We start from the raw sequence: 257148 nt of genomic DNA on the forward strand, positions 1-257148 counted from the left end.
AAGTAAGTTTTGTGGCTTCTCATTAGTTGACTAAGGTGTGATCTTTTTAACTTAATCTTTTCTATTCAAATTTTTAATCCATACAGGTTATTTATTTAAATGTTGAGAAGTCCTTTGGAAATTACTATGCCATGTGGAACCATGGAAATCATAAAAATGCAGTACTTTCCTTGCAGTTAAGTATGATCAGGAGGGTTGCTTTTTTACCTGAGGATGTTGTGTTGTTTGTCATCACTTCTCTGCACTGTTTTTGTTTTTTGTTTTTTTGGTTTTTTTTTCAGTTTAACAATTACTAGTTCTGAGTTTTCTGAAAACTGCTTCAGCAAAAGGTGACTGAGAGGTCAGTAGCCTCCCGTCATCCTTCTTCCCTTTCCTCCTCCAGCACACAGAAGGATCTCATTACAGAGCTATTGACCAATGAATGAAAAAATATTCACAGCAGCACTGTCACATCGAAAATTGGAAATAACACAACCAGCAACAGAGAGAAGTAAAATAAATTATGGTCTACCTACAAAATAGATTATAATATACAACCATTTTTTCAAATGTTTTCCTTTCCAACATCATTAAAAGAGATATATAGCAAGTGAAGAAGAGATGTATATATAGTATGGTTGCAATTTTATAAAATAATTTCAAATAAAGAGATCAAAATTAATAGTTACATTTCGGTGATAGTGTTAGGAGTGGTTTTATTTTTTACTTTATGTTCTTCCGTAGCTTATAAACAAATAGTATATATGGATTTAAAGACCACTCAGGTGACACCTGGGTGGCTCAGCGGTTGAGCATCTGCCTTCCACCCCGGGATTGAGTCCCACATCGGGCTCCCTGCATGGAGCCTGCTTCTCCCTCTGACTATGTCTCTGCCTCTCTCTGTGTGTGCCTCTCATGAATAAATAAATAAAATCTTAAAAAAAAAACAACACTCAGCTCAAGCATCAGATCCTTGGGTGTTGTCTCTGATTCTCTTCCAGAACAGTTAAACACCAGCACTTGTGACACACCTTATTTCATAAACCTTTTTTTTTTTTTTTTTTTTTTTGGTAACAGCTTTACTGCAGTGGAATTCACATACCATACAATTCACCCACTAAAGTGTACAATTCAACAATTTTCAGAATATTCATGAATTTGTGCAACCAGTACCATTATTAATTTTAGAATATTTTCATCAACTGTACCCCTTATTTATCATTTCCCCATTCCCCCTATTCTGAGCTGTAAGCAACCACTAATGTATTTTCTGTGTCTACAGATTTGCTTATTCTGGACATTTCCTATAATTAGGATCATACAATTTGTGGTCTCCACTGTGATTTTAAATGTCACTATTGTCAGCAATCATCAGGTGGAGTAGCGAATTGTCACTACTGGGGCAGAGTTACTGTTGAAACTTCTTGAGGGCAGAGACTGGCTTTTTTTTTTTTTTTAAGAATTTATTTTTTAGAACAGTTTTAGATTCACAGCAAAATTAGGAGGAAGATGCAGAGATTTCCTATATCCTCCCTATGGACTGGGTGATTTTCATCTTGGTTACCAGTGGTCAGTGTTCACTACTGTCCAACAAATGTCTGGTAAGTGAATGGTCATGAATTTATAATTGGAGGCAAGCCTCCAAGGGGTTTTATGACTTGCCTAAGATCATCTCTGGCAGCAGGTGAATGACCACTCAAGTCTCCTTTCCAACATTTATATGCTTGTGCAAGGTATAACTTCTGTGATTTTGTTTCCTCTTATGTAAAATGGTAGTAATACCTACCTCACAGGGATGTAGAATGTTAGCTATCTCTCTATCCTACAAAGTCAAAATGTGTCACATGAAGCAATCATCCTTGAATGAAAAATGCAGATAACAGTATAAGACTAAGAACATGATTATTGGACTCTAGCTCTGTCAATGAAACAAGTGACCTCTCTGGACTTATTACCCCCAGGTTGAAAGGACGACACTCAACACATTACACAGTCTCTGGCTTACGACTGTTCAACTTAAAATTTTTCTACTTTACAATGTTGTGAAAGCAATAAGGATGCAGCAGAAACCGGACTTCAACAGGATTTTGCTCTTTTACTGTGGTGTCAATATATAGCAGTATACTCTCCTGATTCTGGAGCAGTGGTAGCCAGAGGAGTCTCCCAGTTAGCCGTGTGGTCACAAGGGTAAACAACCTACATACTGACAACCAATCAGTACCCATATAACCATTCTTTTTTCCACTTCCACTACAGCATTCAATAAATTACATGAGCTATTCAACACTTTATTGTAAAATGGGCCTTGTGGGAGATGATTTAGCCCAACTATAGGCTACAGTAAGTGTTTAAGGTAGTCTAGGCTAATCTATGATGCTAGGGTTAGGTGTATTCAATGCATTTTCAATTTACCTAGTTTCGATTGAAGATCAGTTTATCAGGTCACCCCATCATGACTCCAGAAAGATCTGTACATTTGTCAGGATTAAATGAGATGTCACCCCAGCACCTTGTACAGGGCTTAGCAACTGCAAAAACAGTGTTTGTAGTTTGCACTAGTTTTATTCCCACTCTACTTGGGAATTATAGTCCTGAGAAGATTACAAAGTATCGATATCTCGTTTTAACTGTGAAGGCAGTTGAGGTTCACAGAGATTAATTTGCCCAAGGCTACAAATGGGCCTGCGAACTCCAAGACCCACACATTCTTCACTATTGGTTTTTTTTTTTTTTTTTTTGTGGTATATATTTTATTGGAGTTCAATTTGCCAACATATAGCATAACACCCACTGCTCATCCCGTCCAGTGCCCCCTCAGTGCCCGTCACCCAGTGACCCCCACCCCCGGCCCACCTCCCCTTGTTCCTTTCCCAGAGTTAGGAGCCTGTCATGTGCTGTCCCCCTCTCTGATATTCCCCACTCATTTCCTCTCCTTTCCCCTTTATTCCCTTTCACTATTTTTTATATTCCCCAAATGAATGAGACCATATAACGTTTGTCCTTCTCCGATGGACTTCTTCACTGCTAGAGCACCCCCAGCCTAGTAAATCCAAGCCCGGGTTCTCCGAGGCCGAGCCCGAGGCCGAGCCCGGCGGCCTCCAGGGCGGGGGCCCACCTGGGGCAGGGCTGAGGAGCATCCCGCGCCGAGGGAGGACGTCCTAGCCCAGGGCGGGGCCGGCCCCCCCGCCTGCCCCCTCCATCCGCCCCCGATCTTTCTCTCCAGTCCAATTTCCAGGAGCGCCCAGGCCAGCGCGCGCCAGGCCGCCTCGGGTGACTGGGCCCCCAGGACCAGCCCCGCGTCCGCAGGCCCCCGCCCTCTCACGTCACGGCCTCCAGGTGCAGTGCCCCCTAGGGGCTCCTGCCGCGCCGGAGGACGAGCCCGGTCCTTTCTGCCGCCCGCCGCCGCCGCCGCCGCCGCATCCCCGGCCGCGGAGGGGAACCTGCCGCGCTCGCCCTCGCCGCCGCGCTCGCCCTCGCCCTCGCCCTCGCCCTCGCCGCCGCCGGGCCCTCCCGCGCCCCGCCATGAGCGCGCGCCTGCCGCTCCTGCTGCGCGGGCTCCGCCGTCCCGGGCGGCCCCCGGGCCCGCCGCTCCGCCCCCCGGCCCCGGCTCGCGCCAGCGGCGGCGGCGGCGGCGGCTGCGGCGGCGGGGAAGGCCTGCTCGGGCAGCGGCGGCTGCGGGACGCCCAGGTCGGGAGCAGCCGCGGCCAGGGCAGCCGGGCGCCTCCGGTGCGGGGCTCGATCGTCAGGTGAGCGGGTGGCGGCGGCCGGGGCGACGGGGCTCGGCGGGGCGCTCGGGCCCCCGCGGGGGGTTCGCCGGGCGCGGGCTCGCGAGTGCTTGGTGCCAACTTGCCAGGGGCGCGGGCGGCCGGGAGGGCGGGGGCCGGGGCCGGGGCCGGGGCCGGGGCCGGGGCCGCGCGGGCATCCCCCCCCGCCGCGCCCCAGCCCGCGGGCCCCGCTCCACGTGCGCCGCCGCCGCCGGCTCTGATGCAACGGCGCCGGGCTGCGCGGCGGAAAGGGGGCGGGAGGCGGGAGGGAGGCGGAGGGAGGCGGAGGGAGGCGGAGGGAGGCGGAGGGCGCGCGGGGCGGGGCCGAGGGGCGGCCGGGGGCCCGGAGCGCTGGCCTCCTCGGGGGCGAAGCTCGGCCCCGCCCGCCCCTCCCGCCCGCCGCAGCCTCCTGCGGGCCGGAAGGCGCGCTTTCTCGAGTTACATAATCGTTTTCTGGGCGTGTTAACGCGGAACCCCACGGCGCCCAGGGAGCCCCCAGCGCAGCTCCGTCCTCCCCCACCCAGAGGTGCGCCGTGGGAGCCCCGGGCCGGGCCTTGCCCCGCTCCCCGCTGCGTCCCCGCTGCGTCCCCGCGGGCGCTCCGCCCCGCCCCCTCCCCTCCCCCCGCCCTGCCCCCTCCCCCTCCCTCTCCATCCTCCTCCTCCCCGTCCCGCTTCCCCTTCCCCCCCGCCCTCCCCCTCCCGTCTGGAGCCCTCCCTGCCCGGCAGCGGGAGGGAGGGGAGAAAGAGCCTTGAGTGACCCTTCCTGGAGAAGTGGCTTCACTGGGGGCCTAGACCTGTACGTGGAGCGCTCAGGACCAACCTGCAGGCGGCGGCAAAGCCCTTGCCTGCCTCCCCACCCGCAACGAGCATCCCCGGTTCCAGGTGGCCCTGTCACTGACTACCCTGTCCTCCATCCGTTCACATCCCCTTCCTTTTTCCTTCTATCCATCCTTGGTTTTTGTTTTGTTTGTTTTAAAGATTTTATTTGGGGATCCCTGGGTGGCTCAGCGGTTTAGCACCTGCCTTTGGCCCAGGGCGCGATCCTGGGGTCCCGGGATGGAGTCCCACGTCCGGCTCCCTGCATGGAGCCTGCTTCTCCCTCTGCCTATGTCTCTGCCTCTCTCTCTGTGTCATAAATCAATCAATCAATCAATCTTTAAAAAAAAAAAAGATTTTATTTATTCACGAGAGACACAGAGAGGCAGAGACATAGGCAAAGGGAGAAGCAGGCTCCCTGTGGGAACCTGATGTGGGACTTGATCCCAGGACCCAGGGATCACGACCTGAGCTGAAGGCAGATACTTAACCACCGAGCCACCCAGATGCCCCCCTTCTATTCCTCCTTGTAAAGGTAATTGCCCTTACCTCCTTTGATTCCAAAGCCCTTTAGGATGTGGCCGATGACTCTTAGGAGCCTTTTGCTTAGTTTATCTTGTCTGTCTGAATGTAGGAGTCATTAGAATTTCACCAGTGTACAGCTGAGCTCACCTTAGATTAGGGTTTGAAGACAGTATGGGCGTCAGAAACCTCACCTCATCACCCTTTTATTTTCTGGGTAGCTCTTTCTTGTTTATTTATTGTCTGTCTTCCCCACCTGGAATGAAAGCTCTTTTGGGTCACAGGCTTTGTGTCTTGTTCACTGCTAGATCCTTCCTAATGGGAAGAGTGCCATGTGTAGGGTGAATGCCTGTGACATGATGGGTGAATGCTTCACTCAAGATTTGGGTTCATTACCAACAACAATAAAAAATATGGATTCATTTGTGGATTCTATTTGTAATCATTCTTTTCACTGCCTGACTTAGAGATAAGCAGAATGGTCATGATCCTACTGGTACTGGACGCTAGTCTCAATTCCTGCACCACAGTAGGGGAATGGTAGTGTTCCTTAGAGGGTTATAGAAAGGAAGTCAAGAGAGAACACCTATAAGATGCATAATCCAGGAACTGTCATATCAATACCTCCACAAATAATGGCTATTGTTTTTTTATTTTTAGAGCATTTTAAGCCAGGGGTTGGCAATTCTGTCAAGGACTAGATGGTAAATAGCTCAGGTTTTGCAGGCCAAAAGGCAAAGTAGAAGCTATTAGGTAGGTACTTTTATGTGAGAAAAAACAGATTTTCATAAATTTTTTTAATTAATGAAAGTCCATTGTATTTATGGATACTGACATTTGAATTTCATATGATATTCACATGCTACAAAATAATATATTATTTTGATTTTTCTAACTATTTGAAAATTCAAAAGCTGTTCGTAACCTGATGTGCCATAGTTTGCTGGCGCTCCTGTTCTAACTAAAAGAAAGTGTTGTACAATGAATTACTGTTTCATAGGATTATGGTTCAGGGATAGGTACTTTGCTTTGCTGTATGACTCCAGTACTTATTAGATGTGAGAATTGGGGCAAGCTGTTTGTTTGGTCTGTGTTCATATACAAAATGGGAACCATCATCACCTACTTCAAAAGTTGTTATGGACATCAATATACTCTGCTGATCCTAAGAGGTGTATTCTTAATATCTCCAAAACTGGTCTTTCAATCAATTGTGTCTGATAATCGCTGTTGGCCACATAACAGTCATTGCTTATTTGTCATTATGGGCCGTGCCTATTGCTGTAGCTTAATTGACCTATGTGCATCATCTAACAGAACTTTCTTCCAGGAGATTCTCTAAGGGCTTGGAGGAAAGAGGAGAAGGTGGGCCTAACTAAAGTCACATAGGGGGCAGCCCGGATGGCCCAGCGGTTTGGTGCCGTCTTCAGCCCAGAGTATGATCTTGGAGACCTGGGATCGAGTCCCACGTTGGGCTCCCTGCATGGAGCCTGCTTCTCCCTCTGCCTGTGTCTCTGCCTCTCTCTCTGTCTCTCTGTGTCTGTCATGAATAATAAATAAAATCTTTTAAAAAATTAATAAAGTCACATAGAAATAGAGATCCAGGAATCTATGTAAGGTTTAAAATGTATTTCATAGACATATGCCAGAAAAGTTATCGAATAAGCTCCCTGAAAAGCACAGTGACCACTCATTTCCCCAGGAACCCCCAGTATTTCCATGAACAAATTATGGAAGGGCTGTTTTAGGAAATAAGATGATTTCTGGTTGTCTGACAACTGTCCATTGATAACTGGTAGAATCAAGAAAGCCCTAGCATTAAAACTTGCAGAATGGGTGTCAGGAATTTAATGAGAACCCCAGGGGAAAAAAGTGATAAGGTTTTTCAAAAAATACAGTATCAGGAACACCCTTGATGGCACAGGGGGTAGTCTTGTGTGGGAGAACAAAAAAGAAAGTGCTGCCAAGGACTCAAATCAAAAAAGCACTTAGGGGGTGGCTGGCTGGCTCAGTCCAAGAAGCCTGTGACTCTTGATCTTGGGGTCATGAGTTTGAGGCCCCATGTTGGATGTAGAGATTACTTAAATGCTGGGGGGGGGGGGGAATCTCAGAAGAGTCATATTCTGAATGTGAACAAGTTTTAAGAATATTGCAGTTTTACTTTTTATGCCCCTATGAGTGGTTTTATGGCAAACAAAAAAAAAATCTATGTCTAAGTCTTAAAAGTTGTTTTATTTTTTATTTTATTTATTTATTTTTTAAGATTTTATCTATTTATTCATGACAGACACAGACAGAGAGGCAGAGACACAGGCAGAGGGAGAAGCAAGTTCCACACAGGGAGCCTGATGTGGACTTGATCCAGGGTCTCCAGGATCACACCCTGGGCCCAAGGCGGCGCTAAACCGCTGGGCCACTAGGGCTGCCCAAAAGTTCTTTTAATACTTACAAAATACTATGTTAAGAAAAGGTCATACCGTAGTTTAACTGACAGCTTGGTTTTCTTTCTTAGTGGTTTGTGAAACAATAGTATGTCTTTGATTGGATGTCACACAGCAAATAAGGTTAGAGCTCCCAGATCCGGCTCTGCATAAGCTGGAAACAGGCTAGTCTGCTTTAATAAAGATACCCCCAAGTGATATGGACCATCCTGGCCAGAGGAAGGTAGACAGGGAAGGTAGGATGATGACTCTGATATTTGCTCACTGGTCCAGATCTGGATAAAAGGCAGCTGCTCCTGTCTCCCAGCCAGCAAGATGGAAAGGGAACCGGGGTGCTGGTGTATCTTTCCCTTTGCCGCACATTCCTTGCTTTCTTCTGGCCAGTGCTCCCAACCTTGTTGACCACCAGTTAGTGACATGACCCCATCAAGCTACAGGTGAAATGGGGAAATGTGCTTTCTAGCCAGGTGGCCATGTGTTGCTCACACTCCAAATTCTGTGAAAGAGGAAAATGCTAGAAGTATTCATAGGAAGTACCCAATAATACAAGCCATCATCAGTTTTATTAGTACTATTGTTACTATTATATTGAATGTATCCAGTAAATTACCGGTGCTGTGGGTTTATTAAACTGCTCTGTGGTGCTTTCAGCCCGGGCTATTTCTCAGAATACTGATGGCAGTCTTTGGAAGACACCATTTTGGCAATTTTAACTTTACATGTGCACTGCTACCTCTTTTGCCTTTGAAATTAATAAAGTGGCTCTTCACTCAGGGGTTTACTTAAATTAGTAGTTTTAAATAGTTACCAGCTGCTGACTCTGACTCTGGCATCTGGCCATAGCTAGCTGTAAAGGAGGCTGAGAAATTAGGTCATTATTCCAGCAGCCATATGCCCAGTGAACACATTATTTCACAGCCAAAGGGAGACCAGCATGCCAGTGGAATCGCTGGTAGTGTAACCAGGGCGCCAGGGTTGCAAGAGCGTCGGGCTCTGGGGATCCCAAGCAACAGGTTCAACCACTTACCAGTGACCCAATCCAAAGGCAAAGAGACAAGTGGTGAAACGAGAAAGAAATTTATTTCAGTGAGGCCAACACCAGGAAGATGGTGGACTAACATCTCAAAAACTGTCTCTAATGTACTGAAAATACTTCTCTGTTTATATAGGATATATGGGTGACTAAGGTCAGTGGGTGCAGGTGGTGGCCAGTAAAGGTCAGGTCATTATCTTGAGGTCAGTCATGGATGGGGGTGTCTTGCTGGCTTGGGGCAGTCCTTATGGCTTGAAGGGGTAGTTTGCATTCCCCTCTACTAGGGATGCTTTGCCTTCCAGTTCTGCCTGAGTTAAGAAATAAGCTGGAAGGAAGAATTTAATCAATTAGAAAGTTAAAGGTCTAAATGGAGGTAATTGAAGTCCTTCCAGTAGTAGATCCTTTAATCCACTAGTTATATTGTTACAAATTATTACAATCTTCTTCAGTATAATAAAGTTCTGAGTTTTAACTGCACATGGGCAGCCTGGCTGGAGGGTCCCGCCTGCCTTCTAGCTGGAAGTTGACACAGCAGCTTTTCCACCAGGAGTAAGAAAATCTCTGATTGGAAACATTATGCTACTTTTTAGAATTATTGAGCCTTAGTGACTGCTTTCCTGCTTAACTTTCTTTATCACTGTAGGAATAAGGAGTAACCCCAAAGAATGAAACATTACACCTACAACAAGTGAATTAGCCAGCTTTATTAGCGTTATTAGTGACAGGTTTGGGCTTTTATGGAAGTGTGTGGGCCTTTCACTTTATCGAGGGGTAGTCAAAGCTATGAATGTTTTGGGGTTAACTGTTGCCATCAAATGAGTATTTTTTAGTGTTCCAGGGTAGCTTTGAGTTGTAGAAAAAGACTACAACTGTGAGAACAAAGGTATCCACCATTGGACACCCATTTCACAGATGAGGCTAGTGGAGTTGGTTAGAGACTCCGTGAACTGATCGTGTTGGTCCGTGTGAGGCCTGCATCCCAGAGGTGCATGGCTCTTTCCCCTCTACTGGTGCCTCAGAGCCACCTAGGTCCCTTATTGAAAATGCATGTTCCTGGGCCTCACCCAGCCCTGTTGAATCTGGCTTTCTGAGGTGAGGCACAGAATCCTTGCTTCTTACCAAGCTCCCCAGACGATCCACCCGCAGGCTGCCAAGAACCACTTGGAACCTCCGCTCCAGTGCCTTTTCCAGGGCCAGGGAGAAATAAGAAGTCAGCCCAAATTAGCAGTCAGGAAAGGCAGGGAAACGGCGTAGCGTGTGGCCCTCAGCCACGCATGATGTGAGAGGAGATTAAATTTAGTGCCCATTTGTAAGGCAGTTTGTGAACTTCCACGTAGTTGCGTTTATTCAACACAATAATACAGTTATTTCTGGGAGGATTAAGTTGTTTCGGCCAAGTGTTTGGAAACAAAACAGACGAAAATCTTCACAGGTTGTGTGCAGTTGCATGCCTTACCCATTCTGTCCCCGGTAGGAAGTCCCCAGTGTCAGGTAGGAAGGCTCACCCTGGTGGAGTTTTGAAACCTTAAAATGTCTGCTGAGCACCCCTCTCTTTTCATCTACCTCCTCAAGAGCAGTTCCCTCCAGTACGTTCATCTGCTTCTTTGAAAGCTGGGAGAAGCTGACCAGTGCCTCTGTGCCCTCAGCCGTTTACTGCTGCTGCTATCTGCCTGCAACTTCAACTTGTAGCTTTTGGAAGATTGTTAAGACCCTATCGGAGGCAGAAAGCAACATTTAACGATGGTCTTAACATGGGGTTTGGGTGCTGCCTTGATTGAGCCTTTTGTCTATTATCGTGAGAGAGCAAAAGCCGACTTCATATGCAGGACCACTTCACAGCGATGGTGGTGAAGGGGTCTGAAATTGCTCATCCCCCAAAGACTGCAGAAGGAGCATATGACTTGTACCACATTATCTAGGTCTGCGTTGCCTGGGCTCACACCCCTTTCCTTCCTCCCAGTGGTGCTAAGATGGAGGTGGCACCTGCTGGGACTTTTAGAAATCCAGATGCAGACTTGGGTGGTGGGGAGCCCAGAGGACTGACAGGCTGTCTCCCTAAGAGGCCTTGGGAGCGTATAATTCCGAATTCCGATGCATCATCCGGAGTATTTCTGTTCCCACCCCCCACCCCCTCACTTTCCCTCTGCTTTCTTCCCCACCCAATCCCTTCACATTCTTTTAAATTCTGGGCCCTGGCATTTATCCCCACAGTGAGCCTCCTCCCTAGTCTCTGCTACCCTCCCTCAGTGTTTGCAGTCCCCAGGGGGTCCCATGGGTGTGGGGGGAGGAAAGGGATTACTTAAAAAGAAATGGAAGAGATGCCTGGGTGGCTCAGCTGTTGAGCTGCTGCCTTCAGCTTAAGGCATGATCCTGGGATTTGGGATCGAGTCCCACGTCATGCTCCCTGCATGGAGCCTGCTTCTCCCTCTGCTATGTCTCTGCCTCTCTCTCTGTCTCTCATGAATAAAAAAATAAAATCTTTAAAAAAAACATTTTTTATTAAAGTAAACTTGGAAAATGCAAGAGAACTAATTGAAAATTAATTGTTGACATTTAGTTTGCACACCTCTGCCTATTTTTAGGGTTCGACGGTTATAGCATACCCTGTGTTGCACTTAAATATCAGGATTGTGCCCTCTCCTCACCACACTTCCCACCTTGCAACGCATCCTGTACCATCTAATTTCAGTTACGAAACATCTAAGTTCAGTAACGAACTTTCTAGGAAAATGTGTTGTATCCGTCCTTTCTGGTCGTTAACAAAGACATGAATGACTGTGTGTTGTCTTTTTGTCTCATTGTAGAGAAGTCATTCAGAATTCAAAAGAGGTTCTGAGTTTATTGCAAGAAAAAAACCCGACCTTTAAGCCGGTGCTTGCTATTATTCAGGTAAGCTATGACCATGGTTCAGTGCTGCTCTTTTAGGATGCCTTTCAATGTAGAAGATAATTGTATACAGAAAGACCAGGGGCATTTGTTGTCACAGAAGTGGTCTTAACAGGGAAGAGAGGCCACAGATGAAAATACTGTCATCACCCTCTTCTTCCTTTGGTCATTTTGCTTTTTACTAGATCACTGGTTAGTGACCACCCTGCTTGAGTGGGTCTTTTGTGAGCCCTTCTCCTTTTGACATGAGTAGCTTTGAGAGGTTAGGAGGTAGGTACCCCCAGAAGTTGTGTTACATAGGATGAACTGTGTCTGTACATGCTCATAGATGCTTATCAGATGCGATTTGAACACGTTGTGAGGAAAGGTTCCCCCTTTGTTTCTGTGGAAGGCAGGTGCTTGGAGAGGCACAGTATTTAGTAATCTTACTACTAAATCGGGTAAAGCCTGCTGTAACTTTGGCTCTTCAAACGTCAGTACATGTCAGAAGGTCCTTGCATTTCATGTACATCTTTTGGCTGCAGCCCCTTCATTTGCAACTGTAGTTGGCACTGTTTCCCATCCTTCTTGGCATCCCCATTGGGTGACAGGTGCAGGGAAATAATGAGGTGAGCCAAGCCTGTAAGCTAACACAGCACAGCAGTTGGGCTGCCACTGTTGTTTTTGGCATGCACTTAATGTGTCAGAATAGCAGCCTGTAGTTCCATCGGCGCCGTGATTTTCAGGATTGGAGCTATGCTCAAGTCAGTCGCATTCTTGGGGTCTGTGTCCACATCCCTTTATAAAGATAGGCGAGCAAGAAGGGTAGAAAAAAAAATGATCGGAGCCTAGACCTGCTAGGATTCTGCTTGTTGGAAGCTTTCCAGCTATGGGCACATGATCTAAATCGTGTCTTCGGTGTCCTCACTGAGAAAGGGGTCCTGGCTGGGCAGCTACATGTGCCTTAGGAGGGTTGTTACTTTTTAAAAGTAATATAATTTGAAAGCTGAGAGACTGATAGGTGAATAAATACCAGCTATTAGTCTCCTTCTGTGAGCAATAAGATTGTGTATATCCTTCTCTTTCTAATTAATTAGATAATTCATAATCACAAAATTAGTCTCTGTATCACTTTTTGTGCTTTTTTTAGATATTTTTGTTGTACTTACGTTCTCCCTCTTACTCCCAATCTCCTAAGGCAGGTGATGATAACTTGATGCAGGAAATAAACCAGAATTTGGCGGAGGAGGTGAGGACCGTTGAATTCTACATATTTGTTATAATTTTTTGATGATACGTTCTCTTACAGTGATGGAATAACCTTGTGTCCCCTTTGCAGGCTGGTCTGAACATCACTCACATTTGTCTCCCTCCGGATAGCAGTGAAGACGAGGTAACTACCATGGGGACTTGAACACTCAGGGTGCTTTCCTCTTTAGATACAGTATACCTGTTGGTGTCTCTTAGTTGTCATTGGAACAGATCAGTCTTTGCTTGTGGCTGAACTCAGAGGGAAGAGTTTACTATTCCCTCTAGTGTGAATGCTCCTTGACGTATTTGGTATGTTTCTGTTGAGGACTTGAGCTATGACTTGGCGACTTGGGTTATGTTTCTTTGGCTGCAGCAGCAGAGTCTAGTGGAAATCGTCTGGCAATCGGGGTCTGGAGGACTAGTTCTGGTTTCATTCTGTCCCGACGTGTTGTTTGCCCTTGGCCGTTCCCTTGGCTTGTCTGGATCGTAGTTGCCTTTATCAATAAAATAAAGGCATAGGATGAGATAATCTTCAGCGTCCTTTCCAGGCAAAACTTCTGGGAGTAATAGCTTTTGCAAGTGTCATCTGAAGTCTGGGAGAAGCAGCCAGTAGTGGTGAGGAAACTGGACCACCAGGCATGCTAGCATTTGGTCCTTCTGTGGCTAGCTTTTCCTCATAAGGGCTGCGGCAGTGAAGATTTGGTTTGACTGCCAGTGATGGAAAACTTCAAATAACAGAATATGAAATAACACAGACATTTATTTTTCTCATACATAGGTCAAGTTTAGAAGCAGGCTGGTATGGTGGCATCACAAGGCCACCAGAAACTTAGGCTCCTTTGATCTTGCTACCCTATTCCCTGTTGTGCTACATCATATCCCAGATGGCAGATTCAACTCTGCATATCACATCCACATTCTAGCTAGTGTCAAATCCAGACTTAGGAGAGAAATAATTCAAAAGGATTATTGCAATAGGGAGTACACTCTGACCATAAGATCTACAATCCTCTGAGTTAGGCAAAGGGGTTTTTCTTTTACAGGGAGGGGAATAGAAGGCTAGAAAAAAACGGGTGTGAGAAAGTGGGAGGAGAGGGTCCCTTGATGGGATAGTAGGTCACAGAATGTTTTATCCTGTGGCCAGACTTTTCTCTGAAGGGAGTATATGCTAATCAAGTGAAGGATCGGTCAAAGTTTAGCAACCTGGGGGAAGGAAGGAAACTTATATGTTATCTCCGGACATTAAATAGATAAACAGACAAGATAGAGCTTTTCTTCTTGAAAGACACACCTAGCCATTCATTAGCTTTTACATGACCTTCCCAGACTGTACTTTGGTCTTTTTCAGGAAGTTATTTTTGTGTTTCCCATAAAAAGGAGATATCTGTGTGTAGCATTTATCAGCCATAAGCCTTTGGAAATGCTTTCTGTATCCATTCAGGGCTAGGGAACACAAGGACCTGAGTGATGGCTTCTTGGGTGTGACAGTTGGGAAGCGTTTGTTGAACACATTGTATTTGAAATACGGGCTTGTCTGGGCTGGGTTGGAATGCTTGAGATTCATGCCTTCTGGTCTCCCTAAAAACTGGCAGTGTGTTTCGCTTGAGTATAATTGTGGACAGGAAATCGTCTTTTGCCTATCTCAACGTTTGGTTTTGTTTTGTTCTGTTGTGGCAGGGAGTAGCACAATAAGAAAGACTGCACTAGAATTCAGCCATACTTCTTTTGAGCTTTTATCAACATCGTGAAAAGAGAAAATAGACTTTCTTCATTATGCTTTATAGCAAGTCTTCAACAAGGAGTGAAAAAGAAACAATAACATGCATTTTTATGAATCTGTTTTTCCTATAAAGCTTTTTTGGTTGGGTCTTAGTTTTATAAAACTGATTTTAGGGTGTTGTTTTTTCTCTATAGATTATAGATGAAATCCTGAAGATTAATGAAGACACCAGAGTACATGGCCTTGCCCTTCAGATCTCAGAGAGCTCATTTAGCAACAAAGTCCTCAATGCCTTGAAGCCAGAAAAAGATGTGGATGGGTGAGACAATATAAAAGAAAACAATCAGCCCTATGGCTAAATGGGTGTTTCTCCTGTGACCTTTTTTTCTTTTAGTTCTACTGTCACATTTATGTCAGTAATTAAGAGTTGAAGAAATATTTTAACTATTTCAGGAATGTGAGGGCTTCTTAAATTCCAAATAAGATGGGGTAGTCCGGGTGGCTCAGGGTTTAGCGCCGCCCTCAGCCCAGGGCATGATCCTGGAGACCCGGGATCAAGTCCGGCTCCCTGCAGGGAGTCTGCTTCTCTCTCTGCCTGTGTCTCTGCCTCTCTCTCTCTCTGTGTGTCTCATGAGTAAATAAATAAAATCTTTAAAAAAAAAATTCCATATAAGAAAGTTACCTATTTTGGAAAATGCACTTGCCCTTTTGTAGTGCTTGGGTGCCATTTTGGAAATAGTGTGCTTCACAGCAGCATATTCATTTCACAACCTCCTGCCTGACTTCACGGAGCCTTTGGCCAGCCTTCATCTTCTAATAAGCTTTTCCTTGATAACTCTGCCAGACCAAAGAAACAGCCCAGAGTCCTGAGTCACCAGCAGTACCATATTCTCCCTTAGTCATAGGCCAGTTGAGAAAAGCAAAACAAGCACTTCTATTCATAACACAAGGTTTTATTTGAAATTAGAGGGGGAAGCTACAAATATGTGGTGTGCTAATATTTGTATGTGACTCATGTCCTGGCGTGACATTAGCTTCATGAGACAAGGAGTCCTGCCCATTCATGTGGGCGATCAGGACTCCCCACTTTGGGGAGTTATAAACCTCACTTTCCTACATGGAAATAGGAAGTGTTTTGTACTGTGACCAAAAAGAACATAATATATTTAGCATTATAAGGTTGTAAGCAAATTTAAAAATTAGACTCCCAATCCAGTATATCTCATGGGAGCTGTATTGAAAGGCTGCCTCCTCTTGGGCACACCCAGTCTCCTTCCCTTAACTCTAGCCTCTGCAGGCATTCAGACCATGGAAATACCCAAACACAGCTTGAAAAGTCATGAAAATCTCTGATCCTATACTAAGCTAACTAGAAGGGAGAAGAAGCCTTAATCAATTAGAAAACATCCAGAATCTGAAGTTATCAAAGTGTAATTTCAAATCTTTCATAAAAAGAGAGAACTGTGAAAACTTTTCTGTGTGTCCCATTTTGTTACTACTTTGTATTGAGACCATTGGTTTCCACTAAATACGTATGGGCTATTTGCTTCTGGATTTGAATGAGGAAGAGCATAGAAGCCATTGAAAGGACATGGTCACTCAGGTTTTATTTCTTGATTTCCCAAGAAGATAAGGACTGACATTAGATGGGAATCAGACTTATGAATCCCAAGCCTTGCTAGGTCACTACCACAGATTTGTAGGATTGGTCCTGGATTTTGATACTGATGGAGTTATAAATTCCCTTAAGGAAAAAGTGGGCTTAACTGCATGACAATAGTATTGCACATGTTAGTGGCACCATTCCATGTAGTGCATTGAACAGAGCTCCCTGCACTTGTGCACAGAGAGGCCCAGCATGGCCTTATGCTGTGGTCTTTCTATCCAGGCAGAACCAGAATTCCCATGGTTTTCCCAACCCACAGAGACTGCTTCAGAGTTTCTTGAGGGACTACTCTAAGCTAAGAAGCAAGAGGCCTTTATTCCTGCTCACTCTTTAATTTATATTTAATGACTTAATATACTCTATTTATACTCTATTTATCCAGTGTTGTTTGGGATTCATACTTGTGTTACAGATGAGTACATTGTGACCAAGTTTTGACTTACAACTTTCCTTATTTTCAAATTCAGAGTAACAGACATAAACCTGGGGAGGCTGGTCCGTGGGGATGCCCATGAATGTTACGTCTCACCTGTGGCCAGAGCTGTAATTGAACTTCTTGAAAAGTCAGGTAGGATGGCTCCTTCAGAAATAAGGATTTCTTTTTGGAAGATTCTAATTGAAACATGGAGGTGATATTCAATGTCGGCTCTTTTTCTTATCTTTTGGGAGATATAAATGACTGACAAATTTTTCTAACAGGATTAACTGTATTACAGTTTTATAAAGAAACTAGTAAAGATGAGTGACCTATTGTAAACAAATGCTCAGCTTCTCTCATGAACACTCAGAATAACCACAATGAAAAATGTCCCAACCTTCAACTTCTTAGTCTGTCAATATGTAAAGTTAAATAAAACTTATGTTTAAGATTTAAATGAGGAAGCTTTCAGATATAGTTCAGAGTATGGAAACTTTGGGATTTATCAGGGAGCATCTCTTTCAATAATCAGTATTTAATTTCCTCTATTCTCCCCTTGACCTTGCTCTTTTATGTCAGTGATAGAGAAATGAATAATTTCTTTCTTAGTTATCAGATTTAATTAGTAAATTATTATTGTCTGTTTCATATATTTTAAGGTCTTTCTAGCTGAATATATAAAAATTTAACTAAATTTTTCTCTATTCCAGCTTGAGTAAAAAAGCAGCAAATGTCCCTCTTTTACACCCAAACTTACAACAATCAAACAAAAATTCCAAAATATTTAATATCCCAAACATAAAGAACTTACACAACTCATTATCCAATAATAATATAATTGAAATAATTAGAAATGTCTGAATAGACATTTTTTCAAAGAAGACATACAGATGGCCTACATTCACATGAAGAAATTACTCAATATCACTAATTATCAGGGAAATGCAAATAAAAACCACAATAAGATGTCACCTCACACCAATCAAATGACTAGAATCAAAAACGAAATAAAAGTGTTGGTGAGGATGTGGAGAAAAAGGAACCCTCGTGCACTGTTGGTGGGAATGCAAACTGGTGTAGCTTCTGTGGAGGATAGTATGGAGATTCTTTCAAAAAATTAAAAATAGAAATATCGTATGATCCAGTAATTCTACTCCCTGGGTATTCACCCAAAGAAAATGAAAATACTAATTCCAAAAGATATCTGCACCACTATGTTTATTGCAGCACTATTTACAATAGACAAGATATGGGAGCAATCTAAGTATCTACTGATTGATGAATGGGTAGAGAGGTTGTAGTATACATATACAATGGAATATTACTCAGCCATAAAAAAGAGTGAGGCTTTGCCATTTGTGACAACATGGGTGGATCCAGAGGGTATTATTCTAAGTGAAATGAGTCAGAGAAAGACCAATATCATATGATTTCACTTACATGTGGTATCTAAAAAACAAAGCAGAAACAGGCCCATAAACATAGAGAATACACTGGTGGTTGTGATGGGAGAGGGGAGTGGGCAAAATGGGTGAAGGGGAATGGAATGTACAGGCTTCTGGTTATGGAATGAATATGTCATGGGAATGAAAGATACAGCATAGGGAATATTGTCAATGGCATTAAAATACCATTGTATGGTGACAGGTGGCAGTCACACTTATGGTGGGCATAGCGTGACATATAGCCTTATTGAATCACTATGTTGTATACCTGAAACTAATGTAACATTGTGTGTCAGTTATACTTCAGTAACTTCAGTAAAAAATCTCCAAAATATATACCAAGCTTCCATTAGAAGGTTAACTTTTAATATATACCTTTAAGACATTAGCCATTAAGCTGAAATAACCCATGTAGACCCTATTTTTCCATCATATGAATTATCAGCATGATGATTCTCAGTCACTCTACCATAATATTCACAAAGAGTAAATTAATGGCTGATAGTCATCGTAGGCTATAACATGGCTCAGAGGACCAAATTTTAAGGGGTTATTTTTCCTTATACTAAAACTGCATGGGAGGAAGGCTCTCACGTTTTGATTATAATACTGAATTCCCATTTGGTGGGTAGGTGTCAACCTAGATGGAAAGAAGATCTTGATAATAGGAGCCCATGGGTCTTTGGAAGCTGCTCTGCAATGCCTGTTCCAGAGAAGAGGATCCATGACAATGACCTCTCAATGGAAGACACCTCATCTTCAAAGCAAGGTAAGCATCTTTTATATGGAAAACATAATTTTAAGTGCTTATATTAGAAAAGGGAAAAGACTAGAAATGTATAGACTAAGCACTGAACGTAAGAAGTAAGAGAAAGAAGAGCAGAAAAATCTCAAAGGATGAAAACAATAAAGAGCAGAGATTAATGAAATAGAAAGCAAAATGTGAGAGATTATGAACTAAGCCAAAAGTTGGTTCTTGGAAGAGTCTAGTAAGATGGAAATACCGCTAGCCAAAATAATCAAGACAAAAGGAGAACACCAGCAATGTTAGGAATGAACAAAGAGGCATAACCACAGAACAAAACTCATTTTCTAAAAAGGAGGCGATGAACAATGTTAGACATAAATTTGAAAATTTATATGAAATGAAAACTTCTAAAACATGTAACTTACAAAATGGATTTAAGTAAAATTGATTAGACTTTTACACAGTAAAGACATTGGATCAGTCTGCCCACTAACCACACAAACAAATTCTGCCACCATCAAAGAACAGATCATAATTTTTTCTCCAAAGAATAGAAAGAGAACACTTTCTAGCCTATTTTATGAGTGTCCAAACCAGAGGACAAGATGCTAAAGGGCAATTATAGACCCATTCATCTGTGAACCTAGATAAAATAATCATTATCAAAATGTTAGCAAACCAAATCCAGCAGCAGGTTGGGGTTAGCATAGGATTGCAGGGGTGGTTTAATATCAGAAAAATCCATTAAAATCTGTTAACATTCAGCACGTTATCAGATTAAAAACCATGCTGTCACCTAGTAAATACAGAAAAGTCATTTGATAAAATCCCTTATGATTTTGTTTCCTAAAAAAACTCTTGGTCTAGGAAATTAAAGGAATTCCTTAACCCAATAAAATATCTATAAAAAGTTAGAGCAAGTATCTCATTTAATAATGAAATATTAGAAACATTTCTTTTAAAATTTGGAAAGATAGAAGGGTGCCTGTTATCAGTACTTCTAATCAGCACTCTATGGGAATTACTAGACAGAGGCATAATGTGAAAAAAGGATTTATAATGATTGGAAAGGAAGACACTACCCTGTCATTAATCTTAGATGATAATATTACCTACATAAAAAGCCCAAAAGAATCTATGAAAAAGAGGAGAGTAAGATTCACTTGGGTTCTTGGATATAAGATCAAGATGCAAAAACCAATTGCATTTCTAAACACTGCACTCACAGTTCAAAAATTCTTTTTAAAGATTTATTCATTTGAGAGAGACAAAGGGAGAGAGCTCATGCATGTGAGCAGTAGAACGAGAGGGAAAGCCCTAAGTGGACTCTCTGCTAAGTACAGAGCCTGATGCAGGGCTTGATCTCATGACCCGGAGATCTCAACCAGAGCTGAAACCAAGAGTCAGATGTTCAACCAGCTATGCCACCCCAGGTGCCCCATAATTTCTTATTAATTTTTTAAAAATTAATTTTTAAATTATAGTTTATAATAGCAATGGGAATACAAGGTACTTAGGAATATATTTAACAGAAGTTATTTCTGATCTTTTGAAAGAAATTATGTAATTTTGATGAAGGTGATTGAAGAATCAAAAACAGATACCATGTTCATGGATAAGAGGACTCAATATCTTAAAGATACTGATTCTGCCCAAATTAATCTATAAATTTGAGTTAAAGTCTTGACTTATTATTATTATTATTTTTTTTTGACTTATTATTATTTTGGATTGTTTGACAAGATGATTCTAAAATTTACCTGGAGGCAGAAGGGCAAAAACAAGACAATTTTGAAGAGAACTTGAGCTATAAATATCAATGTGAAAGAATTTTTCAATATAGTGCTTTCTAGAAAAAAGCATTTGCACAAGGGATATTGCATGTGACACCATTTATTTGAGGTCTAAAAGCAATACCATATATATCTATGTTTTAGGGCTTCATATATTAAGTAAAAGAATAAAGAAATCTATGGACCTTGAACTAAATCAGGAAACTATAGGGACAAAGAGGTGGGTGTAGGTGGAAAGAAAACTCACTTAAATTGATCATGCCTTTTTTCTGGGCAATGGGCTGGGTGTCCAAGTGCATTATGTCATTTTTTTACAATTTCATGGCTGGAACACTTAATAAAAGTTTTTAATTTCAAAAATTTCAAGCAAATTTGTGAAGTTAAATTAAAAGGGTTAAGTACAATAGAGTAACTGCAGAACAACATCGAAAAATACACGTTCCTCATGTGCCCCATGAGAACAGAGATGAGCAGTTGTAGTCCTGTCCAGGGAAGGCAGGTGTTTTGACTGAGAATTGTAATATTTGAGTGGCAGATGGATCTAATAAACAAAGTTCTTTCTCCCATTAAGACAGCTAAGAAATGTGGTCTCACATTTAAGCTCAAACCTATGTGCCTTTTTAGTGGTCACCACATGGTGGCAGCCTATTCAAGAAAATTCAAGGACTAGGTTTTGAAATTCAGAGTCGGGGATTTTTGATTTGGAAGCTTAGTGGAAGAGGAAAACAGACCTTACTCTGAACTGAACAGCTGTGGCAAAAAAGAGAAAAATACCTTCATTGGCAACTGAATGTTTTCACAGCTGTCACAGATACTTTGCTAGTTGTATCTGTATTTTTGTAAAACAAAGACATCTTTCAAAGTACTTTTTTATTATGGAAATAAATCACCTTGACTCTTCTTTGGGATAAATCTCATCCTAACTTTGAGAACAATCAAGTGGCTTTACTCTCTAGAGAATCCAGAAATGGGGTAGATATCCAAGAAAGTTCTCTGGAATAGTTTGTGTTGCACACACATTCTATTTCTTGATTCCTGGGCACTTATAATGGCATCACTGTAAATCTTAGAGACTGTGGACTTTCTCCTTATTGCTTCATCTTTGTAGCTGGAAATTTGGAAAGGAAGGTTCAGGGCTCCTCATACTCATCTTTGAAATTTTTTTGGCCTCTAGAATTCAGCCCCCTTCTACCTGGCCTACTTACTACTTGTCCCACCACGAGGCAAAGCCTTTATCTTTCTATTTTCATGCCAGCGTCTAGAACTTCACTAGCCATGTACCTCCCCACATATGCCTCCTGACATTTGACTTTTCACTCTTCTGTATTGTATTTCTAAAACATAGGCCGTGGCTAGGCCTTGTTTCAAAGGGTCAGCAGACCTCTGCAGACTACAGTGGTAGCACCTCAACGTGGGTTGCATCCTGGGGTCCTGCCCAGGACAGGGTATGTCCACCCTTGCCACACCCTTAGGAAACTTTCCTTCACTGTGAAAAACAGTGAACATGTAAATGTAACCACAGTTTGGGATTTTTGTTTTCTAATTATATCAACAAGGAATAAAGAGCACAATGTAAGATGATAGTACATTTAGGCTCTCCTTATCAGCAATGATAAGTGTTGGGGAAAGAAGAGGGGAAATAGAAGATTATGGCTATTAGGTCAAAGGAACTCATATTTGTAAAGCATTTCTTAATAGGCTTATTTGTACTTGACATGGAACAAGAGCCCCTGTTGGCCATCTGGTTGGGGATTTCCTTCCTGAGAGGTTGGGGATCAGAGGTGACCATGTAACATTAGAGTCCTGTGTACCACCTCCTCCACTACACATAACCTCTCAAGTTTGGTATGACGTACAAGCAATTACAGCCTATTGCTACCGGTAGGAACTGCCTTGGAGGGTGTGGAGTCAGACATGGTATTTGTGTTCTTGGTAAGGATTAGGACATAGGCTTTGGTGACAAACAGCTCTGGATTCAAGCCTTTTCTGAACCTTGTCTCTTGTCTCTTTATGTGTAGAATGGGGATCGTTATACCCCCTACCTCATAGGGCTGCTGGGGGCATTCCGTGATATAAGTTTGCTTACCACAGAACTTAGCACCTACAGACATCCACATTAATTGCTTGGCTGCTGTTAATGGTGAGTCAGGAAAGGCACTGGCAAGCTTCACAATGTGGAAAAGTCAGTGGGTTGATTAAATCATAAGGAGGTAAGCTAAAAAATAGTGGGACCTAGGTCCCTCATTGGAAGCCCGGTAGATATGCTTCTTTCTAATGTATGGCTGGCAGAAGGAGAGACGCCTATGTGAGGCTTCCCAACAACATGTGGAGGTGGAGGGAATGAGACCAAAGCAAAAAAGAGAGACTGTCTTGGAAAGAGTGGATGCCCAGCTTTGGCCTGTCCAGGGTCATCCCCCACTCTCTACCAGGTGTATCCCCAACCTTAAGTAATTTAACAGAGATCCTTTGCTCCTGGCTGTGGGGGACCTCTCTTCGTTCTGTTACTCAGAAGCCCCTGTACTTCAAGTTGTGTCTGGTGGGTGTTCCTTGTTTATTAATTACTTCTTATGGGAATGTTATTCCTCCCTACAATATAGAGGAATGGTTACATAGAGTTAGTTAAATAGAAATGGATGCTGATTATGCATAAAATCTCCATGGGGCCTGAACATGAAGGATTGAGATGTACCTTTTTAGAGTTTTGTGCAAAATAGAGTAGACTTTTGTAATTTGCAGCTTTACCATTCTATGCCCATCTGAGTGTGTCACTGAAAATTAAGAATAACTTTCCTGCTTTGTTTGAGCATCACTTCTGGGCTTTGCTATATGTTATGCATTTATGCGTGGGGGAGGGGAAGAATGTCTGGGCATTTGTCCAAATTAGCTGCATGCTGTGGAGGAGCATCAGATGTCAGTAAGCCAAAGCACTGGATCTGATTGTTTTTGGGTAGGGCTAAGGAATCACCACCCTTCCTCCACCCACACAGAGGCCCCACACTCAGCTTCCCAGACCCCTGGTGTGGAATGTCTCCCCAATGTGGGGACTGGACAGAGCTGCTGCCCAGTGAGAACTGGCTTATCTCTTCCTCACCCTGATGAGTTCACTCTGATGCCAAAAGCAATTTGAGGTGAGGGAATGTTCTGCATTTGGTATTTATGAGTTGGAGTGGTACCCCTCTCCAGGGAAGAGAGGTTGACAGGTTCCTTGGGGCCCCATGTGCACACCCCCTTACTCGGTACTGCTAGCAGGAGAGCCTCTTCTGAATTTGTGGTTAGACACAGCTGGAGGACCGGGTGAAATGGCCTCCAGCTGTGACAGATCGGGTCAATCCCAGCTGTGTGTATAAGAAATAACCCAGAAATAAGAGAACCGTTTTATTTTGTTTTTCTCAAAGGATCTCATTTCTCCTCCTTCTAACCAAAGAGACCCTCGAAACTAGTACTAACACAAGAACAGAAAAAATCCAAGTCTTTCCCATTTAAAGGATCAAAGTATGTTGGGTTTTTTTGAGCAAAGCTAAATGATCACAGTCATTTCCAGTTTAAATTCACTGCACAGCATGGCTTATAAAAGTGATTTGGAAAATTCTAAATATGTTTGTATTGTACATATGAAATCCTGAAAAAAGAATAATCCTTTTTTCGAAAGATTCGGAGGGAAAAAATCCCTAGCTTTTAAACGGGATGAGATTAGGGGCACCTAGGTGGCTCAGTCAGTTAAGCCCCTGCCTTCGGCTCAGGTCGAGCCCCTCATTGGGCTCTCTGCTCAGCCAGGAGCCTACTTCTCCCTCTCCCTGCAGCTCCCCCTGCTTGTGCTCTCCTTCTCTCTCTCTCTCTCTCTCTGTCAAATAAATAAAATCTTTTAAAAATATTAACTAGATGAGATTAGTGAGTTACACGATTGGGGTTTTTAAAAAAATATTTTTAAATTTATAATGTATTTGCCTTTTAAATGCTGTGGAAAGAAAACATACTTACAAACCAAAATTACAATAATACTGGTTTTTCTGGAGATCTTTATTTCATCATAAGGCTTGGAGTTAATGTCAAGTGTCCTGTCATTTCTACCCTGAGGACTCCTTTTTGCATTTCTTGTAGGGCAGGTCTAGTGATAATATACTCCCTTCGTTTTGTTAATATGTGAATATACTAATTTCTCCCTTGTTTTTGAAATACCTTTTTTGCTGGATGGAGAATTCTCATTGACAGATTTTTTTTTTTTTCTTCAGCACTTTATGTTACCCTACTATCTTCTGGCCTTCAAGGTTTCTGGTGAGCATAATAACTCTTTCACAGTAGAGGCCACACTTAAACTAATGACCTATTGTAACGACAGTAATGACCGCTCACATTAGTTGAGTTCGCACCATGAATCAGGCTCAGTGCTTTGCTCACATTGTCTCATTGATTCTGCACAGATTTCCTGTTCAGAAAATTCTCATTCTCCCCATATCACAGATAAGGAAACTGAGACTCTAAGAAGTAGAGACTTTCCAAATCTCTAAAGTCATAAAATGATAGAGGTGGTACAGCCTGCATTTTTAGCCACTGTCCTGAGTCAGCTCTTATTCTAGATCATCACAAAACCCAGTCTCTTAAAAGTACCTTTAAAGTCTAGCCTTTTTGGGATGCCTGAGTGGCTCAGTCGTTGAGCCTGCTTTTCCCTCTGTCTGTGTCTCTGCCTTTATTTATTCATTTATTCATGAGAATAATAGCTTAGCACATTCTTATGAATAAATAAATAAAATCTTCTTTTAAAAAAAGAGTCCTATTCACCCCCCTCTCTGGAGTTAGTAAGTGATGCAATGATTGGGGAGTGGCAGGAGTGAGAATAATGGGAAGTGACATCCAGAGGCATTTTCAGCCCATGAACATGGAAAAATCCATTGAAGATTGCTCTGTGCCCTCCATGACTCAGGTCACTTAGTCACACATTACTGAACAACCTTGGTATTTGCTTGGCACAAAATCTGTGGTGCCCTGGGATCTGGGACAGTCTCCTCCACCACCTGCACCTGTAACTGGTGTGGTGAAAGAAGAGGGACTACTATCAATGTGACTGGGACCCCCCACCTGCCCTCTCAAGGAGGTTGACACCCTCCCTGGCAGGCTGGTGACAAGCCCAAGGCCTCAGGGAGGGAATGGTATTGAGTCTACTTCTGCTACTCCTCTATCTGGGATGACAAACTGTTGGGAAAAAACAAGAGTGAACTCAATGCAAGTCTAATGTCTTGGGACTGATCTCTGATGTTCCTCATCTGAGCTGTCAGGTACTGGTGGGTACAAAAGGTAAGACATCATTATTTTATTTATTTATTTATTTATTTATTTATTTATTTATTTATTTATTGTTTTTTAAAAAAAATATTCATGAGAGACACAGAGAGAGGCAGAGACACAGGCAGAGGGAGAAGCAGGGTCCCCATGGGGAGCCCAATTCAGGACTCAATCCCAGGACCCTGGGATTACACCCTTAGCCGAAGGCAGACACTGAATCACTGTGCCACCCAGGTGCACTGGAATAGGACTTTTTTTTTTTTTAAGTCTCCAAATCAAGCCAATTATATCTAGCATTGGTGAGAAAAGGATTTGTGAGAGAATCTGTTGGAACCAATGGGCATGCACTCCAGGGGTCCATATATGGTTACATGCCTGTTAGTTATACAGAGTTTGAGGTGCATAAGCACAAAAGAAGGGCTCCCAGCGCATCCTGTAGCAAACAGGCCAGAGGTATCCCCTCCAGTCCACCTAGTATCGTCCCTGTTGGGCTCTTTGCACGTTGGCAGAGCCCAGCTCCACCTTTCACCCCTTCTTCCCCAGTGTAAATGATGTTCCCAAATTAAAATAGGATTTAAAGAATTAGAATACTTGAATTGGTAGGTATTAAACATAATCCACAACAATAAAGCACCTTACATTTGAGTAAAGATATGGTCCTCAAACTTTTTTCCTCTAGCATCTCATTAACGTTACACATGCAGATGAATGGTGGTGAGCCTGGTCACCCATGAGAAGCAGCAGAGCCTGCACTTGAGCCGAGGTCTTGTAACTCCAGTGAGCACGCTCCCGACCGCACCTCAGGCCCCCCTCTGTCCAGGGCAACTTCTTTGCTTTCCAGAGGAGGTGACCCGAAGCCTGAGAGTGACTCAGAGGAAACAATGCAAAAAAAATGTGCAGATGTGTAATCCAAAGTTCAGAATTGGAAAATGGCAAACGGGTCAGGAAATACAAAGTTAAATTTTCCACAGCTGCATCACTTGCAGTAACTCCAGCAGGCTGTAGCTATTTAGGTACCGGGTTAACAAGAAGGTAGATCGTCAGGGCTGTCCTGCCTCTCTCTGTGAGGCCTGGCTGGCTTAGTGCTGCTCTGGGAACTATGACTTAGGTATTTCCTCCTTTTTGTGCCACGTGGCTCTGGGTCTTTGTCATATTAGATTCTCCTTAACACACACACAGACTCTCTCCTCTCTTAGCCATCCTTTTTAATTTGATTTTCTCCCTAGAGTGTGAGGAAGGGAATTATTTTTTATGAATCCTTCAAAATACTCCCATTACCAGATGTGAGGTTGTACTTTCCTTCTCTTATGTGTTATACCTCATGTCAGCATCAGCTACACCTGAAGGGAAAGTGTCTTGTCTATGATTCTGGACCCACCTGAATCTCGTTGGTACTCTTCTCATTACATGGAGTGGTAAGTGTGTTGAATGGCTTTGTAAGAGGTAGACTTAGAACATGTAGGAAAAGCAAGGTCATTTCTTATCCTTCGGAGGAAAAAGTTGATAGATGAGTGCTGTTAATCATAATCCTTAACTGTCCGTTTGGCTTGTAGTCATTCTGATTTACAAAAGAAGCACAAGATAGGTCTTAGTTTTAAAAGCCAGTGATCTGATCACAGAGGAGTGGAAAAAAGATAGATGCCCAGTTTCTGAAAGGAAAAGAACTTTGCCAAGATGAGATCACTTGGTGTGCAAGGAAGGGGATGGGGGGAATGCCTTTTGCCGAAATTGTCATTCTCTTATCTTGCCAAAGTTTTACAAGATCTGAATGAAAATGATTTGACGTTCTTCTTTTAGGTTACTTTCTCTTTTTAAAAAAATATTTATTTAGTCAAGAGAGACACAGAGAGGGAGAGAGGCAGAGACACAGGCAGAGGGAGAAGCAGGCTCCATGCAGGGAGCCCTATGCGGAAACTGGATTCCGGATCCCAGGATCATGCCCTGAACTGAAGGCAGATGTTCAACACTAAGCCACCCAGGCATCCCCTTTTAGATTACTTTCTATTTGATAATCTGCTTAATATTTCAGTAAAATGTGGATATCAATCCTTAGGTACAAAGCCTTAAATGCTATCTATGGTAGATGTTCAGTTAATTCAACTAGAAAGTTAGACATCCCAAGTTAAATTAATGGATGAATAAACAGAGTCTCTGCTCATGAAACACTCAGCCTGGATGAAGCCTCCATCTGCAGGGAACACACTTGACTCAAACGGCAGGAATTTGCCAGGCAGAGTTGCTAATGCCCATTTCTATAGGAAAGTCACTGATGAATTCCTAATTGCCCAAAATGGATTTTTTTGCTTTTTGTTTGTTTGGCCATTGGGTGTCATTCATACCTGTTGACTATGCCCTCTCCCCTTTGCCTGTGTGACTACTCTACTCTTCCTACCTCCTGGGCCACTCCAGAGTCACCATTTGCTTCTCTTCTCTTACCATGAAGATAAGAATACTCCCAGGGATGTACTTAAGGCCCCTTTCCTGCCCATTCTACCTGTTTCTCTGAGATCACCAAGTTTCTGAGTTTAACTACATCTGTATGCTGACAGATCCCAGCCAACGTCCTCTCCTCCCTGACCATCCTGAGTTCGAATCTAACTTCCTACCAAATGTCTCCTCCCCATGCATGTTTCCCTCCCACTCTCTCAAACCCATTCTCAGTCCAGCTTCCGGAGTAACCTTCCTAAAACCTGTCTGGTGGTGTGAGGGCAACCAAACAAAGTAACTCTATCAAAGAGCTACTTGTCGGTTAGTGAGAAAAGGTCAGCAAATTTGGAAATTTGGTGTTTGTAGAAAGAAAAGTGACATTTCATTAGGAAGAAAAAAAAAAAAAAAAAAGAACCACCTAACTTTTTAGGACTTTGCCATGCAATACTCAAGGAGCCCCTGTGCCACGTAAGATTTCACAGACACACCTTACATTGCAAAGCAATCTAAAGAATCTGCTGTAGAACATATGAGCCACTTAACCAGGCTCACACGACCAACGATGTGTCCCAGTTTATCAAAAGTGGGAGAACACGGGGTGCCTGGGTGGTTAAGCATGGGACTTTGGGTTTCAACCCTGGTCATGATCTCCTGGATTGTAGGATCAAGTCCCATGTTGGGCTCCATGCTCAGTGCAGAATCTGCTTGAGATTCTCTCCTCTGCCCCTCTTCCCCTCAAATTAAAAAAAAAGGAGAACAAGTTCAAGCTGCCCTTGCCTCAAGACCACTCCCTGTGTGTGTGATGCCTGCCCAACTCATGTGCAGGGACTGATCAAGAACACCAATGTCTGTGTTGGCAAAATAAGTAGAAATTGGATGTTTAACCATTTCTTTTCCTATCCCATAGTGGTTTGTCCTATGCACCACTAGAAGATAGATCTTCTATCTAGAAGATCCTAGTTCTAAGTTCTTGTAGGCAGGGATTTTTTTTTATTTTCAGATCCTCAGCAACCTCAGCGTCTGTCCCAAGTTGCACCTGGGATTTGGCTGCTGAGTATACTCACTAAGAATTCTGGACCTTCTTTATTCTCTTTAAGTTACTGTAATTTTAGAAGCAAATCTTTGCTGGATAAAGGACCACAATTGTGATATTACCTGAGACCTATAAAACCTGTTTCTATATTGTTCATTACTAACACAGTTCAGAAAACAAGTTTTCACAATTCATCAAGACTTATTTTTCAACTTTTTTTTTTCCTAACTCATCCCAGCTTTCAGATAATATACATATCTCATACCTAAGATTTCCATATGTGCCCTTTCAAAACACATTGATAGCGGAAGATAAATTCTGGCTTGGGGGGGGCGTTGTACTTTCTGTAATTTGAATTTTAAAATGCCTTTTTTTTGTTGTTGTTGGTTTTGTTTTGTTTTTGCTAAATACAAAATCATGGTGTTCCTTAGGACCTTGCAAATCACATCTTCCCTGCATCTCCCTCTGTCCATTTTCTGATGCTTGCCCCCCCACCCCTTAAAAATCAATGACGTAGTGAAAAATAGTTTTCATGAGCTCTAAACTATGTTACTCCCACATGCTCCACGTTAAGGTCAGCATATCTGTGTCTTACCATTGTTTTAACATTTGGTCTTCCGCCTGGGGAGTGGGCGGTGCTCTGTAAGCTGCTTCTACTCAAGCCTCAGCAGAGAAAGCAGTATTTTGTTACGAGGTAGAGTTTCAAGGCTGGCTTTGGCCAGGGTCTTTCCCATTTGGGAGGAGGAAAGTAGAAACAGCCAGCGAGACGATAATTCTCCTTGAATTCTAGCTCATTAAAATCTTCCTTACTCCTCAGTGAGTTATTTATTGATTTAAGCAGCTAGCAGTTTTCCTTCCAGAAAGAATTAGCATCTCCAATGTGATCATTCCTAATGGTGGAGATTTTTGTCGTTTCTCTGTGGGATCAACTGTCCTCCAGTTGCTTATTAGCACAGCCCACTTGAGGGTTGTGTTTAAATATGGAGTTGAGGAGTCAGAATGAGATCCCCGAGTTTTATAGGTAATGAAAAGAACAGGTTGTATCAAAAGCACCATGTGTAGGAAACTAAGTGTTCTTGGGGGACTTACATGAACCTGTGATCCTTGGCTTTTTCCAAAATGAATGTTTCGGGCTTGTACTTATTAACTTCCTTTTTTTTTTTTCTTAACTATTTAAAACTTTTAATATGTTTTAACATATTCTGTTTTTGCTGCTCTTGTGCATGAAAATGTAGCAAAAATGGCATTTCTTATCTGCTGATTATTTCCAACGAGAGTTAAACATTTGAGTTTTCTCTCGAGGCTTGCTATGTTTGAATATCTCCAGTAGTATCAATAGATGAAGAAGTACATTTTTTAAATTCAGATGTTTAAAATCCTCTTTCCTTAACACTTTTTTGTCCCTAAATGTAACATCACTCAAAAATTTAGCGGCTCTTAGGATCTGCCTTTGGAGAACATGTGGCACTAAACGCACTAGATTACTGGGGATGTTAGCAGTAAACTTTTGAATTCCGTTTCACAGTGTTGTGGTCCCACAGCATTTAAAAAAAAAAAAAAAAGGATGACGGGCAGCCCGGGTGGCTCAGCGGTTTAGCGCTGCCTTCAGCCTAGGGCGTGATCCTGGAGCCCCAGGATCAAGTCCCACATTGGGCTCCCTGCATGAAACCTGCTTGTCCTCTGCCTGTGTCTCTACATCTCTCTCTCTCTCTCATAAATAAATAAAATCTTAAAAAAAAAAAAAGACTTATTTCCCTGTCCTCTTGGGCCTTCTCAAAGCCCACAGAGCCGTCCTTTAGGAGAGACAGGGCTTGGGATCGAGTCCCACGTCAGGCTCCCTGCATGGAGCCTGCTTCTCCCTCTGCCTGTGTCTCTGCCCGCCCCCCCCCGTGTTTGTCTCTCATGAATAAATAAATAAAATCTTTAAAAAAAAAAGGATGACAGTTTTAGTAGGGGCTTCTTCTCTTTTTAATGTGAGTCACACAATTGATTTACTGTGACACCATTTCAGCATACTCTTCCTGTGTCTTAATGTGTGGTAGTGGAAAGCAGCAAGCACTGTTTGGGTCCAGTGAATGTGTTAATTCCCTTTTCCCTGTTGACGTGACCAAATTGATCAAATAGATCAGGTGTTCCTGGGATGCTAACTTTAAAGGTTGCCTTCACCTGCTCTTTGAAAAGACATGCCTTTTAAATTGTTACCGTGTTCCTCCTCTGTCAGAGGAATTTGGATCTGTTCTAGATCCTGGCCTTTTACTTTCATAAACCAGCTAGGCCTGTCATGGATCTGCTTCCCTGCACTGCCATCTCTTGTCCTGAGATTTTTAAGAGACGTTAGTGGATGCAGCCTCTTGCCCAAAGTGTGTTACAGAAGACTTAGGCTGAATTGCTGACCCGGTGCTTCCCGCAGCAATCAGCCTGTCCAAGCAGAGAATGGATGAGGGCGCATGAGCACCTTTAGTTATGGGGAACTTGGGTGGTGGTAGCAGCAATGGGTATGTCTATGTTTTGTCTTCCTCTCCTCTATCTGTCTGATTCTAAAGAGTCTGCGGTTGGTTGCAGGGCATGGAAGTCTGCGGGCAAAGCAATGTGGGGAGGAAAGCAGTGTGGGGGAGTGGAGGATGGGCAGTTGTCTCTTTCTCCCTCATTGAGTGTTCTAAGACTGGCTCCTCTAGGGGAAACAGAACTTATGAGAGAGATGCTTACGTTTTCTGAGCCTCAGTTTCCTTGTCTATTAAGTGGGTTGGTAGTAATGCCAACCCACATAGCTGACACATGCGATCAGAGCTGTTTTCCCTCATAGGTCCTTCAGATTCCTCCTCCACCTCTCACCTCTGCACATGGATCCAGATTGTGATCATCTATTGCTTAGTTGGGATAGTACTGGGACAGATGGTCATTATTTGGTTGAGATCAGAGTCAATCTCTTCTAAATGTCCCCTTCCTACCAGACATGTTTCTCCAACACTGTTATCAAAATTGGACAAGACAGTTGTGATGAATGTGTTTTGTGTCAATAGTTGCATTCTTTCCTTTTTCTTAAACAAAAAACAAAAAAACAAAAAAAAACCAAGCCGTTTTACAGGAGACTAAGCAGAGCCTCCCAGAAAATGAGATTCTTTCTTGAGCTTTTGAAATTCCTCCCATAGATCCAGTAAAAGTTCCATATGGGCCTAATTTTGACTGTGTAGTTGTACAGGCCTGCAGGCCCCCCAAACTGGCCAGATCTTCAAGTGGCTACCCTGCAACCACCCCCGCCCTCCTCCTGAGCCACTGCATGAATCCGGACACCGCCCATCCTGTACCCCTTTCAGTCTCCTGCCTCCATCCGTGTAGTTTCCATGGCCCCATCCTTTCTCTGGAGACTGTAGTTAGTGGTGAAAACGTGTAGATGGTGATACTGCACCCAGTGGACACGCTGAACTGGCTACCTTGAAGAAATTGTGCCCCTTTTTCTTTCTAGGATACGATAATCATGCCTTGTCCTGACATGTGCTGCATTAAGAAATTAGTGAAGTGATTCTGTCCATGTTCTTAGGGTGGCACCAAACTGGATGGCTGTTATATATTGCACGGAAGTTAGTTGACACAGATCGCTAGTCATGTGTCTCTGCCACAGATTAAAACACATGTGATGTTTTTCTTTTTCTTTCTAGCTTCTTGAGTCTGATATTGTGGTGTTAGGCTCTCCTAAGCCAGAAGAGATTCCCCTTTCTTGGATACAGCCAGGAACTACGGTTCTCAACTGTTCCCATGACTTCCTATCAGGTGGGCAAATGTCTTAAAATTGGTGTTGGGCTGCTAATGAAAGCAGGTAAGATTGTTATGAGAAATGTTAACCTTATTCAGAAGAGAGGATGTCCCTGAAAGGTTGGTCATCATCAGCATCTGTATAGAGAATAGGAAACTCAGAATGTTGACGGCCTACTCATTGAGTTACCTGATACTGAAACTACATCGTCAGGTGAAGAGAAGCCAAGATGCCAGCTACGGTAGCCGCCTTCCACTCCCACATGCAGACATGCCCCTCCTGGCCCCTAGCATGGAGTAGTCAGGTCGGTTGTGATCTGAAGTAGATTATCCGTCCATGTGTGAGATACACTAGAAATAGTGGTTTCCAGTCTTGTACAACAGAGCAGAATCCATTCTCCCAAAGAAATCTTTAGATGAACCTCAACATGTCAAAGCAAATGAAAACAGTTGCTGGGAGGGATGGGAATGGAGACCAGCCCTTGTGCCTGATTTCCCCTTGTAGTGACCCCTCAGGCACTTCCTTGGAGCCTCAGAGGCACCTCAGAGCAGTGTGAAAGTCGCCATCAGAAACAGGTGGTCTTAGGATGGTGTTTCACCAAGGGATCCAGGAATGTCTGGGACCATACCAGACCTCCCTGCCCCCACCACCCTTCAGAGGAGCTGGGGCTGTGCCCACATCAGCATATCCAGGCGAGGGACCAGTAGAACAGGCCCAGAGGGATGCTTTTTTCTCATTCACTGAAAGACTCTCTGAGACTAAGAAAGCTTTGCACTGTACCTAGCCCACCTTTTCAATCCTTGGGTAACGTGTGTATAAGAGATCCTACTTCCCTGTTACCTGCAGCCTTCAGGTTTCAGTGTTGGAGAGGACCATGCTGAGCTGGCCTGTTGGGCAGCATTTTTCCCCAGGGTGGTCAGAGGTTGAGCCAAAGTGGGTCTCTGTCCTCTTTCACTTTTGCTAGATCTGGAAACCTAGACTGCTCCACAGAAGAGTGAAATAGAGAATAGTATCAAATTGTGTGTGTGTGTGTAAAACTTTGATCCAGTCACCTTAAGATAACCATTTTATATTCTTCCACAAAAAATGCACTGAACTTAATTGGATTGGAATGTAATAGGAGGAAAAAAAAACAATGTATTACTGAAACTCATATAACTATTATTAATATATAACCATTACTTCAAAAAGAAAAATAATAGACCCACCCCTCTAGGAAATTTTCCTCCTCCCGGGGGATCCCTGGGTGGCTCAGTGGTCTAGCGCCTGCCTTTGGCCCAGGGCGCGATCCTGGAGTCCCGGGATCGAGTCCCGCATCAGGCTCCAGGCATGGAGCCTGCTTCTCCCTCCTCCTGTGTCTCTGCCTCTCTCTCTCTCTATGTCTATCATAAATAATAAATAAATAAATATTTTTTTTAAAAAAAGGAAATTTTCCTCCTCCCAAAATTAACCAATCATATTAAAAGCCCTCTGGGGCTGGAGGGGGTGGGGTGGATTGGAGTATGCAGGGATGATGCCCAGGAATTTCCCAGAATGCTCAGGTACTTGGCTCTGCATGAATATCATACAGATGAATAAAGCAATTAGAGGTATAATATAATGTGAATATAGGATTAATTTCTCCTTTTAGCAAATAAAAGGCACTAAATAATTTATTTGAATTATATGTAGTTTTGGGATATAACTTTATTTCCCCACCTGAAAAAAGCAAGGCCCAAGCCATAAATGATGGCCATCACAGATTTGTTCCTCTGCTTAAAATTTGGATGAGGAAAGTCAATTATGACTTTATATTCTTTTCTTTTTAAGATTTATTTATGTAGGCAGCCTCAGTGGCTTAGCGGTTTAGTGCCGCCTTCAGCCCAGGGCATGATCCTGGAGACTCGGGATCGAGTCCTGCATTGGGCTCCCTGCATGGAGCCTATTTCTCCCTCTGCATGTGTCTCTCTTCTCTCTTTCTCTTCCTCCTCCCCCCTCCATCCCGTCTCTAATAAATAAAAAAAATAAAAAAATAAAAGATTTATTTATGTATTCATGAGAGGCACAGAGAGAGAGAGGCAGAGACATAAGCAGAGGGAGAAGCAGGCTCCCTGAGGGGAGCTTGATTCAGGACTTGATCCCAGGACCCCAGGATCATGCCCTGAGCCAAAGGTAGATGCTCAACTGCTGAGCCACCCAGGCATCCCCTTTATGTTCTTTTAAATGAATGCTGCTTTGCTGTTATATTTACTTGCAGTATTTTCTTTTAATTAAAGTTTATATATTTAGGGACAACTTTGGCATAATCCTGGCTGGAGAGAGACACTACTTCAGTGTTCTTTTGGAATTCCTTTGAGCTCTATGATTAAATAAATGAAACTGTATCTTTTTTTTTTTTTTTAAGATTTTATTTATTCATTCATGAGCTACACAGAGAGAGGGAGAGAGAGGCAGAGACACAGGCAGAAGGAGAAGCAGGCTCCATGCAGGGAGCCAGACGAGGGACTCGATCCCAGGACTCTAGGATCACGCCCCGGGCCGAAGGCAGGCGCCAACCACTGAGCAACCCAGGGATCCCCTGTGTCTTATTTTTAATAGGTTTCTTTTGAGGACCTTTACTTTTTTAAAGGCATTCATAAAAACATTAGATTTCAATGTAGTGATCCTTCTGGGGGGAACAAAAAGGATCAAGGCATTATATTTTGACAGAACAATTCTGTATGTAGACTGATTACAGTTAGTTTATTTTAAATGTGTCTGGTCCAGTACTAGCAGTTTTCATCTTGATTTTTGAATGCCTACTGCCCAGAATTAGTACATGACACGTAATACATGCTCAATAAATACTGAGTGTTGAATGAGTGAATCAACTTGGACTCAGAATTGTACTCTGGTTGATTGCAGTTTGAAGTTTGTAGATACATAGATATCTCCTTGAACTTGTCTCTCATGCAAACACAGGGCTGAGAGGGCAAAGACAAGATGAAAAATGCTCTAGTGATTAAGTAGAATGTTCGCACCATTCATATGAGCATGATTTTTCCTGATAGTGAGTTTTCACTTTTATTTATTCAATTTTAATTTTTTGAGAGAGAGCCTTTTAAAAGATTTTATTTTTGAGTGATCTCTCTATGCAACATGGGACTAGAACTTACCACCCTGAGATCAAGAGTTCCACACTGTACTGACAGAGCCAGCCAGGAACCCCAGGCAATTTTAATTTTAGCAACTTTGATTAGTATGAAAATTTAATCTCTGAATAGATTGATGAAAGGCTTTTCTCCCTTTTTTGCATTACCTCACCACCTTAAACAAAGACTTCTTAAAGCATTATTTAAAGGAAAGATGCTTTTATTCACACTTAAGAATGAAAGGTTCCTAAATAACTGATGATTGGGTGAATGCAGGGTTTATAATGAAATTTTCATACTCCTCTTAAAGGTACAGGCCTCCCTTTCCCCCCCTCCATAAAGATAGATGGGATATGGTGATTTATAATGAGGTAATTCTATAGAGGCATTTTATTGAATACTTAATCCCAGGAGAGATTTTTCAGATGGCTGATATCCCAGAGGCAGTGCTCAGAAAACAACTACACCTAACTTGTTGGATCTGTTCACTCTTCTGTGGCATGAGTCTAATGTTTTGATTTAAAAGAGGAACATGTATCTTCCTTGAGTAGTACCAAATTATACTATGGTTCTTTACTCTGGCATATAAAAATCTATGACATGCCAAAGGGAAAATCTGATCTATTGGAAGTGAGTTGAGAAAGCGAATGACTTAATGATTGGATAATAAATCCTTACCAAGTAAAAATAACTAACTAAATAAACAAATAAAAGAAGGACATGTTAATGTTCAGTTTTCTAGCTATAACAATAATATTTTATTATTAAGTTTCAAATCACAGAAGCTGTGATTTTATAATGCTCTGCTTGCTAAAGAACAGAATTCATCCTAAGCAAGACCATTTTGTACTCTAATATTAAGACTTATTTCCTGATGGGACAAAGGAGAAGCTGGTCTGATGTTGGGCCCAGAGAAGAATATCAAAACAGCAATTTTATGGGTCAGAGTACTTGACAGCATCATTTTAAGTGAGTGTAAGTATATTTAGTGTGGAGTGATAGGAGAACCCCAGGTGCATCTCAGGGTTCATGCTAACGACCTGGGGAATCCTGGGAGACCTGAAACTTTCTCTCTCATGAGCCCAAAAGGAGACAGTATAATTAATACAGTGTTTGGAAAAGCATGGAATTTGGGTCATATTGATTTTACTCAAAGAGAAGAGAGGTTGTTTTGGTTTTGGTTTTCTCTTAATTGCATTGTATTTACAAGCTGTGTGACTTTGAGCAAATAACTTAAGTTCTGTGATCTTCAGTTTCCTTGTGGGTACGATGGAAACAAGGCTCTTGAGAGGAATAAATGAGCTCTTGCCTCATAGCACCTCTTTCATAGGAGCTGCCACTAAGTGGTCCACCACCTCCTCCCTCCACTTGATTGTCTTCACACCCCTAGCACACAAAATAGCTTTCAGATTTCATATTAGCAAAATGTAAGTCTGTGTTTGAAAATCCAGGCCAGGGAAGGTCTCTTCCCAATGAGTTTCTTAGAATGTAAGAAGGTAGCTTTAAAGAAATTAGACACACTTGTAATACAATCTTTATCTTAGTGCACTTTGAATAAAATAAGGACATTTGCTTATGAATTTTGAACTATAATTATTCCAAAATCCATTATATCTATTACCTGTTTCCCTTACTTCTTTTTTTCTCCCAGGAAATTCTAAAACATTGGACTCAAATGTTATTGTCAGGTTTCATTTCAATTTTTAACTAGTTCTCAGTGTAATACATTTAGTGTTCTCACTTTTTAAAAAGTCTCAAGATGTTTAGAATATACAACTTATTATATACAGACTCTGTTAATTTCTTCCTACTTTGGTTTCAGTGATTTCAAAAGAGCTATTTATTTAAGTTGATACTAATTTAATTCCTCTTTTTTTGAAAATTCTTACATTATATTCTGTTAAAAAAATAAGACATTGTTATTTGATGGTGGAATTCAAATGTTTTAAGCTATGAGTTCAACCCTTGTGAGCATTGTTACAAAAATTATATAAAGATTTCATTTATTGCATTTTTTGTTATCCTATAAGATGAATATATTTAACTTAAAACTAATCGCCAGTGATTTCGAAAATGTTATCTATACTAATATCTATACTAATTTATAGTTTTTTTTTAGCTTTTCCTGTTTTCAAAACTTCACATAAAGTTTTTCTAAGTTACTCATTTCTCCCAGAGGATGAGAGCATATTTGAGGGTTCATACAATGCTTTTGTGATAAGAAGGGTGCCCTGGGCCAGACAGCAGAAAAGCTGAAATGTGTCCATATAGCAGAGATGGCAGGAAGACCAAAGAAGAATTTGCGTTGGTCCCTCCCAGTTCATTTATTCTGGCAAAATTCCCAGGGTGGTCTCAAAACAGCTCCTGTCAGGGAAAGTACCATTCTGATTTCCAGGGAAAGCATTATGACACATTAGCCTTACATTTTCTTGTTGTAGAAAGTTTGGTTAGGAAGAAAAATTATAAATGAAAGGCCATCTTTTAAAGTGATTCATTGACCTGTCCTTGGAAGAACCACGAGTAAATGGGGAGTGTTTAGTGGGAAGTGAAAAGACCCATTTGGTTTGGGACGGGACCCCTGGGACCCCTGCCGGACTCGTGGGCTGAGTGCAGACAGCCTTGGCAGGCAGAGTGTAGACAGCCTCCGGGTGGAGCCCTGCCTCTACACAGGCAGAGGGGTGAGGTCATGATTTCCTTTCTTGATTCTCTTTAGCCATGAAATTTGTTAAGAATGTTATTCCCAATTCACTGAGTTACCATCTTCATTGCTTCAAATTCTCTGGATTCAGAACTTTTTACCTAGGTTATCCTTAACATTAATATCCTACAATACAATTTCTCAGTTTCTATGGAAAAATGGTCTTATCACTTTTATGATAGGGGTTTTTTAAGTTACCAAATTTAAAAGTTCTCAGTTTTAAGATGACATCTATTCATACTACAAAAACAATACAGTGTTCATGACAGTTTGTGAAACAGAGAAAAGTAGACAGAAAAAAGTAACAACATCTGATCCAGTCACCTTGAGATCACCATTTTACATTTTCCCAAAAAGAAAACATTAATCATAATTGTCTGGGATGGAATGTAGTAGAAGGAAAAGAAAACACTATGATACCAAAAGCATTATTGAAATTCAAGTAACTTTCTTCAGAAAGCGAAATGTTGGTTCCTGCAAGATGCTTCTTCTTTTCTTTTCCTTTTTTTTTTTTTTTAAGATCCCAGGACCCCCAGGGTCATGACCCAGCCCAAGGCAGATGCTTAATCACTGAGCCACCTAGGCATCCCCTTGCAAGATTCTTCTAACATTTAAAATATATGTGTAGGCACATTTTGTATTGTGTTTTAAAATCTTTGTTGATTTTAATCACCTTCTATCTTATGCAAGGCAGTGGCTGAGATTATGGGAGGAATTGCTTACTGTGTAACTCTGTAGGTGAAATATTCTTCCCTTGCATGGGTACTTGTGATTCTGTTCTGGGACTATGCATTAATAAATTGCATTATTAATAAATTAATAATACCGGCTCCTGGCATGTAGCTTTTTCTTATTTCTTCATCATTTAAAGATAGAGATTAAAAGGAAAGAAGTATATTTCTTTTCCATAATGTTTGGACAAGACCTTTAGATCAGATCTCTAGTGGTTCAGGCAAAACAAAACAGTCTCATTCTCTATGACTCTTGGCTTTTGCCTAAATATGATTTATAAAACTGTGAAGTGTTGCTAATCTTTAAACAATACCAGAGGGATATAATTTTCCAACACCCTTAATACGTTTGAATGTAGAGCATCACAGAACACTTAAGGGTAAGTGTTTTGTGCTCTTTCTTGCAAAAGACTGTCAGCACAATGGATAATATAAAAGTCAAGTGGTCCAAAATAGAGGAAAATAGTTTCTTAATTCAAAAAAGTTGCTATGAGAAATGTTTCTTTTTCTCTAAGGGAGAATATAGGCTAAAGCATTTTACATGTGTGCTCGCTTTTCATAACCTTTGTAAGTGCCCACTGAAGAAGGGAGAAGTAGAATTCTTACAGTTGCCTCTGTATTTTGAAAACCAGATCATCCTGAAAATGAATATCCTAAAAGACAATTTCTCATTTTTTTATGGAAACTTGGTCATATTACTTTTATGGCAGGGATTTTTAAGGTTATCAAAGAAAGCCTGATCTTCTACACAGCACTTTGGCTGTGATTATGCTGTGTTTCAGTCCTCATTCTTATGCTTTGTATACATGAGTGAAATTGCTTTTATTTCATATGTACTGTTTAAATAAATACATCAGATGCCAAGCCCTTTTCGTACCACATCACATTTCATTCTCACAGACCTCAGTGGGGTTGTAAATACCCACAGTAATTAACAGACCCAAAGTCACAGTTCCTGGTTAGAGGTGAAAGCAAGATTTTCACTCAGTGTGACTCTAAAATCTGTGATGCAGTCAAGAGTCCCAAGGCTGTGCCAGGGACAGGTGACCCCCTGGGAGCTGTGCCATGACAGCCTAAGTTCCTTGGTTGAAAATGAGATTACTCAGCACACTGGCTTTTTACTAGGAGCAGTTGGTTGTAAATGAGAGTATCCTAAAATCTTCTTTTTTTTTCCTCCTCAAATCTTTTTCTAGGGAAGCTTGGATGTGGTTCTCTTGGGGTACATTTTAATGGTCTCATTGCAGAGGATGATGTGAGTCTCCTTGCTGCTGCTCTGCGGATTCAGGTTTGTTTGCCACAGCTCTTTGAGAGTTTTTGAGTTGGGAGCTATAATTATAATAGTTGCTAACATTTGACAAGTATTTTCTGTTGAGCCGACACAGTGTTAAACACCTAACACACAGAATGTCATTTAATTCTCACAATAGCCCTACAAGATAATGTTGTTCCCATTTGGTAGATAAGGAAATGGAAGCTTAGAAAAACTTGCCTTTCATTAAATGACGAGGGTGGGATGGGGACCCAAATCAGGGTCTGTTGTTAGTTATCTATTGCTGTAGAATAAATTATCCAGAATTTTGCAATTTAGAACAATAAACATTTATTATCTCACAGTATTTGTGGGTTAGAGATTTGGGAGCAGCTCAGCTGTATGGTTTTGACTCAGGATCTCTCATGCAGTTGAAATCAGGAGGTCAGCAAAAAGGCTTGAGTGGGGCCAGAGCCTCCACTTCCAATATGGCTCAGTCATGTGGTTGTTGACAAGATGCCCTAAACTCTCACCATACAGACTTCTTAGTAGAACTCTCATGATGGGGCAGCTAACTTCCCCTAGATTGAGTGATCCAAAGAAGGAGGCAGGGAGGAAGCTGCAGTAGGTTTTATGGCCTACCTATCCAAGTTACCCATCATCGCTCCCCTTTTTCCTCCTTGCTAGAAATAAATCAGCAGTCTAGTTCACATTCAGGGAACGAGAATTTGACCCACCTTTTGAAGACAGGAATATTCAAGGTTTTGTGGACTGCTTTTCAAAGCACCACCATCTGTATGACCCAAAGCCCAAGATCTCCAGCTTGCTACCACGCCGGCTGTGCATTCTGCTAGTGCTGGAAGGTGGTGAGGACTGCTGGCAGTGATGTTGAATATCAGGAGAGAAACCTGAGCCTGTAATTTCTGCTGTAGTAGAATTAAACAGAAGCAACTTTTAGTTTCTTTCCTACATACGTGGTGTATACAATTAAAACTTTTTACTTCCACGGGTGCCTGGCTGGCTCATTCAGTAGAGGAGGGTCATGAATTCAAGACCCACAATGGGTGTAGAGCTCACTAATAATAAATAAATAAACTGACCCCGCTTTTAAAAAATAAAAAAATAAAAAAAAATAAAACTTGTACTTCCAAATGGAATATAATACCTTTCTATAAGGATTGGGTGTCGCATTTTAACCTAAGCCAAATTTCTCTGTCTCTCTTTGTGTATCATCATTTCACAATTCAATGTTCTTGTTTTATTATACCAACTGTAAAAGGATTATACTCAAAACAGTGTTGCAGATTTTGAAAGCTGGGCGTCCAAGCTGATCATTCATGCATTCTCCTATTTCTCTCATTGTTCTCTTCTGAGATGAAGAACACACTATAATTTTATTCTATCTTGATGTCTTTAGTGAACACTTAACCTATTTTAAAAATACCTATGTCTCACATTTTCCTTTTTAAGAAAAACGTACTATGCTAATTGCATGTGAATAAAATTGTTCCTGGTATTCACTTGGATTATTGTGCAACTTTTCATGACATAACATCCCAAACAGTATTTTCATAGTTGTAGATACCTACCCTGTCAGCCTTTACTGGTATAACATGCTTTCCTTTCTGTCCCTTGAAGAACATGGTCAGTAGTGGAAGGAGATGGCTACGTGAACAGCAGCACGCAAGGTGGAGACTTCACTGCTTGAAACTCCAGCCTCTCTCCCCCGTACCAAGGTATTCACGGGATTTGTTTATAGTGATATCAGGTCACCAAAGTGCCTCAGATGTCCAGAGTTACCCTTTGGGTGGGGGCATAGCTCGTGGTATTATGGCTTTGGTGGTGGACAATTTTCTCTAATCACATTGCTGCACTAGTTTTTCTGTCATTTAAGTCCTAAATATTAAATGATAATGAACATGTTTACCATATTTTATCAGTTCTAGCATGTATAGAAAATATCCATATTTTTTCATTTCTGAAGTCAGTATGCTCTTACTGTCAACAGCATATCCTGTATTAAGTGGCATCGTTTTTTCTTCTTACTGATCTATAACATAATGGTGTCTTATAGTTGACAAAATATGGTAATATGATGTTTGGAATATGCTTTTCAGTGTAAAAAATGCCCATCTCCTCTGTCAGCTTGGTCTTCATGGCCAGGTAGGTGTCTACCCTAGGGGCAAATGACCAACCAAACCAAACACCATTCAACGTGGGAAGTGAGTTCAACTTTCCTCAGAACATGGTAATATCTATTATCTGACTACTCTGTGATACTCCAGATGGATATTTTCTTCAGAATAGCATTTAATGAAGTGCAAACTATATATTCTCTGCATAAATTTGGAAATACATAGTGCAGGAATAATTCACTAGATAAGATACTAGAGCCAGAGAAATGCATTTTCCAGCCTCATTGTGGGTCCCCCTGGCTGCCCTGACTCCAGTGAATTGGCCTCACCCTCTTCATACAGGATATGCATGATGCTGTTGGAAAACATTTCTGGGGGATCCCTGGGTGACTCAGTGGTTTAGCTCCTGCCTTTGGCCCAGGGCGCGATCCTGGAGTCCCGGGATCAAGTCCCACGTCAGGCTCCCGGCATGGAGCCTGCTTCTCCCTCCTCCTGTGTCTCTGCCTCTCTCTCTCTCTGTCTATGATAAATAAATAAATAAATCTTTAAAAAAAAAAAAAAAAGGAAAACATTTCTGTAGATAAAACCTCTAGGAATTGACTAACATCTCATTTCATTTCATTCGTTAGATCTGATCCATTTCCTTGAGTCACAGCTGAACATTCATGGCTTTATTCTACCCACCAGGCTGTGTTTTCACCCCTGAAATAGACTGAACATTGTAGTTATCTTCTGTGTTCGTTAATACATAAATTCTAGAGAACGTTGTTCTTTGTAATGTCACCCCTGTTGTTGTGCAGTCTGTTTCATCAAGTATCTTAATTTTTTGAAGTTACTTACATTGTTAAAGGACTTCAATTTTTAAAAGTAAATGAGTATGTTCTACTTACAGAGAACTAAAAAAGAAAAAAATTGAAGTGGACCCTGCCCAATTATGTACCAAAGGCTTTGCATAAATCTAAATAAATTCCACTCGGGAGTAAGAAGTGTTTTAATTGCTGAAGTAAATTTGACTTCTGAGGTACTAGAGGAAGAAAGGCAGGCTAATTTCTAAATTCCTGAAAAATCAAAACAATGTCACTGTCGCTTTTTAGCTAGTGAAGAAAAAACTTGGGAGGTTTTCCAAGAGTCAGCTCTCCCCTTTAGGAGATTTGGGGAGGAGAGAAAGAAAAAAAAGATGCAGACAGGAAGGCAGAATGAAGGGGACCATAAGCAGTGAAGGGAGAAGGGAAGAACTGGAAGTGGCAAGGCTGGTGTGGCTGGGGAAGGAAGCACAGAGCTCATCCCACATCCAGGTTGAAGCACACTCTCCCTCTGCAAGCTGCCGTGGCACACTTCAGAGAAGTTCCCATTGGAAGTAGGTTCGCTGTTACCGCTTGCACCAAGGTCAGACTTCCATGGAGTCATGGAGGAGAACACAGAGTCATGTGAGGGCTTAGGGTTGATTATCAGCAGGAGCAAGAGAAAGAAAAAATCAGAGCAAGGGGCCACCTGCTAGTGGAGACTGCTATACCCAAAATAAGGGCTCCAGGGTGAGTCAGGGCACTGCTGTCTTCTCAGATATCAACCCTGATGACTGACTGAGTCTGACACCTGCTCTCCCAAGCTCTGTCTTGTGTCTGCCAGGTCTTCCTCTCAAACAGGTGGTCAGCCTGGCAGGTGGATGGACTGAACCCCCATTAAAACCAATAGCTGAGCTCAGGAGCCCCAAAAGACTCTCCAGGAAGTTCAGCACATGCTGATTTCATAGCACTCCTGGAAGATAAACAGTGGTGTTCTCTTCTTGCTGGTCAAACGGAAGAAATTTTTTGCCTGGTGACACTCCAGAGCATCTAAACTTTTCCTGTGTTGAAGTTGAGCTTCAAGCACTAGGTCCTTTTACTGACGGTTATGCAATTAATAAAATATTTTGAAATACAATTTTGGATTTGAAGTCGGAAAAAGAGAGGGAAAGTATGGACACAGATAAAACAAAATAGCATTTCCACATTTCTGAATCGCCAAGAGACACATGAGGTTAGCCCAGTAAGCGCATTATGCAATAACCCATCTATTCATGGTTAACAAAGTCAGTGATGACCCACAGAAAGCACTCTACTCTACAGTGAACGTACAGTTCTCTCCTATAGCATTGGTATTATCTTTGTACCTGGGCAGAATTCTGTGATCTTCATGTGTTTTTAAGAGTTGCTTCTCTAAAGAAATGTACCATTTTTCATGCACGTTAATTATTAGCAGTTGTGGGATCCCTGGGTGGTGCAGCGGTTTGGCGCCTGCCTTTGGCCCAGGGCGTGATCCTGGAGACTCGGGATCGAGTCCCACGTCGGGCTCCCGGTGCATGGAGCCTGCTTCTCCCTCTGCCTGTGTCTCTGACTCTCTCTCTCTCTCTGTGTGACTATCATAAATAAATAAAAATTAAAAAAAAAAAAATTATTAGCAGTTGTGCTCAATACTGCTTGGGAGAGAGGACCACAAAGCAATTGCTTTGCTTGAATTGTTGGTGTGGCGTAGGGCTGTTTTCACTCTAGTAGTGACCACCTAAGCTGAGGAGGCACTTGCCTCCTATGTGTTTTCCCCCCAGTGATCTTGAGATTTCAAGAGCACAGACTCCAAAAGCCGTGGATGTCCTTGCCAAGGAGATAGGATTGCTTGCAGATGAAATTGAAATCTATGGCAAAAGCAAAGCCAAAGTACGTTTGTCCCTGCTGGAAAGGTTAAAGGATCAAGCAGATGGAAAATACGTTTTAGTAGCTGGGTAAGACTACTTTTAAAATCTATTGTACTAAGAAGGCATGTTTATAAAAGTCTCTTCCCTATTTTTACCTATCATCACACCCCTCAAATTCATCTGTTTCTCAAACTTGATATTTTTGTGCATTTCACTTGGCATTCCTTCATTTGACATGAGGTAAGTTTTCATTTTCAGTGCAAAACAAATTAGTCTCCTCCACAAAATACAAAGTATAATGAATTCCTCGTCTAGTATTTTTTATTTCTTATATTGTGTTTTGATCATCTTTGTTCTGTCTTGGATTTTTCATTTAGTTTCTCGTGATAAGAATCAAAATAAGAATTGAAAGTAAAATATTTTTAACTGAGTTGGGGGTACATGTGTTCTACTCAGAGATAACATTTTAATGGAAAATGTACAGATAATTGTGTGAAACTAAACATTTTCCTGTTAATATCCTAAATATTTGTGTATTTGCATTGTCAAAGTTCATTATTTCTCTCCTCTTGGATTTTAAAATTAATATTGGGCCATTTTCATTTGTGTTGGTCGTTTTATAAAAGACAAATGCATAGTTTTTGTGAAAAGGAGTGTTTGTTTTCCTTCTTTTTTTAAAAAAGAAATATGTTCACTGGCTGAAAAATGACAGAAAACAAGGGATTTAAAATATTTTTTCAATGTGACCTGAGGGAACATCAGGAGACCATAGAAATTCCATTGTTGTCTTGAAATTTCATTGCAGTGACTTATTGATGATATATAGGCCAAGGCTTAAGACACAAAAATCTGTTTATTAACAAGCAGAGACATTTCTTCTAACTGGACTTGACTCTTGGTTAACTATCTTTATATATTTAATTATTCATGTAAATGCCTAGCTTCTTTTTCTGGTTTTAAAAGCCTTACACACTCATAAAGCTATTCTAAAATGCAGAAAACTATAAACAAGAAAGTAAAATATCCCAAATCCTACCACCCAGAGGAGGGAGCTGTTAACCTTTGAGACCATCTTGTCTTTCATAAATGACATCATCTTCCAAGTGCTGTTCTGTTCTTCACCAGTATGTTGCATACCTACCTCACTGCATCTGAGTCAGTACAGAGCTGGGTTATCATTTTGTTTGACTGCATATCATTCCGCTGCTCACATCCTAGGTTCTGGGGGCAGGGGCAGTAAAAATGCCTGAGATGTGGGTGGATTCCATTTCATCCATCTTTCCAGACTGTAACACACTGGGTGGCTCAGTGGCTGACAGTTCGTCGTGCTTTTAATTCTTCAAGTATATTCAGGCCAAAAAATGATTTGAAAATATCATAAGGATGTTCCACATTTATTTAACCAACTCTCTGTTGATGGGCACTTAAATTGCTTCCCATTTTTGGACACTATCAACAGTGCTAAGATTAACAGCCTTGAGCATGCTCATTTGTGCACTTGTCCAAAGACCTCCTTAGGAAAAATCCCTAGAGGTTTTAAATTCAGTGTTTTAAAACTACAAGTAAAGATCAAATACAATCTGTATCACCTCTTTAATAGCCAAATTTCTTCATATTTCTTTCTCTCCCTACCTCCCCTCCTCTGTCACTCTTTTGTAAAGATAGACAACTAGGGCTTTCAGAGTCGCTTGGTGGCTGTGGTTTCAAAGAATTCATACTTTGTTGCGTGTGGCTTAAACCTCCTCCAGGCTTCCAGGCTCAGTACAGTTGGACTCCCCGTCTTACTAGGGTCCTTTCCAACTTAGGACCCCACCCCTAATGTCTCTGTAACTGAGCTACAGGGATGCTCTGTGCTGAGAAGAGAGTTGGCCTCGCTACAGGCACCCTCTGGGCCAGATCCATGAAAGGAGCCAGCTGACTTGGGGAGTTGGTTGGGGGACTCCTGGGTCCCAGGGTTTGAAGCACACATGGAGTGTAGTATTGCTTTTCTGGAATGTGCTTAATACAAGTTTTGTTTTGTTTTGGTTTGTTTTTTCAGAAATAAACTCTTGGACATTTAGAACTTCAAAAGTAAATTTAGTATTTTATCCACAAATTTGTTTCCTTTTTTCCAGGCTCTAAGTGATCTTGGTAGGTGGATTTGCTGGTTTTCTCACCCTGCTTAACATGGGAAGACGTAAGGAAAACTCAGGAGGGTGGGTTCTCAGGATACCAAGGAAGACTCAAGCAGTAATGTTCCATATGGAGTGGCTGTGATTTACTCTTATGGGTGCTTGTTATTACTGGAAAAAAAAAAAAAAAACACAGTCTACACGTGGCCCTGCCCTAAGTTGGGAATGCAGAAATGATACTTTAAACCAAAAACTCTGATGGTGTTGTTATCAGATTCCTAACTTGAATTCATACTGTCAAGGGCTGGCCTCCAGCCACATGCTGGAGAGTGACAGCTAGTCTGTCCTAGGATTATAGCTGTGTGTTGGTCCATGCCCATAGAACATTGCTGCTTGCCCCACCCTGTCTCTTTCTTTGCCAGCATTTGTATATGCATCTGAGCTGAAGAAGCCAGGTTGTCATTGTCAATAGAAATGAAAGGAAACCTGAATTCTCAAGTACAGATTTAACCCCAAGAGAAACAATTCTTTCTCTGAAATGGTGGTATATGTTCCTTACAAAACAAAGATCTATGAAGAACAAAAATTAAATTGTGTTCCATTCAACTGCATTGAAAAAAATGCTGTGAGGGTAGGATTTCGAGACATACCTGTGTCTGTAGGAAAACTTGAAGAGTTTTAGAAAATATATACCACACTGTGTAACCCACACAAACAACTGTGTGAGTTTACGTGTGTAAACTACCTTTTAAAATCTAACCTTTTAATAGCTGGATGTTTGAGATCAGTTTAAAACACCAGACAATCATTTTATTTAAATCTAAAATGAAGGGGCGCCTGGGTGGCTCAGTGGTTGAGTATCTGCCTTCAGCTCAGGTTGTGATTCTGGGGTTCTGGGATTGAGTCCCACATCAGGGTCCCTGCAGGGAGCCTGCTTTTCCCTCTGCCTATGTCTCTGCCTCTCTTTCCGTGTCTGTTGTGAATAAATAAATAAAATATTTTTAAAAATCTAAAATGAAAAGTTCATTTGCAATAAAGACCACCTCCATAGTTTTACATTTGGCCACATTAGTTATTGAAAGTGACAATTGACAAACCATTACACATGCTGTCCCTACTTCTTCAGAAACAGAAAGGACCCCTCCATTACATGGGAAATTATTTCCTTTTCTGAAAGAATTTTTTTTTTTTTATTCTGGAACTTATACTGGCTTACAGAATAAAAATTTAACATAATGAAAAACAAAAAGGAGAAAATGAAATCTCATTACTGAGAAGTGTTAAAACATTTTTTATATCTCCTTCCAGGATTTTCTCTATATGTATCCTTTTTACACATTGAGATCATGCTATAAATACCATTTTGTGTCCTGCTTTTGTTTCTGAATGCTGTAACATGAGTGTTTCCCCATGCTTTAGCAGAATTCAGATACTCAAGTCTTCAAGAAACCTAAACAATATATTTGTGGTTGTACATTTGAACTTAAGCATAAACGTGATTTAAATGTGTCAACAGTAGAATTAAAATATAAAACAATGGGATTTTTAAAAATCTTCTGTTAATAACCCAAATGCAGAACAGATTAATTCGTTTTAAAAGCTATTCTTCAAACTTTAGAATTTCTCAATCCATCAGAATCATCTGTATTCCATCAGCTACACATCGCGTGGTATTTACACCTATACATCACTGTATTTGCTTTGCCTGATGAAATGAAAAGTATTGGGAATTGTTCAGGGAAATCTGCCAAAAGAATCTTAGGGGCTCTTGAGTTTTACATATTTTCCCAGTTACACTAATGAAAAGGAATTTGTTTGAGAACTTGCCGTGGAGTGCAGCTGTAGGGCATTGAATGTGTGTGCAGGCTCCCATCTCCACTGGCCCTTTACCGATTTCTGTGCAGAAATTTTTAGAGCTGCTCTGAATTGCTCAGACAGCAGTTAAAAACAAAGCCCAAATTTATCTGTGAACAGACTGAATATCACATTAAAGAATAATTAAAATCATGCACATCACTTTCTTATACATGTAGAATGCCAAATACCTCATTTGATTTTTTTTTTCCTTTTAATATTCCAAACCATTCCTTTGGTACATGTAAAAATAACCTTTACTGACTTTTTAAAGATTTTGCTTTTCTGCTTTGGGTAACTATTTAAATATCTGTGAGTTTTTTGCTATTTGCACAACCTGAAGAATAAAACAAAGGTATTTAGAAGAGACCACTACTGGCTGGGCCTTTGAACTGTTCACATCAGTCAAATGTGATGGGAAACACAACCCAGTGGACTATAGAATTTGTTGTCAGGAATAAAAGCCTTTAAAAACTTTCCAGTGAGGAAGATGCCTGGGATGAGTGATCGATATATTCATATGCTGCTTGAGCATGGTAGGTTTGGAGCGCATGGTTAGAGCCATGACTCATGACAATAATACTGTTCTTGACTCAGATTTTGAGAACCATGCACAGTTTTGCCACTACAACCTGCATAAGCAATCTCTTTGACCTTGGAGTAAATGGTACACTTCTTTAAGCATGTGTCTAAACTGTCACAGAGTACAATAAATTGTACTATAGTCAGCAGTACACATATTTGTCTTAGAAAAGGCATCTTTGCTTTGTCAAGCATTCTTTTTGCTCATATGTGCCTCGAAATGCACTGAGAATGGGTGTTCTTCACCTCAGTGAGCTTGTGGACTGGTTAGGCAGGGCAGCTGTGTCACAAAGCTTGTAATGATACCCTCTGAAAAGTTACGTAATACATACATATAGGGGCTCTGGGTGGCTCAGTTGGTTAAGCATCTGCCTTTGGCTCAGGTCATGATCCCGGCATCCTGGAATAGAACCCCACATCAGACTCCCGGCTGGGCAGAGTCTGCTTCTCCCTCTGTCCCTCCCCCTTCTCATGCTTTCTGTCTCTCAAATAAATAAATAAAATCTTTAAAAAAAAAAAGTGATACTTTGGGGTACAGAGTGGAGGAGATAGAGCTGCAGGGAGATGTTAAGGGAGAGAGCTAAAAACCATAGTTCCCTCTCCATAAACTCTAAGCTCTTAACCAAAAAAAAAAAACAGAAATTAGGTTAACGTTGTGCTCATTGTTTTCTGAGTCAACTCAGAATTTTGGGGTCAGAGTTAAGGAGAATGGCACTACAGTTAAACCTAAGTCTGATATCAAGTGTAGGAATGAAGTAAAATACAATTTTTATTGTAGCTCTCCTTTTATTGCTCCCAATAAATACTTCCTGCTTTTTTTATTTTCCTGAATTGTATTAGTTGGCAGAAAGCTGAGCAGTCCTGTGTTTCTAATTAAGAATTGGATGGTTAGCTGAAGTTTTGAGGAGGTCATCTCTGGGCGTGTCTGCTTTGGGCTGTCTCCAGCAGCTATGTTAGCACATCCTTGGGAATGAAAATGTAATTCTTCATGTGACATGCTGAAGTAAACCACCTATTCCTTTGCAAACAGTAAATGGTTGGTACAGTACTTAATCCACCCTATCTTTGATACCACATTTTTTTTCTCAGGCTATCATAAGATCGTGATGCCTGTGGTTTACCAACTGCTTTTATTCCTGCTGTGCTAAGGAAAGAGAAAGTTGACTCAAAGCGTAAACACTTTCTTGTAACTGAGTCTTCACATTGACCAACTGTCAAGTGGTTTGAGGAGTTTGATGTTTGCTTCACCTGGCATGTTTAGGTTGGTGCACCAGCTGCCTACGGGTGCCCTTGTTGCTCTGTGTAGTGATGCAGGGCCCTCACCCCGCAGCGGGTGTCTCTGGGCCATGTGACTCTGTGCGCACTTCCTTGGTTCCCTTCAGAGACTCCCGTGGCACACCCCTGCCTCATCATCGTGTTCTCTTTTCTGCTCCTTCTGAATTTTCTTTTGCTTTCTTCTGACTGTTCTTTAAGAGAACATGTTCTGGACCATTCTGTCCTTAATCCCTCTTTGTCCTGTGTTTCCCCTCACTGAGTCATCCTTCCTATTCCCATGCTTTAATTTGCTAATTAGTGGTTAACAGCAGTTACAATTTCTATCCATAGAAATAACCTAGAGAAACCGGGTGGCTTGCCTGGTTTTGATATCCAGATCTGCTTACTAATTGTGTGGCCCCGGGTGAGTTACTGAGATTTCTTATGCCTCAGTTTCCTCATCAATCAAATGAGGGTAACAACCTAAAAAATGTGAAGAACAGAGCCTCACATATTAACTATGCCAAACCCACCCTCAATTTTATTTGGCTAACATTTATTCATTTGCCAGGTCACAGCTTAGGTGTTAACTTCCTCTATGAAGACTTCCCTGATACTCCAAATCTAATCAGATCCTCCTACCATGTGCTCTCATAAGACAGTCTCATTGCCAACTTTCTGAAATACATGTTTTTCACTTTCATTTCAATTGCCAGTTGATCTGTCCATATCTCCCATCATCCATAAGCTCTGGGAAGGCAGAGATGGGATCCAGCTTGGTCATCATTGTGTCCTCAGGATCTAGTGGCCTGACACATAGTAGTACTTAATAAATATTTCTTGAAAGAAAGATTGATTGTATTGCTGTGGCGGTCTGAGGTAGTTGGGGATGATGATATATCTAAGGGCTTTACTTCCTTATAGTTATACCACTAGGTTTTATAGGTCAGAAAACTCTGATTATGAGTTTTGTTGTGATTGAGAATGCTGTACAACCTGACTCACACCATCTAACTCATTGGAGACCAAGTTGTAAACCAAAATGACAGTTTTTAAATCTTATAACAGTGGCTAGAGCATGCTAAAGAATAGTTGTATGGGTCCTTACTTGGGAACATCACAAACACCCATTCTTTTACTTAATGCTGTGATGGTGTAACTATTATGTGATGCTTGATTTTGTAGGGTGTTGTAGTCAACAAGCCCCTCCAGAGCAGTTTTGATCTTACTGTGCTGAGGAGTGTTGGACTAAATCTTTCCCAATATTTGAGGAGCTATTATATGAGAAGGGATTGAGTTTAGTATTTTGACTCTATGAGATTGGAGCTACAGGAATGCAGACATCTCTTCTTTAGGACAAAAAACTCTCTCACTGTAAACATTATCTGGAAATGAATGGGCTATCCTAGAATGGGCCTCCATCATTGATTGTGTTGAAACTAAAAGGAAAAAAAAAGAAACATGGTGGGGACAAGCCCTGAGTGCTAATATCTAGAAGGAAATGAATGAGTGGGGATGATGGGATGCCTTGCAATCCTGAGACTCTGGCCACAGATCACTGAGTAGGCCTTGTGACCACATGGTGCCCCCAGTAAATGGCCCTAGCAGGATGAATGCCAAATCACCCATCAGGAAGAAATTACATGTCTTCATTATTTAAACCATTTGATGGGTAATTCTATGACATTTTGTGAAGCTGATAATGCTATTACCACTGAGTAACTTTTCTTTTTTGGTCTCTTGCTGAAGGTGTGTCTGTATTTTGGCTTTAGATTAAGCGTGGCCTGTGTGATGTGGGTAGACAATAAAGATCCATGAAAATTGAAATACTAAGTGAACTTGGGGATGGCGTGTTCTCTACCATATCCTCTGATTTGGTTCTGGCACCTTAGATTGATTTGCATAGGTTGTTTGGGAAATGTTATTAAATTCTCACTTTTTTTTTTCTTCCCCCAAACCAGGATCACACCCACCCCTCTTGGTGAAGGGAAAAGCACAGTGACAGTTGGGCTCGTGCAGGCATTGACTGCACACCTGAATATCAACTCCTTTGCCTGTCTCAGGCAGCCTTCTCAGGGACCAACTTTTGGAGTTAAAGGTACTCGATGTAACAACTGGTACATTTTTCAGAGCAAAACTTTGGGCAGAGAAGTTTTGTAAGAATATTATCAACAGATCGGGAGCTAAAACCTGTCGGAGGAACTGGTATATTTCATCACTATGCCCCCCTCCCACACTCAATATGTCGTGCTTACCCCACAGCGGTCCTCCCACAGAGGGAGCTGCGGTGGGGATTTCAGCCAAGCCTGCCAGGAAGCCCATTTCCCTGGGTCCCTGGAGCAGTCATGGACCCGAGCTCACCCTTCCAGCCTTAGGCAGAAATCTTCCAGCCCATCAGCACCTTTTTTGCCAAGCCATTTTGCGATTCTTCCATTCGTATTGGTGTCTTACCATTCCTGCCCCAGAGAAAGGTTTTCCCCTCTACACAGTAAGAGAGCTTTTCCATTGGGCCCTAGGGCTCATCCCGATTTCGCTGTCAGACCTGCAGAGCTTTAGAAACTGACCAGCTATGGACCGAGATGTGAAATTTCTGTCTGTCTTTGCTGGGCTGCCATCTGGCAATTTCACATTCACTATTCTTTCTCCACTGATTTATCATGAGGTTGTTCTTCAGCTCACATTACAATAGCATTTATTGCTGCAATTACTATTGGTTCTTGGCACTTTGTGGTATTTAGCGGTATTATATTTATGTTACTGTCACAGATGTTAATAAGTCCTAGCTCATTAAGTACTGGTAACTCATAGAATGTCATATATTATGCAGTGCAATGAACACAAAATTCGGAAAAAGAAGACTGCGGTTTTATTCGTGGCTGTGTTCCACCACTGTGTGACCTTTAACCAGTTGTAACCTCTCTGAGCCGCATCTGTGAAAGTGCAAAATGGTTTATAGTATCTGGCTTCCTGAGTTGTGAGGACCAAATGAGATAGCATATAAAAAAATATGGTACACTGTAAAATGATAGGACACAGAAGGTATCACTATTGTTTTAAGGAAGAGAAATCTTTTTAATGTACTGACTTCACTATTCTGAAGGATAGCATAACAAATTGTAACTATTGTCTAAAATCAATTGTCCAAATTTTACAATGTCTTAGTTCAGAGTTCACCAGATGGATTTTTTTTGAACAAAGTTTTCTGATACTTAAAGCATGTGCAATTTAGATAACACAGAGCCGCACAGATCGAATAATAAATTAATAAAATAATCCCATATGTGCTGTAATGACATTTGCTATATTATTTTACCTTTTTTTAAATCAAGAAACTGAAGTCCTTAAATTGCATCTTTGGACAAAATAGACTTTTTTCCCTCCTTTATTTTGCTTTGATAGATAGTTTTTTACTGCCTGTTGTTTCATCTTGGGGATGCATGCCTTCCTGCTAGGTTTGGGGAGCCGTATCCCTAGGGCCTTGTTCATCCTGTGTAGCTGTACTTGGTGAATGATTTCAAATGTGCCTGCTCTGTTGTTTAGGAGGAGCTGCGGGTGGCGGATATGCCCAGGTCATCCCCATGGAGGAGGTAAGGACTCAGTGAAAAACATGTCATGTGTCACTGTTTTTCCTTCCTGGAACCTTTTTTCTGTGCCTCATAAACACGGGCCCACAGTCCTTTATCCTCAATCCCAAAGTCCTAAAGGCTCTGAAAACCATAAATGTTTACATGACTTACAGTGGCGAGACCTGATGGTTATGAGCTATGTAATGTCTCTGCCATTTGGTGTAAATGTTCACATATTTTGCTGTAGATTTGATTAATGGATATGGACTTAGACCCTGCTTGGGGTGTGGTATTAAAAACTTAGAGGTATATCATTCTGTGTTTCTAAATTACCAAAAATCCTGAACCCCAAACCCCCACATAGCTCCAAGGCTTCCGGATGAGAGAGTGGGACAGGCTGTGTCCCAATCAATCATCAGTTATACTGCCCAGTTCAGGGAGGCTTGGACTCCCCCTTAGGCAAAGTGAGACTCCAAATGAAATAGTTCCAAAGAGAAATGGGCAAAAGGGGCCAAAGGTGTCACTTTTTAGTTCTCCAAGAACTCCTACCCTCTGCATAACCATCCGGTTTTGCCCTGCATCTGATTACCTGCCCAGGTCTCATCACTTCTGCTCTCTGCATCAGCCCTTTGGTTCTAGTCCCAAGAAATCTTCCCCAAACCCAAGTTGAGCTTGTTCCTTTCCTGTCTGGTGTCTTTCAGGAGTTACCCTGTCACTCTGTGTGCCACAGTGTCACATGACAGGTCCTCATGTGCTTCTCCTGTTCCCCCCTCCCCCCGCCTGCCTCACTGTCTGAGGTCCCCATGGGCCACCCTCCCTTTCAGCATCCTGTCAGACTCCCTGCAGACTCTGGCCTGGTCATCGTTTCTTGATTCCGAGACTGGGAGCATTCTCCCTTCCTGTTCTGCCCTCCCTGCTGCAGCCAGTCCTGTAGGTTTTGTTCCACCACCCCTGGTCCCCTCATCTCCTGTTTTTCTCATTCAGTTCTGGAGGCTGTGGTGAGTTAGAGGCTGTAGTCCCAGCACTCAATACGGTGTCCAGCACACACTGTTTGTTGGTTTGGTTGAATGAATAGGAAATGTGTTTACCTATGAAGACCTGAGTATCAGGGAAGCTATAGGGAAAATTTGGATACTATTCAAGTATTAGGGGTGGGGAGAGAATGAATAGTGCGAGGCATTGCTGAAAAAACAGCCCCAAGCCTCCCATCAGAACGGGGGTGAGTAATATTCACAAGCCAGGAAGAACTAGAGCCAGGAGGCCAGGTTGGGGATACGGAGTACAAAGAACATGCCCAGGGGAATGGCTCAGGAATTTCTGCGCAAATAGTCAAAGGGCATTGGTGTCCTGCTGTCATATGGCATCAGCTGCATGGCTCAGACTTGGGGCAAACTTAAGGCATATGATAGTTGTAAGTGCCTTATGATTGTTAAGTAAGCCAAAAACAATCAGGCAGTGTGTTCCTTGAATTAGAAGACCTCCCATATCTTCTTCATCTCTCTATCCCCAGCTCTGAGCACAATGCCCGACACTCAGACCGTGTTTGTTGACTAAGTGCATGAATTGACAATGTGTCTGAAAGAAACATAATAAATAATCATGGGAAAATGTTTGAATAAGTTCCAGATGGGTTGAAGAATTGAAAGTGAAAATACCAAGACTTGAAGGGTGAGATGGAGCCAGAGTTATACAGAATGGGGGGAAATATTCCAGGTAGTAGGACCTGCTCGGGGCAGTGCTGAGGCAGGAAGAGGTTTAGTATCTTCTGGGAACAAGAGGCCACCAACATGTGTCAGTGGGTGACCAGAGGTGAAGCTAGTGAAGTCTAGAAATGGCCAGGGGTTAGCTCTTTCAGGCTGTGAAGTTCATGGCCAACACCCTGGATATTATTTGACTATCATCGATGGTCCACCATTGAAGGGATCTTGACAAAGTAATAATATGATGTAAATTGAATTTTATAAGAATTCTCAGGCTTCTGAGCGGAGAATAGATGCCTAGAAGTCCAGAGTGGATGCTAACAGTCTAGTAAGGAAGCCCAGGGGAAAGATGGTGCTGTGGCCCAGCATGGTGGTAGTGAGGATGGAATCGGGGGATGACAGTGATATAAGATGTGTTTGCAGAATTGGATGTGGGGTGAGAAAAGGGGATGATATCCAGGATAGTGGGCCGAGCAACTCTAGAGTCATGTATTGAAATAGAGGATAGGGCCTGGGACACCTGAGTGGCTCAGATCTTGATCTCAGGATCGTGAGTTCCAGCCCCACATTTAAAAAAAGAAGGTGGATCAGAAATGGAAGATGAGGGGAATAATGGCCATGAGGTAGAAGGTGTGGTGGCAAAGGCATTGTGGTCAGAAGAAGAGAGGCCTGTTTGGGGCCCGTGGACACCCCAGTGGGTATCAGATAGGCAGCAGGAAAGAAAAACAATCTAGTTATAACATGGGAAGGATTCAATAGAAACATCAGAAAAGAAATATTAACTAACCAATGATTATTTTCATTAATAATCAAATTAATCTACATTAAAACTATCAGTTATTTAACTTGTCAAACTGACAGATTTGGATATTTTTTTAAGTAGTAATAATAACACTAAATTTTAGCAGTGAGACATTGAAATACATTTTTATATACTGCTGGGAAGTATATGTTGGTAAAACTTTCCTGAAAGGCAAGTTAAAATATAAATGCCTTAAAAACAGTATCATACCTTCTGGCCCAAATAAATCTATTTTTAGTTTATCCTAAGCAAAAACTGGCTGTGTATGAAAAGTTTTAATTTTTAAACTATTTTCACACAGCTTGTAGCATTAAAAAAAATGGGGGGGGCGATCTTAAATATCTAATAATAGGATATCACACAGAGTATATTTTGAAGACTATTTATTGATGTAAAAATGCTAGTAATATTAACACTAAGTATAAAAGCTAAGATGTACAGGTGCCTGGGTGGCTCCCAGTCTGTTGAGTATCCATCTCTTGATCTCAGCTCATGTTTTGATCTCATGGTTGTGAATTCAAGTGCTATCTTGGGCTCCACACTAGGGGGTTATGATCTTGATATTAAAAACTATAAATTTTATAAAATATACATACATAATTCATATTTTCTACTGGTCATATATTTTAGGTTATAAAATGAGGTTTTAACTGATCAGCTGGTGTTTGGGGGTGGTACTTCAAACCTTTCAAAAAGCAATTTGGTGGTATTATCAAGATCCTTTAATCCAGGAACCACACTGCTGGAAATCTATGGCTTATTAGCAACTTATTGAAAAAAATTACTTACGTGTAATCTTTATAATTGTAGCCTTCTTTGCAAAGATGAAATTTTGGAAGCAATTTAAATATGTAGACATAGGAGACTGAAAACTTTTGGTACATCTACTCCACTATACAGACCCTGTGAACTGTAACTACATATGAAAAAGACTATTACATTAAAATACATAGTAAGAAGTTCCTTAAATGAAATGTTACTGAATGAAAAGTATTATAAGTATGCTGAGTCTACAAATAATAAATATGCATGCACATAAGACTAGAAGGAAAATAACAGAATAGGGTTTTGAGGGTGATGAATTTTTTTACTTCTCGGACTTTGTCTTATTTTATATTATTATATTGTTGCTGCTTATTTTATTTCCTGCCTGGTTTTAAAGTATAGTTGATATGATACTATTTTCTAAATCATAAAAAGAATGTGTGGAAAATAAGGAGATCAATCATTAAGTCCATCAGAGTGTCTCGCCCTTAATCCAGGAGTGAAAGATGAAAGAATTGGTGGTGAGATAGTCCACTTAAGAGTTCTTTGTTGTCAAGTGGAAAACTCTTGACATTGAGTTTTTGATTTAGTCTATTTTATGGACTTAACTCATTATGAGGGATGTTTAATTAGTGCAATAGTTTATTCGTTCTTGTCCAAGGCCAGTAGAATGAAGTGTCCATGTCATTTATAGTTCAACCTTCATTTGACTGGGGACATCCATGCCATCACCGCTGCCAACAACCTGCTGGCTGCCGCTATTGACACAAGGATTTTGCATGAAAACACTCAAACCGATAAAGTAAGAAAGTTTCCTTGTTGGCCATTTTGGGCATCTTATCCTGGGATTTCTGGATTCCTAAAGGGTTCATGGGAAAACTTTGATGTCTGTAATTTGTATGAAATTGTATTAAACATTTTGTGAACTCTCCATGTCCTTATTTCTTGGGGAGAAAATCCATGCTTTGGTCAGATTCTCAAGGGAGTTTATGACCATTGCCAGTTGTTGGCTAAATTATGTGAGTTCTATTATTTAAGGCAAATTTTCTTTGAGACAGGATTTTATTTATTTTTTTAAAAAAGATTTTATTTATTTATTCATGAGAGACAGAGAGAGAGAGAGAGAGAGAGAGAGAGAGGCAGAGACACAGGCAGAGGGAGAAGCAGGCTCCATGCAGGGAGCCTGACGAGGGACTCGATCCCGGGTCTCCAGGATCACGCCCTGGGCTGAAGGCGGCGCTAAACAGCTGGGCCAACGAGCCTACCCGAGACAGGACTTTAGTGATTCAATCTCTGGTCTGTACTAAGGGGATTGGAAAGATCTCTTTTAAGACTGTAATGTTACGTGTAGCCCTTCTAGATGTGCTGAGACAGAGATTAGACCCTTTGTTGGGCTTCAGGTGCATCCAGCTAATGTAAAACCCACACCTGATAGGGGATAGAGTACCAGGTGCTAATTCCTCATAGACCTAAGATGTGGATAAAAGTGGAACTTGCTGGCATATTTACAAGGGTCCTGACTTCCTCTAATTAAAGTAATCTCTTGTGAGTTCTTGAATCCAAATATAGATAAATATTAATTTAATGGTTGTGAGGCTATGTAAATCAAGAAATATTTATATTTACAAAGTCTTTGCAATGTGCCTTATTTCAGATCTAGTCAGATTTATTAAAACGATAGAACTTAAGGCTACATTGTTTATATTACCCAGGAATTTTAATAGGGTCTCTAATCTAAACAGCTGGGTTATAAATGTAATGAACTTTGTCATATCCTGTGACTTATCCAAGTCATAGTTGGCCCTTAAACTTTTGTGGGGTTTTATTTGTGTTTTGTGTTTTTAGGCACTGTATAATCGACTCGTTCCTTCAGTGAATGGTGTTCGAGAGTTTTCAAGCATTCAACTTGCTCGGCTGAAAGTAGGTTTATGGTTCGTGGCTCTTCAACAAGAAAATAATCCTAGAAACAAATCAGAAAAATGATCAAAGCCAGCAATTTTAAACTTGATTTGATTTGGGTTTTTAGATACTCTTTGGGGCATTAAACTCTAGAGACAGAACAACATAACAGAGAGAAAAGAACCAGAAGCCTGAGACATGGCTACACCAAAGAACAAGTAGGCAGATTAGTTCCCCTTTTGCGTCTCAGTCCTTTCAACTATAAACTGAGAGAGCTGCTTTGCTGACCTAGAGTACCCCAATCAGCTGACAAATCAAATTTCCAAGAGTCCTTCTCTTTCATGAATTTTCTTTGATTTCTAGGAAATAAGATCTAGCCTCTGAAAACATACCTGTATCAGGTTTTATTACAGGAAGATGCTAAGGTTTTACTAGTAGAAACAATCTTAATTTTTACCCATATTATCATTTCCTTGTTCTATCTGTTGTTATTATACTCATCACATTGATTGCCCCTTGCTCTTTTCATAGACCAAAAACTAATTTTAATGGTATAAGTGATGGCCACTGGTTGGTGATAATTGATTTTTTTTTTTTTAAAGATTTATTTATTTATTTATGATAGTCACAGAGAGAGAGAGAGAGAGAGAGAGAGAGGCAGAGACACAGGCAGAGGGAGAAGCAGGCTCCATGCACCGGGAGCCCGACGTGGGACTCGATCCCGGGTCTCCAGGATCGCGCCCTGGGCCAAAGGCAGGCGCCAAACCGCCGCGCCACCCAGGGATCCCTGATAATTGATTTAAGAAACTCAACCCTCCCTGCTTCTTCCTGAACCAAATTTGGTTAACCAATTTGTTAAGAATACTGTATAATATACTAACCTCAGCAGCCACGACCTATATAATTTCTGTTGGCATTTGTACTTTCAGATTATTTTCTTATTCTTCATTATGAATTTTCTTAGACTGTTTCCTTTACAGAAATAGATGCACTGAGAGTTATTTTTTTTTCACAGTGAATTAGAAATAACTTGTTTTAAAAACATAGGCATCAACTTGAGTTATTGGTATTTGTATTTGAAAGAAGAGTTAATGAACTGGAACATCAATTATGTGGACAGCGGTTTATGTCCCTTCTGAAAACAGCACATTTGGCCACGTAGCACAATCCCAAGAGTCTCGGGCCTAGACAGCAATAAGTAATATTCTTTGTGAACTAGCAACCATGCCTTATTTTGATGTCATTTTAGGGTATATTACAAATATCAATGTCTTCCATTTCAGGGACACTTGGGCTTGGGCTTATTTATTGCATTGGCCTTACCTACAACTTTCTTAGTTAAGTGTAGCTTTAAAAAGATTTTCTGGTCATGGAGAAAATAAAATAAGAGGGATAATTTTGGTTACATTTTGCTTTCTATTCCTTGCTAAAATATATCACATGTTTTTGTCTTCATCGTTAGAAACTGGGAATAAATAAGACTGATCCAAGTGCGCTGACGGAGGAGGAAGTGAGTAAATTTGCACGTCTCAACATTGACCCCTCCACCATCACGTGGCAAAGAGGTAGGTGCTGGTTGCCGGGTCGGGGATGACATTTGTTCCAGCTCTTAAATCCCTTTCAAGCACACAGTTTCTTTCTTTCTCTTTTTTTAAGGATTTTATTTATTTGAGAGAGAGACTGAGTGGTGAGGAGGGGCAGAGGGGGAAAGAGAGAGAAACTGATTCCCCACTGAGTAGGGATCCTGACTTGAGGCTTGACCCCAGTACCCTGGGATCATGACCTGAGCCAAACAGATGCTTAACCGACTGAGCCACCCAAGCATCCCAAGCCCACAGTTCCATTTCTTCCCCCTTGCCCTCCCGGCCTGTGGTCTAGAATCCCTCATTGATTTCAAGCACTGTTTTTTGCCTCTCTTCTTCTCTGACACCCCCCACCCTCACCTCCTATCTGGGAGGAAAAGTCACTCCCCTTCTTGACTCAGCTGCTCTGCTGGGCTCGCCCTATCTCTCCCCCTTACACACATCCACGGAAAATTACTTGGTTCTCTCCTCTGTGGATAGTAGCACATGATAATGCTCAGAGTGTCTTGGAAGGGTTAGGTGGTCTGGATTCCTGACCCTTGTGTGTGTTCTTCTCAGACCTGCCCACTTGCCTTTATCGCTTCTACTGACTTCCAGAACATTTCTATCAGTTGCCTGGTTGACTGCAGCTACCTTTTAATAGATGTTCTTATATGCATATCCATCCCCGGTTCACTAGGTTCGTAATATGGAGATGCTGTTCTGTCACTTTGCTCAGAAGCCCCCATCCTGTGTGATAAAATCCTGAATGGGGTACAGTGGCCGTTACGTAGCTTGGCCTGAAGCACCACTGCAGTGTGGCCCTGTATACTTCCCTCTCTGTCTGCTTTCCAGGCAGCTGGGCCTGACCCTGTCCTTCTGCCTGTCTTGGCCCACCATCCAGTCCATCTCCTTGCGTAGACTCTCCCAGAGACAACCCTGGTCCCCCCCTTCATGAAGCTTTCCCTCTGGGAATCCATTTAACCAGTTCATTAAGAACTTAGTGTTTTCCCACAATTATGAGGTGGAGAGACAAAAACTAGAAAATGAGTCTCGGCTCCACCATTTTTTTTTTTAAGAATTTATTTATTTATTCATGAAAGACACAGAGGCAGAGACACAGGCCAAGAGAGAAGCAGGCTGCTTGCAGGCAGCACCACGTGGGATGCAATCCGGGGTCTCTAGGATTACTCCCTGGGCCGAAGGCAGGAGCCAAACTGCTGTCGGCTCCACCATTTATTTTATTTTTTTTTTATTTATGATAGTCACAGAGAGAGAAAGAGAGAGAGGCAGAGACATAGGCAGAGGGAGAAGCAGGCTCCATGCACCGGAAGCCCGATGTGGGATTCGATCCCGGGTCTCCAGGATCGCGCCCTGGGCCAAAGGCAGGCGCCAAACCACTGCGCCACCCAGGGATCCCCGGCTCCACCATTTATGAGCTGTGCAACTTTTAACAAATAACTTCTTCCATTTTCTCATTTGTAAAATGGAATAATAATAACCAGTATCTGTCTTATGTAGCTCCACTGTGATAGGAGAGTGCTTTACAAACTCTATAGTTCCAACTGAGCAATCAGCAGATGCCATCGTGGGAATAGTTGTAGGATATAGTTTTCTGAGTGTTTGTCTCCCAAACAAAAGGTGAGTAACAAAAAAAAAAAAAAAGAGTAACATCATTTTGGAAACTCAAAAAAATGTTTTTATTATAAAAGTAAAAATGTTATAAAAATTTTGGAGATGTCTAGAAAGAAAAACACGTTGCCATACTAATAAAAATGCTATTCGGTTTTTTTGTGCATCTGGAATTTGTGTATAATTAATTTTAATTTAGGCAGATCAATTTTAGATCCTACTGGTTTCATTTATATCTTAAGTAGCATGCTCCGTTTAGTTAGATCTTTGTTGTAATGATAATTTTAAATGGATCTAGAATATTTATTTGTAGATTAACCATAATTCACTCTATTATTTAACAGATAAACATCAGTTGTAATAATGGATATGAACATTATTAGCATTTTATTGGGAAGCCTATTTTTTTTTAAGAATGGAACTTTTGAGGCAGCCTGGGTGGCTCAGCGGTTTAGCCTTCGGCCCAGGGCCTGATCCTGGAGACCTGGGATTGAGTCCCATGTCAGCCTCCCTGCAGGGAGCCTGCTTCTACCTCTGCCTATCTCACTGCCTCTCTCTCTCTCTGTCTCTCATGAATGAATAAATAAAATCTTTAAAAAAAAAAAAAAAAAGAATGGAACTTTTGGGGCACCTGGGTGACTCAGTCAGTTAAGCATCTGCCTTCAGCTCAGGTCATGATCTCCGGTCCTGGATCTAGCCCCCATGTCAGGCTCCCTGCTCAGTGGGGAGCCTGCTTCTCCTTCTCTCTCTGCCCCCCACCCCTGCTTGTGCTCGCTTGCACTCTCTTTCTTTCTTTACCAAATAAATAAAATCTTAAAAAAAAAAATACTGGAAGTGACAACTTAAAAAAAATTATTCCAGGTAAATACTAGAATTATATGATTTTTATGGCAGCAGAGTGAAGAAAATGTTATTGGTATAAACAAGCAATCCAGATTGGGGGAGTTTAGAATGATATTTGCTAAGTAGTTTTGGTCTTATTCTCATGAATTAATATAAAAAATGGTACTCTTTGTCAAATGAATTGAGGATATTTAATGCACTTTTTTAAAAAGATTTTATTGATTTATTGGAGAAAGAGAGCATAAGCAGGAGGGGAGGGACAGAGGGAGAGGGAGAAGCAGACACCCCACAGAGCAGGGAGCCCCATATAGGGCCCAATCCCAGGACCTGGGTTTTTTTTTTTTTTTTTTTTTTTTTTTTAATTTTATTTAAAGGCAATATAAGATTTGACCTGGAAATAGTGTAACCTTAGTGATGAGACTAGGTCCTTCTATGATTTGATAACTAGAGGGGGACATTTAGGGACTGCCTGAAGCTGAACACTTCTTTTCAGACTATACTAATGGCATATATTTATGTAATAGCCACCCTTTCCTTTCTGCCTTTGTAAGAAATGTAACTGGTGGATCTTTCATCCTGTGCCTCCTATCAGAAGTCTATAGGCCTCATTGCCTGGCAGTAGTGTGGGACCAGAGCCAATAGACTATTCCAGAAACAATGAACATTAAAAGCCATCGAGCCATTTTGTGGCTCCTAGAGGAGTTTGAGTCTCCGGCTCTCCGAGCACCACCATCCCTGGGGATGGGGATCCAGTCTTCCGTTCTTCCCTTGCTCATTGGTTCATCCACCTCCTGGACTGTTAGACCAAGGTCCCACAAGCCTCAGTCACCCTCAGTAAAGTGACATCAATTACTAGCTCCCAACACTGCCCTGACAATGCTCAGAGAATCATGACAGTTCTTTTGAAGCCAAAATAGTAGCCCTGCCCCCAATGCCACCTTGTACAGCCCAGAACCTGAGCGGCTATTGGTTGTTCCATAAGCCACTAGGCACGCCTTGGGTGGTCCTCAAGACCCAGGCATCATAGCAGTGCCAGAGGCACCCTTCAAACCCACACTCACCTGTACCTTCCTCATCTCCCCAGTGTGTGTAAATGCATCCAATCAGAGATTGGAGGGGTTTTTTTTGTTTTTAAAAGACTTTTGTTAATGAGAGACACACAGAGAAAAACAGAGACACAGGCAGAGGGAGAAGCAGGCTCCCTATAGGGCCTGATGTGGAACCCGATCCCAAGACTCCAGGATCACGCCCTGAGACAAAGGCAGATGCTCAACCACTGAGCCCCCCAGGCGTCCCTCAGAGATTGATGTCTTGTTCATCTTTGCATCCCCTTACAGCTAGCCTGAGACCTAGCATAAAAAGTGCCACTCAGTAAATATTCCGAGAATGAATAAATATATTTCTCATTCCACCTTAGCTCTATCATTTAGAACCTGGGAATTATGTATCACTAACTTAGCATTCCCTTTTGCTATCTATTGTGTGTGCAGGAATTTAATTTTCACGTCTCTTAGGTGGGCAGCACCAACCTATCCACATACCTCTCCCTGAGCATCAGAAGCCTGCTGAGGGGTGAGGCACCCCACTTTGCCGGGGCCACACTGGATGCACACTGTTTCCAATGCCACTGCTTAGAGCTGATATTGCCAGCCTTTTTTTTTTTTTTTTCTTTTTGGCTTGTTTGTGTTCTCTTTGCTAAATAACAGGCAGCTGAATTTCCAACACAAACATCATACCCATCTTATGCCAACATTGTGTATACTACAGATGAGAGTAGGAAGTGTTTTTGCTATGACTGCACCATGGTTCTTGGGAATAAGTACTAGCTAGTGATAGTTTCGAAAAGCGTTCCTTTCTCTTTATATACTCTGCTTGGACCTTAAGATCATACAGGCTTCTGTGTGTTTGATGTGTGATGTTTGATGCATGCCTGTGTGTTAGTGTGTCTGAGTGTGTGCATAAAGTGTGAGTGAGAGAGGGCGTGTCGTATGGAGAGTGGCACCATCAGAGTCAGGCAACAATGGGTGGGCGAGGTGGGCTGGCCGGCTAGTGCTTTGTGTGTGAAAGAAAAGGTTAACATTTTTCGTGTGATAGATGCTTTCAGCCCCCAAATACAGAATTCTGGTTATCATTTTTGTCAGTGTTATATAGTATGTTTAATATATCAGCTGTATCTTGTCAGTGTGGGCAGTTTGTTGTTTGAAGCCGATAAATTATTAGTGAAGCCTATGTCCTTCTGGCTTATTTCCTGGCATTTTAATTTTGGTTTTCACTGAACAAACCTAATTTTCACAAACAAATGCAAATCAGTGCAGTTCAGGAAAATCAGTGAAAGCAGGACAAAGAATTGGTTCCTGCTTTAATCACAATTGACTTCTTCCCCCCATGTTACTACTTTATTTATTGTATTGGAGCAAAATATACATATTGTGACATTTTAACCATGAGTGTGCAATCCGTGGCATTAAATATGTTCACAAGGCTTATGGTTATGCCATCCCCACGATCTATACCCAAAAACTTTCATCATCCCCAGGAAAAACTGTGTAGCTGTTAAACAATAATCCCCCTCAGCCCTTGACAACTACTGTCCCACTTTCTCTATGAATTTGGTAGTTCATATAAGTGAGATTATACATTTGTCCTTCTCTATCTGGCTTATTTCACAATGCATAATATTTTCAATATCTATCCATGTTGTTCATTCCCTTGGGGTTTTCTGGCTGTGTAATATTCTACAGACCACATTTTGTTTATCTATTCATCCACTGATGGAAGCTTGGTTATTCAACCTTTGGGTTTTGAAAGTAACGCTGTAGTGACTGTGAATGCTCGGATATGTGTTCTTGTCCCTGCTTTCAGTCTCTTGGTTATATATACCTAGTGTAACTGCTGGGTCATCTGGTTGTTTAGTGTTTTAACCCTTTCAGACACTAAATTGGCTTCTTATGACTTTGGGTTAAGTGTAAAATGTGACCATTTCAGAAATGTTTTTCTTTTACTGCCTAATCAAAAATGACACCCTGCCCTCCTACCACCCTGACACACTCTCTCATATTACCTCCTTTATTTTCTTAAGGCATTTATCCAGGACTGATATTTTCTTGTTTATCAGCTCCCTCTTGATGTCTGTTCACTGGAATGTCAGCTGCAGGCTGGCCAGATCTTGTCTCTTGCTCCCTCCCCACTGCTTCCTTGGCATTCACAACAGCTCCAGACACATACAAGGCAGCCAGTCCATACTTGCTGACTGAAGAAGCTTTTTCTCTTTTTCAGTATTGGATACAAATGACCGATTTCTACGAAAAATGACGATTGGGCAGGCACCCACAGAGAAGGGGTATTCCCGTCAGGTATGTGGCTCTGTTCTTGCTAGCATTAGTTTACACCAGCCCTGAAGCTGGTTCTCTGCTTTTCTCTTCCTGGTCATCCACCTAGCCAGCGGTCAGTGAGTTTTCTCATCAAGGTGTTGCTTCCAATCCCTCAGCAGGACTAGGAGAGGATCAGGAGGCAGAAAGGCCCTGGTACTTTCTTCCCATCCTTTTCCTGGGTAATCTTAGTTGTAGTTCTGGGAAGAGCTGCTCAGGGTGTCTTCTGAATATAAATTGTTACGTATTTTATTGCAAATCTGCCAAGTTAATACTACATCTGCATAACAACTGAAGAAAAAAACTCAAACACATTACTCAAGTCTCATAAACCAAAGAATAAACACCTCATTGTTTAATAGCCTGAAGTGTTTTTGAAGAAATACAAAAGGTAAATTATGATGTTTACCTTCATTTCATGTAGAGCGGGATACTTAGGGAACATAAAATCATTCTGTGATTTTTTTTTTTAATCAGGTACAGCAAGTGTCTAGATTTTTAAAAAATTTTTTAATTTTTAAATTTTTTTTAAAGGTTTTACTTAAGAGAAAGAGCACAAGCAGGGGGAGCAGCAGACTGTGAGGGAGAAGCTGGCTTCTCACTGAGCACAGAGTCCATTGTGGGCTTGGTCCCAGGACCCTGGATCATGACCTGAGCCTGAGCTGAAGGCAGACACTTAATCATCTGAGCCACCCAGGCGCCCCTAGATTTTTTTCTTATAATAAACTTCATATTTTAAGATGATATTAGATATATGGCCTTTTTTACATTGTCAAATTTTTGTTAGTGAAAAAATAATCCCTTTTACTATAATATTCAGTTCTCATACCTAATAGACTTTTGGACCTTTTGAATAATTTTTAATTAAGCAGCAAATATAAGGACTGAATCAAGACAAGCTAAGCCCATGCACCTTCCCTCCCTGCTCCTCCGCATCCTGGAACTTGCACACGTGAACTGATTTCCAACAGTTAGTCCATATCTGGGCTAGAAAACCAGAATTATTGCCGTATAATTTCAGGAAGCTTCTGAAAGATGGGAAGATGGAGTTGGATTTGTGGAGGAAAGTCCCAAACATGGTGGGAGTGTTTTAGGGGGGTCTCTACATTCAGTGGTAATAGATACCCTACTTCAGAGTTAGAGTGGGCCCACACACTCTTCCAGGTCAGCATACGGGGACAGCCCCCAAGAAGGAAACAGCATCTCACAACACCTGTGCTGAGCTGCAGCTTGGGAACCTTAGTGTGATCCTGAGGCCAGTGCACCGCCGAGCCCCAGGATAGCCGTCACACCACAGTCACAGACTTGTGTGTTTACTCTGCCTCCTGTTGGCAGTGAAAAGCATCTTGCTCAAAGAAAAGCAGTGTATTGTGGCCCTTTAAAACAAAAAAATTATTTACTTATTTTAGAGAGAGAGCATAAGAAGGAGAGCCAAGAGAGAGAGGGAGAGTCACAAGCAGACTCCCTGCTGAGCATGGAGCCCAACGTGGGTCTTGATCTCACCACTCTGAGATCATGACCTGAGCTAAAACCAAGAGTTGGACATTCAACCGACTGTGCCACCCAGGTGCCACAATTGTGGTACTTGTTTTAAGGAAATGGCAGCCTTTTCTCATCTTGCAGAGGGCATCCAAATGACTAACCATGGCCCTGTGAGTGAGCACAAGTCTGGAAACAAAACATCAGGGAGTCCTGGGCCCTGCCCTCTCTGATCTCTAGAGATAGGCTAGGTCCATCAGAAATGAGGTCCACTGATAGGTCAAAATGAGTATTAAAGCAAGGCATCACCAGCATCAAAAGTAAACCTGCATCATGAAATGTGACACCAAAGCCAGTAAAGGGGAAGCTCATAATAATCCAAGCGAAACAAGATGATAAGTCCTTGTGGGAGGAGTCTACAAAAAAAATACCATCAATGTTCTCAGAGGATTGAGAGAGCCCTCATACAAGGAGAATTGGCTGCTGGGAAGAAAATAGGTGAAAATCTTGTAAGGAAAACAATGATGTGAAAATAAAAATTGTGTCAGAAAGAGAACTAGCCTAAGTGGATTAGGGAGGGCAGTGCAACCCAAGGAATTCTGTCCAAACATGGTACCAAAGGGAAAGCCATAGCAAGTATAAAGAGAAAGGCAGGAGACAAGGGGCACACATCAAGAAGTTCTAATATACATCTCCTAAGAGTTCCAGGTGAGAGGAAAGAGAAGGGAGGGAAGAAAGTGTGTACAGAAATAATAGAAAGCAAATATTCTGATTTTATAGAAAACATGAATTTTCACATTAGAGACTCTACCAAATGCCCCACAGGATGAGTGTAATACACAAACACTAAGGTACAACAAAATTCCAGAGAGCTGCCACAGAGAAAAAGTCCTGATTGTTCACGCAGGAGCAACCCCCAGGTTGGCATTAGATTTCTTATTGACAGCACCCCAAGAGAAGGGACACTGGGAAATTGATTCTGACTTCTGGGGAAATAAAATTTTCAACTAGAATCCTTGAGAAGGACAAAAGGCCCAGCAACAGACAGGCTCAATAGAAAATACAGAAGCAGCAGCTGGGACAAGTCAGATCCATTAGCAGTTGCTGTAGATGGGAATTGTCACTGACAAGAAATGCAGAGACTCGGAAGAATAGATAATTTTGACATCATAAAATGTTACGATCTTGAACATGAAAAGTTGACACATACAAAAACATAAAAAGACCAGTAACAGAGTGGGAGGGAATGCTTGCTTTAGATATAACAAAGGATTAATGCACCAAACATAAGAAGAACTTCCACAATGTAATACTCAACATACAACTCTCAAGAAGGCTTTCACAGCTCACCCTTTAAAACTGAGACTCCCTGGGAGCACCTAGGGGGCTCAGTTGGTTCAACATCTGACGTCAGCTGGGGTCATGATCCCAGGGTTCCTGGATGGAACCCCACATCTGGCTCCCTGCTCAGCAGGGAACCTGCTTGTCCCTCTCCCTCTGTCCCTCCCCATGTTTGTGCGCTCTCTCTCTCTCCCTCTCTCTCAAGTAAATAAAACCTTTAAAGAAAACAAACTGGGGCTGCTTGTCCCATAACCCCCTCTTTCCTGCCAGCAGTCTTTATTTTCTGCCTCCCCTGACCCAAACAGGAGTTTTATGAGGGCATAGGTTTTTGTCTACTCTCTTCCCTGCTGTATTGTCAGAGCAGAGAACTTTGTTATATAGTAGTAGTAAGTAGTAGGTATTCAATAAGTAATTGCTAAATAAATGCATAGAATAAGAGCAGTTTATAAATACAGAAATAAAATGCCAACAAGTGATCATAAACTGCAAATTAAACCAAAGAGGTACTGGGCACCTGGATGGCTCAGTGGTTGAGCATCTGCCTTTGGCCCAGGTCATGATCTCAGGGTTCTGGGATGGAGTCCTGCATCAGGCTCCCTGCAGGGAGCCTGCTTCTCCCACTACGTATGTCTCTGCCTCTCTCTCTATGTCTCATGAATAAATAAAATCTTTTTAAAAACAAAACAAAAAAACGAGGTACTATTTACCTGTGAGTTTATGAAAGCAAATAATATTTAATGTTCCTGAGGATAGAAAAAAAATAGGGGCATTTATAAATAGCTTAGCTGGAGTATAAACTGATAAAGTTTCATGGATGATCATTTATTTGTATTAGAATTTGAAATGACCCAATAATTCTGGCTTCAGGACTAAAGATGTAGAAAAATAAAGAAGGAATTTTTGCTCATATGCCCCCCCCCCCAAAAAGGCAGTGTTTTAGGATATTAATTGCAGCATTATTTGTAATGGTGAAAATTTGAAACAGTCTAAACATCCATCAGGAGGGGCAGTTACATATCTTTGGCAGATCGTTCTGAACCACAGATACATGCATCAGGTGAAAATATTATAGTGTATATAGGGGAAGTGATAGAGTTCTCACCACAATTGTGAAATGGAAAGATTAAAAAAATTTTTACACATGAAAAAAGTTTGAAGTAAAGTACATACAGAGGAATCCAGGTTATGTTAAGAAAAAGCCAAAATACATCTTCATGTTTGTATATAAACGCTGGATGGAAGCTGGAAAGATGTATGCCAACTTCTGATATGAGTTACTCATGAAAAGAGGGTTGGAAATGGGGATGGGTAGTAAGTAAGCCCTTTCACATTTTCTCTGTGTATTTTTGTACTGTAACCAGGTACTGGAGAGTTAAGAGGTTAATAATGGCTGTGATTTGAATGCCCGTTAAGTGTCTTGGATCATTTGCTCATTACACAGATTATAAGTCTGATTGACAATGGTTATTGCCCAAGGTTATATCTCGTATTGCTTTATGCATACATATCTTTAAATTTGTATTTATTTATGATAGTCACAGAGAGAGAGAGAGAGAGAGAGAGAGGCAGAGACATAGGCAGAGGGAGAAGCAGGCTCCATGCACCGGGAGCCCGATGTGGGATTCGATCCCGGGTCTCCAGGATTGCGCCCTGGGCCAAAGGCAGGCGCCAAACCGCTGCGCCACCCAGGGATCCCTGCATACATATCTTTAAATAAAAAGGGATTATTTAAGAGATTTAGCTGGTTTTATGTTTTTAACCCTAAGACTCTATTGACATTTCTTTATTTATTTTTTTTTAAGATTTTATTTTATTTATTCATGAGAGACAGAGAGAGAGAGACAGGCAGAGAGAGAAGCAGGCTCCATGCAGGGAGCCCGACGTAGGACTCGATCCCATCCCAGGACTCCAGGGCGGAAGGCAGGCGCCAAACCGATGAGCCACTCAGGGATCTTCCTATTGACATTTCTTTAAAGATTTATTTATTTGAGAGAAAGAAGGGCAGAGGGAGGGGCCAAGGGAGAGGGAGACCTGAGTTCAGAGCCTAATGCAGGGCTCAATCCTGCAACCTGAGATCATGACCTGAGCCAAAATCAAGACTCAAACACTTAACCAACTGAATCACCCAGGGGCATGGCATATTTTTATGTTAGTAAAGGTAGATCTATATCATTTTTTAATGGCTATATAATATCTCATCTTGTGGATGTACTGTAACCAATACCGTAAATGGACACTTAAGATGTTCTGTGTGTCAGACTATCATAAGCTGTAGGAACATACACACAGATTTGTGTGGTTTGTCTGATAATATCCTTAGGTCACATTCCCAGATCTGTGATTGGAGAGTAATAGAAGAAGCAGATTTCCAATGTTTGAAACACATTTCGACATTACCTTCCAGAAAAGCCACATTGATTCACAGACTCCTAACATCATATATTGTCCTTTGTTTAAATTTGTGAAAAACAATGAAAATCTCTGTATATAATTTTGAGATACTTTACTTGCAAAACAAATATGAGCAGCCTGACAATAAGTACATTTTTGAGTCCATAAAATTGATAAGTGATATTTAAATGGACCTTACTTGTTTCATTTTTGATGTTATTTAAGGTACAAAATTTTGAAATTATAATTACAAATGAAGAGCTTATATGTGTATTTTAAATTCCACTTCTTACATGCTTAATATTTATCTCTGGTCTCATGTTTTGCATAGAAAACCTCAAAATTCTCAGGCATTTTTAACATAATATTAATATATTCCATTAATATTAGAATAGTGATATAGAGAATCCTAAGTATCATGAAATGAAAAGTCTCTGATATTTTGAATGGCTTATATTGAAAATGTTATAATTGAGCATAGATGTATTTGACTTCCAGGTAATATTTTTTCGCTACATCAGTGACTAATGAAATCTCGACCTGGAAGTAGCTGGAAAGCTCCTTATTTCCTTCATTTCCTTTCTTGTCAGTGACAGAAATGGACGATAAAATGTCTCATAAGGTGACCCCACTAGGGCACAGCCATTTTCTCTCTATGTAAGCTTGCAGTTGGCTGGCTCACAGGCCCCTTGGGAAGAAGAGAATTCAGGCAGAGCCTAATGAAGTGATTTCGTCCAGTGGCTGAATTAGGAGGAAGAGGTGGAAGGCATGTTCCTTGTTTTTCTTTTAGTTCCTTTTGGACCGTGTATAGCCCAGAGTGAGAGAGACAAGAAAGGCCCAGGCATATTTCACACAAAGTAGCTGCTGTCCAGCATTCATTGCTGGGTGCTTCAGGCCTGAGGGGGCAAGCCCAAGTGGGCTGCTGAAAATTGCTTCTGCGTCACCTTTTGACTTGGGGGCTATATACGTGCCAGGGCATCCACACTGCTGTGTGATGCTCTAACTCTGGGAGACTGGCCTCAGAACCATCTCTCACTGTCTGCTCCTCATCTCTTTGCTGGACAAAAATTAGGGCACCTGAGTAGCTCAGCTGTTGATCGCCTGCCTTTGGCTCAGGGTGTGATCCCAGGGTCCTGGGATGGAGTCCTGGATCAGGCTCCCTGCAGGTAGCTTGCTTTTCCCTCTGCCTCTGTTTCTGCCTGTCTCTCGGTGTCTCTCATAAATAAATAAAATCTTTAAAAAAAAAAAAAAAAAGAAAGAAAAGAAGAGTGTGGCCCCCATAGAGAGCCTGCCATTAGAGAGCACCAAGCACAAGACTATGCGTGTTTATAGCACTCCAAATGCCTGTGACTGTGAGACTGTCCCATTGGGGGTAAACCCCCAGGCCTATAGGAAATAGGGCTCCCTGTGCAAATGGCCATCCAGACAGCACCCTCAAGAGCCGGTATTTCTGCTTTTTGCTTTCAGGCCCAGTTTGACATCGCGGTGGCCAGTGAGATCATGGCAGTGCTCGCCTTGACTGATAGCCTCGCAGACATGAAGGAGCGATTGGGGAGAATGGTAGTGGCCAGTGACAAAGATGGACAGCCCGTGACAGCAGAAGATTTGGTGAGCATGTCTATCTCTGGAGCTCGAGAGAGCTCGCCCTTGTCTTTGTTCTGCGTCCCGGAAAATGAAGGTTTTCTTCTTACCAGCATGTCTCATAGAAATCCCAGACAATGCCTGCACACACATTTGTCCCTCATGGCCTGTTTGTCTTATGGCATCTGTACTGTGCTTGTCTCGGGCTGCGACCAAAGCTTGTGACATTTATTTCATAAGCTTTTCAGGACTTTTGGCTGATCTCTGCTCTCTGCCCTGGGTGGGGCCACCTCCCATTCGCTCATGATTTTTTCACAAAGAGCGAGCTGTGCTTGCTTTAAATTGAGGGCAAATGGCCTTTCAAAAGAATAAGAAGTAAGTGACTCCACCTTTGTGAAAGGGAAGGTAAAGTAAAAATTGGCCCTGGCTTGTTTAATTCTGCACTTTATAGTTGGGTGTCACATTATCACACTAGATCTTCACTTTAATTCCTCTTACTCATCTAGCACTCTTTTCAGTGCACAGATGCTTTCTCTCAGCTTTCTCAGTATCCTGGCGCATCACTGCCTCTTGTAGGGTTCATTCTCATTTGGCATGCTCACCCTTTTTCTTCTTCGTAATTACCACCTTTGCTATTGGTGGCATAGCTGTTTGATGTGCTTGTACATGTTTCTCAGTGTGTAGGTAGGACGTAGGCATTGGAAAAGCCATTGAGTACTCTATCTAAGCTTAAGCTACTTTCCCAAATATTGGTCACATACCGTGATGGCAGGGAAAACGTACACTGACGGTTGAAAAAGGCAAATTAATATATTGTTAATTCCAAGGACTTAGGATGTAATTGGAATCCTTTTCCAGAGTGTCTTGATTACTTTTTGGCTGCTTTTGAAGAGATGAATCTGACCGACTTGTCCCATAGGTCTTGTCAACTAAATTAAATATGTATTTTTTTTATCAGCAGCCCTTAGGATGCTTAGCATAAAGCTAAGCAAGAAAACCGAAATCCAGGTTGCTGTGAAGGTACTGTTTTTTTAAAAATTATCCACACTGCAATATTTCTATGTAAACCAACGTATTATGGTTGGTTTCCCTATATTCTCTTGGATATCAATAAATATGTATCAGAAATAGTTCAAACCTTAATCTACAAATGTTATTTCCCTGCATTTATTTTTTTATGCGTGTGATAAAAATCTCAGATCAGAAAATAAACCCCATAATTTATTCTCTTTAGTCATCTTTTGTGTTATTTATAAGAAGTGCCTAACTTCTTCAGACTGTTTCACCTAGCTGGAACTATCAATTGTCATGCAAAATTGAGGGAGGATTTTAGGAGCTTCTGTCTTTTCATGTCACTGCTTTATAATTTCTTATATACTCTGATCTGGCCAAAAGGATTTATGCATTGCCGTGAGAATTCAAGTAGGTGGCTTCTAAAAGTTTCTCATAAGATGATTGATGCTGGCATCCGCAGGAAGAATATGTCCAAACCCTCTTCCCCAGAACTCAGGATATGGAACAGGTGGCAGAGTTTCGAGTAGCCATGACTCTCTTTGCATGGGCTCGAGGATGGTCAGTGTGTTAGGAGCCACACAGGATTAAGAGGTATCAAAGGAAAATAATCAGATGTATGCTACCTGAGACAGTCCAACAGAAATGTCCATCTTCCTTCCTCCTCTAGTTTCTTGAGCCAGGTTTATTTGATGGAAGCATAAGCAAGCACAGCATACAGAAAGCTCAGCAGACTACTACTTTTCTACCTGCTTTGTGTAAAGAAAAGAGAACTAATTTCTCTGAGCCCTTCCTGGCCAACAGCTTTCATAGTAAAACATCTTACTATTATTTATAATAGGTAGGTGGCATTTCTGATAATGTATATTTTGTACAGTGAAGCAGAAAATAAATTGGATTTTCCCGTAAGCTTGTATCCTCAAGATCCTGCCACCTGATGTGTTGAGATCTGTCACACACCATGTTGATCTTTTCAAGGCAGTGTTCACACGGCATTTATTCATCCTGTTGCCTTATCATCACGGTGTTTTGAAGGCACTTGCCCAGTGTCTTTCAAAAAGGTGGTTTTGTTTTTTAAAGCTTCCTTTGTGGCCTCCTTTGGCACACTTTTTCCAATAGCTCTCAGATTTCTACCCCGTGTCTTCCTTCTCCCATCTGTCTTTTCCAGGAATGGGGAACAGGGATGCAGTGGGAGCTCCACCCAGAGCTTTGTAGAATTGGGTGGAGGCAGCTGCATTTTATGTGCAGGTGGCATCAGCTCCATTCCTGGCAGACCAGCAGCATGAGAGATGGAAAATGAGAAGCTTTTCAAATGTAGCAGTTTTCTGAGAACCTTCTACATCTTATTGGGACAAGGCATTGGGAAATCACTGGTTTCTTCGTTGCTTTTAGAAAAATGGTTGCTTTTAGACATTTCCCTTTATCCCTCTTCATTTCCCACTCAGTAAATAGCCTTATTTTCTTACTTTATCTGATTTCTTCAGGCAATAATATAATCTCTGGTAATGAAAAAATAATGTGCATAATTTCCAGAAGACACTGTAAGATCTGCTTTATGGCAAGCCTCTTAAACACCACCAAGGGAGGTGTTTTTTTTTTTTTTTTTTTTTTTTTAAAAAGGCAAGGACTGGCCACTTCCTCATCACTTTACATCTTAGAATGGTTGATATCCATCCAGGTAGGGGAGAGAAAGATACAGCCAGCCACTCTGTGTTCCCTGCAGCTCAGAGGTGAGAACAGCCTATGGGAATGCCCACGTACAAGCAGGCTGGTGAGAAAACACCCTGAGACTCACCTTGGCACAGACAATCTTTTGTCAGTAATCTAAAGCAAGCTTTTTTTTTCTCTCTCTCTCCTTTAGGGGGTCACAGGTGCCTTGACAGTTTTGATGAAAGATGCAATAAAACCAAATCTGATGCAGACCCTAGAAGTAAGTAATATTCAATTTATAGAAATTGTTAACAGAGTTTGCATTCATTGGATTGCTTGCATGTCCCCATACAACATGAGCATTTCCAGCCAAAGTGAGCCCACAAGGAGCATCAGGATAAGTCCTTCGTCATCCAAAAAAAAAGTTGAAAGTGTATCTAGATTCTTTTCTTGGGAAAGGCAGTACTAATTGACCAGAGTAGAAACATAAAAGCTCCATATGTAATATCTCAGTAAGTTGTAGAATCATGTTTACATGACATTTTCAATTTTGCCTTTTTTGTACTTAGCTTCTCATGATCATTAGGTTTAGGGTTTTTGGGTTTGTTTCTCCCGAGCAAAACAGAGTATATGCTGAGAAATGCTTCCCAGGAAAGTATGCTGTCCCCCGCCCCTTCATAAGATTTACCCTGCTCTTGCCCAGAGGACAGGTATGTTGGAGGAAGATGAGTGGAATCTCCATCCATTTATTCATTCAACCAATAGAAAGCTCAGTTTGAGTACCCTCTGCCTTTTACAAACTGACCTTGGGCAGATGTTTACTGATCTCAGCCTCTGTTTTCCCCTATGTTAAATGATGATAGTAACAAAAACTAACTTAGCAGGGTTTTGGGGTTTTTTTTTTTAGATTTTTATTTATTCATGAGAGACAGAAAAACATAGACATAGGCAGAGAGAGAAGCCAACTCCCTGTAGGGATCACACCCTGAGCCAAAGGCAGACGCTCAAGCCACCCAGGCGTCCCTTAGCAGGGTTATTGTGAAGATTCAATATTCATTTAACCCATGACATGGGCAGGGCTTGTGGTAGGAGCTCAGGACAACAAAGGCCTGCCCTCCTGGAGCCTGTCCTTTAGTAGAGGAGATAGATGATAGAGAAATGAGTCCGTACCTAGCATGTCAGCTGGTGGCAAGGACTGAGTTAGAAAAATAAGAGAGAGACGTGGGTGTGTCTGGGTAGCACCTGATGACCAGGGATGTGAACAAACCAGGAGAATGGGCTGCTTGTTAGAAGAGCTCTCTGGGCAAGGGTAACTTTGAGTGCAAAGGCCTGTGGGCAGGAATGTGTTCTGCAGTCAGAAGGGCTCCAGCAGAGAGCAAGAATCCAGATGTAAGGCAACATGACCAAAATGGTGGAACCTGCCAGAGCTGGAAGGTTGGAAGTGAAGGTGCAGTGCTGAGCCAGGGAGGGGAGAGCACAGGCACCTTACAGTTGGGCCTCTCCCTCCTGCCACGTGAGCTCCTTCCTCCCTCCTGCCATCCCATCAGTGTGCAAGCATGCTCTGATATAGGCCGTCTTGAAACAAAACAGTCTCCAGTGTCCCCACTCAGCTACTGCTGCATTTCTCTGATTTCTGTCACAATCAGATATTAACGTCTGTGACTGGGGTCTCCGCTTTGTTACCTGCCTCTCAATAACTTTAGCCTTGCACCTCTCCTGGATGCTCCCCTCAAGGTCACCTGTTCCTCCGTGTGGCCAAGTCTTCGTTTCTCTGTCCTCATCTATGTGGCCTCTTTGTAAGGTCCGAATCCAGCTGATGTTTCTTCCTTCTGGAGCACTTGGTTCTTTTGGCTTCTGTGACACCTTGTGGCCCCAGGCCTCCCACTATCTTCCACTCCATCTCCTTTGCTACCCTGGCCTTAGCTCAGCTTCTAAATTTTAGAAGGTCTCACTTCTCCAGCTGTACTTTGCCCTCCCACCAGCCACATGCTGACCCTAAGACTCTTTTTTTTTTTTTTTTTTTAAGACTTTACTTATTTATTTGACAGAGACAGAGAGTACAAGCAAGGAAGGAGAGTGGAAGGCAGAGGGAAAGGGAGAGGCAGGCTCCTGCTGAGCAGGGAGCCCGATGTGGGGCTTGATCCTGGGACCCTGGGATCATGACCCATGCTGAAGGCAGACACAACCAATGGAGTCACCTAGGTGCCCCCTGACCCCCAAACTCTTGTTCTGAATCTCCTGACCTCAGAATTTCAGAGTTGTGGGTATACTTACTAAGAGCCATTGCGTATCAGACTTGGTTATAAAATAGGGTCTTTGATCCCAAAGCTAGTCAGTGATTCTAGCCAAAATCCTAGGAATTGCGCTGGAGTCCGTCTTCCCCACCCCATCCCAACCCCGCCCATCTCCATCCTGGCAGAGTCTTGACGTGTCTCCCTGACATGTCTCCAACTCTGTGCACTTCTGTCGTTGCCCTGGCCTCCAGTGTGCCCTCCTGCCCTGCGACAGTGGCTGCTGCTACCACTCTTTCTATCAGAATCCTTTGTCTGCTCAGCTGAGAGCTCTGAAACTGAATCAGGTCCTGTTGCCCTCCTGCTTAGAGCTCTTGAGTGGCTTACCCTGGTCTTCATTCTGGCTGGAAACCTAGCAGGATCTGGCCCTTCCCGCCTCTTCCCTCATCCTCCCTGTCCCTCCCTGGGACACCCTCTGCAGACACCACTGCCTGGGATGCTCCTCCCGATTTCACCTGTCAGGCTCCTTCTTGTCCTTTGGACTCATGTTCTTTAAATATAAGAGCCCTAGAGAGGCCTTCCCAGGCCACTCAGTCCAATACAGCCCCGGTCACGGTGTCCTGCCACTGTCCTGTCATTCTTTGCATGGCATGAAATATCATTCAAGAGTTTCCTCCTTCCTTGTCCATTCATCCACCGGGAAAAGAGCAGAACCTCTTCCACCTTGTTCACCACCAGATCACAATCAGCTCCTAGAAAGTGCCTCACTCATATGAGGTGCTCACCAAACGTTTGTTGATTAATTAAATGAATACTTATTCGTTTTACTATGTTGCTCCTAAGAATACATATTTGTTTAATAAATGAATGAATGAGAAAAAACTTACAAAGAAATGTGATACTGCTTCCTCATAACACCCCCCTCAAAAACGAACATGTTAATATCATCATTATTAGGGATAATCATCAGCTTACTGTTTTAAAACTTTTTTTCAATCTTTCTTAGGTTAAAAATTACTGACACCTTTAAGATAGAACCCATTCTAAAAGTAGTTTCCTTTAGGGAATGAATCAGTGAGCTGGGCTGCTCCTAGACCAGTCTAGTTGTACTCACATTTCTATCAATTTTTCATTTAAGACTAGGCCATTTTGGGTGCCTGTGTGGCTCAGCTGATTAAGCATCTGCCTTTGGCTCAGGTCATGATCCCAGAGTTCTGAGATCGAGCCCCATGTCAGGTCCGTGCTCAGAGGGGAGCCTACTTTTCCCACTCCTCCCTGCTCATGCTCTATCTCCCTATGTCTGTCTCTCTCTCTCAAATAAATAAAATCTTTAAAAAAAAAAAAAAAAAAAGACAAGACCATTTTGTCATTACTTTAATAAATAGGCACTGTTTAAAAAATAAATGCAGCATTTAGTGAAAATACCTGCATGTATGAATTCTGCTACCTGGGTCCTAATCATTCCAGATGAACCTGGCTAATGAATGGCACTAGGAATCTAAATTGGCCAACAATTGGGGATCCCTGGGTGGCTCAGCGGTTTAGCACCTGCCCTCAGCCCAGGGAGTGATCCTGGAGTCCCAGGATCAAGTCCCACGTCGGGCTCCCTGCATGGAGCCTGCTTCTCCCTCTGCCTGTGTCTCTGCCTCTCTCTCTCTCTCTCTGTGTCTCTCATGAATAAATAAAAATTTTAATAAATAAGTAAATTGGCCAATAATCTAAAAATCCTCAATCAGTATACAGATGGTGCTTTAGTGCTCGTGTTCGAATACACATGATTGTTACTCCTATAGTAGGTTGTCCAGGGTTACTTTGCTGCAGGTTGCCAGGAGACTGGTAGTCCTCAAATCTGGCTGCACATGAGAATTTCCTGGAAAGATTTAAAGATTCTGATGCGAGGCTCCACCCAGACCAAGTAAATCAGAATGTCGGGGAGGGAGGGCCTGGCTATCCTAGGTGATTCTTATATAGCCAGAGTGAGAACTTCCCTGTGAAAGACTTCAAGAAGAGAGAGAAGTAGAAAGGTCTGAACATTCCACCCTGAATTTGCCATATGTGTGTCAGAGTGTGTTGTCCAATATGGCAGCCTTTGGCCACACATGGTTGTTTTGATCTAAATTACATTAAATTATACCTTTTTTTTTTTAAGATTTTATTTATTCATGAGAGACACAGAGAGAGACACAGAGACATAGACAGAGGAAGAAGCAGGCTCCTCACAGGGAGGCAGATACAGAACTCTATCCCAGGACTCTGGGATCATGCCCTGAGCTGAAAGCAGATGCTCAACCACTGAGCCACCCAGGCATCTCTAAATTACTTTAAATTAAATGCAATTTAAGAACCTGTTTCTGCAGTCATGCTAGCTACATTTCTATTTATTTATTTAAAAATATTTATTTTTTACTAGCTACATTTTAAGTGTGCAGTGGACATGTGGACAGTGGCTATTGTATTGGATGGTACAGATATAGACTATTTCCAGCATAACGGAAAGCTCTTTTTTCTTTCCCCAAGGCAGGTTGCCACACGCAGCTCCTCATTTGGAAAATATTTAGCTGTTTGTTTTGTGGATTTTTTGTTTCTTGTTTTAAGTAAACACTACACCCAGTGTAGGGCTCAAACTCATTATCCTGAGAAAGCTCTTTTAGACAAAGCTCTCTTAAAGCTCTGGCAAGCAATCAATTGAATTATTAATCTTTGGAAGTATTTGAAAAGTCCATTAAGGAGACTATCTATACCCTTGTCATCATGAGAAACCAAGACATTTCCTGCATTACTTTTTTGTGTGTTCTGCATATAAAATGAAGTAACGGACTCATGATAGGTATTTTTATATCTTTGGACTAGTGGTAGAGGTTGGGTTTTTTTTTTTTAATATTTTATTTATTTATTTTAGAGAGAGAGAGAGCATGAGTACAAGCTGAGGTAAGGGCAGAGGGAGAAGGAGAGGAGGAGAGAGAACCTTAAGCAGAATCCATGCTCAGTGGGGAGCATGGCATTGTGACTTGAGCCAAAATCAAGAGTTGGCCACTCAATCCACTGAGCCACCCAGACATCCCATCATAGAATTTTTTAGACTAAGTACTTAACTCTGTGTATTGTATCAGAACCATAAATATTAGTTGAGCCTGTGAGCATATGTATCTCTGTGTTTGAATGTCTAACGATCAACAAATTTTTCCATTCAGACTCCGTAGTGGAGTTTGAAAACCAGGGCTCTAATCCTGCTTCAGTGAGTAATTTACTGTGTGGCCTTTAATTTTAAATTAAAACGCTGCTGAAGTTACCTCAGTAACTTTACTAATGAAGTGTTTGTTTATGCTGATCTGGCCACACCCTGTCACCTGTCCTCCGCCAGAGACCAGTGTTTGGTACTTCTCAGGCCGATGACCTCGCCAAATGTGGCAGGGTATAGACTGAGGGCCAGAGCCTGTGACCTTCCCCTCACTACCCTGTCCCCAGCTCCACTAGCTGGCCACAGGCAGCCACATTGCAGGGCTGCAAGGGGAGGAGGTGGAGGAGACTTGAAGTTCTAAACAGTGTTTTCCTCAGAGCCCTTGGAAGGTTTATCTGGACCGAAGTGAGAAGTTAAAGCTAGGTACACAGATCTAAACTCTAAACACACACACGAATATATCCATAAGCACCTGTACCCATAAGCACTGACATCCATAAGCACCTGGATTTCATTTTGCCAGCTTTATTTCCACAGACATCTGAGTGACCTCATCAGGACCCCATCATTGTCTGCCCTGCGGACTCTGGGAAGAAGAGTAAATAGAGAACACACAGAATGGCTTTGATAAACTCTTTTTCATTCTCCGAGATGATTTTTCCTTCCCTGCCTTTCTTCCTGCTTTTGTTCAGCTCTCGTCTTTGAAAAACGTTCGGCTAGCAGCCCATCGTGGTTCATGGGAATTTCCTGTGGCTCCCAGCCTCCCAGCTCCCACATCACTCCCTGCCTTACCCCCTGTCAGTAAGAGGGCAGCCTCTATTTTCACAGGTGGATCCAAGGCTTCCCAGACACAGACTCCAACAGCCCCAGCTGGGCTCAGAATAAAACCTGAACATTTCAGTGCATGTAGATAAATGCCTTTAGAGAGGGCTACAGTCTGTTCTCACTCATCAAGGAAAAGTATAGATATGGCATTTAAAATGAATATATTGACAGATTTTCTTTAATGAATTAAATCTAAAGGTTTTGATGATTCCTTTATATTGGGATTGGTTTGAGTGGTTTTTTGGTGTTTGGTGGGGTTTTGTTTTTCTTTTTTTTTTTCTTTTTAGTAAGAATTACTCTAGCGTTTTACCAAGAGTGAAAATTTTCTTTGCTTTTATTGTCTTAATAGTTACCAGATTTTTAACATGTAAACCAGTTAAAACAATGAGAAGGACTTATACATTATACAGAATTTTTAAAAATCAGAACAAGCTTATTGTTATAAATATAAAAACAAGTGAAGGGTGCCTGGGTGACTCAGTTGGTTAAGTGTCTGCCTTCAGCTCAGGTCATGATCCCAGCATACTGGGATCGAGCCCCACATTGGGCTCCCTGCCCAGTGGTGAGTCTGCTTCTCCCTCTGCTTGTCTCCCTGTTTGTATGTGCGTGTTCTTTCTCTCTCTCTGTCAAATAAATAAAAAAAGTTAAAATTAAAAAAACCCACAAAACAGCCAAAATGAACTTAGGTTGTCCTACATTAATACACAATTCATGAATTAAATTGATTTTTTTTTTTTTTTGCTTTCTTTAGATGTTTCTTTTTTTTTTTTTTTTAAGATTTTATTTATTTATTCATTAGAGACACACAGAAAGAGAGAGGCCGGAGACACAGGCAGAGGGAGAAGCAGGCCCCATGCAGAGAGCCCGATGTGGGACTCGATCCCTAGACCCCAGAATCACACCCTGGGTAGGCGCTAAATCGCTGAACCACCCAGGGATTCTTCTTTAGATTTTTCTTGAAGTGATTGATTTCTCACTAGAGAAAAAGTACATTTAAATAAGCCTCTTAGACCATCAGGGTTTAGTTCTATTCTTTTAAAAGATATATAATGCAGAATACTATGAAGTGAGGTAAGTAATTTACTTCATACTGAGGCACTTAATTAATGAGTGCTTTATCAAAATGATAGTGGGAAATTCTTAGAGATTTTTCTCCCTAGTTCAGTATTTAGAATGACATGGTTGCAGAGTATACCAGGAATTTAGTCCATTGAGAGAGTCAAGGCAATTTCATTTTCTTTGAGAGAAGTTGGACATTGAATATACAGTCTTAAATAAAAGCAGAATGGCTTTGGTGAGTCTTGAAATACCAGGACTCGCCGTCATGATTCATTCTTCCCTTTGTCTTTTGGGATTTTAATTTGTTCTTCAATTTCTGTAGGGGACACCTGTATTTGTGCATGCTGGCCCCTTTGCTAACATTGCCCATGGCAACTCTTCTGTGTTGGCTGATAAAATTGCCCTGAAACTGGTTGGTCAAGAAGGATTTGTAGGTAAGTCATTTCTTTTAAATTTAGTTGTTGTAGAATATGGAAGAAATCTAAAAGTTGATGACTGAACAAGAGTGATATCCATTCTGACTTGAAATATATTCTTTTAGGCCCACCTTTCATAGATGGTCTCAATTCTGCAAAAGCCCTAGGCTCTGGTTTGTAAAAGTGAAATGATGTTGTGTTTGAACCATAGACTCTGATGTCAGATACCTAAGGGTTTGAATATGAACTCTGACCCTTGCTGCTAGAGTGATGTTGGACACATTTTAAGGAACATCTGAGCCTCTGTCTTCTCATCTAGAAAATTGTGATTCCGATATTATATCAAAACTTCTAGAGTTATTGTGAAAACCAAATGAGATCATTTATTCATTCTGCCAATATTTAATAAGAATCTCCTATCAACAAGGCATGCTATTCAACTGAGAATACATGGTGAGGAAACCAGACACCACCACCCCACCCCACCCCATGGAGCATACTGTCAAATGCTGTATGTAATTAGTAGAAGAAGTGCTTGTTAACTGTTATCCATTATCAGTGCTAGAAATCAGTTTGCTCTTCCTCAAATTAGAGGATGTTTCTTTGACTAACAGAGGGGAGATTCTCAACTACCGGACTTGGAAATTGTAACTGGTAGGACTTTGGACATTGTACTACTTGATAAGGTATCCTTTGTGGTACCTGCTTCTCTTTGGTTTTCATTGGAAATTCCAGTCAGGTAGGAGGGGGCAGCTGCCATAGAGTCTGCTCCGTCAGTGCTAGCCCCAGTCCCACCCATGAGCTTAAGGCAACAAAGGGCAAACCAAGAACAAGGATTCTTGAAGTAACACCATCATTTGACATCAAACAGACTATGCTGGCAGATTTTCACATGCCAATAGGTAATCTCCACTTGCCACAGTGCAACCATCAAATCTAGCAGTTGTTTCCTTTACACTCATCATCAGCCTTTTATCAAACTCAGAAGTGAGTTATTTTATTAGACCTGTTCCTACTGGTCTAAAGAGCTTAGCACTGCACTTTTACGCTCAGCCATTAAAAAGTTCATCCCAGGTTATCAAGACTGTTTTTAAGAATCCTCAATAGATATACAGTCAGAATCCGATGAGAATTTATGTAGTTCACTCCTCAAGGTCTGTATTATACAGCTCTTGTGTACTTTGCTGCTTTGGTATCAAATCCACTATGAGAGTGGCTAGACATGCCATCTAAATGGATTTGCTGAATTGATCACAGCATAATTGTAGAGCTAATGGACCAGGAGTCTGGGAAGGGCGGGAACTGAAAAATTGGGTGCTTACGTGAAGAGGTGGCTCTAATGCATCAGCTACGCAAATGAAAGAGCTTCCAGTAGAAAGTACTCTATTTTGTGCTGACAGAGCTCTCTGCTTCTGTACCCATCCTCACTTTGTCCATATATATATTTATAGAATATGTGTTATTGTGGCAAAGCATTTTTAAAGGTATATGTTGATGATGTGTGCAAAACATACTAGCTTTCTGTGTGACCTTGGACAAACCATTAGCCTCTATGGGAGTGTCCCTTGTAGATGTTCTCATTTGAAGAAGGAGAAATGAGGAATTTGGTATGGATGGGCAGCTGTGACCCTGAGGTAGAAGCTATGGTATCATAACTCTACCTGGTAGTGTGATCTGAGACCAGTCACTTAACTTATCAATTTCCTCTTTTGATAATAAGAGAATACCTTGCAGTATTTTAATGAGTAGTATCAAATGAGAAATTGCTGTGTAAACCATGGCCAACCAGTCAAACGTCAGTGATTTTGCTAATGCTTTCTATGACCTCTTCTAGTCTAAGAATTTGTAAGTGGTAGAGAATTCAGTGACAGAAATCTGTCCATGGAAAGATAGTCAAGAGTGCTAGCTCTAGAGTCAGAGTAGCTGGCTAAACTCCTTTCAAGTTGTGTAACATTAGGCAACTTAACCCTCTTAGCCTCAGTATCCTCATCTATAGAATAGGGCTTTAGGTAGGGCTTGCTTCATAGGTTTGAAATGAGGTTTAAATCAGACTGCTTGTTAAGTCCTGGTATAGCACCTGACACATGCAAGGACTCCGTGATAATTCTTAGCCACTCCTCATTATTATTCTCCCTATCATTAATCCGTGACTAATAAAGGTTAAATTTCCCCTTTTTAATTCACAGTTTGTTTTGTTTTGGATAATGATTTTATTTTTTAAGTGTGGTAAAATACATGTGACAAAATGCATCATTTTAACCATTTTTAAGTGTACCATTTAGTAGTCAAATACTTCTACCTTATTGTGCAACCATCGCCACCACCCATCACCAGGACTCTTTTCATAATGTAGAACTCAAACTCTACCCATTAAACACTCCTCATTCTCTATTCCTCCAGTCCCTGGTAACTATTCCTCATATCTGTATTGTGCTCTCTTGTGACTGGCTTATTTCTTAGCATATTATCCTCAGAATTCACCCATGTTGGATCATCTGCTCAAATTTCCTGGCTTTTCAAAGCTGAATAATACTCCAATTTATGTATGCCACATTTTGTTTATCCATTCATCTGTCTAGGAATGCTTGGGTTGCTTTTACCTTTTGGCTAATGTGAATAATGCTGCTATGAACATGGTATGCAAATAACTCATTTTATGTTAGTTTTAATATATCAAGATTATCCTTCAGTATGTATAACTAGGTGACAGCAGTGACTTGCATAACTATGTGTAGACCACACGCACGACCAAAACCTATAATGTTAAATTCTCACAAAGGTGGTACCTTAATGCCATGGCTTCATTGGAATGTTGGAAGCAAAGCCAAGGTATTGAGCAGTGAGAGTGGGGCATGATCAAAAAACAGTACCCTTGCCCCCATTGCCTGGTCAAGCCTGGTCTGTGGGCTGCAGTGGATGAAATTTATGGTAGATCCCTCCCTCTCCATTAATACCTGGTTCCTCTAAAAAACTTTTTAAAATTTCTCTAATCACTTTCTGTCATAAGAATAGTCTCATTTTAATTTAAAAAAAATGTGGGTGCAGTCTTATATAAAAATAACTCTGGATTTCTTTCAAATTTAAGTCTCTCCTATCTTGGGCCTGCATTTGGCTGATGATGGGATGGGAAAAGTGGCTTCTTTTATCCTCCATCACCTTGCACTTAGTGTGCCTCTGGCCCCTTTAGAGTTGAAGCTTTGACTTTCAATGGTACCTGTCCAACCTCTTCTAGCAGAGGACCCACACTCATGGCAGAAACCCTGTGGGCAGCCTCCCTTTGAGACAGTCCTACTGCTAAGCCAATACCTGATCTCCAGGTACCACAACCCTCCAACCTGTGACCTCACCTTTGGCAGGAATGCAGTTACATCTCTCACCTGAGTCTCTGTTCTGCTGTAGGGGCTATTTCGCTTCAGCCTGCAGACTTCTATTCATCCCCAACTGACCACTGTGTCCCTCTAAGACAGGGACACCATTTCTAGTCATACATTTAAAGCCTCGCTCACCAGCTCCACATCCTTTCCCCTGGGGTGTGGGCAGTGGGATTGTGCATACTGATAACTTTCTTTGAAGACATCCTTTACTGGCTTCTAACGCTATCAATCCTATGAAAACTCAAGGTAGCTGTTGGGCTAAAGGTTACATAGTGTATTTTCAATATCGTCTTTGCAAATGCTGCTGAGTTTAGCATCATCCTTTAACTTGAGAGCAGTTGACACTGTTTGGGGGCTTCAGACAAAAGTGAAACCAAAAGAGCCCCATTTTAATATCCTCCCACAGAAGTTAAATGCAGTAGACATGGGTTTATCTGATGCCTGTGAGAGACTTTATGTCCTTAGAAAAGTCATTGTTTATAGAAGTCTGTGTCTCTTTTTTTTAATATTTTATTTATTTATTCACGAGAGATACAGAGAGAGAGGCAGAGACACAGTCAGAGGGAGAAGCAGGCTCCATGCAGGGAGCCCGACGTGGGACTCAATCCCATGTCTCTAGGGTCACGCCCTGGGCTGAAGGCGGCACTAAACCTCTGAGCCACCCGGGCTGCCTGAAGTCTGTGTCTCTTAAGATATAAAAAGCCCAAATCCAAAAGAAGATTGATAATTTGGGTCATGTTAAAGAATAAATTGTGTATGATAAAAGATACAGGATTTAAAAAACAAGTGACAGAGTAGGAGAAACCTTTGCAGAGGTAACAAATGACTAACATTTTGAAGATATATAAACCACCAAGGATTATAGATTAATTTTTCTTAAGATAAGTAATCCAATAGAAAAATGGTAAAAGGATTTAAAAGGTTAATTTACAGAAAAAAAAAAGCAATCTGACAGCATTTCTGGGTCAAACTGAAAATGAGCAAATGATCTGGCAACTTCAGTTCTATGTAATACCCTGGAAAAAAAGTAACTGAAGATTTATTTTTTTAAGTCCTTTGAAATAATTTATTTCAGTACACATGTATTGAGCTTCTGTTGTTATGTCAAGTAATATATGGTAGGAGCTAGGAATCAGAGATATGAGACATGTTTCTTAGCCTCCAGTAATTTATAATATGGTGTGAGAGAGAAGCCCATAGACAGAACCTCAGTGGTAAATACAATGCACTTATGAGAGTAAGTATCATATTGATTAACGAAGAACCTTACGAGATGATGGACGTCTCTTAGAATTTTCCCCATACTATGGGTTTTGTGAGGTATATTTAGTCTAATTTTTTTTCTATCCCAACACACACAGGGAGGGAATTATTTTGTCTACTCTGCAAACATTATTCCAAGATAATGGAATCAATATTCTGTTTAGACTAATAATAGAGTGAAATTTATTAAATTACAGTCGACCCTTGAGCAAGTTGGTGGTTGGGGCACTGACCCCCATCCTGTGCAGTTAAAAATCTCCATATAACTTTTGATTTCCCCCAAAACTTAACTATTAATAGCTTACAATTGATCAGAGCCCTTCTGATGACATAAATAGCACATATTTTGCATGTTATATGTATTATATACTGTAACGTTACAATAAAGCAAGCTAGATAAAAGAAAATATTTTTAGTTTTTTAAAGATTTATTTATTTATCCCGGGGTGGGGATGCATAGAGGGAAAAAGAGAATCTCAAGCAGACTCCCCAGTGAGCACGGAGCCCAACACAAGGCTTGATCCTAGGATTCTGAGATCATGACCTGAGTCGAAATCAAAGAATCAGCCACTCAACTGACTGTTCTACCCAGTGTTAAAATCATAAGGGAGGGGCACCTGGGAGGCTCAGTGGTTGAGCGTCTGTCTTTGGCTCAGGTCATGATCCTGCGGTCCTGGGATCAAGTCCCGCATCAGGCTCTGCAGGGAGCCTGCTTCTCCCTCTGCCTATCTCTGCCTCTCTCTTTGTCTCTCTCATGAATAAATAAATAAATAAAGTCTTTTAAAAAATTATAAGGGAAAGAAAATACATTTGTAGTACTATACTGTATTTATCAAAAAGAAAATCTGTATATAAGTGGACTCATCCATTTATCAAACCCATGTTGTTCACTAGTCAACTGTAAATGCACAAATCTGTCAGATTAGACCAAAAGAGTCCATTAGAATTTGGGGGGGAAATGCAGTGCTCCCCGTGATAGCTATTTCTATTCCTCCTTTAGCCAACAGTCCTCATGGGAATCCACTTAACCTCCATTCACTGCTATAAAAGCAAACATTTCTTTGGCATCAAATCCTAATCATGTGTTATTTTTTAAAAAATAAAAAGAAAGAAAAGAGAAACAACATTGAGTTTCTAGGCTTTAATAAATTATTTCATTTTTAAACTATTTGTAAGGATTTCAAACTTACATATGATCCTTGGTTTTTAAATTTTGCTGTTTTCTTAACTTGGTTTTCATTCCCGTTTCAAATGAATACCTTTCCTTCACTCTGGAATTCAGCATACACTTGTTCAGATTTAAGCTAGGAGTTCTTAACTGGTGGTTACCATCCACCCCTCCCATAATTAAATGCAGAATTATATACATATGTATACAGTTTTGTTTTTGTTTTTTTCAAACAAGTGAAGGGCTCCCAACTCTAATTAGATTTTTCAAAGGGGTCCATGACCCACAAAAGATCAAGATCCAGGGTCTTCTCATAGCCTAAGGGATGCTGTATGGCATTTTACCATACTTACTTTATAGTGACCTATATGAAGCAGTGGTGGATTTTGGTGTTCTACTCACATTTGACATTTAGCATCCTCTTCCAAAATGCTGGTCAAGACATTGCCTAAATTGACTGTGAGTCTTCTTGCCATCTATAGAGAGTGCTATGGACCTGTCCCCATGCTGCCTGGGTCCCTACCCTGAGCAGACTGTGTGTCAGAAGAAAATATTAGACCGTGCACTGAGCTGCGCCCTGAACATTTCAGGATTAGGGTTTCCAGATCAGAATAAATAACCATGGTCGTTCTAAGACAAACTGAGTAGGGTTGGGACACAAAGGCTCATTAATATTTTCATTACAAATGCTGCCATTCTCTGCATGGTTCCCGACTTCCAGACTCCTGCTCCAGACCAAATGTCATCTGCATTCTCACCGAAGCCTGAAACAATTCTATGGGGTGGGTGTCATTATCCTCATTTTACAGATGTCGTAGGTGAAGCTCAGAGAGATTACAGCACATGTCCTCTGTAAGGAGGACACTTACCCAGCCAGTAAGTGGCAGAGGACTCAACCCCAGGGCCCCCTCTCACCGAAACCTGTACAGGTAGTCCATTGGCTGCTCTGCCTACAGTGATTTTCTCATTTCTCTTTAGCTGATTCCCATCCACTCCCATGAAAAAAACACCAAGTTTCAGATGACCTGTGTACAGGGGATGGCCACAATTTAAAATTGTACCAGTATAATTATATTGTGCCAATCTGTAATAATGTAGGCCAACAGTGATGGGATACTTTGGGGTTTTCTTTCTTTTTTTTTTTTAATTATTATTTAAAAAAATTTTAATTCCAGCGTAAGGGGTGGTGGTGGTTGTGGTTGTGGTTGCTGCTGTTGTTGTTGTTGTTGTTGTTGTTGTTGTTCTTCTTCTTCTTCTTCTTCTTCTCCTCCTCCTCCTCCTTCTCCTTCTCCTTCTTTTCTTCTCCTTACTACTTTAAATGCTGTTTCTCCCTAATATGGTACTAATTAAAGGTTATCTGGTTGAGTCACAACATCTTGGTGTTCTCCTTACTTATCCAGTGCCCTTTTGCAAACCGTTTAAATCTTGCTCCTTAGGCTTCAGGAAACTGCTGGCAGCTTCATCCAGTCACCAGCTTGTCTGTTTCAATTTTTATTGCCATCCCATTTTAAATATCCTTTCACTTCAGTAGAAGAGAACCAGACCAAACTAAATGTTCCTACCATTTCACCCACCCTTTAAAAAATTCTGACGTCAAGTAGTCTCCCATCTTTCTAAGCTCTAATTTTCCCAGACCTCGCTCAGTTTACATTATTTAGAAACACAGAACTCAGCCAAGGCCCTATTTTTGTTAGGATACTTCCATTTTTTTTCTCTAGCGATTATATTCATAATTAAATCAAAGACAAGAATTGTGGAGGTGTCAGTCACATGCCAACCTTCAGAGAAACCCCTAATCACCAATCGTGTTTGTTAACCCAAGTGTTCAGGAAGCCCAGTAAGAGAAGGTGGTTTTCACTGTCCCAGGAGTTCTGGTGTCTCTCATGTAGCTTAAGATCTAATCTCATTCTCCCTCCCTCTCAGGGCTGGTCTTTATTCCACCCCACCTTTCTCTGCCCATGCTTTTGTGTAAAGTCACCCTTTACTTTAAGGGCTATTCTTCTGCCCTTAAAAAATGTGGAAAACAAAAGTGAAATATATTGAGTAGACAGTATCCAGGAAAGTATGCAGATTAATATGATAACTGCCCATATTCCCTCATTCACTCAGTTGTGTCAAAATCATGACGAATCACATAACAAATCATAAGAATCATAACATGCGCTTTAGGGTTTTTTTTTTTTTGTTTTTTTTTTTTTCAGATGAAACATTAGACACAGAGTTGAGGTCCCTGTGAATCCCTCCCTGATCTCATCCCCTTTTCCATTCCTCTAGAGGAAGTCACTGTCCCAATTAAGGGATTACCATTTCCAGGCATGATTTATACTTTTATTCTGTAAGTATGTATTCACAAAAGATTGACAGCAGAGATTCTTGGACCTTCTCTGTTCATACGTTGTCTCAGCAATTGCTTCCTAAGGCACATGAGGCCAACAGAAATACCTAACACTACTATTTATTAAGTAGTTTAGGTTTAAACAAGTTCGTGGATGTTTATGTCTTGACAACTTAGTAGCTGTCTCAAAAAAAGAATACATATCAATTGAAAGGAAAGCTATTATTTCATGTTTAAGTTGCCACCATAACTTATTGATAAGATGTGTGTCCTTGCTGGGCATTGAACAACTTCTCGATCCTTGGGATTGGTCGACGCTTCAAAGCTCATTTCCTGTTCCACACTGGCTTTCACACCATTCTTGCTCTCACTGCAGCAACTGCCAAAAATTTGGCTTCACAAATATATGATGTCATTGAAAGGACGGCAGAGGGATAAAGTTGAAACTATGAACTACCTCAACATAGTAGAAAATGCAGGGCTCAACAGATGTCAAGTATTACTGAGCTTCCCTCCAAAGTTGAAAATACCCCATGGCTCTTCTGAGTTCAATGCAGAGCCTTGGGACACCACAGCACATAAATTTGAGAACCACAGATATGCAGGGTATTTTTGTAGCATTTTATATGTTTTAAAATTTTACACATTAATAAATCTTACTACCTGCTTTGCACTACAGAAAGGATCAGCAAACTCTTTCTATAAAGAGCAAGACAAGTATTTTAGGCTTTGTGTGTCATAGCATCTCTGGGCAAATATTAAAGTGAAGAAGCAGCCACAGAGAAGCCCTAAACTGCAAGAAGGGAGCCATGTTCCAATAGATTAATTTATTCATGGACTCTGACATTTGAATTTCATATAATTTTCATATATGATGAAATATTATTCCTCTTTTGGTTTTTTTTTCCAACATTAAAAAATGTAAAAAAAAAATAGTATAAGAAAGTTGCAGGCCACCCAAAAGCAGAAGGCATGCTATTTTTGTTCAGCCTGACATTTCTGCATTTATCCGCATAGCTATGATCAAAGCAGCCTCATCCAACCTGTAGTGTTGTCTTTGTTGGCATGAATATAAGCATATGCATTTGTCCGCTCTTCCACCGGGGGCAGTGAGATTCCTTTTTGGTGTTCTGTTTCAAATAACGCTACTGGAAACATTCTTGCTTGTGTCCCTGTGAATATGTGCACAAGTCTTCGAGGGTCTGTTCTTAGGAGTGAGATGTTAGGGGTTATATTCTGAATATGAACACTTTGCCATTATGTGTTACAAGTATCTTCTCCCACACGTGCCTTATCTTTTTCTTTTCCATCCTTTGTCTTCCTGATTTCTGCTTTTGGAATCATAAAGATAATGTATAATGACATATAAAATGCTACCTCTTACATTTAAGCCTTTAATTACCTCAAAATTTGTGTGCATTTATGGTGCCTCTTTTCCTGAATTCACACCACATGTGAAATTTTTTCTTCCTTGGTGTTCTTGCAGAGGTGGCTATCTAGCCCCAGCCCTAAAAAAAAAAAAAAAAAAAAAAAAAAACGGGTCAAGAAGATTCAGTAGATTTAAATCAGTTGGGAGCCCAGCACTCCTTATCCTATGCCCTGTTCTAGGCCAACGCAGGTAGTGGGCCCTGCGTGGAACTGCTTTTTAATCCACCTGTTCTGACAACATAAAGGTCTCCCTCCTTCTCTGCCTCCCCAGGGAAGAGCAGCCGAACAGATGATTTCTCTAGCACTGCTTTCACCCTCAGAGACCAGGGCTTTCTGGTCTTTCAGGAGATCCACGCATCATCTCCCTGGATTATTCTATTCACCTGTTGATGCTGGACTTGCCTTGGCAGTGGTACCTGGTTTTTGGAGAAGTGAAAGTCTGTCCTGCTGCCTATTCTGATCCTGTGTTGTCCAGTTCTGAACATTTGTCATAAAAGGTTCTGTGGACCTTTGAAAAGAAATGGTTTAACTTTATGGCCTGTTTACTTTTCTGTTTTACAAGCTGCTTCATTAAAAATTTTTCTTTCTTTCTTTTTAATTTATTTGAGACAAAGAGAGAAGAGGGCAAGCACGAGTGAGGGGAGGGGCAGAGGGAGAGAGAGAAGCAGACTTTCTGCTGAGCAAGGCTCCCAATGCCAGACTTGATCCCAGGACCCTGAGATCATGACCTGATCAAAGGGTGACACTTAACTAATTGAGCTGCTCAGACACCTCCGAATAAAACTATCGTCCCTTGCAATACTTTCAGTTTATCTATTTGATTATTATTTGTATTGTTGATATGTTCTCTAAATATAAATCAATCCAAAAGTGTTTTTGAAATAAGGAAGAAAGAACCTTCTCTATTGAAGATGACAAACACTTGAGGTCTTTATTATCTAGCTCAGCAGAAAAAGGAGTACATGATACCAATTTTCTAGAATTGATTTGCAGAAGAATACAAAACATTTATCCCCTTTCTTATAGTAAAGTAATTGAACTTTTAATTAGAAGTCTAGTTTCTGTTTTTCTCCATGGTGCATTTGGGATAGTAAACTATGATAAATCATGCCCCCCCCCCCCGCCTTTGACCCCATTTGTCTGCCTCCACAAAGTACTCACCATCCTAAATTTTATGTGTTGATGATCAGATTTTTTATTGTATATAGCAGAAAATGACCTAAAAACCGTTATCGGCCAAATAAGAACCACAAAATTATTAGTGTGACTTAATATTACTCTAACTTAATTCCACCAAGACTTTGAAAAAGATCAGGTTGTAAAATTTGGTGACCATTAACAAATCCTGTTTCTAAGTTTAAAAAAAATTTTTTTATGAAAGAGTTGATTCATACAAAATAAGTTGCTTCCATTTTCTTTGCTGTTGTAAATAATGCTGCAGTTAACCTAAGGGTGCATGCGTATTTTTGATAAAATATCCAAAGAAAACTAAAACACTAATCCAGCTGCCTGGTTTGACTTGTCCTCTGCCATGTGCTGGACGTCTCTTTGGATCGGTCATGCAACATCCCCAAATCACAGTGTCTCCAATACCTATCACAAGGCTTGTTCTGTGGATGAAGTGCAGTAACACTGGAAAAAGTAGAGGTTCAGACCCACACTCAGCAGTGGATGCCAGCTACTATTACCACCTGAAGATGTTAAAGATTTTTACTTTTTAGATAACTTTCACAGATCTAATTCATTTTTGAAATGAAGAATAGCTGTGTGAGTACACTGTGAAACTCACTGAGGGGCGCACCTGGGTGGCTCAGTCAGTTAAGAATCTGCCTTTGGCTTAGGTCATGATCCCAAGGTCCTGGGATTGAGCCCCACATCAGGCTCCCTGCTCAGTAGGGAACCTGATTCTCCCTCTCCTGCTCCCCCTGCTTGTGTTCTATCTCTCTCTGTCAACTAATAAATAAAATCTTAAAAAAAAAAAAAAATGGGACGCCCAGGTGGCTCAGCAGTTGAGCACCACCTTCAGCCCAGAGCCTGATCCTGGAGACCTGGGATCGAGTCCCACGTCGGGCCCCTGCATGGAGCCTGCTTCTCCCTCTGCCTGCGTCTCTGCCTCTCTCTCTGTGTCTCTCATGAATAAATAAATAAAATTTAAAATCTTTTTTAAAATTAAAAAAAAAAAAGAAACAAGCTCATAGAGCTGATTTGAGTTTTGCCAATGGGAAGCACTATTGCCTGTATCCCTTCTCATACAAAGGCATCTGGGACCATCCACAGAGGGGATCTGAGAGATCTAGGGGAATTGGATTGCTTCAAATACCCTCCTTTTGGTTAGGGAAATCCTTCCAGAAGGCCTTGTTTGAAATTCTCTGTAGTTACTAGAAAGAAAGCCGGATGCCCTGCAGCCCAGCAGATTCACAGGTGCACGATATCATTCCAGCACATATCTCCCTGTCTTGCCTAAGCCTTCCACTACTCTGGAATGCAAAAGAGCTCAAGAAACTTAAACTCAAAAATTGTTGAGAAACAATGCAGAGAGTCTTTGCAGTGGCATTAAACATTAAAATTAAAAACATATGGTCTGAAATTCAACTGGCATATTTAACATCTCAAATATACTCTGATGCCAAAAGGGATGCTAATCAAAACATGAGGGATTCGGCTTCTTATTTGGGAAAGACCATCACTGCCAAGGGGAGAGAGGCAAGATGCAAATCATTTTGCGATTTGAAAAAAATAGAGTAGCTAAGTCATTTAGTATATGCTGCTTTTAGGCAACTTGCAGAGTCAATAGGTCCAATACTCTTGCTTTTATTTGCAGGTACACTTGTGTAAGAATTTCACCTGGGGGGAATTTAAATCTCTTGGGAACATCCCACATAATATGTAATATAAAACAAATAATTTTTGTTTGTTAAAGTAATACTCCAATCATTATAGAGGAGTCAGAAATTTTTCCTAAGTAGAGAAGAAAATTCAAATCATATCCAGTTCATCCATACAAAGATAATTCACATTTTATTCTCGTACTTCCCGACTTCTCTGTGGACTTCCTTTTAAAGGACAATTGTAATCCTCTTGAAATGAGTTACTCACTTTTATCCCCTTATGTAGATCTTGTGGAGTCAATAGGTCCAACACTTATGAAAAAAAGCCACTTTCCAAACTATTTCTCCTCTTTCCACTGGGCACCTCCCAACCATCCTCTGCCATTTACTCTCTTATTTGGGAATCTATTCTCTCTGATGCTTTAATGGTCAGTTCTGAGCTTCACTCTGCTCCAGATTTTAGCCACATCAGGCAGGGCTTTTCTCCTCTTCCATAAAGCTCTTTCTAAACATCGGCCTCTCTTGGCTCTCCTCCCAGCAGCTCTTTCCATTGCCATCTCGTTGTTGGAGTGTCCCATCTGTTCACAGCTGTATCCCTAGTTTCTCAGTAAATAGTGAATAAGTGCCTCCCCAATTCAGAGAACTTTGTAGAGGTAGGGGAGGGAACAGTCCATAACTTTTTCATCACAGAGCATATGAATTATAAACAAGGACTCTAGGGAGAGCATTGGTTCAAATTCTGGCTCTGTCCTTAACCAGCTCTGTGACAAGCAAGTTTTGTGGCCCATTCCATTCTCAAACTTAGCATGCCTCTTCCCCCTTTTTATAACAAACCCTCGACCTGAGGTAAAACGTAGATGTACTACAAACTTCTATGTACAATTTCAGAAAGCATTATTATGTTAGTTTTGATATAAAAGAATTTTATGGTAACACAATATATATTGATTGGAAGAAATATTTCAACTACATTAGAAGATATTCTGAGTTGCTGGTGTTTGCACACATCTACAAGACCTAGTACACAGGACAAGCATGAATGTGGAAGGATTAAGTGGTGTTGGCCACTCAGATCTCACAAGTGGTTATTGGCATTGGCGACATGACTTTCTGAAAAAGTACACAGCTCGTGGCAAAGTTAAGGCTAACCTTTCCTCAGTGTTCACTGTTGTTTGCATTCCTTGAAAATTGTGTACATACTGATAGGTTGAAAAAATATTTTATATTTCTATAACAAAGAAACTTGAGGGAAGGTCTGTCAACTACAGGAGTATCTGGAAGGAAGATCTTGTGGGGGCAGGGGACAAATCTTTGTGGGACTGTCCTGCCTGTTTCAAGATGTCCAGCATCTTAGCTCCACTCCCAGCTCCTCACACTCACTGGAACAAACAGAAATCCCCCCTAGGTGGTACCTGTGGGGCACTGTGCCCTGTGGTGCACTGACAGCCCTTCTGCATCTCTGTTCTTTCATCTGTAATGTCAGGGAAATCCATGCATCTAAAGCACATGAGGCAGTTCCTGGCATGGATAAGTGTTTACTCCCAGTGACAAGAGTTTACCTTTCTTGAGGACCTGTTGTGTGCTGGGCACCCCCCTGGGGGCTTCATATGTGTTATATATGTTCGTATGCTTTATATTAGCCCTAGGAAATAGTTCCCAGGATAACCTCCATGTTATAGGTAAGACAACTAAACATCAGTGTGAATCCGTAGTTTGTCTGAAGGCAAACAGCTAATGGGGATTAGGGATTTGAACCTAAGTCCTTGGCCCCAGGGTCTTTGATCTTCCCACTGTACCCTACTGTTCTGTTACTAGTCACTGTCATTCCATGTCATCATAATAGAGCCAATGTAGAGGGCATAATGGACACTAAATGTTTTTTTAATGAAAAACTATTAATACACAAGTTCACTGAATGACTTACTTGCTGGCAAATGTATCTGAATTTCCACTAGGCTCTTAATGGTGAATATAGGCATATTTTTAAGATTTTATTTATTTATTTGGGAGAGAACAGAGGGAGAGAGAGAGAGAGAGAGAGAGAAGCAGAGGCTCCATCCCAGTACCCCAGATCATGACCTGAGCTGAAGGCAGACACTTAACCAGCTGAGCCATCCAGGTGCCCCGTTCAAACAGTATTTAAATAAATTAATAAAAAGTGTAAAAAAGTTTGGGGAATATCTTGAAAGAAGTTTTAAACTTTAGAAATGTCTAACCTAACGTTAGCTATTTGCATTTACAAAATGCCAGTTTATTTTCCATGAGCTATCTAGCCCATCCCTAGTTAAGATTCATGCATATTCTTTTTTTTTTTTTTTTTAAGATTTTATTTATTTATTCACGGAAAACACAGAGAAAGAGGCAGAGACATAGGCAGAGGGAGAAGCAGACTTCCTGTAAGGAGCCTGATACGGGACTCGATCCCAGGATTCCAGGATTACGACCTGAGCCAAAAATAGACACTCAACCACTGAGCCACCCAGGTGCCCCACATATTCTAAATAATATGATCTTGATACAATTGTGCTTACCATAATAAAATGTAGAGTTAAAGTAGACCCTTGTCAAAATATGTTTTACAGAGATTAGTGCTATGAAAGTTAACATACAATGATTTTAGAATGTGATACAGAGGTTAAACTAAGGTTTGAAATTCACAAAAGGCATAGGCTTTTTAAGAAGGTTATTAAGATCCAGTATGCAGTGAATGACTTGAATTTCCATTGTGTAATTGTTATCATACCCTATCATGGCTGAGAACATTCAGCCTAAAAAGAGTCAAATTATCCTTAGCTAATATATAAATTATAGTTTACAACATTGTAATTCCATGAGGTTGTTTTAAACTTTTAGCAATGTTTGGTATAATTACAATATTGTACTGTTCTTATTCAAAGAAAGCAATAGAATTTCCAGTAAGGAATATTTGGAAGCTAGTAACTGCTAAAGGAACAATGGAGACTTTTGTAGACCTCTTTATATCTTTTGGGGGATGGAGAAAGAAACCTTAATTCTTCGTGTTTTCTAAAACCCTCCCCTCTTATCAGATTCAACGATAAATGTTATTTTATCTATTATTACTTTGATACAAGTAATACAATTTTTTAAAAACTACCCAAGATTTAAAAGAATTATGGTAACAAATGTTTGAGTATCATGTCCAAAATAAAGCAAAGTAGGGATGCCTGCGTGGTTTAGTCGGTTGGGTGTCCAACTCTTGATCTCAGCTCCAGTCTTGATCTCAGGGTTGTGAGTTAGGGTCCCGCATTGGCCTCTGCTGGGTGCAGGGTCTACCTAAAAACAAACAAATAAAGCAAAGTAAAGAAGTAACTTTCAGGATGAAAGAGGCATGTCAATGAAATAATAAAGACCTCATGCAGTAGAATAATTTAAATAGAATTGTAAAACAGACACTAACAATCAGCCTTATATTATACAGTGAACTCCTAAAGGCATACCTGGTATATCAGAAACATGACAAGAATGCTGATGACCAGTGTTACTCATCAATATTCTAGGAGTCCTAGCCAGTGTAATTAAACAAGAACAAGAACAAAATTAAAAAATTGAAAAGGAGGAGACTAATGTTCTTTTATTTATATATAGTATGATTTTATCACTAGAAAATTCAAGGATTTTTTTAAAATAGTAAAAGTTATGGTTGATGAGTTGCATGCAATGTAAATATGTAAAAGCCAATAATTTCACTTTACAGCAGCAATAAAAAGTTAGATACTATAATGGGGGAAAATACCCTACTTATATGTGTTCTCAAAACAATAAAATACTTAGGGATAAATGTAACAAGAAATGAGCACGGAGGGCAGCCCCATTGGCCCAGTGGTTTAGTGCTTGCCTTTGGCCCAGGGCGTGATCCTGAGGCCCCAAGATAGAGTCCCGCATCGGGCTCCCTGCATGGAGCCTGCTTCTCCCTCTGCCTGTGTCTCTGCCTCTCTCTCTCTGTCTCTCTCTTTCTCTCTCTCTGTGTGTGTGTGTGTGTGTGTGTCTCCCATGAATAAATAAAATCTTAAAAAAAAAAAAAAAAGAAAGAAATGAGCACGGAGGAAAAAAGATCTGTGAAATTTTATTGAAAGACCCAGAGCAAGACCTAAGTCCATAGTGAGGCATGTCCCATGTTCTTGGATGGAAATAATCCATCTTGAATAATTATCATTCCTCTGTCAAACTAGCATATAAAATTGCTGTGGTATACCATGCCATACTATCTTATGCTATTCAGTACTATACTGCACTATATTATATAGTTACCATAAGAGCTATGCAGGAAGATGAGCTTCGTCATTAAATTAATAACATGTGTCTAGATTCTACAAAAATAAATTCATTAGGATAAACAAAAAAATTTAAAGAGTAATGATGGTTGACCTACCTAACTCTCCATATCAAAGCAAGGTAATGCTGCCATAATAATAAAGAGGGATAGAGAAAGAAATAATACCAAAAGAACCCTCTGAAGTGTCCCTAAATAGACTCATTCCATTATATGTAGAAATTAATGATTTGATAAAGATGAATTCAAACCTGTTGCTAATAGATGGGTTAATGATTAAATGACATTTGGACAATTGGCTATTAATTTTAAACAAACTTCAGGGGTGCCTGTGTGGCTCATTCCATTAAGTGTCTGACTTGGATTCAACTCAGGTCATGAGCCTCAGGGTTGTGGGATGGAACCCAGAGCCAGGCTCCATGCTCAGCAGGGAATCTGCTGGAGATCCTCTCCCTCCGCTCCTTCTCCCTCTCGCACATATGCACACTCTTCTTTCTCTAAAACAAACAAATAAATCTTTAATAAAAACCCACAAATTTCAGACTCCTGTATCACAATACATTCAGAATAAGGATAGATAAAAATTTTAGTGTGAAAATTAAATTTAAAACTTCAAGATAAAAGCAAAAAAGTATTTAGTATTATTGGTGTAACATCAAGGTAACTAAGAATAAATTTATATGAAACACGAAAAGATGTTCATGATATATACAGTAAAAGAAATGAAATTACAGAACAATTTTATAATATTCTCATTTTTAGAAACTTTGCAATGAATATCCATACCGCGTATGCAGTGAAAGGGTGTAAACAATGTATAGCAAGGGTGCCTGGCTTGCTCAGTCGATGGAATGCACAACTCTTGATCTTGGGGTTGTGTGTTTGAGCCCCATGTTGGGTATAGAGATTACTCTTTTAAACAAGATACATATCAAATGATTGCTTTTCTCTATGGAAAATGAGGACATGCCTGATTTTTACTTTATACTTTGTTTTACTGGTATTCTTGAAACTTTTCTACTTGGGGTTGTTAGGGTGTGTTACTTATGTAATTTTTAACACAAGGAGAGTTGGCTTGAAACATCTGAAGTAATTTGATATGCAGAGTTAGGGAGACAAGCATTCTAGGCAAAGCGCACAGGACAAACGCATGGTGAAGTGTTGGTGGATTCTGGGGATGGTGTGGCTGGAGTGTAAGACATAGGGAATGAATCTTATGCTAAGATCAGGTCATTTGGGAGGGGAATAAATGTTAATCTGGAAGGCTGTGCTTGTAATTAATAGTGGAGATAAATTGTCCATTTTTAAATAGTTATTCCAGGAAGAAGCCTGAGAAGATGGCTTTTGAGACAAGCAGTGACGAATGGTTAAGATGTAATCCAGTAAAGTGGGGCAGTCAGGGCAGAGAGGTTATGTGTTTAAGGAATCACTAGTAGTTCAGTAGCCCAAAGCTATGGCAGAGAAGACAGATTGGAGGTATATTTTCAACATCCTTAAAACTCATGGAAAAGAGTTAGTACAGCTTCTAATCTATGAGGGTTTCCAGAACGATAATGCAGAGTTACTGTTGCCAGAAACCCCCATGTAGATGGTGTTTCTTTCCAGCCCTGCCTCCCTCACATAAGTAATTCCAACTTCTGGAAGTAGAAGAGGGGGGAAGGGCCAAAATCCTACCCAAGGGTGCTCCCTCCCTAGGAAAAGGCTCCATCAGCAGGTAAAGATGTGGGTGCTGTAAGACCCACAAGATGATCACTGTGCATTTCCACAAAGCAAGATCTCACAAATACAATGTTGAGTGAAAAAGCAGATTGTGGATTGTGAGTACATTCTAACACGTTCCAAAGACACAAAAATAGCACTATATTTTGTATGTATGTACAGGTAGAAATGCAGCACCTGGATAAGCACCAGGTTAGTAAGAGTTTCCCACTCTTGGGGGAAGGATGGATCTCAACTCTCTATGTGCTGTTTACCTTCTTCCTAAAAGGAAAGTATGCAACTGTGACAAAATGTTAATGTTTGTTAGTTATGCACCGGGGGAGGGGGAGGAGGGGGGGAAGTGGGGAGGAAATGCAGGTCTATAATTTAGGAGAGAGGTTGAGGCCAGCACCTCAGATTAGCAGTCATCATTAGAATGTGGTCAAGTATTTAGCTTTTTTGAGCTAAATCTGGTTGCTCATAGTCATGCTTAGAGGGTCAGGGCTTTATGTTACTTTCTAGTGGAAGTGATGGGTGAATGCCAGTAGCTGCCATAGTCAGGCCAGCTCAGCCAGATGAGCCTTCCTCTACATACTGATCTGGGAGAGACTGAGGCTGTGTGCCCTGCTTTCCAGGGGCAGCGAGAATGGCTTATTCATCCACGAAGTGCTCCTTCTTCCACATTGAGATTTTCTAATGAATGAGATTCTTTAACATTTTCCATATTTTTGGGGTCTTTGAGTGGCTCAGTCAGTTAAGTGTCTGCCTTCAGCTCAGGTTATAGTCCTGGGGTCCTGGGATCAAGCCCTATACCAGGCTCCCTGCTCAGCAAAGGAGTCTGCTTCTCCCCCTTCCTTTTCCCCTCCCCCACTGCTCATGCTGTCTTGTACTCTCTCAAGTGAATAAATAAAATCTTTTTTAAAAAATTTCCATATTTTCAAGTGTTGGGGGCACACAAACATTCTGAATGTCAAATACCAGCAATCTGAGTACCTTCTTGATTTCCACCTTGTTTAGTCCTTTTTTGTTTGTTTTATAAAATTGCATGAATGCTTTGGTTGAGTGTGGATTGTTATTACTTTTTAGGGTTAGGCAATAATTTAGTGATGTAACTTCTAAAAGTATTCAAAACAACTATAAAAACAGGTTTGGTTTTTTTTTTGTTTGTTTGTTTGTTTGTTTAATTTTTCCTCCAGAAAGCATTTCTTTGTTTAGCACGTAACACACACAGGGAGGTAGAATTGAGCGAGAACCATCCTTGATGTCAGATGAGCAGGAAACCCTTTGGAGCCCTACACGTATATCCTGTGCTTCTGCATACTGGCATACATACTGGTTCCTGCTTCCCTGCCTTAATTCTGAAGCTTGTGATCAGATTCTCTTTCAGTTACTTATCAATCACATAACTTTGGGACATTTATGGGCACATCTCAACCTCTAAAATTTCAGCTCTTTCATCAGTCAAACTTTAAGCAAATTTCACATCTTTTCTAAATCAAAAATGTAACCTTGACTTCAGTCCCAAAGTTACTATTGTTCACAGAAAGAAAACACTGAGTAATGTTGAAATAATGTACAAACTGAAATGATAGAAATGAAAAATGTTTTCATGAATCTGAATAGGCTTTGTTCCCACAAGCACATCAGTTTTTGTGGAAACTTAACTAACATCAGTTAAGATTAGGTTCACCCACAAAGAACAGCAACAGTGAAAGAAAGGGACCCAAAACAACTGCAAGTTTATTTCTCTGTCACATAAAAGAAACCTAGTCTAGGCTGGAATGGTAGCTCCTCAATCATTAGGGGCTCTATACTGCCTTGTAGTCTAAGATGATTGCCCAAGCCCCAATCATCACATCTATATCCCAGCCAATAGGAAGAAGGAAGAAAGGCACACCCTTTATTAAGAGCCTTCCTGGAGGTTATACCTAACACTTCTGTTAATTAATCACCTTGGTCACACTGCTGCACTTAGCAACAAGAGAAGCTAAGACATTTTCTGATTCAACATGGTCTCTTCCATGTCTTTCTCCAAAGAGATATCTAACTCCAAAGAGATATCTCCAAAGAGTTGATAACCCACTGTCAGCATAACATAGCTCCAGAGGTTTTCCAGATACGCAATTGAGTCAATGCCACATCAGCCATTTTATAATCACCATTCGTTTTTGACAGTACCTACCAGTTGACCAGACAGGGTCAAGGAGAGCAGACTTTTGGCTTTTCTACAGAACCATACTTAGGATTGTCTTCCAAGTCAGCCAAACCAACCGACTCACTTTCATTCTTAAGTACATCACAGATCATTTTTGTAGAAGAGTTTAGAACATGGCCAAAAGTAAGACCGGGTTTATAAATCATGACTTCTTATAATAGAATAACTATATAATAAAATATTATCTGGCAGATGTTAGTATCTTGAGGAAATGTTCCACATTAGGTTCATTGAAAAGAGCAGGATACCAAAGTATCTATAGAGCATGACATCCATTATGTTAGAGATGAAGGCATGTAAATAGGGATCCTTGTCCTTGTGAGAACCACCCCTGGCTGTCCTACAGACCCATCTTTGAAATTTGCAAGCTAGGTGAGCATAATGAAGCCTTGTATTAATGCTTATCTTTTGCCAGTATAATAAACATAATGAATATTTCTACACACTTGCATTTCCCTGTATAATACAAATAATCCTATTGTAATGAGCAGCTTTACCCAAGTCAGACTCACTTTTAGATTAAAGGCCAGGCTGGGAACCTCCAAAGGGAAGCAGAGGAGAAAGAAGTGGCAAATTGAGGATTCATTCTTGGTTTATACAAAATGAGAAGTATGGCAAACTGTAGTTTTGGCTCCTTTGGCTTAAGGATAAGGTAGAGGTTGGGAGGTGGGAACATTCAAAGTATTCCTGATTGTTACCTTTGCCCTAGAAAATATATTACCGGACCTCTCAAAGATATCTTTTCTCTGTCAACAGTAGAGTGATAGCCAGGAAATAGATTATAGTGAAAATGGTTAAAAGTACCTGATTTGGTTCTTTCTTCACATCACATTTTCCAATAATATATCACGAATAATCATATTTTTTTTAACGGAAAAAGTCTTTATCAAAAATAAGCCAAAGAAAAAATATGTGCATACCTCCTTTCAAGGTTATTTCAAGGTTATTTTCTTGGAGTTTTTTATTGACGTAAATAGGAATTACTGGTCTTTTCAGTGTATTCTAATTTTTTTCTTAAGATCAGATCTTTTCATGATCCAGTCCTGTAGGACAGGCACTGGGGCTTGTCCTATCCTGTCCATATCACACATACCGGAGGAAATGTGGAAGGCAGGACAGTGAAGACCATTCTTGCCTCTACCCCCCAAAATAAATATCGCTTATAGCGAGGGTGCCGTTGCATCCATGACCCTAAATATAAATGTAATGGTTGATAACACTGAGGTTGGGGTCATTGTTCCTTGTGAGCTGTCATTGCTGTTTGCACCAACCCTGAGCAGAAGGGAGCCAGGCCTGAATAATCATTACATTGATCTTACAAGTACTGCGGCACCACCGTACTTACCACTGACTGTTGTCCGAAATTGAAGACGTGAAGCCGGCCAAGACTGTCAACTCTTAGCTGCCCCTCTGCTGCCCTGGGGTTTCGCTGGTCAGTCAGGTTGCCCGGCTGGTGACTAGCCCACTTTCATCAGAGAATCCTATATATAGTGAATAAGATCCCTCTATTAAAGCATCTGAGGATTTAAAAAAAAAAAAAAAAAAAACAGTAGGACTAGACATGACTGTAAAATGAGCAGGTCTCCCTCCTCCCGTGTTAGATAAGAAATCTGCAAAGTAGAGTCCGGGCCAGTAAGTCTTGGATGTTTTGACTGAGACTCAAAGCATGAAGTCCATTTTTTTTTTTTTTTAAATCACAAATGCATGCGCCCATGCACAGGTGTGTGTACACAGAACTGAATCAATCATGTCTTCTGAAACAATACTACTTACTCTCATTATGTGTAATGTATCCTAATATTTCTTTTTCTCTAATTCTGGTTGTAACCCAGTACGTTGATTTTGGGACCCATCATTGGGTCTCTGCCTTCAGACTGGAGAATCCCTGCTCTGCCTGCTTGTTAAATACATTGTAGTATCTTCCAACTTTGAAGCTTAAAATGTTTTCCTCTGTCTTAGTTTCTTCTATTAGAAGTTATCATACTAGGAATGTTGGTGTATTTAATTCGTTCTCAAGGTCAGTAACCATAGTTTCACTTGCTGGGTTTCTTGTACTTGCAGAAAAAGCTATTACATAGGTTTTTTTATGTTGATTTTTCCTGGGAACCTTTCAGATAAAATATATTTATTTTAAGGCATCTTTACTTTTTTCCTTCTTGATTTGTTTTCTTGAAATGCTCAATAAAAAAATGCTCTATTTCATCTTTTGATTATTGTAGGGTGAGACATGTTGGTAGCCAAACCTTTCCAGATTTCTCTTTCAAATTATCTTCCTTGTGACCAGTTCTTGGGAGCAGCAAGAGAACAGCTCCACCCCCATGCAATCATCCAAAATTCCAGGCCTCTAGCCAGAACTCTGGGACTCCACTGTTTGCTAAAAACAGAAGGGTTAAAACCCTGGTCATGGCGATGACATTATACAAATGCTCGTGATTGCTACAAGAAGATGGGAACTGTTTGGATAATGGGTTCATGAATTTAATTCAGTTGGATTTTTATAAAGGAGGTAAAAATAACATGTATAATTTAATTTTCATCTTTTAACATTTTTTTCCAAAATTAAATTTCACTTTGGTCAAAATTATTTTATAAAATAGGATGATTAATGATGGTTTCAAATAATGGGAATCAGTATCTATAACTAATTAACTCCAGAGGATGGAAATTCTGGGTCCTGACACCACAGCGCATCTAAGTGGCATTACTGTCAAAGTTTTTTTTGTCATTACTGAAAACATATGGTTCAAGTTGATCTGTGTCCTTTTTATACTTTGCTTATCTTTTTCTTTCCTTTCCCCAGATACATCCTCAATAACTTTCTCATGCATTCTATACTACTACCAAAATTCCCTAATATATATAAGCATTGCCATCACCAAAAGGGTAAGTGGAAAGGCTTGGACTAGTACTAATACTGTTTTCTTACTGATTTCCTTCTGTGGGTCTCCTTATATGTGTCTGGTTGGTTCTACATACTCTTAGGGAAATATGACCTTAAGACATTTAATAAAACCAAAGAGGAACATGGAACATAGGTTAAAAAGGCACATCCTAAAGAGCAGAAAATATTTGATTTTTTTGTAAAATTTCAGAGAATTAAGATGAGTTAGATCCTCAAAATTAATGTTGGACAGCAAGCTTGCTGCTTTTTTTTCCAGCTATCATGGTAATGCTAAGCTTCCCTTATAATTAATGATTCATCCTGGTTTCCTTAGTCTCCTTCTAGTCACTGAAAAAAAAAAAAAGAATTAAAATGCTCAAAGACTAGGCTATCTCAAGCACAAGCTCAAGTTCAGAATTCATGTGTTTCTGTGACTTTGAACAGAGTCTTCCCTGAGTTTATCGTCAGACAGCTGCAGCTGGATAGACATGTTTACACAGGGCAAAGAGAGTCAGTTTGAAGAGTCTAGTTTCCACTCCTTTAGCACTGTTTAGGAATTATAGCCTACAATGCTTCAGAATGAAGTCTAGCCAACCTATTCCTTGCTTCCCCTGTACAAAGGTTTTATTTTTATTTCTGATTTGTTGCAAGAAAATAAAGTGCTGACTACATGGAAGCTACAGTTTCATTCCTCCCTCTGTTTAGAAGAAATTCTTTTAAGGATTCAGGTAGCAAAATTGGCCCTGTACAGACATATTTCTTATCCCAACCCCTTTTGAGCCAAGTGGATTGCAAGGACTAGTTCTTCTATGAGACGTCTCAAGTCCATAAACTGAAGTTCATGTCCAAAAGTCATGGGGAACTCAGTATGTCGTATATTTGATACCTCTGTTTTTACATGTATGATAAAGACAAAAATTATTGCCATTATAAAGTGGCTATGAAATCTGAAGGTTTTGATCTTCAGATCTGAGTACACATGGAATAAAGGGCCCCTTGGTTACACAGCAGGTAGAAATTCCATTATTGATTCTTATGACAACATCAGGCATATCAAGTAGCCAGAAACTCCGGGAAAAATGATCGTGGTGCCTCAGTTTAGAGTCCAAGGTGGGGTTTCCTCAAGGTAAAAGCAAAAAAGAATCTTAAATCTAAAGCAGTTGTTCCCTGTTCTCCCACCGTGTATACATAGTGAGGACAGGAACGTACAAGAGCGTTGGCGTCATTCATTTCCCCAGTGAGTCATGGGAAGGCAGATGGCTGGCTAGAGGAGGCTGGGAAGTCAAGTCTAGGGTTCTGACTTGCCCCACGGAAGGGGACCGTTTGGTTCTCAGGAGGCTAGGTGGCCAAGCAAGGGTTCTCTGCCTGTGGCCTGTTGATGCGTTGGGTACCAAGCCCAGTGGAACTGGTCCGGAAAGATTCATTTCTGGGAGCTCTGTCCTTGTCTACCCATAGACTCCCTGTTGCTATCCAGGACTTGGCACAGTTGGCACATAGACCAAGAAGTGAAAGAGTACTGTGTTCCATAATCCTTAGATTATTTGCTCCAAGAGAGAAAACAAATTTATGAATTCAGTTTAAAAAACAAAAACAAAAAACAAAAACAAAAACAAAAAAACATTATCATAATGAAGAAGACTCCAGATTACATACTTTCTGTTATGCAATCCATATTGCAATTAGAAACAAGTCTGGACACACCTGTCAGAGTTCAGGAAAAGAATTCCTATACCAAAATATTGAAGTACAAGCAGTCAAGACTGTCGGTGGAAATACAACCCACCAAGCAGTTCTGCTGGAGAAATGCTGCTGATTAGTTGACTCATCGACAGGACAGCAGGGGCATGGGACACTGGCATAGACTGTGGTCAGATGGGCCATGTTTTCAACCCAGGCTCCATCCCATATAGCTGTATGAGCTTGGGAAGCACTGTTTATCGTTAGCCTCACAAGCCTATGTGGCAGGTAAAGGTCCCTCATGGGCGTTGGAGAGAAAAACAAGACAGACAGTGTCAAGTATGTTGCCTGGCACATAGGCAGTGCTTTAGCGAATGTTAGTTCTGTGCCTTTCTCATGCCCAGTCTCTAATTACCATAGCTTTCCCCATCATATGTATTTGTTCCTGACAGTAAGACTGATCATTGCTACCACCTATGTTGTCCTATTTGTAACATTCTCAGGAAGAGTATCTAGAAAGCATAAGTCTCCTTCATCATGCTTGAACCACAGTAGTATCAACCTCTGTTGTTATTTTGGTGGATAATTCTAGTTTTAGAGGGTTTTTGTGGAGGGAGTACTGGTGAGGGGACTGTCTTGTCCATTGTAGGATGTTTGGCAGCATCCCTGGCCTCTACCTACAAGATGCTGATTACAGCAACCAAAAATGACTGCAGACATTGCCAAATGTCCCGTGGGGAACATAATCTACCCCTCATTAGAGAACCACTGATCTACCTTTAAGGTCTGTGATTACATAGAAATGGATTCAGTAAATGTACTAAAGCTTGAGACCATTCAGAAATAAATGTGCTACCCCTGAAACAATGCAGTATATGTTAACTAAATTGGATTTAAATTTTAAAAACATTTTTTTTTAAAGAAGTAGATGTGAAACACTTGGATTCAAATTTACTATGTACCGGTAAAGAAATTAAAATTTTAAAATAATAGGGGGAATTCAAGCAAGAAAATGTAAAAGGGGAAAGGTCAGAAAGATGTTCCTTTTTAATTAGGTAATTAATATTTCTGATCTTTGTCATGTTAAAAATGTACTATTTCGGGACGCCTGGGTGGCTCAGTGGTTTAGCACCTGCCTTTGACCCAGGGCCTGATCCTAGAGGCCCGGGATCGAGTCCCACATCGGGCTCCTGCATGGAGCCTGCTTCTCCCTCTGCCTGTGTCTCTACCTCTCTCTGTCTCTCATGAATAATAAATAATATCTTTTTTAAAAAAATGTACTATTTCCTCACTAATGAGACATGGGTACATAAGAGCCAGGCAAAATAATAGAGGTTCAGTAATTATTAAATGAGAGAAAATAAGATTTTCCTTAATTCTGAGATGCAGGTGTTTAATTAAAAGCTGCTTTTAAATAGAATGCGAAGAGGCAGAGAGCATGTAGAGCAGGTAGGAAAGTGCTGAGGTGAGCATCAGAGGGACCTGCAACAGTATCCCAGGAAGGAAACTTGCCAGGCACATATGAACCCTGAGGAGGCTAGTTCCCTCAGAGCTCTAGAATTTTATGAAACCATGATTTTTAGGTCCCACCTGTGAGATGGTGATGTGAATGTTTGTTTTTTAATTTAGCTGATTGGTGCTTGCTTACCTGAGTCCTCATTGTGATTAAAATCTTCAGCGCATGTGTACTGCAAATGGGACACATGATAGGACAATTTGACATATAAAAATCATCTCTCTGCCTCATCGAAGAATCTCATAGACAATATGTGCCTGCCAGTCATGTTTTGTCATCTTTTATGTTCATTTGGTACACAGTTACTCAGGATGCAATCGTAGAGCATCACAGAAAGCAAACCACTTGGTTGTCCAGCATTGGTTTTTACTCTCCACCTGAACCCTGAGCTCTGTTTCCTGTGAAAGTGCGAACAGTTTTTGTCCAAACAGCTAGTCCTTTCCCAATGCGGACCCATGCACACTTCCTTTATGAACACATTATGGGCTATAAAGTTTGAATCAAGCCATGCTACCAAATCACGACCTAACAGCTTCTGTGCTTACACAGAAAAGTATCAGTTTCCTGTTTTCCTTCATGTTGTAAGTTGACTAGTTGTGACCACCCCACCTCCCCCCCCCCCAAAAAAGAGATTGCCAAGACAAATGATTGTTGCACTTGGAAACATTTTCTTGCAAGCTTTTTTAAATATGCAGCTTTCACAACGCTACATTATGTGTTTATCCAGAATGCAAAGTCATAGTAAATATCCTTGCTTCATGACTCAAGAACAGGTGCCTATTAAAATCAACATTAAGTAATTCTTTAGCATGTACATCTTTTAAAATTTATCAGAAGCAGCAAATATGATAGGTGACTGAATTGATTATTTCAGATCACTAGGAAAACTTAACAGGTTTTCTCTGTTGACAATTCTCAGGAAGTGCCTGGGAAATAGAATGGCTCATACCCTGCTCACATCAAGACCCACTGACGTGCAAGACACAGATACATAGCACCGCACACTGTCCATTTCCAAGCCAGTACTTGTTGATGTCATTTTATTATGTGGTCCTTACTTGTGGGATTCGCGATTGTGCACCAGCACACCTTTTCCCCACTGTTTTCCTTAGCAGCCCAGTATTTGAAAACAACATAGAAATGATTCCATGCCATACATATTTCAGGACAGTCTGCAAAGTGTGAGAATCTGGCACTTTCTTCTGTTTTCAACACATTGCTTGCACCCTGTATTTCCTTTACATTTGGAAGCCACAGCCCCTGGACCTTTATAACTGTATCCTGTTTCCTTCCCCAACTTCAGTTCTCTTTGTTACTCCTTTTTTTTTTTTTTTCAATTTATTTCTTAAAATATGAAATTAAGCTTATTAGCAAGCCCATGTAGACATTTGCAGTGGTCATACCTTTATCACATATGACATTTATACCTTTTATTAAAACTGTTTTGCTACTTCTGGGAAAAAGGAAGCATGACAGGGAGGTATGAAAACATTTTTAATTGGTTAATTTTATTTTTTGTGTCTACCTGTCTTCACTGAACGATGGCCTTGACTTGATCACCACTGGCTCTGAATCCCACTCTGCTAGTTTCTTCATATCTTTAATAATTTGTGTGCACCAGGTACCGTGACAAGTACTGGGCATACTAAGATAAGTAAGACATAGTCACTGTCCTCTGAGTAGGAGATGACACATAAGTCTAATTGGGACGCTGCATGAAGAGATCGATGTGGGCCTGGTGAAGGAGCAAACCAGAGGGCCAAGAGGGGCAGGAGAGCAAGCCAGCTCTCCCTGAGAGGATCAGGGCAAGCTTCTGGAGCATCTGAGCGAAGGCTTGGACAATGCATTTAGGAGAGATGAACATTCCAGTTGTTCCTATCTGGAGGAGGGTCGGATATGACAAACATAGTATGTACGGGCTCTACAGGAAGTTTGATATTAGTAAAGCACAAAACTTCAGGCAGAGTGAAGATGGACATGGGTGTGTGCTTGACGTAACATTGGGTGGTCTTCATTTTTGTGATAAGGAACTTGGATGTTTTCTGTGAGGCAAGAGTGAGCCAATGAAGATCAGAGAGCATGGTGACTACATTGTGTGAAATTTAAAGAAGAGAAGAGATGGTTTCTGAAGTAAACTTGAGCTTGCACCTTTTCAGGGGAGTGAAATGATTATAAATGATCTGTGCTATTAATAGATTTGTGACCAGGTATTATAAAACTTTGCTATTCTCCTGCTCCCTCTTTTTGTTTATTTGTTTTAGAGATGTACCCATTCATCCAGTGCCTACTGTGTGTCTGGCAGCATCAGTCTCTTGGAGCTTAGTCTAAGAGAGGAGCTTCAGGTGGAAACAGGCATCCAATTGGAAAGACTTTGCACCAAACACTGCACAGAAAAATCTACTTCCATCCATAGGGCGATATTAAGCAGTTTTTCAAATATAATGGCATTGAAAAAAAACCCACATACACAACTTTGTTACTTGAATCCCTACTCCTCAGAACTGATCAGAGAACAAGTCATGTTGGTTGAGGTAATAGACTTCTCCAGTCAGTATGGATCATTTCTCTTCATCTTCACAAGCTGATGTCTGCTCTTGCTCTCTCCTTTACCTGAGAATCTCTTTGCTCCTCCCTAACCTCCCTCCCTCCCTCCACCCCCAACTCCTTACTTCTCTGCCTGGAGAAGTCCTAGTGTCCCTCAGAGCCTGACTCCATTGTCACCATTCTCCAAACCTGCCCTGCAACATCCATTCCTCCCCATGCACTGCACCTGCCTTCTCTCCAGTCCAATGTCAGACGGTCTCTGCCCCCAGGTCCCTGGAGAGCTTGACATGAGGGATCCTAATCCTCACATCACTGAGCCACTGCCCTGAGAAAAATGCCTGGACATAGCAGGAATTCAACAGATACTAAAGAATTGAGTATAATCAATTCATGGGAGGGTTGTTCTCTTGGGTAATGATGATGCGGACCATTTATGTGAGCTCCCAGTATATACCATAAAGCAATAATGGAGTACTTGATGTACTATCTGACTTAATTCTCCCAACAAGTCAAATGGGGACATTGAGATTCAAATAGGTTTACCTTTTGGTTGTTACTGTTCAGTTGACAGCTCATATGCACAGCTCTCTGGTCTGGATCCAGACTGGACCCGGTGTGTCTGATACTAATCGGTAGGATGTCACCTTTCCCCTGATGGGAGCCCACTCTATAATGACCTTTGACAAAATTAACTGAACATTCCTCTTCTGGGGTCCACTATGCCACTACTATGCCAAAGTCACCACTGCTTTTACCAGGAGTACCACTGAGATAGGGATTGTTACTGTCAATGATCTTCTCTGGATTTGACCACCACTAATGAAATCACTAGAATTGTCCCAAATAGTGTGTAAAAAGGAATGTCTTTTACTTCTGTAGCTCATTCTGCTATATCACTTATTCAAAGGAAAGAAAATAAAGGAATAAGTTACTTTATAGCTAAATTCATTCCAAATTGAATATTTTTAAAGAAATACTTTTCAGTTTGTCAAAAGCATAACAACAGTTATAAAAATTTTTTACATCCTCTGGCACCATGCTCTCACCCTTGGGAATTTATTCCAAGAATATAATTTTAGAGAGGTTAAATCTCATATGCACAGATATTTTGCAGCATTATTTATATTGGAAACAGCCCAAATGTCTAATAACAGGGGGAACAATTTAGTAAATCTTGATACATCAACCTAACAAAATTATAAGTTACTACTTACAAGCATAAATTTTGGAAGTTTGCAGTACAGCGAGAAAACTAAAAATTTTAAAGTAAAGGAGCAAACTACAAAATTACATGGGACACTTCATGATTTTATTTTCTTAATTCTTGTTAAAATGTGCGCATTTGGTGACTGCTCAAGACAATATCTTCAGTCGTTCACATTTTTAAATGTTTTGATTTTATCTTAGTAAATTGTTTTACTGCCAGTTCCTGTCTCTGCCATAAATTATGGCCTTGGTTGAAATGTCAATACATAGTGCATATTTCATAAATTTTTACTTCCTATTACATTTTTATTATTCTTTCCCTTGAGTTTGCTTCTCAAACTTTAATGGGCATTCGTCTCACCTGGGGATCTTGTTAAAATGCATGATGCTAGTGCTGCCCATCCTAGAGCTCTCCTTTGTGTGTGGAAATGATGCTTCTGACCACATGTCAGTCATTAGTAGTATCTAGTACTCTCTCAGCTACCTCTACAGTAACATTTTTTTTTTAAATGATAGTCACAGAGAGAGAGAGAGAGGCAGAGACACAGGCAGAGGGAGAAGCAGGCTCCATGCCCCGGGAGCCTGACATGGGATTCGATCCCGGGTCTCCAGGATCGCGCCCTGGGCTGAAGGCAGGCGCTAAACCGCTGTGCCACCCAGGGATCCCTACCTCTACAGTAACATTTCTAGCAATTTGGGGGCAGCAAAGGAGATGGCTAAAAATAAATGTCATCTGTGCTTATGGAATAAAGATGCTATCTTATCAAGCCTGAGGATGAATCTTAAGCCACTTAACAAACTTGAATTTTGTCAATCAACAGAAATGACTAGGTGGGTTAAATAAAATGATTTAGAACCGTGCATGTTATAAGACGTAAGAAGGCTCTTCTATGGTAATTATGCTAGCAATGTCCTTTGGTACAATTTAGAACCCAGTTAAAAAGTTGACAATCTCACCTGTGGTAAGAAACACTTTGCTTTGAGTGTCCCTACTGGGAGAGGAATCTTGGCCTTGGCAGTGAATCCTTAAGGCATGGTGGTCTAAAGCAAGGGGGAGAGCCATCTTTGTAGAGAACATAGGCAAGTGGAGCATTTTCTATGATGACAGGAAAATGAGTTTACCGTAGCATATGAACAAGATGCAATACCGTGAAATAACATGGATGTGGTGGGGAATTTAAACTTCACTTTGAACCTGAGTCGTACCAACAATGGCCAGAACTTGCTCTTGTTTTGAGAAAATGATCACAAGTTTCCACCTTGATTCTCCACAGTAACTGAAGCTGGCTTTGGTGCTGATATTGGAATGGAGAAATTTTTCAATATCAAGTGCCGAGCATCTGGCTTGGTGCCGAATGCGGTTGTGCTGGTGGCAACGGTTCGAGCTCTGAAGATGCATGGAGGCGGGCCAAGCGTAAGTCTCATATTTCCTTCCCGGTAAAACACATTTTAAAATGAAGGTGAAGCAGAATTTCTCATTTGAAGCCTTTAAACCTGCTGCATAGCTGTGATTTTTTTTTTAATACCTCTCTTTTTTTACAAATCACCATTATAAGGCACTTACCATTTGATAAATTCAAATCAATGGTAACACTTACAAAGTCATTTGTCAGCAGTATTTTGGAAAAGAGTATAATATGACTACTTTTTAGTCCTAAGATTTCTGTCTGAAACTTGGGTCAACATTTTCTAACCCCACGTTGATAGGAGTATGGAGGCTCTTGTTCCCGAGCAGAGAACATAAAGGATTACAGTGATGGCATTTGTGGGTGAGGTTTTTCAGTGTTTGTACAGATAGTTTTTTGGTTCACTGATGCAGTGTCTCATCAAATTTCTTTCTTTTTTTTTTTTTTTTTGTCTCATCAAGTTTCATCTAGAACTATTTTCCTTCTGTTTCTACTTATTCTGATTTCACTTTATAGCTCTGTTATAGCACTGGATTATTTCTAAAAGAGCTTTGTTTTGAAGACACCCTATTAACATTTTTTATAGACTTTTGATATTAACCTGTCTTATATACATAATTCATGTACATCTGAAAGAAAATTTTTTCCTTTCCACAGAAATGATGTAATGTTTTTCTTTTTTCATTTTAAGTTTTTTTTCCCCAAGGGGAGAATAAGAAATGTTATACTGAATAATCACCTTTGAAGTAAAATTAAGTTGGAGCGTTGTTATCATTTATACTATTGTTGTATTAGACAAACTACCAAATCTGATTGCTTAATTGGTAATACTATGTTCACGGAAGTCACATAATCAATGATCATTACACAGCAGGAACAAATAAAATTTTTGCCATTATGGAATACATCTCTGCTCATGAAATACGTTGTATAACCATTTTAGCAATTCTTTGTCCTAGAAAAGACTGACATTATTTTATCCCATTTTATAGATAAGGGATTTGAGGTTCAACCAGTTCAGGGAATGTAAGACAGTATGATCAGGCCTACAGAGAACCAGATCCGAAGTCTGAAGTTTATTTTTTATTTTTTTTAAAGATAGAGACACAGGCAGAGAGAGAAGCAGGCTCCATGCAGGCAGCCTGACATGGGACTCGATCCCTTGACATGGGACTCAATCCCTGGACTCCAGGATCACGCCCTGGGCCGAAGGCAGGTGCTAAACTGCTGAACCACCCAGGGATTCCCAAGTCTGAGATTTAGAACCAAATTCCCTTCTCTGTCCACCAGGCAGAGCTGAGCATTAATGAAGGGTAAATATTTTCTGAGTCCCAAATCCACTAATAATACCAAACACTTGAGTAGTTCACTGTAGCCTAAAGCTGCATCATTAATTCAAATTCAAGATTGACACAACAGATATAATTAAGCAGTAGATCCTAAAGAATTCTGATTTTGTTCAAAACACCACTTATTGCTACAATGACTCCTTAACTTTAGATTTTGAATCTGTATACCAATTTCCATTTTCAAAAAACTATTTCTGCTTCTGTAAGATGCATTTGAAATTCTCCCTCCCTGTTTTGTACCCCAAAAGTTATAAAATCAAAGGGCTTTGATATTGGAAAGGGCTTAGAGATTGTCTGAGTCTGGCTCAGTCCTTGTAAAGATGAAATGACTAAGCTAGCAGAAGGATTTGGTGATTTGCTTTGTATCATCCAGACTAAGCAGACTCAAGGTCTCTTGAGTTCTAGTTGAGTGTTTTTCCATACTCTCCTATCTGTTCCATAAAAATTCTCTACATGATTCATAATCCTATTTTAGTTTATATTAATGAATGCACTTGTTTTACAGTGGTTGCTTTTCCCTCTGACTTTACTCTTTTGCATGTCTTCCACTTCACATCATGGTTCCAGCCCAGTGATTATAACAGGGCTCATGTGTGGTAGGCACACATCTGGGTGGAGGATGATAGAAGGAAAGGATTGGGAAGCCTGGGAAAGCTTAGTAATCCTCTCCTGAGCTCCAGAAGAGCCTTCTGTATCACATTGCTTTATCAATGTCTATATGTGTGTCTCTCTACTCTGAATTCCTTGAGATCGGGGACTATGTCTTATTAATATGAGTATCCCTAATGCCTAATTAGGGTTTCCCTCTGCCTAATGTAGAGTCTGTATCCAGGAAATGTTTTCAACAAAATAAAATAATAAATTAACTCTCGTTTTCTTAATCCTATACTCTGAATTATCCATCTCCGTGTCTTTCCTTCTTATTTGAAACAACTCTATGATAATGTTTTTGATCCATTATAATTTCTACTTCCTTTGGATATCATTACACAAATAACCATGGTGGCCTCTTATGTTTATTCAGCTTGTTTTTTTTTTCCATAATATGTGCAGTGGAAAATCCTGTCACTCTTGAACTTGCCCATTTTAGCCCCAATAATTTTAAATTCATATCCTGTCTTTCAAAGTACTGACCATTCATGCTGTAGTGCAGGAACTAATATTGTTACTCTTATGGATCTCGATATCCCTTTATAATTAATTCTTTAAATACATTGTGTAAAGAACCGATACAATGTGTATTTATGTAAAAAGAGATTTATCTTAAGGAATTGGCTCACACATCTATGGAGGCTGGCAAAATCTACCGAGTGGGTCAGCAGGCTGGAGATTTAGGAGGGCTGATGATCCAGTTCCATCCCCACTCAGAAGGCAGTTGCTGGAGAATTTTTCTTGCACAGAATCTTTTTGTTCTATTAGGGCCAACTGATTGGATATAGCCCACCCACACAATAGGGGGCGAGGGGGCATGGGAGGGTAGGGCATGGGTCATGCCTTTTAACTCATGGGTCATGAGTTCTTTTAACTCAGAATCCACCAATTTAAATGTTATTCTCATCCATAAACACCCTACAGAAATACTTAGAATAATGTTCAACCAACTCTCTGGCACCCTGTGGCACAAGCTGACACTTAAAATTAACCATCACACCCATTGCTACTGATTATCATGTATGGTGCAATCACCAGGTCTAATTTTCTTTTTTTATATATTAATAACGAATTAGCATAGTACCATTTATTTAAATAGTCCCTCCCTCCATCTGATCTTTAAGCCTACTTTATAATAAATTGGTTCTTCATATATGTGTAGGTCTTTTTCTGGGATCTGTTTTCGGTTCTGCTGATCTATTTACATATAATTGTGTCTGTGCTACACTGATAGCTTTTATGGTGAACTCCACCAGGTTGTTCTATTTCTTCATGCATACCTGGCCTGTTATTGGTCCTTTTCATTTCCATATTTATTTTAGAATTCGATCATAAAGTTCTATAAAGAATCTTTTCAGGATTTTTATTGGAATGGCATTATATCAATAGTCAATTTAGGGATATTTGACAGGTTGCCTTCTAAGCTGATGGGACACCTCTTCACTGATTTTGGGTTTTCTTAAGTGTATTTTAATAATGATTTACATCTCATTTCACAAAGGGCTTCTCCATCTTTTTATGGATTTGTTACTATATACTTTATATTTTTGTAGTTTAACAGATTACTTCTGAATTCTTATATATTTTTGTATCCACTGACTTTTTTAAGTTAAAGTGTAATTGACTCAAAATCTTATATTCGTTTCAGGTGTAAAACAATGATTGGACATTTGTATGCTACAGGAGAATCACAAATCTAGTCAACATCTGTCTCCATACATAGTTACAAAAATTGTCTTGCAACAAGGGCTTTTAAGATCTACTCTCGGGGCATCTGGGTGGCTTGTCGGTTAAGCATCTGCCTTCAGCTCAGGTCATGATCCCATGATTGAGCCCCACATCAGTGGGGAGCCTGCTTCTCTCTCTCTCTCTCTCTCTCTCTCTATCTCAAATAAATAAATAAAATCTTTAAAAAAAAAAAGATCTACTCTCAGTGAATTTCAGTATGCAATACAATAGTCACTAGGCTGTACGCTACATCCCTGTGACCGTAAAATCATCTTATTAATTGTACTAATTTACTTTGTAGACACTTTAGAGTTCCATTGGGCAATCATGTCAGAAAAAATGACAGTTCTGTTTGTTCCTTTTTTTAAAAAAAAAAATTTATTTATTTATTTATGACAGACACAGAGAGAGAGAGAGAGAGGCAGAGACACAGCCAGAGGGGGAGAGAGAGGCAGAGACACAGGCAGAGGGAGAAGCATGCTTCACGCAGGGAGCCCGATGTGGGACTCGATCCCGGGTCTCCAGGATCACACCCCGGGCTGAAGGCGGCGCTAAACCACTAGGTCACCGGGACTGCCCTGTTTGTTCCTTTCTAATCTTTATACTTTATTTTCTTGTCACTGACCAGTTCTTTCTGGTTGGCAATGCAGTATTAGATAGGGGTGTAACAATGGGCCTCCTTTTGTTATCCTGTTCTGAACGAGAATACATTTAATACTTCACTACATATGATTTTTCTATAGATTTGTAGTATTTTTTTTATCAAATTAGAGAAATTGGCTTCTATTCTTATTTTGTCTTATTTTCTAAATAAATGTTGAATAATGCTCTTCATCTATTGAGATGTGTTTTTATCTCTTTAATCTATTAATATTACACATTATACTAAACTTTCCAATATGAAATGAACCTGCATTCTTAGACTAAATCTAACTTGGGGATATATTTTTTATGAACAACTAAAATTTGCTTATCAGTTTCCTAATATTTTAAGTAGCATCTTTGCATCTATATTTATGAGTGGGATGTGAGCCTAAAATAAACTGGTAGGATTCCCTCTGTTTGATACACTCTATATAAGGGATCTTGTAACATTAGAATAATCTGTTTATTTAAAGACAGGAAGAATTCACCTATAATAATAGGTAGGCTGGTGGCTTACTCTGGTGCAGGGTAGATTTTTAACTCCAAATTTAATTTTTTAATGACTAGAACAGTTTAGGTAAATCTAAAACCGTAAATCTAAACTGTTTCCTCTTTCTTCTTAAAAGAATTCTAATAAAAATTATACCTGTATGAATTTCTCTCTGTTTTTAAATGTGTTGGTATAAAGTTGATCATAGTATCTGTTCTATCTCCAGCATGTGTGGTTATGTTTTCATTCCTTTTTTAAAAAAAAAAAGTCTTACGAGAGTGTTATCAATTTTATTAATCTTTCTAAGAACCAACTTTTGGGTTTGTTAATCCTCTCTACTTTCTGGCATTTATGTACAATCCATTCTTCCTGTGCTTAATTTTTTATTCCACAGAACTTTGCATGTGTGCAAGCTCAGCAATACCTTCCGTTCTTTATTTAATCTAGCATTTAGTTGTCCTCATTGAAAGGTTCACTCTGTTTTATTCCATGCTAATGCTGGAAAACCCCATCTCACAATCCATTATTATGTTCCCACACACTAACAAAAAAATAATCTACCTCAGAGGTACCTTGTTTTCAGAGGATTTCCAGTATTCTCAAGGCCTCTTCTATAAGAGGGGAGGAAGTTATCCATCCTCAATGGATCAAAATGTGTCAAGTAGCAAGCCGGAGGCAAAAACAACGTGGAAAGGTGCTACATTGGGGTTTCAGAACCATGTTATAGTCAAGTCCCCATTCTACATCTTGTTTGCTGTGTAATCTTAGGCAAGACACCTGTCTTTCTCAACTTTAGTTTCTTCATCTTTAAACTGCCCTGGCCACTCTGTACATTGTTGTGAGAAATAGGGCCGAAAAGGGGAAAAGTAATGGCAATGACTTTAACATTATTTAAAATTTATTGAGAGTGATGGTACACCTCGTGTAAGTCGGGTTTTACTCAAATTAGAAGTTCTGTTTATGCTAGGATAATGGGCACCAGTAAGAAACTTCTCAATATTGGCTCAAATTAGAATCACCTGAGGAGCTCTTCAGTATTACTGGTCCTGGATCTCATTCCCAGAAATCCTGGTTGAATTGGTCTGGGTGGAGACTCAGACATCAATGTTTTTTAAAAGCTCCCAATAAGACTGTTATGTTCAGCTAGGGCTGCCAGTTATTGGTTTAAAAGCACATTTTCTCCTTTTAAATGCACCTTCCCAAAAAGTGACCACAATTTGGTTTTCCTTCAGATCTTTATCAGAGTAAGCATTTTTTAAAAAACAAAAGAAGGAACAGTATAAAGTGGTCCGAAGTCCCAGTGACAATAAATAAGCCTTCCTCACTTCAGTGTTTAGTGTGATGCCAATTTACTGCCATTTATTTTTTAAAAAAGATAAGAAAAACAAGCCCCCAGAGTGGGGGTTGCCAGTTTCCGAGCCTATTACCCTTGTTGAATCTGCTCTAGTTTGTTCAATATATCTGGGCTTTTCAACACACCCAGCCTGCTGGACACAGTTAAGTAAAAGGCATATGCTCAAAGAGTTCCCTGCTATGTTTCCCTTCCCCTTGTGGATATATTTGGATTCAGTGAAGGTGGGTATAGGAGACAAGTAATAGAACTGGGGGTTCTGCATCTGCTGGGTGTCAGCACCATGCACAGGAGTGGAGGTGGGTGCAGTATGTGGCAAGAGGTAGGGTAGGAGAACAAGTCCCTTAGCCCCTGCAAGAAACAAACACTGCAATCTAGTAGGGCTTCTTCAGATGCATTTTATGAAGCTGCTAGAAACTTAACCAATGAAGCTACTTACCCTTAAGCAATAAGTATCAGAATAAGCATTTTAATGGATTTTTTTTTCTTCCTTTTTACCTTTCCTTATCAGGTAACTGCTGGTGTCCCGCTTAAGAGAGAATATACAGAGGAGGTAAGAGCGGGTATCTTGAAGGCTTGTGTGAAGAACCATTGAAATGCAGTTAACCATTAGCTAGCAGTTGAATTTCAGTCCGTAAATGAGTCTCCACCTATGGCCTCTTGGAAAACTGCTTTTCTAGCAATTCAAAAGGAAGTAGGTGGGAGCGAAGGATAAAATCCATTCAGTTAACTTTTCATTCTTAAGAAATGATGCAACGTATGCTCTATTCCTTGTCCTCTTGGCAGCCATCAGAGCAGGAGCTCAGTCTCCAGCCCAGAAACAAATATGAAGCTTATACCTGTATATTCTTCTGGTGTGCAAAAAATCTGCCTCTGGTAGTGTATATAATTGGCTTTATCACTTGCTTGAGTTACTGGACTCTTGGGTAAATAAACTTTGATTTACTGGCAACAGTACCTCTTAGCTCCTACAGGTGGCACCAGGGCTTTGAGCCAGGAATGGCCGGACGGCGCTCCTCACCCTCCCCAGGGCCTTGTGCCCCCTTGTATACCAGCCTACAGAGTGTGAGCACATTGCTTATGCCCTGGCCACCGGACAGCAGCAGAAACTGCCCCCTGGCTCAAGACCCCGATACACTATTGGACCCGGAATGATTCCAGAAATTATCTTGAAAATGAGCCTCCTCCTTCTGTAACCACTTTTTCTTGGAGGAGAAAGTATTTTATGGTCTTATTTAATAGCTTTTATGACAGTAAAGTGAGCAAAATGGAAGCAAAACCTGCCAGAGTGGACTTGCCAGTTGAGTTTGGCAGCTTTGGTGGGAGGCGTACATGGGGGTCTGGTTTCTTCCAGAACATCCAGCTGGTGGCAGACGGCTGCTGTAACCTTCAGAAGCAGATTCAGATTGCTCAGCTCTTTGGGGTTCCTGTTATTGTGGCTCTGAATGTCTTCAAGTAAGTGAAGCCCCCTTCTTTAAGTGTACTCCTCTTGCTGGGCCACCCTGTGAACTAGATTTGTGTCTTGAGGGTGTTTGGTCTTTCTCTGCTTCATCTAAAACTATAGAGAAAAAGTCTGCTCCTTCTGTTTGTTTGTTTGGGTTGGGTTGGGTTGGTTTCATTTTAACAGAAGTTTCTCAGATGTTTATGGGAAATGAAATCTATATAGTGAGTTAACATATCCTTGGCTTTTATTTTTTCCAATTCCATCCAGCATTTCTGTCTGAAATACTGTGGATGATCAAAGGGTTATGTTATGGAATTTTTCTCGATAAAACTCTTAACAACTTGAAATATTTGAGTCCTGTTAGAGAGGCTTTTTTTCCCGTTCCCCCCCCCCCCCCCCGCTTTTCTTTAAGTCTGATTTATTAAACACAATGTAACCACTTTTGATGTTTAAAATATATTCAGTGTTAGGGAGCAAAGTTCTGTATAAACGGTTAGTCTTTCTTTAAAAACATCACTAAATGAATACAGATGCAAAACCACAAACGTTTTCATCACTAGGACCGACACCCGCGCTGAAATTGACTTAGTTTGTGAACTCGCGAAGCGGGCTGGCGCCTTTGATGCGGTCCCCTGCTATCACTGGTCCATCGGTGGGAAAGGGACGGTGGAGCTGGCTCGGGCTGTGAGAGAAGCTGCCAGTAAGGGAAGCCGTTTCCGATTCCTGTATGATGTTCAGGTAAGCTCCAACAGCAGTTGAGAGTGGCGTTTCCTGCCCTTCCACTGCACCAGGCCAAGTGCTGAGAGTTTTGCCCAACTTGTCCCATTTGTTGGCCATGACAACCCTCCAGATATGGAAACTGCAGGGGAAAGAGGTTGAGCCACCTGACCAAGGCCCAAGGCCAAGGGCAGAAGCTCTCCTTGCCCCAGAGTCCATGACCTCAAAGCCGTGCTCTCCTTCCCAGGAGCACACATCAGCAAAGAGGGGCTTTGGGGGCCAGGGTTCGACAGCTAGCTAACACATTTCAGGGCTTGCTCTTTTGAGCAACTTAAGGCTTGTGAATTCATGAGCACAACTTTTCTTCGTCCATTTCTGCCATGGTTCTCATCCTTTGTTGTGGTTTTCTGGAACTATATGTATGATATTTTAATTGTATAATACACATAACTTAACACTTAACATCTTTTCCATGTTGGGGTGTAGAGTTCAAAAGTGTTAAGTACATTCACATTGTTGTGCAACCACCACCCATCTCCAGAGCTCTTTTCATCTTGCAAAACCTAGACTCTACACCCATTAAACCCCAGCTCCCCATTCCTGCCCCCCCTCCTACCTCTCCTGCTCCTGGTAGCCACCCTTCTGCCCTCTATGTCTATGAATCTGACTGGTCTGTGTATCCCATGTAAGTGAAATCATCCAGTTATTGTCTTTTTCATGACGGGTTTATTCACTATCTCAGTCCCTGGGAGGAATAGCAGAAACGGGGTCGCTAATGAACAACAGAAGTTTATTGCTAGCAGTTTGGGAGGCTGGAATGTCCAAGATCAAGGCTCAAGCAGATGTCTAGTGGGGCTAGCTTCCTGTGTCATGTACGACTGTCTTCTCATTATATCCTCATATAGTGGAAGAAAAGTATGATCTCTCCAGGGTCTATTTTTTATGCGGGCATTAATCTCATTCATGGGGGCTCCAGTCTTATGACCTAATCACACCAAAGACCCACACACACAGACTCCTAATTCCCTCACCCTAGTCGCCCCCAAAGTTCCCATGTCCCCTAACACTGATCACATTGGCAGTTAGGCTTCATCATATAAATGGTGGCAGGGGTAGGGGCCAAATATTCGGTCTCTATCATTTACTTAGAGTATTGTCAGAGTTCATCCATGTTATTGCATATGTCAGAATTTCCTTCCTTCTGTCATGTGTATATGTCATGTTTTGTCAATTCATTCATCTGTCAGTGGCCATTTTGGCTAATTATACTTCTTGGCTCTTAGAAACAATGCTGCTATGAACATGTGTATAAAAATATCTCTTTAAGACTCTGCTTTCAATTCTTTGGGGGTATACACCCAGAAATAGAGCTCTTGGATTGTCCAAGACATTTTTACATAGCTGTATAATGAGCTTTTGGTCAGAAAATCTGAACTTCCCAGGACCTGACACAGTTCATCTTGGCACCCACCTGCACATCTCTATTTTGAATTTTATGGCTTTAGCTCGGGCTACTGGACTTGTCCCCATCAATAGCCCATGATTTCCAGAGCTCTCAGCCTTGAAGCTGGTTGCTTCTTCTCCCATTCCTTCATCCCTCGCACATTCTGTTGCTCTCTCAGATGTTACAGACATTAACATCATACCTCTTTCCAGCTCAGATGCATAAACCAACAGCATAAGTAAAGACAGGACATAGCACCATTGTCTAAGTCCAGAGTCACATCATCCAAGAGCATGATGTTAATCATATTGCCAAACCTCATGCTTACCGAGGGCTTGTTGTGTGCCAGGCATGTGAGCACCTTGTGCATGTTAACTGCTTTAGTCCCAGCATTCCCGTTGGGTAGGAACTGATGGTATTCACCCCATTTTATGCATACAGAAACTAAGGTTCAAGGATATTACATAACTGCCCAATGTCCCATATCCTGAGAGAGGCAGAGCTGAGATGGTATCTAAAAGGATGGAGGAGGGGAGCCCCGGTGGCTTAGCCGTTTAGCACCGCCTTCAGCCTGGGGCATGATCCTGGAGACCCGGGATAGAGTCCCACTTTGGGCTCCCTGCATGGAGCCTGCTTCTTCCTCTGTGTCTCTGTCTCTGTCTCTCTGTCTCTGTCTCTGTCTCTCATGAATAAATAAATAAAATCTTTAAAAACATAAAAAAAATAAAAAATAAAAATAAATAAAAGGTTGGAGGTAATCATCTGGCTCTGTTCTTCGAAATTCAGTACGGTGTCCAAAACTGGGGGTGAGGGTGGGGAAACTACTCCTTGAAGAAGGGACCCACCTGTAGAGGAAGAATGGCAGTGACAAGCACAGGATCCATGCCAAATGCTGGACATGGGCACTCTGTAAATGTATGTGAACGGAAGAATTTCAGGACCAAGTTAGGATGGTTAGCCCACAAAATTTTGTCATGCTGAGAGGCCGTGTCGTGAATACGAGCCGAGCATGTTCTGGGTTACAGAGGAGATGGAGATCAGTAGAGGGAGGAGACCCAGGTTCTACATAAAGAAAAATGGTCTAATTAGAAGAAGTGAGTTCTCTGGCCCTGGGATCTGAAGCAGAAGCTTGTTGCAGCCCAGCAGTGGGCGCGAGTGCTGAGAGGGTTGAAGGCAGCTCAGTGGGGGGCCAGCCAAGCTGTTCTGTGTTCCTTCCTTTCCCTGCCCACCCGGGCCCTCTCACAAACCACTCTCCGGGACCTCACTCTCCGTGGCCTGCTCCAGGAGCCTCAGACTATTGCCATCTGATCTGGATCCACCCTACTCTGAGTGGCAAAGGCAGTTTTTGAGTGAAGGATTTCACAAAGTAGGACTGTTTTCAAGGAAATCATCCCAAGTGAAAAGAAGATGGGTGAAGAGAAGAAATGTTTCTGAGTTAATGCTGTCTCATACACCCACTAACCGAAAGATGAACCCCTTTCCTTCCCGATATTTTAATTTTTTTTTCTGAATTCCCATTCTTCATGGAGATAATGCTGTTAAAATGTCTGCTTCCCTATAAATGGGGGGAGGGGTGGTGGTGGTTATAACAACATGGAAAAAAAAAAAAAAACAATGTGGACCAAAGTCCTGTGTCTGATAGGAGTCTTGCCTCACTTGTCAACATTCTCTTCTCCTTTTTCTTATAACAAGAAATTAGATTTGGATTGCATAATTATTAAAGAACCAGCATCTCAGCATATTGCTGCACAACAAAAAGAGTGATAGCTACTTCTGGCTCACTACTTACTGCCTCCCTAATAGCTGTGTTCTTCACATTGGCAAGATGATTTTAGATAATAGAAGACCATTTATAATCCTGTCTAGAAATCTATTCCTTTGTGCATTCTGTAACACGGCTCAAACGTTTCTTACCTCTTCATTTCTTGTGTATTGTGCTGGTGAACTTTTACAGACTAATTCATGGTTTTCTTGAAACTTCATTCCCCCACAACTAACCCTTTAGTGCTTGGCAGGTTGATATGTGTGGGATTGCCCTAAGGAAAAAAGAAGTAATAAAGTACTTGGGATAAATCACCTTGCTGCCTTTACTTCAAAGCTCAAACTGGGCTCCTGTGTGCCTTCTGCTAACTCCCCAGACTATTCCACCAAGAATGCTTTCCGTGCAGGGTTGATGGCATCCTATTTCTGCCCCCGTCTTGCATTACAGAAGAAAGTCTCCTAAGATCATTTGGAGGCCTTTGACATAGTATAGGAGTATAGGACATGATTGCTTTTGATGGGGAGTGGAATCATCTCAAAACCCCTGCCGAAGGAAGAACAGCTAGAGAGCAGTAGAAACACTTGACCTCAGAAATACTGTGGGGCTGGACAACTCACAGGGTTAAAGGCTTTCTGATGATTAGCCGGTAGTTGGAAACAAGCTGCACTTCTGGCTTGAGGGGGACGTCTATGCTGAACTTCATAGAAAATTGAGTTAAGCAGCCACTGTCCTTCAGAGAACAATTCTGTGCCTCTTTTATCAGAGTAGCTTCTTTTTTTTTTAAAGATTTAATTTAATTTATTTTTTTTATTTAAATTCAATTTGCCAATATATAGTGTAACACCCAGTGCTCATCTCATCATAAAAGATTTTATTTTTAGATAATCTCCACACCCAGCATGGGGCTCTGACTCACAACCCTGAGATCAAGAGTCGCACGTTCCACAGACTGAGCCAGCCAGGCATCCCCAGAGTAGCCTCTAATTCAAGAGTAGACAACTTTTTTGTTTTTAAGTAGGCAACTTCTGATTATGGTACTGGGGGCAGCTGGTGAGTAATTAATTCCAAATAATAAATTTTTAAAACAGGGACAAAGAGGGTCACCTGGCCGGCCCACTCGGTGTAGCTCTTGATCTCAGGAATTGTGGCTTTGAGCTCCACATTGAGTATAGAGGTTACTTAAAAATAAAATCTTTAAAACATTTTTTAAGTTAAAAAAAATAAGAATAAAGCAGGGAATAAAATACAGTGGCCTAATTGCTCAAAGGAAGTTTATCCTGTGAGAATGAGTATGTTTAAACTTAAATTCATGGTTTCCTCACAACCCTTTAGGAAGATCACAGTCCCCAGAAGTCATCTTCTCTGTAACTTTCCATTTTGTAGCATGACTTCTGATAGATCTTTACAATTGACCAATATAATATCTCCAGCCTCACAAGCACATAGGAAAATAGTATAGCAGAAAGAAAAGCTAATCTGTATTTACGGTTTGTTAGCTTTCAAATCCCTTTCCATTTGTTACTTCAAGGACATCTCACCCAGTGCCATGGGGTGTGTGAGCTCAACTCTGAGTTTCAAATGCAGAAGCAGAAGCTTGGAGATGAGAGACTTGCCCCATAACAAATGGGCACTTGATGGAAGGAGAAACATAGAGTTAAAAGGGGAAAGTTTTGAGGTCCTGCAGAATTAAGTTTAAATCTTGACTGGACCTCCTACAATGGATATGAATTTGGTCAAGTTAACTCATCTCTCTGAGCCTCAGCTTTTTTTATCTATTAAATAGTATTGATACTGACACCTGGAGCTGCTGTGAGGACCAAATGAAAAGTCTCAGAGTAAAATGCAGGAATGTAGGAAGCTGGCAATCAATGTTAGCTGGCCTTCACATTCACTTTTAGGAGGAGAGAGGGCTTTCCTGAATTGACCTTCAAGAATTTAACTCAGGTGACTGTCTTGGGCTCTAGGATTGGTTTCCTGTTCAAGTGGATTGAAACCAGGAATTAGAAGCCAAGTTTCCTATTGCACCAAGAATGAAAGGCACCACCAAATTAAAGGAAGATGTTTAGCATTCTTTCTGCATTAGAACTGGGAGCTCTTAGTGATAGAATAAAAAGTCAGTCACTTTTGCAAAGGCCCTGGGCCACTGAAAGTCAGCTTGCGAATCCGACTCTGAATCTTGTTTGTTAAATCAGGAGTTAAGGTTGAAAATCATCTTCATATCCTTCCTCTAACCTTGCAAACATTTCGAGGTGTAACCTTGACAGTGAGAGAGGATAGTGTTTGTTTTTATTAAAAGGTCTTTCCTGTGCTTTGTGTGAAGCCACTCTCTTGATCGCAGTGGGGGCTAGATGGAAGGAGATCAAAACGGACCTATGGACTGGCCAGGAGGGAGGACTCGGCCCAGGGCAGCCAGCATCCCTGATTTCTGAACTACTGCACTTTCACTGCCTGTATATGTAGGAGAGTTTTCTCTTCTGCTGGTCTGTTTAAGGCAGAGGGCTTGAGGGGAGGTATTTGGGTTGGTGACTGAGGAATTGTTTTCTGTTTCTTAACAATTCAAACTTAAACACATATCGGCTGTTAGAGTGGTTTCGTGAGCTCTCTTTTCATTGGCCTCTAGGCATTTGCAACTAGAGCCTCAAATTTGAAATAAATAAAGTATAAATGCTTATATATGTATATATAGTTTTTAAAACTGGTAAAAATATGCATAATATAACATTTCCCATTTTAACCATTTTTAAACATATAGTCTGGGGCATTAAGTGCATTCCCATTGTATATGGTGATAATTAATAGAATTTTAAAGCTTAAAATATTTATGAACATCTCTGTATGTCTTTTATATTTCACAGTAATAAGAAAGAAAGAAAGAAAGAAAGAAAGAAAGAAAGAAAGAAAGAAAGAAAGAAAGAAAAAGAAAACCTGTAGGAGAAGGGATGTGCTCTATTTGTGTTGCCCCGTCCTTACCATTATCTCCCTCTTGGGCCCGTTAACCTCCCCTGACTCTTTCCTCTCTCTTTCAGACTCACTGCTGGCCTGCCTGCTCCCACTGACCCTTTTAGCTCTCCACCCTTGCTGTGCAACAGAATGTTTGAAGTATTCTATAGAAAGCGGCCCCTTATATTTTCCAGACAGTTGGGTATCTCATTCAGAAATCATACACTTTCTCATGTTCTGCTTTCTATTATGATCCAGCTCTGGTCTTTCAAGCCCATCATCAGCCTCTTGTCCCTGGCCTCCTTTCCACGATTCAGCTGCAAATTCCCACATTGCCTCCCCTTAACCCAACCACACCCTTCTGCAGACACATCTCACACCTCCATCTAACTAAGATTCTGTTTCAGCCCTGACCACTGTGTTCTCTGTCAAGTCTCATTTGGCCTAAGAATATTACTTCCTCAGCCCGCTGGCTGCCTCACTCATCTGACTGTGGTAGGACTTAGCAGATCAGAGTCTTTTGTTAGAACCAGCCCGCCTCTTCAACACATTCTACTCCGCCCCCTGTGATTGTGGCAGAACTTGTCCGAGCTTTGTTTCCTTGGTGCCAGAAATAGTACCTGACGGGAAAGAAAGAGTGGTCTAGAACTGTTTCACTTATGTGTTCCACAAGGATTCCTGTAATTTCTTTTAAATGCTCTCTTGTAACATGAAAAATGGAATGTCACTAAGATAGAAGTTTCCAGAAATGCATTACTGGATCTAAAATCATGAGCCAGGGATGCCTGAGTGGCTCAGCGGTTGAGTGTCTGCCTTTGGCTCAGGTCCTGATCCCAGGTCTGGAGATCGAATCCTGCATTGGGCTCCCTGCGAGGAGCCCACTTCTCCCTCTGCCTATGTCTCTGCTTCTGTCTCTGTGTCTCTTATGAATAAATAAATAAAATCTTTTTTAAAAATGAAATAAAATCATGGGCCAATCAAGAGAGGCTGAGAGATGTGCAACGAACTATCAGTGTGCCACCACATGTTAGCCAGCCACCTTCTACCACCACACCATCCATTACCCGGACCTTCTGACTTAAATTTAGGTGACAGGAGACCACTGGGGAGGGACAGTATCTATTTCTCAACCTAAAAAGCAAGCCTTTAAGGAATATTATCATAGGTATTATCATTAAAGGTACCACTTACAGCATACCTCTTCAAAAAAGAAACCTACAAACTTAAGAGTTTCATGGGAAAAACACTCAAAACAGCATACTTTCAGTCACTCCAGTATCAGAGAGTTTGGGGACTTGTTTTAGTAATAATTTTTTATCAAAATATGATTTCTATTTCCTTTCGTGAAAGTACAGTTGACCCTTGAACAACACAGGTTTGAACTGTGTGGGTCCAGTCGAGCAGATCTTTCTCAGTAAATACGGTACAGTCCTATAACTGTATTTTCTCTTTCTTACGATCCTCTTCATAACATTTTCTTTTCTCTAGCTTACTTTATTGTAAGAATACAGTCTATAACACATGTGACATACAAAATATGTATTAATCAACTATTTATGTTATGGGCAAGGCTTTTGGTCAGCAGTATGCGATTAGTAGTTAAGTTTGGGGCAAGGTAGGGAGTCAAAACTTAATCATGGATTTTTGCCTATGTGGGAGGGGGTGTTTAGTGCCCCAAATCTCACATTGTTCAAAGGTCAACTGTAGTTTACTGTGTTTTCCAGTGAGACTTTGACACCCAGAGTGTTTTCTTTGGAAGCACACCTCCAGTAGATCAATGAGGGAAATTATGAGTCTGTGCTGAGGAGCCAAGAAAGAGAGACAGGGGCTCCTTGCACGTGAAAATAGAGCCCAAACCACACCTTGCATGCATTTGTGTACATGCAAACAAACACATGAGGTTTATCAGCAAGGTTTGCTGAAAGAGAATTAACACATCTGCCATAAAAAATATGTTATGTGTTGGCAAAGCCACATGCTCAGGCCACAATCATCCGTTCCCCATTTTGGGTAGGAATAGATCATTAAAATCATCTATTCTTATATGTTCCTTCCTTGACATGGCTGTGACATTCTATCTGAGAGTATAAAAGATCACCCATGTGAATTCCTTCTTGTCATCCTTTGATGTAGACAAATAGAGATTCTTTGGCAATGAACATTTTTTCCGTTCCCAGACCCCAGCTATATCCACCACACATCCCGGTTGCCTAAAGAGAACGAGATTCCTCTGGAAGTCTTCTGGGTTAAACTGTTGTTCAGGGCCAACGAGCCAGCAGGATGGCTCCTCAGTGAGCTGGCTCATGGAAGTCAGCACGTACACCTTTAGGAGCTCAGATGAGCTGGTTTCCAGCCAGGGACAAGCTTTGTGTCAAAGATACAAGGGTCTGTTGTTCTCAGTAAGAGCATGCTCCCATGACACTGAGGTATGTTAAACCTCATGAACCCCTTATACCTTGTGTGTACTCAGGATAAATTAACTTCGATGGTTTCACATTATATTTTTCAGTACCAGAGAGGCCATTTATACTAAACTGCACTTGTAGATCATTTAAAATTCATGCCTCATTTAAAATACAAAATACAAATTGACATAATTACTATGTATCCAGAGATTTCTGTTCAACTAACAAGTTTCTTAATTGATCCTTCTCTTTAAACATTTCATGGGCATTGGAATACATTTTGCTGGTATCACAGCATAGGATCACTTAGCTTAATTTTTAAGTTTTTATTTAAATTCCAATTAGTTTACATGCCGTGTCATATTAGTTTCAGATGTACAATTCAGTGATTCAACATTTCCGTACAACACTCCATGCTCATTGAAACAAATGCACTCCTTAAGCCCCAAGATCACTTAACTTCTATGAATTTCAGCCTATGGCCTTGTTAAAACAATAGAACATTCAGTATAGCTGCAGAAGAAACACGGATGTGTTCCAACACTTCAACAATTGTGGGCTTAAGAATTTCTAGAGTATTGATGGTAGAGTATGGCTTAGTGTCTTCATGGGTCTTCTAAGAAACAGCCAGGGCTGCTGACTTTAGAACTTGACCTCCAAGTAAAAGGAGATGCCACAATATTGTAATACCTTCACACTTCATTTTCTTTGATTCTAGAAGCTTCATTTTTAACCCTGGTTTTAAATTTTATTCTATTTTACCTGTGTCCTGGTTCACTTTCTTTTTGTCCATTTTCCTCTCACAAAAAAAATATTTTAAAATTTTAAGTAATTGCTTTTCTAGAATTTTTAGATTAATTTTATTTCACTGAAAAACAGTTCTTAAATAATTTAATAGGGATGCCTGGTGGCTCCATCAGTTAAACATCTGCCCTCAGCTCAAGTCATATCTCAGGGTCCTGGGATCAAGCCCCACATCGGGGGTCCCTGCTCTGCAGGGAGTCTGCTTTTACCTTGCCCTCTGCCCCCTCCCCTACTTGTGCTTTTGCACGCATGCTCTCTCTCTCAAATAAATAAATAAAATATTTAAAAGTAATAATAATAATTTAATAATTCTAACAGGTCTCCTAGACTTTATCAAGAAAGATATGCTATCTAACTTGGACTAACTCAGCTTCTATGAGCCTGGATTACCATAAATACAAAATGAATATAATGAAACATGAGGTCCCTACATCCTCCAGTGTACCTGTGTGGTGTCAACTCTATGCAAGAGGTTGTACAACAGTATAACAATAGGTCAGAGTTGTTTTCCAGATCTGTCCTGCCCAGTACCATAGCAACTGGTTATAGGTAGCTACTAAAATTTAAATTAACTAAGATTAATTTAGTGGCACTGGTAACATTTCAACTGCTTAGTAACCACCAGCTACTAGACTGGGAAGCATGTATATAGAACATTCCCACCTTCTCAGAAAGTTGCCATTAGACACCTCTGTTCTAGAGTATTTCCATTTTTTGAATATACGTTTAAGAGGTCTAGAAGGGAATAAATGTAGAATATAGTCAGAGTTCTGATCTTGGTGAAGATGAAGATTTAACATAATGTTAGTTCAAAAATGATCCAAGATACTGGCATAGATGCCAGGCTTTGTGTAGGAGCTTATTAACGTGTTCAGCAATTGTGCATAGTACACAAATAGAATAGTCCTGTTTCCAGAAGATGCATTGTGTTTGCTGCCATTCACACCTTGACATGTGTCTTCCCCTTTGTATAGGATAACCTTTCCTTCCATTGCTTATTAAAATCTTACATGTCCTTCAAGCATGACTCAAGTTCCTTTCTACATCTCACCAGCTTTTGATGATCTCCATGCCTTGCCCTGTGCTCTGGGATCTTCCATCTTTAGTCATGACATTTATGTAGAGCCTTTATTACACTCTTCTGTCACGTTTGTGTGTTGGGTCACTTCCCCATCCCATTAGGTATGCTTTGTTCAAGTAGTGCCCAAAGTTCTTTTCATATCATGACATCTTGAAAGTACCCACCCTCAGCAGTAACTTATTCATTCAGCAGATGTTTCTGGAATGCCTACTAATTGCAAGCCACTCTAGACTTTAGGGATAGGAGGGTGAACAATGTGGTGAACAAATAAATTAGTAAATCTTTACAGTGTCAGGGAAAGCCAGGAGCGATTAATACATGAACATTCCTAATTTATTTTACCATATTATTTGTTTTATAAAACCTATCATTTAAAACAAAATAGTGTAAGTGAATATCAAGTTCAGATCAAGATCATTGGAATGAACTTGGCTCTGTTTTTTCTTTAAAGATTGTACTTCTCCCCCAAATTGAGCAGAGGCACAGCTAAAAGTCCCTTGCCTATTGATGTAATATAAATAGGTTGTACGCAATGAAAACTATCTTATCAGGGCAGTTTTTAGTTTTTCTATTAAACCCAGAAGATATATTAACTGAGATAATGTTTTTATTTGTTCACTTGTACACAGGAGTGAAAAGGAAAAATTGTAGTAGCAGTCCTAGATGGATTTTGGTCTTGAGATGTTTAGCTACATCAGCTGAAGCACTCGATTTATTCAGCATGGGGCTGTGGGACACACACGAGGGTTTGGGGGGTTCCTTCTTTTAGGCTTCCATTGGACAGCATTGCACATGTCAAAGCTGTCAGAGGAGTACTCTCACCTTCTCTAAGCATAAGAAGACTGGGGCCAGGGCATCAAAAATTTGGAATGGCAGGGGACAGATTTCAGTGCTTTTTGGGAAGCATGGAGGTCTGGCATCTGAGGCTAAGGAGGAGAAACAACACCCAACTAGGACGCAGGCAGCTGGCCCTGTCCTGCTTTTCTGCACTTTGTGGTTGGGTCATCTGTTATGTTTGGGTGGTTGCAATTTCCCTATAGGAATTTAAAAAACCATAATTACACAGCTCACAAAGTCAGTCTGGCACCTGCTTGAAATTCCCAAAATACTTTCAAATAAGCATTAAAAAGGAAGGCAATATAGTCAGAGACCAAAAGTATGTATCTCTGAATGCCCAAGAGAATTGAAAGCTGGGTGTCGGAGGTCCTCGTCAACCCATGCTCATGACAGCATCAGTCACAGCAGTGAAAACTTAGAAACAACACAACGCCTGGTGGTGGATGAATGGATTTTTTAAAAAGTAGTGTACACATACAATGGAATAGGAAGGAAATTCAGACCAAGGCTACAACATGGATGAACCTTGAGGTTCATGCTAATTGAAATAACCCTGATGCAAAAGGACAAATATTGTCTGCTTCCACTTGTATGAGGTAGCTGAATGGACTAGCCAAATTCATAGAGACAGGAAGTGGAAGAGTGGTTGCCAGAAGCCAAGGGAAGGGAGTTAGAGTTTAATGGGCACAGTTTTAGCTTTGCAACGTGAAAATAGTTCTAGAGATTGATTTTACAACATGAACTTACTTAATATGGAACCAAAGACTTCAAAATGGTTAAGATGGTTAACTTTCCACTATGTATATTTCACTACAATTAAAAATGAAATACATGTATTTCCTAAAATATTTCCATGTTTAAAAACCTGTGGTACATCAGCTAAATGCCCACTCACACTAATTCCTTCACTATTCATCCTTTTACCTTGTTCACATGTGAGCTCTTTAATTATCATCTTAATAGAAATTGCTGACCTTTTAATTTCCAATCATAACCTAGAGTTCGGTAAATAGTGTATTGTATTCATTAAACACGTTATAAGTTGTAATATATGTATTGTTGTTTTGTTTTACTTTCAGAGCAGATGTAATTCTTTCTGCCAATCCTGTTAGCCTTACTCCATAATAATGTTACTTAGGGTTTGTGTGGAGTGACATGCACAACTCATCTTCTCTATGTCACTTCAGTGCTTGCAGTAGTATAGCATACGGTTCATACCTGCCCATTGTACAGATGAGCAAATGAATTCTTAGAGTTTACATGATTTAAGCAGGTATAAAAAGGGGCCGTGTTCTTTCTTAGGCCTCTCGCCCCAGAGCTGCCACCTTGCTGTGCTGTAGTGCCCATGGGGACACTGCCTGTCACCCAGGACCCACTTTTATGCTATACTACTTGGGGAACACAATATCCTGAGATCTGACTTCCCCTGACAAAGCATGGTCATTGTGCTTGCTCGTGTAGATTCTACAAGTATTTTCCAGCATCCTATTAACTTCTATTTCTTAAGAGGTTTGTTACTTGCAAAGCATTTATTGACCAGCAGAAGAGATCATATTAACTTAAGTGCAGTGTTGAAAGCAAGCACTTTGGTGCCCATCAACATATAATGCTGATGAGGTTCAGTAAAAAGTCCCTTCTCATTGTTTTCTTCAGCTCATCAGCACCTGAACTTTCTTATAATTATTGTGAACATCATACCACACGGAATCCTTGCTTGGTCTACAGGTGATATTCAGATTCCAAAGGCCGTATTTCATCCTACCTCTAAGTGGGCCTTGACCTTGAAGAATTTATAGGCCGTTCCTTCTTTTCACCTAATATGAATGTGGCATCTTTCACGGTAGAAGTCACCCTGAAAGCTATCTCTGTAGTCCAGCCTCAACTTTGCATTTGCGCAGTAATTCTTTCTACAACATTCCTGGCACTGTCCCTGGCTTGTACTGATCTCTCCTGGGGTGGACAGGCCACTGTGTAGTTAGGCAGCTCTAGTTATTACAGCTTTTCCTTAAATATTGGGCTAAGAATTACTTCATCCTCATTTCTGTCCATTCTCCATATTCTGTCTTCCTGGAAAATAGTGATCATTTCTTTTTTAAATGGTTCCTTCTGGAGGTACAGATTATTTGCTGATGTCTCCTATAATGTGGTTTACAAAAAGCCCCTTGCCATCTGGTAGACTTCAGTATCATAGTTTGATCATGGGACCATTATCATATCCATCAATGCACCTTAAAATAGTGTGAGCTTTGCCAGGCCTCACTGCCAGGCCTTAACTCACTCAACTCCTCACTGCCAGGCCTTGTCTAACCCCTGGTCCTGCGAAGCACCCACAGAAGAGACTTGCCTACATCTCCTTTGGGAAGATCAGTAAAGACTTTCTGGAGATGCTGGCCCATGAGATAGACCTCAAGGAGCTTTAGCAGAGATTGATCTTGCAGTACTACAAAGAGGCTTTATGTGTAAGGGCCCAGAAGCAAGAAAACATGGGGAAAATTTAAGATATGCGAGCTTATCCTAGTTATGCTTCAGAGCACATATTGTGCAGCTACTTAAATGTCACAACCAGATTGTGTCCTTCAGTAGGTCATGGCAAGCCTGAGATTTTTGAGTTTTTCTTAGGCGCCTTCTAGGGAGGTTAGACTGGTAGAGTAGGGTGTATTGAGAGGAAAGAATCCAGATAGGAAGCTTCATGATGGGGTAGACCATGAGCATCTCAACCAAGGCAAGAGTACTCAGAAGAATCATTTTCCCCACATCCTAGCCTATGCCTGATACTCTCATGCTTTTCATTCCTGCTAATCTAATGAGTGTAAGTTGAATTTTCATCATTTTAGTTTGCCTTTTCTTGATTATTAATGAGATTGGGCATTTTTTCATACGATTATTAGTTACTCCTTCTGCCCAGTATTAAATATTTGTCTTTTTCTTAATTTGTAGGAAGTTTTTTAAATTCATTCCAGTAACTAATCTTTTGACTTTTAAATATTTGCATGTAACCTATCTTCTCCCAGACTTCCTTATCCTATCCCCTATTTATAATGTCTTTTTTTTTAATACAAGAAATTATAAATATTGTTGTCAGATCTGTAAAACATTTCTTTTAGGGTGTATCCTGTTGCCTTGTTTAAGAAATCCTTCCCTACCTCATAACCATAAAGAGAGCTCCCAATGTTCTTTTTTTTCCAGTATTCAAAGTTTTAATTTCAAAAGTTATGTCTTTGTTCTATATTGGATTTATTTGGGTACCAGTTGTGAGGTAGGAATCTTAATTTTATTTCTCTCCAGCTAAAGTCACTTGAATAGTCCGCTCTTTCCCAGTTTTGTGTCATTTCTACTGTATACTATCCACACCTGCTGTGATATCCTTCTGGGTTCTTTCTTATCTTCCACTGATTGATTCATCCAGTTGTGTGCCAATACCATACGGAATTAATTACCATAGTTTTATGGTGTGATTGGTACCTAGAAAGCAAGTCTCCTATCTTTGTTCTTTTGGTTTTATTTATCTTTGAAGTTATCTCACCTATCTATGCTATTACTCTTCATTGTGAATTTAAGAATTGGTTGGCCAAGCATCCCAAAGTGCTGTTGGGAATTTTATTGGAATTGCATTGAACTAATAAGTTAGGTTTAAGAGAACTGACATCTTTATAGTATCAAGTCTTCTCATCAGTGAACAAAATATATCTCTCCATTGATTCAGACCATCTTTTATGTTCTTCAGTGAAAGGTTACAATGACTTGCACCTTCACTTATTAGTTGTTGAAATGCCCAACATTTAAGTTCCAAACTACAGAACAACTCTATAGTTATAAAATCTGTAGTAAAGAAATCACATTTTAAAGCAGTTAGGGGTTCCATCAGATTGAGAGGGTAGAGCTAGCTTTTATTTTCTCCTGTCAGATAACTCTCCTTTCCTGTGTACATCAACTCTAAGTCCTACAAATGTACTGTTTGCCATTGCCAAGCAAAGCTTTTGAGTAGGCCATGAAAGACTTCTGCCCCTTGCTTGACATTCATTCTAACAGTGGGCACTTGGTCCAATAGCTGTTCACCAAACAATAAATCAATTAACTGCATTATGCTTATGTATGTTCTCTGCACAGTAAAATTATGAATGACTTTGTCAAATGATTTACTTAAATAAGAATCACTTTATCTATGGCATGTTCCATTCCTAACAAACCATTGTTGTTTTTCAAGATCACTTTCATTTCAGAATTTTACCACAATCCGCATCCAGGTTTCCACTCCAGCATTATGGAAGGTTGTTTCTCTCCACCCCACACACGAAATTTGCCCATATCTAAACTTCTTGTCTTTTTTCCCAGTCTTCATGATTTCTCATTATTTGCTAAAGTGACGCTAGATTCAACCTCTGACTTCCCAATAAAGTGATCACATCAACATTTAAAATATCAGCCCATTCCAGGGTGCCTACTGGCTCAGTCATTTAAGCATCCAACTCTTGATTTCAGCTCAGGTCATGATCTCAGGGTCATTAGTTGAGTCCCACATCAGGCTCCATGCTCACAGTGGAGTCTGCTTGAGATTCTCTCTCTTTCTCTCTCCTGCTGCCTCTCCCCTTCACTCATGCTCTCACTCTCTAAATAAATAAATAAATAAATAAATAAATAAATAAATAAATAAATAAATAAATAAAATCTTTTTTAAAAAATCAGCCCATTTTTACTCATAAGAAAATATACTTGTTTTTTAGCCTACTATGTTCTGTCATATAACCTGAGTTCAGAGGCACTTAAACACCAGCATTAAGTATTTAGTTAGGATACTCTTATTCTGACTTCTGAGACCATTAAAACCATAGTATTAAGTACATTTTTAAAAACAATGCAATGGATAAAAATTATTGACTAAATAAGCAGCCTTTGCGTTGGCTGAACATCTATAGCTTCTTGATACTTCTTCATACCTTAAGGGTGATAGAGGAAAGAATATTTGTTTCAAGTGCCATGGATGTTGAAGAGGAAATCTGGTAGAAAATTTTAAGCAACTACAAAAAAGCTCATTGAGCTTTCCCTCAATTCTTTAACGGGATTAACATTAACAATTTTGTTGTCATTTGTGTTTCTCTAGCTTCCAATTGTAGAAAAGATAAGAACCATTGCCCAGGCTGTGTATGGAGCCAAAGATATCGAACTGTCTCCTGAAGCACAATCCAAAATAGATCGTTACACGCAACAGGTAAAAGTTACACTTTTATGGGGAAAATCCACGTTGGGCTCTTAAAATACTCACCTTGACTTAAAAACAGTTATAAATCTCACCAGCTGAATGTGGCTTAATCTACTTCGTCTACAAAAATTGAATTAATATCCTTGGGTAGTTTATTAACTCTAAATAGAACATTATGGCGTGGGTATATACCCTGTACATCATTGACTTGTAGTTACAAGTCGTCTGATATGGGTGATGCTGTATCTATGACATATTAATCCCTCCTACTCAGCCACAAACATGGAAATTTTCTGGATGTGTCGCTGTGGAATCAGAGTTAGATGATCCATAATGCTGCTGCTTCATTGCAGAGCTCTTACTACCTTAAAAATATTAGCACAGTGCCAGGTAAGGCAAGTCATAATGCAGCTTTTAAAGATGGGGGTGTTTGGTGTTCCTTTTTTATGCAAGTGGTTCACTGACTTGGTGCTGAGATTGTCCACCCAAGATGAAGGTTCTATCTCATCTTCTACCTCTAGAGAGTGACAAAGGCAAGTTGGCAAGCAGCTTTGAAGGTGATGGGAGTCAGCAGCCTGAGTCTAGTCCCAAAATAGCCATACTTCATGGACTTCATCCACTGCAGCTCATTCAGCCATCCCAATTAAAATGACCATTAGCCTCAAGTGCCCCTTCCACTTTGCTATGATCTGATAGAAGTCAAAGCATTTCAAGAGCTGGTCAGCAGAGGAGCTCCATTAGGCATATTATTGATCTATTTTGTTAACTTCCCAACTCCTAAATCCTATTTGTAAATCATATTTGACATTGTGTTAAATACTACCAGTGCTGACCAGAGTAGTCTCCCTGGTTTGGTAAGATAGCAATTCGTTTTTTCTTAGAATTTCCCATGTATGCCCTCAGCTTGTACTTTTAAGAAATAAATAATTCCCTTGGAGCACTTGCATAGACCAGTTGGGTAAGCATCCAACTCTTGATTTCACCTCAGGTCATAATCTCAGGGTCCTGGAGTCGAACCCTGTCAGGCTCCACGTTCAGTGGAGAGTTGGCTTGAAATTCTCTCCTTCTCCCACTGCCACTCCCCCTGCTCTTCTCTCTCTCTCTCTCTCTCTCTCAAATAAATAAATAAATAAACCTTTAAAAAATCAATAATTCCCTAGAATTGTTCTGTATACCAGAATGGATCTGCAGTGAAATTTCACTCGTGTATTGAAATGAGTAACGTAAGGTCATTGTCATGAATCTTTTTCTTTCATGAATTTTTAATGATATTTAAGGACCATTATTTATTCTAACGTTAGTTCCTTCCTTTTTTCTCAGTCTGAAAAACTTATTTTTTATATGAACTAATATGGTGCTAGTATATACCATCTTGATTCTTTCTTTTTAAAAAAATATCTGTTCTAGCAAAATATTAAATTGGAAATTAAATCAGTTCAAAGTATTTCGTTAGTTGAATGATCTCTGAAACTCAAAATTCCCACCCCCACTTCTATAGAGCAATTGTGATTATCCTCCAGCAAAATTCTGATCAGTATTTAAGAATATTCCAGCCTTTCAAAAAGGAATAGCACCACCCTCCAAATGAAAATATTCTAAAATCTTCCAAATACTTTTAAATTGAATCATAAGAATGTCTGCATGTGTTACCTCTGAAGATTGCATTCCTTTAGCCCTGTCTAGTGAGGGAATGTTCCTTAAAAGTTATGTGTCCAGTATGTGGTTGCCATTAATTAGCAAAGTCACTAAAGGGACACTATGTACCCTTTAATCGAAACCAGGCTACAAGGACACTGTCTTTTTTGTGAGACCCCCACATGTGACTTCCTGCCCTTTCACCTTTGGAACTCCAGGTCAGGCGTTGCCTTTGGTCCTTAAAAATAAGAGGCTTAAAAAGTGACCTCATCTTAGTTCATATAATGTAATCGCAGATCAAATAGCCATGATTCATAAACCAACACAAAGGGACCCTTTGCTTCCTGACAGCCTCCAAGAATGAGTGAACAACATGACTGAGAGCCTCATTACAGAGCCTTTCTCCAGATTACCTTTCTGAGCCCCGGGTATTAATATCCTTGGAATAGTTTCGGCAGCTGCCATTGCTTCTACTTTGCCTGAAAATAGCCACACTTTCTCCCAAACACACACATCACGCTGCCTTCCTTAAGGAGAATTCTCTGAAATAAATAACAGACACCCTCAACCAAGTGGCGATCACATGGAGATAAGGGTTCACCCCATCTCCTTACTCAGTGAATAAGTAGTAACCAGCACCTGCCGTGTGCCTGGATCTGAGCCTCAGGGATCATATGGAGTGTAATATTAAACATATACAGGAGACTAATCTGTGCTCAATGAACACATTTCCTTTCCTTTCTTACAGGGATTTGGAAATTTGCCCATCTGCATGGCAAAGACCCACCTTTCTCTGTCTCACCAACCTGACAAGAAAGGTGTTCCCAGAGATTTCATTTTGCCTATTAGTGATGTCCGGGCGAGCATAGGCGCTGGGTTCATCTACCCTTTGGTTGGAACGGTGAGTGAGTAACATTCTCCAAACACCTTCCCCAGGCTGTGTTGTCATGATGCCTTAAATTCTTATGTTCCACCAACACTTTACAAATCAGGTTTTGGGAAGTAATAATATTTGCTATTTTTCTGAAACATTCTCTTCCACCATATAATACTCCTCTGCTGTCATGGTATGGATTTTTCTTTGCTTTTCTTTTCTTTTTTTTTTTTTTTTTTAAGATCTGGTATTCAGGATCTCTTGAGTCGTAAAACTGATTCCCCTCATAAAACTCATTTAGAGAATGACTTGGTACAGTTCAGTCTGATATTTAAATGGTGGAATGGCTTAGTGTAGTGCCTCTGGACTTTTTCACATTACTGTACTCAAAATGATAAGACTTTTCTCTAGTCAGATAAATGAAGGTGACTACTCATGCCAGACAGGCCCAGCCTAGCACCTCCAAAGGCTGGGAAAATCAGCGTTTCACCCTCTGCCTTGCTCCTCAGCACATCAAGCAGGAGGCTCCACCTTAGAAAATGAGCAAATTAAATGAGTTTTCATTTTTAGCAATGTGGGATGACATTTCTATAAGTTGATAATTATGTTATTTCAGATTTTTTATGGATGGAAGGGAGATACCAAATACATGAAAATTTATCAAAGCACTTAAAATCCATGAAGTTAGGCTTCCTACATAAAATGCTTCATTATAGCTACATAATGATACACATTACATTGGTGATCATCGATGGCCAAAATCCAACTTCTCATCTTCGGAGTGCTCCTGGATTAGATTTAGAACAAAAAATTCTAAGTCATAATTATCCTTACTGTTGTTGTTATGATCCAAGTCCACACAGGAAACATTATAACAAATTTTTAAATAAACCATGTGACTGTTGTTATGTAAATAAGCAATGGATAGGCAAAAGTACATAAAAAGTGCAGAATCTTTGCCTTGATATTTACACATTTCACCTAATATTGGACAAAATGTTTTCAATAAGCATTTCTTGAATTCTTTTTGCATGTGAGGCATGGAGATACCAAGAAAGGTGTGAGGAGCACAGGTTTGCACAGTACAGGGGCATCTAGAAAGTGAGGTGTTGGCATTCTGAATGCCTTCAGCACAGGAGTACCAAGAGCAGCTTCCACATGAGGTGGGTGAGAGAGGAAGGTATGTGAAAGAAGAAGAGAGTTGAGAATACTTAATAAAGACCTCAACCTCTGAACTGGGCAAACAAAACTCAAGGACACAAAAGTACATGACAGACCCAGAGAAGTCTAGTGTGGCTGAGATTGGATAGGATGGGCTAAGCTGTTACAGAGCTTGATTACCATTGATGAGAACTGGGATTTTTCTCCTGTGTGCACTACAGAGTTACTCTAGGGTAGTTTCTGTATTTGTTCGTTTTTTTTTATTATTATTATTTTTATAAAATAAGGAAAAAGAGTTCTGGCAGCAGATGGACAATGGTCAGAGGGCCAAGAGCCACAGACGGGAATGTCTGTCAAGGCCAGAGTTCATCAAGGTCAAGACTGCAATCACACTGAAGCTAAAATGGAGAGAAAGGCGACTTTGAGACATATTTTAAAGTAGCCACCTACATGTGGAGTTGTGAGGTAGGACACTTGTAGCTTGACTGTGATGGCAGTGCCATCGGTCCTGAAGGAACATGGTGTGAGGCAGGTTGGCAGAGCCAGAAATGAGACTGGCTGCGATGTGGAGAATTGCAAGGGTTAACTTGCATGTATAAAATGGTCTTAGGATCTATTAGAAATACAGATTCAACACTCAGAAGAAAGTAATAGGAAGGAAGGCCTTGAGAGTTTTAGATTATAGATGAAGGCAGATGTGGAACAGGGGAAGTGAGGATAAGCACAACAGAAATGAGAAGAGGAAAAAAAAAGAAGAAGAAATGAGAAGAGGGTGAAGGATGATCTTCTAAAAATGTCTACATTTACAGAGCCCTCCAAGGCATCTGGGAGGAACCATCGAAGGTCTCAGGAGAGACCAAGGAATCCCATGGGAGCCCAAGGGAGGCATAAAAGCAGTGTTGATATAGGGAGAAGGGTTCAGATATTATGAGTGCTGGATGACATTTCCATAGGGGAGGGGAGGCGGAGGAGGAAAGTGACTGCAAAGGGGCACAAGGGAATGTTCTGGAGTGATGGAAATACTATATTGATTATTTCAATTGAGAGACAGATCCATGATTATAGACCTTTGTCAAAACTCATAGACCTACACACCTAAAAAGGATGAATTTTATTGAGTATAACTTAATTGTATCTCGATTAACAAAAATGGTTAGTGAGAAGAGCTTGCTTTTATGTCCCTTAGAATGGCCTTACTGATGGCAGCTCCTCAGTGCTAAAAGCCTCCTGAGCTTTGGTCAGTGAAGACCTTTGCATGGGAATAAGAGTGCAGCTGGGAGAGCCACCCAGGGAAACTGGAAGGCCCAGAGATGCAGAATTGTGCTGGGGGACATAACCAAGGAGAAAGTCAGCTACGTTCAAAAATCCATCCTGTCTTGCCCTATACAGATTGAAAACCCCACAGGAACTCATCCAGCAGTCATTCATTTATTCGTTCAGTGTACATAAGGCACTGTGCTCAGTGCTCTGGGGAGCCCCCAAATAAAGACGCTTTCCACTCCAGGCAACTTACAGCTTTTAGAGGTGGATAGAAATGAGTTTTTAAAAAAATGATTTGGTATAAAAATTAGGAACCAGGGATGCCTGAGTGGCTCAGTGGGTGAGCATCTGCCTTTGGATCAGGTCGTGATCCCGAGATCCTGGGATTAAGTCCCGCATCAGACTCCCCACAGGGAGTGAGTCTGCTTCTCAAATCTTTAAAAAAAAAAATTAGGAACCAATAATTGATAACCTTAATAGTTCTGAACATTTAATTAATAGTCATTAAATAAAAATCATAACATAATTTAAAATCCTGTAGTCACTAAACAAACAGATCCTGTGGATCTTCTCCCATCTCAGTACCACCACAGCCTCACGTGAGACCAGTTCTGGGAAATCAGAATTCTCAAGCTGCCACTGCTGGTGTGGGAACCAGTCTGAGGTTTGACTTGGAGGGAACGATGGTGGGGAACAGTCCAGTCCCTAAGGGGCGGCTGCTGGCTTTCCAGATGTCCTGAAGAGAGCCCCTGCCACTGTGTGGCGCCCCCACCACAGGGCACTGCCACAATCCAGGGTGAGGAGCCAGGCAGGAAGTGTCCAGCTAAAGGAGTTCCTGGAGGTCAGGAAACGGTCACGGTCATGTGGAGCCAGTGGCCTTAGAGGTCTGCTTTCTAAGCCGGCGGGAAGTTGCGCATGTATCAGGGCAAACACACCACTGGGAAGCCAGGATCGCCTAATAAGGGCTGGTATTTACTTTTACTTGACCCCATTCTGCACCCTGCCACAGTCTGCTGAAATGCTTCTAGCATTCATCACCCATGTGGGAGACGCAGTGTAGTAATTTCCCGCTGAAATGACCGAGGGAGAGGGGAAGGGTGACACCAGAGGGGGGCTGGTTCCTACAGGTGGGAAAATTCTAGCATCATGAATCACTCTTACTCTTAATCACAAAACATGTGCTTATGTGAGTACTTTTGAAATACACATCCATCTATCCACTCCAGAAAGAAGCCCAAACTCAGAAAGCTTCTCACTTTTTCTGCAGTGTTCATTCATTCATTCAGTCGTCCATACAGCCCTGTGAAGGTGAACAAGACCAAGTCCTTCCCTGATGGGTCTTAGAATATATGTATAGTACAGAAAGCTGTGAACTTGAGAATGAAAGACAAACACCCTCTGGCTACGTAGTAGGTCTAAAAGGGGAGAGTGTTAATAAAGCAAGCGCATCCTCAAGCAATAAACATCTCCAGCCCTGCTGACTTCGAGCAATCATGTGGTGAGATGCTGGGGAGTTCAGTTTTCCCTCTCCAGATTTAGCTTTGTAAATATTTACTCTTTAACCCCCTGTCTTATACACCGGTGGGTTTTTTTGCCATTTAATTATTTCATCATGTTCTATTTACTTATCATGCAATACAATAATAATGATAATGAATACCATTGACGGCCATAGACACTTCACCAGTACCTTTCACTACCCCGAACTGTTTCTATATAAGCACCCAGTACAAGAATTACTCAGCTTATGGACATCTGCGGCCTTTGCTACCGTTCTAACACACATTTACAGTGTTTCCCATCTGGCTATAGCTAATTTTTCCTTCACAGAGTAACAGTCTTCATTCCTACTAAGCGCCATATGTATTCTTGCTTCATTTTAGTGACATTATTTCCAGCATGTTATTGAAAGCTCCAAATTCGTACAAGATTCGTGACCAGCTCATCACTACTTAGTACGTCGCCTTGTAAGAAATAGTTTAGCAAATACAGATCTTTGATGTGGGAAGAAAAGAACAAATTGTTTTCAAGATTTCCCTACCCTGTATTCTACAGATTACCCTGTTACATTATGTTTCCAAAATTCTTTCAAAGCTTATGGTTTATGGGGTTCAATAAACCTAATAGCTTATTAAATTTCTCCAAAACAGTCTTGGGCCAAAAGAAATCTAGTAGGTGGTCTTTGTCTTCTGATCACGTTGTTTTGATATTGTCTCTAAGTTTCTATAATTTACAAGGGCTCTTTAATCATTTGGTGTAAATTTCATGACATAAAAATATTAGCCTGTAAGCAAAGCGTATGCCATGATATTACTGAGAAGTAAATTACACTCCACATAGAAAAAGACTAGAAAGACCCCAAAATGAACATTGGGCTGCAATATTATAGATAGCTTTTCTTTCTCTACTTTTCTACTTATTTCAACATCTGCATTGAGCATGTGTCCCTTTTTTATAATCTGAAAATAAATAGGCAGGTGGTAAACTAAAAGTACTTGGAAACAATATTTATATAGGGCCAGTCAGTTGCCAGAGAGTCAGCAGCAGGTGGAGTCCGGCAGGTCACACCACCTTGCCCATCCTAGCTGTACTGCAGTGTTTTAACACCTGTAACGTTGAGACACTGAAGGAAGGACAGAAGATCTAGGATGTTCCCATAGGAAATGCACTCCTGGGTGTGGTTTGTCAGGTTCCAATGTCTGCTGACCCCAGATTGGTCTTCGGAAACACAAGATTGTGTTTTCTATGCTAATTTGTCCAGGGCTCTTCTTGACTACCATTGGGGTAGAAAGAGGATGAGTACCCTCTCCTTCTCAGGCGTTCTCACACAGCTATGCACTGTCAAAACAGTGGCATGGAGAAATGTCCAACTAACTGAATTCCACCAGAAGTCCATTTGATGTTAGTGTTCGGTGTATCTGACTACTCTCCTTTGATATCACACTGAGACTCCTGAAGAACCTAGGAGTCCTCCTGGAGTGAGGTTCTCTTGAATATGAGATCTTTATTGACAAACATGGGACATCAAATGAGGACATAAGAACTCCAAGGACATGAATGTGGGCTAGAATCTTGAGAGTCAGCAGCCTCACAGTTCATGCAGAAGGGATTAAAATGTCCTAGGGTGTTGCTGTGGTGATCACTGCCAGGTAGAGCATTTTTGGGAGGCAGAGTGGCCACTTGAACCACTGTACAGAAATAGACTGAGTGCTTTCGCCTCACAGACTGATGAGCAGAGAAAGACATCTTAGCTGGGAGGACTAGCAGATGCAGCAGATCAAAGCTTCCTTCTCCTTCTCCTTCTCCTTCCCACGCCCTTCACTTTGGTCCCCGTGCTCTCACTTTGGTCCCCGTGCTCTTTCTGGAGCAGAATGGTGATCATGGGCACTGCCTGTGTGTCCGTGTGTATTTTGCTCCTGCTGTGATTGACCTGGCCTGGACCCATGACAGTGTGCAAGTCTATCCAAGGAAGAGGGGCCAAGAGATCAGTGGTAAAGCATGCAGTTTATTGAATGAACAGATGGACGAGCACTGGTGTGGCCTTCATTTCCACTCTGACCTGACCCGGCCACATCTCTGCCCAGGTGCACCACTGACTGCCTTGCTTGGCCGGGTCCTGGAAAGCAGGAAACTGCTGGAGTGTTTGGGAAGTGAGTGATGTCATCTACAGCTCATGCTGGGTGGAGACTTATTGGACTGGGATTGGGGGGCAAGGGGGGTGAAAAAGTAGATTGTGGCCCCACCCAGCTAAGTCATGGCCGTTTTGTTCTTTCTCATGTTTCAGTTACGCTTACCTTGTTTTCCGTTCTACTCCCTCTACTGTAAAAGTATGTACTGAATGTTTAGTTTCCACTGGATCCGATTCAGGTCAGCGATGAAGTTATTCTCAAGCACAGTGGGGATATGTTATCTCCTCTGTGTGCCGGCCCCACTTAGGGACACACGGTTATAAACTTGCTTCACTCGGTTAAGCATGAAGGTGAATTAATTCAGACCTTGTAGGTTCAAATCAAATGCATTGCTCCTCACATTTTCCAGAGATTTATGGCCAGTTACATAGTGAAAAAATTAAACATTCACTCCCCAGGCTGCACTTGAAATGCAGTGGATAAGCAGTCACGTAGCAAAAGGGCTCACTGTCACATGAGATCACACGGAACTCCCTTAGCCCCAGAGTATCCCTTAGACCCTCAGAAGCTACAGAATCCCCTTTTTACTCCTTACCTTCCCTCTGCTTTCCCTGCCTCCCAACCCCTACCCCCACAAATAAAGAAATTCTAAGCTGATTTCTTTTAAGTCTTGCCAATAGCCTATCTGTCTCCCCTGCTGCTTGGCCCTGGTTCCCCAACACCTGAAATGAACCAGCCTCCTACCCTGCCCAAGGCTCTCCCTCCCCAGCGGGCCTCCCTTTCTTTGTACCACGTCCTTTCACTCTGTTCCTGGGGATCTGCTTTGTTTCCTCTCCCCACCCAGCCGGGGTTCCCTGCCCACTGCTCTTCTCATCTCTACATCAGAATTTCCTGCTTTCTCCCAAACATGCCTTCCTCTGACTCAGGCATCCACTTGGCTCCTCTTCCCCTGACATCCCTGCAGCAAGCCGCCTGGTTGCTTTGTGACCACATGTTCCTCCCCAGTGTCCAGAGGCCAGCTACACATGTGTGTCTGTCCAGTAGGAGAGAAGTCATCCCTCTCTTCCTGTGTGACGTCTTTTAGGGGAAAGGAAGATGACCACAACACTCTTGATTTCCAGAAACTGTTATCAGATTGATGAGACAAGGGAAGCGTGACTCATGAAAATGACATTTCTTCTCTCTCGCCTGGAGTTGTCGAAGCCCAGTCCATTAGTAAATGGACTGGGCTTTTTTTTTTCTCCCCTACTTTGGTACTAATTTATTTTTAGCATAAGTATAAAATTATTTTAAATGAAATCGGCTTCAGCCAGGCTAATAGGCTGAGTAATAACATTTTCAGATATCTCTGTCATTGAGTTAAAATTTTAACCTACTGTTATCATTCCCCTCGTGTCGATTCTTTTTTACTTCCTATAAACCAAGAAGAGGGTGCTTGTAGTGGTTACACATCCAGCCCTACAGTCAATATAGTGATCTTTTGTTCTCTCTAGGGATTGGTGAAGTACTAGCCCATTCTTCCTCCACTTCTATCTATTGTTTCCTCCCTGGTTTTAGTTTGGATTCAGAGCATAAAATTGATGATCAAGGCATACCCCAGTCCAGAATTTCTGAAAGACACCCATAGAATTATCTGGTTCTCCTGGAGCTTCTTCTCTTTAATGCTTCTTTGTTGCATTCATTATACTTTATCCCCTTATTAGTGAGAGGCATGTAATCAGAAGCAGTTACGTAATTTATATAAGGGAAATAGAATTAATACCAGTTTTCCCAACTAAAGGGCCCACTAGTCCTCAGAGTCAGTTTGAGGGTGTGGTGGGAATGGATTAATAGAAAGAGAAGCTAGATTTGTTGGAAAATTCGTATTTTAAACCTACAATTATAGTTTTTGAGGAAAATATAATTGATAATATCAAAACTCATGCCAGTTTACAGGCCTAAATATATGTGTTCATTAATTTATCCACCCATGGATACTAGATTAAATTTTAAAATACATAATTGACATATTATGGTCTCCATAAAACATTTGCCGTATATCACTTTTGAAAGAATCAGTTGTCCTTTAGTCTTTACTGGGTATCACTGAGAATTCAAAACATTTACACCAGTAAGTATCACAGATCTAGTTTAATCACAGACCAAATGTAAAGCTATTAGGTTTTGGGGAAATAACTTAAGTTAGATTAAATGATCAAATGGACTTTACTTATAAAGTCCCTGGGAGACCCATTAAGAAAATTCATAGACATTTGCCAAACACGACAAGAATTTGCTGGGGTGTCTGCATTAAGTATTTGTGATAAAGGTACTACATTCTGCTAAAGATGAGACCTAGGGCTGGCAACATGAATTGCTGCATAGGTCATGGACATCATTCTTCTGTTTTTAGAGTCATTCTTCTGTTTTTAGAATCAGCTCTAGAGACTGTAGGACCCATGAAAACTACCTACCATGCCTCTTTACACATTCCAAAATCTATCATCTCATTCCCAAATTTAGTGCTTCTCCTCTGAATACAAACTTTCTCAAACTCCCAATCTCCCCTGTCCCCCACCGCCGCCGCCCCCCCCCCCCACTGGCGCTGGGGAGATGGTGCCCCTGTGACACCTGCTCACTTCCAATTACTCCATCTCTCACTCAAGGACACTGCGTTTGTGCTGTCCGTTCCACCCAGCTAAAATGTATTACAGTTATTTCCTTTGGAAGTCTGTGCCTTTCCCATGTCACCTTGCCCAAGTATCTCCTTTCATCCAGACCCCTCTGGTTAAGGAACACGTCTTCAGTTTTCTTGACCTTTCCACAATTGGAAGCCCATTGTAGAACATACATTTGGAGGGATGCCTGCTCAGCAGTTGAGCATCTGCCTTCGGCTCAGGGAGTGATCCCACAGCCCTGAGATGGAGTCCCACATTGGGCTCCTTGCATGGAGCCTGCTTCTCCTGTCTCTGCCTCTCTCTGTGTCTCTCATGAATAAGTAAATAAAATCTTTAAAATTAAAAAAACAAACAAACATTAATTTAGAGCCTTCCATGTGTGTTGGTAGCCTGCCAATTCCATAGAGAGCAAGGGAATTTTAAAAGAAAGCTCTACCAGTGTGAACTCACCATTAATATGATCCCAAACTTAAATTCCAGATGGGAAAAGCGGTCTTGTAAGGAGCTAGTAGCAGAGGCTCTAGTGCCTACCAGCTGTATCTGTTGATAACTCCAGCCTTTCCCAATTAGTGCTCTAGCCTTTGTTCTTGAACCAGTTACTGACCAGCAATACTATAAACTAGAAGTCCAAATGTATTTTTATTAACGTGCTTACATAGGGACTTACTTACAGACCAAGTATCCCACCAAACAGTATTGCTTGGCAGTATGGGATTTGTGTAGAAACTGCTTATCCACATTTTGCATAGATGTATCCAGTCTTTCTCCCATGTGCTGCATCCTATGTCCTTGCCCCCCTCTCCTTGACATAAGGGCTGTTTTAACCACAAGTCAGACACTCTTCCCTGTGCTTCATATAGATGAGCTCATTACTCTCCATACCAGCCCTCTGAGCATGGTTGATGATAAATGGGAGAGTGCTAGTGTTCTGAATATTAAAGCTTCTGAGATCTTTACCCAAGAATAACATAGCTTAGCTTTTCAACATCTTGATTTTTTTTCTTTTCATAGATCAGTCAGTGTGTATTCATAACACCAGGTGTGTTGAGCACTGATACATATAACAAAGCATAAAATGTGAGCCACCCTAAGGGGGTAGAGAGTATTTGGATAAATAAAGCATCAACATTTTAAAAATTACAGTAAATAGTTTGTGCATTGGCTTACCAAAGGAAAAGTGTGAATGATGCAGTAGAACTTCAAAGAAAGCAAAGGCCACTTGAGAGGATTGGTTAAAGAGATTATGGCTTTAGATGACATACTGGGTGCACTGGGGTGTCTGAGATTTTGTGGGCAGGGAGCCACCCTGGCAGTGATCTGAAGGACAAAGAGGCTGAGGCCAGGCTGACTTTGAGGGGCCCATGCCGGAGGAATGACAGTAGAAGTGGAGAGGAAAGTATGCTGGGAGGCTGGTAGAGGTCACAGGAATGAAATGTGAGGAAGAAGTGGCAGGTGCCTCCTGGGACCTAGAAGGATGTACCTGGAAAGAACAAAGACAGCAAGCTGCTGTCACAGCAAACAGGAGAGTTACATGTTTTAAAGATAAAGAATGAGTTGGAGATCTTGCATCGTGAGCATGCAAATTCGGGCCCACCGAATTTCCTGTCAAGTCGTCTGTGAGACAGTTAGAAATTAGTTCCCAGAGTTCAGGAAAGAGGCCAGAGCTGATACTTGGAGAGTTTTTCACATTGGAGTGATGTACAGTTTCTCAGTTTCATTCTAATTTAAAACATGGTTGTGTGTTTAATTTACACTATGCACTGAGGTTACCAAGACCGAAAACACCCAACCCCTGCCCCAGATGCTTCATGCTCAAGGAATGCAGACACACTCCTGTACACCAGCAAAGTGCTGATAGTACCAGGGTGCAAAGGGATACTGAAGACTCACATGTCCTGTGAGAAGGGGCAGCAATGCAGAGAACCTCCCAGCAGTGCCTGTGAGATGTCCTGAGAAAAAACAATGCTGATGGGGGTGGGTGGCTCAGGTGAAGCATTCCAGACACAGCAGTGGGCAGGAGCCCCACCACAGAGGGCATTAGTGGCCAGAGCTGGAGAGAGATGCAGTAGGAGTAAGCCATCAGAAGTCCTTAGGCAGCTCGCTGATGTGAGCAGACCATTCCCAAACCTAGCAGTCTGAATGGTGGTCCCTGAGGGTGTGCAGTACTACCTCCTGCAGGCCCATGATGCAAGATCTCCAACTCATTCTTTATCGTCTTTAAAATGGATAAACAGGGCAGCCCCGATGGCTCAGCGGTTTAGCGCTGCCTTCAGCCCAGGGTGTGATCCTGGAAACCCAGGATGGAGTCGCACGTCAGGCTCCCTGCATGGAGTCTGCTTCTCTCTCTCTCTCTTTCTCTCTCTAATAAGTAAATGAATAAATCTTTAAAAAAATAAAATAAAATAAAGTAAAATGAATAAACAGAACCTCTAGCAGTTTCCATCACCCAGGCTGTGTGAGCCCTTCTACAGGTGAATCTTGTGCTAGGTAACCAAGGAGGCTAGAGGTGTCAAAATGATCAAGTCGGGACAATGCTTTTGCACTACAGAATCGCCAGTGGGAAGAATGGAGAAAGAAACACTATTTCTATATCCATTTAGTCATTATGCCTCAATAAGTTGGTTTCTGAGTGAGCTGTTATTTGCTACGAATCAAAAGCTTTTAAAGGTGCTTCAAACTACATTACACAAATAAAGAGAATTGGCCTACAAAGAAAGGAAATAATCTCTTCTCTGAGACGCCATGCATTATTTTCTGACTTGCACAGTTATTTCTGATCCATTAGAATCTTCCACTTTCATCTTATTTGCTGCTCTATCACAGTTATTGTAAGTCCGCTGGGACCAATAACCTGAGTTTCCGTTAGCTTTGCTCTTTTTTATGGCATAGTGGAAGCTAATTCCAAATGGCAAAGAGTTAACTTGTCATCAGACCTATAAAATCACAATGATATGTGAAAGGTTCCCTCTAAGCAGTGAAAAATCCTGACTACCACTCATGTTAAGAGACAGTTTTTAGTCTGGGCCCACAAATCCTTGTTACAAGAACTGGTCTGCTAAAGGTCAAGTTGAGGATGGTCAGTCCAGCTCTTAGATCCACCATGGTGTTGGCCTTCCATCCCTAATGAATTTAGCAGATTACTCCTTCACAGTCCTTCATGCCAATTAAAACTATTTACTTATACTTCTCACGTGGGTAAAAATCATCGTGTAGATGGCTGTAAGTTCTCTCTTATTTATAATAACCATAACTGACTTTTTCTTCAAGCTGTTTTGACAGCTGGAGGTCATTTTAATTTTGATAAGTTTGTCATAAAGAATGGAATGTGCTCCATTTTGGAAATGGAATAGTCTTGGCAGGAAGACACAGAAGAGACACCAAACCACCTAACAATGGGATTCCAATAGGACATCTATTCGGCTTCTTTGAAGCCTATTTAGTTTGCATTCAGGGCATAAATTGGAACCTTATATCTTTCTGTCGAGTAGGAAGTATTTCAGACAGAAAAAAAAAAAAATGATGGCCGCCACCACATCACTGGAAGAACAGAAGGTTTAGGAAGATTATATTAGGTTTTACAGAGTACAGCTTCAGACAGATTCTTTTATTTGGACAGTATATAGTTAATAATACGTGGAAGCCATGGTGGGGAATATCTGTAGTGCTGAAAGAACATATGCCCATAAATCCTGCTCTAGCACTTCTTTGTGATCACAGATTCAAGCTGGGGACAGTGATGGAGTGTCCAGTTCATCTCAAGTGCACCAGCCTACTCTGCATTTCTCCCTGACACCCCATCCTCCCTCTTGGGTTGTCAACATGCACACACTGCTCTCCGTGTATTATAACTCAAAAAACAAAAACTATGCCTATACCCGTTCAGTAAATTTTCATAGGTCTTCAATTGTGATTCTGTTTTTTTCCATATCTCCTCTATGAGCACATGCACAGACAGCCCCAAAATAATACATTCTTTTCTCCTAAGTGGAATGAGTAATTTTAAAAAGATTCATTAGGGAGAGGGTTAAAGATACTAATGTCCGGATAGTTTCAAGACCAGAATGACGGTCTCTAAATATATTCCGTGTTTATGATGTTTAATGACTTGGAGGAATAATTGATTTGCTTAGTGGGAAAATAAATGAGATTCCTAGCCCATAATTCAGCGATGTAAAAATGCATAGAAAAGCAGCTAAGAAGAAAGGGAGGCTTACATAAATTATAAAAATAATAAAAATTAAAACTGTATTCAGAGCACAACTGTATTACTGAGCACTTGCTGGATGCCAGGTAGTATTTCTAAGCAATTTGTATGTATTGATTGATTTAATCCTCACAGTGCCCTTTCCAGGTAGATAATATCACTATCCTTGTTTTACACACAGGGAAACAGGGCACAGAGAGGTTAAGTAACTTGCCCTGATCAAAAAGCTAGTAAGTAGCAGAACCACATTCAACCTTGGCATTGCCCTGTAAGAAATAGTATACCATCTTTGTACTGATTATATGGTCTTATTTTCACATCCTAGAAGTTACTTAAAGTGGCCCTTGGTTCTGGTAACCATCTAATTAGAAAGAGTGGCTTTAAATAATCTACTCCAAAACCAATCCCATTATGGGAGCAGATGGTATCCAAAACCATATTGCTTGATATTCATTAATTTCCATATAGTCTTTAATAAGCCAGGATAAACTTTCTGACTCATTTCTCTAGTTGGTTAGCAGAAGGCTGTGTTACTCAAAAGGCAAATTTCATTGTGACATATTGAGATTTTCCTGTGACTTTTCTCATAGAAACCTTTGTTTTGAGTATCTTTGAATATCAGCCAGAGTGATGTCAGCCACTTTTTTATGGCGTGGATCTCAGCATTTCTGTCACCCATTAGTTAATGTGCTTGTATCAGGTTTAGAACTGTTTTCAAAGTTGAGTCCTGGCCCCTGTCTCTTTAGGATGGCTTGGTTATCTTTTTAGGTGAGAGATTTGGTTTGGTTCCTTGATTTCACAAATATATTATCAACCAGCCATATGGTTGATCTGCCAGGCATAGGAGCACAATGCGGTAGAAGAGATTCACTCCATGCCATTGCCAGGGATTATAACCTTGAACTATCAGCTGCCTGATTTTTTTTTATCAGGCCTGCTTGGGAAATGGTATTTCTGGCAGACTGTGTAGTCTGTTTCTCTTGAACAGTGTCCTTTTGAGGAACACCGGTGCTGTCAGGAGCTGTTTTACCAACATGCTAATGCAGGACACTCCTCTGACCTGGGACCCCTTCCAGACAACTCACAGGAGAGGGTCCTCTGGGTTCCGTAACTTCTGTGTACTCCTTTTATACCGTGACTTCTGTTGTAGCGTCATAGCTCCAAGTTATGAGACATGCGTGCTTGTCTTTCCCTAGAAAGTAATGGATTGTGGTTCTTCGAGGAGTCCTGGGAGGGTGGGGTCATCCTATTGGTCCCTGAGTTCTAACTGCCAGGCCTCACACTTAACACACAGTAGGTTCCAGGCATTGAATGAATTCTTTCCATCCTAAGTCTCAGTTTGGGTTTTGTTTGTTTTTTTACTTTGTTTTCTGCGCTGCTTTCCCCAGAGAATGAAAATACATTTTCAAGGCACATCCTAGGCCTGAGTGTTTTCCCCTTTTTGCTTCGGTTGTCAAGAAGTTCTAAAACTATTAAACAGCTGAGCCCTCATAATTGTAGGATGCCTGGACCATACACCTACTGTCTGATTGGATCTTGACTTCTATTCAGTTTGTATCTTCCATGATCCGGATTTCTATCAATCTAATTTTTAAATTTTATTGAAAAGTAAGCTCCCTCAAGTTCTTTACTGAAAACCTCCATCTCCTGGAAGAGGCCTGCAGAAGATTAGGGAGCAAAACATAAGTAGTAATTCCATGTCAGCATGTTCTGAGATTAAAGAGATCTAGACTTAGAATAGACACATCCATACACATTAAGATATATTCCCACCTTATCTTCTCAATTAAAACATGCCAGGAAATAGTCTTCTCTTTGAGGAAAGCAGTACACAAAATCCTCACTCTCCAAAAAAAAAAAAAAAATCCTCATTCTCGTTGCCTTTCAGCGACAACGCATAGCTTAGGTACTGAGCGTTTTGGTTTCTTTTCTTGTTTCATTTTGGCACCTAGCAAGACCTTACACTGACTTCCCACGTTGACATTTTGATGAAATATAAACAACTTCACAAAGAGAGTTGAGCAAGATACGCATTTGGTGCAGTGTGAGCCTCTGGGAGGGTCAGGGCCATGTTGGGGTTCGTGGAGGAGCAGGACGTAGGGAGCATTGAGTGTTGCAGTCTGTCACATCTGTTTTTGGCCTTTGTACTGGTGGTGGAGGCTGCATTTCTGATCTTTCTGATCTTTCTGAAGCTCCTTCAGCATGCTTTGCAGAATCGTGTTTTGCTTGTTGGCTTTTAAGGGTGACCTACAGGCCGACAGCCCTCAAGTCATTCAGTCTGTTACACCTTTGCAAATTTTCAATGTGTAGATGGTAATTAGCCTACAGGAGCCCATTTAACCCTGAAGATAGAGCTCTATCATAAAAGTTATGGTTTAGGAGGAAAGGTATGGTTTGTCCTGCAAGAAGGAAAGGCCATGGCTCATGTGGCCCCCTGACTCCATGCTTTAGAAAGCCCTGGTCCCCTCCTTTCCGAGGACCCCGCCTGCAGGGCTAGGTGGGTGTGGCCTGGCCAAGCAGTGGCGGGGAGAGGACATCTCACATGTGTGCCAATGGTTGTTATTTTGCCATTTTAACTCATTAGATAACAATTCACCAACATTATACATTTCACAATATTTCTAAAGGAACTTCTTTTTTAAACCAAAAGACAGCTAATCGGTGAAGGCCAGGATGGTGCAGTGGTGAGTAGACTGAATTGGGACATCTGCACTCATGGTCTTGCCTCTGCCACAGAGCCAAGTTCCTACACCTCATAGGACGGATCCTTTCCCCAGGTACCTGTTAATTTTAAGCCTCTGTAGTTATAAACTGGCTCTTGACTGGTGTTTTATAAAATCAGAATATAAAATTTAAGATTGTTCTTCTTTCTTATGAAATGACAACTACGAAATGATGCAGATGTTATAAAACCTGTCGCGTACTTCCCTAAGTATTGAGGCTTTTCTCTTACCATTTTGTTGAGTAGTTTTCATTCCTGGAAACTATTAGAGATATTGAGTATTTACTGCTAACCAAACTGCATGAAGATAGTCATGTCCCAGAGCAGTTCCTCCAGTGTCCTTGACATGGCATTTAGATCCTCATGCCGGAGACTGGCTATGCTGTCTGTCCTGTGGGCACATATAGATCAGCCAGGACGTGGTAAGGAGAGGCTCCTCCTCAGTGTATTACATAATGTACCAGGGAATCATCCGTTTTATTTATGAGGAAGTCAATGCTTCCAGTAGATTTTGGCTTTGCTTGGTTCCAGACTCAAATCCTTCATGTAATGTAGGGAGGAAACAGTAGAAACTTGGAGGAAGATATTAGGATTTAAGTGAAGGGCAAAGCCGGCCAAGGTCAGTAAGCGGACATCTCTAAGATAAACAGCACTGAATTTGTGGGAAGTAATTCAGAAAATCTGATCAAAACAACTCCAGTAATATTTACATAGCAAATAATTAAATTCACTGCCCCGGGGTGGAATACGGGCAGCAGAAGGTATAGTACTACCTGGAATTTAGAAAAGGAGGGCACTGAGGAATGAGATTTTTTTTATTGTCATCACCAAAACAATCAGGTGGCAGAGTTCTCTCATTGAAACTGATCTTCTCATTGACTAATCCTCTTCCTTTAGATACACTTGAGATACTCAGGCAAACAGTGATGATTCATGGAGCCATTCTAGCTAATTAAATGCATCACTGTGCAACCACACAAATTCCTTATTTCTGATTCACTCATTCGATATTTATTGAGGAGTGCTGTGCACTAGGCCATGAGAAAGAACAACAAATCAACAAAGGCCTGGACCTTGCCCTTGGGGAGTTCAAAGGCTGGTGAGGGACAGCATTTAAATATAGAGATGCTTGAAAAGTAGAGAGCTCTTTCCTTCTGAGAGACTGAGCGCATGAATGTGCTCCAAAGCCCATGGAGCAGGTGGCACTCAGGGCTGGCAGGCTGGGCATGGGATCGGCCTGATTGTGAAAGATGAGAACAGGTTAGCCAGATGCTATATGACAGGAAAGCAGTAAACAGAAAGCATCGAGGCATTAGAAAGCACTGCTAAAATTCTGTGTCACAGCGATCATGTGTGCAAGCAACAAGATTCTGAGTGAGTGTGAGCAGTGACAGTGGGCAAGAATACAACCCCCAGGGCCTGGAGATTTTAAATAGAGGAGCATGATCATTGTGTTTACATTTCAGAAAGATCCCGCAGACAGCAGTCTGGAGGGGGGAGTGTAAAGAAGAGAGATTAGAAGGGTGAAAGCCTAGTTAAGAGGTGGTAGTAGTAGAAGGCAAATTCATGGGTCTAGACCAAGGTCTAGGGAGATGAGAGAAGGAGGCAGGTGTGAGAGATACAAGGAGGGGGGTCAAATAAACTGGACTGAATGAATGCAGAGAGGAGGAGAGAATTCAAGATGGGCTCATATTTCTGACTTGCTCCTCCAGGCAGTCTATTTGTTCTTGATTTAGATAAACAATAAGAAAAACAAACAGCTTTAGGCAGAAGATAACAGAACCCAAGACGACCCCCAGGTTCAGTGAGTCACCAGACCAAGTCATAGATCGTGCATATATTCATACTTGAGGCTATGACTTATTACAACAAAATCCACAAAGGGAAAAGGCATGTGTGGTAAAGACCAGAGCAGGCCAAGCTCACGCTTCCTAGACCCCTCTTCTAGTGGAGTCACACTGAACCTGTTTAATCCCTCTGACATTGAATTGTGACAACACATAGGAACTGTGGTCTGCCAGGCAAGCTCATTAGAGACTCAGCACCTAGTACTTTTTTCAGGGGCTGATCACCCCTCTGCCTGGCGCATACCAAATTCCAGACTCCAGAAAACAAAGCATGCTTGGTGTAAACCATGTGGCTAGCCACCGTTGGGAGTTAGAGGATGGAAGGAACCCCTCCCAGAGTCCAAGTTCCAGATACCAGCCTTGCAAGCAGGTGTAAGGATAGCATTCTTCGGCCTGCTATGTTAACTCTTTGCTGCACGATGATGAATTCCACTTTGACCAGGTTGAGTGATGCATCTGTTATTCATTCAAGTGAAGACATTGACTGGACAATGGGGTATTGGATCTAGGGTTGATAAAAGAGATCTGTGCTATAAATTCTGGAGTCATTAGCACCTCGAAAGTAGTTATAACCAAAGTCAGGCGGTGAGAAAGCCCAACATTGTGTTTCTCCAAATCATCATGCTAGAGGTCATCTGGTCTACCTGTCCCATTACATAATCAAGAAAACAATCTCCTCAATGTGCCCTGGCTACACATTCTTCTGTCTCACGTCTGTTGCTTTTCCCATCATTCCACACCGTCTCTCAAAATGGCAGTCATACATTGTTTGTAAATTAATAAAATGGCATTTAGATTATAAAACAGGCCCTTTGTAAGTTGCTTAATGCAACTCATTCACCAAAAGCCTGATCCTTAGAACCTGAAAAGTCAAGTTGATCACATCAAGTCCTTCACCTGAATGGAATTTCTAAGCCAGTCAGTGATGTTCAATTCACCTTGGGTATCAAAAGGCAATAGATTACTAAGACCTCTTTCTCCTCTTTACTCTCATGTCTATTCATGTATTTATATTTCCAGGCACTCTAAGCCACTGCAAATAAAAAAAAATAAATGTGACAAAGCCTTTGCTGTGACATTACTCATACCCTAGGACCAGGAGCGAGATAAGTAAGCACATTTTGTGTATTAGGTGTATGTTGGAGGCAAAGGTGAACAGGGTGACCCCTTGGATATGGGAAATGAAAATAAGTCAAACTCAAAACAAGTTAATTATTTGCTTGAAGCTCTGATAAAGGATAAGGTGTAACTTGAAGACTGTAAAATGAGGTTGCTGCATATTTATTCAGTTTTGGATTTCATTCTTGGGTGGCCATACACTTGCATAGAGCAGACAAGAAGGCAGAGAGACTGCAGTCCTATGAGACATCCGTTCAGCTCAACACATGTAATTTGGCTTTGGTTCTAGGAGGTAACCTTGGTGCCTAACCACTTAACCTTCTCTAATGTTCATTCTGGCCTATTTATGGCTAGATTGGTTACATTTACATGTGTTTGCTACTTTTTGTGTGGTTATTAACAGAAAGTATTGCATTATTTTAATTTGTCTCGGAATGTGAGAAAACATGGACAAAGTCAAACTCAATGGTAGAACTTAGATTATAAACCAAGTTGGAATCATTTGTATCATCTGATCATATAGACTGAAAAAGAATCAAAATACCAGTCTTTATCCCTCCAGTCTTTATTCCTATCTCAGCTTCATTTACTGTCTCATGTGTCATCAAAACAGTCTTTGTTCTTTCAGCTTTCCAACATGATTAATTGACGTTGTGCAGCATAGTATAGGAAAACTGAATATTTTGCAAGATGAGTAATCCAGTTAAACACCCATCTTTCTTTTCTTTTCTATTTTACCAACAAATATGTTTTATACAGATGTAAGAGCAATTTGCTTATTTCCCTGTTCAGAATTTTGTGCTTTTAACATAGCACGTTTCCGTTCCATGAAGCAAGCCAAAAATAATATTGACAAATTCATGAATCCTTCCATTTGATACTGTTGCAAACTTATGCAAATGTATTTAGACATTTAAGAAAACAGAATAATTAAACACCCAAAGTCAAAAATGGGAAGGGGGAAGTAATGGCAGCTGTCATATTACATTATCTTGCCTCAAGTTGGAAATTAATGAAGGGTTTGAAAACATACCTTTAAAACCAAAGATCTGAACTGTGTTCCAGTTTTTGGTGTTTTGTTTTGTTTTTTTTCCAAGGGGGCAATAATTTGAATTGAGTACAGTATAATATTATAGTTGCTGCAAGGAGTTGTGAGCATTTGGGGAAGTTTAAAAGATAATCAGTGTATCTTTGTCATGAATCTTTCCACTGGGACCCGGCCACTCCTGGATGAACTCACAGATTGAGAGTTTCTCAAAATACATAATCAAATTGTTTGTCTTAAAAATATACTATTTTAAAGACTTGGAAAATCAAAGAATGAAAATAAGGTCAATATTTGGCAAAAATAGTCAATTTGAGGAGTTGTCTCTTAAAAACCACTGATTTCATTTGCAGAGTTCACTTCCAAAGAAATTAACTTCATTTTTGTAAATCTAAAATTTGTCTCTTTGTGCCATGTCTTAAATTCCTGAAACATTCCCTTGAAGTGTTAAATTGTTTTTAACTTATTAGAAATAGGGGTTTGATTTTTTTTTTTTACAATTTAACAAAGATTAGTTTTATACTCACCATACACATATATATGTGTGTGTCTATATATATATGTGTGTATATATATATACGTATATAATATATATACGTATATATATATGTATATATATATATACGTATATATATATACACATATATATATACATAAAATTGAACCAAATCATAACCTACAACTTTTCAAGATAGCAACTGTTTGCTAATCTTGCAAAATGTGTTAATATTCTTAAATGACCTCCTACACATTTATGTACAGTTTTAAACCTTTGGTGTGATTGGATTTAGGAGTATCTGAAAGACCACTCCAGGCGAACAGAAAGGTTAACAAAAGGAAGAGCTTCTCAGTCAAGCGAATGAGCATGCAGGCCTTCCTTCCCATAGATAAGGGAAGGAAGGCCTGCAGGGGACTCAGGCACCACAGCCGCAGCTCCCCTGGTGGCTTCTGACCCCTCTCCTGCCTCTTTCCAGCACCTCGCTTCTCTGGAGACCTAGGGCCCTGAGCAGGGGCCGATGGCAGAACCATTCCTTGCCAGTGTGGCCTGATGCTCACTGTCAGGCTGTTTTAGGTGCAAATAAAAGAAACTCAACTCAAAACTTATACAAAAAGAGGGAAGGAATTGACCCAGAAAACAAAAACTCTAGGGTTGTGTGGCTTTAGCCTCAGCTGAGGTCAGGATTCTGGCTTTTGTTCTCCGGTCCTCAGTCTAGCCTCCCTTGGAGTGATGCCCTTCCTGTCACCAAATGACCTACTTTACACTTAAAACTCACTGTCTCAGAGGAAGAGGAACCTCCTCTATCCTTATAAAGTCCTTTAAGGTCATTAGCACTCCATTTACAGTGGTCCTTCTTCTGACATGTTTTCATGCTTAACGGATTCTACACATAGGAACTCATTTTCTACTTCAAAAAGAAGTCCTCATACTCATAGAGGTTGGATAGCACTTGGTTTCTTAAAAATAATGATTTGGCTTAAAAAGAACAACAGGAAAAGTGGGTTGATCCTTCATCTGTGACTAGCCCTTCCAAAAAGTCAGCAACCAGAGTGCATGCATCCTTTTTGGGATGATTGAGGCCCCCCAGCTCCCTAAGAAGGATCCTCTCAAACTTAAGTTTTCTCATCTTACTCCCACAAAATTCCTACCATTGTTCATGTCATTCCTTTCATGCTCAGCATTAAACCAGTGTATGTAGGTCTTTGTAATACATTTGAGTAAGTGTTAAAACCATATCCCTTTCATTATCATAAAATCAACTCCCATTTGTTTGACCACTTAAAAATATCACAAATTAAAATATATATATATATCACAAATTATTTCATCCCTCTTTTAAATCAATTTTTGTTAGATTCACAAGGAATAAATAACAGCTTCTTGCCTACTAACACTGGAAATAAGATTGCCTGTTACACATAAGTAAGGTAGATGACTCCATACGTAAGCACGTATCTCCACGTACTCGGAGAGTGAAATCTCTCGAACCCAGTGACCCAGGCCTACCACAAGGTCACTTCTCCAGGAGCTGGAACGTAAGTGGCAACTTGCCATCACCATTCATTCTTCCTTTCTGCTGATGTCGCGTGGACACAGCATCCCATGTATCGCATGGGGGCCTCAGTGCCTGCAAACCACAGATGGTTATTTTTTATTGCACGTTTGTAATTTTTTGTGAGGCATGAAGGGACATCCAAGAGGACTTGAAAGTAGCATTTGAATAATAGGTTTACTCCCAGGCATAGCTACATGAAAGAGATGATTAATGCTAAACAGATAACACAATTCTGATTCACTCCATTGGCAGTAGAGGAGGCTTCTGGGTAAACAAACTGAAATAACAGCTAGAATACAGATCTGATAGCAGCACTGTTTTGATTAAATCAGAAGATGACAAAGGGGAGTTTATGCTGTCCTCTTGTCTGTAGCAACAGAGGCATGCGTGCCTGACCACACCGAAGTAAAAAGCCACATTGTGATTTCACGGGGCACCGATGCCTTTTGCCTACTGACCCATTGAGTGGAACTTGAGCCAAGATCTTATCAGTGATGAAGATGGAGACACCTCAGGATTTTCCAGTATCAGTTTTCACTTTTTATTCTTGGATGCGGTTAATAATGCTACCAGGGCTTTCAAATCCTGAGGCATTTCCTCATGGCTCCAACTAGCTGCCACAGGTCAGCTTCTTCTTGAACTGAGGATTCAGTTACAACATCCATATGCTTCCCAGCCCACTCTCTGACCTTTCTTCTTTTTCGGGCTTTTAATGTTTCCATTCACGAATCCCAGGAGACTCTCTCGAGACTCTGAGTATACAGCCCAAATTTTTTTTTTTTTTTCAAAAGTTGAGTAGAAATTTCTGAAGCTTCTTAAGAATTGCATAAACTTTCAACTTAAAAATCCTTTACTTACAATGCAGGACAATTAAACTTGGCAGAAAATAAAAGCTAAAAATTTCAGAACTTTCTTACGTAGGCCAGAAAGTAACCATTTTGCCCACATTTAGCATTGTCAGCAGTGGTCCATTCACGGGATGGACCATCAGTAGCCTTAAGAATGGCATTCATACTTGTCCACAGCCTTACTTCTTTTGAACTCAGCTCAGTTTCTTTGAAGCAGTGATCATGGTATCCAGCTTTGATTCCTTTCCTGTGGACTTGTGCCAGTATGTCTGATTTCATTAAATTTTTGGAAAGGACTAAAACTATGGTATCGTTTTATTGCAGTCCGTACATCCATCATAATCTGGGATGGTCTTGGTGAAAGATGAGGAATTCAGACTGGGATGCTGGGAAAGGCAGGTCCAGTGGCAAGGGGCCAGGGGGCTGGGGTACATTGAGTATTGACTTCATATTTTAAGTTCATCCACCTCTACCGTATAGTATTTTAGCTGTGGCTTCATTCCAAAACGATGGCAGTTGTAAAGCCCATACCCAGGTACATGGAGATCACATTGTTTTTAAAAATTAGGTACTTTTTTTTTTTTTTTTTTTTTTAATGGGATCTCCGTAGCCCTCCCAGTGATACAGCCAGGAGGAGTAAGGTGTGGTCAAAAATGAACCAGTTGCTCTCTTGCTTGCTTGACAGGCCACAAGACTTTTGGATATTGGCCATTCATGACAAAAGCTAAATACAAAATCCATACAGTAGATTCTAGCTCACTCTGTGCTTTTTTCCCTTTACTATTCCTCCCCCTCGATCAAAGTCACCACTCTATTGTTTTCCTATTGCAGTCCCTTACCCTGGATTTATAACTTTGGTTTCTCATCTAAGAAAGTGCCCCTTTCCACTATTAGCCAAACCACTTTGCCATAACAACTTCTCTTCTGCAAGTGGGCCTCAGTGTTTCTGGAGTAAGCATCATGTGTCCTTGGTTCTTTGAAACTGCCTAGCCAGGGATCACTTCCCTCCTAAGGTCTTTCTGATGACCCTCTCATCCCAAAGCCAATCAAGGCCTTCAGGGCCTGAGGCAGAGAGCCAGTCCTAGTCCTTTCCCCATGGAAATCCCCACTGACTGCACAGAGGGGAAACAGCTGGTCTGGAAGCCCCCTACCGGTCCCAGTTCATTTAGAGAAATTGGAACCCTGCTCCAGTCACCTCTGAAACATAACAGTATATGAAATAAATGTTTGCCATCCTGCTTCATCTAGATGTACGTGCTTGAAATTAAATTTTCACATAAGCATCAGGTTGACTTTTGGCTTCCAGAAAATGACATTACAATAGGTGTAATGGTTGGGGAAGTAGATGAGAAGGAAGGAAGAGTGAGATTATGGTGAAAATGAAACTAAGCTGGGAGATAGGTGGTGCTGATACAATTGCTTGCTGACGGAAAGTGCATCTGCATTGATAATTTGTGTTCTCTCTATATATAAGTATATGAAAAATTCAGGCTTTATTGGCTTGGTTTCTGTGGGAAAATAGCTAGTAGGCTGATGGTATCACTGTACTTCAACATGTTAGTGAATAACTCAGACACTTGTCAGATGCCTGAGCCACAGATTTATTTGAGAATGTGCCATCATGAGAAGCTTTCATTCACCAAGGTCACTGAGAGGGCAGCTGATGGAGGCTCGCTGAACTTCAAATGGTTCTCCCTGCTTGTGTCAGTAGCAAAGCAATGAAGTAAGGAGCTGACTGCCAAAAAGGAAAAGTTAGAGAAAACCAGCTTGTTCTGAGAAAAGCAGATAACTAAGCAGTAACTAAAGAAGCCTCTTATTTTTAATATTGGTTTCCAATTTAATATTGGTTTCCGAATTAAACATAAATGTATGTTCTTTTATTCCTCATCATTTCTACAATTTGCTTTTTAAAAAGCACACACGTTAATCTACATTACAAGTATAGAATTTCTCATGCTTCTTTTAAAAGATTATGAACTTTTTACACACACACATGCAGAAAATTCTTGTATTTATTTTACATGTTAATAAATGAATGGAATTTTGGCTCCGGGTTTAAGAAAATGATTTTTAGCCCTGTGTATTGTGCCATTGGTCCTTAATTATTAACGTAATTTCATTCTTGGACTATATATCTTAAAGTCTAAGTCTGTTATTGTATGTAAAAATACCATGTTTCCAATAACCTTACCTTGTAGGTAGAGTAAGTAGCATAATAGTAACCTCTAAAACCGCCATCACCTATAAAATTCATACTCACATTTATAACATAATAATATTTCACCCAATGGCGTATAATTGTCTTAAAAGTAAATTGCATTCAGGATCCCTGGGTGGCTTAGCGGTTTGACGCCTGCCTTCAGCCCAGGGTGTGGTCCTGGAGTCCTGGGATCGAGTCCGGCATTGGGCTCCCTGCATGAAGCCTGCTTCTCCCTCTGCCTGTGTCTTTGCCTCTCTCTCTCTCTCTCTCTCTCTCACACACACACATAAATAGATAAAAATCTTTAAAAAAAATAAAGTAAATTGCATTCTAGTAAAGACAGAATAAGAGGGACAAGATTTACCCTTCCATTTGAAATAACTAAAAAACTAGACAAAGTATTTTAGAAAATATTGCACAAGACTGGACATCAGGCAACAAAAGATACCGATCCCTGAGAAATGAGAAACAAGTTGAGCCCTACAAGTGGCCTCCACTACTGCCTGGAGGAAAGGTTTCATGCTGCTGCATAGTGAGAGGAAACCTAGAAGATTTCAGCTATCTCACTAAGTTGAAGACATGTGGGTGGAGTTCCAGGGAAACTAAAGCATCTAGAGTTTGCAGGGCAGATACCAGAGATGAAAGGGCTGTGCAGAGAGAGAGCAAGAGAGAGTTCTGAAGGCCCACAGAGGGTCATTCTTGAGTTTTCAAGGGATCAGTGCCTGTCTGTAGAGAAACTACTGGAAGACAGAGAAAGGATCACCTAAAAGAATTAGAGGGACTAGTGCATGGCTTCCACAGATGGCCAGGAAGGAGGCACCTGCTTCCTGTGCTTTAACCTCATTATCAAGAGACACTGGTTAGAATACTAAGAAAGATCTTGCCTCTCAGTAGAAGAAAGATGAACCCTAACTAGATACAGTTCCAGCCCCACCCAACAACACTGTAAAACAAAATCCCAAAAGATCAAATTGTTTCTAAGTAACTGAATGTGTCTCAGAACTAACTATAAAAATACAAAAATATCCAGGATCCAACAAGATCAAATATCTGACAATCAGTCGAAAATTACCAGGCATGCAAACAAGTAGGAAAATACAACCTATGATGAGAAAAGTCAATCAAAATTAACCTTTAAGTGACAGATGATAGAATTAGTAGGCAGGGACATTAGAACAGTTACTATAATGGTAGTCTATATGTTCAAGAAACCAGAGGAAAGATTTAACATGTTAAGTGGAGCTAGAAGACATAAAAATGACAAACCAGATTTCTAGAGATAAAAACTATAGTGTTTAAGATGAACAAGTATTCTAATTAATAACAGATTAGATAATACAGAAGAAAAGATTAGTCAACTTGAAGACATAACAGTAGAAACTATCTAAAATGAAACCACAAAGGCTAAAAAAAAAAAAAAAAAAAAGAGTATCTGAACTTTGGGACAATTTCAGGTGATGAAAGTTACATATAATTAGAGTCCCACAGGAGAGAAAAAAAGAAGAGTGGAGATATTTTAGAAATAATGGCCAAAATTTTCCTAATTTGACAGAAACTATAAACCCACAGAACTGAGATATTGAGCAAATTCCAAATACAAGAAACATGAAGAAAATTACATCAAGGCACATCTTAATCAAATTCCTTAAATGGGTGAAGGGGGTCAGAAGTTCAAATTTCCAGTTATAAAGAGGCAGTGTCACAGGATGTAATGTACAGCAGGATGACTATAATCAATTTGAACATTGATAAGAGAATAGATCTTAAAAGTTCTCATCATCACAAGAAAAAGTATTTTTTGACTATGCATAGTGACAGATGTTAACTAGACTCAGTGTGGTGACCATTTCTCAATATATACAAATATCAAACCAGTATGTTGTACACCTGAAACTAATATAAAGTTATAGGTCGATTATACCTCAATAAAAAATATTTTTTAATATACAAAATTGCTTGGGGCCGATGATAAAGAGAAAATCATAAAAATAAGCAAAGGATAAAAGACACATTATGTACAGAGGGAAAAAAGATAAATTGACAGCTGGTTTCTCATCCGAAAAAATGCAGACCAGAAGACAGTGGAGTGACATCTTTTAAAGTACTGAAAGAAAATTCTCAACCTAGGTTTCTTTACCCAGTTAAAATGTCTTTCAAATGCTATGGTGAAATAAGGACCTTTATTAGAGAAGCAAAGGCTGAAAGAATTGATCATGAGCCAACCTGAAGTATAAGAGATATTAAAAGACATCCTTCAGGCAGAATGAAAATTAGACCAGTCAGAAACCTGGATTTACTCAAAGGGCTGAAGAGTACCAGAAATAGTAACCACATGGGTAAACATAAAGACTTCTGTTCTTAGTATTTAAGTCTCTTTGAAAGATAAATGACTGTATAAGACAAAAATAATAAAAATGTGGAGTATATAAAATATATAGAAGCAAAATATATGGCCACAGTAGCATAAGATCTATATATGAAGTAGAATAATATCACTCGATGGTACATTGTGAAAAATTAAGTGTGTGTAGCATAAACACCAAGGAAACCACTAAAATAATACAGCAAAGAGTTGTAGTAAATAAAACGACCACGAAAGAAAATGAAATCAATAAAAATACCCAATCCAAAGAAGGAAGAAAAAGAGGAGACAAGGAACAGAGAAAACAAATAGCAAGGTGGTAGATTTAAACCCAGCTATGTCAGTAATCACATTAAATATAAATGGTCTAAATGACAGAGTTGTCAGATTGACCAGAAATGCAAGTCTCAAACATAGGAAGCAAAAAACCCACGTTAAATGTAAAGACATAAGTAGTTTATGAAGAAAAGGACTGGAAAAATACTTGGAGCAATCAAAAGAAAACTAGAGTGGTATCAAAATAGAACTAGAGCAAAGAACATTAAATAGGTTCTCTAACTACAATGGAATTAAATTAGAAATGAACAATGAAAGACATCTGGAAAAACCCCAAATATTTGGAAACTAAATAAGCCACAGAGCAGAAAGAACATTTGCAAGTCATCTATCTAATAAGGACTTGTATCCAGAATGTAGAAGGAACTCTCAGAACCCTATAATGAGAAATCAAACAACTCCTTTAAAAAATTAATAAAAGGTTTGAGTAGATACTTCATCCCAGAAAATATATGGATTATAAGCACATGAAAATTAGGGAAATGCGTACTAAAGCCACAGGGAGATCCCACTACATGGCTATTAGAATATCTAGAATTAAAAAGACTGACCATACCAAATGTTGGTGAGGCTGTGGAATAACTGGAATTCTCCTATGCTGTTGGGAGGAATGCATGACAGTACAACCCCTTTAGAAAATAAGTTGGTAAGTCTTTATTAAACATACCTACTATATGCCCCCCCCAAAAAATCCTAATTATTTACTCAAGAGAAACGAAACATACAAAGACCCCTATAAAGATCTGTATATAAGTGTTTATAGCAACTTGTTTTGTAATAACATTTAGTAAACTTAATCCTTGAACTTGGGCAGCTTATTGTATGCCAAGTTACTAAATAAAGACCAGTTTTTAAGATAAAGTTGCAGTGGAGTTTCTGGGTGGCTCAGTCAGTTGAGCGCCCAACTCATGATTTTGGCTCAGGTCATGATCTCAGGGTCATGAGATTGAGCCCCACATTGGGCTCCATCCTTACCATGGAGCCTGCTTGAGATTCTGTCTCTGCCTCTCCCTCTGCTCCCCTGCTCCAGCACACCTGCGTGTGGAAGCTCTCTCTAAAAAAAAATAATAAAATGAAGTTGCAAGTAGAAAAACACTAGGAAAAGTGTTTAAAAGAAGAAGATACGGGTATTCATTTTCTATTTTCTATGTTGTATAACAAATTCCCACAAATGTAGCAACTTAATACAATATAATATTTATAATAATAATAAATTATTATTATAATAAATTTATAATTTATTATAATAAATTATAATAATAATAAATAATAATTTATTATTTCACAGTTGTCATGGATCAGGAGTCCAGGCACAGATTAGCTAAGTTGTGTCCTTTGTGCCACAGTCATGGCTTCAGCTGGTACTGTGGTCTCACCTTCACACTTACAGCATTGTTGGCAGATTTGAGTTCTGTAAGAACTCAAGGGCCCAGCCCTTGTAAGACTGAGGGCCCAGCTTTTTGTTGGCCATCAGCTTTTGGGGGACTACATGTGGCTTTTGTGGCTGCCTTAGCTCCTTTCTAACATGGTACTCACTGAAAGCCAGCAGGGGCAAAAGACCAAGCACCATCCCATCACCTCTGCTATATTCTCTTGGTTTAGGGCAAGCAACAGGTCTCACCATGAAGGTGCAGTTACTGAAAGTCACCACACGGTTTATCTACCATGATGTGGGTACAGCACATGGAAACAGACAATAGAAAGGACTAGAAAGGAATCCCCAGGAGCATGGCAAAGAGTGATCCCACCAGACGGTTGTTTTGTTGGCCTGCAAGAAGGGCACTGACAGGCTACAAGGGAGGCTCATGTCACGCTTGGCCACAGGAAGGCTGGCCTGGAGTTCTGTCCCAGGGTGTTGGTGCATGGATGATAGGCACATAGCAAGCTGAGCTAATGACCATGCAAGACAGTTTCTAACTCTAGAAGAAGTGAGAACGGCACCAGAATGGGAATGTGCTCAGAATATGTATGATGGCCTCACTCTGAGTCATATTTATAGTCCTATAAATCCTGACCCAACCAAAGGCAATGATAGTTGTACATTTGAGAGATGGAAAGAGGAGAGGAGGGGGACGGGAGTGGTATAGGATGTAAAAGAACTAAATCCTCATCATCCGTATGAGAAAGCCAGCAGACAATAACTGATGCTGCAAAATCCAGAGCAGCGAACAGTAAAAAGCAAAACTAGGAGTTGGTTGGGGCTTCCTCTGTGGAGTAGGAGTGTGGTCGGGGGCCGGCGAGCAGGGGCAGACGGGGACTGTCCTTTCCTACCACAACGAACCATGTGACCTTTTAGGCAGTGTACATGACTTACTTTGAAAAAAATTAAATGTAAATGAAGAGAATCTGTCATCTTGCTCTCGTAGCGTCTTGCCTTATTCTTAATGTGGTCTATGTGTTTGTGAGAAACAGAAGTGGGGACATGAATTGTGAATGATGCAGACAAGGGGTCCCCAGTTTTCTATTTCTTCTACGGCATTAACCCAGAGGAAGCAGGTCTAGGCAGCTGCAGGGCCCCCGGAGTGCTGGAGGCATGGGCAGGAAGGAAGGGGGATGACACGGGTGAAGAAGGTGAGGAATCCAGGAGGGATGGCTCCGAGTGCCTCGCCCGGCTGTGGCCACACCCACACACCCGGGCCTGTAATTACTGTCTGCCTTTCCATGAGAAAAAAATGTTCTGTTTAGAGAAGCCTCTGTGAGTAGCGGAATTAGGACTGTTTCGGTCCGGGAACCGGGGAAAGTGACAGAAGAAAAACGTTCTGTAGATCGTCAGGTAAGTGTGTCCAGGGAAGGAACTACCCACATAAGGACCATGTGTCCATTGGCTTGGGTGCCTGTCACAGAGTACCACTGACTGGGGGTTGGAACAGCAGGAGGTATTTCCTCACGGCTCTGGAGGCCCCAAGTCCAAGAGCAGGGTGTCAGAAGGAAGGGTTTGTCCCCAGGTCCCTCCTTGGCTTTCGGGTAGCCTGACCCTCACACAGCCTTTCCTCTGTGTGCGTGCATCTCTGGTGACTCTTCCTCCTACAGGGCCACCAGTCCTATGGGACCAGGGCCCCACTCCTAGAACCTCACTCAAAGCCCCGGTTCCAGGGGAGCCTGCGTGGCTCAGTGGTTGAGTGTCTGCCTTTGGCCCAGGTCATAATCCCAGGGTCCTGGGATCCAGTCCTGCATTGGGCTCCCCACAGGGAGCCTTCTTCTCCTTATGCCTATGTCTGTCTGTCTGTCTGTCTCTCTCTCTCTCTGTCTCATGAATAAATAAATAAAATCTTAAAAAAAAAAAAAAAAAGCCCTGGCTCCAGCTAGTCCCATTGGAGCCAAGGGCCTCACCCCATGGCTGAGGGAGGGGCCCCATTTGGTCCATTCATTACATGCCTCATGCCTTCCCTCAGCCAGCATCTGATCTGAACCACTTAAAAAAAAAGTGCAGAACAAAATAAAACTCTAGTTTTTAATATAGTTAAATTAGGTGGCACAGTAGTCCTAAATCCTGCCCTAATTCAATTTCCTTCTCGAGACTTGGCCAGCCACGGGTGGGTCAGGGAACCCTGGAGGAGGCAGCTCCTACCCCTCCCCTCCTCCAGGCAGCCTCCCCAGACCACCACTCCACTTCCATCCCAAGAGCAGCACAGAGGGGACGTTCAAGAAATAGATATAATTTCCCTCCATCTTGTTGTATTTTCCTGCTGCAGGAGCTTATTATTCCTGCGGAGGAGCTTCGCCGGGGTTGGGAGGGCCGGGCGGGGTGAAGACAGAAGGGAAATACTAAATGACGGGGCAGCCCCATCTCTGTAACAAGCTCCTTGGGGAGAAAGACCAGAGCAGCTAAGTAAAAGCAGTTTTCATCCCCCACGCCTGCCTTCCTCTTTTTTATTCTCCTCTCCCCCTGCATCCATTCTCCCCTTTAAATGGGTTACAGAATAATTATTTAATTGCCATTAGGACCTTAGGATAAAACCATGCCCAGAGCATCATGGTTAATTTTCAGATGATGAGCTTCTCAGAAACCAGAATTTGATTACTTAATATCGAGTTTCCAAAGGGCGAAGCACTGTTCAATTGGTTTGTTTTGCCAGAGCTGATGGAGGTTCTCCTGGCAAGGCACTTGGCCGTCAACTGCAGATAGTGCCTCTGCCCCCACAGCCCCCCTCTTCTTTGCCCTGCACAGAGGCCGGAGCCTGCATTTCCTCCCCACTCACCTCAGGTTAGAGTCACACTAGCTTTCAGGTCATCATCACACTTCTAGAGGCTTCTCCTTTAAAATAAGATCTGTCCTCAATCAGAACAGTCCCTGTTTGCTTGAGTACTTTAGGTCTTGACTATTATGGAGCTAGCTTCAGATTTGATTACCGTAAGTAGGAAGGCCAGAAAGCGTGGCTTTTAAAATTGTTTGTAGAGCCAGAAAAGTTAAGGGAAAATCTCATAAAACCGCTGAACATTTTTTTCTTATAAAAGAAATCTGAGAGTGCCTAGGTGGCTCAGTTGGCTAAGCGTCTGCCTTCGGCTCAGGTCATGATCTCGGGGTCCTGGGATCGAGCCCTGCGTTGGGCTCCGTGCTCATCGGGGAGCCTGCTCCTCCCTCACCTTCTGCCCCTCTCCTCATTTGTGCTTGCTCTCTCTCAAAAAAAATAAAATGTTATAAAAAAAAATCTATAATTCATCATAGATCAGAACTATTTTCAAATTTCCCTTTCTACCATAAATAACTTAAACTCACTCCACTAGACAATTACAATTGTACATTCTGTAATAAGATGACAGTAGCGGGGATCCCTGGGTGGCTTAACGGTTTAGTGCCTGCCTTTGGCCCAGGGCCTGATTCTGGAGTCCCCGGATCAAGTCCCACATTGGGCTCCCTGCATGGAGCCTGCTTCCCCTCTGCCTGTGTCTCTGCCTCTCTCTCTGTGTGTCTCTCATGAATAAATAAATAAAATCTTTAAAAAAAAAAAAAGATGACAGCTTCTATTGTGTAGTAAGCACTAAACTGCAGTCCTTCCTTTATCTCATTTGAGTTTTGAAATAGAACCTATAATGCAGATATTTTGATACTCCGACTGTATTTCCAGGTAAAGAAACAAGGCTCAGTGAAGTAACTTACCCAAGAACACACAAGTCGTACAGGCATGAGCCCTTCCCGCCATACCTCAATCTAGATTGAATTACTGCTATTCACCAGACTTTCACTGAGAGCCTTTGCCCTGGTGATTCCCCTTCCTCATGGGCCCCAGGGAAGGCTGCACAACTGCTGGGAGCCCATTGCTGCACCTGTTTGAGCGTGGCTTTCATGGATCTTTTTGGTAATGAATAAAAACAAAACCTGTAAGTGACAGAGAAACCAACTGGTTAATCCACAGTAGCCTTGCTTTAGATTTGTCTTAGATTTTGCCATCCTGCTAAAATTAGTTACCAGAGCAAATTCCAAACTTAGTTATGCAACAGTTTCCCTGAAATCGTTAAGTAAGAATTGATGTGGCGCTTCAGTTATTTCAGTGGATAATGGCATTTACAATTTTCAGATAGGAGTAAATAATCCATGTCTCATGGATGATCTTTAAAGAGTGGCAAGCCTGATATTTTTAAGAAAAAACTCTTGATGTTATTGTATGTGTACCATGTTAGGGATTGTTTTTTAACAGTCATAAAGGTATGATTTACTCACTGTTAACTGCTATGACGAGATTTTTAAGATGTAATTTGGAAAGATACTACCCCAAGTGTAGGCTGTGTAACATATCCCTAAATAAGTATTATAATTTAAAAGAAATCCAGGTTAAAGTTGTCAAGTAACTGAGTTTACTTTACAAATTCACAGAAATCTATTTACCTGAATGCTGTAGCTGAAAAATCAGCTTGATAGAACGTGTCGATTTCCATCACGACAGTGGCTCACATCTCTGTGCAATTTCAGATCTGGGATGATCCTCCTGCCCCTTTGGGACCCAAGAGCATATGCTGCCAGCAAGGGGCAGTGAACTAAATGCCATGATTTTAGGGAGGTGTAGGGGTCCACAGTTGGCACTGGGACTTGGGAGTCACGCTGCCTTTGAAGTCCAGTCCACCAGGTCAGAGCTGTGTGATTTGAGGCACATTATGATGTCTTGTTTTCCTACTGTGCAAAATGGAGATAATGGCAGTGGGGTAACACCAGCCTTGTAGGGTTGTAGGAAGTAAATGGGATATAGCGCATGTTAAGTGCTTAGCATAGCACCAGAGGTGTGACCACTGGACTTGTCAGGGCACCACATTATGAGTTTGAAAATTGATAAATAGAAAAAAGGAATCAAGAAAAAATAGAGGACATCCTCTCTTACACTGGGTGTCTTTGGCCCGGAGCTGCCCACACCAGGCAGGAAGCCAACACCCAGAGAGCATACAGAAACCAGAGGACCCAGCCACACCTTCCATGTGCCACCTCTGAGCTTCCAGCCACGGTGACCAGCAGGACATTGTCCTCCTTAGCAAGCCAGCATGAGGGCATTCCTGATAACCATAAACGAAAGTAGACTAAGAGGTACCATCCTTACAATCAGAACAAATAAAGGAAAAAATTATGGAGTAGGGAGAGGCATCTCAAAGTCTTTCAACTCAAAACTGCTAGTCCTATGTAACATGAATTTTTTATCTTATGCTTGAGGCATTGCAAAAAAAGTTGCAAGATTTCTCCATTTCCTTTGTGTATTTGGTCAGTCAGACCCTGCTTCACATTATCTTTGTTTCTGTCTAAAAGGACTCCTACAGTCTCTCCTTTTCCAAAAGTCAGGCCCATGGACTTTGCACATAGAATGTGTTAGTGACAACTCTAGCCTCACGCACTCCAGCGAGCATTCCATGGTTTAGAAACTACCCCAGTTACCTATTTTCAGTATTAATCTCCCTGAAAATCAAATTTCAGAATTGTACTTGTGGAACTATCCAATTTCTGTACAAAATGATATAAGAATACATTATAGAGAGATGCTTAAAGAGGAAGAGAAACCCAGGAGTTGACAAAAGAAATTGTTTGCAGGGCTTCCCTCTGGGAAGCATAAGAGCAGAACTTTGCCTTTTACTTCTACTGTTTTTTACTTTTTTATTTAAAACATTTTTTTTTTAATAGAAAGAAAAGTTAGTTAGGGACTAGCTCCCCACCACTAAAAGAAAATTATAATCGTCCCTTACAAACGATGAGAAAAATAACTGTGTTTGCTAATTCTTTCATTCAAGGCCATTGACATAAATCAGAATAATCTCAGCTATGTGATACTGGCACGATATGTAAGCACAATATGGTAATGTTTATAGTAATCAAACATGACTTACATCTTAGAAAGTCACGAGTGAAAAATTTATTATATAAATTCCTTTTATATAAAAATCATAGAATTAAAAAAAAATTTTTTTTTAACTAAAAAGTAAAGTGACTTGGTCCAAATATCCCAATGGTCTGTTTTATTGGTCTTTCTGTCTGGAAGTGGGGGACTAGGTCCTGGGCACCTTGGTGTCCCCATAGTGAGCCCTCATCAAAGGCTGCTGAGTTGAATGAAACATTACCGCATCCCTTCACGCAGGAACAGGACCTCATAGGCCACCAGGAAAGATGTGTACTCCAACAGGACACATCCCCATGCTCTCAGAGTATTGCTAGCTACTAAACAGAGATCATATCTACTAAGGGCTAATACTGCCATGCTCTGTATTTATGCTTGATCTTAGCCAAAAAGCTGAGAAGCAATGGACACTGTAGTTACAACTCAGAAAATACTTTGGCTTAATAAGGGATGCACATTTTGGAGTTATTATTTCATAAGCAGGAAAAATCTCTTTATTTAAGTTATAGCATAATGTAGTTAACTATTACAGTCTTTTTCAATTCTTACATTTTCTTACAACCGACATTCAATTCTTAAAACCAAGGTGATATATATCAACTGTGCTCTATCATCTTTTGGAGGGAGGGAAGACGTGTGTAGAACGGGATTTCACCTCAGATCGTGAACTGCTAGAACAAAACAGATGTGAGCAAAAATGCTTATTTCTGAACCAAAATGAAACTGGATGATTTATGCAGTATGAAAAGTAGTAGATTTAAGGAGAAGTCAAAAAAATTTCAAACACAACAAAACAACAACAATCTTGTGGTTAAGTAGAACTTATGATCCTATCATGAAACATAATTTTTAATAATCTCTCTACTCACATGCAAAATATTCTTTTACTTACAATGACTACTTTTAAGTATATGAATATTTTCTCTTTACGTAGGCTTAATGTATGTTGATACCATAGAATTCATCATTTCTCCAAAGTTTAGCCCCAAATCACTAATGATTTGGAAGATTTGTTGTAGTTAAAACTGCAGTCATGAAGGGCAAAAGCCCTTGTTTTTCAGCCTTTGTAAAAGAATCCATTGATGTAGCATGACAAGTAAGTACAATTTAGTGGCCTCCCGGTTTTTTTAAACAGGGGGCCTTCTTGGAGGACACACAAATAAAGTCAACACAGATCACCTCTGACCCCAGGCGTGGGGCCAGAGGTCAGCTCCCAGGGCTGTCCAAATTCCTTCTTTAACATAGTACAGTTCTGGCTCTTGTCTAGAGACACAGCCCTTGGATAACAGAGTTTTTCATTGGGAGAGAATTTGATGTGAGTGTCATAGGCCTTGTTAACATAATTCCATATTGTGTTGGCTAGGCAGGAGAACTTTTATTTTAAAAGGAGATTTAGGGATGCTTAAGTGACTCAGTGGTTGAGCGCCTGCCTTTGGTTCAGATCATAATCCTGGAGTCCCAGGGTCGAGTCCCGCATCGTGCTCCCTGCATAGAGCCTACTTCTCCCTCTGCCTGTCTCTCTCTCTCTCTCTCTCTCTCTATATATATATATATGTATATATATATATATATAAAATGAATAAATAAATCAATAAAAGTAGATTTATTGGGGATCGCTCTTTGTCCGCAGGGTGGGGAGTCCCTTCACTCTTCAGACTTTTCAGACTCTGCTTTTTTGTTTGCTGTTGCCAGGCCCCAATAAGTAGCCCTAATTCTTGGAAGCGATGATTGCATAACCGGAAAGGAACATGGAAGTCTTCTGATAGAACTTATTTTCTCCCACTGAGAGAAATGGGTTGAAAATAGAGGAAACATATTTCACACCTCCCATCATTTGATATTTTGGCTCCTCTTAGTTCCCAGTTTTGCTCTGAAAGAATCGGAATGACAAAAAAAAAAAAAAAAAAAAAAGGCAAGCTCTGCTTCACTGCAGCCAGTAGAGGAGCTCTAGGAATAACATGAATCACACTCTGTCTTAACATCAGCCAAAGAAGTTAATGATGAAGCGCTGAATTTTCACGTCAATAAAAATTGCATCAACAAGCAGGCAGTGGAGTTGTGTTCTCTACAGTACAAGCTGCCACTGTGGCTTTGGTCGGATGGGCCAAGGTGCACAGCATTCTTCCTGAACTTTCTCACCATGTGTGGATTTAGGCCTGTCTCTGAATGCCATCTGCCCCGGGGGACAGGACTATTGCAGCCTCCAAAGCTTCAAAGTCTGGGCAACATTCTAACTACTAAATGTGCCTTCGACCTCCAGAGTTGATTTAAGAGATGGGGCTGCATTGCTGTGGCTAAATATGATTATTTCTTTCTTTCTCTTAAGATTTTACTTATTTATTTGACAGAGAGAGAGCACAAGCAGGGGGAGCAGCAGAAGGAGAGGGAGAAGCAGGCTCCTCGTGGAGCAGGGAGCCCAACGCGGGGCTTGATCTCAGGACCCCGGGATCATGACCTGAGCTGAAAGCAGACACCTAACTGACCGAGCCACCCAGGTGTCCCTTGGTCATTCATTTCTGAAACTAGAAAATGCTGGTTCCTTTCTCCAAATGCACACCCCCACACACATTATAAAGGCATCTTCGAATGCCCACGTCAGAATGTAGTGAGGCAGGAAAACTGCTGTAGAGTATCCATTGTGAATTGTACACAGGCAACTGGCAAAAAAAAAATCGGAACAGTTGCCACCAGTGACCTTGGTGCTTGGTGTCCCAGTGCTAGAAGAGCAAACGTGGGTTTCCTTCTGGGGTTCCTCAGATGTGTGCAGCCACTGAAGTAACCAGAGAAAAATGCTCTGCTAAGAACAAAAACGTAACAAGGATAAGTAGCCATCAGTATCAGTAAAGTTTTAAAATACAGCAAGTGGTTCCCCCCACTCCCCACCCTCAAGCAGGCTCTGTGCCGAAACTTTATTTGCAATTAGTTGTTTGAAACCAATTAGTTGTTTGAAACCCGGAGCACATTTTCCCAAAGACATGTTATAAATGGTAGCTATATTCCAGGCAGGGCTCCGAAGCCTTTTTAACCCATGATGTCCCTAACATGCAGTCCTATACAATTAGCCAGACAGGAGCTAGCCACTGTACATCTCAGTGTTGATGCATTCAGCCACACGGAGAACACACACGCAGCCCCCCTCGCCACACTCTCGAGGAGCAGATGGTTAGTGAGGCCAGCAGGTGCACAGATGTCCTCCCTGCCAGGGGTGAATCAGGCTTTCCTGTCCCCTTCCTCCTCACCACGCCTAGCAGGGGGAGCCCCCTTCCCTGTGCTAAAGGAGACCTCCTCGGCCACACTGTCCGAGTTGGCGCTTCTCAAACGGGAACGTGCACATGATTCACGTAGGAGTTGCTAAAGTTGCAGATTCTGGCTCAGCACGCCTGAGGTGGGTTCTGAGATTTGAAATTTCAAACAGGCCCACAGTGATGTCAATGCTACTGGTCCACAGACCATACCTAGTACAGGCAGCAAGAGGGTGTCACATCATGGACTGGGGTCAGGGGGTGGGTGGCGCATGGCAGAGAGGGATGTCCCAAGTCATTGCAGAAGGGATGTAGCAGGTAAGAGAGCTGAGCTCTGCTGCTGGGGGGAAGCAGTGCATGGACCCTGGAGCTGTAAGGGCTAGCATTTTCACAGCATCATCTCACTAGAATGTTCTCCAGCCAGGGCAGGCAGTTTTGCAAGACCCAGCACTTAATCCTTGAAGAGCTAAGCTAAGCACAGTCCCAGGTGTCTTTTCTCCAAATGATTGCATGCAGCACTGCTTAACGAGCATCCTTTTTGTGAAAAGTGCAATATTAAAGCATAGTAGGAAATACTAAAATAATCAATGAAGACTAGATCATCCAGGAGCCTCACAATCTAGACCCTAGACCGTGTTTTAGTGTGTGAGTCACCGGAGGAATCAGCAGTTTTCCCCAGGATACCAAGGGTTTCTGGTTCAAGTGGGCAGAGATGTGCTTTGATAAACTCTGATCTGGACACACTGCCCCAGAGCAGCAAGGAGGGTAGGCCTGGTTTTAATCCTGTCTCCACCACTGACTTGCTGGATGTCCTTGAGCACATGCCTTTGTGCCTGAATGCCCTCTGTCCTATGGAAAATTGAGACTGAAATTAGTACCCACCTTCAAGGGTAGTAGGGGACTTAATTAAGTTATCCATGTAAAAGCCATAGACTCATAGAGTGCCCCAGCGGTCGCGGTAGTTGTTCAACGAGTCATTTGAGGTGATAGGCATGCAGTCCAATTTCCCATTTTGCCACTCACAACCTGTGTGATCTTGGGCAAGTGGTTTAACCTCTGTAGACCTCAGCATCCTTCCTTGTAGCGTGGAAATAATAATCAAATTACCTACCTTGTAGGTTGTTGGGAGGGTAAAAAAAAAGGGAAACTTGGCATAGCGTCTAGTGCAGAATAAGGGGTCAGTAAACATCGGTTACTGTTCTTACGGTGAGCAGAGCAGATGCCATCAGGACAACAGTTTCCAAACTGGCCTTGGAGAATTGTCGATTTTACAAAAATGTGTCTTGCAGGTGAGGAGGAGGCTGCTGTTCACTTCACCCACACTCCCTGGCCCCTTCAACCAAAGGGTCTCCACTTTCTTAAAGGTGTGATTTAGAAAGAAACGGTTTGAAAATCAGTCTCAGAGCTACGATGTGCTATGGGGCCATGGGGGGAGGTAAATGGTCTCCATTTCCAGGAAGTTGACATCTGCCATTTCTATTTCATTTCCTAAACAAAGATTGAAATAGCAGATGGCAAATTTAAAGAGCTACAGGTATGTCTGACCCGAAGTGATGGGAAGCTGAATTGAATTATGTAGGTAACGTTGGTCATTAGATGTACCGTGTTCGGAGTTCTCACTTTGCAGCATCTGCTGATATATCATATTCTGTTTTCTCCTCCAGATGAGCACCATGCCGGGGCTGCCGACCCGGCCCTGCTTCTATGATATAGATCTTGATACGGAAACGGAGCAAGTTAAAGGCTTGTTCTGAATGAACCCGACTTCCACAGAACCCAGTTCAGGTACGATGCTGTGCTTTCTACTGGCTTTTTTTTTTTTTTTTTTCTTTTTTCCTTCCTTTCTTTTAGTTTTCCTTTATTTGGGTTTTCTAATATATCACCGGTCACAAAACACAGTCTGATAAGTCATTTCCTGATTTGGTTACTGTGAATTTCTACCTAATAAGAGCGTGACTCCAGTCACTCCTAGATGTGGATATGCAGTTAGATGGGCTCCAGTCCAGTGAAAGTCAAATCATTTCCCCTTTGAATACAGATTTATTTAAGGCATCTCTTGCCAAAAAAAAAGGAACCCTGTAAACTCATAAAAAGAATATTTCCAGAATTAAAGTTATACCGTGTCCCTCCTCATTCATGTGAGTACAGTCTAAGAACACAACCCCTGCCCCACCCCACAGTGGATGCCCGGAAGCACAGATCGTACTGAACACCGTGTATACCATCCTTTTGCCTATACGTTACATGCATGTGATAAAGGTTAGTTTTCAAATTAGGCACAGCAAGAGATTAACAACAATAACTGCTAATAAAAGAGAGCGGGTCATAGCAAAATGCTGTAATCAAAGTTATATGAATGTGGTCTTTCTCTCTCCCTCTCTCAAAATATTTTATTGTACTGCACTTGCCCTTCTTCATGTGATGATGTGAGATGATAAAATGACTATGGCTACATGATGAGGTGATGTGAGGGGAATGACGTAGGTGTCGTGACATAGCTCTAGGCTGCTATTGACCTTTTGACACTAAGTCAGGAGGATCATCTTCTTCCAAACCACACTGATTGTTGGATAACTAAAACCATGGAAAGAGAATCCACAGATGAGGGGGGACCCCAGTGTCTGCAGTCATTTTGAAAGTATAACGTTACCTTTCTACCACCTACCTCTTGGTATACAGTTAGAATCCTGTGACGGAGGAATCTGGATTTGTTCACTCCGTAGGGCTGCCATAACAGAGTAGACAGCTCAAAACCACAACACTTATTCTCCTGAAGTTTTAGAGGATAGAAACCTAAAGTCAGGGTGTCAGCCAAGTCATGCCCGCTCTGAAACTGGTAGACTCTTCCCAACCTCTAGTAGCTGCCAGTAGTCCTTGGTGTTCCTCGGCTACAGCCACGTCACTTCTACCTCCACCTCCGTGACCAAAGCATTCTCCCTGTGTGCCTGTCTTCCCGTGGCATTCTCTTCTTGTAAGGACACCGGTCACATTGAATTAGGGCCCACCTTACTGACTTTATCTGGGGATCAGGACATCCACATATCTGTTCGGGGACAATTTAACCCATAACACTCACAACTGTGGCACAGCAGATGAATTAGGCTCTTATACCACTGGAAAGACACATGAAGACACACCTGGTTGTCTAAGGCAGAGGGCCCAGTGAGTCATAGGAAGGACAGAGCAGCAGAAATGAGACCCCTGGATGGCTCATGGCCCTCACAGTTAAGGGGTCAGGGTTCAACTTGGAGCTCCCTTAGGCAGCCCACAGGGTCCCTGGGTCTTATTCATGTCTGCCCCTCAGTACTCCAGCCACAACCTCCTGGCTACTGTCCTCACCTCCCTTCATGAAGAGAAATGACCACCCTCCTAATCATGCTCTCTGTAAACCCCATCAGCAGTTGTAAAGGCTTGAAGCAGTGTTTCTCCATCCCATATATCAAACATGTCCTCACCATATTTGCAAAACACATTCCTTTTTCAAAACAGACCCGGTGCAGTCTCCCCACTCGCTCCTTTCCTGTTCCTTAGCCCAGCACCCCACCCCGCCTTCTGCCAGCATACCATGGGCCTGCCAGACGAGCTTCCTTGACCTAAAGACACTTACCTCCAGTTCCCCGAGTTATGGCCCTGAGCCAGGCCTCCAGGATTCTCACTTTTGTTGGTTTCACTACCAGTAGTCAACATGGGGAGACCGTTTCCTCTTTTTGTAAGTCTTTGTTGCTAAAACGCTGAAGACCTAGGCTACAATGAGAAAAGTAAGGGACCATACCTCTGTGAAATTACATTAACACAGGTGTGGAATTGTTTGGGTTGGGTCGTATGTGGTGTTTGGTGCTATTTATATGTGCCCATCACTGAGGAGTGGGGGCGATATCTAGCTTTAACCATAACCGCATTTCATATCTGCGTCAGTACTGACAAAGAGAATTCCACAAAATAAACTAAAAAAGACTAATTTAACAAAAAAGCCTGCACACAGAAGCCTGGATAATGATGCTGTTTTGGTCTTTGGGGATAATTGTGCATTTCATGTCAAGAACCCATTGTGCCAAAAAAAAAAAAAAAAAAAAAGAACCCATTGTGCCATATTTCTGCCATTTGTCACTTTTTCCCAGTACCTAGTACAAGTGTGTATCATCCTTCGCCTCACGTAGATCGAACTTTTCCTGCCTTGTGATCCATTTTCATTTGTTCTCCAAGTGGGTAATAAAAACCCAATTATACCTCAGTTATCACAACTAAGACTCGGGTAATGTCGAGGGCTACATCCTTAGCTTTCTTATCACACTTAAATCGTTAGGTTTGTGTTCCCTAGCAAGCATTCCTCCGGATTTTATTTAAAGGCTGAGCAAGGGTTGGAGGTCAGCATCCCTTGGAGGCAGGTGCTGTCCCAAGAAGTTAGGTCCTTCCCCTGTGGTTGCGGAGCAGAGGTAGCTGCAGAGTGGCCCTGACTCACAGGCCTGCAAGCCTGTCTTTCTCCTGCTCAGCCCTGCCTCTCCTTCTGTAGCTGGCACAAGTCACTTTGCCATCCCCATCACACATCGTGCTGGCTTCAACCCAGCAAGATGAGTGGTTTTATTTCAGCGCCACGTAAACTCTGACCCAAGAAGGTCAGCAGCATGCTCAACTTGCACAGCTAATAAACACAAATGCCGAGACTTGGTCAGGATCTCCTTTCTCTACCTCACCCCACACTTTATGCCCAAACCAAAGGATGCCCTCTGCATCTCAGTCACAGAGTAAGTGAACTTTGTGCCATTCTAGAAGATGGTAACCAGTTATTTGCACAGACCTATAATTTTGGGATCACTGGGTGATTTTTTTTATATATATATATAACCAAAGATAATTATTTGGGCATTAAAAGCTATGACTTTGTCCAAGTTCTCTTCAATTCAAGTATAATAGGGCTGTCTCTCGTTGAGCTCTCTCACTGAATGTCACTTTCCCTTCCTACTCGCTCATCCAGGGCTCCTCCCTGCTCCGTGAACTGCCCAATCCCGTTTCTAGGCTGGTTGGGCAGTGGTTCAAAACCCCATCACTTGACCCTGCTTACGCAACTGAAAATGGATCCAGTGTCACAGGAGCAAGCCACGGTTCAAAGCAGATATTCCTTCTCAAGGGCTCCCCAGGATCATGACCCCACAAACAGTCTCTCTGTTCTGTGCCCTCACACGTAGGGCAGTCCAGGAGCACCTCCACTAACAGTCAGAGAGGTCTGTGGCTAGTAAACGTACAAAAAATTAAAATGTTAACACTTGGGTGATAGTCTACTTAGACATTTGGGCAACAGAAAAGGAAATGTCTGGCTGGTTGCTCTGCTCCCACAGCAGTCAGATTCCAGATAGTTCCATGCACTCAGCTACAGAGCAGCACGCTCGTTATACTTTGTGGCACGTGTTGCAGACGTGAGCCACATGGAAGACTGCACTCCATTGACGACTGTTTCTTTCTTTCCACTTCCTCCCTCTTCCTGCTTACTTCACCCTCTAGGGAATAGTGTGAGACTTCATATGAACAGGAGATGCCAGGAAATCACCAGAATGTGAGCTCTTGCTCCTTGCCAGGGCTTCCCTGTGGTGCTTTCACTATTGTTCGAAGAAGAGCATGATTCATTCTTCTGGATGGCACCAAACAGAACTAATTAAAATAAGTTGTTTGTCCCAATGAAACTGATCCTGCCACATTACTCTTCAGTCTTTTGTTTGCAGATGGTTGGAGTTGGAGCTTTGATTCCCCCCACCACCACCCTTTTGGTTTCTCATTCTGAACCTTTCTCATATTTCTGAGCCTCAGCAGGCTTCAGATGGACAATAAAGTCTGGCAGATTTCCTGAAGAATGCAAAGACTCCCTTACTTCGTCTTGATGTGCAGTTATGTTGAGTACATCAGATTGACTCGAGTCCTGCTTTAATGTTATTACCAAAAGAAGTTTTTCTTGAACTGCACGTGCAAAAAAGAAGAATATAATACCAGCTCACTTCTTCCCTAAGCTGCCTGTGAGCAGAAATTTTCAGTGATATTTAATAATCATAAATGGATTAATCTTAATCTTGAGAGTGTGGTTGCTGCCTGCAGCCCTTCTGCGGTCAGGGTTTGTCATTCCCAGTTGGCAAACCACAAGGTTTCAGGGTTCCCATGGTAGCACCTGGGCTCTGTGACTTGGGTCTTTTTCTTTTCTTTTCTTTTTAATTTAAATTTGAGTTAGTAAACATATAGTGTGATCTTGGTTTCTCGAGTACAATTCAGTGATTCATCACTTACATAAAACACCCGGTGATCATTAAAACTGTCTTTTCAAGGAACAGCTCAGGGATCCCTGGGTGGCTCAGCGGTTTAGTGCCTGCCTTCAGCCTAGGGTATGATCCTGGAGTCCTGGGATCGAGTCCCACGTCAGGCTCCCTGCACGGAGCCTGCTTCTACCTTTGCTTCTATCTCTACCTCTGTGTGTGTGTGTGTATGTGTGTGTGTGTGTGTGTCTCGTGAATAAATAAATAAAATCTTCAGGGAACAAAAAAAAAAATCTTCAAGGAACAGCTCAAAAACTGTTGATTGTCATTAAACTCCAAGAAAAAGTCAGTGAGTACAGCACCTCAAGCCATCCTTAGAGTATACAATTAGAAGCCCAAACCACTTAAATAAAAGATGATGGTGACTAAATCTAAAGATGCCCTCTTTAACATCTCATTGACATCTGAAAGGTGGTAATAATCAAATCTCTCCTATCTAACTAAAATGGAATATTTTGAAGTTTAACAATTGGGAAATTCTTAACTCCCTTTCAAAGAAACTTTTTGGGATGTCTGGGTGGCTCAGACGGTTAAGCATCCGACTCTTGATTTCAGCTCAGGTAATGATCTCAAAGTCCTGAGATCAAGTCTGCATTGGGTTCCACCGTGGGCATGAAGCCTGCTTAAGATTCTCTCTCCCTCTGTCTCCCCCACTGCTCACACGTGTGTGTGTATGTGTGTGTGCACATTCTCTCTCTCTCACCCCTTCCCCTCAAAAAAAAAAAAAGAAGAAAAAAAACTTGTTTGGGCACTCTGGTTTCTTACCAGTCCCATACCAAGATAGAATGTTTCATATATTCTGTCTTCATAAAATTCTGATATTGGATTTGGTTTTTTTTATGAATAACTAGATAACAATAAACAGCTGATTACTTTTTAAATTCTCACCATAGCTATTGCATTTCCAATTCGTAAAATCTATATTCAGACTTTCTGTACTTCTACCAACACTCTGACTCTTCTTAAAATGTGGAACCACATACTCTCAGCCCCTTTAAACACAAAACCACTGGATACTAAGGTCACGTGGCTAACCAGCTGGTCTTCCACGCATCTCACGTTTGGAAGGTCTTTCCAGACTTGCTCTCCTGGGGTTATTTCCAGGCCACTAAGCCCACCCTCATCCCCCTCACCCTCCTTCCCTCCTCACAAGTCACTGAGCCTCAGGTCTAGGATCATCAGAGCCACCAAATGACGCTGGCCACCTCTCTGAAGGGGTGAGGTCTGCAGCAGGCAATCTCCTTTCGTAATCTCAAAAATATTTTTTTGTTAATGATTATGCTTGCAGTGCTTCTGTCTTCTGTTTACTTCCCTGACATGAATCAGGTGCCAGGGGAGTGTTCTGAGTCCCTTGTCTTCATCACTGTCTTCTGTTCTAAAGCTAAGCAAGCATCCTTTCTGGCTCCAGACCCCTCGCTCATCTGTGGGAGGCTGACTCACTGTATTCCAGCCAAGTGTGAACTCCTGGCCCAGCAGATAAATTCTTCCATGCACAAATTCAGGTTAAAGTCCAAATCCTTGCCTTTATATTTCTTCTGCAGTGGTGAACACGTATATTCAGGAAATGAGGTGTTTGTTCTTTCTAAAATGTTGTTTGTTCACTTTTCTAAGAGATTGCAGGTCCAGCAGTGTCCAAGAGTCTTAATATTCCTTGAGAGAAAACAGCAAAGCTTTAACATCAGTAAGAAGGCCCAGATCTCCTCCCTTCTATTCGTGCCCTAAATGCATTTTTCAGACCTGCTTTCTGTGCCTACTATAAAAGAGAAACCAAAATCAAAGACGACAGGATTCCTAATCTAAAATCCTGAGTGTTCTCACTCAGCAGGATCCTAGAGACTGTGGAGCCCAAATTTAGAATCTTGGAATTTCTGCTTGATGTTTTCAGAGGTTCAGAGTGCTGCCTGCAGGGTCATGCTGACTCGGTCCCAGAGTGATGCGGAATCGAATTCTCCACTGCTTTTAAAAGATTCCAGATAGGGATCCCAGCCTCGTCTTGGGAATAGAATTGCTTATCTGCTGTTGAATTTTCTTATAGTCTCCAGCTTTTTTAGAACTCTATTAACAGTTTAACACCATAGAGTAAAACGCTGCTCTTAAACCCCTGAAACATGTTTTGTGTCTCAGGCTCCCAAAATGCAGACAACTCCTCGCCTTTTGCTGCTGTTGGAGAAGAAAGCAAATCTGAAATATGCTTCTTGCGCAACGCGGGAGAAATGGGGAAACAGGCCAAAGATTTATTCTTCGTTCAAGACCGAATTCTGTGTGCAACCGAGTACAGTGTCCGGTGAAAGGACCTCCACCGGGTTTGAAAGCAACTAATTTATTTTCCATTTCAGCAGAGTTTACATTATTTCCCATTGCTTACACTTGAGAATGTTTATTTTACGAGGACTAAGGGATTAAGAGAGCGCGAACGAAAAGGTAGCATCTTCTACTCTGGAGTTTTCTATGTTGTCTTTGAACTGCAAATAAACATGTATCTAGAAAACCAATCAGTAAGTTTTTCCATGCCAGATAAAACTCTCTGCTCTCTAGAGATAACTGTTCACACTGGGGTTGTGACCCGACACTGATTTTCTAGAAAATTATGAATGCAACCAGGGCTTTGTAAACCCAACAAGAAAGAATTCTCACTCACATAGACACACACACACAAATACATGGTCCATTGTGACAACGTCTGACTGCCAGACAGTCGTAATATACTATAGAACAAAGTGCATTTTATATCCAGAACTGTTTTTCAGTGCCAGTGAAGTTTACATCACTTAACATAGAAACTAATGGGTTGATGCTCATTTCTTCCCCCAATGAACGAATCTCAGTGGCCATTAAGCTTTCAAAGGCCTGTAGGGCAAAGGAAGGAGACTCTGAAAGGTCAGGTGTTTGGCAAATGTTTTTCCATTTGTCCAACCCTTCATCCATAGGGCAGAATGTTCTATGGCCTGTACCCACTTCCCGGGAGTTGCTGACCCTTTTTTGTTAACATTTTTTCCTACAGTAACATAAAATTATATAAAAGTTAAGACAAAACCTAGGATTCAGGAAAAAACAAGAAGTGATTGTCCTCTAAGCTGTGTAAGTAAAATAGTCACCATAAATATCCTAAATGTCCCGCAGGCACATCCTGCAGGAGACCTCACCACCGGATCTTTCCTGTGGTCCTTGCACAACACCCTTCAGTGACCCTGCTCATTAGTTGCTCTGCCCAGAATGTGTCCTTATGCACAGTTCATTTGTTCCGAAACATAGCTTAATAACTAGAAAGCCTCCCCACACAAAGACTGGGTCTCGAGAATGATCTTGCTTGGTGTTTCTGAAGAGTGTGTGGCACACACCCCCTCCCCACCCTTTACCTGGGAGTACACCTCTCCAAACACACAGTCAGCTAGTGGCCTCCGTATCTAACTCTTCTGAGATCTGAACAGTCCACAGTAAACTTGTTCTCTGTGCGAGGCCCTCAGTAAGCAGTCTTGCTCATGAGTTCATTTTTGAGCAGTTGCCTTCTGTTATTTGACTTCTTATAATTTCCCTCTGCTATTTAGTTTCATTTTCCATTTTTGTAAGTGTCTTAGAAAATATATTTTTAGAAACTTATATTCCAAGGGCTTTAGACCAGAGACTTCTTTCCTTACCTCCTTCCACCAGACAGTTCGCCAGTTCATCGAAAAGAAAAAAATAGAAGCATCCCGCACACAGATGTGGAAGAGCTTTTCAAACACTCACAGTGAAGGACCTGTAACCCAAGTATTGCTGCACCCCAAACTCTTTTCCCCATTGTGTGGCCTCATTTACCTCCCCTAGATGTCCTACCTGTGCACTCTGATGGATTTGTCTTCTCCCATTCGCTCACCTGCTACAGTGCCCTCATGCCAAGTGATAAGCAGCCTCCACTGACAAGAAGGGGCTGCAGCAGGTTCATCAGTGGGCTTAGCAACTCAATGACTTGAGGCATTCATGGACTGGAGGTGTTATTTTAGGGAAGAGCTCGTTATCTCCCATTTGTTCTGAGGCCAAGGCATAAGGAAAAGCAATCATACCACCTTTGACGTGGTGGATTTAAGTGAGAAGACTTCCCCAGGAGTACAGATCCTGATTTCTCTCTGCCTCTAATTGTAATGTGAGAAACCACTTACCAGAAATGGCAGGGGACCCTGGTGACACCCTGGCACAGACAAGCGAGCTTGCTCCCTCTGCTTGCAGGCCTGTAGCAGCAACCTTTGCAAAGGTTAAGACCCAGACCAGAAGAAGCCTCTAAAAGCTCCCAGGGGAACACACCGCGCGTGCTGGGGCGGGGGGGGGGGGGGGGGGGGGGATTAACTGCTAATGAGGGAGAGAGGAATGCGGACTCCAGAAAATAGATAGCAGCAAGGCAATTAGCCAATCTATTCATTAGTAGACCCCATTAAAACAATATATGAGTATTCCTCACAACATATATCCTCAGGTCTGACATTAGCCAGATTTTTTGTTGTTCATTTTTTTAATATATATAATTTACACATTCCCATAAATAAGAGGGTATATGACATTTACCTTATTTATTCCAGAAAAATCTGCATACACATTCTTGTCCATTGCTTTTACATAAATATATATGTACATGGGGGTACAAGTTAACTAATAATACGTGCACTTTCTAGCATTTGTTACGAACCTAGAATACATATCTATTGAAGTGGACTACTGTGGCAGACCAGTTGGTTAGTAAACAGACCTTCATGTGGTTCCTTAAACTCTAAAAGGCAAACACATACACACACACCCGCAAAGAAGCTCTTCTATAGCTACACTTTAAACAGGGGAGAACAGACTAGAATTCAGGATTCCACAAACTTGAATGGAGGAAAAGAATTTCCATCTTTGTTTTTACTGTCCTCTAACTGATATAGCAATTCCTTCAATTATGAATGTTGACAACAAACCACAGCAGTAAAACAGTACCTATGTCTGCCACCAAGAGAAATCACTGATATTTTAATGTTACATTCCACTTTCTGCAGATATTCAGAGTAGCATTGATGCTCCTCATGAGCTCAAAATGATGGCTACTAGACCAGCCACCACCTTGTTACATCACGTGTAAAAAAAGAGCCACATACATTGCTATCAGCAAATTTGATTACCTTTCCAATATTTTAATAATCACATTTCACTCTCATCGGCTTGCTTTAAACTCATACGTGGCATTTAAAACATTATTCCGAGGAGTGGTGTACAGATTTCACTGCACTGTTGACAGGATCCATGCCACAATAAAGGTTATGATGTAATTCCAACAGCCTAAATCCTGGTTCTATGGCAGCATTGCAGTGCTCTTGGATGTTGATGCGTCTACATTTGTGTCCCAGGTCATTCCTGAGAGTCTCTCCTCCATCCAGGGCTCCTGGTCTGAATCTGAAGATTCTTGTTCTGGGAGTGGTACAGGCAATATAAAAGAAGCCTAATACAGATGATATAAATGAAGCTCTGGAAACTGCAGTGTCATGTCAGTGTAAGAAAAGGAAGTGAACAGGGATGCTGGGTGGCTCAGCAGTTGAGCACCTGCCTTCGGCCCAGGCATGATCCTGGAGTCCTGGAATCAAGTCCCACATTGGGCTTCCTGCATGGAGCCTGCTTCTGCTTCTGCCTGTGTCTCTGCCTCTCTCTGTGTGTGTGTGTGTGTGTGTGTGTGTGTGTGTGTCTCGTGAATGAATGAATAAATAATAAAATATTTAAAAAGAAAAAAAAAAGAAAAGGAAATGAACATACAAGTTCCACGACTGAAGGGCTCATATTAGGGCATTCCCCACCATATCCCTAATCCACAGAAATTGTGGGGTGGATTTCACAGCCTAGATGGATTGCCCTGAGACCCCAGATCATAATTAGGACCACTCTTAAAAGAAAGCCTTCATGTTCAGATTTAGCTATTGGTCAATTAGATTTGATTTGACGTCAAGCCGTTATCCATCAAGAGATCTGCAACATTTCTGCTAAAGCCCATAAACTTCCTGAGAGCAAGCCAGTGTCCACAACCCTGGGCAGATAACCATCGGTGATTGGAGCTGGGATACAGCTAAATAGCCAGAGTCCCCCTACTGGACAGCTATTCATGCAATGTGACCTACGGATGCATTATGTTTTGAACGTGCACTAAAATAACCATAGGTTCAAGAGACTATTCTTTGGATAGTCTTAATGATTACTGCTGGGCATACAGACCTCAGTCAAATGGTTGTTTCTAAGACAAAAGGTGGATGTCATGAACCAAAAGAATGGGGAAAACACTTGATAAAGTGAGACCATGTCATTGAGCCTTCAGCAGGAGAACCAAAAAAAGAATGAAATTCTTCCCGTGATCTCAGTCTTACCATTGTGGAAAGTCATCCCAGGTCATCTAATGCTCACTCCTCTCTGCTGCATAAGCTCTGGGGTAGGCCTTATGCAGGACCTCTCCAGGTCCGAAGTATGGTCTCCTGACCTAGCATTGCTTCCCAGAGTCCCAGGCCATGGGTGTGCCCTTTCAGCTATAATTTTTCATGGAGCAGCACTGTGACTGGCTACATCCGGTGTAATCAAGGTAAGCTAAGTGCGTAGGAACTAGTTGAATGCAGAAATCCTCTCTGGACAATTAACAGACTCCAAAGCATTTAGGCTACTTTTATAGGTGTTTGGTTCTATTTTGTTTTGTTTTCTACCTGATCCCAGGACTATCTGCATTAAAACTACCTGAGATTAAAAATGCAGATCCCAAAAAAAAAAAAAAAAAAAAATGCAGATCCCTGTCTCCATTTAGATCTAATAAATTGGACTCTCTTGGGTCCTGAGAATCCATATTTTGACAAGTTCACTAAATTTTTCTCCTGCATACTAAAGTTTAAAAATAAACTGCAAATCCACATTTGCATCACCATTGTACCTAGCACAATGTTTAACAGGTAGACAAAGCTAAACAAATACTTGAAAGAATGAGTAGGGGCTCATGGGTGGCTCAGTGGTTAAGCATCTGCCTTCAGCTCAGGTCCAGATCCCGGGGTCCTGGGATTGAGTCCCACATCAGACTCCCCACAGGGAGCCTGCTTCTCCCTCTGCCTGTGTCTCTGCCTCTCTCTGTGTGTCTCTTATAAATAAATAAATCTTAAAAAAGAAATGAATGAATGAATGAATGAATTAGTAAATATTTATAGCCAGCAAGCTCCTGGCCCTCTGTGGCCCCACCTGGGTGTTAGGCATCACCATTACATCCTCTCGATTCCTGATACCCCTTCAGAGCCAAGGAATTCAGTGTTTTTTCTCGAATTTCTTCCCTGCCTTACTCAGCTTTGGCCTCTCAAGCTCCCCAAGCATCTCAAGTGTAATCCTGACACCATCTTGGCAACCATAGACCGTTAGGAAGGCTCGGTGGACAATGAATAAGTGTATGGGGTGGGTCAAATTCAGATCTCCCATCCAAATCTTGTCTAACAGTCCAGATATGTTGAGCAAGGCTCACACCATGCTCAGGGGGTTGGGGAGGACAGTTGGGCTGAGGGAGAGGAGGCAGTCAAAAGATCCCAGAAGCCACTAGAAGTACTTGGAGGGACGGGGTGGGGGGTTGGGGGGGAAGCAGGACCACCTGCAAATGGCTTGAGCTGGCCCTGGGGTGATGACTTTTCACCATGTGCCAGGCGTGGGTATGTATGCATGCGTTGAGTTCATTTTCATAAAATCACACTTAGTGGTGGGCTTCCCTTCTCTTTAGCACCCAGATTTGTATTTTAGTCTCCTGAGATGCTTTGCAAATAAAAACTTGCAAAAACCTTGTCAAACAGTATTTCATAGCAGGATTAGGAGACTATGGACAGGCTCTGAAAACAGCCCATGCCCCCTCCGTTTTGGCAGGGCACAGCCCGGAGAAGAGGGATGTCATTGCCCAGACTGAGTTTGAGGTTAGAGTGTTTATGTAACAAATCCGCTAACTTTAAATATTTCTCGTGGTGGGTTAGGGCCTCAAACCTTTGCCCGGCCCACCACCCTGAATGTCAAATGTTTACTCAGCCCTGTGTGGGCACCTCTATTTATGTGAAAGGACCCTGCGAGTTTAAAGCCTGTTAATATTTTCAATCACACCTCCTGTTGCTTACGTATTTTACAATAAGGATGGCAAGGACAATTTTTCAAAACAATCAGACCACTTAAATTTGTGTGTGCACTGATGAGCTGATACATTTAATGAGTGTTCATTTGGCAAAGTCTTACAATTAAGGAATTTGTCTTCCCCAGAGAATTAAATGAGCCCTGATAATTTTACTCCAAGTCAGCCTCTTGATTACCAACCCCCCTTGACAGAGACAGTGTGTCCCAGACCAACAGCCAAACAGACACCCTGAAGGGACTGAACGGATTCTCCTGGGTCGAGAACAAGCCAACTGTATGAGAAGTGATGCTTTCCAACTTCATCACGGACTTGAGAGCCAAAGAATATTGCAGGGGCCAGATGAAAAAATGCTGAATAACTCCCCGACTCCTCCCAAGGCTTTTTATACTTTGGCTTCATTACCAAGTTTGACATGTGAATTCCCAGAGTATCAGACACCCTCGAGCTCAAATGTTGAGTCCAGAAGTGCCTTCCAGAGGCAAATGTAAATTATTTGGAAATTATTCGTGCCACCTAGCTCCCCGTTAGAATGGATAATTGGCCAACTGTCAATATGTATAAACAGAAGTGACAGACAGAAACACCTACAACAAACCACAGACGAACAGAAAAAAAAAAAAATCCACCGAGGTGCCGAATAATCAGGGTGGAGGGGAGCCAAGGGAGGTGGGGGGCCCTAGCTCTGAAGTGGTGAGCAAGCTGGGGCTGAACTGGGAACAGCCCGGGGCGGGGAGGGGGGGTGCGGTGAGCAGGGGCCACCCTGGCAGGGGAAGGCGGATCCGCGGTGGCTTCTGGCTTCTGACAGATCCCAACTCGGCGAGGCCACAGTGACAGACGGAGCCGTGGCCAACGCAGAAAAATAGAAAGTATGCAACGTATGGACGTTTGAGGTCCTCCTGGAGCCGCATGGAAACCCATTCCATGGACAGCACTGCACCCCAGGACGGCCGCCCTGTGCCGGGCGCCAGGGGTGCGAGGGTCCCTAGGGGCAACATCCCCGCCGCCAGCGGCCACCTGGGAGCACGATCATGCCCCTTGGGAAGTGGTTTGGGACTCCCCGGTTTTAACATTAGAGGGGTCAAAGCAGCTGGTTAGAACACACAGGTTGTTGTTTTTTTTTGTTTTTTTTTTTTTTATTCATTCATGAGAGACACAGAGAGGCAGAGACACAGGTAGAGGGAGAAGCAGGCTCCATGCAGGGAGCCCGACGTGGGACTCGATCCTGGGACTCCAGGACCAGCCCTGGGCCGAAGGCAGGCGCCAAACCGCTGAGCCACCCAGGGATCCCCAGAACACACAGCTTTTAAGAGGAAAGGAATGTGATGCCATCCCCCGAGAACAGCCCCCTTCACCCCCCTTCACCCCCGTGTTCCAGCTGAAATACTCGAAGGTACCCAACAATGCAGAGCTCCATCCCAACCCGACGACGTCCTCAGGCCAACCTGAGGACAGAAGCCCATCCAGCTGGCGCTATTGATGGTTTCTAAGGACAGATCAAGCCATGAAAAAGTTCAGTTCTTGGCCGAGTTTGAAGTGGGAGCAGCAATTTGAGCAGCTGCCCCTCATCCGTGCAGACACCTGGCAGCGGCTGGCAGCTCCCAGACCGTCCCCAGTCCCCACCCCTGCCACGCAGGGTAACAACTGTCTACAAGAAGGCTCCCAGCCACCCGGGTGGCTCAGTGGTTGAGCATCTGCCTTCGGCCGAGGGCTTGATCCCAGGGTCCCAGGATCGAGTCCCACATCGGGGTCCCTGCAGGGAGCCTGCTTCTCCCTCTGCCTGTGTCTCTACCTCTGTGTCTCTCATGAATAAATAAATAAAATCTTTTTAAAAAGGAAAAAAAAATAAGCAACCTCTCCAGACCAGGACTGTAAGATCAGTGTGACCAACATGGGTGAACGTCCTAGAAGGCAGACCTGTGAACCAGGCCCCTAACCCAGAGGATGGAAGTGCAAAGAGTTGTTGTTTGTACAACCCCATCTCCCCCACCCTCCGTCCCGGGCCCCTTCCCCCTCTCCTTCCTGGTGCCCTTGACCACCCCTCCATGCCTCAGGGATGCCCTTTCCTTCCTGCTCCACCCTCCCAGGCCCTGGGTCTGGGCTCCCAAGCATAAAGCCCCCTTGCCTGGGCCCCGGGTCTTTGTACAGAACTGCTGAGGACAGACAGGGCCAGTTCTCACCATTTCAAATATCATCTCAGGGACAGAGAGATTCTGATTCTTAGAATGCAACCACAGATTCACTCCAATAAGGCTGAACTTTTAATGCAGTTTTCACCACAACCCAACTATTTCTCATCTTTGCATTATCAAATTAAAAATATATCGTCAAAGGGCACCTGGCTGGCTCAGTTGGTAGAGCACGTGATTCTTGAACTCCGGGTCATGAGTTCAATCCCCATGTGGTGGGGTGTGGAGCCTACTTAAAAATAATAATAATAATTTATTATAAAATAATAAAATATTTTTTTAAAAAACAAAAAATATATCATCAAGGATATCACTGTCATTCTAAACCACAGATGGGATTGTTTGGTTTGGTTGTTAATCGTAGCAATGAAATGGACTCTGTGCAATTGCAGTTTATCCCATTTTTAAAACCTGTTTCTTTTTTTTTTTTAAGATTTTATTTATTTATTCATGAGAGACACACAGAGAGAAAGAGAGAGGCAGAGACACAGGCAGAGGGAGAAGCAGGCTCCATGCAGGGAGCCCGACGTGGGACTCGATCCCAGGTCTCCGGGATCACACCCTGGGCTGAAGGCAGGTGCTAAACCGCTGAGCCACCCGGGCTGCCTAAAACCTGGTTATTTCTACCATAACAAAAAAGAATTCCTCAAAATTCAAATATAGCATTACCCTACGACCCAGTGATTCCACTCCTAGGTGTACACCCAAAGAATCGGAAACAGGGACTCAAACAGAAACTCGTTCATCCATGTTCACAGCAGCATCATTCACAACAGCCAAAAGGCGGAAACAACCCCAGCGTCCATCGACAGATGACTAGATAAACAAAATGTGGTCTATCCACACAATGGATGTGGCTGGTACGTGTGCCATGACATGAGTGGACCGTGCGAACATCATACTGAGAGAAGTAAGCCAGATATAATAGCACAAATATTGTGTGATCCTACTTTTATGAAAATATCTAGAGTGGGCAAATCCGTAGAAACAAAAAGTGAACTCGAGGTTAACAGTCCGGGATACAGAACTTCTACTTGGGTGATAAAAAATCTGGGAATTAGGGAGTGGTGATGCTTACACGATGTTGTGAAGGTCATTAATACCATTGAATCGCACACTTTTCTTTTTTTAATTTAACTTGCCAGCACATTGAATAACACCCAGTCCTCGTCCCATCAAGTGTCCCCCTCAGTGCCTGTCACCCCAGTCACCCCATCCCCCCACTCTCCTCCTCGTCTGCAACCCTTTGTTTGTTTCCCAGAGTTAGGAGTCTCTCAGGGTTTGTTTCTCTCTCTAATTTTTACCCACTCAGTTTCCCTCCTTTCCCTTATAATACGTTTCACTATTTATTTGAATTGTACTTTTTTAAATGGTTAAAATAGCAAATTTTGTGTTTTGTGTATTTTAGCACCAAAAAAAATTTGAAAAAAAAATCAGGCTTTTTTTGAGTATGACAATTTTTGGCTACAGAGTAATTATCATTTTTACTGGCCTATATGTAAAGCCATCATTGGGCAGCCCGATGGCTCAGCAGTTTAGCGCCGCCTTCAGCCGGGGCATGATCCAGGAGTCCCAGGATCGAGTCCCACGTTGGGCTCCCTACATGGAGCCTACATGGAGCCTGCTTCTCCCTCTGCCTGCGTCTCTGCCTCTCTCTCTCTCTCTCTGTCTCTCATGAATAAATAAAATCTTTTTAAAAAAATACTTTTAAAAAATAAATAAAGCCATCAAAATGACATTATTTCCAACACACAACTCCAGTTCTGAATGTCTTTAGAACACAGCCGACGTGAGCAGCGCCTCCCCGCAGACGGCCTGGGGATGCCCTTAGCTGGCGGATGGGGCCAGAGCCAGCGGCAGAGCACAACCCCCCGCCTCATCGCACCCAGCCCTGGGCTTCCTGCTGGAGCAACTGGCCACACTGCTCACCCCCAGAAATCCTCAGTTTCCCCATCGCACGATAACAACAGCAATTATTTTGCAGAGTTGTGGCGAAGATAAAGTGTGTTGTAAGTGTAATGTGCTTATACAGTGCTGGCACACAGGAGCGCTCACAATTAAGCTATTATTCTTATTCATATTATCAGGACAGAATTCAGTCGTTTTTAATGAGTAATTGAAATGTAAGGGGAAAACAATGAAAAAGCACTGACAACTCCAGAGACAGAAACTGCCAAGGACGGAACTCAGTCCTGGGAGACGGGAGGGCACAAAGCCCTCCTGCTCACTCCCTGCCGGCAGGGCTGAGCCTGCTGGTGGCTCCCTGGGGAAGCAGGACGAGCCCACTGGCACTTTCTTGGGGTCCTTCGGCCTGACCCGGAGGCAGCCCCTGGTTCCCGGGAGCCGTGAGTCACAGCTGTGGGCAGTGGACCTAGTGTGTCCTGTCGTTGTAGTCCTGCTGGCTCTTCTCACGGGCACCTGGTCGGTCCTGCTCCTGGGGTGCATCACCAGTTTGGACCCCTTAACTCCCTGATATTCCCTTAACTCTCCAGGCTCTCAACAACCGTGCCACCCCAGGCCCCAGACACCCAGAGAGATGTTTGACGTGGCTCCTCGGTCGGTCTGGCTTAATACTGGACTTGCCAGCAGGTGCCTGGCCTGATGCGAAAGCGCTGCAGGGAGAAAAGAGCATGCTCAGACAGGGTAACGAGTAGCTCTCTCATCAACAGACGGGGTTCCAGGCTGCTCTTTGTGCAGATGATACAGGATCAGCCGTCTCCGGTAAGAAAGAGCACGTTTCTTGCTTCCCGTGTTACTACTGTGGCAGCAGCGCCAAAACTCAATGCGAGACCGACCACAGGATCCTGGAAGCTGGGAGGCCAGTGGCTGGAAGCCCAAGTCCACACTGTAAAAACGAGTCCTAGAGATTTGGGGGGCTCCTCTCCAGCTGGCACAGGGCAGCGTAAGCGCACCCCAGGGATGGAGAGCGGAAAACAGCACCCGCAGACCCAAAATGAACAGTGTTCCTAAGGAAAAGCTGTGGAAAATAATGCGATGCTCCACCCATAGGTGAAGATAAGGAGGAAAGTCTGAGGTTTCATGTCATAACTATCAGTGAGGCTGTCCTGGACATTTCTTTTCCCAATTCATAATCTCTCCTTTTTTTTTTTTTCTGACTCAAAAGTACACTAATTGGGGCGTCTGGGTGGCTCAGTCGGTTAAGCATCCAACTCTTGATTTCAGCTCAGGTCTGGATCTCAGGGTCGTGAGCTCAAGCCCCACATTGGGCTCCAGGCTGGGCATGGAGCCAACTTAAAAAAACAAGAAACCAAAATCCAAAACTACACTAATCATTGGTTAACGGGGATGAATTTCAGTACGTGAAACGGAAGACGTTCCGGAGGTGGGTGGTGGTGATGGCTGCACAGCAGTGGGAATGTACTCTGAGCCGCGTACTTAAAAATGGCCAAGATGGTAAATTTTATGTTGCATATATTTTGCCACTTGATACAGTTTCTTCAAGTATGGTCATTATCAGACACCTACAAAACTTTTCACCCGTTCGATACAAACTTTGTCTCCTCATTCTTACCCATTCTACCTCTGGGCCTTGGGTAAGCTCCAGCTCAGATTACCAAATTCTACTCTAATTATGTGACCTCGAACAAGTTATCTCACCTGTCTGGTCTTTTGTGACCTCAGTTATAAAATAAGAAGTTGGAAAAGAATTGTCTGTTATGGTCTCTTACAGCTCTGGTAGCGGAGATTTTTTTTTTAATTTTTATTTATTTATTTGAGAAAGAGTAAGTGAGAGCACAAGCAGGTGACAGAGGGAGAGGGAGAAGCAGGCTTCCTGCTGAGCACAGAGACCCACGCAGGGCTCGATCCCAGGACCCCGGGATCATGAGCCGTGCTGAAGGCAGACACTTAACCGGCTGAGCCACCCAGGTGCCCCAACAGTTGAGAATCAATAACAACTACCATTTACTGAGAGCATGCCATGAACCAGGCCGCCTGCTACACGTTTTACCAGCATGACCTCATTCATTCTGCACTAGGTCCCCTGAGGCTGCTCTGATTATCCTCAGCAAACTGACGTTTAGAAGGTTTGGAGCCTTGTCCACCAACAAGTGAGGGAGCGGGAGGAGCAGGATTTGATCACAGTTCTGAGGGACTCGGCAGCAGGATGCACGTCAGAGCCAAACCCCCAAGGAGCTTTCTCCCTGGAAAAACTATTAGCCTGGAAAATAAGACCTGCATCCAGCCAGGAACCGTTTCTTCAGTGCTTTTTTCCTCTGCTCGGTGATGATGCATCAGGGATGGCAGGCTGCAGGGCACGGGCAGGAGGCTGGACAGACCAGCTGGTCAGTATACTGGCTCTTGAGAAGTCTGGTCTTTACAGTACATCTCATTATTTCGTCCTAAGCTAGTGAAATCCCCTCCAAATTAGATACATTCCTATTTCAGTGTGATTAAAATATGTATGGAAAACAGGCATTATTTTTAGATTATACTTGCTCCGAGTCCCACTACTAATATATTCAAGAGGTGGTCTGAGCATCCCGGCTCTGAAGCAGACATTCTCGAACTCTCAGCTATACAGTGAAGACCCACTGTCCTTCCCATCTTCTCTTTTTTAACCATGATCTTTTCTGTCACCTTATCCACAGCAATAACTAGAGTTCTTAGCAAAAAGCACAGTGGGCATGTCCATGCATTGCCTCATAACCCTCAGCCAGAGAAGCAGCAGCCAGAAAAGGCAACAGAAATACACAGAGTGTTGGCTGCCATGGGATATAGAAACCCAGGCAACATTTAATTTGTTGACTAAAATCGTGGAAAATCAACCCAGGAATGAGATGATGACAAAATTAAAAATAAAAACATTGGGCCATCCACGCAATGACACTATGAACAATAAGAAGTCAGGTCTCTAATGGAGCAAATCGTCATTTAAATTCACAGATGAAGATTTGGAACTTGAAGCCAAGTTGAGCAATCACCCTTGCGACATGGAGATAGATCTAAAAACAGTATGAAGATCCTTAAACAAGAAGCAATCAATGCTACAACAAATAGCCTGGAAAAAGAATCCCAAAGGACGCAACGGAAGACTAGCTCAGGGGCAAATAACAGAAATCATAACCCAGGAGGGCCTTTCTCCTCAATACCACAGTGGCTCTGCTCACCAGGGCTCAGTGAAGAGGGACTGAGGATGGCTGCTCCAGGACTCCGGCGACTAATGTTTCTATCCCATTAGATTTATTCACACTTAGGGTACTAGATACATGCTTACATACACATGGACACATACATCCCTCATTTTTAGTATTCAAATATTCTCTTTGTTGTTCCTACAAAGTTTACTATTTAAAAGGCCTCTGGTGATACCTTTGTATACAGACTTCTATACCAAAATCTGTTACCTGGCGTGGGTATAACCTAGGTAAGCAGCACTGTATTAGTTAGCTATGGCCGCATAAAAAATTACCCCAAACCTTCATGACTTAAAGCAGCCATCATCATTTATTGCCTCTCTTGGTTCCTGTGGGTCAGAAATACAGGTCACTGAGGGTGCACGGTTTTATCTCTGCTCCATAAGGACTAGGCCTCAGCTGGAAAGCTTGCAGGGTGGTAGTTGGAATCATCTGAAGGCTTACTCACTTACATTGCGACAATTGATGCTGGCTGTCAGCTGAGGGCCTGACTGGGACTTTTGGTTGAACTCCCACACATGGCCTCTCCATGTGGCCTGGGCTTCCTCACAGTATGCTAGCTGGGATGCAAGGGCAAGCATCCCAAGAGAGAGAGCCAGACAGATGCTGTGTCCTTATTATAACCTATCCTGGAAGTCAAATGGCTTTATTTCCACCATACATCCACTTCCCTGCCCCTATAGAATTCTGCTTTAAAGCTGATTTCTGTAGGTATGTGCTCCATGGAATAAAGACTTCATGAAAGAGAGAGTCTTAGGTCCTAACAAACAAAGCAGTTTGGTGTCTGATGACATGGTGGGAGACAGGATTAGAAAGGCATGTTTGGGCCAGATTTCGGAGTGTTAAATAACATATTAAAAGTGTGGTCTTAAAAAAAAAAAAAAAAAAAGTGTGGTCTTTATTTGAAGGATGCTAAGGAGCCATAAACATATGTTAAACAGGGATCGCCCTCGTGGCCATAGAGAGGATGGATTGCAGAAAGGAGAGGCAACAAAAAGGGGGGCCAATTGGGAGCTAATTAAGGTGTTCCAGGTGAAATATGTCAAGAGTCTGGACAATGATATTTATCTCCATCTCTGAGCCACCAGCGTATACCATTTGTCCATTTGTGCTCCTGTCTAATTATAAATTCAGTGAGGACCCTAAATAATTATAATTCCAGCATTTAATACTAAAGAGTACAGGTCTTAAAATACATATATATGTATTGGTAATCATACACATACAGCATAGAGCAATTTGCCTTAAAATTACATTCACTTAACATATGACTATGAAATCTTACAAAGCACTGCTGTTTGCTTATAAACCCCACAAATTTCCTCCTACAGCTTCTTTGACTTGTTTTTAATATATTTCTTGAATGTATTACTTTGGTCAATCTGTCCCTTTCTGACTTTGCTTAATTAACCCTTATGATAAGCCAAAGTCATTGAACAAATTACAACCCTGGTTCTCTAGAAGATTGGAGTGGCGGTTGAACTGTGATTCAGGAGTTCTAGGTATTCTTGGGGTAGGAAAGGGGAGGGGGACATGTCATAGACATCTCCTAGAAATATGATGAAAATTCACGGCCAGTATAGACACTCCTGCTCAAGCATGCTGTCTCATGAGTAGGGAAATAGCTTTAGGGTACCAGCCTGAGTCAATAGGGTCATATGAATCAGCTGTAAATTGTCACCTGGACTAGGTCACAGTGGTCACGGGTATTCCTGGCCCCTGAAATGAGGGCTCTGTCTGACTTGAGGCAGTGGCTCATCTCTTTGAACTTCAGTTTCTCAAGATGAGCATGGTAATGATGAAACTCATCCCCTGGAAGCAGCGTCCTGACGTGCGGGCCATCTGCTTGGAAATCTGTATTCACTGGTGTGCACGATCAAGGCAAGTGTAACCTGTCCTTTCAACTGGCCCTGCCAAGGTTGCTTTTACAGCTAGGACTTGTAGTTTAGTTTACTCTGAGGTTGCTTTATTTAAACTCTTATGTAGTTATATAAACACACCTCAGAACAATTTATAGGTTTGTGATTCTTGCTATCATAGCTGGTTTGTTTTTCTTTTTGAAACAAACTCTTGAGTCTAGACTTTGTCAGGTTGATGCATGAGTTTGGGGACTGTTTATATGGAAACCATATACACATTCCAGAAATGTGCCTTGTTACCCATTTGAAATAAAGATGATGAAACTTAAAGTCATAAAGAGACACCTAAGAAATCGTTTGAAGTACAAACTCTGATCTATTACTAAGAAAAAAAACAAAGAGTTCCTCACAACTGGCTTTGTTGTTTTAAGAAGAGCCTAGCGTTAAGGAGAGAGCAACTTTAGATCAATATGGGAGAGAACATTCTCGTGGTAAAAAGTGTTCACAATGAAGAGGGCTGGGAAATCTCTAAATAGTGACTTTTCTCTGGAGAAGTACTGAAACAGAACTGATTGACCATCTTCAAGAAATTGTAGGAAAGCAGATGGATCTCCTGGAGGTAACTTTTGATTCAAATATCCTATCTTAGATTTCCCTAAGGAAACTATGAAGATGAAGACAGGATCATGCTAATGATTCAACCCTAAATAACAGATCTTTGTAAAGAGTAAATGTGTGATCCTAACTGTGGGTGATGTGTGGAGTGAGGGGAGTGGTGTTTGTGTGGTGGTAGTACATGCGGGGTGGTAGTACATGGGGTAGTACAAAGAACACATTTCTAAGCCTTCAAAACACAGACAAATTGTACTCAATAAGTTAGTGTTCAGTGACTTCTCTTTTCTAGGGCTGAGAGAACAGATCTAGAAGTGGCAGTTAACCTTGCCAACCTGCCATGGACTGGACTATGAGAAGGGGATTCCAATCAAGGCCAAGTCTACAGTAGTGAGGCAGGAAGAGGAGTTCATTGACCTTCAGAAGCAACTGACAATCAGACTCATGCTAATGTGCATGAGAAGCAAATCAGTCCCTGTAGCTTGATGGTACATGCTCATCACAAATAGCCCGGATGTCATCACCTCGTCTCTCCAGGACATCCTATGGATCAGCATATGAAGAGTGATAAAGTTCAGAAGTTGTGTCTTTTAATAAAAAGAGCAACATACACATATCATGGAATACACAAATAAGTTCTTTCTCCAGGGAGTAAAGATACCAACATGGAGGTTGTGCTCCCATTACTTTCTTCTACAGACTGTCAACTCACTTCCTAATATGTAGTGGACAGATTTTGCATTTGCCTGCCTAGCATCCAATCCCCTATTTCTAGAGAAAAACACCTTATTTTCCTTTGCAACAATCTTGGGTGATTCTGGTGAAGAAGACCTCATCACCAGCTCCACATGTAAGCTAGTGACCCATGTGTGCCAGTCGTACTACGATTGGAAATGTGACTTAAATTAGCCTCCTAGGACTTTCAGGGAGGCAGGTAGTAATGGAACAAAGTGTAAGTTTTTCCACTGACATTGCTGAGTTGGTAGGAAGTAAGCCTGGAGACGGCAGGTACCACCTAGAGATTGGCATCTGGAGAATAAAGCCAACAGAAAAGAGAGTGAAAGAAGGAGAAAGGGGTGCATCCCGGTGACATTTGTTTAAGCCATTGGATTCAACTGACAAAACCATTCCTTAAAATATTTAGTTACTGAGCCAATAGAAACACTCTTTCACATGACACCTATTTGAGTCAAACTTCTATCACTTGCTAGCTCAAGAGACTTCATAAATCAGAACAAAACTGAGCTATAATGACACACTATGAAGAGCCCAATCCTGTCCCCCACGGTGGCACATGCCAGGGTGTCTGGTTGGGCTGCTTTCAACAGGCCCAGTGAGACTTTCTGATTCATGTCTGAGATCTTTATTGTCTGGGCTTTGGAGATATTGTTATATTTTTTAAAATATGATTTGCTCTCCAATAGGGAGTGCTCATGAATCATTTGGAGTTAGGTCTGTGGAGTATAAGTGGTCCAGCAGGTAACTCCCAGTGCATCCTTGAGGATTAACATTTTATAAGGAACGCTGAGATACAGTTATCTTAAAAAAATATTGCTCGTTTTAACTTGATTTTTTGCATTTGCTGAAGTAGGGTAGGTTTGCATGGTCTCAAGTGAGTTAGATTTGGGCCTGGGCTATCCATTTCTTTATCCTGTGCTAGCTCATGTATAAGGGAGTTCTGTGTTCTCAATTTTCGATGAAGTGTGGAAAACTTAAGAAAATTATCTCATGCTAGATTCTAAAGGAAACTGGCCATACAGAATGTTTGGAAATGTGTTTCCTCTGAGGGTTATGGAGTTTCCAAATCCACTTTACTAAGTATACATCTTTAATTTGCATCCAATTAGATAAAGCAGCTGGATAGAACACAGAGCGCGTGATATTAATTCATTAATTCAGGAGTCAGAGCGGCAGTTTATGCACAGCCATCACGCAGATGAATGCATTTAAATTGCTCTAATCCACAAATTGGAGCAAATTCTCTGTAGTTTGAATGCTTTTCCAAGCTTTAAATGTTTCCCTTTACAATATATCTTGTGCAATACTCAGAATGCTAGTGCTGGTGCAGTCCCACTTTTTAGAAGCAGGCTTTTTAAGCAGGGGAACGATGGGTTCAGATTTATATCTTAGAAAGATCATGTTGATGCTGCACACAGGTCAGAATAGAGGAGAGCAGATGGGGCAAGAAGGCAAGTTTTATGATAGTCAAGAAATGACAAGGAGGTGATCCAGAATAACGGGAGAGTGTATCTGACAGGCATTTGTTTAGTAGGGCACTGGTCAGGGGTAGAAGAGTGCCCCCCAATACACACACACACACACACACACACACAAACACGCAAAGGTATGTTCATCCAGAACTTGTGAACATGACCTTATTTGGGAAAAGGGCTCTTTGCAATGTAATTAAATTAAAAATCTTGACATGAGATCATTTTGGATTAACCAGGTATATCTATTTGGTATCCATTACATCATAGGGCCAGTTACCTTCAGTGCATTTTCTTATTTGCTCTGTTCTTGAAGCCATGGCACCTGGGGGCCTCACAGAGAAGGGGAGAGACCCCCCCACCCCTAGGACAAGCGAATTCCTAAAGACAGTAACAGCTTGCCCATACCCTTTACATGTAAACCAATCCTTAGTCTCCAGCCCCAATTACCTCTTTATCCAACTCACACACCCAGTCAATATTTCCCCTGCCCTAAATCATCCTGGGCCAGGTGCCAGGCATCTAGAGACTATCCTATAACCCACAGCTTGCCAGAAACATTCAAATTAGCCAATCCTAAAACATTGACTCTGCCTGCCCTGGCTTTCCCACAGAAACTCCAATAAAGGCTGGGTCTAGTATTTCCTCTCCTGCTGCTGCCTCCTAATCAAACCTGGCACTCCCCAGGGGGCCCTGAGTGCCACACTGTACCCCTTCTCTTGGGGAATGTGAGCAATAAATTCTTCTTTCAATGGCATTGACCAAACTATGTGATCACTCAGCCTCCATAAGTAAAGAATCCCAGTACAAATAAGACATTGGGTCTCAAATCCAGTGCTGGGTTTCCTTATAAGAGACAGAAGGGGAGAAAACACAGACACACACACAAGAAGAAGCCACATGAACATGGAGGCAGAGACCAGAGTGATGCTGCCACAGCCAAAGCAGGACCCTTGGAGGCAGCATGGTCTTACCTACCCACCTCCAGAACCAAGAGAAAATGAATTTCTGTTGTTTTAAGCCACCACACTTGTGGTGATGTGGGAAAAAAAATGACCACCTTGAAGCAGATCTGCCTTATTCTATAGGGAATTACTAACTGCAAAGAAAACTCTCCCCCACTGACATAGAAGAAGAATGTAATAAACCACTTTCATCAGTGAAGGGGAAGAGCTTCTAAAATGTCTTTTTAGGAGAAAGAATGAGTGGGGGGGGGGGGGGGACCTGGGTGGCTCAGTGGTTGAGAGTCTGCCTTTGGCACAGGCCGTGATCCCGGGGTCCTGGGATCGAGTCCCGCATTGGGCTCCCCGCAAGGAGCCTGCTTCTCCCTCTGCCTATGTTCCTGCCCCTTTCCATGTGTCTCTCATGAATAAATAAAATAAAATCTTTTTTTTTAAAAAAAGTAGGAAGGTGTGGGAATGCACTTACTGAGAAAGATGGACGGCTGACAACATGAGAGTCCCAGTAAGGTGTGGAATCAAAACGTAGTAACAATGCTAAAATGTATTGAGCTGCTACTATTGGCCAAATATGTTAATCACCTTTCGGCATTATCTCTTTCAGTCCTTCTGATAATCCTATGAGTATTATTATTATCCCCATTTTATAGATGAGGAACATAAAGTGATACCAGTATACCCTGCTGAATAAGTTCTCCAGCTGTGTACCACAGTCAGGTGTAGAAGCAAAAACAGGTAAGATGGTAGGACTGCTTCACAGCTGTGCCTCTGTTGGTCAAGACGTGGGGGAAAGACCAGTGTATAAAAGTCCTAAGGGTTTATTCGTTTACCCAACAGGATACCAGTGAATGAAAAATTAGTTCAAGGGATGACCGAAAGATCTAGAGTGGTACTGTCCATAGACCTTTCTGCTGTAACAGGGATGTTCTATAATGTATGCCATTCAATACAGGAGCCATTAGCCACATGAGCCTATTGTGCACTTGAAATATGGTTAGTATGACCACAGAACTGAATTTTTAAACTTTATTTAAATTTAAATAACCACATATGGTTAGTGGTGACTGTATTGAACAGCATATTTGTATGGAATGCTGGAGAAGGAGCTAGAAGGGAGCTGAGAAATGAGAAATGGGAGGAGGGAGGGACTCATCAGCTTCAAGAGCAGGCTTGATGGGTGTGTGAGAGAGAGAACTGAGAATGGTGTTGGAATTCAATATTGGTCTTCAAGATTTCAGAGGTGGGTAGTAGCTTCATGTGATTGTCAAGGTCTACACCATATCCAGGGAGCAGATTCCAGAATTGAAGAGAAACAAAGGTGAAGATCACTTGGGTGTGGAGGATGTCAAAGAAGTAATAGGTGCAGCTGCGGACTGGGCTGTCCACGCAGGGGAAGTTATCCAGAATGGTGGTGGAAATGAACATGGAGAGGAAATCTGAGAACGACTGTCAAACTGCATATGGCATGATGACCTCTGTGGGCGGAAGGGGAGAGGCAGAGCCGAGGGCACAGCAGTGGGGAAAGGGGACATTGGAAGAAGGCGGGAAGTGCAAACACCTGGAGTGAATGAATAGTGGGGTGTGGGAGGATATTATGGGTAGATCCATGTCCCCCCACATTCCTATATTGAAGCGCTAATCCCCCATACCTCAGAATGCAACTTTTTCGGAGACAAGGCCTTTACAGAGGTAGGTAATCAAGTTAAAATGAGGTCACGGGAGTGGACTCCAATCCGATAGGACTGGTGTCCTCATAGGAGGGGAAGTTTGGAGACAGACATGCATACAGGGAAGACAGTGTGAAGAGGTACAGGGAGGAGACAGCCCTGTCCCAGCCCAGGAGAGAGGCCTGGAACAGATTCTCCCTCACAGCCCTCCAAGGAACCAATACACCCACATCTTGATCTCGAGCTTCTAGCCGCCATAGCTGTGAGACCATAAAGTTCTGTTCTCTAAGCTGCCCAGTCTGTGATAATTTATTAAAGTAGCCCCAGCAAACTACTGCAGAGGACCCGCAGAGCCAGCTTCCTTCTATCCAACCCTGGAATTCCTTCAGAAACCGTGGGGCTACTCGCCTAGTTAAAAGAATTAGCTTGAGGCGAGGAATTGATCTGCTTCTCACACTTCGACCTTTTTCTCTTTTTTCCCTCCTGGCAAATAAAGGCTTGTGTGCAGCCAGCAAGGAGTCTAATAATTCCGGGGGTGGGGAGGAGACACATCAAAGCGGCAAACCCCACAGGGTCCAATCTGCCCTAAGAGGCTAAAGGCCTGCAGGTGTCTCTGGGGCAGGTTGACTGTGGAAGCAGGGGAGGAGCTGTCCACTGGCTCCTGAGCATCCTGACTACCGACACCCAGGAAACGCCTCCTGTGTTTTTACTCCCATAACCCCGGCTGCCACATGCTTTCTCCTCCACTTTCACCCCCCACGGTCACCACCCCCACACCTCCTTCGAATGCACCATACTTTGTGTGAGTCTTTGGGCAAAAGGGAATGCAGCCGGCCCAGACCCCTGGCAAAGGTCTGCCCTCTCCCCAGTCCCGACCTCTCTTCCAGGCTTCGCATCTCTGAGTTCTCGGAGGGACCCTGAGAGCCCGAAGACCACTTTCAGATCAGAGGGAGACATCCTGACAGTGCCTGCTGTTAGAACACAGTGTGATCGCCTCCGCGTGAGACCTGGGACATTGAAAATCTGGTGAATCAACAAAGCACCAGAAAACAAACTTCAGCCAGACATCACAGCTTAGGCTTTTTTTTTTTTTTTTTATTGCATTGACTTTTCTATAGTTAACACAGACCATCAAGGAGTTACTGAAAAATTGATATAAAGGGAATGAAAATATGCTTGGAATATGTGAAGCTCTCTATAAATTGTAAATCATCTTTCTTGGCTAAGGTTGCTCTTCATCCTCTACCCGTCTCATTTCTCAACTGTCATCAAACACAAAAGAATGTTCAATGCTGTGCTCTCTCTATCAACCTTTAAGCTAAGGCTGCCATGACTGCAAGGCCGAAGGAGCCTATTTTGTAGAAGAGTCAGAGACGCTTTCTGCTTAGACAAAATCCTTCGTGGGATGAAGGAGGGGATAGCTAGCTAGATATAAGTGCTATAATGTCTCGCCCAAGGATTTTATGTGTATATACCAATCAATACCTATGCAAATATTGACCAGGGCTCAACAAACTTTTTCTGAAAGTGCATGTGTAACAACAAGCCACCTACTTGTCTCTGTTACATATTCTTTGTTTTGTTTTTTAAAGATTTTATTCACTTATTCATGAGAGACAGAGAGAGAGACAGAGAGACAGAGACACAGGCAGAGGGAGAAGCAGGCTCCATGCAGGGAGCCCTATGTGGGACTCGATCCCAGGTCTCCAGGATCATGCACGCCCTGGGCTGAAGGCAGGTGCTAAACCGCTGAGCCACCCAGGGATCCCCCCATATTCTTTGTTTTTATTACAACCCTTATAAATGCGGGCAGCCTGGGTGCCTCAGTGGCTTAGCGCCACCTTCAGCCCAGGGAGTGATCCTGGAGACCCAGGATCAAATCCCAAGTTGGGTTCCCAGCATGGAGCCTCCTTCTCCCTCTGCCTGTGTCTCTGCCTCTCTCTCTCTCTCTCTGTCATAAATAAATAAATAAATAAATAAATAAATAAATAAATAAATAAATCCATCCCAAAACAACCCTTATAAATGCAATGACCATTCCTATCTCTCAAGCTGTACAAAAACAGGCCACAGGCCATGGTTTGCCAACCCTTGATATGGACGATTTAGGTTAAAAAGTTTATTAGTATTTAGAGTTTCACAGAAAATGTACCAAGATGATAATGCCTCACAAGTAAGAAAATAGAAATGTTTAAAATCTGATGAATAATAATAATTAGGAATAACCTAATCTGAGCAACATAAGGCCAATTTTTTTTTTTAAGAAAATGCTTTCAAGGGACACCTTGGTGACTCAGTGGTTGAGCGTCTGCCTTTGGCTCAGGGCGTGATCCTGGGTTCCAGGATCGAATCCCACATCAGGCTCCCTGCATGGAGCCTGCTTCTCCCTCTGCCTATGTCTCTGCCTCTCTCTGTGTGTGTCTCTGATGAATAAATAAATAAATCTTTAAAAAAAGAAAATGTTTTCACTATTAAATGTTTAATATTTACATATTCCAATGTTAGCCTTTTTTAAAAGATTTTATTTATTTATTATTTTAGAGAGAGAGAGAGAGAGAGCATGAGCAGGGGAGGAGCAGAAGAATAGGGAGAAGCAGACTCCCTGCTGTTCTGGGAGCTCAACAAGGAGCTCGATCCCAAGACCCTGAGATCATGACTTGAGCCAAAGGCAGACACTTAACTGACTGAGCCACTCAGGCACTTCCTTTTTTTTTTTTTTTTTTTTTTTTTAAGATTTTATTTAGGGACGCCTGGGTGGCTCAATGGTTGAGCATCTGCCTTTTGCTCAGGGTGAGATCCCAGGGTACAGGATAGAGTCCCACATTGGGCTCCCTGCATGGAGCCTGCTTTTCCCTCTGCCTCTGTCTTTGCCTCTCTGTGTGTGTGTCTCTCGTGAATAAATAAATAAAATCTTTTTAAAAGACGATTTTACTTAGCCTTTAAAAAAAAAGATTTATTTATTTATTTATTTATTTATTTATTTGAGAGTGAGAGCACAAGCAGTGGGAGAGGCAGAGGAAGAGGGAGAAGCAGACTCCCCTCTCAGCACGGAGCCCAACGTGAGGCTCCATCCCAGGACCCTGAGATCATGACCTGAGCTAAAGTCAGATGCTTAAACAAATGAGCCATCCAGGCGCCCCTCCAATGTCAGCTTTTAAGTTAGAGGGGGGAAAAAAACCTTCATTTGGCTTTCCCGTGTCAAACCAGAATTTTACTTTCTTATTTTCTGGCATATCTTTTTGTCATTTTCAAAGAGAAATACAGCCTTTTCTTCCTCATTGAAATTTCTTTCATAATAGACTGGGTCAAGTATATGAAAAAGGCCTGGGTTTCATCAAAACCTGCTTTTTGAAAGCACAGGGGGCTCAAAGCCCAACAGGAGCAAGGACATCTGAGTTCTAACTGGCCAAGCACTAGCTCCATGAACTTGAGCAAGAAATTCGGTCTGAGCTTCTCTCTCAAGGATGCATGAAGATCAGATTAATCATGTACTAAAGGGCTTTCTGAATGTTAAAAGCATTTATACATGTAATTTATTATCTTTCTCATTTACCATTCTGTTTTTTCTTTTCTTTTTTAAGTAGGCTCCACACCCAGCATGGAGCCCAACACAGGGCTTGGACTCACAACCCTGAGGTCAGGACCTGAGCTGAGATCAAGACTCAGACGCTTTTTTTTTTTTAATATGTATTCATTTATTTATGATAGACATAGAGAGAGAGAGAGGCAGAGACACAGGCAGAGGGAGAAGCAGGCTCCATGCCGGGAGCCCGACGCAGGACTTGATCCCGGGACTCTAGGACCGCACCCTGGGCCAAAGGCAGGCGCTAAACCGCTGAGCCACCCAGGGATTCCCAAGACTCAGACACTTAACGGACTGAGCCACGCAGGTGCCCCTCATTTACCATTCTTTATGCCTAAATGTACCACTACTCAAAATGATTTTCAAAAGGTATTAAAATCTTAAAAAAAAAATTCATCTCTTTCTATCCATGTATTCATTCTTTAACAAACACTGAGAGCCAGACGCTATAGTTGCACCAGTAAGGAAACAGAGTTGGCCCTGCCCCAAGGAATTTAGGGCCTTAGAAATTATTGCAATTATGGCCGGAGGAGAAAGAGAGGTGATATTAGGCCTGAGCACGTGGTTCTTTTTTTTTTTTTTTTTTTTAGTTTTTTAAGATTTTATTTATTTATTCATGAGAGACACAGAGAGAGAGGCAGAGACATAGGCAGAGGAAGAAACAGATTCCCTGCAGGGAGCCTGATGCGGGACTCGATCCCAGGACCCTGGCATCATGCCCTGAGCTAGAGGCAGACGCTCAACCACTGAGCCACCCAAGCACCTCTGAGCACGTGGTTCTTGATGCGATGCTTTGCTTTAGGGATTTTGATTGTTCTGCAATTAAATAAGTCAAAATACACTCAACAAATATGCATGAGGTGCCTAGTGCGTGGCTAGTAATACATTTAACATGCAAAATTCAAAAGATACAGGAAAATTTGTAGCCAAAAATCACTGCACTAAGTTAAATAGTTTCCTCCAAAAAATTTATGTCTACCCAGAACCTATGTCTGTGACCTTATTTGGAAATAGGGTCTTTGCAAATGTAAACAAGTTAAGATGAGGTCATGCTGGATTAAGGTGGTCTCTTATCCAATATGACTGGTGTTCTTATAAGAAAAGGAAAATTTTGGGGGCGCCTGGGTGTCTCGGTCAGTTAAGCGTCTGCCTTTGGCTCAAGCATGATCCCAGGGTCCTGGGATCAAGCTCCACATCAGTCTCCTTGCTCAGCAGGGAGCCCACTTCTCCTTCTCCCTCTCCCTGCCACTCCCCTTACTTGTGCTCTCTCTCTCTCTGTTAAATAGATCTTTAAAAAAGAAAAAAGGAAGAAAAGAAAGGAAAAGAAAATTTGGACATAGATACCAAGGAAGAATATCACGTGATGATGAAGGCAAAGATCAGATCAGAGTAATGTACCTGCAAGCCAAGGAATGCTGAGGATTGCCAGGAACTCACCAGAGCTGGGAAGAGGCAAAGAAAGATCCTCCCCTAGAACCTTCAGAGAGACCCCAGCACCATTGATACATTGATTTCTGGAGGCCAAAGTTCTGAAATCAAGGTGTGGCAGTCCATGGTCTCTCAGAACGCTCTAGGTAAGGATGCCTTGTTGCCTCTCTAGCCTCTGATGGTATCAGCAATCCTTGGTGGTCCTTGGCTTGAAGCCATACAGCTCCAATCTCTGTCTCCACTGTCACACGGTGTTCTCCTGTGTCTGTCTCTGCATCTATTTTCCTTTTTATAAGAACACCACCCTACTCCAGTATATTCTCACCTTAACTAAATATAGCAACAAAAATCCTATTTCCAAATAAGGTCACACTCAGAGGTACCAGGAAGGGATCAGTTTGGTGGTAAAACTACTCAACCCAGTAGAAATGACAACTGTCACTTGGAAGGAGAGATCTCCAAAGCAGGGTGTGTAGAACAAGAACAAGTCTGAACACAGAGCCCTGGGAAACTCCTTCAGGTAAGGGGAGGGTGAAAGATAATGGTGTCCACACAGAGACCTGAGGAAGGGTGGGAGGAAAGCAAGAGATAGTGGTGTTCAGGAAACCAGAGATGTCAAGGAACATGAAAGAGCTGACCTTAGAGCAATTTCTGTGGAGTGATGGGGGCAGAAAACAGACGTTAGTGGGTTGAGGAGCAAACAGAAGACATGGAGGACCAAGAAGCAAAGAACAAAAGCATGGCTCAGGGAAAGAGAAAAACAGAGCAATACTCAAGAGTGCCTTGCCAAGTGGAGAAGGAGAGGTGACAGAGGAAAATGTTTCTTTCATAGAATGGAATTCTGCAGGAAACAGGCTAAGATTCCAAACACAGGTGGAAGAATGAGGATCATACAGAGAAGACCACACCTCCTCTCTCGAAGTGGGGAGTGTGGGAGGGGTGAATGTGGAGATAAGTCACGGCATGGTGGGTGGGATGGATGGTAGGAGATGGGACACTGTGAAGCTCCAGCTCTGGCCTCTGTTTCCTCTGTGACATGGGAGGCGAGGTCAGTCATCTACAGGGAGAGGGTTGAAATGGGAATGAGATTTGTCCGAGAGGGAAAGATTGGAAAGAAAAGACTGGAGGGTGGGAGCAGGAACATCATTTCACCATTGATATCAGGGTCTTCTGGTTCCTATGTTGTGTGTGTTGTTGACAGCCTATAATCTGTGTTGATATTTTTCTTTTTCTTTTTTTAAGATTTATTTATTTATTCATGAGAGACAGAGAGAGAGAGGCAGAGACACAGGCAGAGGGAGAAGCAGGCTCCCTGCAGGGAGCCTGATGCCGGACTCCATCCTGGGGCTCCAGGATCACGACCTGGGCCAAAGGCAGGAGCTAAACCGCTGAGCCACTCAGAGATCCCCTTGTGTTGATATTTTTCTTGTGAAATTATTCCTTTACCATGATACTAAAAGTGAGGATTTCAGGGAGTCCAGTAGAGTGTGTTTTCTCATGTTTCTGGCCGAGAGGTCAAGTCAAGGGAAGCATGGCATCTCCTCCTGCAGCACCCCCTTCCCATAGAGCCACCAGGACTCCATGCCTTGGGCATCTCAGACACCAGGCCTGTCTGCGATCCACGTAGAAAATGCTCAAGGCAAGAAAAAGTGCACTTGGCCAGGCCTTTTATGGGGCAGATGGAACTGCTTCCCCTGAACAACCAGGTTGACTTGTGAAGTTCTTTTTACAAAATTCACCTTATTCTAAACTTATATGCAAAAGAAAAAAAAAAATTTTTTTCAGTTTCTAACATGCTGACTTCTTACAGCTACATTACCCACATTTATTGGAACTCCAACACACATCTGTTAATTCCTGGTAATGTCTTCATTTGAAAGCTGAAAACAAATGAAGCTTCAGGAATTATATTAAATTGCCTGTAGTCAAATGAGGATTGATGGGGAACCGGGGATAGGGGCCTAGCTCTTCCAACTCTGACATGCTTTCTTCAGATAGCCAAGGTCGCTCAAGGCCAGCTCAGGGCCTGTGGGCAAAAGAAAATGTAGTCTCAAGTTTCATTCTTTATCTTTAGTCCCTGTGGCAGCCTCCTCCCCCTTCTCCCTCTCCCCTCCCCATCCTCCTCCCTTTCTCCCCCTCTGCTCCTTTCCTGCCCTCCTCCTACCCTACCACTTCCCTTCCTCCTCCTCTTCCTCCCTTTCTCCCACATCCCTCCTCTCCTTCTTCCCCTCCCCCATCTGTCCCCCTTCCAGTCCCCCCATCTCGCCCTTCCCTCCTCTCTTCCCCCTTCTCTCCTTCTCCCCCTGCCCCTCCCCCCTTCCCTTCTCCCACCCCTCTTCTTTTCCTTCTTAGTTTCTTGGCACTGATATTAATGAATGCCTGTCATCTGCTGGGCCTGCGCTAAGCTAGGAATAGTGGTGAACATAGAAGGCTCTCCTATCAGGCCTCCCAGCTATTCAGCAGGGGGCAGGAAGCTGCTGAGCATTGAGGCCCATAAGCACGGAGTTGGGGGGGTGGCCCAGAGGGCACCCCCCCAACCGGGACAGGCAGGAGGGTCTCCCACAGAAGGCACTTGTGGGCGGCCGGTGAACAGTGTCAGCCAGGGGCAGGGGGAGGTCTGTGCAGCTGCAGAGGCGCACGCACACAGGCCCAGGCCCCCACCCGCCGGGGCAGGCTCTCCACAGTCTTCTCTCCAGCCTCTTCCTGGGGAGCCTAGGAAAGGGCCTGCCAGAGGCAGCGCTCCGTTTACCCAAAGAGGAGATGAACTGGACTGACACACCTTCCCTTGCAGAGGGCCCGGCCCACCCCTGGGGAGGAGGCGCGGGGAGCACCCTGGGACAAGCAGAGCTCCCTAACCGAGGGGCTTGGGAGAGTGGGAAGTGCACTCTGCAGATGCTCAGCATCTCTCACCTGCTTCAATCACCAGCTGGCACTTGGCACTTGGAGGATGGACCTTGCCAGCTGGAAGGTGCCTCCCCAAAAGGAGGAGAGTCCATTTAAATGAACTTCAGTCAACAGTAGATGGGAGGCATTTGGGCAAATTCAACTCAGAGTATTCTCTGCTCATCCACTAAATGGAGCTTCTCAAATCGAAATTACTCTTGCTCTCCTGTCATAAAAATGCACAAAGCACTGCTAATCAGTCGCTACTGATTGACAGTGATTGGCGGGGAACATCAGGCCCCTAGAAGAAATTTTAAAACCCAGCTTCTTTTAATCTTTGGAAAACCTCAAATGAGGAGGATCCTCTTGTCCTCTCTGTTGGTCTCCCCATGATGCCCAGTCTCTCCTGCTGTATTTCTATTTATTTTATCCCACGTTGATGGCCAAGATTGCTCTGCTTGGGACAGAATTTGAGAGTGGCTGTTGTCCAAACCTAAAGCTGTTTCCAGCTGGTGCTAACCCTCCAGATGTTTCTCTACAACAGCTGAACAGAGATAGGAGATTGGCCTACATGCTGGGCAGCAGCGGCTCCCAATGAGCCTGCCTATCTCCTTCCTATGCTTGTGACATTGCCACGAGGGTCCCCAGTTAGAGCTGCAGCCCTTGGACCAAATTGTCTATTGGTAGTAATATTTATTGAGCACTTACTACGTACCAGGCATAGTTATTCATCCCCATACCACCAAGACAGAAACAAAAGCACAGAGAGTTTAAGTTACTTGTCCAGAACGTAATAGGAGAGGAGACCTAATAGGCAGGCAGCAGAGACTAGCAGCAGAGACTAGACTGATTAGCTGCTGTGTCACATAGCCCTTGCCCCAGTCTTGTCTTTATTGTTGTTGTGGCCCTTTTGAAAAAGTACTGAACACTTGAAAGGTGTCTAAGGTGACTCAGATGCTGCAGAACATTCTCCTTAAAGCTCAGATTCTTGGAGAGGAATGGTCCCCAGTGGAAAGGGAGCTGGGTGAGGACAGGCTCCTCTTTATCTCTCTGCCCCACACTCACCGGGCTAGAGCATGCTCAGTCAGGATTTGCTGAGTGAACTTTGGGGAGTAACTAACAGCATTGCGTACATGGTTTAGGAGACAAATTTTTGTGGAATGACTGTCTTGGCCTCCTACTAGACAAGTTAAGCCCCAATTGTAGTCAAGAACAAAATCAAGCCCTTGCCCCAAAGGAGCTTCCAGACTCCTGGGAGAAGAGATCCACCAGTAAACTGATGATTACCAAAAAAATACTGCCACAGTGGGGTATGTGGAGCCCTGGTGAGATGACCTAACCCTGTTGGGATGGAAGTGGTCAGGGGAGGCTTCACAAGGAAGTAATATCTAAGTTGAGGCCAGAAGAAAGGGGGTGAGCTGTGTGTGAAGATGGCAGAGAGAACAGCGTGACCCGGAGTTATGAGAAAGAAAACAATAAGACACATTATGGAATTTCAAGTAGTCCAGGGAGCCTGGGATCTCTGGTAGGGTGTGTACCGTGGTCCCAGGAGGAAAGTGTTTGGAGGAGGGCAGAGGTGAGGAGCGGCCAGCACATAGACGGCTCACACAGAAAGAGTGTACACCCAGCTGGTGGGGTCACACCTGTTTCTCCACATAATTATTAATGGCGTCCCCTTCACTTGCTGAAGTATCCCAACTTGGGTAATCAATTAGAGGGACATCCTAGTTATATGCTGTAGACTAAGGATGGGGACTTTATCCACCAGTTGCATCAGAATGAAGAGGACCCAGTTGAGAAATATTGGGATGATCAAAGAAACAGATTTCCATGTGAGCAGGTGTGAGGGGAGCACTAGGGGTCCAGCTGTGCCAGCAAGTGCCTGCCAGCCTGCTGTGAGTGGTTCTACAGCACAGATCACTTGGGTTTGTTTGGGTTTTTGTGTTTTGGATTTGTTTTTTTTTTTTTTTGAAAAGCAGATTCACCAGAATGTAGCCTCTCTCCATCAGTGTCTAGGTGAGGAGCAGAAAGCTGCAGGGTAGCAGGCTGTCCAGGTGATTTTCCTGCACAGGGCAGCATGCTGAGCAAGCAGGAGCAAGGGGAGGGGGGAGCAGCTTTCCTCTAGGGCTGGGGGGCAGAAGGCCATCAGCTCCTGGGGTGGGTGGGAGAAAACGGAAGGTAAAAGCCAGAAAAAAACTAAACACCAACTTCCTCAAGGCACGTGGGGCTGCCCCTCGTACCACATGTCTTGTACCAAGAGAAAGAAAAAAAAAAAATCTAGCAGAGGAAAGAACAACAGGAAGGAGAAAAGCAGCCACAGCCAGGACTCCGCGGGGAACCCGGGGTGTTTGGTCAGAGGGGCAGGAAGTGAAAATCCAGGAGTGTTGTCCCCAACGCAGGATGTCCCCTCACATTCCTTTCTGTCCAGAGCCTCCTGCATCCTGTGCACGCTGGGGAGCCATCCCCAACCCCCCGCCAGCCTGGGGCGGGCTGCAGATAGAGTTCGTGCCTCTGGGTCCCTAAGGGCACATTCTGGGGGGAGAAAAAAAGAATGAAGGGGGGGAAAGAAAGAAAGAAAGAAAAAGGAGTAATCCAATTTAGAACTGTTAGTCCATGGGACCCCTGGGTGGCTCAGCGGTTGAGCGTCTGCCTTTGGCTCAGGTCATGATCCCGGCGTCCTGGGATCGAGTCCCGCATCAGGCTCCCCCCAGGGAGCCTGCTTCTCCCTCTGCCCATGTCTCTGCCTCTCTCTGTGTGTCTCTCACAAATAAATAAAATCTTAAAAAAATAAATAAAAATAGAACTGTGAGCCCATTGGGGCAGGTAAGCCACCCTGACCCAAGACCAAGGTCTGTAAAGGGCCCTCGGGGAACAGCCCTCCTCCCGCAGACCTGAGTGCCTGCCGCCCTGTCCTGGCAGGAGCTGCCCTTGTCCCCACCGGCCAGCCCAGGAAGACGTTTGCTGGCAGCTTTCTCTTAGGTACACGGACTCCTGGACGCACACGACAGTCGTTCATCTCGGCTCCCCTCAGGCGTCCTGTAACTGTCTCTTACATAACTGTTGCTAGCTGGCATTCTCAGGCCCCTCTCTAACATTTCTACACGCCTTCTAGAATGCAGAGCCCAGGGCAGCCCGGGTGGCCCAGGGGTTTAGCGCCGCCTGCAGCCCAGGGCCTGATCCTAGAGACCCAGGATAGAGTCCATGTCGGGCCCCCTGCATGGAGCCTGCTTCTGCCTCTGCCTGTGTCTCTGCCTCTCTCTCTCTCTCTCTCTCTTTCTCTCCCCCTCGTGAATAAATAAATAAAATCTTTAAAAAAAATAAAAATAAAATAAAACGCAGAGCCCAAACAGCCCGGAGGATCCAGTCTGCTCCATGTGCCTTGTTCTTATTTTTCAGAATTTTCGTATGGTTTTAGGACACTGTTGCTTGTGTTCAATTTATGGCTCATGGGGAGCAGCCAGCCTTCCTGAGCAATATATAAACTGGAAACATTCTTCCCTATTCCATATCTGGGTAGTTTTGCTCTTCACTTAATTGGACTGTTTTTTGTCAAACAGTATTCCAGACTTTCCCCAACTGTGTTTCTCAGAGCAGGAGTAGTATCAGATGTTCCTGCCTCAGTGATCAAATAATGTGGGAGGGGAAATGTAATCCCACGTGTCTTGGAGACTTGCCTTGGCGTTAGCATGTAGAAGGTTCTGACAAGTCCTGCAGTTGTCTAGTTGACATTCCCCTGCTCACTAGCTTGCTCCTAAACCAGCATCATTCTAACCTCCCAGGAATGAGGGCTCCTCTGGTGCTGGATTGACCCTTTCCCAGGCCCATTTTCCTAAATCCTCCACACAGGAAAATAACATTTCCCATTGTGTGGCTGATGACAAGTTTCAGGGTTTTTTCTTCCTCCAAATGAAATAAATGCCTGTCATTGCTTTTATTATCATTGTTGATGTTGTTGTTACAAATACCTTGCACTATTATTATAAATTACATATTAATTCTTGCCAACTCAGAGAAGCAAAAGAACCTAAAATATCCACTCTCTCAAGAAAAACCACTATTGACATTCCATTCTAGATTTTTCTACGTATTCATACATAATATATACACTTACGTATTTTTTAAATGAGATCATATCATACTGTATTTTTATACTAGTCAATTGGCAACATCTTTCCACATCGGTAGCTACATTTCTGTAATGTTATTTTAGTGGCTACATGGGATTCTCTAAATGGCTGCCCCATAATTTATTCAATTGATCCCCGATGGTGAGACATTCATATTGTCTCCAACTTTTCCCAAACAGCACTGTGATGAACATATTTAGAGTCAAATTTTTCCATGTTTTCTTATTTATTTCAGGATTAACTCCCAAAAGTTGAATTATAATATTTAACACTGTGCAGACAGAGATTGGTGTACGCAGAAAGTGTCCTGGTCCTCGTGATGGTTCTACTAGCTTCCAGTGGCTGCTGTAACAAATCACCACAGACTTGGTGGCTTACAGCAGCAGGAGTTTTTTTTTTTTTTTTTTTTTACCCCAGTTTTGGAGGCCAGACGTCTGAAATCACAGGCTCGGCAGGACCATACTCCCTCTGAAGGCTCCAGAACAGAATCCACTCCTTGTCTTTACCAGCTTTTGCGGATCAGGAATTCCTTGGCTGCTAGCTGCATGACCCCATCTCTGCTTCTGTCCTCACATGGCTCTCTTCCCTTCTCTCTGTGTCTGTGTCTTCTTTTATAAGGATGCTTGTTATTGGATTTAGGACCCACCCAGATAATCTAGGATGATTTCAACTCGAGATTCTTTTTTTTTTTTTTAAAGATTTTATTTATTTATTCATGAGAGACATAGAGAGAGAGGCAGAGACATAGGCAGAAGGAAAAGTAGGCTCCATGCAGGGACTCCAATGGGAGACTCCATCCTGGGTCTCCAGGATCACGCCCTGAGCCAAAGGCAGAAGCTCAACCACTGAGCCACCCAGGTGTCCCTCAGCTGGAGATTCCTAATTACATCTGCCAGGAACCCTTTTTCTACATAAGATCACATTACAAACTACAGGGATTAAGGCAAGGACATATCGTTTGGGGGACCACAGTTCAACCCACTGTCATGTTCTCCCAGACCATAAGGAGTGCTTTTCAGATTGTTGCATGCACATATACATATGTCAGCAGTGGACTGTCTTTTAAAACACAATCTTCTGGAGGGTATTATGCTGAGTGAAGTAAGTCAGTCGGAGAAGGACAAACATTATATGTTCTCATTCATTTGGGGAATATAAATAATAGTGAAAGGGAATATAAGGGAAGGGAGAAGAAATGTGTGGGAAATATCAGAAAGGGAGACAGAACGTAAAGACTGCTAACTCTGGGAAACGAACTAGGGGTGTTGGAAGGGGAGGAGGGCGGGGGGTGGGAGTGAATGGGTGACGGGCACTGGGGGTTATTCTGTATGTTAGTAAACTGAACACCAATAAAAAATAAATTAAAAAAAAAATAAAAAATAAAACACAATCTTAAAAAAAAAAAAATGCAATCTTATGGGCACATCGAGCTCCCTGCATGGAGCCTGCTTCTCCGTCTGCCTGTGTCTCTGACTCTGTGTGTCTCTCATGAATAAATAAATAAAATCTTTTTTAAAAAATAAATTAAATTGATAAGTTAATTAATTAATTAATTAATTAATTAATTAAAATGCGGTCTTATGTGGAAGCCCAATATACGAAGTGATCAAGTTGAGCTGTGTGGCTGGGCGCAAGGAGACCAGCATGCAGAACCACACAGTAGATCAAGGACACAATGTGTTGTAGGGAATCCAGGACTCAAGCCCCTGCTGTCTCTTTAAGGAGGCCAGACGGAGGCCCAAGTTGTACTTGCTGTCCTGGGGGAGGACTTCTCCATACCCTCCCTTTCTGGATCAGGGTCTCGGCCTACACAGGCCCCATTTGCTTCACCACGAGGAGAATCAGGCACCCAGACAAGCTCTGCACATGATCAGCTGGACTTGTGCGAGAATCACATGGAGGTCCTGATTTACAGTTTTTTAAAAAGCAAATCATTCACATGTCTCAGCAAAAGTCCTCAAAGGACATTCCTGAGTTTCAGTGGGAGGAAAAATGAGTTGCTTTATGAGCTCTTTCAGCATGTTTCTGGACTGTTGAATGTTTCAATCTGCTGCGATGTTACAACCTTATCTATAAACTGGGCCTGAGTGTCAAACATAGGCCATCCCTGAACTCACAAATGACCGTGTTCCAAAAGTTCATTTGTAGGTGAGTTATTTGCAACTCTGAGTGCCTTTTTCTATATATTCTGGGCTAGAGCTTCCAAAGCCTATTGATTCCTACTGCAAGCAAGAGAGAGCCCTGACCTTGACCCTGGCCTCCCAGAGCTTCCAAACTCTGAGCCCTGAGCTCTTCCAGGCCTGAAAGCAGTGCAGAAAGGGGAAGGAGAAATGTGGCATAGGATCTCCCAGGGCCTCAGCAGCCATGGGCATTGTTGGGGGAGGCACCAAGGACAAGAGAGGATCAGGGGTAGGGCTGTCACCCCCAGGAGTCACAGGTAATATCTGAGTGTGTAGATGTAAGGCCTGCAAGGCCAGACCTGTGTTGCTATCTCATTAGTAAGAGTTCAGAGGCTTCGAATGGATTTTCAAGGTGTATTCAACTACGTAAGACTGCTGTCATAAGGACCACAAACCAGGTGGCTTAAAACCACAGGATTTTAGTCTCTTCTACTTCTGAAGGCTGGAAGATTGAGAGCAAGGGGTATCAGCAGAGCCACACTCTCTCTCCCAGCTTCTGGATGTGGCCTGAATGCTTGGCATTGCTTGGCTCTCGGTGGCAGCAGTCCAATCTGCTTGTGTTGTCACACGGCCATCTTCCCTCCACGCATCTGTGTCTCCACGTGATGTCCTCCCTGTTTGTCCCTGGTCCCTTCTTACAAGGACAGCAGAGATTGAAACCGTTGGATGATGTTTCACCCTAAGACCTCATCCTAATCTGATCACATCTTAAATCACATTCATAGGACCAGGAGTTAGGACTTCAACAGAACTTTTGGGGGAACACAATTCAACCCATGACAGAAGGCAGAGAACTTATAGAAATAGAATTTACAGTGGCTATAATGCACAACCATAGAGTTTCTGTTTAAATACTGCCAGTGGCGGGCAGGAAATCCATTCTATTTTCAAGACACTGCAGTCATGAGCTACTTCCTTCCTTAATATGATCCAAAATTGAGACTTTCATCTATTGAGTCCAGTTTCCCTTATGAAGCTACAAAGAATAATTTTAACTTTTGACAAATTCCTTTCCTATATATTAAGGTCTTTCAGTCACCCTCCAAGTATTTTCTAAGGCTAAATTCTCCAGCTCTTCCTATAACGTGGTTTTAGGCCCTTCTTAGGATCCTAGCCACTGACCTCTGTATGTACCCGGCCACTGGTCTAGACCCATCCTAAGAGGCTTCCATAACCGAATGCACATAAACGGGTGTGGTGTGACAGATTCAGCAATCAGTATGTTCATTTACCTCCTGGGATCTGAGTATTACACATCTATTGAAACCTAAAATTGTGTTGAGGTTTCTGTTTCGTTCTGGTTGGGTTTGGTTTATGTTTGCTTATTCGTTTTGCCATGACCATAGAGCTTAGTGGCCACGCTAGACTGTTGAGGAAAATCAAGTTTGCGGTCAGCTGAAATCTTGGCTATTTCATAATGATCCTCTTGAAGCACATCTCCCACTCATTACTGCACTGTTTCCTTTTGGACCTTCTGTATACTGATTCCTATTACATTTTATCTCTTGCCATTCAGTCCTTTCATGTAACACATCTAGGCTCTTGTGTATCTCGGTCCATCATTCCTGCATTGGTCATCCAATCCAACTCTGGTCACTTGCCTTCCAACAGGAAAAGAAAAGGGGTAAAGACAACGAACATTCGTAATATTTATAAGCTCCTACAAAGCTGGACTAGATAGTTGTTTCTAGTTTTTTTTCATTGACGTCAACACACAGAGAAGTGCACAAACATAAATATACAGGTCAATGAATTATCACTAGCAAATGCCTGTGTAACCACCCATGTCAAGAAAGAGAACATTAAGCTGAGAATGTTTTAATAAGCATTTTTTTCTTTAAATCCTCAAACCTATTTGGTAATTATTTTTAAAGCTGATTCACAGATGATAAAACAGACTCAGAAGTGGGGTGATATGCTCAGCATCCTGTAGCCAACAAGTAACTAAGAAAGCACCTAATGACCCCCCACGAAGTGCTCTTCCCACCTGCTGACACTGGACTTGAAGAATGAGAGATGTGGCCAGTACCCAGATCAGGTGAAAGGGTGTCCCGAACAGGACAAACCAGGAGAATGAAAGCAAACAGGCAGGAGGCATGAATGGGGGTCAGGTGGTTCAGGATTCTTAAGCTCAGGATCCTGGCAGAGAAAGAGTAGCGGGAAACCAGATTTGGGAAACTAGGCCAGATTTGGCTGATAGGCTCACAGATCTGTACATTATTCGGTATCACTAGAAAAGCCACTGAAGGTTTTGAGAACACTGCTTTACAGTAAAATAATTCATTGTAAAAAACACTGTGCCACCAGGTTAGCAGGATTTTCAGATTCTTACTGCATAATCAGGGTTTCTGGAAGTCTTAGAAAATTGAGATTCAGGACTTCAGGGGATCAAATATTTATGGGTTAAAGGGGGCAGAAGGAAATGACAGGCTAAGCCCTTAGGAGGCTGGCCCAAGAAACTGCTTAAGCACCTAGAGAGGCTGGCTGCAGGGTCCCAGCCTCCTGCCAGGAGGAACATCACTGTTATAGCTGAAAAATACCATGTGTTGTCCACGCCTTTCAGGTAAATGACTAAAGTGGTTCTAGTAAAGTAAAATGTTAACCTTGAGCCTAGTAACTTTAAAGTATTATCAATAGACTGACTCGCTAAACGACCAAGATCTATTCTGGTGGGGTAAAACCAAGCATAATGGGCTAGAAGATTCCCACAGTGACATGGGGCATCTGACCATTTCTCCTCAGGCTAGTGGGGAGATTAGTCATTTCCTCTACAGACTAGGGAACTGCTTTAACAAAGGAGAGAAGTAAATGAACATTTCTTTGACTTTCCAAAAAATAGAGACCAGTGATACAATTGTTTTAACAGTGTTACAAACTATGGGAATAAGTAAAGACCAACCAAATGAGAATAGGCAAAGGCTATTTATTCCGAGGTGGATACAGCAAGGGTGTCAGCCACTGTCACTTGGGTGTGACAGAGACTCAAAGGCAGACAGAAAGGTGGGAGAGCTCCAGGGGTGCCCCGACAAATGCTTCTGGCATGGGGAAGTTGTGGGCAGCTAACTAGAAGTGAGGCGTTCTCTGTGATTGCTGAAGGGTTCATATTTGGCTTTCCCTGGCTGGTCCTAAGTTGGAAACCGAACGAAAATTAAGAAAGCTGTCATTTATTAATCATGTCCTGGCCATTTGGGGCTTACTGTTAGAGAAGTTATTATTTAGCTTCCTGGGTTGTTACTAGAGATAGCAGCTTAATTTCCTACAAGTCTGACTTACAGCCAGCCAGTTTCCCGGGCTGTTTATTGTAGATCCAGTACTGGTTTCCTTGGCAGGTTACTACAAGTTTTGGCCCAGAGTTCCAGTTTTAGAGATAGTCTGGCCATCATCCATTTGTATATCCAGTCTCTTGAAATGAACCAGGTGAAGAAATAAACTTTGAAAAATGGGAGTGAGCAAGGCAATAAAAGCAGAGGCGTGGGGCAGGGAGAGAACTGCAGGATGATGGATGGGAACTGTCTTAGAGAAATGGGAATACAGCTTTTTCAAAGAAGAGTCAATAATCCATGTGACCAGAGGACAAGAAGGGAGGTGATTGGTGAGTATAACAGAAGAGATGGTCTGGGTCATGAAGAACCTTGAATATAAGTCAGAAGAGTTAATCGTTGATGCTAAAGACAGTGGGAACCCCCAAGAACTTGCAAACAGTCTAACAGAGGGTCCAATGTGCGATGCTAAAAGATGAGTCTGGAGATAAATCTACAAGCCCCAATCTAGTCATATTATTCCTCTGTTTAAAACTGTTTAGAATGCTTTCTCCCTCCAGCCCTTCTCTGCCTGATAAACTCCTCTTCATCTTAAATTCAGCCTCACTTCTTCTGGGAAGCTCTCTGAAACCTTCTAAGGTTGACTTAATCATGTCCTCCTTGAGGACCTGGAAGGGATTGGAAGTGCTGGGAGCCGTGGGAATGGAGACACTCAGGGCAGTGGCTCCTAAATCCTAGTCATCATTGAACTGCATGGCGAAGGAACTGGGGTAAGGGGAGGGTGCTTTATATGCAGATCCCTGGGCCACTTCTAGAGCTACCAACTCAGACTCTCCAGGAATAGGATCTCAAATCTGAATCCGCTTACACTTTCCTCAGGTGATTCTGACACTCAACCAAGTTTGGGAACCACTGACAGAGGTAGCACCATGGATAATATTTGGATAATTCACTGACGGCAGGTATAAAGGGAGAAGGAGTTATTGAAGCCCGAGAACTGATCATCAAGGAAGATGAAAATGCCATCCAGAGAGGGAGTCCTGGAAAAGGCGAGGATTCCATTGCCTTCACGCAATTTGGGATGTGAGGTGCCTACCTGAATGCAGGTGAAGATGTCGCTTTGGCAGGTGGAGATTGGACTTGATGCTCAGCAGTCTGGTCCTTATGACCTTGAAAATTTAACATTTGGGTACAAAAAAAAATCAAGCTTCCATAATCACTCTGTCCTCTGTAGTTTAGCAGAGAGAGGCAAAAATTACATTTACTTCCTATAATTGAATTAGGCAAGTAATTAGTAGTGATAATGTAGAAATAGCTGACTACATTTAATGTGCTCCCTATAGTCCTGGAACGAATCAGCATTTGCACAGTTGCTTGTTTATCACGGTTACACAAATACCTTAAAAGAAATTAAAGGAAAGATACCTTTACTAAAATATGAACTTTACAAATGACCACTTTTCAACCCTAGCGAATGTTACTAATTGACTTGAAAGTCTGTTCAAATAAATCCGGGATTCATAAATGGATCCTGGACATCCCACACACATCCCAAAAGGACAAAAACCATGTATGCAAACCATCTGACCTAATCAATTTTCAAATTAATCTGAAATTACTATTTGAATTCGGATTTAGCAAATGTCATGGATCACTGCGTTAGGGCACAGATATAAACCTGATCTACTAAATGACATAAAATAGAGAACAGAGTAATTTCTCTGGTGAAGATGAACAAGCTCTGGAATCCATCTGGGTAATTTACATAAAAATTGGATTTCCTCTCTTGAATTATTTTTTTATAGTGGACATCTGTGATATGGTCTGTTCAGTTCCCTGCTCCACTGTCCTCATCTATGTGGCTACCACAGTAACTGCCTTGTTTTTCCGGGAGTCCATCCCACAGGCCAAAATTTATTGTCCATGGCCTGGCACCCCGAACCCCATGGGCTGCTAGCTCTCTCCTCCAGGATGTCTGCTCCTAGTGCTAGAAAGCATAAGCATAAAATGGGAACTGAGAATAGCGCGTTACCTGCCTTTAGGAGAATTCCTTTGAACAGAGAAATAAGCCCAAAGAAGAGAATGGGAGAAACCCTTACTCCAGCTCTTGTTCCAGTAGCTTCTACTGCAGGGCTGAAATGTCCTCTCACTGTCCAAATGGTTCATTCTTCTTTTGACTCTATCATCCAAGAATTCCTTTCAGCCTAATCTAGAGGAAGATGAATTTCTAGTCTCTTGAAACCAAGAGTAATAATGCACAATTGCATACAAATGTACTGTCCAGCTCACCCTCTGAGATCCTAACTTTCCTTAGAGACAAACAGTTGGAACAGGAGTTGGTTGGATGAGGTGGTCTCGGGTTGCACTGGGTCTCTACAAAAGATATGGTGAAGTTCTAACTCCCACTATATCAGCATTTGACATTCTTTGGAAGCAGGATCATTGTAGGTGTAACTAGTTACGATGAGATCATATTGAAGTAAGAGAGCCCTTAATCAGATGTAGCTAGTGTTTCCATTAATGTAGAGGACACACAGAGACAGAGATACAGGAGGAGATGCTGTGTGACAATGGGGCAGCCAGTGGAGCCAGGCATCTAGAACACCAAGGAATGCCAAGGATTGCTGGTTGTGCCCAGGAGGTAAGGGAGACGCAAGGAAGAATTGATTCTCTCCACCAGGTTCCCCAGGGAGCCAACCCAAAACTTTAATTTCCAAATTCTAGCCTCCAGAACTATGACAAAATAAATGTCTGTTATTTTAAGCCCCCCAGTTTGTGGGACTCCATTTGGCAGCCCTGGGAAACTAATAGCCTCTAAGACATTTTCTACCTAGAAATTGTAGGGCTTTGGTACTCTGCTGGGGTTGAGAAAGGGCAAAAAGATGCCAAGCTCTTTTGCTTTCTGTGTTCAGGAAATGAACACCTAAATCACGGGAGCTGGAGAGATCCACAAAAGGAAGCAAGACAGTGGGGACAGACTTTTCCCACAATGCCTCATACCCTGTAGGTGTCGATGGAAGTTGTAGACTGACACTTGGCTAGGGGAGCACTTCAGATGGTGCCTGACATGGAGCAGACCCTCAGAGAAGGTTATTCTCCTAGATATGCCATACAAGGAACAGAAAAAAATACATCCAAGAGGTTTGCAGGGAACTTTACTGTCATGAGTTTTACTGCCAACACCACACCCCAGCTCTGTGGGGCTTGCTTCAGCTCCTTTTTCAGATTTTTGCCAAAGCACCAGAATATGAAAGTCTCTTCTTTAAGAACTATTTATTCAGAATGTTCTGCTCTACCCCAAAACACAAATCCTTCTTGGTTTGTGCTGTTGTTGTCTTAATCAGAGAAATACCTAGTTGGCGGGGGTGGGAGGGATCAACTTTGGCCTCCTTTGCTGCCCCCCCTCAAACCAAGAGGGCAATTTCTCACACATTTTCCTTTGTTTGGAGGCTGTGTGAGTGTGATCACAAATAGATTTTCACACAAATCTAAGGTGAGAACACTGTGCTTTATTGTCCTGTGAACGAATCTTGAAGCACTTGCTTTTTAATTCATTCTCATACAAGAAGTTAACTGTATTTACACAAGATAAATCTGGATGTTTCAGTAAACTTTAAATTATTCACACTAAACAGCAGTGGGTGTGTCAGGAATACAGATCTCCAGAAAAAAAAAAAAAAAACTGGGGAACATATTAGCAAAAGTGTTTAAACCTTTATTTTTAAAATTCTATTTACCTGTTTCCAGATTAACTAGGAAACTAAGATGTCCATGAATTGACTTGCACTTCCTTTAGAGATTGTATTCGTTTTCTAGGGCTGCATAGCAAAGAACCACAGAGTGGGTGACTTTTTTTTTAAGATTTTATTTTTATTTATTCATGAGAGACAGAGAGGCAGAGACATAGACAGAGGGAAAAGGAGGCTCCCTGTGTGGAACCTGATGCGGGACTTGATCCCAGGACCCCAGGATCACGACCTGAGCCAAAGGCAGATCCTTAACCACTGAGCCACCAAGGTGCCCCCAGAGTGGGTGACTTAAACAAGAGAAATCTATTTCCTCACAGTTCTGGAGGCTACAAGTTCATGATCAAGGTGTCAGCAGGATTGGTTTCTGCTGAGGCTTCTCTCCTCAGCTTATAGATGGCTGTCTTCTCCCTATGTCTTCCTGATGTCCCCTCTGTGTCTGTCTGTACCCTAATTTCCCCTTGTTAAAAGAGCACAAGTCATATTGGACCAAGCTTCACCCTTAAGACCTCATTTTTAACTCACCTCTTCTAAGACCCTGTCTCCAAATGCAATCACATTCTCAGGTACTAAGGGTTAGCGCTTCAGCTTATGAATTTGGGCAGCACTGAATTCAGCCCATAACAAAGATCTTGCATCAGTTAGAATTAGGTCCAACCACACTGCACAACAACAACATTAGAATTAAATAATGGTAGTTTAAAAGAGTGGAACTCTTTTTCTCTTTCATGAAAGACTGGGGTCAGGCATTGGAGAACCAATATGACACCTCCACGATCATCAGAGGTCCCAGATCCTACTGTTCTACTGTAGCTGAGCCACCTTGAGCGCCACTTTATGATCCAGGATTTTCAAGCATCAGCACATGCGTTTTGTTTGCATTCCAGCCAGCAGAAAGGAGGAAGAACAAAAGGAGACTGTCCCTTCCTTTTGAGGGGACTCCCTAGAAATACTACATCATACTTCTGCTTTTATACGATTTGTTATACATATAATTTATATATATTACATATGTATGTGCATATGTAATTTTAGATATATAATGCCACAACAAAAAACAAAGAAACAAATATTCTATGTTTTTATATTAGTAGGAACTGTTTGGGGCAGATCCAACCACTTTGGTCAGTAGAGCCTCAGGGCCCCGTGATCTCCATTTGGTGAATTGGCCAAGATCAGAGCTGCCTTTGGAGCAGAACCATGGAGTTGGACTCCAGCCCCAATGGCCTGTGCTCTGAATCAGCCACACTCCAGAAATCTAGAACCTGTAAGACCTGGCTCTCACCCGGCCGTGGTGAACCTTTCAGCAGTCATCGGTCGCATGCCTCCATGCCTTGGCTCAATTTACTTACTCCGCCAGTTCACTATGCCCTCCACCTACTTTTGCCTGGGAAACACTTGTTTGAGCTCTAAGACTCTGCCACTTCCTCCTTTTCCGACTTCTGCCTACATTTCAAGCTCCTCTGAAACACTGCTTGTGCCCTCTGTACCTCTCACACACCTTCCACACTTCACCGGATATGTTTGGTTCTTCCCTATGTGGCTGTTTCCCATCTAGGCTACGAACATCTTGAGATCAGGGACCACAACTTATTCATCTTTATATCTTCAGCCATGGAATATCTGATGAATGGGTAAATCTCAGAAATGGAAAGGATGTGGACGTGAATCTACTCTACCACCTCTGATCACAAGCAGTCACCCAGTGCTACTTGAATGCCAACAATGATGGGGAGCTCATTAGGCATAGGCACCCATTGTATCCTTTAGGCAAATGGGTGCTAATGAATGAGGAAATAAAATATGTTACATTTTCAGTGGGCATTTCATTTGTATTCAGATGTAAAGTTTACTTACACCAGAAAACTGACAAATACTTTTCATAGGATCAAAACAAACAAAGAAACAAATACATTTCTAATTCTGTGCTTGCTATTTATTCATTTATTCATTTAATAAGTATTTAAAGAGAGTGTACAATGTATAAAATACTGTGTTGTTGGGGTGCCTGGCTGGCTCAGTTGGAAGAGCATACAACTCTTCATCTCAGGGTCATGAGTTTGAGCCCCACATTGAGTGTAGAGATTATTTAAAAAAATAAAATCTTGGGGTGCCTGAGTGGCTCAGTTGGTTAAGCATCTGCCTTGGGCTCAGGTCATGATATCAGGATCCTGGGATCCAGCAAAGCTCAGCATGGAGTCTACCTCTCCCTCTCCCTCTGCCCCTCCCTATACTCATGCTTTCTATCTCAAATGAATAAATAAAATCTTAAAATATATATATGTATATATATATTCTAAAGCTGAACACTTTCCATTCTATATACTTCATAACATACTATAATACCTTGTAATACACTACTACTAGATTTTATCCCATAGAACAGTATAATAATGATATTCAACTAAACAAATCAAAGGAATATTATATAAAGTCCAGAGATAAACTTCACTTGCATAAGGAAATGAAATATATGATAAAAATCCATCACAAAAATAAATAGGAAAGATAAAGAAAAGTTGGATTTTCTTTGAAAATAATTAGTAAGTCATCTAGGAAAGAAATCCTACTAGCCATTTACAATGAGTTTACACCAAAATAAATTCCAAATGATTTTAGTATATTTTTAAATGCAAAAAGTAAATAAAATAGAATTAAATAGATAGTAAACATCTGGATAGAAAAATGACATTCTATACTGAGAAGCAGTTGAAAAAAATCAAAAGATGAACAGATTTTCCTAAATATGTTAAATTGCTCTCCGTCAAGAATAAAAAAAAACCCAATAACCAAAAATAAAATATCAACAGACTGAAAAATGCAAATGACAAATATGACACAAAGTTAACAGGCTTTTTATAAAAAAGATCATAAAGTATATAAGAAAAATTACTAAGCCCTCACCCCTAAAAATAGATAATCCAGCAAATAAAATTAGTAAGTGTGTGTGTGTTGGGCGGGGGGAATGATCAAATATACTAGTAGTCAAGACCTACAAACTTTTTTGTTGCTGTAGCCAATTAACCTATTTAGACAGATAAGATGAGATTCCTAAATTCAAAATGATATTTTTAGATATCTATCTTAATAATAAAATAATGCTGAAACTTGAGAAAAGCTTGATACACAAAGACATTCAGGGCAAAGAGCCAGTATGTAAATGAATGAATGAGTTAACTCACAACAGAAGATTAGCTAAATAAAATGGAATATGCCAACTCGATGGCAGATCATACATTCATTTAAGTTGTTTTATATAAAAAATATGTAATAAAGAAGTGATTTTTTTGTTAGTGGAGGTAAGTCGATGGTTTGTTATCTCTGGAATATTTTCAATTCTTAGCCCAGTGCTTGATCCATACATAAAGGGACACAGTGCAAACTTGGTAAATGAATGAAAATCATACGCACAGTATGATTTTTGACCATGTGAAACAAAACCTGCTTATAGAAAAAAGAACAAAAAGAAATATAAATTAGGGTAGGACTATTGCCACTCTTTTCTACCTTTCTGTAGAAGATAAGAGGCAATATCCCAAATGCTGCATGATACTTAGCATTGTCTATCAAACTTCAGGTTTAACTGGGTATCCTGATTGTTATTTACTAAATCTGGCAACCCTACTAGACATCAGAGTTGCTATCTTTATAGTTAAAGTTTGAAGTCTGTGGACCAGAGAAGTTCCCTTTGATGAGCACTTAATTGGAAGTATGTGGTTATTTTTTCTTTTTCTCACATATAATACATGTGTATGTGCATATTTTTCTGTGTATAAAAAGTATAAAGGGAGGGGGAAAATCACCCCAAATTCCACCACCCAACAATAACCACCACTTACATTTTATTTAAGACATTCCAGACATACATGTACATACAAATTTATATATGTAATGTTACATGCACATAGAATCATAGTATATATGCCTTCCTGTAATCCTGCTTTTTGTGGTTTGTGTTTTTTTGACTGCCAATTTCGCTGCCTATCTAGAGGTCTGACTTCCATAAAATCTCATTTATTTCCATTCCCAGGGGGCAGCCAGTACGTGAGCTACATATGCAGATGATTAACTAGTAGTTTGTTATTTTTATGGCAAACCACATAGTGCCGGCTTACAGCAGGGCCTCACTGGAGAGGGCAGGTCCAGAACCTATTATCGAAGCCTCTAGGAGTCTTGAGAAAGGCACACAATTTTGTAAGAAATACATTTGTGCTGATTGGTATTTACTAAACTTTGTTTATTTCATCTCACTTTACCTATTTTGTTCCAAAAACTTCCTTAATAGCTGTGAAAACATGACATGATAAAAATGGATATTTGGGAGGGATGCTCAGCCAGAGCAATCCTAACAGCTGAGTGTAAAATTTACTGAGTTTAAAAACTACTGAGCCAGGCACAGGATTAAGCACACAAAGATTATATGAAAATGTGCCCCTGCCCTCAAGGAGGCTTAAATTTACATAACATAAAACTAAATAGACACATCCATGATGCTACCACCCTGAAATACTACTATTAATATTTTAGCATATGTCTCTTCAGATTTGATGATTAACATAGCTAGTGCTTATGGAGCACGTACTATGTGCCGACTTTGTTCTCAATGTTTTGCTCTTCGCTCATGTAATCCTCAGAATCATGTTACAAGATGCTCTTCTTCTTCTTCTTTTTTTTTTTTTTTAAGATTTTATCCATTTATTTAAAAGAGAGAGTGAGAGAGAGCATGAGCGGGGTGAGGGGCAGAGGGAGAAGCAGATTCCCCACTGAGCAGAGAGCCCGATGCGGGGCTGGATCCCGGGCATCTGGGATCATGTCCTGAGCCGAAGGCAGATGCCTAACCGACTGAGCCATCCAGAAGATCCTAAAGGTGCGATTCCTATTTATCCTGTACAGATGAAGAAGCGGAGACGAAGAAAGATTTCAACTTTCTTTTAAAATTACACAGCTACAAAGTGGCAAGGCCAGGATTCAGACCTAAAGTCTCTCAGTAGATGATGACTGATAGAGGGATTGACAGATCAGATCCCATTGTTTTGGAAACCAGATTTTGAAACATAGGATATAGCATTTATTATATGCCAGTCGCCATTCTAAGTGTCGTTCATGTGTTGATTTATTTTATCGGTAAAGCCAGCATGTACAAGTTATTTTTATCCAGACTTTTTTAGGGACCACAAGTGACTTTGAGGACCTAAAACGGTGGCAGTATGCCAGGGAGACCTGGGGTCACCCTGCCTGTCAGCAGAGCTTCTGTAGTAAGTTCACAGAATCCTGGCTCACCTGAAATGCAAGGTAGCTTAAGAGGAGCTTTTCAAGCCCACTTTCTCAGCCTTGAATTTCATGGTCATGTCTGAATGAGCTTATCTCTGAACCCATCTGCAGGAGGGCTCAGGCAGGAGTGATAAATGCCCACCCACAGGTGAGCAGCAGTCCCAGACCTTTTGATGTATAATTTCATCCCTAGACCTAAAAAATGTAAACAATTTTGCTCTAAGCCATCAGGTGGTTTCATGTTAACAGATTCTCAACTGACAAGGAGTGGGAACCTTTTAAAATGCAATTGTCAGCCTGGGGAGAAATGAGCACACCCTCGAAGAAAGGCTGTCCCTAGGTGGGGCACTGTCCGAGACTGCTGGGATCCCAATCAATCAGGGGTGTCTCATGAGGCTCCACCACAGCGAATGTGCCAGGGCACAGCTTTAATTTCCTCTCATCCTATTCTTCCTCTTGGGCAAAATAAATCATAAAGTTTTTTTTTAATCATAAAGTTTATATTCACTTTAGTATGTACATTTTAAATATACCCTATAAAGCCATAGGTTTAATGAATTCAAGATGCCCACATCATAGTAATTCTGCATACTAGCTGTGTTTTATTTTTTTTTTTATTTTATTTTTTTTTTGCTAGCTGTGTTTTATAATTTAGATCCATCCAGCTTTCTTAGGATTTTTCTTTTAAGATTTTTTTTTTGTTTGTTTTTAAGTAATCTCTATACCTAACATGGGGCTCAAACTTGCAACCCTGAGATCAAGAGTCACATGCTCTCTAGCAACTGAGCCAGCCAGGTCCCCCAGCCTTCTTAGGGTTTTTGATAGGAACAGACTTCAGACTTCCAACACATTGAAAAGAAGAATAATGATAATAGGTTTCAAATGACTGCTCAGTTTCAAACACTATTGTCCTGGAGCCTGAAAGTGCTAGAAGGTAAGTAAAAAGCAGAAGTACATTCCTTGTGAGGTAGGGAGATGGCTCCAGGGTGAGATGGGTGAGATGCACAAGGAGGAGGGATACTTGAACTTCCTGCCCTCCTCCCGCTGACCCCCTGATGCTCTGTGACTTGTGACGGGTCACTGAGCCCATGGCCCTGTGCAATTTCTGCATTTCTGGGGTAGCCCCACCCTGCAGATGCCAAGAGAGACACATTCCACCAGAGGGGTTGGAATAGTCAGTCATCTGTGCTCCTTATTGGAGAAAGAGGAGTAGCCTTCCAGAAGAATTCAAACATATGAAGGTGCTTTCAGAACTCAGTGAGCCTTGGTTCCCCAGAACTGTTATCCCAACTTCTTGTGTTGCCCCCTGCCCCCTGCCCCCCAGTTCCACCTCTGGAAGAAGTCTCTACAGGGCAGGCACAGTCTGTTCACTGGGGACAGCAGGCAGCTCGCCAGCCATCAAAATCTCTGCTCTCATTCCCAAGAGGGGTTTGCTGCATTTCAAACGGCAGGACAGTGTCTCCAATCCAGGGGAGTCTTTAGAAGTGGGGGCAGCGAAGGGTCCCGCTTTAGCCCGGCTTGTGCTCTGCAGCGTTCTCATGAATGCAGACCAGTTGGACACGAATGTCGCCAGGACACATGCTTTTCGCCCGGAATGCTCACCGTGAAATGTAAGGATCTCTTGTTTCTTGTAACATTAGACGAAGTCTCAGAACACAGAATCCCAGGCCAAGCCAGCAGCGGGGAGGCGCGCTATCTCAGAAGCAGATAGAACAAAAGATTGGGTCCCTAGTTCCTAGGGTGAAACAAAAGGGCAAGATGTCAGCCCAGGACCACCCAGAGAAAATTAAATACAGATCAACTTTAGATGGCTTATGTTCACAGAGGGGAGACAGAGTTTTGATCTTGGGAAAAGCAAACACCACAAACTTTACCCATAATCACTGTTTATCACACTCCTATTCTGGAGTAGCAAGGACTGCTAAAATAGCCACAAATACGCAGTGGAGAAGGGGGGCTTCTGTTTCCTGCCGCTCAGCGCCCCCCTCTGTGGGCTGGAATCCTCCGTGGGCTGGGAGCTGGGTGTGATGCCAAAAGAAAGAGCCTCGGGGTTTCCCAGCCATTGAGTAAAGAGGAGAAAATGGATCCTACAGGGGTCAGCTCCCCTTCTCAGCTCCAGGTCGTGACCACAGACCACCCTGGCTCTGCCTTGGAATGAAGGGCAGCCCACCCACCTCTGCCACCTACCCCGCCACCCAGCCTACCTGCCCACGGCGGTGCTGCCTGGGCTCCTGGCCACCTGGGATTACAGGTGGGAGGACTCTATACTCCTGTCCTCCTCCCCGAATCTTTGTCCAGCTGCTTTTAAAATTTTAGTATGGAAATTTTCAAACACACTCAGAAGGAGAGAGCGTGTTACAACAAACCCCAGATGCAGCAATTACCAAGATTTGCCACATTTCTTCATCTATATCCTGTATTCTGCTCTTTCTCATGGCAAATCTCAGACATCATGTCATTCCAGTCCCTTATATACTTCAGGAAGCATCTCTAAAGACACAGGCATTTTCTACATAACTGGAGTTTCACTGCCACTCCTTTAAAAAGATTAAGTTCTTCCTTAAAATTACCTAAATCATAGTCCATTTCAGATTTCCCGTATCTCCCAAAACTGTCATTTTTTGGTTGGTTGGTTTGTTGGTTGGTTGGTTGGTTGGTTGGTTGGTTGGAGTCAATAGGTAAAAAAGAGCCACGTATTTCATTTGGTTGTTAATGGTCTCACACCTCCTGCTTTCTTCTTAATGCCACTGACCTGCTGCAGAAATCAGGCCAGTTGTCCATCCAGCTTTATCTTCCAGTCGACCCCCAGTGTCCTCCATCCGAACCTCCACCCTCTGATAGTGCTGCAGGATTTCTTTTCCTTTGCTGCCCAAGGTTCTTGGTCACACCACTTGGAAGGACAAAGAGGTGGACCAGGTGAAGAGCAGCAGGCAGCAGAGCCAAGTGTATTGAGCAACAGTACAAGAGGGAGAGGACCCAAGAGGGTTGCCCATCTGGCAGTTAAATCTAGGGATTTTTATGGGCTTTTTGGTGTGGGCTATTTTAATCTGATTAACCCTCCTTGCGCCTGTCACCCAATCAGGTTTTTCTCCATGAGCTCATCTATCGATCATGTAGGTGTTCACGCGGGAAAGGGTGGAAGGCTCCTTCCTGGGTGGTTTCATAGCCTTGGGAACCCAGAGAGAGGCTAGTCACCACTGTTCTGAAAAAGGCCACTAGATCTAGCTCTTTATTTAAATATCCCACTGGTGTTTGAGCTGGCCCCTGGGGTCTGGGTTAGGACTGCAAGGCCATTCCCTTCAGTCATTTACAAGGTTTTAAGTCCTCTCAATGGGAAGACTCAAAGCTGAGGTACTGAGTAAAGTCTAGAACAGGGTCTATCTCCTTTTAAGCATAGTTTCCTCTTAGGATGGGGGCCCCTTGTCCCTTGTCTGCCTTTCTTCTGACTATCCTCCATCAACAGAAGTTGTAGTTGAACAAGAGGACATCATTGCACTGTGTGCAGACACTTCCACTCCAATTCAGAAACTTGGCACAATCTGGCCCCAATTTATCCTTTCCAATATATGCACAAAAATCTATCCATAGGTTCTCCAATGTAACCAAACAGGATTATCAAACATTTCTCAATTACCCTATTTCCCATCTCTTTACTTCTGCTTTTGCATTTGCCTTAATGGTAAGAGCTACTTAATGTACCAAATTTATTAAGGGGTGGCCCTCAAATCTCAGCCTTGTAGAGCCCACACTTTGACCAGAACTGGAATTTCATACCAACCACCTTCCACCAGATCCAGAGCCAACCTTTTGGCCCCTCCCTTGTTCACAGCACCGAGCTCCCCCTGGGTTTATTGCCTTCCCCTCCCCACTACCACTTCCCTGATTGCTCTCTGCCCTCAACTCCCAGACCCCTTCGTCCACCTATCCTACTCACTGTCCAAATCCAGGATCGATTCACCCTGTCACCCCTATTCCTACTATAGGCTGCTTCGTGGAAAAAGAGAAGCACACAGATCGCTGTCACTGGAAATGTAGAGTTGCCCACCTCAGCCGGGCATCATTACCCATGGATCCTGCTACTAGTCGCTAGTCAGCAATTTCCATTCTTTGCTTGTTAGAAATATACAGAGGAGTATTACTCAGGTCTTTTATAGAAAGCCCCTTTATTGAAATATGTATGTTTTTCTCATGGTTATACCAGGCTTATGGGTTTTGGGGGGAGGAAGAGGTAAAGTGTCATTTTATCACATCATGTCAAATGGATGTATTGTCAACCTAACTCAGCACTGTTGATGTTGACCATGGTCACCTAGCTGTGATGCCATGTATCAGGTTTCTCCACTCTGAGTTACTCCTCATCCCCTTTCCATACAGTACTCTCTGGAAGGAAGGCATTATATGCAGCCCACACTTAAGATGTCAGGCATTATGCTACATCAGTATAGATTCATTGATAGTTATTTTATACTTTAGGGTAGAATCAACACTATTTTATTTACTTTGTTGCTCAGATTGTTCAAGCTTTGAGAGCTTTTTCCATTGGCTCTTTTTTGTCCCTTTGATTCTAAATTTTGATGAATACCATCAAATGGCTTTCCAGAAATGTTGTACTCATGCATATTCTCACCAGTAATACATGTGATAGTGTCTTTTTCCCAATCCCTTACCAACACAATAGTTACCAGATTTTTTACCTTTGCTAGTCAAATAAGTAAGCAATGCAATTTTTAAAATAAAATTATACTTTGTATATCTTGTATTATGAATTAGGTAAAGCAAAGTTTCATGGTTAAGGATTACCTGCACTCTGTGTGTGTGTGTGTGTGTGGCAATATCCTTTGCCACCTTTTCACTGAGAAGTCAGTCTTTTCTATTGATTTTTTTAGGAACTCAATGTAAGGGGCACCTGGGTGGCTCAGCGGTTGAGAGTTTACCTTCAGCTCAGGGCATGATCCTGGAGTGTTTGGATCAAGTCCTGCATCAGGTTTTCTGCATGAAGCCTGCTTCACCCTCTGCCTATGTCTCTTCCTCTCTCTCTCTCTCTCTCTCTCTCTCTCTCTGTCTCTCATGAATAAATAAATAAAATCTTGAAAAGAAAAGAAACTCAAAGTAAGTAAGAAAATCATGCACTTACACATCTGTTTCCCCTTCTCTAGTATTAAACCCTGGAATCAAGAACTGTATTCCATTCATGTTTACAGCCTCAGTCAAAACAGAGAGGCTGATAGGTGGCATATATTCAAGAAATATTCCTCTAGGGACGCCTGGCTGGCTCAGTGGTTGAGCATTTGCCTTTGGCTCATGATCCCAGGGTCCTGGGATCGAGTCCGCATCAGGCTCCCTGCGAGGAACCTGCTTCTCCTTCTGCCTATGACTCTGCCTCTCTTTCTGTGTCTCTCATGAATAAATAAATAAAGTCTTAAAAAAAAAAATTTCCCCTCCCAGGGTGCCTGGGTGGCTCAGTCAGTTGGCATCTGACTCTTGGTTTCAGCTCAGGTCATGATCTCAAGATCATGAGATTGAGCCCCATATCAGGCTCCACACTCAGTGCAGTCTGCTTAAGGTTTTCTCTCTCCCTCTCCCTCTGCTCCTCTCTCCCCCAAATAAATAAATCTTAAAAAAAAAAAAGAAAGAAAGATTTTTCTACCAAGAAGTTTTCACATATCCAGTTCTTGATTCTAGGGTTGGGAAATGAAAGTGTAAAAATATCATTGTCTCATAGGACTGGTGATCTTGGTGAGGATCAGATGAGATGAGATGCACAGGTGTTTACCCCAGTGCCTGCACCTGGTCAGTGTTCAATAACTCCAGAACCATCTGCTGTGAATGTCTAGGTCCATGAGACCAGAGACTAGAGTTCACTAGCATGTCCTCAGAGAATCCCAATATAGGAAACTCATCATTGTCCAAGCAGGAGCTTCATGACGCTGCCAACTCACCAACTACCGCAAATTACCCTATTTAACCTAATGGGGATTTATATCCTCTTTACTGTTTGGCAGGACTCGGACAGACATCATCAGTCTTTTCCAGGCCCTGGTATTTTGGATTCTGGTATTTATTGCTCATTCTCTCTATCACTCCCTCCTGATTTTACCAAACAAATATGAGTGTTTTAAAGTTCCCTTGAAAAAGAAACATCTCCAAACCAGTCCTGTAGTGGTTAATCTCACCAGCTTCCTAAACAGGTTGATGAACTGCACCCAGACAAAATGATTTCAAGTTCTGAGATGCCAGCCAGCAGGAAGAGTATCTAAAGATGGGGATTTTGAGCCATAATTCTATAGGAGAACCTTCTTTGTGAGTTTCATCACAGGGAGTATTCTAGACACAGAGGCTCGGCAGGCCCCCAGCCCTCCTACTCTACCTCACCAAGGAAAAGCACACATCAACTTCAAAACCGTTGCATGAATATTCATGTACATTCAATCTATTGTGCCCCCTCTAGGATCCTGAACCAGTCTGCTTACCTAGGCTGCAGACTCCAGCACAGACCTGAGGGGCAGCACGGTGCCAGGTTGCAGAAAGCCTAGGACAATGAGCCATGCATCTCTTAAAGTGGAGAATTACTCATTCATTTGTTTGGATTTTTTTGTTGTTGTTTTTTAACATTTTATTTATTTGTTCATGAGAGACACAGAGAAAGAGGCAGAGACACAGGCAGAGGGAGAAGCAGGCTCCCTGTGGGGAGCCCGATGTGGGACTCAGTCCCAGGACTCCAAGATCATGCCCTGAGCCAAAGGGAGACACTCAACCACTGAGCCACCCAGGTACCCCTCATTCATTCATTCGTTTACAGATTTTTCCTAAGCACCCACCAAGCTCCAGGCATGTTTTGGTTGCCAGGGCTATAGCAGTAAACAAGACAGATAACATCCTTGGTCACATGAAACTTTTATTCCGATTGGAGAAAATAAAATTTAAAAACCAGTACAGATAATACACAAAATTGTTGCAGATCATGATGAATTCTAAGTAAATGAAAACGGTGATATACGGGGAAAGTAGGAGGAGGTTAGGCTGGAAGGTAATACAAGTCTTCTCTAAAGAGACATCATTTGAGCAGTGACTTAAATGACAAGAAAGAATCCACTGCAGATATCTGGGGAAGGGGCTTTCTGGGTGGTGGAAACAGCTGGTAGGAATGCAGGACAGAGCTCCATGTGGCCTAGGAACAGAGAGACCCACCAGGTAGTGCACTGAGAGAAGGTGAAGGTGTACTGAACAACATCACAGGTGGGCAGGGGCCACTTCACACCTACCTGACAGACTCTGTCTAGGGTGAGTTGTTTATTCTGATGGCAATAAGAAGCCACCGAGGGTTTTAAGCGGATTTCAGATCTGCAGGATTTGGGTTTGGGCACCTGAGTGGGTGGTGGCTACCTTAACTAAGATGGGGAAGATAAAGGAAGAGTGTGTTTGTGAGCAGGAAAGTTAGGATGGATAAAGAAAATCCATTTGGGGGAAGCCTGGGTGGCTCAGTGGATGAGTATCTGCCTTTGGCTCAGGGCGTGATCCTGGAGTCCTGGGAATAAGTCCCGTATCAAGCTCACCTCAGGGAGCCTGCTTCTCCCTCTTCCTATGTCTATGCCTCTCTGTATCTCTCATGAAAAAAATAAATTAAAACTTTAAGAAAAAAATGCATTTGAAGGGCGCCTGGGTGGCTCAGCTGTTTGAGCATCTGACCGTTGGTTTCAGCTCAGGTCATGATCTTGGGTCATGGGATCAAGCCTGGTGTCAGACTCCTCACTAAGCAGGGAGTCTGCTTGATATTCTCTCTCCCTCTGCCCCTCCCCTTGCTTGTGTGCTCTCTCTCTTTCTCAAATAAATAAATAAATCTTTTTTTAAATTCCATCTTAGAGGGGATCCCTGGGTGGCTCAGCGATTTGGCACCTGCCTTTGGCCCAGGGCATGATCCTGGAGTCCCGGGATCAAATCCCATGTCGGGTTCCCTGCATGAAGCATGCTTCTCCCTCTGTCTGTGTCTCTGCCTCTCTCTCTCTCTCTCTCTCTCTCTCTTTCTCTCTCTCTCTGTCTCTCGTGAATAAATAAATAAAATCTTTTTTAAAAATTCCATTTTAGAACTCTTAAATTTGAGGTGCCTGCCAAACAGTCTTGGAGAAGTCCAGAAGGCTATTGAATTGATGAGTCTGGTGTTCAGAAGATAGGTCAGAACTAGAGATATAAATTTGGAAGTTATCAGCATACAAATGGCATTTATAGCCACGACATAGGGTGAGATCATGAGGACAAAAACAGAGAGAAGAAAAATAGAGTACAGGACAGAGAGCCGGCAAAAGAAAGCAAAGTGGAATAGTCCATGTAATAGGAGTACAACCAGGAGACAGTGTTGCCAAAGACAAAATCAAAAAACAAAAGAAAGAAAGAAAGAAAGAAAGAAAGAAAGAAAGAAAGAAAGAAAGAAAGAAAGAAAGAAAGAAAGAAAGAAAGAAAGAAAGAAAAGATAGTATTTCAAGAAGAAGTGATCTACCACTAAATCCTACAGTGAGGCCAGGAAGGTGAGGATCTTCCCCTGGTCTGGGCAAATGGAGATCACTGCTAATCTTGACACTAGTCATTTCAGTTGAGTGGTAGAGGAGGAGGCCAGGTGGTAGCAGTTGAGGACAGGGCTGAGGTTAAACAGGATAGGCAATTTTGAAGAACTTTTGCTGTGGGTGAGAACAAAGAATAGGGGCAGTTGCCAGAGAGGAATACAGGCTCAGGGGGTTTTGTTTGGTTGGCCCTTCGGTTGTTGTTGATGATGGGCTACTCATGGGTCTATTTATGGGAATGGCCTAGTAGAGATGGAGCCATTGATGATGCCAGAGACAGAAAGAAAGCTACTGGAATGAAGTCCTGCCACTACTTTGCACCCTTTTTGAGGATGTTTAAGAACAACTTCCTCTGAGATAAGGTTAAATTGAATATACAGAGTGCCCCAGAGTATGAAACACTACACTGAGAGCTCCGTATGGTGGATGTAGGGCTTTGGGAAGATGGATGGAGAAGAAGCAAGAGAGAAGAGGGAGAAACTCGCCTTCAATGGGCAGTACCCTGTGAAGGGCAGACATAGGAACTATGTGGTACTATTCTCCTTCTTTGGTGTTTTGGGGGGCTTTTCAGTGTTTTTTTAGGTTTTGAGTATTTATGCCTTTATTTTGTTTTCGCTTTGATTATGATAAAACACACATAGCATAGAATTTACCATTTTAACTACTCTTAGGTACACAATGCAGTGGCTTTTAGTACTTTTTAGTACATTGTTGTGCAACTGTCACCTCTATTCATCTCCAGAACTTTGTTATCATCCCAAACAGAAGCTCTGGCCCCATAAACAGTAACTCCCATTTCCTTCTCCTTCCAGTCCCTAGTAATCTCTACTTTCTACCACTGTGAACATGCCTCTTCTAGGTACTTCAGAGTAAGTGCAATCTTGCATTGTTCTTTTACGTTTGGCTTATTTTACATAACGCATTTTCAAGGTTCATGCACAAAATAGCCTGGATCCAAATTTCCTTCTTTTTCATGGCTGGGTAACATTCGGTCGCATACATCTACTATCATTTGTTTATCCATTCATCTGCTGATGGACATTTGGGTTGTTTCCACCTTTGGGCCCCCGTGAAGAGTGCCGCTATGACATCGGTGTACAAATATCCAAGTCCCTGCTTTCTATTCTTTTTAGGCACATATCTGGAAGTGCCTTCACTTATTATGTTTGCTTACTACTCATAGTCATCCATAGACAGATTTTCTTCAGAAGGGGGCTGCCTTCCTTCCTTCTTCCCTCCATGGAGATTTGTATGCTCCAGCTTCCAAGGCAATCCCCAAACTGGAATTGTCCATTGCTTTTGCTCTCAGCCAGGCTCAGCACCTAGATGAGCCTCTAGCCCTCAGTCTCCAGCCTCTAGCTCCTGCTCCTGCAGAAAGGAATCCATTCACAGGGTCTAGTGGACAGGGGAGAAGGTGGGGAGGTCGACCATATCTCTTCCTCTCCCCGTGACCACAGTGACAGTGAGACACTGATGTACTGCCTAGGAGTGGGTGTAAACGCTTAACTCATTTGCTTGTAGGGGAATTCCAGCTCATTCTTCTCATCTCTTGGACTTGGAATAGAGCTTTCTCTCCTAAATTGTGCTGCTTCTGGAAAGAGCTAAAACCTGAAATTTCCAGGCAAAATAAGTCCTCTGATAGGAAGGACAATACCATGGCCATTTGGATATTTCAGATGTGCTAAAATTCAACACTTTAACCACTAGAAGTTATCATGATAGCATGATAACCCAGGCATCCCCGCAACAACTTTTTAACAGCAAAAATTTTCTGTAAATTGCTCTACTTTCTCCTTTAAGATATAAAAGTATCTTGTGATCCAAAAATAGCTGGTCTCAGCATTATTTCAGCAAAATTTCCCTCAAAATAGAGTTTTGCCTTCTTTTTAAAATGTTATGATCTGCATGATTCTACAGAACTTAGCTCTTAGTTCTTAGTTCTTAGTTCATCTTGAAATAAATGACAATTTAGTGGCCCAAGGAAGGGGGTCAGGCAGAGTAAGTTCTTTGTTAATAATTCTGACTCCCTTGAGAGGAATTCCCTTGAGAATTCCTGAGTGGCTCAGTCGTTTAGCGCCTGCCTTTGGCCCAGGGCATGATCCTGGAGCCCCGGGATCAAATCCCACATCGGGTTCCCTGCATGGAGCCTGCTTCTTCCTCTGCCTGTGTCTCTGCCTCTCTCTCCTCTGTGTGTTTCATGAATAAATAAATAAAATCTTTTTAATAATATTAATAATTCTGACTCCCTTCTGGATTACAAGAGGCTATGAGGACCCCAGGATAAGTCCCAGGGGCAGAAGAGGGGGTGAAGGAAGCACAGGACTTGGGACTTGTATCAGAGACACAAGACACCACTGTACCAGAGCTTTTTCCCCACCATGCAGGGGCAAGTGTGGTGCATGTGGCACAGTTCATTTTTTGAGGGGCAGTGAAGTGCATTTTTCTTTCTCTTGTTCTTTCTTTTCGCTCTCTTCTTGTAAACTTTGAACTGATTTAAATTTATCTTACTTTCCTTTTTTTTTTTTTTAAGATTGTATTTATTCATGAGAGACACAGAGAGGCAGAGACATAGGCAGAGGGAGAAGCAGGCTCCCTGCAGGGAGCCTGATGCAGGACTGAATCCCAGGACCCCAGGGTCACGCCCTGACCCAAAGGCAGACGCTCAATCACTGAGCCACCCAGGAGTCCCTAAATTTATCTTACTTTCCTAACACAGTGTTGATATATCCTGTTCCTTAATCATTAACACAGGACATATTTTTCCTGGAATTCTGTGACGTTTTAAGTTTTTTTTTATTGTTGTTTCAGTTGTTTACTCTTGCTTGACCTTATCTAGAACTTTTTCGAAAATGGGGTTTTTGTTTGTTTCATTTTTTAGTGTCCCAATATCCTTCTGGAGTACTTTATTGCAGTTATGTTTGTCAACTTACCTTTTTTCCCCCATTCCACTTCAATAAATATTTTCATTTTAGCTTTCAGATTATATTTTCTTGAACTTATTTTGTTAAACTAATTCTTCCAAGTATAATTAAATAAAACTAAAATCAGTCTTTGGATGATTATTGACTTCCTATGCTCAGTTTCAGTTGCCTGTCCTCTGGAAAATCAGTGGGGAAGATTAAAATGATAAAGTAGTTTGTATTATATCCTTGTTTGAATTCTTTTTACTTGGAGAGATCCTTTATCTATCCTATTTAAATTCCTCTATGGTATAAATAAAAAATTGTGAAAGCTTAAAAACTAATAGACACATAATTTTTAATTCTATAAATGTGTTCTTTCCTCTTGAAGTCAGGAATAAGACAAGAATGATTCCTATCATATTACTACTCAATACTCTTTTGTAAGCCCAGCAAATGAAATCAGACCAGGGAAACAAAGATGCATAAATATTAGAAAGGAAAGGACAAAGAAGATGGTGAGTTAAAGATGGTATCTTGAATTACCCAGAAAAATCCAAGAGAAGCCTTTTCTTTTCTTTTCTTTTTTCTTTTCTCTTCTTTTTTTCTTTTCTTTTTTTAAAAGATTTTATTTTTTAAGTAATCTCTACACCCAATGTGGGGCTCAAACTCACAACCCTGAGATGAAGAGTCCCATGCCCCACAGACTGAGCCAGCTTGGGACCCCAAGAAAATGAAATGTTTGAAGCAGAAACTTCAAAAACAGAGAAAATAACAACAAAACCCATCCATAACCCCTCTAGCTGCAGAAAATATTGTTAAAACTAACAATGTGGTTTATATCTTCCATTATGTTTTTGCACATATGTATGTTCGTGTGTGTATCTGTGTGTATAATATCTTTATTTCAAACATCTACTATCTATTTATACTGCCATTGAATTTTAGGTAAAATATAAAATGATCCTCAGGAGAGGTTTCTTGGTATCACCCTGGCCAGAATTTAGTCTCTGCTCTGAGAAGGATGATGAAGGCAGAGCACAGAGTCACAACACTGACCCACAATTTTAAAACCAGAAAGCCCCAAACACAAGAATATATAAAGCTCATCTGGTAACAAACTTTGACCTACAAGACCTACAGTCTTAATTAGTGTTAATATTTATATGATATCCAAAGAGATCACTACTGTGCAATGGGAAATTCCTTGAGGCTCCAATGGAGATTTTTATACTCTATGTCACCTTTCTAAATATTATGAATTCTGAAACACAAATGGCCCCCAGGGCTTTGGCTAAGGGATTTTGTTCCTGCCATATGCTTTGGCAGTTTCAGGCTTGCCAAAAAACATAAAAATATGCATGTTACCATCCATGACTTCACAAAATTGAAATGGTAATACACATGCATTAGAAAAACTTTAAACCTTTCGAATAAGCCTTTAAACAAATAGGCAGTCCTGGTCTGCATTGAAGTGAAGGGAGATATACCCTACTGCCTATGAATATTTAATATGTATATGCCTCAAATAGTACAAGTTCATATTTGATGGATAGAGACTTAGCCTAAAATATAGAAGAGATATGCTTAACATAGGGAGAAGGAAAAATAAAGATTATTTATAGGTCCTATATAATAGACTCCTCCTGTTGTAAGAATCAGCAACTTCATATGAATTAAGCATGAAAGAAGTCTATCATTTCCCATTTATGAAAAGTCCAGGCTTGAATGAGCCACCTGTTGGTCACTGGGCTCTCTGTCAGTCTATTTTCTTCTCTACTGTTCCATTCTCAGGCAGGCTCTTTCTGCACAGTGGGAGAGATGGCCACTGGCATGGTCCCTCCAGGCTGCAGTCCCAGAAAGGAAGAGAGAGATTGTCCCTCCTCCTGCATCTATCTCAGTCCCTTAAAATGATTTAGCCTGGCCATGCTGGCATTTCAACTTGAATCTGTTTTAAGAAACAGGGAACGTTGGCCAGCACAAGTCACATCTTGCGCTTTGTAACTGGCAATCACACTTGAGTCACGTGGGATGGGAGGAGTGTAATCACAAAAGCCAAAGGTGCCACAGCAGATGAATTTAAAAAATAAATAAATAAAGGATTAGATGTGTCTCCTCCAACACTAGACTCTCCTCCTAAGAAAGACTTTTCGCTTTGCTTAGGAGGATATGCAGGCAGGAAGGGGAGCTACATTGTGCCTGTAGTCACAGAGAACAGAGGATGAGAGCAGCCTACAGGTGCCCAGTCCTCTTGGGTCACAAATGTTGATGGTTCTGCATATGAAAGAGCAACAATAATCATGGGGAGAATTAAGAGGGATGATATAGGAAAGAGCTTTCAAAGTGCCTCATGCTAAATTAGGCGAGTCTTAAGATGTTTAAAGGAAAGAAGAGAAGTGCATTGCTGGAAGGAATGACAAAGTATTACAGCCAAAGGTGCAGCATTTATCTGTATAAGTGATCTTGCCCCTGGCTGAGTCTAAGTTGGAATATCCTCCTTGTGAGTAGTTCCCTTTTTCTCCTAAACATGAGAGATTTTTGGATCTCTTTTGAACTGAGACAAGCTGGTGAGGACAGGCTCGTGTTTGATGGATATAGCCCTGCTCCAAAATACAGAAAAGAGATGCTTGACTAGGGGCAGGGGTGGGGATCATTTATAATCTCTGTGTGTTAGACTCTTGCAGGGGCAAACATCAGAAACCTTCATATGCATTCAGCGAAAGATTAATCTGTTGGCTCATTCAGAGAAATGTTTAGAAGAAGGAGAAAATTTTCTGACCAAGGGTTAATCCCATTTTAATTCTGACATTTGAGGACCAAGAGCATCCTGTATTCAAGCTTCAATAGACTTCTAAATAACTTGCTGAAGTTTGCCAGGGACATGGTGTGTTGACGATCCAGTAGAGGAGGATGCAAAGGCAAAGGACTGTGTCTGCAACTTTTCTGCAAAATTAAGTTACAGATGCTGTTTGCAAGTCATGACAGAAGAAATCTTCCAATAGACGCTACGTATTCAGTCACGTGTACACACCTAGATACTTCTTATGTTAACATTGTGATTATATATTGGATCATCCTTTGTTTTGCCCTTGAAGGAGAAAGATTAAGTCTTAAATGCAGAAGTCAGAGAAAGAGATGATACATTTCGCCTGGCCTAGAATAATCATTTCTCCTAGCCTAGAATAATCCAGATCTGCTGAGTTAGACGCATGCAAAGCTGGATGGCCTCCAGCTACAGACCAACCCCCAATCCATTAGCATTTGCTGTAGATTAAAGAGAGAATAAGAGTCCCATAATGTGCTGGGCATTTACACAATTGTCTTTGGAATTCTTACAACACTGAAAGGAAGGTATTTTCCCTATTTTAATAAATAAGCAAAATAAGACTCAAAGAGTTTTACTAGCTTTCTCATAACCATCAGTTCAAAGCAAGTAAAGCCAGGATTCTAGAACTGAACTGTCTAGAATTCAAAGCCTGAGCAAGACTCTGGGCCTGGCTTCATGCTGGGTGGTGTCTTTGGGGGACTAATTAAGCGGTGTAACACCTAGCTTTTGGTTTCCTGTTACAAATCCACCTCTCCTTACCAAATATAGACTTATGATCATGAAGATAGAATGTAAAAAGCACAATCCAAGGAGCTGAAAAAGCAGACGTGAATACAACTTTTGCCCATCAGCACTTCACAGACTACCTGAGGAAAGAGAACCCAAATGTGAAACAATAAACAACAACCTAAGAATGGTGTTGGGCTGAGCAACCAGAGAGCAGAAAAGACTCAGAGGACACAGACTCTCCGCAACCCCCTTGTCCATTTCCCCATCCTTAGTAAGACAACTCCCCCTGCCCCTCCTAGCTGGGACTACAGCCACCTGGAATCTAGACTACATTTCCCAGAATCTCTTGCCGCTCAGGGTGACTAAACTCTGTCCAATGGGATGAAAGCAGAAATGACAAGTGCAGCTTCTGGGGAGGATTCACAAAGGAAAAGAAAAAACAAACAAAATACAGAATTCATACCATACTTCATCCCTTCCACTTTCCTCCCTGTTGGCGCTTCTGCAGCCATCTGGAATCATGAGGAAGGATTGAGAGTGGAAGTCACTCAAGCCAGAGCTACAAGATGGAGGAAGCCCAGAGATGTGACACTGTGTGGCACAGCCTCTGCTCTGGACTGCCAACCTCCATTCTTTTATGTGAAACAGAAATAAATGTCTATTTAATTTAAACCATTGTTATTTTGGGTTTTTGTCATTACAGGCAAATTTAATCTTAACTACTAAAAAGGCACAGTTTTATAGCCCCTCTTTCCCTCTAGATCCTACTGTATGTCTTTTAGTGAGTCACTTAACCTTTCCCAGGATGGCTGGAAGAACCCAACAAGACAAACCAGTGAGAGAGCAGAAAAAGCACTTGGAGATTTTAGTTGGCCTGTTGTGATACAGTATGGCAGGTGGGCTGCAGGGGGCAGGCGGGGGGAGGATGGAGGCGAGGGTCCCAGGGAGTCTGGGGGTGAAGAAAAGAAAAGAGCTATATTAACCAGACTATTCAACTCACAAACTTAAAATGCTTTAAGAAATCAGAGAAAAGAAAATCTATGTGCTGGAGGAAGTGGTGAAAGATTTGACTTAGGAAATGAAGTATGAGATGGGTCTTAAGGAATGAATTCAATTTAGTTTGTAAGTGTGACTCTTACACTTTTTTAAGGCTTAATTTTAATTCCAGTTAGTTAACATACAGTGTTATATTAATTTCAAGTGTATATTATAGTGATTCAACCCTTCCATACATCACCCGGTGCTCATCACAAGTGCTCTCCTTAATCCCCATCACCCACCTAACCCATCCCTCCACCCCCTCCCCTCTAGTAACCATTAGTTTGTTCTCTAAAATTAAGAGTCTGTTTCTTGATTTCTCTATATATATATATAATTTTTTTTCCTTTGCTTATTTGCTTTGCTCTTTAAATTCCACATATGAGTGAAATCATATAGTATTTGTATTTCTCTAATTTCACTTAGCATTTTACCCTCTAGCTCCATCCATGTCTTTGCAAATGGCAAGATTTCATTCTTTTTATGGCTTAGTAATATTCCATTGTTATATATATATATATATATATATATATATATATATATATATATACCATATTTTTATCTGTTCATTAATCAGTGACACTTGGGCTGCTTCTATATTTTGGCTGTTGTAAATAATGCTGCTATAAACATAGGGGTGCACGGACCCTCTTGAATTAGTGTTCTTGTATTCTTTGGGTAAATACCTAGTAGTAAGATTGCTAGATCACAAAGTAGTTCTATTTCTGTAAAAACTCACAGGGAACTCATCAAAAAAGAGTATGAAAATATAATAACATATGACTAAAAGGTGGAGAGAAGAGGAGAAAAGAATGGGTTCAAACTCAAATGACCATCGACTTAATACAGACTGCTATATGCAGAATAGGTTATATACAAAACTAATGGTAACCATATATCAAAAATCACTAATAAATATGCAAAGAATAAAGAGAAAGGAATCCAAATATAACACTGAAGAAAATCAGCAACACATGAAAGAAAGACCAGAAAGGATCAGAAAAAAATCTTCAGAAACAACCAGAAAACAATACCATGGCAATAAATACATATCTATCAATAGTTACTTTGAATGTAAATAACTAAATGCTCTAATCAAAAGACATAGGGTAGCAAAACGGTTTTTAAAAACCAAGATCTATCTATGTGCGGTCTAAAAGAGACTCTTTTGATTTTTTTTAATTTTTATTTATTTATGATAGTCACACACACACAGAGAGAGAGAGAGAGACATAGGCAGAGGGAGAAGCAGGCTCCATGCACTGGGAGCCCGACGTGGGATTCGATCCCGGGTCTCCAGGATCGCACCCTGGGCCAAAGGCAGGCGCTAAACCGCTGCGCCACCCAGGGATCCCTAAAAGATTTATTTATTTATTTATTTATTTATTTATTTATTTATTTATTTATTTATGAGAGAGAGCTGGGAGGGGAAAGAGGAGGGAGAGAGAAACACAAGCAGACTCTGCTGAGCACAAAGACTGATGCAAAGCTCAGCCTCCCGCCCCTGAGATCACAACCTGTGCCGCTTCACTTAACCAACTGCACCACCGGGGCACCCCCAAGAGACCCATTTTATTTTATTTTATTTTATTTTATTTTTTAATTTTTATTTATTTATGATAGTCACAGAGAGAGAGAGAGAGGCAGAGACACAGGCAGCGGGAGAAGCAGGCTCCATGCACCGGGAGCCCGATGTGGGATTCGATCCCGGGGCTCAAGGATCGCGCCCTGGGCCAAAGGCAGGCGCCAAACCGCTGCGCCACCCAGGGATCCCGAGACCCATTTTAGACCTAAAAACACCTGTAGATTGAAAGTGGGAGGATAAGGTGCCTGGGTGGCTCAGTCAGGGTCGGTTGCGCGTCTGCCTTCGGCTCAGGTCATGATCCCAGGGTCCTGGGATTGAGCCCCACGTCAGGCTCCCTGCTCAGCGGGGCAACCGCTTCTCCCTCTGCCCTTCACTCCGCTTGCGTTTTCTCTCTTTCTCTTTTTCTCTCCTCCCTCTCTCAAATAAATAGATGAAATATTTTTAAAAAGAGAGAGAGTGAGAGGATGGAGAAACATCTATCATGCAAATTATTGTCAATAGAAAGCCGAAGTAGCAATACTTACAGTCATGACTCTTTGGCTACAAGTTACAGAAACGCAATCTAACCTTTCTTTTAAGAAGAAAAAAAAAGTAGGCAGGGAGGGCGTTGGTGGTTGGATCATGTAATTAAGAAGGCAAGAATTAAGCTCAGGAAAGGCTGGATTGAGACCAAATGACATCATTAGGATGTGGTCTCAGCCCTGCTTTCCTGAGCTCACTGCATTGTCAGAAGGCAAGTGGCCCATCTGGCAGCTGTGGATTGACAGCCCGTCAGCCTGGGGTCTCACGTGGAGATGATCTCCTTCCTTAGCACTGCACAGAAGTCCTCAATTTACCTGACTCCCCATGACTCTGCTCCTACAGATCTCATCATGTTCCCACCAGTAGTGGGCATGGGGGGCAGAGAGCTCATGTGGCAGTAGTCCCTCCCAAACTACTTGGATTGAGCTTTTTAAAGGGGTGATGAAAAATTAGAGGAAGACAAACCATGAGAGACTCCTAACTCTGGGAAACAAATAGGGTTGCAGAAGGAGAGCTGGGTAGGGGGATGGGGTGACTGGGTGATGGGTATTAAGGAAGGCACATGATGAGATGAACACTGGGTGTTATACTATATGTTGGCAAATTGCATTTAAATTCTAAAAATTATTTAAAACGTTGCTGTTTGAAGGAAAAGCAAGACGCTCTTGGCAGTAGAAGGGAAATGGATGCTGGGAAGAATGTTGCATAGATTTCAGGGCATAGGAGAGGAAAAGCCAGAGATGCAGAGTCTGTGGACTGGAATTAGTGGAATGGAATCGAAAATTCATGTCAGCAAGAAATATGCTGGCAGGGGACCCCTTCTTCCTCACCATATCAGTTTGCTAGGACTACCATAACAAAACAGATGGCTTGAACAACTGAAATTTAGTTTCTTCCAGTTCTGGAGGCTACAAATCTAAGAACAAGGTGCTGGCAGGGTTCGCTTCCCCTAAGGACACTCTCCTTGGCCTGCAGGTGGCCGTGCTCCTGTTGCCTCTTCACAGGCTGTCCCTCTGTTCACATGCACCCCTCGTGTCTCTTCTACTTCTCACAAGGACACTAGTCATATTGGAGTAGGCCCACCCATATGACTTTATTTTATTTTATTTTATTTTATTAAGTAATCTCTACTCCCAACCTGGGGCTTGAACTCACGACTCCAAGATCAATAGTCATATGCTCTTTTGACTGAGCCAGCCAGGTGCCCCATGACCTCATTTTAATTTAATCACCTCTTTCAAGGCCTTATCTACAAATACAGTCACCTTCTAAGGCATTGGGGGTTAGGATTTCCACAATGAACTGGCGATGGGGGAACATAATCCAGTTCATAACATTCAGTATTGTCAACAAAGGTACAAGGGAAACACATAGATCGTGGATTTCTCATATAATTATAGAATATGGAACGATTGCAACTGAAGGGTGTGGGCACACAGTTCTCAGCAAATCTTCTGTATTATCCTATATCAGTAAAAGGGGCTGTCTTGAATGGTAAATCTGTCCTGTACAGCAGCTAGTCTTCCAGAACCCTTAGCCTTCTGGAATGGCTCTGCCTCCTCACAACCCAACCCCTAATGTGATGGTATTTGGAGGTGGGGACTTTGGGAAGTGATTAAGATATGAAAGCAGAAGGCTC

General features: G+C 41.8%; 1 protein-coding gene and 2 long non-coding RNA genes across 6 annotated transcripts; 1 reads left to right on the top strand and 2 right to left on the bottom strand.

Moving 5' to 3' along the window:
- Window positions 1–3486: 3486 nt before the first annotated feature.
- Window positions 3487–190602, top strand: MTHFD1L (methylenetetrahydrofolate dehydrogenase (NADP+ dependent) 1 like). 3 transcript variants are annotated; one of them, XM_072827792.1, is made up of 28 exons: window positions 3487–3725; window positions 11360–11444; window positions 12619–12669; window positions 12760–12813; window positions 14586–14710; window positions 16525–16625; window positions 18553–18689; window positions 32855–32966; window positions 40682–40773; window positions 42376–42473; window positions 45454–45627; window positions 53303–53439; window positions 54882–54928; window positions 58869–58976; window positions 60020–60094; window positions 61536–61638; window positions 67387–67463; window positions 74157–74297; window positions 77143–77211; window positions 84547–84658; window positions 116339–116478; window positions 123196–123237; window positions 124039–124139; window positions 124689–124866; window positions 141217–141324; window positions 143699–143851; window positions 183482–183602; window positions 190235–190602. In XM_072827792.1, exons 1-27 carry the CDS (start codon window positions 3502–3504, stop codon window positions 183569–183571), a joined length of 2934 nt encoding a protein of 977 aa, XP_072683893.1. In that variant the 5' UTR covers window positions 3487–3501; the 3' UTR covers window positions 183572–183602; window positions 190235–190602. The 3 variants fall into 3 exon arrangements, with proteins under 3 accessions (XP_072683893.1, XP_072683904.1, XP_072683913.1); XM_072827803.1 differs by lacking the exon at window positions 45454–45627; XM_072827812.1 differs by lacking the exons at window positions 3487–3725; window positions 11360–11444; window positions 12619–12669; ... (2 more) ...; window positions 16525–16625; window positions 18553–18689 and adding an exon at window positions 25474–25750.
- LOC140616116 (uncharacterized) lies at window positions 99383–107150 on the bottom strand. The gene is made up of 3 exons (XR_012016663.1): window positions 107014–107150; window positions 106586–106721; window positions 99383–100330 (listed from the first exon to the last, which is right to left on the bottom strand). It is a non-coding gene; the product is annotated as an uncharacterized lncRNA (long non-coding RNA).
- LOC140634199 (uncharacterized) lies at window positions 160349–177316 on the bottom strand. 2 transcript variants are annotated; one of them, XR_012031727.1, is made up of 4 exons: window positions 177093–177316; window positions 176367–176585; window positions 172244–172322; window positions 160349–161809 (listed from the first exon to the last, which is right to left on the bottom strand). It is a non-coding gene; the product is annotated as an uncharacterized lncRNA (long non-coding RNA). The 2 variants fall into 2 exon arrangements; XR_012031726.1 differs by lacking the exon at window positions 160349–161809 and adding an exon at window positions 167963–168105.
- Window positions 190603–257148: the final 66546 nt, after the last annotated feature.

Source organism: Canis lupus, chromosome 1 (genome assembly GCF_048164855.1).
Source record: "Canis lupus baileyi chromosome 1, mCanLup2.hap1, whole genome shotgun sequence".
In the NCBI taxonomy this organism is placed as follows: Eukaryota; Metazoa; Chordata; class Mammalia; order Carnivora; family Canidae; genus Canis; species Canis lupus.

What these genes read in the sequence shown, in the direction of transcription:
- MTHFD1L (XM_072827792.1), top strand. Translation starts at nt 3,502, where the DNA reads ATGAGCGCGCGCCTGCCGCTCCTGCTGCGCGGGCTCCGCCGTCCCGGG. An exon ending in AGAAGGGGTATTCCCGTCAG is followed by an intron (nt 67,464 to 74,156) that starts GTATGTGGCTCT and finishes TTTTGCTTTCAG; the next exon opens with GCCCAGTTTGACATCGCGGT. An exon ending in ATCTGATGCAGACCCTAGAA is followed by an intron (nt 77,212 to 84,546) that starts GTAAGTAATATT and finishes CAATTTCTGTAG; the next exon opens with GGGACACCTGTATTTGTGCA.